The 288,358-nt window shown below is 44.3% G+C and overlaps 1 protein-coding gene across 4 annotated transcripts; it reads right to left on the minus strand.

The window, feature by feature from the left end:
• Positions 1–36,400: 36,400 nt before the first annotated feature.
• cdon (cell adhesion associated, oncogene regulated) lies at positions 36,401–197,285 on the minus strand. Of its 4 annotated transcripts, XM_087976486.1 has the most exons (21): positions 197,142–197,221; positions 143,655–143,712; positions 96,429–96,566; positions 93,776–94,051; positions 90,007–90,153; positions 89,007–89,150; positions 84,978–85,265; positions 83,598–83,867; positions 80,935–81,288; positions 75,113–75,420; positions 73,368–73,542; positions 72,518–72,652; positions 65,690–65,896; positions 64,906–65,087; positions 58,289–58,394; positions 54,462–54,584; positions 50,677–50,910; positions 48,161–48,447; positions 45,477–45,556; positions 42,461–42,717; positions 36,401–40,199 (listed from the first exon to the last, which is right to left on the minus strand). In XM_087976486.1, the coding sequence occupies exons 3-21, from the start codon at positions 96,502–96,504 to the stop codon at positions 40,030–40,032; spliced, it is 3,819 nt and encodes a 1,272-aa protein (XP_087832612.1). In that variant the 5' UTR covers positions 96,505–96,566; positions 143,655–143,712; positions 197,142–197,221; the 3' UTR covers positions 36,401–40,029. The 4 variants fall into 4 exon arrangements, with proteins under 4 accessions (XP_087832612.1, XP_087832613.1, XP_043532818.2 ...); XM_087976487.1 differs by lacking the exon at positions 143,655–143,712 and having other exon boundaries at positions 197,142–197,285; XM_043676883.2 differs by lacking the exons at positions 143,655–143,712; positions 197,142–197,221 and adding an exon at positions 141,940–142,103.
• Positions 197,286–288,358: the final 91,073 nt, after the last annotated feature.

Genomic DNA, 288,358 nt, shown 5'->3' on the forward strand with positions numbered 1-288,358 from the left:
AGGAGGTCCATGCTAAGGTCACGCTGAGTTGAAAGACCTCCACAATGGGCCAAGGGTCTGCCTCGCTGAGTCAGAGGCTGGATTTCCAAGGCCAGGGAAGGGAGAAGCAGGAAAACAAAACACAAAAGAGAAGAAAAAAAGAGAGACAAAAGAAATGGACACAGACAGAGGAGATGAGCTCTGTTGGGGGTCCCACTCCACCACCATCTTGTTTGACATGAGTGAATCCTGGTGGGTTTTGACAATAACTGATGGTGTTTACATGGTCGGCATTAGACTAGTTTTTATTGAATTCTGCCATTGTGTGATTTGAACTCAAGACCTCAGAACAGCAGACTGAGTATGATGGTGTACCAGTCCTGGGACTATAACACTGCCTCCCCCTAAATTTCTTCCCTTAAAGTGTTGTGAATCTTTTGAATTCTTTAATATTGAAGGGGAGCATCAGTCAGGATGGCCTCCTCTATCTCCTTGGAGGAATGGGTGAGTGGAGATGGTGGAGGAGGTGGTTTGTTTTCCCCAGTTATGGAGGAGATGACAAAAGTGGCAAAAATGTCACCTATTTCCCAGAAAGGATAGAAGGGCGTTCCTAATAACCACAGGCTGGTTTGTTTAACAGCAACAGCGCATAAAATGTCAGCAACAATATCAGGAAAAACGGGCACTTAGAGAGGTTTGAGTCCATGAAGGAAGATGAGCAGGGTTTTGGAAAAGCCTACATGCCCTTGATTAATCAAATTGGAATTTTAGTAGCCGAGAAGGGAATGTGGTGAATATTGTCTCCATGGATTGATGCGTTTGACAAAGTACCAGATTAAAGATTAGTTTCTGGATTGTGGGCACATAGAATCAGACAATCAAATCTGGATAAAAAGCTTAAGGAGAGAAAACGATGAGTTGTGGGCAATGGTTGTTTTTCAGACTGGAGGCTGTAGACAGTGGTGCTCCCCAAGGGTTACTGTCGGGACTGCTGTCTTTTTTACAACGATACAACTCATCCAAGTCCCTCCAATAGCATCTTCCAATATGCAATTGGGTCAGAATGAGGTTGGCAGGTACATAGGAACATCACCTCTGGCAATTCCTCTTCAAACTGCACACTTGGAATTATGCCACTGCTCCTTCATTGTCAGTGGGCTGAAGCCTAGAGTTCTCTCCCCGCAGGATTCTGGGAATGTCTCCATCCCAAGGACTGCAGTGGTCCCTGGCAGTTCATCGCCACCTTCTCAAGGGCAACTAGGAATTGGTAATAAACAAAGGCATAGCCAGAGACAGCCACATCCTGGAAACCGAGATTAGAATACAGAGTACAATCTCAAAGTTTGCCAACAATACCAACATTGGAAGCATGGCAACAGTGAGAATGGTGCTAATCCACTGCATCATGGTGCAGCTTGGCTGGCAGAGTGAGCAGACAAGTGAAGATAGAAAGTCTTTAAACCAGAGAGGTGGTGATATGGTGCCTATTGGTAGGTGGGGTTGGAGATTCAATGAAGACTCAATGGCACAATGTACTAGATGGCCAGGACAGAGAGACCCATGCACTTGTCTGGTACTTGGATCTTTGTAAGTGGCAGGGTATACTGAGGGAGTAGTTAGCAAAGTATGTGAAATCTTGAGATATGTAAATAGAGACATTGGATACAAAAACAAGAAGATTACGGTGAAACTTTATATGAATCTCCTAAGGCTATAACTAAAGGATTGTACCCATTTCTGGTCTCCACACTTTATGCAAGAGATCAAGGTGCTTAAAAGAAACACAGTACAAGAAAACAGTGGCTAATGTAATGTCCTATTTCTGAGTCAGAATCTCCAGGTTCAAATCTCAGCCCAGGACTTGATAGTCATTCATCTTGAGGCCAAACCAACCTGCAGATCCGTCCCATACATCCACAGTTGCAGTCAGAGTGGGAACATTTCATGGTCAGTCACAAGCAAGTGGCAGCCTTTGCTCATTAAAAGACTCCATGGGCTGTTCTCCAAGGCTAATGTCTCCCCGAGTCTAAGGGACAGCTAACAGAACGTTGAACCGACTGAGTGTGGCGCTAATGGCATTCACTTTCAAAGATAGGGTGGAGATTCTGTATTATTCTCCTGGGAGCAAGGGAGATTTGGCAGATGCAGTGTAACAGAAATGGCAAGGTAATGATGGAGAAACTGTTCACATTAGCTATAAACTAGGATACACAGCATTAAGGTTATAGACAAGAGGTTCAAGGGAAAAGTGAGGAATGCAAGTGGACTAATCTGGAGCTCACTTCTTATGAACACTGCAAAATGGAATTTGGAGCGTCAGAGGCTGAGGGGTGATCTTATAGAGGTTTACAAAATTATGAGGGGCATGGATAGGATAAATAGGCAAAGTCTTTTCCCTGGGGTGGGGGAGTCCAGAACTAGAGGGCGTAGGTTTAGGGTAAGAGGGGAATGATATAAAAGAGACGTAAGGGGCAACCTTTTCATGCAGAGGGTGGTACGTGTATGGAATGAGCTGCCAGAGGAAGTTGTGGAGGCTGGTACGATTGCAACATTTAAAAGGCATCTGGATGGGTATATGAATAGGAAGGGTTTGGAGGGATATGGGCCGGGTGCTGGCAGGTGGGACTAGATTGGGTTGGGATATCTGGTAGGCATGGACGGGTTGGACCGAAGGGTCTATTTCCATGCTGTACATCTCTATGACTCTAATAATGCAAGAAATTCAGATGCGTATTTGAGGGAATTAGCCTTGCAGGCCTATGGGTGGAGAGTGGGGAAATCAGATTATTATATCAACAACACTCCCCAGTGTGTAAGTGATCATTAGGAAGGGTTTAGACGGATGTGGGCCAGATGCTGGCAAGTGGGACTAGATTAATTTGGCTCAGACTAGTTGGACCAATGGGTCTGTTTATGTGTTGTGTGCCTCCGTGACATTGCCCAGTGTGGAAATGATCAATAATAATAGAACCTTAGAATCCCTACAGTGTGGAAACAGGCCCTTCGGCCCAACAAGTCCACAGAAATCCTCTGAAGAATATCCCACCCAAACCCATTACTCTATATTTACCTCTGATTAATGCACCTGACCTACACATTCCTGAATACTATGGGCAATTTAACATGGCCAATTCACCCTTAATCTGCATATCTTTGGATTGTTGGAGGAAACCGGAGCACCCGGAGGGAACCCATCCACACACAGGGAGCATGTGCAAACTGCACACAGTCGCCCGAGGCTGGAATCATAAATGATTAATAATGTGCATGTATACAACATTGCCCAGTGTGTAAATGACAAATAATATGGGTATAGCATCTCCAAGTGCAAAAATGATTCACAATGTGCTTACAAAATTACACAGAATGTCAATGATCAATACTATCTGTACAATATTACTGAGAGTATACATGATCATTAATATGTGTGGAATTGGGCCCAGTGTGTAAAGGATCAACAATGTGTGTACAAATATTGAACAGTGTGTAAATGATCTATAATGTATGTAAAATATTGCTCAGAGTAAAAATGATCTCTAGTATATGTTCAACATTCCCCAATGTGTAAACCAATTATAATGTCTATGAAGAAGGGCTTATGCCCGAAATGTCGATTCTCCTGCTCCTTTGATGCTGCCTGACCTGCTGTGCTTTTCCAGCAACACGTTTTTCATTCCACACACACACTCTCACTCACACACACTCACGCACCACATACTCACACACACACACACGCATAGACACACAACACTCCATTCCACACACACACACTCACACACACTACACCCCATTCCACACACTCTCTCACACACACACGCACAGAACACCCCATTCCACACACACACAACACCCCATTCCATGCACACTCTCATAAACATACACACACACAACACTCTATTCCACACACAAACACACACACACTACACCTCATTCCGCACACACTCACGCACACACACTACACCCCATTCCACACACACACTCACACAAACACAACACCCCATTCCACACACACACTCACACAAACACAACACCCTATTCCACACACACACATGCACAACACCCCTTTCCACACACACTCGCACAGAACACCCTATTTCACACAACATCCCATGTCTCAAGCATGCATGCACACACACACTTACATTTTCGCATTCACACACGCGCACTCACACGTGTGCGCAGCCAAAAACACACAAATACACAAATGAGACATAAACACACAATATCACAAACACATACATGTAGTCACACACAAACACCCAAAAAAACACACTCAATCATACAGACATACACACATATACACACAGATAGACACACACAGCCACAGACACACAAACACGTAGCGTGAGCTGAACGCACTGAATAAAAAGCTGCAGGAATTTTGAAAACTGCAGGAAGAACTCAATGGGCATTGTCCTCTGTCAGCTCTATCAGTGAGCAGCCATCTGTTAAATAGTGAACCATTCAACAGCCTGGCCATTTCCCTGAGAAGGCTTTCAATTCCCATTGGCTGCAGACAATAAACAGCATTGTGGGATGCAGTGGCCTGGGGACTTTGCTTGTCCTGCCTGTCTAAGGAATTCCAATACGCTGTCAACTGCTGTTAACATCTCGTCCTTATGCCATAAAATGCAGTTATTAGTTAATAAGCAGATCATTGTGAACAACAAGGTCTCTGGGTTGACCCTGAGCTTCTATTATCCGTTACATTCTGCTTTGATTTCATTTTCTCCCTGTGATTATTCTATTTTTAACTGATATTGTTTCCCAGCTGCAAAATCGTTTTAAGTTGCTTCACATTTTATAAACTCCTCCATAGTCCAGAGAATACACTGGGCCAGCTCACAGTGAATGGCAGAGAAACCGGACCCTTTCAGATCACACCGACAATCTGCAAAGGCAATGACACTGCACTTAATAGTCACATTATTGTGCTCATTCGCTGAAGACAGTGATACACGCGAGGGGTAAAGTTATACAGAAATGATTGCTTAATTACACACTGAGGAATGTTGTATATCCTCTCTTGATTATTTACCAATGTGTAATGTTAGACACTAATGAATATTTACACACTGGAGAGTGTATGTATAACACTGGTAGTGTGTAAATGGTCAGTGATATGTACAATATTATTCAGTGTGTAAATAATCCACTGTGCATGTACAACATTAACCAGTGTGGAAATAATTCATAGTGTGTTTATTAAATCAGCCAGTGTGTAAATGATCAATATTACCTGTAAAACATTATCCAGTGTGTGAATAATCGAATGTATTTAGACTCTGTTGTCAATATAATCTGTTAATAGAAATGATGGCTCATTTAGACAGTGGGCAATGTTGTACATACACGTCAGTGAGCATTTACACTCGGCGCAACATTGTACAAACATTATTGATCGTTTACACACAGCAATATTTTACACATACTATTGATCATTTACACACTATGCAGTTTTGCACAGACATTATAAGAGAGAGTGTGTGTGTCTGAGAGAGAGAGTGTGTATGTGTGTGTGGAATGAGGTGTCGAGTGTGTGTGGAATGGGTGCTGTGTGTGTGTGTGTAAGTTGATTGGGGTGTTTGATGTGTGTGTGTGAGAGTGTGCGTGTGTGCGAGAGTGTGTGTGGAATGGGGTGGTGTTGCGTGTATGTGTGTGAAAGTGTGTGTGTGGAATGTGGTGTTGGGTCTGTGTGTGTATGTGTAAGAGAGAGTGTGAATGTCTGAGAGAGAGTGTGTGCATGTGTTTGTGGAATGGGGTGTTGTGTGTGTGTGAGAGTGTGTGTGAGAGTGTGTGTGGAATGGGGTGTTGTGCGTGTGTGTGTGTGTGTTTGGGGAATGGGGTGCTATGTGTGGAATGGGGTGTTCTGCATGTGTGTGGTTTGGGGTGCTGTGTGTGTGTGGATTGCAGTGGTGTGTGTGTGAGTGTGTGTGTGGAATGGAGTGTTGGATGTGTATGTGTGTGTGTATCAGAGTGTATATGTGTCAGAGTGTGTGGAGTGGGGTGTTGAATGTGTCTGTGTATATTTGTGAGAGTGTGCGTGGACTGGGGTGTTAGGTGTGTGTGATAGAGTGTGTGTGTGTGAGAGAGAGAGTGTGTGTGAGTGTGTTTGTGTGTGGAATGGGGTGTTGTGAGTGTGTGTGTAATGGGGTATTGTGTGTGTGTGTCACAGTGTGTGTGTGTGGAATGGGGTGTTGTTTGTGTGTCTGTGACTGTTGGTGTGTGTGTGTGTGGAATGGGCTGTTGTGTTTGTGTGTGTGTGTGTAATGGGGGATTGTGTGTGTGTGTATGTGGAAAGGGGTGTTGTATGTGTGTCAGAGTGTGTGTGTGTAAGAGTGTGTGGAATGAGGTGTTTTGTGCGTGTGTGAGAACGTATGTGTGGAATGGGGAATTGTGCGTGTGTGTTTGAGTTGTGATTGTGAGTGAGAGTATGTGTGTGGAATGGGGTGTTGGGTGTGTATATGTGTGTGTCTGTGTGTGTCAGAGTGTGTGTGGAGTGGGGTGTTGTATGTGTCTGTATGTTTGTGAGAGTGTGCGTGGAATGGAGTGTTGGGTATGTGTGATAGAATGTGTGTGTGTGAGTGTGTTTTTGTGTGGAATGTGGTGTTGTGAGTGTGTGTGTGGAATGGGGTATTGAGTGTGTGTGTCAGAGTGTGTGTGTGTGTCAAGGTGTGTGTGTGTGGAATTTGGTGTTGTATGTGTGTCTGTGACTGGGTGTGTGTGTGGAATGGAGTGTTTTGTGTGTGTGTATGTGTGAGAGAGAGTGTGTGTGTGGAATGGGGGTTTGTGTGTGTGTATATGTGGAATGTGGTGTTGTATGTGTGTCAGGGTGTGTGTGTGGAATGGGGTGTTGTGTGTGTGAGAGTGTGTGTGGAAATGGGTGTTTTGTGTGGGTATATGTGTAATGGGGAGTTGTGTGCGTGTGTCTGAGTGTGTGTGTGTGTGTGGAATGGTGTGTTTTGTGTGTGCGTGTGTGTGTGGAATCAGGTGTGTGTGAGAGTATGCGTGTAGAATGGGGTGCTAGGTGTGTGTATGTGTGAGTGTGTGTGTGTCGAATAGGGTGTTGTGTATGAGAGTACTGGGGAGTTGTGAGTATGTGTGAGAGTGTGTGTGTGAGAGTGTGTGTATGGAATGGGGCGTAGAGTGTGAGTGTGTGTGTGAAATGGGGTGTTGTATGTGTGTGGATTGTGGTGTTGCGCGTATGTGTGTGAAAGTGTGTGGAATGTGGTGTTGGGTCTGTGTGTGTAAAAGAGAGAGTGTGTGTGTCTGAGAGAGTGTGTATGTGTGTGTGGAATGGGGTGTCAAGTGTGTGTGAGAGTGTGCGTGGAATGGGGTGCTGTGTATGTGTGTGTGAGTGTGTGTGTGGATTGGGGTGTTGTGCATATGTGTGGTTTGGGGTGTTGTGCGAGTGTGTGTGAGAGTATGTGTTTGTGCATGGAATGGGGTGTTGTGTGTGGAATAAGAGTGTGTGTGGAATGGGGTGTTGTATGTGAGAGAGTGTGCGCAATGGGGTGTTGTGTGTGTGTATGAGTGAGTGTGCATGTGTGAATGAGAGTGTGTGTGTCGAATAGGGTGTTGTGTGTGAGAGTAATGGTGTGTTGTGTGTATGCGTGAGTGTGTGTGTGGAATTGGGTGTGAGATGTGAGTGTGTGTGTGTGTGGATTGTGGTGTTGTGTGTGGATTGTGGTGTTGTGTGTATGTGTGTGAGAGTGTGTGTGTGGAATGTGGTGTTGCATCTGTATGTGTGTATGCGTGTGTGTGAGAGAGAGTGTGTATGTGGACTGGGGTGTTATGTGTAAGAGAGTGTGTGTGAGTGAGTATGTGTGAACATGGATGTGTCAAATAGGGTGTTGTGTGTGAGAGTAATGGGGTATTGTGTGTGTGTACGTGAGAGTGTGTGTATGTGGAATGGGGTGTTGTATGTCCGTGTGGATGTGGAGTGGGGTGTTGTGCATGTGTGAGTGTGGAATGAGGTGTGTGTGTGTGAGAGTGTGTGTGGAATGGGGATTTGTGTGTGTGCGTGAGAGTGTGTATGGAATGGGGTGTTTTGTGTGTGTGTGAGTGTGTGTGTGTGTGTGGATTAGGGTATTGTGTGTGCGTGTCTGAGTGTGTGTGTGTGGAATTGGGTGTTATATGTGTGTGTGTCTGAGTGTGTGTGTGGAATGGGGTGTTTTGTATGTGTGTGTGTGTCTGAGTCAGTGTGTGTGGAATGGGGTGTTTTTTGTGTGTGTGTGTGTGTGTGTCTGAGTGTGTGAGTGTGTGTGGAATGGTGTGTTTGGTGTGTGTGTGTGTGTGTAAGTGTGTGTGGAATGGAGTGTTGTGAGTGTGTGAGGAATGGAGTGTTTTGTGTGTGTGTGTGTGAAATGGGGTGTTGTGTGTGTGTGTATGTGAGAGAGAGACAGTGTGTGTGGAATGGGGTGTTGTGTGTAATAGTGTAAGTGTGAAATGGGATGTTGTGCTTATGTGTGGTTTGGGATGTTGTGTGCGTGTGTGTGTGAGAGTGTGTGTGTGGAATGGAGCGTTGTGTGTGAGAGTGTGTGGAATGGGGTGTTGTGTGCATGTGTGAGTGTGTGTGAGTGTGTGTGTGGAATGGGGTGTTGTGCGTGACAGTGTATGTGTGGAATGGGGTGTTGGGTGTGTGTGAGAGTGTGTGTGGAATGGGGTGTTGTATGTGAGAGTGTGTGGAATGGGGTGTTGTGTGCATGTGTGAGTGTGTGTGAGTGTGTGTGTGGAATGGGGTGTTGTGCGTGACAGTGTATGTGTGGAATGGGGTGTTGTGAGTATGTGTAGTTTGGTGTGTAGTGCGTGTGTGTATGAGAGTGTGTGTGTGGAATGAAGTCTTGTGTGTGAGAGAGAGTGTGTGTGTGGAATGGGGTGCTGGGTGTGTATGTGTTTGTGTGTGTGTGAGTGTGTGTGTGAGAGAGAGACAATGTGTGTATGGAATGGGGTATTGTGTATGAGTGTGTGTTTGTGGAATGGTGTGTTGTGTGATAGTATATGTGTGGAATGGGGTGTTGTACGAGTGTGTGTGAGTGTGTGTGTGGAATGGAGTCTTGCGTGTGAGAGTATGCATGTGGAATTGGGTGTTGTGTGTGAGTGGTGTGTGGGCATGGAATGTGGTGTTGCGTCTGTGTGTGTATGAGAGAGAGTGTGTGTGAGAGAGAGTGTGTATCTGGAATTGGGTGTTGTGTATGAGTGTATGTGTGGAATGGGTTGTTGTGTGTGAGAGCGTGTGTGTGGAAGGGGTCTTGTGTGTGAGAGTATGCATGGGGTGTTGGATGTGTGTGTGTGTGGAAGGGGTGTTGTGTGTGAGTGAGAGTTTGTGTGTCGAATAGGGCGTTGTGTGTGAGAGTAATGAGGTATTGTGTGTATGCGTGAGTGTGTGTGTGTGTGATTGTCTGTGTGGAATGGGGTGTTGTGTGTGAGTGTGTGTCTGGAATGGGGTGTTGTGTGTATGCGTGAGTGTGTGTGTGTGAAATGGGGTGTTGTATGTGATAGAGTGTGTGAGGAATGGGGTGTTGTGTGCCTGTATGAGTGAGTGTGTATGTGTGAGTGTGTGTGTGTGAGAGTGTTTGTGTGGAATGGGGTGTTGTGTGTAAGTTTGGGTGTGTGGAATGGGGTGTTGTGTGTGTGTGTGGAGTGTGGTGTTTTGTGTATGTGTATGAGAGTGTGCGTGTGGAATGTGGTGTTGGATGTGTGTGTGTGGAATGGGATGTTGTGTGAGCAATGAGAGTGCGTGTGGAATGGGGTATTGTATGTGAGAGAGTGTGTGTGCAATGGGGTGTTGTGTGTGTGTATGAGTGAATGTGTATGTGTGAGTGAGAGTGTTTGTGTCAAATAGGGTGTTGTGTGTGAGAGTAGTGGGGTGTTGTGTGTATGCGTGAGTATGTGTGTGCGTGTGACAGTGTGTGTGTGGAATTGGGTGTTGTGTGTGAGTGTGTGTGGGCATGGAATGTGGTGTTGCGTCTGTGTGTGTGAGAGAGACTGTGTGTGTGAGCGAGAGTGTGTATGTGGAATTGTGTGTTATGTGTGAGTGTGTGTGTGTAGAACGTGGTGTATGTATGTGTGTGAGTGTGTGTGTGTAGAATGTGGTGTTGCGTCTGTGTGTGTATGAGAGAGAATGTGTGTGAGAGAGAGTGTGTATGTGGAATGGGGTGTTGTGTATGAGTGTGTGTGTGGAATGGGGTGTTGTGAGTGAGAGTGTGTGTGTGGAATGGTGTCTTGCGTGTGAGAGTATGCATGGGATGTTGGATGTGTGTGTGTGGAAGGGTTGTTGTGTGTGAGTGAGAGTTTGTGTGTCGAATAGGGCGTTGCGTGTGAGAGTAATGGGGTATTGTGTGTATGCGTGTGTGTGTGATTGTCTGTGTGGAATGGGGTGTTGTGTGTGAGTGTGTGTCTGGAATGGGGTGTTGTGTGTATGCGTGAGTGTGTGTGTGTGAGTGTGAAATGGGGTGTTGTATGTGAGAGAGTGTGTGAGGAATGGGGTGTTGTGTGCCTGTATGAGTGAGTGTGTATGTGTGAGTGAGTGTGTGTGTGATTGTTTGTGTGGAATGGGATGTTGTGTGTGAGTGTGGGTGTGTGGAATGGGGTGTTGTGTGTGTGTGGAATGGGGTGTTGTGTGTGTTTGTAGAATGAGGTGTTGAGTGTGTGTGGAATGAGATGTTGTGTGCGTGTGAGAGTGTGTGTGGAACGGAGTGTTGTGTGTGATAGTGTATGAGTGGAATGTGGTGTTTTGTGTGTGTATGTGGATGTGGAATGGAGTGTTGTGTGTGAATGTATGCGTGTAGAATGGGGTGTTGTGTGGAATGGGGTGTTTTATGTGTGAGCGTGTGGAATGGGGTGATGTGTGAGTGACTGTGTATGTGTGAGTGAGAGTGTGTGTGTGGAATAAGGTGTTGTGTGTGGAATGTCACTAAAAGCGATTATCTGTTCATTATCCCATTGCTGTTTGTGGGGGCTTGCTGTGCACTAGTTGGCTGCTAACCACAGTTCCGAGGTATTTAATAGGTCTGAAATGGGACATTGTGGAAGCCTGTAGACAAATCCAACTTCTTTCTCAGTATCTGGGAATGAGGGAGGACAGTTTTGACTATTTGACTAAATGTGAGTGTGACCAAACTTGTGGACACTCCATGGCGCTGTCCCTGCCACAGCTATTGTCAGAGGTTCACCAGAAATCCCAGCCCTGAGTGTAAACTGATAATGGATAAGGGTCCAATTGCAAGAGGATCTTTGAGAACATTTCTCCCAGTTGTATTATTCCTGGAAAGTGGAGTGCCAAAGGATCAGTCCCACTATCTAGATTAAAGACTTGGGTGGAATGAAATGGATTAAAATTTGCTGATGATACAAAAATAAGTGGGATGAGGATATAAGGAATCTGCAGGGGGATGGGTTGAGTGAGCCAGCAAAAACTTTGCAAATGCAGTTGAATAGAGGGAAGTGTGAAGTCATACATTTTGGTAAGAAAAATCTGAAAGTAGACTACTTAACTAGAGAGACACTCCAAAACAGTGCAGCACAGTGGGATCTGGGGGTTCTTGTGCGTGAAACTCAAAATGTTAGCATGTAGCTGCAGCAAGTAATAAAAAAAAGCAAATAGAATTTGGCCTTTAACGCTCGAGGATTAAAGTTTAAAAACAATGAAGCCTTGCTATAACTGTACAGGGTGTTGGTGAGGCAGCACCTGCAGTGTTGTGTTCAGTTTTTGTCCCCGTATTTAGTAAAGGATTGACTGCTATCAGAGATCTTCCAAAAGAGATTCACCTGGTTGGTTCTTGGGATAAAAAGATTGACCTTTCAAGAACAGATAAACAGCTTTGGCCTTTATTTAATACAGTTCAGAAGAAAGAAGAGTTTTACTGGAACATACAAGATTCTCAGGGGTCTTGACAAGATAGATGTTGAGAAGGTGTTTCTACTCATAGGGTAATCCCAAATGACAGGATAGAATCTTGAGTTAATGACCAATCTGCTTATTGTATGCGACATTAAATGGAGTTGTTGTGGTTCTGTTCGCCGAGCTGGGAATTTGTGTTGCAGACATTTCGCCCCCTGTCTAGGTGACATCCTCAGTGCTTGGGAGCCTCCTGTGAAGCGCTTCTGTGATCTTTCCTCCGGCATTTGTAGTGGTTTGAATCTGCCGCTTCCGGTTGTCAGTTCCAGCTGTTCCCTGCAGTGGTCGGTATATTGGGTCTAAGTCGATGTGCTTATTGATTGAATCTGTGGATGAGTGCCATGCCTCTAGGAATTCCCTGAAAATGGAGTTTTCATCTGACATCTGAGATGGATGTAACCCCTGACCCTGACCCCTGACCCCAGTACAATGTAAGGAAGTTAAAAATCACACAACACCAGGTCATAGTCCAACGGGTTTATTTGGAAGCACTAGCTTTCAGAGCGCTGCTCCTTCATCAGGTAACTAGTTGAGCAGAATCTGGGGTTCTTGTGCATGAAACACAACATGTTAGCATGCAGCTGCAGCAAGTAATAACAAAAAAACAAATAGAATTTGGCCTTTAATGCTCAGGGATTAAAGTTTAAAAACAATGAAGCCTTGCTATAACTATACAGGGTGTTGGTGAGGCAGCACCTGCAGTGTTGTGTACATTTTTTGTCCCCGTATTGTCCCCTGATAGCTAGTACTTCCAAATAAACCCATTGGACTATGACCTGGTGTTGTGTGACTTTTCACTTTGTCCACCTCCACGTCATATGTAAGGAAGGGCAGTGGAGTTCTGTCCAGTGTCCTGACCAATAATGGCTTCTCAATTTGCATCACAGAACTTCTCATCGTCGGGTCACTGTTTGTGTGGGAGCTTGCTGTGTGTGAATTGGCTGCTGCTACTTTCCTTATACTGGCTGCACTTTGAAAGAACTTAATTGCTGTGAAACATTTTTGGACTTGTGCGATTGCCGTATAAGTGAGATATCTCTCTTTTGTGAAGCATGGCTTTGGTAGATGTTAGAGGGAGCGCAGTGTAAAGTTCAGTGAGGGAGTCCACGTTTTCAGGCTCCATTCAGAGTTGTGCTGAACATCCTGGGAACAGTAAAATGTGTTGCCTGGCACATCGGACATGTGAATCACATTGCCCCCCTCATAGTCGAAAAGTATAGTGCTGGAAAAACACAGCAGGTCAGGCAGCATCCATTTTGATGTTTCGGGCATAAGCCCTTTGTCATTCCTGATGAAGGGTTTATGCCCGAAGCATTGATTCCCCTGCTCAGATGCTGCCCGACTGGCTGTGCTTTTCCAGCAACACACTCTTCGACTCTGATCTCCAGCGTCTGCAGTCCTCACTTTCCTACCTGCCTATCTCATACCCAAATTAAATTCCTTGCCAATGGAGCAACCTGTCTTTTCTGGAATACTGTGTGCAGTCTGGTATCTCTGTTATAGGAAGGATATTAAATTGGAGAGGGTTCAGAAATGATTTACCAGGATGCTGCCGTGAATGGAAGGTTTGAGATATAAAAATTGGCTAGGGACTTTTTTTCACTGGAGGGTAAGAGGTTGAGGTTTAGAAAATCATGAGGGGCATAGATTAGGTGGCTAGCCAAGATTTTTTAGGGGAGAAAGTGAGGACTGCAGATGCTGGAGATCAGAGCTGAAAATGTGTTGCTGGAAAAGCGCAGCAGGTCAGGCAGCATCCAAGGAGCAGGAGAATCGACGTTTCGGGCATAAGCCCTTCTTCAGCCTTTCCTGAAGAAGGGCTTATGCCCGAAACATCGATTCTCCTGTTCCTTGGATGCTGCCTGACCTGCTGCACTTTTCCAGCAACACATTTTTAGCCAAGATTTTTTCTCCAGGTTAGGGGAATTCAAAACTAGGGGGCATAGTTTTAAGGTGAGAGGAGAAAGAGTAAAAGGGACCTGAGGGGCAACTCTTTTTTACACAGAGAGTGGTTTGTGAGTGAAATGAACTGCTAGAGGATGCAGATACGGTTACAACATTAAAAGATATTTGGATAAGTTAATGAATAGAAAAGGTTTTGAGGGATATGAGCCAAACGGAGGCAAGTGGGAGTAGTTTAATTTGGAATTATGCTCAGCATGGGTTAGTTGGACCGAAGGGCCAGTTTTGCGTTGCGTGACTCTGACTCAATGACTGTTGCTTGAAAGTGCTTGGTGCAGCCACGAGAGTTGAATTTTTCATGGCCGGTGGAGATTGGTTAAGTTATGGTCTACCAGAAAACCATACCCTTAAGAGAGTGTCACTGATTCGTGACATACTTAGACTGACAGAGTGTGGCGGGGATGGGTGGGGGGGAGCCAGTTTGCTGTATACTTAGATGTCTGATTTATCTTATAGAAATGCAGCAATGACACTGGTTGTAATTCTAAAAAGATTTATTTCCAGTTCTTTAAAAAGTCTTAAAACTTCCAGGATTTTGTAGATGCAGACATCTTAGTCAGTAGCCAGCCACTCACCCTCTCTGTGGGAACTTCTCTGGAATAGGCCAACAGGCTTCAGCAATAAACACAGTCACATTGGGAGCAGAACCGATTAACACCATCCAACACAGCTCAATCAAACCATTGAACATGACAGCCAGCTTATTGTGGAGCTTGGGAAAAGTACAGGAAGCAATAGTTAACAATTTTCAGCTAGCAAGCTCGGGAATGTGGGAAACGAAGCTCACTCACTTCAATAATTTCAGTCCTAGACAAGATCTGAATCAGTAGTGTCATTTATTTCACTCTTGCAAGAGGGTGTGGTGTCCACTGTCCACAAGGCAGGGACACACACACACTGAATTCAACTAGTACACAACATTTATGTAATTTGTTCCTATTCCATCCTCCCATTGCTCCTCCCCTGTTTACATTTCCACCTCCCTAAGACCAGCGCCCATTACTCTTGTTTATCTCTTGCCTTATCCGGCCTTGGCTGTGACAAAATGCTTATTTCTGGCCTCACAAGGCCGTTTGACCACATCCTGCAGTGGGCTATTGTTAGGTATATCCTCCTTCACTACCATCTGTTTCCCTCACTTGTTATGACCTTATGACCTCATGACTTCTTGATTGTGGTTTGTTCTTGTTTTTGCAGAAGCGGGAAATAGATGCTTATAACTACTCTTTGTACAGGCGTATCTAGCTTAACCCCCTCGCCTCACAGCACCTTATCTATTTGTCTGTAACATCTACCATTGTTTGCAGGCACATTTCATTCTTGCATGCACATTTTAGCTAATACAAAAACAATTATGTATTTCCTTCACATAGTTTTCATTCTTGTTGACTCAGCTCTTGGCTGAAACAATCATACACTGGTATGAGTTCATTTACCTTGTATAAGGAATTATGATTGCAGAAGTAACACTACTTTACCTATATCCCACAATTTCCCCCTTTTTCTTTAATTACCATTTGTTACCTTCTGCATTTTTCTTATATGTTGCTTCCAAATTGACGAGCATCTTACCCAAAACTTCAGTTATTTTGGAAATCTCCCCGAGGTCACTTATTCCTTCGTTGTTTAACAGGTAGAGCCCCTCTCTCCCATTGCTCTTTAGGGCATTTATTTCATTAAGGCCGTCTCAATCAGTCTTTGGGTGAGCCCTCGTATACAGGGTTTGATGCAATAGCCAATGGCTACCAATACCCCGACTACTACTATCAGGGAAGAAAGGATGGAAACCACCACCCCCTTCAATTTTCCAAACCATGATTCAAGCCATCCCATGAGAGATGTGTCTACTCCTGAATTCTCAGCCAGTTCCTCTGCTAAAGTAGTCAATCCCCTTAAGGCCCGAGTAATTGAACCATCAGGCGCAGTATTATTAGGAATAAAGGTACAACAGCTTCCTCCTAACATCACACACACACCCCCTTTTTTCCACTAGAATCATACCAAGGGCCATTCTGTTTCCCCATGCCATCCTACTTGTCGCATCAAGCTGTTCTGATATTTATTTAACCGCATCTCTTGTATAGTTTATAAATCACTGTTGATTATAGAAAATGTATTTTATCCAATCTGCATTTTTATTAATTGTTACCCACCAAAAGAGAGCTGACTCAAAGCCTGCTGCAATCTGGTTACGAGCCTTGAACTTATCAGGTACCCCCCAGGGACCCCTATAGAATCGAGATAAATCCTGCCATCGAAAGAGGTGTCCAACAGTAATCTCTTACTCCTTCCCTTTTTCCCTACTATCTTTTCCTTCTCAAATGCCAGAATAAATGGAATTGCCAATTGTACAATTGCACATATCCCTCTCCAATCCGGAGGGAGGGTGGGTCTCAATATTTTGCCTCCACAGTACCACCACAGATCCGCTCGGGGAACCTTTAGTGCTGAGTAGTTCCCTCCCTTGTCCGTGTCGGTGACATTCTTAATCTCTGTACATAATTTCAGCTCCCCCAAGTCTCTGGACCAATTTGTACCTCGTCTATGCACACACAATGTGTGATTTCCAACTGCGGTGGAAAAGGTAGGGGGGGCTTTTGAATCTTTCTTCTCCAAGGGAGGCAACATCAGAGATAGGGAGGTACAGTTCCTATCATTCCATGCAGTCTCATCCTGATACAGGGCTATCATACATTTCATGCCCTTCCTGTCTCGCTTCCACCCGAGCGGAAAGGGAACCACCTGGGCCACTGGCCTACCGGAGGCACATGCATAGCAATTGCTTTTGTTCAGACTTTTTACAGTATACTTTACCCATTCAACCCAGCCATTTGCATCCCCGTACCCAGTTTCTATTTCGATAGTCTGTTTCAAGTCCTTTACCTCTATAATTTGTACTACATTAAGGTCATCGGGAGGGGTGAAAGTTGTACCTTATTATCCAGTAGTTCTGCCCGTTTTCCCTGTCCAACACTAATTCGAAAACAACAGCCCGAGAAATCATTCCCGTTTGTTTTCATTTCTATCCCAAATGTTTCATTTAATTGTACCTGACAGTGCCCCCCCCCCCCGACAATCGCTTCATGCCATGTGGTTTTCTTTATCGTTAGGTATATTGGGTTACACTCTTTATCGGGACAATCGAGAGCTGGTCGGAAAGGGGCCCGGTGTACTGTGACGAGACCATTATACCAAGTACCATCCCAAAAGGACTTAAGATGTATCTCCTAGCTGCTGTACTGTCTCTGATTATCTACATCCCCACAATTTACTAAGCTACATGCATCAGGTCTATTACTTGCGGATTATCAGACTCAGGAACCGTTAATAACACATATGAAAATAATGTTTGACAAAATCCCAATATTAAGAGAGCTTGTATCATAACCCTAAGCATCCCCAACATTCTAAAAATCGTGCTGAAGCACCAAAAGACTTAATATACAATCCTACAGAAATAATCCCGCACTCGCGTCGCCACTGTATAATCAGTTACTCAAAGTCTCTTTAGCCTGAGTTTCAGCGGGTCTTGCGTTGATTCGGCTGTCCAGATTTCTTCCTCAACTGGAGATTCCACTGGCCCTTTGACCCGAGTGTAGTGAGTCCAGTCTTTCCCCGCCGTTCTTATCGCTGTTTCAGGGGTCAAAAGAGCCTGGTACGGCCCTTCCCAGTCCAGTTGCATTTTAGTCTCTGTCCATGATTTAACTAAGACCCAATCTCCCAGTCAAATCGGGTGAACAGCAGGGCAGAGTCTGTGCCAATAAAGCCTGTTTCCTGAGGAAAGACAAAGAGGAGGACAAGCCCAGTATATACATCTTTAACAACAAATCTTTAGTTTCTGGGATTGGCCAGAGATAGGAGCTTCCCGAGGACCTGGGACAGTAGGTATTAGGGAATAAACCACCGCTTCCTGTGGATTCAGAGCTGCTTCTTTCGTTACCACATCAGCCAGTAATGTAGCTTTCCATTGTTTAATTAACAATGAATTAATGCAGTCATGTTTTAAATTAACCATGAATCAATATGACAGGTCACTGAGACTGCGTGAAGGGATCCTGCCAATTAATATTGATTCAGGCTAACACAATCGATTTATTATAAATATTAATTATTAATTATATATTATATAAATATAAAAATCATTATCTGTAATTCAGAGTGGAAACACAACAAATGACCAAAACATTTTTAAAACTGTAATTGCGCAGTTCTATTTGTTTACCAGTCACTTGTGCTTTCTCATTCTGTTTCTGTAATTGTTTTGCTCGAGCACATTTATTTTTAAGGACCTCAACAGATTCCATAGCACCATTTGCAGTTACTTCAGTCCCAATTTGGTGGCAGTATTTTGTCATGAGCGCAAAGCTGATTCTTCGCGCCTCTCATCACAAAACTGTCACCATAATCCAATTAACTCTTTCGTTCCCGCTCCCTTGGGCTTAAATTTTAAGGATGACCTTACTGCCCCCGTATCGACTAGGAAAACCCGGTCCTCTTTATAAAGTCCCACCTTGAAATTTATCAAGGGTTCCTGGTGGGTCCCCGGGGGCAGGAACTCCTGACATCCCTATTTTTCATCAAGGTTCATAAATACTTCCTTTTTCAAATCTGGACACTCTCTCTTAAAGTGACCCGGCCTTTCACAGTAATAACATCCCACCTGTGGGGATTTCCACTTCGATCCTTGTTCCTGTCCACCAGACCCCTTAACATCTCCTCCCCGACCATTCCGGTTTCTTTCTCCTTTTAGTTTTGTCCTTTTCTTTATTATCTCATCAACCGTGGTTTATCATTATTTTTGCCTTCTGTTTCCACTTCTCATGTTACGTTGCCAGATCAATTGCTGCCCCGATTTAACCAACCGAACAGCCTTAGGGCCACCTCATGGCCGTTCCTCATCACCCAATGTTTTATTTAGATCTTGAGAATGTGTTTTTTTTAAGAAATATTGCAATACCTCTTGCTCCCTATAACTTCAAATACCAATTCATCAATTTATGCTTGTCTAACTTTAAAGCCTGTTCCTAACTTGTAAATATATATTTATATATTATAAATTCATTTATTCAGTATTCAATATTTAAAATGCAAAATGCATACAGTTCCCAACTTTGAAATCCACTATAATTACCCAATTTTAGTCCCTTAATTTAAATCCAAAATTATGTTTCTTAAGTAGTCCTGACCAGTCATTGCTCAATTACAATGCCATAGGTCGTGAAATAACCGGAGCTGCCTTAAAAGGATTTGTCTATTCAAGTTAAAAAAAAACTTCTAATGCATGACCAATGGCCGAATCCAAGGTCACAGATATTAACCATAGGTACTCACGGGTTCGAGTGGCTGTCGGAGGGGAGGGCCGTGGCGGCGAGGGTGACCAGGGTCGGGGACGTGCTGGGTGCCGGGGGCCTGGGCTGGACGCTGCCGCAGGACATAGCGAGCAGGGCAGCGGTAGACGTCCGGTACGTGGCCACCGCCATCCGACGCCTTAAAACGGCGGTGCTCGGATCTGACTTAGTGCACCAGTTGGAGGACGCTCAGGTTTGCGGTGGGATCCCGTCCGCGCTCACCCCAGCCCGGACGGAATTTCACATTGGCCCCAAGGTCCCGTACTTCCCGCGGGAGCCTGTGCCCCACAACATGAGCCGCCTCCGAAATTTTAATTTTGTTTCGTTTAAGGAGGTGAAAAGAAGAGCCCTGTATAGACTGCTGCTGCACACCGTCCACCTCTTCTCCCTCATCCACCGTCCGGACACGCCTTGGCGTGCCCATTTGCCACCGGGCGGTGGGGATCCCCAGTGGAGGGCTCTCTACGCGGGAGTCCTCCCCCTTTCTCTCGGGGATCTGGGGTGGAGGGTGCTGCACGCAGCAGTCCCCTGCAACCGCAGATTGCGGTGGTTCACGGACTCCCAGCCCAACTGCTTGTTTTGTGGCGCTGTGGAGTCCGTGGACCACGTGTATATTGGGTGTGGGCGTTTGCACTCCCTTTTTGATTTCCTGAAAAACCTTCTCCTCTGTTTTTGGCTGCACTTCAGTCCCACGCTCCTGATCTTTGGGCACCCGGTACGGAGGAGGGAGGGCAGGTCTGAAGACCTCCTCGTGGGTCTGCTCCTGGGCCTGGCCAAACTGGCCATTAACAGGTCCAGGCAGCGGGCCGTGGAGGGGGTTGTTAGGGCCGACTGCCTGCCCCTCTTCCGCGGTTACGTTAGAGCCCGGGTGTCCTTGGAGAAAGAGCACGCGGTGTCGACCAACACCCTGGAGTTGTTCAGGGAGAGGTGGGCACTGCAGGGAGTGGAGTGCATCATTTCGCCCTCTAACTCTATTTTGATTTAGTCCCTACCCTCCCCTTCACTGTTTTGATCACACAGCACTGTCCTTTGATGTGAAGGGCAGTGTTTGTCACTGGCCACCCGGGTGTTTTCCTATCTTCCTGGTGGTGGAATTTGAATAAAGATTTGTGCACTTTGTGTCCTTCACTGTGTTTCACACCTGCACACACACACACCATGGGTGCTGGGGATAAAATAAGCACTACCGCACTTAAGTGGTAGTGTGGGGGTTAAAAAAAAATTAACCATAGGATCTTTTTTTATATATTACAATCTAATGTCGAACTGAAATTTCAACTGTCCTCCATAAATCGCTTTTATGTAATGATAAAAGACATTAGTTAGAAACTGATAGTAAGGCAGTCATGACCTGTAAAAAGAACAGGAGTCATCATTTTATTTCATAATCTCGATAGAATCCCTAACCTTAAAAGAAATCATGTTATGTTTCCATAATAAAAATCAGATTCAAAACAGTCCTGGAACTCAAGCTCCAGGGAATAAAAGACAAACATTCAATCACCAACAAACAAATGTTCACTCAAACCAAATCACAAAGGGTTAAACTTTCTACCAGCTGTACAGCTCTTTACATTCTCTCTCTCTCTCACACACCATATCTCACAGACACTTTCTGAGCTTCCCGCAACAACACCTCTGGGTGCTCCTCGCTTCAGCCCTCTATCTTTTGAATATGTGTCTGGATGTCTGGCCATGATTTAGTTACAAAGTGTACCCTCAGTAGCCCTTCAGCCACTAACCCTTCCAACTTGAAGCATAATCTGATTCCTCCTGACTGTAAAGCTGTTTTTCATTGACATATAAATTCAAATATTTGCAAACCCAGTCTTCGCCCGACCTGTACTTTGGCCAGAAGACGGCGGGACGAAGAATGGATTCCTTAGTCCATACAAAGCAACAACATTTAATCATCTTTCTCCCTTGTACAAGTATTATTTTTCCAATTCCACAACATCCTGCCCAACGGACTTTCTGGAGGAATGTTGTAAGGGACCCCGCCTCCATTTCCATTGCCTTTTTCTTCTTTTGTTTTCCTGGAGGCTTTTTCCTTACCCACAGCACAATCCATATTGAGTTCCTTCGTTAGTCCCTCATTAACTACTAAAACTCAATCCCGGCTACCAATTTTCTTACCTTGGTCTGTGCACAGAGTTGCCTGGCCCCTTTTTGCCGTATTTCCTATCAACCTCCTCTCACTGTCTGATTTAGATGTCTCTCTTGTGGGATTCGTACCAGTCGGCCAAGGGAGTGGACCAAACCGGGACACGAGACCGCTCCTCAATCCGGAACGGGACGCGTCTTCCCAGTGTCCAGGGCCAGCCACTCCCCCCGGCGATGGAAAAATGTCCCGGAAGGCCCCCAATTGTGAGAAATGAAGCTCACTCACTTCAATAATTTCAGTCCGAGACAAGATCTGAATCAGTAGTGTCATTTATTTTGCTCTTGCAAGAGGGTGTGGTGTCCACTGTCCACAAGGCAGGAACACACACACACTGAATTCAATAGTACACAACATTTATGTAAAGATGTTGGGAAACTTGAAAGAGTTCAGAAAAGATTTACAAGGATGTTGCCAGGGTTGGAGGATCTGAGCTACAGGGAGAGGCTGAACAGGCTGGGGCTGTTTTCCCTGGAGCGTTGGAGGCTGAGGGGTGACCTTATAGAGGTTTACAAAATTATGAGGGGCATGGATAGGATAAATAGATAAAGTCTTTTGCCTGGGATCGGGGAGACCAGAACTAGAGGGCATAGGTTTAGGGTGAGAGGGGAAAGATATAAAAGAGACCTAAGGGGCAACTTTTTCAAGCAGAGGGTGGTACGTGTATGGAATGAGCTGCCAGAGGATGTGGTGGAGGCTGGTACAATTGCAACATTTAAGAGGCATTTGGATGGGTATATGAATAGGAAGGGTTTGGAGGGATATGGGCCGGGTGCTGTCAGGTGGGACTAGATTGGGTTGGGATATCTGGTCGGCATGGACCGGTTGGACCGAAGGGTCTGTTTCCATGCTGTACATCTCTATGACTCTATGACTCTATTCCATCCTCCCATTGCTCCTCCCCTGTTTACATCTCCCACCTCTCTAAGACCGGCGCCCATTACTCTTGTTCATCTCTTGCCTTATCCGGCCTTGGCTGTGACAAAATGCTTATTTCTGGCCTCACAAGGCCATATGACCACATCCTGCAGTGGTCCATTGTTAGGTATATCCTCCTTCACTGCCATCTGTTTCCCTCACTTGTTATGACCTTATGACCTCATGACTTCTTGATTGTGGTTTGTTCTTGTTTTTGCAGAAGCGGGAAATAGATGCTTATAACTACTCTTTGTACAGGCGTATCTAGCTTAACCCCCTCGCCTCACAGCACCTTATCTATTTGTCTGTAACATCTACCATTGTTTGCAGGCACATTTCATTCTTGCATGCACATTTTAGCTAATACAAAAACAATTATGTATTTCCTTGACATAGTTTTCATTCTTGTTGACTCAGCTCTTGGCTGGAACAATCATACACTGGTGTGAGTTCATTTACCTTGTATAAGGAATTATGATTGCAGAAGTAACACTACTTTACTTATATCCCACAAGAAATATAGAAGGCCTGAGGAACATCTGAGCACATCAGTCACAGGCACAGCAGGGAGACATCAGTGCTTGTCCCTGCAGTTTGAGGAAGCTGTATAAAAAGGGAGATGTGAATGCAGCTGCTCCTGGACTGGCACAGAATGGCCATCATTGAAGTTGGAATGTTTGCTTTTGCTTTGAGAGTGTGGAAAGTGAGGCTGCTGGTTTCTACTCCAGCAGAGGCTGCTGGTCTGAGTCAAAGGAGGCAAGAGCAGTTAACCTGTTCACCACATCATGGAGGAGTGCCTTACATCAGACAAAGAGACGGCCACCAGGGAACATCTGGCCAAACTATTGCTGTCCCCCTGCTCTCCCTCCACAGCAACTTCCAAAGACAATGACAAGCATAGTTATCGCTGCCATTTGTCTTTTTAAATCATGTCTCCATATCTAACTCCTGCCTCCTGCCCATGCCTATCCCCTTAACTGGACACGGAACTTGCCTCTGGGCTGATTTGTTGCTACCACTTCCAAAATGACATTGTGTCACTCTCTCCAACACATTGCAATGCCAGCACCTGGTAGTGTTCTCGGTGTCATGTTCCCGACACCTGGGTGACTGGTATCCCCATCTTGGAGACCTCCGGCTCCAGTCATAGTCAGCAACATGGTTGGTCCATTCTCATGCAATCCCGTGTTATAAGAAAACCATGTGATAGCAGCACCATTTAACCTAAATGGGCTGCAGTCATGTTATAACCAATACACCCTTTCAAACTTGGTGCTTTAGACACACTGTCCCCAATTCATCAATGTGTTACAGTGAACTCGTGTTAGTGAAACACGTGCTACAGCAGAATGATCTGTTCACTGATCATTCAAATATTTTGTACAAAAGAAAAGATGCAAAAGGGTAATACAGGAGGATAGAAGGCATGCTTGAGTTACATAAAGCCCTAGTTAGACTGCACATGGTGTCACTGAATAATCCTGGCCACTACAACCTGAGGATATATTGGCCTTGGAGAGAGCAGCTTAAATTGACCAGAGTGATAGGGAGACTCCAAAGGTTTACACAGAAACACAGGTAATAGGAATAGGAGTAGGCCATTCAGCCCTTCAAGCCAGTTCTACCATTCAATATGATCATGGCTGATCAATCAACTCAGTCCCCTGTTCCTGCTTGCTCCCCATACCCTTCGATCCCTTTAGACCTAAGAGCTAAAACCTCACTCTAACCTTACCTTCTTGAAAGCATTCAATGTTTTCTCCTCAACTCCTTTCTGTGGCAGAGAATTCCACAGGCTCCCCACTCTCTGGGGGAAGAGATTTCTCCTCATCCCAATCCTAAACGGCTCACCCCAGATCCTTAGCCTGTGACCCATTGGTTCTGAACTCCTCAGAATGCCGTTTCTGTATTTACCCTGTCCAGCCCTGTCAGAGTTTTATAGGAGTCTATGAAATGCCCAAGTCATTCTTCTGAACTCTAGTGAATATAGTCCTCAGTAATCCAGGCGAAAGTGAGGACTGCTGATGTTGGAGACCAGAGTCTAGATCAGAATGGTGCTGGAAAAGCACAGAAGGTCAGGCAGCATCTGAGGAGCAGGAAAATCAATGTTTGGGAAGGAGCCCTACATCAGGAATGAGGCTGGAAGCCTCTGGGGTGGAGCGATAAATGGGGAGGGGTGGTGTGGGGAGAAGGTAGCAAAGAGTACAATAGGTGAATGGGGGTGGGGATGGAGGTGACAGGTCAACGGGAGGGTGGAGTGGATAGGTGGGAAGGGAAATAGGCAGGTGGGACATGTCATGGGGACAGTACTGAGCTGGAAGATTGGAACTCGGGTGAGGTGGGGGGAGGGGAAATGAGGAAACTGGTGAAGTCCACATTGATGCCCTCGGGTTGAAGTGTTTCAAGGTGGAAGATGAGGCATTCTTCCTCCAGGCATCAGACAGTGAGGGAGCGGTGGTGGAGGAGGCCCAGGACCTGCATGTCCTCGGCAGAGTTGGAGGGGGAGTTGAAATTTTGGGCCACAGGGTGATGTGGTTGATTGGTGCGGGTGTCCCAGAGATGTTCCCTAAAGCGCTCTGCTAGGAGGCGCCCAGTCTCCCCAATGGAGAGGAGACCGCATCAGGAGCAACAGGTACAATAAATGATATTGGCGGATGTGCAGGTGAAACTTTGATGGATGTGGAAGGCTCCTTTGGGGCCTTGGAAGGAGGTGAGGGAGGAGGTGTGGGCGCAGGTTTTGCAATTCCTGCGGTGGCAGGAGAGGGTGCCAGGATGGGAGGGTGGGTTGTTGGGGGGCATGGACCTGACCAGGTAGTCATGGAGGGAACGGTCTTTGTGGAAAGTGGATAGTGGTGTGGAGGGAAATATATTCCTGGTAGTGGGGTCCGTTTGGAGGTGGTGGAAATGCCGGCAGATGATGTGGTTTATGCGAAGGTTGGTGGGGTGGAAGATGATCCTCAGTACTCCCTCCTGTCTTCATATTTCAGTCCTGCCAACCCACGAATCTGTCCACTGATCCCTCATTGCATGCCCTCCTTAGCCAGCATGAGGAGAGATTACACAAATTTAATACCCTAGAATTTAAATGCTGGGTTGATCAAAGTTCTTGTGATATGAAGGGGAAACAGGATTAAAAGTAAACAGATGACTTCTTTGTGCAGGCCGTAGACTAGGACTTGGCAATGTCATAAAGCCAGACCTGTAAGGGGACGTTGTTAATTATAAAATGTGAGATTGAGATGTGAGGCTGTTAAGGGATAGGTTGGGAAGATGCAGTTAAGTCACTAATCAGCCATGATTTCATTGGATGCCAAAACTGGCTCAGAGGGGCTGAATAGCCTCCTCCTGTTGTCATGTGGTTTTGATCTCCCCCATATTGTGGAGGGTGGGGGTGGTACTAAATGTTCAGGAAGTACAAATGTTACTTTTTAATTAATAACCCCCTCACCTACCCCTCCCCTTGCCCTGTAAAAACCGACAGCTCTGGCTGAGTGGGAGACAGCCACTCCAGGACAAAGTAATGTGGGAATTAATTAAATTTTAAAATGACCCCACGTGGTGGAGTGTGAACACAGACTAAAGAGGCTGCATCAATATCAGTTTGTGTGAGGTACAGGACAGGGAGGGGATGGGTAGTCACTGGAAGAAAAGCTTTTGTAAAGAAACGTCAGTTTAATAATGTTGAATTATCCCAAGTGGAATTGACTTAACAAAACAACGGCACGTTCGCTCTTAGCCAGGGAGTTTCGGTTCTCATCTGCTAAATTGTCAACTGCACAGTCTGGTAAATGAACTGTTGAACGTAAATCTTTTTTTCCCCCTTCAACTCATAAACCAGCAGTGTTTTATTCTGTTTCAAATGTTGAGCTTTTCAAATAAACACTCATGTGACACTTCCCTGCACCATTGCTCGGCAGCCTCAGCTTGTTTGATGTTTATATTGGAGTTTCCAGTTCTTGAAGTGAAAGTGTGTTCAGTCTCTGTGTGAGATCGATCAGGCCACAGCCCCAAAGGGAGTGCAACCAGGCAGTGGGTGGGAGGGAGGGAGAGAGGGACAAGATAGGAGAGAGAGAGTAAGAGAAGAGATAGATAGTGGAGGAGAGAGAAAGATAGGAGACAAAGTTAAAGAGAGAGAGAGAGAGAGGCAGAGGGTGAGTCAAAGACTGAGGGAGACAGGGCCTGATGGAAGATAGGAGAGCGAGGACCAGATAAAAGGGAATAAAGGAGAGATAAAATGAGATAAAGTGAGAGAGAGAAAAAAGATATAAGAATGTGTGAAAGACCATTCGTACACAGGAGGAATGAGAAGGAGACGTGTGGTGGTTGGGGGGGGGGGGGGGGGGGAGATGTGGGGGTGGGGGCGTTGGGGGGGAATAAAGCAATGAAAGTGAAAAAGTGAGGCAAGTAAAATGACTGAAGCAGGAGATGGCACACAGAAACAGGGCACACAGGGCACAGAGAGGGTGCACAGAGATAGGGCACACACAGATAGGGACACAGAGAGACAGGGCACATTGAGATAGGGCACACAGAGACAGGGCCAAGATTAAGGGCACCTGCCCGAAACATCAATTTTCCTGCTCCTCGGATGCTGCCTGACCTGCTGTGCTTTTCCAGCACCACTCTAATCGTGACTGTAATCTCCAGCATCTGCAGTCCTCACTTCCACCATTGGACAGGGCACAGAGACAGGGCACACTGAGACAGGGCACAGAGACAGACACAGGTCACTGAGACAGACAGGGACACAGAGTCAGATAGGACACTGAGACAAAGAGAAAGGTAAGGAGAGAATCACAGGCAAAGAGACAGACAGAGACACACACAAAGAGACAGAGAAAGACTGAAAGAAAGAGACAGATAGACACAAAGAGACAGCGAGACACAGAGAGACAGCGAGAGACAGAGACACAGAGAGATAGAGAGAGGCACAGGGAGACAGTGAAGCAGAGACACATAGACACAGAGACATGGACACATAGAGACAGAGACATAGAGGGACAGAGACTCACAGACACAGAGACACGGACACAGAGACAGAGACAGAGAGATGCATAGAAACATCGAGATAGAGAGACTGAGACAGACAGAGACACAGAGAGACCGAGACTGTCACAGACACAAGGGATAGAGACACAATGACATTCTGCAGGGTCTCTGAGACACAATGGGACGCAGAGTGACAGAAACACAGGGACAAAGTGACACAAAGGGACTTGGACTTGATACACACAAAGACAGAGAGACAGAGACTTATAAAAGGATTTTGGAAACACACAGGGACAGAGCTGATGGAGGAATAGAAAGAAACAGGTGAACAGGGCTACATAGACAAGGAAGCAGAGAGACAGAGAAACAGAGTGAAGGAATTCAGCTTGTTTGTGTTAATCTCCTCTTCATCCTCCAAACCTCACCCTCTCTCTGCGTGAGTGTGTCTTTAATGTTAAAGCTTTGCTTTCAGTTCTTGTTCAACTTCAGAACATTCCCAAAGTACCTTGCAGTCCATGAACTAATTTTGAAATCTCATTAAGGTATGGAAATGCAGCAGCCAATTTGCTCACAGAAAGGTTTGATAAATATTAACCTGATGTAAACCAGGTTATCAATGTCAATGATATTTACTGATTCTACAAATAGTAACCTGATATTAACCAGACTATCAATGTTCATGAGACTTACTGAGAAATCAACTGAGGCCCGAAGAGCAGCACCTCCCCCCTCCCCTTTCCGAACTCGTTCCAGTTATTGGAAAGGGCAGGCTAGGCAAGATTCTGTCCGGTAGCTAATACGATGTTGCAGTGTTGTGTTTGTGTTTCACTAGATGTGCCAACCTAAACTAAGGGGCATGTGTACTGATTGGCAAATGTGCTAGTGAGTAGTGGTAATGGCCTGGGGCCTTGACTCTTTGATTAAAGCTAATGGAATTGTGGAAGGTGGAGAGAGGGAACCTTCATCTTAAACCCAGTTGTGTTTAAAACAGGAGGTATGTTGGGATGAGACACCAATGGTCACTAACTCTGGCCTCACTGAGACACTGGGAGGCTCTTGGTAATGCATCAGGCCTGTACATTCTTCAATCGACAATATGATAGAAAATAAAATGTATTAACAATTTGAGAATATAAAAGAGGACAGTGAAAGTGGAAAAGGTAGCCAAGAAAGCATCCGCATGTTTCCATTCAATGGTCGAGACATAGAGAATAAAAATTGGCAACTCATGATGCAGCTGTACGGAACATTAGGTGACATCTGGAATATTATGTCCAGTTCAGGTCACCACACTACCAGAAGGATGTGGAGGCCTTGGAGGGGGTACAGAAATGGTATACCAAGATGTTGCCTGGTTTGAAGGGTATTAGCTATGAGAGATTGGACAAACTTGGTTTTCTTTCATTTTAAAGTCAGAGGCTGAGGGGGTGAGCTGATAGAAGTTCATTAAATGATGAGAGACACAGATAGAATGGATAGTCAGACTCTTTTTTTCCCAGGGTAGAAATGTCAATTACTAAGGCATGTAAGCTCAAGGTAAGAGGGAGAAAGTTTAAAGATGTAAGAGGCAATGTTTTTACACAGAGTTTGCTAAATTCCTGGAATACACTGCCAGAAGAGGGGGTGGAGATGGATACAATAGCAATGTTTAAGAGACATCTTGACAGAAACATGAATGGGCAGGAAATACAGGGATAGGGACCGGATAGAGGCAAAAGGTTTTTAGTTTGGAAAGGCATCATGTAGGTTTGGTGGGCTGAAGGACCTGTTCCTCTGCTTTGGTTTTTGTTCGTATATACCTGGGCATCTACCTCAGCCAGTATCTGATTTCAAAATACTAGCCTCACCCAGTTTGTACTCAGTGATGCAGCAATCTCTGACTTGGGTTGTATTACTTCATCTAAACTGGGCTAGTTATTAACATCACCTTTAGTTTGGAACAGGGAACATAAATGCCTCGGATTTCTCGTAAGTAATACTACTCCATCAGCGTGACCTTCTCGTTGTCAAGCAACGTGAAAGCATCTTCGGGTAAGACAGTCAGTGTCAAAACGCATACATGTGGTCACTGGGCTCTGATAGCCACCATGATCAAACAAACTGATAACCATTCACTGTCACTTCTGCCCGGAATCTGGCCATTTGGACAAGGTGCAGCAACGCAGCCAGTGGACTGTAGATGTGTTTCTGAAGCATGTTTATGGAGAGTTTTCATTTATTCTATCCTTTAAGAGTAGTGCCACATTAGATTTCAGCCACATCAAGCACATCTCAGTGGCAGCACTTCTAAGATTCTTGTTTCACAAAGAAATCAGAAGTTATCTGGGGTAGATAGCAATTAGATTAGATTAGATTAGATTACTTACAGTGTGGAAACAGGCCCTTCGGCCCAACAAGTCCACACCGACCCGCCGAAGCGTAACCCACCCATACCCCTACATTTACCCCTTTACCTAACACTACGGGCAATTTAGCATGGCCAATTCACCTGACTTGCACATCTTTGGACTGTGGGAGGAAACCGGAGCCCCCGGAGGAAACCCATGCAGACACGGGGAGAACGTGCAAACTCCACACAGTCAGTCGCCTGAGTCGGGAATTGAACCCGGGTCTCTGGCGCTGCGAGGCAGCAGTGCTAACCACTGTGCCACCGTGCTGCCCACACAGAGGGTGCCGCCCACACAGAGGGTGCTACAATCTGGAGTTGAAAATACAAACAGATCAGCCATGATTTTATTGAATTGGGAAGCAGGATTGATAGGCTGAATGGCCTGCTCCAAATTTGTGTGCTCATTTGTAACACTCGCCACTGAATTGAAAGGTTGTGAGTTGCAGGTAAATACTCAAGTGCATTATTCTCAGACTGCTGCATCGTCAGAGGTGCTGAAGATTTCAAACTGCAAATGCACCTGAGCCACCAGCCGGCCATGGATTATCCACCATTGCTGCATTGAAGTAGGGAAGTGTTTTTGTTCTGCTGTCCTGCCAGTAATCATGGCACAATTAACAGATGTGGTCAGCTGCCCATTGCTGTTTTGGGAGCTTGGCTCACACATTTTGTTTTTTTCCTTTACAAGGAGGTGGATGGCAGTGCCAGGATTTCTTGCCCATCTCTGATTTCCCTTGAGGTGGTGGTGGTATGCCCCATTCCTGAACTGCTGCAGGCTGGATGCTGCAGGTACACCCACAGTAATTGCTGGCTCTGTTTCCCACACTTTAGCAGTGACTACTACTTTAAAAGGACTTCATTGTCAGTGTAGGACTCTGGCATTTATATAACGCCTTTCACAATCTAAATATGTTCCAATGTGTTTTCTTTTACCACAGAGCCCAGAGGTTGGTTGATATTTACAGTTTGTCAGGTCTGACTGATGTAAGAACAAAGGCGAACTTGGAATGGCCATTTTGCTCAATGCTGGATCTGTTTTGTTCTCATTGAACGTGTGTGCTATTTATCAAACTCATTATCAGCAGTCAGCGCTCCCAGATTTTACACAGAACGGATTAGATACTGAGGGAACAGCAACGATTTATATTACCTGTGGAAATATTAGAGTCTGAACTAAATCCCACACTATTGCCCTCAGACTGAAATTTCCAAAATCCTACCTTATTGTGCAAAATTCAGACAAATTTACTTCTTGCACTGTGTCGAGACTGCCCTCAATTTATTTCCTGTGTTGGAATCTAAGCCTATCAGTGAGAGGGGATTGCAATCTTGTCAGGTCTTCAAGGTGAAAGGGCAATGGTCTGATTCAATCCAAGCCACCCACAGTCCCCTAACAGTTTTTTGTTTGTTAAAACTTTGGAGAAACCTTGTTGACATGAATTATTCATTGACCTGGCTTTATGTGTGTCTCACACAAAGAAATCTCTGGCCTATTTCAACTTTCTAACCCAAGTTAATCTTGCAGAAACTGAATATAAACATTCAAGAGAGATCCTCTCAACACTGTTTCATGAATGAGTGTCAAGTACTGCCTGAATTGAAGCAAATACAAAACAAGCTTTGCCAAGAAACGTTCTGCATGGGTCTGAAGTATAAACTGGAGATAAAGGCAGCTAATGGTCAAATCATTGCATTGTGGTTTTCTGAAGCTTCATTCATAAATGAACCTAAACACGAACTTAAATATAGACAATAAACGATACAGAGTTGACTCTAATTAATGCTGTTGTGTGTCACTTTTTTATGGAGAATGAGAATATTTACTTATTTTAGATCAACAATAGGATAAGGACTGATATCAGTAATTTGGGATTACCTCCCTGGTAGTTCCTCAAAGTAAAGGGAACACATCACTGAGTGCAGACTATGGCATTAATTTATACATGGAGTTTTTTTTTAACATGGGGAGGCTGCTCCACTGCAGCTTGCTCAACTTTATGTTCCAGGTGTGAGGGAAGGATTTGCAGGTTGATAATGGCTATGTTACTACCATGGGGCTACAATTCAGAAGCTCTGGGTCAAAGTTGGGGACATTGCCCTGGTACCACAGAATCACAGAATTGTAACATTGCTGAAGGAAGATATTTCGGCCATTTTGCCCACAGAGGTTCTATCACCCAGTGCCAATCCCCTATCTTTTCCCCTACGTACCAGTTCTATCCAAATAATCCTCTAAACCCTCTTCAATGTCTCAATTGAACACGTTTATAGGCAGGGCATTCCAGACACTAACTACTCACCGAGTGAAAGGCTTTTTTCTTATTTGTTTCACTTGCACATCATTTTAAATCTCTGCTCTCTCATTCTCATTTCTTTAAAGAGCTGGAACAGCTTCTCCCTGTTTACTGTGTCCAGTCCGCAAATTATTTTGAAAACCTCTGTGGAATCTCCTTCTTTAGCCTTCTTAATTCCAGCCTCAGGAGACTTTTTGTGTGGAGTTTGCATAGTCTCCCTGTGTCTGCGTGGATTTCCTCTCACAGTCCAAAGATGCGCAGACTAAGTGGATTGGCCATTGCTAAATTGCCCCATATAGGCCAGGAATGTGCAGGTTAGGAGGATTAGCCATGCAGGGTGACAGTAATAGGATAGGGAGGTGGATCTGGGTACGATGATCTTTGGAGGGTTGGTGTGGACTTGATGGGCTGAATAGCCTGCTTCCACACCGGAGGGATCCTATGATTCTTCTTTCCAGGGAGAACAGTCACAACTTCTTTAATCTCTCCGTATAACTGAGGTTTTTCATTCCTGGAGCCAGCCTGCTGCCCGGACACTGCCTGATTGGCTGTACTTTTCCAGCACCACACTCTTCAACTCTGGTCTCCAGCATTTGCAGTCCCCTCTTTCTCCCATCTGATTAAGATCACACTATGTTCTGAGGTAACCTTCTTTGCTATCCACAACACCTCCAATTTTGGTGTCATCTGCAAACTTATGAACTATACCTCCTATGTTCACATGCAAATTATTCATATTAATGACGAAAAGCAGTGGACCCATCACCGATCCTTGTGGCACTCCACTGGTCACAGGCCTCCAGTCTGAAAAGCAACCCTCCACCATGACCCTCTGTCTTCTACCTTCAAGCCAGTTCTGTATCCAAATGGCTAGTTTTCCCTGTACTCCATGAGATCTAACCTTGCTAGCAAACTCCCGCGACTTGTTGAACACCTTACTGAGGTTCTTGGCAGCTAGAATACAGTTGGAGAAGAGAAACTGATGAGTGTGGGTGTGTGTTGGGGACAGCAGGAATTTATATTGTGTGGCACTGAGGAGCTGTGCATGGGTGTTCTGTGTTGCAGCTAACTTAGATCTACAGACCACCTCTAATGGCATCGTATCATATGAGCTAGCAGGACTCTTGGTGACTAGAATGTAGATCTGCCACTGCTTTTCAGTAAGCAAGATGCAGTTCACTTTTTTTGTGTGCAGATGTGAGAGGCTTACTCCCTGCAGTGCCCACCTCTCCCTGAACAGCGCAAGACTGTTGGTGAATACCGTGTGCTCAAAATGTATTTTAATTTTTTTTTCATTTCCCCCCCCCACACTACCGCCTAACTGCGGTAGTACTTATTTTTTCCCCAGCACCCATGTTGTGTGTGTGCAGGTGCGAGACACAGTGAGAGACACAAGGTGCACGAATCTTTATTCAATTTCTACCACCAGGAAGATAGGAAAACACCCGAATGGCCAGTGACAAGCAGTGCCCTTCACATCAAAGGACAGTGCTGTGTGATCAAAACAGTGAAGGGGAGGGTAGGGACTAAATCAAAATAGAATTGGAGGGGGAAATAATGCACTCCACTCCCTGCGGTGCCCACCCCTCCCTGAAAAGCTCAAGGGTGTTGGTGGACACAATGTGCTCAAGATGTAGTTTACTTTTTTTTTGGGAAATGATGCACTCCACTCCCTGCAGCGCCCACCTGTCCCTGAACAACTCCAGGGTGTTGGTGGACACCGCGTGCTCCTTCTCCAGAGACACCCGGGCTCTAAGATTATGGCTTTTTTTTTTAAACCCCCACACTACCGCCTAACTGCAGTAGTACTTATTTTTTCCCCAGCACCCGTGGTGTGTGTGTGCAGGTGCGAGACACAGAGAGGATCACAAGGTGCACAAATCTTTATTCAGTTTCCACCACCAGGAAGAAAGGAAACACCTGAGTGGCCAGTAACAAGCAGTGCCCTTCACATCAAAGGGTAATGCTGCATGATCAAACAGTGAAGGGGAGGGCAGGGATTAAATCAAAATAGAATTGGACAGGGAAATAATGCACTCCACTCCCTGCAGTGCCCACCTCTCCCTGAAAAGCTCAAAGGTGTTGGTGGACACAGAGTCCACCAACACGGTTTACCAAATAAATGCAATTTATACCTGATTATTAAAACTATTGGGAGGTATCGTGTAACAGGTCTGTTTGAGATCCTAAGTTGTTCTTTCTTTACCCAAGCTCTTATGACATAATGATTTTAGGTGGCTATTAATGGAATCACCATTATTAACCCTTTCAGAACTACTACCTTACACAATGTAGCCTCTTTGTCAGTGTCAGTAGGTGGAGAGGGAGGGTTTGATTACAGCATTGGGATGTGGAAGGAGATGAGAGGCTAATTATCATCTGCAGAATGCACAGAGAAATTGCAGCCTGTGACTGCTATATGCTGTCATTTGAAATCCCAATAAAAATATATTTGACTCATCTCACATTAAAATCAATATCATTATTGCAGTCTTGAAGCTCGAGAGTCGATCAGTAATTCTGCATGTAGCAGTATGTGCCTGTAATAGCTGCTGTGTCCTGGTCAATGTTCATGTTCTGATGGAATGTCATTGACCGGAAACATGAACACACCTCTCTCGACAGGTGCAGGGTTGGTTTTTCTGAAAGTACTGGATATGGATTATTTTCTGCAGAATTGGAATGCAAGATGATCATTCAGTTAAATTAAGGTTAATTAGCACCTCAATTTCATTTTCTTGCCTATGCTCCATCTCCAGGACTATCAGAACCTGCTGTACCACAACGATTACACCATGTAATACACAGCTGCAGAGTGCTTTGGGATTATGAAAGACTTCTTAAAAATTAACTCATTTGATGAGGGCATCACTGGCTAGGCCAGCGTTTACTGCCCATCCCTGATTGCCCAGAGGGCAGTTAAGAGTCAACCATCATGCTGTGGGTCTGGAGTCACATGTCGGCCCAACCAGATAGCTTCCTGGACTACCAGCTCATTAGAAGGAAACAACTTATTGTTGAGGAATGCAAATACTACTTAAAGAATGCATTACCTTTTACTGAAGGCTTAAAGATCTTTGAAATAAAAGCCAAGGCACTAACATTTCTATTGTAAATGCTTGATTTCATTCCAAAAAGTGCTACTCTGTCTTATTCATTACGTTACAGGAATCATAAGGTCAAAGCAAAGACCCTGGTCAAGGTCACCATACTGTGGGATTTCCTCAGTGTGGAGGTGTAGTGGGAGAAGCTAAGCAGCAGCTACTGCAGGGGAGGGGTATAGGAAGATGACATGGCTACTCCCTTTTCTTCCATGGTATACAGGACATCACCTTTCCTCTAGATCTCCTCGGTCACAAGAGAACCTGTATGCACTCTCATTTGACCTTAGCTATCCTGAAACCAGTAGTGCCAGTTCAGACCTTTAATAGAAATAGACTGTTGGAGCCCATGTGCACAAGTGCTAGAAAGTCATCTGTAAACAGCAACCAAAACTAAAAATGATATGCTAAAACCAGACCTCAAACAGGTATATCTTACCAATACAGTACCTGTACCCATTCTTTCAACAAAATAACCCTTCCTGACTGGAAACAGGGGAGAGTTAGTCACCTAACATGCTTGCGACCATAATCCACTTCCCCTCGTATCAGTCACTGAATTGCACCATGAGAACTATACTGGAAAAGCTATTGAATTCAAGTGCAACAAATCAAATTAATAGTTGTCATGCTATGGGTCGCCTAGAAAAATTATTAATTGTACTCCCATTCACTGCTAGAGAAGGATTTCTTCCTAACCAATTCAGATACAAATCCAGTGAACACTGTTGTTGGACTTGGTTTTACAAAGTGGAATGGGAGCACAATTTTAAAAAGGCAAGAGTTTGCTCTCCCATTAAGTTGTGTATATACAACTGTCCAATGATAATGAGACTTAACATAAACCCTTGGGACCAGCCTCATCTATGATTTTTAATTTTCAGATCTCAGGAAGACCAACAGGAGTGAGACAGCAGGATTCATTAGATTTGGAAGGGAACTATCAAACCATATCCCACTACCTGTCCAGCAACAGCTGCTGCAAAGTGCAAGGTAAACAGGACATCATTAAGTTCAACTACGACAAAACTCAGTCAGATTGCCCAGGAATATCAATTGCCTGAATCACTAACAAATTTCTTCAATCGCAAATGTTTCCTCTGAGAAGTATGAGAGAAGATTGAAGTAAAATTGCGTTTTGGGAGATGTTTATATGCTACAGGTGCCCAAACTGATTGGTGCAAACATCCAGTTCTTGCCTGCTAGCAGTATTTCCCAATTTAAATTCTGTCGGCAGAAAACTGTCCTGGTACCCATATCCTCCTTGCATAGATCTTTAATGCATTCAGACTCAGTTGAACTCCCTTTTTAATGAGACAGCCCCAGAAAATGAAGAAATTGAGAAACAACTCCACACACAAAACAGGGTGCTATACGGTGCTGTTGCAGCACTAGGACCCGTAGCAAGTGAAGGCAACAGCATCATCTTTAATATTAACAGTATCTTACAAACAGTACCTCACCGAGCTATTATATTTAAAAAATATGTACAATTTCAACAAGAATATTACAACCATTTATGAAAATATAGCATATTTTCTATATAATACAAAAACATGCATTAAAAAAGACAGCACTATTTGTTTTCAATAGAGGGTGACAGGCAATAGTACAAAATATAGAACATTTCAGCCAGTTTGATTTCTCATGAAACAATTAGTACTGGGGACAAAGATTTTGGGACACCATGTAGCATGCTGTAGAGACTACTGGGTAATATTTCACCATTAGATGCTCTCATATGGAACCTCACAGTCAGAGCACGTTTCAAGAAATTGTACCGAGCCCACGGCTTTCTGTCAATGGGACCTGAATGAAAATTATGGCAGGATGAATTCAGGTTGCCCATCAAATAATATCCTTAGCCCCAAGATTCCCCAGAAGAGCTCACTGGATCAGGAGTACAAATCCCGCTCGAAATCTCTTCCTCTCTGAGCAGAGGGGCTCTTCTACTGTTACAGTGGGCACAGAATCATGGGCTCAGATTTCCTGACTACAGCCCTAGCAGGTGAGACTCAGCACCATGATTAAATAGGAAAAACATTACCCTTTAGTTTCCTCTGCCTTACACACCTGCATGGTATAGTATCAAGTGTTGTCTAAAATATTCCAGAGATGGAATATTTAACAAATGAAGTAACCAGCATGCCAACATATTGTTTGCTTGGGGAATGTTATAATGATCATGTGACACCTGACCCTCCTAGCCTGCAGGATTAAGGTCGCTTTAAAAACCCTTTGCAGAGTCAGATGTTCTTTTGCGATTTAAGTGAAAAGTGAATACTTTTTCTACAAGCCACATAACTGATCATGCACCAATGCTGACAGTGTGGAGTGCGTTTAGCCATTTAAATGATATTGATTTGCCATTTCTTTTTGCAAGTGTTTTGCAATTTAGTCACTGGGTAATTGGGGCACCTCTTCAGCTTGCTATTGGCTGCATTTTCAAGTAGCATTGCCATGTTGGGTGGTAGAGAATTTAAAAAGCCAAAAAATCCAACAAATTGACACATGACGTGCAACATGTAGGGGTCACGCCTAAAAAGAGTGTTTTGAGATATCCTGAACCCCTCTGTAGTGTTCCACTCTTATTTCGGACTGTCTTAGTCCTGTATTGTGCTTATATATACACACAAAAGGTTTAGTAAAAAAAAGCAGAAATGGCAAAAGTTAGGAAGCACTGCATATACACAGCAATATAGCAGCATCTGCGAGAAAAGGCAGAGGGATTGACTAATTCACTTAAAGCATTAGTCACCTTCAAAACACAAAACTTGAGGGTATATCCTGATTTTAGTCTGTCATTCAGAATTCTGAACAGTTACTGGATCTCCTTGAACCTGCACCTACAGCAATAAGTCAATCCCAGCTTTTCACTCAAAAGCAGTAGAAAATTAGTTTCAGCAGCCGATACATTGCTGTGACTGTGCTAGCAGCTTGGAGCCTCCTATTTACACCAAATAGATTTTGCTTATCCATACATATACTTTGTTCTTTGATCATTTAGTGTAAGAATCATGCAATAATCAGTTTTCATGCCATAACCATTAAACCACGTGTACCATTAATCAGTCAATTCCCTCATCTCATCCACCCACCATTCCAAGCCTGGGATTCGGCTTCTGTTGGAATAGAAAGCCACCTTTCACATTATCAGTCACCAGTTGGTTTTCTCCAGCTTGTTCATCACTAAGGTGAGATACTTTCCCAATTTAGTTGAATATATTGAATAAAACCTGTTTTGTTCAATATATCATTTCAGCTGCAGGACACTGTAATCTTTGGCTATAAATTCTGTGTCTAATGGTCCTGCTCCACAAACACCTGAAGGAGCGGCACTTTGAAAGCTAGTGCTTCCTGTTTGACTATGACCTGGTGATTTTTAACTTTGTCCACCCCAGTCCAACACCGGCTCCTCCAAATCATGGAAATATTGATGATAGTGGAACTGTAACATAAACACTGAATGGAAACAGGCAGAATCATACATTCCTTTCTTTGCTGCTTTCCCTAGTACCAATAAATAAATTGCAAAAACTGAGGGCACACATGCTGAAACTCCAATGGCTCTCCCTTGTTCAGAAAAACCCAGGCTCAAATTTAAGACAAACAGGATGGGACAGAAGATGCTTGAAAACTGAACACATTATTAATAAACAACTTAACACCACAATTAGTACAATATACAGTAACAATCAGGGAAAGCATGAAATGGTTTACACACTGCAACATCAAGAGTCAACCTGTAATACTACAATAAGGCTGTAATGTCAACCAAGTACAAATAGTTTCATCGAAACTTCATTTCCCTCAATTAATTGGAAGTTAATGTTGTATTACGTGGATAAAATGCATCCAAAAAGTGCATTCACCAGGCAACTGAACACACAAACCTTTGCCACACTCCCAAAGCAAAACCTTACAATGGTAGCAGTTGGTTTGGTTAGTTGGTGCATTTGGGCCTGCTGGCCATCTGCTTTCTTTGCATGAACAAAAACTGGTAAATCTCTGTACCTCCACCCACATGGACATCAAATGTTTTGCTTTGCAGTATTATTTGCTTTCCCAGGATGCAAATTCAGCACAAACTCCAGCAGCCAAAAATGCACACTATTGCCTTTAGGAATGGAGAAGATAGGACAACTCATTGCTCGTTTCAGCTATGTGAGTTTCTACTGCTGTTGATTGAAATTACCAAGAAACCTACTAGCTGGAAGCAATGTCATTCACAGTGGCAAAAGCAGCCAACTTGCCTGATTTCAGTCAGATCGGGCATTTTGCAATAGGTCTTGTCCTAACCTGAGATGAGATGGTGTTAAGTGACAGATGAAAACAAGTACCAAACAGGTCAACTCATTGTGGTGAACCTCAGTCAGAGCTGAACATAATATTACAATTGATTAAAAAAAATTGGTAGCAGATCCACAGTCACAATGAGGAGGAGGATATGAACTTTCAACCTGACTGAAACCAAGCTGGTTCATGTAAATGGAGTCTGTTTAAAGATAGGTGCCTGACCAAGAAATTTTTTCACCAGCTTCATTACAACACCTTGGTAACTGTGTACCCATACATCACATTCAGGTTACATTACAACCAGACCATCCAGTTGCATTACCTTTGGATGAGTTCTTTCAGGGATCAGCTCCCTCCCATCTTTGTCTGGGTATTGCATCTTAAAATGTCCTCCTTACAAGTGCTTCTCATTCCACCAGACAGGCATGATCTGACATTAATTAACAATTTCTAGAGCTTTTTTTTATATTATTACAAAACTTTATACAAAACAAGGCTAAAACTCCACATTCTGCAGAGAAGGAATTTCTCTTCAGAAAGCATAAATAATTAAAAAGGGTGAAGACATCTTTAAACCAGATACATTCATATGGAGTAATATTTTACTACTACAAAAAATAAATAGCATTCTTTTTTGATCCCTCCTCAGTCCCTCCAGTGACTGGCTGCAGTTACTGGCTTCAGGCAAACAGCCTCTTAGGTTTCCCGTAGCTGCTCTTGTGTGGAGTGCTCACAGAGATTATCTTCAGCAGGTTGTGTTGCACTCCAGGCTGTTGGGTCATCACAGTCTATTGGAGCAGAGTTGAAAGGAGGAAAAATGCCACTTAGTGTTTGGTTCTCAGTTTCCAATTCAGGATATTTGCCATCTGAAGGGAAACAGAAAAGATCAATGTAATGGTTAGAATATACAAGACAAAATTATGCTATCACGGTAGCTCAGCAGCAGTTAAAATGTGTGAACCATTTGTTTGTTTCTGTTTCCTGCGTGCCCCTCATTTAGAAGGTACTGACAAAACACTGGTGCATGGTTCCAACTACTGATTTTTCATACTGTGCACAGTCAGTGTTAGCATCCAGTTCTAGAATTCAGCCCCTTTGCGACAGAATTGTATTACGCGCTGAACTATCCACACTCTCCTAAAAATATACAATATTCTTCTTTTCCTGGTATTTGAAGCACTGGGGAACTTCCTTTTGCAAACCCTTCTTGAATACCTCTGCTCAGAGTTACAAGAGAAGCTCTGGAAATACCACCGTAACACCTCAACTTCTGTGAAGCGCTCAGAGCAGTTTGCACACCTGTTGCACTTTTCGAACATGTGCAAACTAGAAAGCAAGTGAAACCCCATCACTAGGTTGCAGTATTTATTTTGATTGCTTTAGTTCCTATATTTCCTTCACATTTGGTGTAAAGATACAACATGCTTGCAATTAATTATTCAACTTTCTTGGAGCTGAAGGACACATTTAACCTTTCATTGCAAAACTGATTAATTACTGCAAGACAATGTCCCTACAACTAAGCACCAATGAAACAACCTCTAGCACATTCCTTGTGCACAATGCCAATGCTAATAAGGAACTGAACAGCACTGTGGACAGTCACAGAGCAAAGCACAATCTGCACACTTTAGTTAGGCATCACTCTGGCAGAACCCTCATACACAGCACATCAAGGCCACAGAAAAAAACTGAAATCCACAATTGCCTCAGTAAACAGTCAGTACCTGTGATGGGGATCACAGGCTAAGTTCTGAAGGGCCTCTGCTCTTGCCATCACATAAGCAACTGCCCAATACTGCACACCAATCTGCCCACACCAAACTTATCGATGTGCAATGCAACAATATGCATCCTCACAGAAACTTTTCAACTAATTCACTTCCCTTTGCTCCTCAGCAACACTGCTCACCTCCATCGAAAGGTCTTATTCAATGAACTCCTTAACCAGCACATTGCCTTCTCTCATGCCAACCCACATGATTAAACCCAACACACTGAGAAGCAACAGCTGAGAACTTCTGGCAGGTTGGTTTACTATAGGAGCCAACATCCTTGAAATCAGTTTCATGTTATAAACCTCACTGTTGGTCCACACAGCTTTGATCTGTCACGCTGATGGGGGACACTTTCAAACCTTTATCCGATTGAATAAGTCCTCTGCACCGCTGAGTATTAGGGGAGTTACCAGAACCATCCAGGTTCTGTAGCTGTGATGCAGTTCAAACAATGCCCCACACTGTCAAAGAGTGTCTATTGATTCAAGGTGAAGGTGTACTTAAAGCACCCAAGCTAACCAGTCACAAGGCTATTGCTCAGCTCTGATTACACACACGAAATAATTAATTGTTCACAGCCTATTTTCTTTTTGTAAATATAAAACTCTGAGTCACCAAGAAATCCAATAGGGAATTCAGAAGACATTTCCTTACTAAAGCCTATTTCTGTCATATATCCTATGAAAAAATTCTGATTCACAAAAATCTATCACGTAAGTTCAGAGATATAACTGAATATTGCCAATCTGCCAGAGGGTGGTCAAGTTCAGACCAAAAACACTGTTCTGGTCTTTGTTTCCAGATTCATTAATACAGATTAAGTATTGAGCTGGACTACAACAGCCTCATGTCAGTTGAGCAGAGCTTGGAAAGAACTGGCTTTTAGTGCATTGGTTGTTTAAGCAACTCTTCCCTCTCTTCACCTCCCTCCACATTTCCTCTACATCCCTGGTTTTGGGGAAAGTGGAGATGGCAGATTTTTGAAAGAGGAAATAGAGGTTACTGACATCACCTTATTCACTAACCAGTTGTCCCTTGCTAATGAGATCACAGCCTGATGGTCCCCAGGACTATGGCAATGTTATCTTTACAACGTGGGCACAGCACCTTGCCAGCTGACTTCATGGGGTGAGTTGGTTCCTGGGCAAATGCCAGGTAGAAACCTAGGAACTGAAATGGGAGATGTTTTGATCCTCCCATGCTTCTGTGCTCAGTTCATTGCCCTGGATATGCTTGTGAAATGGAAAGGAACAGAAACGATAAGTTTTAGGTATTAAGTCTTCCACTGAGGCAAAAGGAAGAAATTCGGTTTGAAATTAATGTGTGTAAAAATCCGCAAGGAATTATACCTTGTATTTTGTCCTCATATGATTGGTCCAGATCACTGCAGCAGGAATCTTGAGGGGGAGTTGGTGGTGCACTTGCCTTTGTATTATCACACTCCACCTCTCTGTTATTTTCAGTGATAATAGATCCAGAGCACAATGGAGCAATGATATGATTTAGAGGCATCATCTCCATGCTATCTTGGTGGCAGGCTGGAGTCCGCTGAATCATGGGTAAATTGCTGCTTGGAAAAGTGCCGTTGGTTTTCGTGAAACATCTGCTGAAAAGGGAAAGGTAGAATTTAACGCAGCACGTAATGTGCTCTGTTAAAAAATGGTATGAATGCATACAAGAATCAAACAGCTAAATGACACATGACCCAACATCAAAATCAAACAAGATGAGGTGGAAGAGCGCGTCATAAGACAGGGCGGTAAAAACAAAACAAACATCTGGAGAGTGTAAACAAAATGGATGGATGGAGAAAGGGGAAGAAATAAGAGCAAGAGATAGTGAACTGAATAGCATGAAAATCACCACCTCTGGAGGTACACTCACCCTAAAGGGAAGCAAATGGTACTTCAACCAATACCATTAGATGTTTTGAATATCCTCTGACATTTCAGGAAGAGTCAATAGATCTAATCAGACTCGAGAATGTATTGTGAAATGTTATTTAGAGGTGGGGAGGTGGTGGGAGAGAGACGGAGAGCGAGCGTGCGGAGGGGAGGCGGGGAAGGGAGGGGGAGAGGGCGGGGAGACAGAGGTCAGAAACAGAGGGGGGAGGGAGGGGGAAGAGAATAAGAGATGAAGTACAAGGTAAGGTAAAGTCATCATAGCCCTACCAGTCCATAGGCTACTTTTTCATTAGATAGAGAGAGAGAGAGACACGACTATTGTTGGCTCACCACTGCAGGCAAGGAGAAAACTCGATAAGGAGGATCCTTCATGGTAACCTCAGCTGGTGTGGGAACTGAACCTATACTGTTGACTTCATTGTGCATTGCAAACTATTTGTCCAGCCAAATAAACTAACTGACCCCAAACTGCGAATGAAGGAAATAAATTATGTAAAAAAAACTCATTACCTCCACATTATTTCCTTTCAAACCGGATTGACCTGCTGCGTACCTTTATATATCCTGATGTCATACTCTACATGATGACAGTTGCCATTGGGTCGACATTGTCAAAACTAACTGATGGATATTTAACACTAATCTGTGTAGTGACCGTACAGCCACAGAAAGGGACAGTGCTTTACCCCAAAATGTATAAGAGCAAGCAATGAAAGGCTAGCTTCTCACTGTACCCTGGGCAGAAGGCAGCAGAATTCCAGTGAACAAACAATCAAGCTCAGTGGCAAGGCAAAGCCACAAATGCTTACAGCTCATTTCCACTCGTATCACACACAAATATACAAAGTAATCCTTCAATGGTGCTACTGTGCAAAGAAGCAACAGTAAGTTATGGAACTGCCAGAATCTTCAGCAGGCAATTAGTCTCAAAGTTCAGCTAACTGAGAGGCCACAGCTTGGGACTGGGACTGGGAAAGAGCAGTTTGGGGGTGGGGGCGGTGAGAACAGGAGAGCTGGCTGATATTGCGGTGTTAACATCTTGAAGGGAAGCACTCTTTGCAGTCTGTGTACACAACGTACTGTGGAAAAAGAGCAGTGCAAGTGTCTCTCTTTTAGGCAATGATCTCTAATTAGCATGAAGAACTGAGCTAAAAAAATGGAAGAACGACTGTATTTATAAGAGTGGCTCAGTACAAATTGGTTTCTGTACACTGTTGAAGACGTTTAACTGCTCCTTGGTGATGCGTAACACTGACCACCAGCCTTGCTTCCCCCTTCTATCACCGCAATGAAATCCTGAGGCTGACTTTGTGAGAAATAAAGGGCAAGATACACAGGACTTGTTATATTAAAATGTTCACTCAAGTCAGAAGTGAACAGAGTGCTCAACAAATAAAGACAGAAGGCCAGGCTCTTGTTACTAGTAAGAAACTAGAGTCATACAGCACGGAAATGGACCATTCGGTCCAACTTGTCCATGCAGACCAGGTTTCCCAGGGGGTGATCTTCCTGTGGGTCTTTAAAACTGAGAAGAGTTTAATTTTAAAAATGTAGATGTAGGAAGCTGTTTTCAGTTGTGAGAATTCAAAACTAGGGGCTATAGTTAAGTATTAGTTATTAACAAGTTCAATCAGGAGATTTACTACTTGACGCTGTGAGAATGTGAAACTCACTTCCACAAGACAAATAGCAAGGAAGCTTTTAGAATGAAACCAGATAAGAGTACAAAGGAATGTATGCTTTTGGGACTGGATGAATTTGAATGAGAGGAGCATAATAAGTACTGGGACAGACCTACTGGGTTGAAGCGTCCATTTTCTGAGCTGTACAATTCTGAATATCTGCTGAGGGAGAAAGAGACTATCGCATTCAGAATGAAAGCACACGTTTTAAGTCGATGGACACCAGCAGGATTTATCCCTGGTCAATGTTTGTAAACAAACTGAGAAGGCTCCTCAGATATGATTACACAAAGGCATCACTGCACTAATTATTTTCAACTCTTCAGCTCCCCAACTGCTGCAAGCAAGTATGACGACAAAGGTTTGTGGTTTTTTTTTGCAAAAACAATTCCCAGAAAACAAAGAAATAAAGAAATGTAATTGAACCAGAATTCAGCTTGTTGAGTCATCGTAAACCAGTGATAGAGAGAAGGTTGGTGCGCCAAACTATCACTGCCCCTTCCACCCCACGCCCCCCCGTCCGCTGGTTTAATAGAACGGAGCGTGTGGATACAGAAGGATCAAAACTGAATTACCCAGAATTAATGCTAACTCTAGAAAGGTGATCAGAGCTAGGGCTATGGAAGGCGCTCAAATTGTCCTCAACAGGCAGTGATTTGGTCAAGAAAGAGAAAGATAGCAAGAGTGATGTTTAACATCTGTTATATAAAATGGAGTCATTGCACATCATAAATCTAATTGAATGTTAAGTATTGCACAGAACCATTACACACACTGACCTGTTGTTATTCCTGCAGTTACGACAGTTGATGCACTCTGATGGTTCTGTCTGTGGGAGTGCTGTGTATATCCCACCACCCTGTTAACACAAAATTCAGAACTTAGCCTTCAGCAGCACAAAATCAAACAGCACAACAGGAAGCTCATCGGCCTGCCATGCCTCTGCCAGGCTTTTGGAGAGTTATGCAATTAATTGCACACCCACTTTCTCCTATGGCATTTGTTTATCCTTCAAATACTTACCCAATTATGTTTTGAGTGTGACTCCTGAAAAATATTTTCAAATTGGTACATTCTAGGTCAACTTTATCACTTATACCTGATGGCATCATGAATAAATTCTTCTGTCTAAAACTTTATTATGTATATTTTCATAAAGATAGCAGACCTCAGGTGCAAAGTGGCCTGAGGAATTAAGCCTGCACATTGCAACAACTTGCAGCCTGATGTTGATCCGTAGGCAAAATATGACAGGCAGTGCATTTGCTCCTGCACGCTCTGAAGTCTCTCCACCCCCTGTCCAAAAATAATTCAAGTAGAGATACATGAAAAGTCTACTTAAAGGAGGCCCCACAACTGTTTTAAATGTATTATATACTCAGACAAAAATGCAATTAAAAAAGGATGGCATTGTGCCAACTAAAAATTAACAGCAAAAGAAAAGACAGAATCCAGGAAATAACCCCAGGCCTGGACAGGCCCCTCTCTGAACTTCACTGTAACCTTTCCCTCAGATCAACCAACCATCCCTATTCTCCCTGACTGGCTTCCAATTCCACCCTCACTTTGCCTCAGTCCATCCATGGGTTCTCCTCAAGCACTTCAAATTTGTTTAAACTTTATTCAATAAACTTTTATGCATTTGTTTACTCAGAAACCCCACTCAAACTTCATTAGAAGGCTATAGCCAGAATCATAAACAGATTTATTTTGTCTTCCAGAAAGTAAACCAATCTACTTTAGGAGAAATCACTTAGGAATATTTACTAAATCAGGCAAAATGTCAGAGTTATGGAACTGACCTAGCTAGAAATTATATTCTTTCAAGTTTCTTTCTCTTCACCTCACTATCACATTTGTTCTCCTAACTTTGCTTTCCTGTTATTTTTGCCAACCTGACTCACTCTTTCTTCTATTTCTTCCTTTCTTTAACTTTCCCTCCATTCTCTTCACGTTTCTATTGTTAAACTATTACTGCACAGATGACAGAAATTCAAGTTGGTAGTGGGAATACTCAAGTGCTGCTTTGCCAACTTCGTCAACATTCCAGAAAAAGCTTTTTCTTTAAAATACTAATCTCCAAATGCTGAGTCTGTTGAACCATTGAAAAACATTAGATTATTTACACTCCACCCCACAACATGAACCGAAAAATGAACGTAGGTGTCATGGTAATTTCTGTGAACATGCAACATGTCAGCCTTTCATAAACTGAATCAAATGAATGGAAGTCACAGTTTCATTGTCAACAAGGATCATTCACTACAGGCTGTTATATTTTTGAAGTAAACTCCTGAGTGACAAATACTTGATCTCAAATACTCATGGAAATATGATGCCCAAGTTCGGAAGCTGCTGGATGCTAGCTTTCCTAAAACGTAAACTGCAACAGATGCAAAGCAGTAACACAGGCCAAAGGATTGGTCAGGTGCAAGGTTATGAAGTTTGCCTGATGGGGGTAAGAGGATTGGAAATGTGCAGCAAACACCACAGCAAGTTATTGCGATGGAGAATATATATGAATATGAAAATATCAGAAGACATAATATTTAAAGTCAAGATTAGAGTGGTGCTGGAAAAGCACAGCAGGTCAGGCAGCATCCGAGGAGCAGAAAAATCGACGTTTCGGGCATAAGCCTGATAGAACATAGAACAATACAGCACAGAATAGGCCCTTCGGCCCACGATGTTGTACCGAACATTTGTCCTAGCTTGAGCACCCATCCATGTACCTATCCAATTGCAGCTTAAAGGTCGCCAATGATTCTGACTCTGCCACTCCCACAGGCAGCGCATTCCATGCCCCCCCCACTCTCTGGGTAAAGAACCTACCCCTGACATCCCCCCATACCTTCCACCCTTCACCTTAAATTTATGTCCCCTTGTAACACTCTGTTGTACCCAGGGAAAAAGTTTCTGACTGTCTACTCTATCTATTCCCCTGATCATCTTATAAACCTCTATCAAGTCACCCCTCATCCTTCGCCGTTCCAATGAGAAAAGGCCTAGCACTCTCAACCTATCCTCGTACGATCTATTCTCCATTCCAGGCAACATCCTGGTAAATCTTCTCTACACCCTCTCCAAAGCTTCCACAACTTTCCTAAAATGAGGTGACCAGAACTGCACACAGTACTCCAAATGTGGCGTAACCAAGGTCCTGTACAGCTGCAACATCACTTCACAACTCTTGAATTCAATCCCTCTGCTAATGAACGCTAATGAAGGGCTTATGCCTGAAACATAGATTTTCCTGCTCCTTGGATGCTGCCTGACCTAATGTGCTTTTCCAGCACCACTCTAATCTTGACTCTGATCTGCAGTATCTGCACTCCTCACTTTTGCCTATAATATTTGAAGTGTTAAGGAAGAAACAATGTTGAAGCTCACAATTAAAGCAACAACTTTAAACATGACTTTAGGCTCGATTCTTTCCACCAAAAAAACTCAGCAGTCTCCTTACATTCATAATATGGTGAGCTTGGTCGTAGTCCATGTGGGCTCTTTGCAGTGAGTTTGTCTGGTTAGGATAGATTGCAGTTCCTCCATTGATTCCCCCATTCATCAGTCCATTCACCCCATTTGAAAGCTTGTGGTGCAGGTGTGGGCAGCCATTGCTGAGGCTTCCATTACCAATGTAGCTGCCATGAATGCTTCCATTGATTCGACTGGTGCCTGGCAGGGTGGTATACTCCATCAGCTGGCCATTTACCTCTTGGCCTTGATAGAGGTAGTTAGGAGGATCATACTCTAGGAAAAATAAATACAAAATTTATGTATGCAATCTGAATTATGCCTCCTCCCCATTTTGCAGATATATCAATGAATATTACAGTTCTCTCAAAAACTTTGATCAATCAACTCCCTTCATGAAACTTGTATTTAAAGAGTTAAGACAATAGTTAAGGCCTAGTCTTAGTGACCACCTATGAAGCCTTCCAGTTGCAGTTGTACTGGAAAAAAGGCCTGTATCAGGTTTACAAAGTGAAGTTGTGGAAGGGGCCTCTTTTTCATCGACATACCTCAGCTGTTGCCTGTCTCTTTGCAATCACTACGACACCTAATATGCTTCCAAATGCTGGAACCTAAGACAGACTATATGCCTTTGTTAGTATAAACAGATGAGGAATTAAAAGCTAGCAAAACAAACTTGGGGAGTAGCATTTTCCGTTAAATATACCCAAAGCAATTCAAAGCATTACCATTCCAATCCAATATCTTTCTCAAAAGGTTAAGTAAGTAAATTTTGCTGAAGAAAAGAAACCACTCTAATACAAGGGAAGTTAATATGTATGTGGTGCAATCATAATGAACTGCAGAATAGATTTCATAGTTCTGGTTCCTATGCTTATCAGAAAGATGTCAGTTTAAAACCATTGTATGTTGGAAACAGATGTTGCAGAGTAGATTATTCAACTAGCGTTCTTGCTCTGTGTGAATGCAACTGAGAGCACAGGATTGTAGATATCCACACTCTCCAATCAACAATTTAATGCAGCTGACAAGTAGAAAAGCAAAGTGTAAGTGGAGGAGCTGAAAACAGTCTAGCACCTTAGAGGGGAAGAACTTAAAAGAACAGTTACTATGTTCACAAGATGATCTAACAAAAAAGTTCTAGTCCAGTATTGATTGCCCAGTTATATAACAATGGTGCATGCACATTTCTCTAATACTGGTGTTGAAGTGCTCAACTTCTTTAAAAAGGTCAGAATGTTTTACAACAAAAGGTCTATTATGTGAATGGGGTGGATATATTAAATGTAATTGGAAGATTTTGCTGTCAGCATGCAGCCTTAGCAACTGGAATCAAAATTCACAAGCTAGACAGCTCTCTCATGAGCTTCCAAGCATATGAACAAGAACATCAGGCTCAGACTCCATGCTGGGAATGAGTTTGTATACGTATCCTTCCTTTGCCAAATTGACTCAATATCTTTTCTATTTGCACTGACAGTGCCTCAGCCAAACTCTATTCACCGCTCTGGAGCAGGGTTTTGCAAGCTATTTGCCTTCCTGGCTGTTTATGCCATGGGCCATATACAAGGTATAAAACAATATTCTCACTAATTTGTATATACCCCAAGATGTTACACTAATAATGGATATTTATGTAGTGCCTTTGAAGTAACTGAACAACCCAAGATACTTCATGGGAATACAATACAATCAAATGAAACACGAAGTTACAAAGTATAACGTTGGAGCAGATGACCAAAAGCTTAGCGGGATAACTGGATTTTAAGGTGCACTTAAAGGAAGGAAGAGAAGATGATGAGCAGAGGGGTTTCAGGACAAAACTATAGAGTTTTGGCCTTAAGCAGCAAGAGACACAGTCAGAAATGTTGGACTAATTACAACCGAGGATGCTCAAAAGCCAGAACAGGATGAGTATAGGAATCGTGCAAGATCGTGAAGCTGGCTAAGATGAAAGATTGAGTGAAGGATGAGGTCATGAAGCATCTTAAAACAAAGAATGAGAATTTTAAAAGTAAGACATATTTGACTGGGAATTAATGTAGGTCAGCAAGGACAGGGGTGATAAACATATGGAGTTGGTATGATTATGGACACGAGTTTTGACTGCTATTCTGATAAGATTTCTTCATCCATTCGGGTGAGTTACCTTAATAAGCTTGTTTGTTCAGGAGGACTTTAGGAAGACATTAAATTTATTATTGAATAACTGTATTTTCTTTCACTCAGTTTCTGCTCCTTCATCCTTCCTCATTAAAAAAAACAGAAGTCTGGCTAAGTTCTCTCCATAATTTTAAAGTCAGGGTGTAAAATATAAAAGAATTCTATTTAAATTCTTATAATTTGTTTCTAAGATTCAACGACTTGAAAATGGCAGGGTCTCTAAATAATTTGCATTAAAGTGACTGTACTGGGATGAAAAGTTCAAAATACTTCAACAAGTCTCACAATAAATTATATTCCTCAGAGGAAACACAGGTAAGGGTAATCCACATGACTACTTACTCTGTAGCGTTGTCTGTTGACGATTCTTCCATAGGCACATGGCAATGAAGATAATGAGGATGAGAACCATAATCCCTAGCACTGAGCCCACAATCAGGTATAACATATCATTGCTCCGTGTGCCAGAAGTGGATGCCCCATGACCACCACCCTGGTGGTCAGAGAGATTAGGTTGTGTACTTATGTCGTCACCCATCACCACAGAGTATTCCGAGGATTCAAGGGACCTCCGTGCTAAAAGGACAGAGAGGAGCAAGTGACAGTAAGAAGCAACATTGCTAAAATGTGAATATATCTAATACTTTCACATCATTTCTGAAGAAATACAGCCAAGGGCGGCACGGTGGCACAGTGGTTAGCACTGCTGCCTCACAGTGCCAGAGACCCGGGTTCAATTCCTGACTCAGGCGACTGACTGTGTGGAGTTTGCACATTCTCCCCGTGTCTGCGTGGGTTTCCTCCGGGTGCTCCGGTTTCCTCCCACAGTCCAAAGATGTGCAGGTCAGGTGAATTGGCCATGCTAAATTGCCCGTAGTGTTAGGTAAAGGGGTAAATGTAGGGGAATGGGTGGGTTACGCTTCGGCGGGTCGGTGTGGACTTGTTGGGCCGAAGGGCCTGTTTCCACACTAAGTAATCTAATCTAATCTAATATTTCACAATAAGAATCAATCTCCTCCTCAGCAATCTAAGTGCTGCAAATGCACCTGTTCCTGCCTACATTACTAGGGGTAACTATGCAACACTCTTTACCATGATGTTTGGTGCTGTCTTTTTGTTAATTGAGATAAATTCAGAACATAAGGAACAACTCAAAACTAAGGATTTATGAGGCATCATGGGCCACAAGCGACAGAGGAAGTGTATTCCAAATTGGTCTGTATCCTCATGGAGGATAGATGCCTCAGAATGCCAACATCAGTCCAGGGCATCAAATCAGATTCAACAAGGAGTGTAGCAACAGCATCAGGTGTACCTAAAAATAAGGTTGAGAAGATATTTCCACTAGTGTGGTACAAATTAGGGTTCATAGTTACAGAGTAATGGGGCACTCATACAAGTCTGAGATGTATGAAAGTTTATTCACTAAGGAGGGTAGTGAATGATTGGAAGTCTTCACTGAGAACTGAGGAGGCTAGATCACAAAGTATTTAAGAAGGGAGGAATACTGATATTTGAAAAACTGGGGAGGGCAATGAAGATCTGGAGGATTGAGGCCTAGGGCAAATCAATCTTGAATTTCTTCAATAGGTGGAGCAGGCTCGAGATGGCGGATAGTCTATTCCTGCTCCTAATGTTCTTAAGCATTTTAGTGACTGTACACGGTGTACTGTGTACAGTTAGTTAACCATCTTTCAAAATGTGCTTGAATGAGAAGGGCAACAGATACGTGGGCAAACCAGAACATGCAAATGCCCCTTCAAGCAATCAATCACCCTAACTTTGAACTGTAATCTCTGTTCCTTCACAGTCACTGGATCAAATCCTGGAATTCTCTCCCTAACAGCAACGTGGCAGACTTATACCAAGTGAACTGCAGCTTTTCAAGAAGGCAGCTCACCACCACCACCACCTTCTCAAGGGCAATAAATGCTGGCTCGCCAGCAATGCCCATATTCCCTGCATGAATAAAGAAAAGGACCAAAATATCTTTCTGAAGAAATACAGCATCACGTATCTATAATATTTTTTAAATTCTGTGTTCTGATTTTCAATATCTAAACAGGATTGCTAAAGTGAACATCAGTGGATTAAGTCATAACTCTGCAGTCTCATCACATTGAGTCATGAATGATAGTAGACAATTAGAACAATTTCAGGGAATGGGAGGCTCCACGCATGTTCCATTCTCAATGATGCGGAGGTTCAAAAGATAACTGCAATCATCTTCAGCCAGAACTACCAAATGTTTGATTAACCAGTCTCTTCTGCTCAGGGGTCCACAATTACAGAAGTCATTTCTCAGTTAATGCAATTCAAGAAATGGCTGAGGACACTAGCTACAGCAAAGACTACGGACCCTGAAAACATCTTGGGTGTAGTGAAAACGTTTCTTTTTTTAATTTTAATTTACTTGTGGGATGTGGGCATTGTTGGTTAGTCCAATGTTTAATGCCTACTCCCTAGTTGCCCTCGAGACGGTGGTGGTGAGGGCCTTCTTGAACAGCTGCAGTCCACGTGCTCTTGAACTACATATGTCTTCAGACAACTAGAGTTCCAAACTGGCACCTGCCCAATAGATCTGGAAATAGTCTAGGCAGATTCTGTCCACATAAAGCAAGCCAAATTTAAACCTGTCAATTATTACCGCGTCAGTCTACTCTTGATTATTAACAAAGTGATGAAAGTGGTCACTGACATTATTATTAAGCAGATATTCATTAATAACCTGCTAACCAACAGTCAGTTGGAAACTACCTGGAGCACATCTCCAGACCCAAATATGAACAGAACAGCTGGGGTGAGTGAGTGTGACTGCCTGGTATCAGGACAGCATTGAGCGAGTGCAGCAAATAAAATCAAGTCAGTGGGAATTAGGATAGGGATGGGAGTGGGGATATGGTCTAATTTTCAGCTGCTTCCTTATTAACCCTTTATTTTTCAGATGATGAAGCACTCATGCTTGCATGCAAAATTCAGGTATGGGCTGACAACTGGAAATTAACATTCGCTTCACAGAAGTGCCAGGCACTGACATCTCCAACAAACAGAATCCAACACTCTCCCCATGACATTCAATAACATTGCCATTTCTGAATCCTGCACCATTCACAAAAAACAGGGTATTACCATTGACCAGAAACTGAATGGGTTTAAAGAAGAGTAATCTAGAGGCAATGTATATTACAACTAATTCACCTCCGTACTTCACAAAGCCTACCTCCCATCTGCAAGGTAAAAAATCAGGAATGTGAATGATACAATCCACACTTGTCTGAATGACTGCAGCTTCAACACTTAAGATTGTAACATAAGGACAAAGCTTTTCTGATTGGTACCCCATCCACCTGAAATATGTATTGCAGCAGCAGTGTATAATGTCTATATGTTGTTCTGCATCAACTTGTCAAATGTCCTTTGGCAATATCATCCCCTCAAACCTGAGGCCTCTAACCACTGAGCAAAACTGAGCATATGGGAACATCACCTGCAAACTCCCATTCTGTGAATATATTTTAAAAAGTACATGCTCATGTATCAAAATTATGACTTTTTTTTCCCTCTTGAAGACACGCATACTTTTGCTTGGATGTAGCTCTGGACTTTGCTTGCCCAAACACATCTCATCAAATAGCCATTCTTCAGAGAACAAGTACAGGCAAGAGAGTCAACAATAGGCACTAATGAAGCTGGTCCTCCTCTCACCTGTTCTTTTAGATTAGATTACTTACAGTGTGGAAACAGGCCCTTCAGCCCAACAAGTCCACACCGACCCGCTGAAGGGCAACCCACCCAGACACATTCCCATACATTTACGCCTTCACCTAACACTACGGGCAATTTAGCATGGCCAATTCACCTAACCTGAACATTTTTTATTGGATTGTGGGAGGAAACCGGAGCACCCGGAGGAAACCCATGCAGACATGGGGAGAATGTGCAAACTCCACACAGAGTCGCCTGAGGCGGGAATTGAACCCAGGTATCTGACGCTGTGAGGCAGAAGTGCTAACCCTGTGCCACCGTGATCAGAATCCTGTGCAGTATCAACACAGAACTTAGCAGATCGAACAGAATATTGGAGATCACATCCAGACAAAGCCAATTATGGTAGCAGCAATTCCTACCTTTGGTCTCACAGATCATGACATTGCTAAATTCACTCTCTCCACCTTCATTAAAACACTGCATCTTGATATCATATGAGGTTTCAGGCTGCAGATGTCTGATGAGATGCCACTGTTTGTTCCCTGCATCATAAATAAACACGTTAGATGATGTCTGTTTAACCACCTTATGCATGCAGACAAATCTTATTACACTGTATAAAGAGGGTAGATCTCATTGATTTTGATAAAAATGAACAAGTGCATTGGAACAACTAGTATAAAAATTGCTTATTTAACGCGTGTCCGACACACACTACTGAATCTAGGATGACTCTACCAAAACCTAAGAGTTTGATCTACCTGTTCTTCATTGAATCTTAGTTTGGTAAGCAAACGGGACTGCAACAGGAAACTGAACCTAATGATGCTTATGTCTGTGTCTGCACAACATCAGTACTATCATGATAGCTCACAGGTTAAAGAAAAAAAACAAAAGGGACCAAGGCACCTTAAGTATGGGATTTAAAAAAAAATCATTACAGGCTATTATAGATATCAGGACTGGCGACAGCAGCCTGCATTTTCATTTGATCTATACTGATCAGAGGGAGCCATGCAATCTTGTTTGAGAGATACTTACTTGCATACTGTTTATTTACATTTGACTTTCATTCGACTAATCCATTTCCTATATTTGAACTAAATGTGTGGGTATTCAGTCAAATATGAACTGGATTAGCACAGTGGCTATATTATTGGTCATTAGGAACTTATTGCTAATTCAGAACGCATTCAAAATGATACAATACAGAAGTGAAATGAATTATATTCAATTGTTTGTTGTTTGTGCCAAAATTGGATCCTTAGTTTTTTTTAATTAATAGTCTAATGATTTAATTGCACACCTAGACGATTCCACTATATTACAAAAATGTTTTCAAGTTAAAGTTTAACATGAATGGTTTATGCTGCACATTGCTGAATAAGACAAGTACATAACAAGAATTTCAAAATGTTCTGCTGCAAACTTTGACATGAATGGTCAAATCAATGCAAATCAGGAGGAACATGATGAAATTGAGTTTGCCAGTTTGTTTGGAAAAGAAATGGCTTTGAGTTGACTGCAGTGAAATATTTAGCAGTGTGTTATTGACTGTTGAAATTGACCTGGAAGAAGGATTCACTATGTAAATAACAGGACAAAATGAGAATGCCTGGACGTATTTTAGTTTAGTCAAAATGATAAGCAATTGACATCAGTAACCAATGAATATAACTGGAAAGCGTAGTTTTAAAAAATATGGTGTGTGCAAGATAAAGATTCAATGTTAAAATCACTCTCTCAGGAAAATGACCTCAGAATTTTATTTTATGAAAACTTTGATTCCTCCTGCAATGTTCTGCATTCACTTATCCAGATTGTGGCCCTTTTACTACATCCCCATCCCCCACTGGCAAAAGAGGAAAAATCTGTTGGGACATTGTAAATCAAAATTCTGTCAAGATAATTATCAAACAGCAGGCTTAGAAATCTGCTTACTGCCTTGAGTCTGGACAGAAATTTAACAAGCAGCATGATTTCAGCCTGGACGGAGTCAATCCTTCCTTTTCCTTAAAATGAGAAAACAAAACCCAGCACAATAATTTAATAAACAAATCTTTTGCCTCTGGTTACTATATTCCTGTGAGACAGAATCCCAAAGGGAAAGTGAAAATAACTGACTGAATTCCTGCTGTCTCCTGGCCGCAGTCACTCTTGGCCCTGGGTCACTGCACAGTCCAAGCTTTGCAGTCTGATCACATCATTTTGTTTTTCCTGGCCCGTACCCAGGCTGTTAAAAGCCTCCAAAAACACTTTCCCCTCCTCCTGAAAATTACTTAGCAATTTTTTCCTTTGCACCCAGTTTGATTTGTGGTGTACTTTAATTAAAATAAAAGTGGAAGAGTGTGGTGGGCATTGCTGGTAAGAATTTAATTAAGTGTTTAATAAAGTCTTTGACAGGAAATTCCACCTGAGAGATCGCTATGGCAACAGGGAATGAAGGTCTACCTCCCACAGCTCCGAGTCTTGCCTGTACTTACACTCCTGACTCTGCTCTGCACAGTCTCACTTATTTTTATAGTTGTAACTGTGTTCACTAATGGTCATGGCCACATTTTGATATTACAGTAACAGTGCTATTGAACAAATAAATCAGGAATTAAATCCTTACTTCACCTTAAAATTGTTACTTCTAAAATGGATGACTGAAAATTGCCCAATAACCCTCAAAACTCTTTCCTGCTGCCTCTACTGAAGTAATTGACTACCACAGGGATACAAGTGCCAACCCCACTTTTACTTCTCTCAAGTAGCCATTCTCCAGTCATTAGCTGGACAGAAAGTGGCAGTGGAAAGTTACTCGACTATGGAAGGATATAATGAATGAGCTACATTCTACCCTCAGACAACATTTTCACATTGATATTATCCAGCAGGGGAGTAAGGGAATGGAAATGGCTGTAGCATTTGCTAATGTGAAGAGGAATCAGAAGGCCTGTTAGAAGAAGAAAATGTACATACTTCAAACATAATTAGAGACATTGCCTTGTTTAAGCTCCCCAATTACTCTAATAACAGAAGACAAACTCCATTGTTTCGAGCTACCAAAACTGTCTTGCAGCAAATGGTAGGAACATCTTCAAAGCCTATTTCCATTGTTGGCCCCTGGTTACCACATACCCACCAATATTTAGACAGTTATTTTGTTCACCTAAGTCACTCAATAACAGCTGTGTTGAATATGGTTACCTGGAAGAACCTCCCTGTTCTGACAGGAGTTTACTTTTGCCTGCCTCTATTAAATTTCCTTTCACATAGATTATAATTTGTACTATAAGACAAAACAGATAATTGGAGTTTGCTTTACAGAACCCTCTGCTTCGTCTTTAAGAATGACCGCAAACTTCCAGTTGCCTGCCATTTCTTCACACCATTTTGCTCTCATATAACTTTTCTGTCTTTAGCCTGCTGCAGTGTAACAGCAAAGTCCGACACAAGTTGGAGGAAGAACATCTCATTTTCTGCTTAGATATTTTACAGCCTTCAGGATTTAACTTCGAGCTCAGCAACTTGAGACCATAAACACACTTCCATTTTGATTACATCCCACTCGTCAGTTCAGTCCTATTTTCTGCTATTAAACCTATTCGGCACTTGCATCACTTCTCTACCACTAATAGCACTTCCTTTGTCATTTTCTCTGGACACACTCACCATCTGTTCCACTTGCTCCTCCTCCCACTTCATCAATAGCACAAAAACCATCAATTTCTAGCCCCTTTCAGATGCAAACAGTTATATTTTATCATGCTGAAACATTAGCGGTTTCTCTCTCTCTACAGATGCAGTTAGGCATGCTAAGTTTTTCCAGCACTTGACCTTCTATTTCAGATGAGAAAGTGAGGTCTGCAGATGCTGGAGATCAGAGCTGAAAATGTGCTGCTGGAAAAGCGCAGCAGGTCAGGCAGCATCCAGGGAACAGGAGAATCGACGTTTCGGGCATTCCTGAAGAAGGGCTTATGCCCGAAACGTCGATTCTCCTGTTCCCTGGATGCTGCCTGACCTGCTGCGCTTTTCCAGCAACACATTTTCAGCTTCTATTTCAGATCTCCAGCATCCACAGTACTTTGTTCATATTACACTTCCTTCTTTAATCTTAGTTTCCTTTCTTAAAATAAGATTGTGACATTATTTTTAATTTTTCTATTCAGGAGTTGCGCCTGTCCAGCTGGGTTCAAGGATTTTGTAATTATTGTAAACAATGGTTAAATCACTGACAATAGGACTTTTTTCCTTTGTGTACCTTCAACTACATCTCGCTTGTAGTCGCTGTCATTGTCACTGTCGGTCGGTCGGTAATAGATATAAAATCCTTGGATGGGAGTGTTGTTGTTACTGGATGGAATATACTGTTGAGATAATCAGATCAATAGAAATATCAGTATTGGCAAAGCTGCAATTCATCATAAGGAGTTTTTTTTAATATGTAACCTCAGCCTTCCAAAGTTATGCATATCATGTATAAAATCTATCACAACAGTGGGCTTTAATGTAACCATAGATGTAGTTCCATGTTAGATAAACGTTTGTGCTGTAGATTCATGCTCATATCAAGGTTGCCCCACATTCATTGTTATTGAAACACAATGAGTTAGTAGAGAGGTGTTCAGACAGATTAGATCCCTGGTGCCACGAATTAAAGGTATTCAAGCCAAGAGGACAACTAAGTGCAACAACAACATGTTAATTTTACATCAAAGACAATTTATTCATTTTCTTAAAGCCTCCCTTCTCTCTTTTCCAATCAGGCTACTTACATCAATGATGCTTTGTTAAAAGGGGTAGACCAGTAAAAGTTGATCTGTTTGTATTAGCCAATAATATCAATCCCTAAGCAACCACTTTCTCTCATCTCAGGTGGGTCACCAAATTAAGACCATTTCCCACCTGGTGTTTGTTCCGTTCCCATTGCAGATGGGTAAACTATTTCATCAATGAAACTCAAACTCTACTTCAGAGCCAAGAGTCAAGCACCCTAGGTCAGTTACATGGCAGTTACTGGACAGTCTGTGCTCTAGTTTAGGTTAGGAGTCATGGACAGTTCAACAGGGTGCTAGGAAAATAATGCATGCTCCCTAAATTGATCACCTTGCTAATGGAATAAAGTTAATGATGGTACATTTACTGATGTTCTAATGTTTACCATTTGTGGACATTTAGTAAATTTTATCTAAATTCAAGAAAGAGAAATCTAGTTAACATCAGTACCATGCAACTTTTTTTTTTGAGTCTTTAAGTTTAACTGAACTCCTGAAAAATGTGAATTAGAAGTTTGAGAGGAATCCCGAGGGTCAATTTAACAAAACCAGATGTCTAACATGAAGTTTTACTCTTTGGAATTACATAATGGGAATTCAGGTGCAAGTTTCAAATGATTTTCCATCCACGCATCTGTGCCTTAATTATTGATGTTCCTGGTGGGCAAATCTTCACATCTGGGGGTCAGTTTCATAAAATCAGCTCTTGGTGTTTAGGATTTTGGTTTTAACAGCAAACAGATTTATCCTGGAATGGTATTTGGGACAAACTCAAGACAGCAGGCAAGCAAAATTTGAACAGACTAGCATTTATATAATCTATCCTGTCCTCGAGGTACTTCACAGTTTACTTTTGAGAGCAATTACCACTGTTATTTAGGTCAAACCCTTAGTGGCACTGGCCTGCAGAGCTGGTAGCAACCCCAAAGAAAAACATGGGCAAAGGCCAGGAAGACGCACAAAACACACCTGTTAAAACTGGTGGCACCAGCTCAATACAAAATCAATGTTAGAGGAACTATAGACAAACAGAAGCCACTGTGAAGCATGCCCAACAGTGCATTTACACAATGTTTTCACTGTTATTTGTTGATCTAAAAGGAAAACTAATTTCCTTGCACATAATTTTTGTTGACCTGTGTCCTCTAGCATTTCCAAATCACAATGATAAGGAGTTACATTGCATGTCTGGGAACTAAATGACTCTAATCAAGATTGTTGTCTGCCTGCAATAGCCATTGAAGAATTCCATTGAACTTTGAGTCTGCGTTGAAGGAGGAAGATTTAATTTGTTCATATTGAGGCCTGTGTGTTCAATGAGTCTGCCCAGTTGTCTGAAGTACAACAGGGAGATAAATGTCTGCAAACGTGAATGGTCATCACGTAAATTGTCTTGCAAGACTGCACAGAAGGAGCTCATTTTTCAGTTTACTAATGTCCATCTTGTCCAAGTGACCTCCAGCTGGACATTGAATATGTGCCCTCTGTTTTACAGCTTCTGCATTATTGCCCTTTTTATCACTAATCCACCCTTCTTTGGAATCTAAAAGAATATCCAATAATGGAATGAGGCATGGCAAAGAAAGTACAGAGACAGGAGGCAACAAATGAAGAAGAAATGTGATTCCCTTAATTATTTATTTAAAATATCATTCCAATCTAAGTTAATTAAACACCCTAAAAGTGTTTTCCGTTCAATTTTGGAAAAGCACGAGAGTTAAGTGTGACCTGTTTTTGTTTACTGTGCTCGCGCCTTGAAAGATGAGCAGTTATTTGGTGGCTTTGCATTAAAATGTAGCTAAGATAGGCAGCTGAGATGGGATCCTCAGCACACAGTGGTGCTCTGACATGTTTCTGCATGGTCAACCTTGAATTAATATTAAAGGATGAAATTCTAAATAGGTGACCTATACCCTGCTGAACAAACAGGAGGAGAAAGTGAGGTCTGCAGATGCTGGAGATCAAAGTTGAAACTTTATTGCTGGAACAACACAGCAGGTCAGGCAGCATCCAGGGAACAGGAGATTCAACGTTTCGGGCACAGGCCCTTCTTCAGGAATGAGCAGAGAGTGTTCAGCAGGAGAAGATAAAAGGTAGGGAGGAGGGACTTGGAGGAGGGGCGTTGGAAATGTGATAGGTGGAAAGAGGTCAAGGTGAGGGTGATAGGTCGGAGTAGGATGGAGGCGGAGAGGTCAAGAAGACGACTGCAGGTCAGGAAGGCGGTGCCGGGCTGGAGGGATTCGGCTGAGACAAGGTGGGGGGGAGGGGGGATGAAGAAACTGGTGAAGTCCAAGTTCATCCCCTGTGGTTGGAGGGTTCCCAGTCGGAAGATAAGACGCTCCTCCTCCGACCGTCGCGTTGTTGTGGTTTGGCGGTGGATGAGTCCAATGACCTGCATATCCTCGGTGGAGTGGGAGGGGGAGTTGAAATGCTGTGCTACAGGGTGGTTGGGTTGGTTCGTCCGGGTGGCCCAGAGGTGCTCTCTGAATCGCTCCGCAAGTAGGCGGCCTGTCTCCCCAATATAGAGGAGGCCACACCGGCTGCAGCGGATGCAGTAGATGATGTGGGTGGAGGTGCAGGTGAATCTGTGGCGGATATGGAAGTTTCCTTTGGGGCCTTGGAGAGAAGTGAGGGGGGATGTGTGGGCGCAAGTGTTGCACCTCCTGCGGTTGCAAGGGAAGGTGCCGGGAGTGGAGGTTGGGTCGGTGGGGAGTGTGGATCTGACAAGGGAGTCGCGGAGGGAGTGGTCTCTACGGAAAGCTGATAGGGGAGGGGAGGGAAATATATCCTTGGTGCTGGGGTCTGTTTGGAGGTGGCGGAAGTGACGGCGGATGATGCGCTGTACATGGAGATTGGTGGGGTGGTAGGTGAGGACCAGTGGGGTTCTGTCCTGGTGGCGGTTGGAGGGGCGGGGCTCAAGGGCGGAGGAGCGGGAAGTGGAGGAGATGCGGTGGAGGGCACCGTCGACCACGTCGGGGGGGAAATTGCGGTCCTTGAAGAAGGAGGCCATCTGTGTTGTACGTATTTTGAACTGGTCCTCCTGGGAGCAGATGCGGCGGAGACGAAGGAATTGGGAGAATAGGATGGCGTTTTTACAGGGGGCAGGATGGGAGGAGGTGTAGTCCAGGTAGCTGTGGGAGTCGGTTGGTTTGTAGTAGATGTCCGTGTTGATTCGGTCGCCTGAGATAGAAACAGAAAGGTCTAGGAAGGGGAGGGAGGAGTCCGAGACTATCCAGGTGAATTTGAGGTCGGGGTGGAAGGTGTTAGTGTAGTGGATGAACTGTTCAACCTCCTCGTGGGAGCACGAGGTAGCGCCGATACAGTCATCTATGTAGCGAAGGAAAAGATGGGGGGTGGGGCCAGTGTAGTTGCGGAAGATGGATTGTTCCACATACCCTACGAAGAGGCAGGCATAGCTGGGGCCCATGCGGGTGCCCATGGCTACTCCTTTTGTTTGGAGAAAGTGGGAGGATTGGAAAGAAAAGTTGTTCAGGGTGAGGACCAGTTCGGTCAGTCGAAGGGGGGTGTCGGTGGAAGGGTACTGGGTGGTACGGCAGGAAAGGAAGAAGCGGAGTGCTTTGAGTCCTTTGTGATGGGGGATGGAGGTGTACAGGGACTGGATGTCCATGGTGAAGATGAGGCGTTGGGGACCGGGGAAGCGGAAATCCTGAAGGAGGTGGAGGGCGTGGGTGGTGTCACGAACGTAGGTGGGGAGTTCTTGGACTAATGGGGACAGGACCGTGTCGAGGTATGCCGAGATGAGTTCGGTTGGGCAGGAGCAGGCTGAGACGATGGGTCGTCCGGGGCAGTCAGGTTTGTGGATTTTGGGCAGGAGGTAGAAACGGGCGGTGGGGGGTTGTGGGACTATGAGGTTGGAGGCGGTGGATGGGAGGTCCCCTGAGGTGATGAGGTTATGTTTTTCTGTGGCGGATATGGAAGTTTCCTTTGGGGCCTTGGAGAGAAGTGAGGGGGGATGTGTGGGCGCAAGTGTTGCACCTCCTGCGGTTGCAAGGGAAGGTGCCGGGAGTGGAGGTTGGGTCGGTGGGGGGTGTGGATCTGACAAGGGAGTCGCGGAACAAACAGGAGCTCTCTCATTACACAGTAAGTAACCTTTACCCTGGTGGAAAAATAGCAAATGCCTACAGTTAGTAATTTTTAGCCTGTTCAATACAGGAACTCTAATTAGGCAGAACAGCAGATTTCCTGCGTTGGAAAATCAAGGGCTGCAGGTCCAAGGCTCTCTGACGAGTGTCTTTCACAGCATCTCTATGCAATAGCACTGACTATTCAGAAAACTGAGTTAAATAAGCAGTAGTGAGCAACAGTAACCTTGCTGAAAGGCCTTTTGCAGAGTGTACAACTGTATAAGGAGGCTTTTCAACAGCAGGTTAAGGGTTACATTGTGCTTAATAGTTAAATATCAGAGATTTAACTTGCTTGTTGTAACTTGCTCCTTAACTTATAAACGGTTTCCAGTCCTCCCATGGTTAATGTACTGCTGAGCCTTTATGATAATCAGTGCGCAATTAAAGTAATAACTAAACTCAAAGCCTCACTGTCAATCCATCAACTTAATCCAGGAGGGAAACATGACACAACCAAGAAAATATTTTTCCAGAGCCTTGCGTGTCTCCTACCAATCTCAAGTGATCTTATCAATCTGCTCAGAATAAGACAGGCTTTTTTTTGCTGAAAAATCAGTAAATGAAGGTTCTATCAAACATAGGGGTCAGACTTCCCTGGTTCTAGTGCTTGCCTGCTGCCAGGAAAGGACTGATTATAATTGAGAACATTCTTGGATTTAATGAGGTGGCTGGATGAATGAAATGCAACTGAGTTTCAGAGACTGATAAGAGCCTCCATCATTCACCACCATCCACCTTTAGCAGAGCTCAATCAGCAAACTTTTTTACCATTAAAATTGCTAATTCTTGGGATGTCGAATTCTAACCTCATTTGCGCAATTTTTGCTGATTGAAACTGAGACTATATGCAACTGGACAAGCTGGTCATGCAGTTAGACCAGCTTTTTTTTTAAAAGAAAACATTATTTTAAAAAATTTCCAGCAACTTGAAAAATGGATTGACTTGAGGTCCAATCTTCAGAAGGAGGAATCTAAAAGGAATAGGCAAGCTTTGCTGCTAGAAAATGCTAGGGATAAACATTTGAGTGATTCCTTTGTTTAAAGATTCCATATATGGCAAACCTGCCCATATGATAAATCACATCAAATCTTTGAATTTTGAGAACACTCTATTACAGTCATGACAAAAGGCTCAAATCCTTCTATCGCTAGCCATGCTGTTCAGCTAGATGCATTTTGTGGACTGGCTGCTGCCTCATCCTCTAACTGAACTCCAAAGGTTTGTAAGATTAATAAACACCAGGAGACAGTGAGTGGGGAGTACTCCAGTTACTAGTGTGGTTACATTGTAAGCACATTTTACATGTTCAGAATTCCTAATAAAACTCTTAGACATGCTATTTTTAAGTGTTCACATAATTGCCTAGAAACAAGGAGCAAAATATTGAAATCAACAGTGGCATTTAGTTGAATGAATCATCTACTCTAATTCAAACCAGTATTTTCTCTTTTGAAAATTCTTTTAGGAAAGTACACAACTCCAGACAGGTCTCATTAATGAACTCTCTGGCTAGGACAGTGTTTTCTCTTGATTAGATATGTGGGCAAACAAGTTCTAAATGAATGGAATTGCTTTTTAATTAAAGAATTTTAGCTATTGACTCTGGTGTGCTCCTTCAGAGAATCTTTCTTGCCTTTAGAAACAGGTAAGTAATGCTTCAGTAAACACAGAACAGACAAGAATGATTCATTTGTGAGACACCATTTACTTTAATTGGAACTAGCTGCCCAAAATCCAATCTCAATCGTTTTATTACTTTTATTACTTTGTTTAAACAAGGCTTCTGCATAAGGCGGCTCAAAAGCAACAATGTTTTGCATTAAAAATTACCTTTGTTGTTAATAAGATAGAATACTGACCCAAATTGAGATCCTTTTTTTAAAATAGGGGAGACAAAATAAAAGTTAACAACATGGTTAGTAAATTGATGACATACAACGAAGAGCTCTATGCTTACCGTCCATTTCAGCATGATCTGGGTGTCAGTTACAGCTTCAGTATGAGCAATGTGAGGACCTGCAATTGGACGTGCTGAAAATGGATTGCTGAATCCTGCCACTTGATAAGGTCGTGAGGCAGCACTTCTGGGACTTTCACCATAGGCATTAATGGCAATCACACGAAATTTGTATGCAGCACCTATGGCACAAATATGGGAGTAATAATTAGTGCAGCACAGGACAATGTGCTACATCACAGCTGAAGATCTCCTTACAGGAATGAGCAATGACTCTTTGCAGAGAGCTTGACCATTGTGTTGCAATGATATAAAATGAGGAATGGGGAGCTAAATCTGGAGGGAAAACATGTGGTCTTAGGTTCTGGTAGGATAGAAGAGTAACTTAGAGGCCTGGACTGTTCCAGAGAACAGATGTACAAGCCCTTCCATTGTAGTCTCTGAATTTGAATTCAGTTGAAATGAAATCTAAATAAAAAGTCAGTATCAGTAGAAGTTATGTAACGTGAAATCAGATTGGGCACAGCTGCAATGCAATCACATTTAGATTGTTCAGATACACAATATTTGGGCTTATACACGAATGGCTACCTAAGGGATGTGCTGAAAGCTAATGTCCATCAATCTGTATGACTGCAACCGTTAACATTCTCAGGAGCAAAGACAAAATAGAAGTTTTAAAGACTATACAATCAACTGTAACTGCTTGAGATGCTTCTGCCTTTACAAGGCCCACAGAATTTAATTAGATTACTGAGCCTTATTTCACTTTTCGTTTTGTTACCTGGTTCAAGACCACGCACTTCCACTGAAAGTTTAGATGGCGAGATGCTGTTTGCTGCCACTAGCCAGTCACTGTTCCTTCCTATCCGTTTGTACTCCACATTAAAGGAGGTGATGGGGGAGCCTCCATTCGCTCTTGGAATCCAAGTCACATACACAGAGGTTTCTGAGGCAGTTGAGATTGTAGGTCGGTCTGGTGCCTCAGGGACTAGATAAGAAAAAGAACGGTCAGGAATGGGCTGGAAAGTTAAAATTACTTAATTACTGGCTGTACGCAGAGAATAAAAAGTGGCTTTTTGGCAAAATTTCAGCTTTAGGACTGCAAATTCTGGTCTGCTTCAACAAGCAGATGATGTTTGCAATTTGGATTTTTTTTTGCAATTATGCTCTCTCTCAGACAGTGCATCCTGTGTCCAGGGTAACTCAGGTTTTTTTCAGTTTGACTAATCCATCTTATTGACCGCCAGAAGTACAGTCGTTATTCAGAATGCTGTCACAGGATTCTCACATTACTTAAAAATTAAGAGGAAGTATTTCACAAAGAGCCCTTCAGCAGCAAAATAAATGTCTCAATAAGTCATTACATTTAAAAAAGCCCCACAGCATTTCATAAACAATCCAACAAAATTTATGGCAGATTTAGCATTTGGGAGATACTGCCTCACCAATTGTGCAGTTGCGCTCTGCAATAACAAGACATTTAATCACAACTTTTTAAAAGGTTCTTGGAAGTTCAAATTGAAGATGACATCTGAAATTATTATTGTTTCAGCAAGAGCTAGTATCGACCAAATGGCTAGCAGGAGCTCAATACTCTATACAACAGGCCAATCACAAAACAAATTCTCAATGAGATTTTGAGGCTTTAATTGCAGAGCAAAAGACTTATTGCACTGTACCATGAAATGGTGGGACTTCCTGTTGGTGAATCACTGTCGGTGATTTCTGGTGCTTCCAGACGACACACAAGGGATCTCAAGGGAAGCAGGGAATGTTAGAAAGACAGGTTATCCACTTAGACAATCTCAAAGTGCCTATCAAACTGAGAGAGATAGCATTGGGAGAAACTTAATGTAGGATCCAACCAGTCTTGGCAGGAGGAAATAAGACAGATCACAGGGAAAACATTAACTTTCCTTTTAATATATACTTAAAAAGCAGCTCCTTTGCTTTAGGTTCATGCCTCAATCTTGCCTTTCAGATAATACAGAAGGCCTTCATTATCACATGCTCCAGAATTATTGATGTTATGTCATTTTAAACCCTTATGTTATCAGTCACTGCAGAGAAACACACCTTTCGGCTGACAAATTTTGTAGGTTTCTAAAATCGTGCACTAACACTGAAATAGATAATAAATATAGATTATTATATGCAAAGTTACCCAAACATTAGAAATTTTTAATCACAACATTTTTATTTCAACATTCACAGTTCTTGCTTTTATTCTAGAAACTTTTATTATTGGAATATTAGGCCTAAGAAAATAAAATAAGCCCCAACTTATTTGTATATACACTTACACTTGGGTGTTCAATTTTCTTTGCTTTAACTTGACACAAGATTATAGTTTAAAAATAATGGAACATGAATTACAATTTTAAAATCTTTCACTGTCTCTCTTGTCTCCACCAGCCAGTTTGAGTGCAAGAACTTTTGGGAGAAAAAAAAAGTCATGTTTGATTTGCTAACAGATTTGGAGAAACGCAAAAGATAGGAGGAGGAGGCAGCCAATCTGCCATTCATCATGATCATGGCTGATTGTCCAACACAACAGCCTAATCCTGTTTTCTCCCCATAACCTTTGATCCCATTTGTCCCAATTGTATATCTAGCCACCTGTGTTGAATACATTCAATGTTTTGGCATCAACTACTTCCTGTAGTAATGAATCCCACAGGCTCACTACTCTTTGGGTGTAGAAATGTCTCATCTCCGTCCTAAATGGTCCACCTCAAACCCTCAGGCTGTGATCCCCTGGTTCTGGACACACCCACCACCAGGAACATCCTCCCTGCATCCACCCTCTCTAGTCCTGTTAGAATTTTAGGTCTCTCTGAGATCCCTCTCATTCATCTGAACACCAATGAAAACAATCCTAACCTAATCAATCTCTCATGTCAGTCCCGCCAACCCCAGAATCAGCCTGGTGAACCTTCGCTGCCTCAAGAGCAAGAGCATCCTTCCTCAGAAAAGGAGACCAAAACTGCACACAATATTCTAGGTGTGGCCTCACCAAGGCCCTGTATGACTGCAGCAACACATCCCTGCTCCAGTACTTGAAACCTCTCGCAATGAAGGTCAACATACCATTTGACTTCTTTACTGCCTGCTGCACCTACACGCTCATTTTCAATGACTGGTGTACAAGGACACCCAGATCCCACCGCACACTCCCCTCTCCCAATTTACAGCCATTCAGGTAGTAGCCTGCCTTCTCCTTTTTGCTTCCAAAGTGAATAACCTCACATTTGTCTAAATCATACTGCAACTGCCAGTGATTTTCCCACTCACCCAATTTGTCCAGATCATGCTGAAGGATCTCTGTATCCTCATCACTGTTCACCCTCCTACCCAATTTGGTATCATCTGCAAACTTTCAAAATACATTTTTCAACCAATGATGTGTCAAAGATCACAAACTGTCATGCTATTGTCACAAACATAGCTAAGTGAATCTTTGACATGTTTTCCTGTCAAGCGGGAAAGTTTTCCCCGGAATTGCATGTCCAAATGAATAAGCTTGCCTACTGGCAGAGCTAAAAAACCTGAAAAATAATGGCCAATTAATGATTCTGAAATATTTTAAGTACACACTGTTTGGTTGTTACATAAAGCTCTCTACACTACTCCAACATTGACCACAAAAATACAGGAGTAGGCTATTCAACCCCTTGAGGCTATTCTGCCATTCCACAACATCATGGCTAATCTGATTGGTGGCCTCAACTATACTTTCCTCTCCACTTGCCATAATTCTTAACTCTTGCCGATGGAAAAACCTATCAAGCTTGTTTGGAATTTATTCAATGACCAAGCGTCCATTGCTTTCCGGAAAAGTGAATTCCACATACTGATGATCCTCAGAGGAAAGAAAAATCTCATCCATCTTAATTGTGCGACCTTTAATTCTTAAACTATCTGGCCTAGTTCTAGACTCCCTGCTCAAGGGGAGCACGCTGAACAGCTGTAAGATGCCATTTTTTTTGCATGAAAATACACACAAAAAAAAGCTGCCATTGTACTCAAAAGCATTTCAGACATGTCAAGTACTTTGAAGACATAAGCTAGTTAAAGCTTCTGCCAAAATAATACTTACTGAATTCAGAGCAACTTTAGACAGCAAAGAAGAGAGCAAAGAAGACAGAATAACAATGTTAGTAAAAGCATATTTTCAAGGCAGTATGATTCTTAGTGTTAGACCCAATCAGATGGCAACTACTCATTGAAATTTCCATTTAAATACTTCAAATCAGACAAGTTGTGAATACAGCAATAAAGACTGATGCAGCTCCAAGCACTAGCAGTAGATGTTAATAGCACAGACAATATTACATTCCATTCACGGAGGTAATGAAATACACAAAGCAAACGAACAGAACTAGATGAAAATAATCCCTTGAATCCAAAACTCGATTTTTGAAAATTTGACATGGAAGTTTCAGTTGATTCCTGGTGTTGGAATCTCAGAGTGCAGGGCATTGCAGTTAAACCTATGTGAGGGAATTGTTATTAAAGAGGAATAACTATTTCTACTTTTGAATTCAGCAGTCTGTTCTTCATTTTAGAAGCAACAGAAATGTTTCCTGAATAGTGTAATGGAATTTGTTTTTGGAAATTACAGAGTTGTGCTGCAATAGGCAGTAGGAACGCAAGAGCTGCTTCACTCTCAATTTCCACCACCCTTGACCACACATTCTGAAACCAAGAAAGGTCAGTTAACGTCAATCAAATAGCAGTATTGGTAGCAATCCTATAGGAAACAGCTGGTCTCCAAATCAGTTCCTCTCCCCTGATGACATATTATCAAATATTACTTTCAAATATCAGAGATAATGAACAATCTGAATACTGGGTCATGGCATATAGCCCACCCTTCACTATTACTTTCAGCATCTGTAATCATTTCAAATATTATAAACTGAAATCAGAAATGCATCTAATAACTGAATTCGTTTTCAGTTGAGAAACCAAATGAAAAAAAGTGCCTGATCCAATAGAATATCCAGCCTATAGATTTTATAGAATCCATCTGACTCTAATGATGTTGTCAGGGTTGCAGGGTTTGAGCTATAGGGAGAGGCTCAATGGGCTGGGACAATGGAGTGTCAGGCACTGAGCAGTGACCTTATCTAAGTTTATAAAATCATGAGGGTATGGATAGGGTGAATAACCAAAGTTTTTTCTCAAGGGTCGGGGAGTCCAAAACTGGATGGCGTAGTGAGTGGGGAAAGATTTAAAATGGAATTTAAGGGGCAACTTTTTCACAAAGAAGGTAGTGAATGTATGGAATGAGCTTCCAGAGGAAGTGGAGGATGGTCCAACTTCACCTTTTAAAAAGGCAAATGGATGGGTATATGAATAGGAAGGGTTTAGAATAATATGGGCCAAAGGCTGGTAAATGGGACTAGATTAATTTAGGATATCTGGTCAACATGGACGAGCTGGACTGAAGGGTCTGTTTCAGTGCTGTACATCTGACTCTAATGCAATACAAATGTGCACCAGTATCAATCTTCCCACCTAAAACTACCATCTTCAGTGTCCTTTCCCCAATGTTCTCCACCATCTCCATCAAAAATCATTCACAACACCTTACTACATTTTATCATATCCACTGTATACCTTGTCTACTTTTTTCATCTCCATATTACGTCCTGCCATCATTTAAGTTTGTAATATATTCTTTTCAGAAGTAATTTCATATCATTCCTGCTTTCAAATCACTCCATGGCCATGCCCCATGCTAATGCTGTAATTTCCTCCTATTCCATAAACTACAAAAATTAGTCATGCTCCGTTAATTCTGGACTTTTCAGTATACCATATTTTAATGGTTACATCACTGGTAGCCAGCCTTCCAAGATCCGGAATGCTGAAATAAATTCCTGAAACTTCTTTTGCTACTTTAAAGTGCTCATTAAAACCTAGATCTGGCACAATTTTTTTGATTATCTACCCAAATATCTCGTGCCGCTTAATGTCAAATTTTATTATTCTCCTGTGGAGTGCTTTGGGAGGTTTTATGGTACCAAAGGCACTTCTTAAAAGTTGTTTCTGCTATAGGAGAGTCTGCGGCTTGGATTGACAGTCTAAAATGGAGGGTATCAGATCAGCGTGTTAGAGTTAAAGCTTGGTCATTTGTTGAAGTGGGACAAGAGTAACAGTTGGAGATCTAATTCCTCAGCAGGGTTACGAGACGAGTTTTTGGGGTTGCGAGCTATGAGCAGCAATGACTGCTGCTGAACTCAATGAGGGGCAGAAGTTTAAGGTACCTTTACATTCTTAATCGTACTGGACGGATTGACTGTAATAAAGACGGCTTTCTGGGAGCTGAAAACAAAATCCTTAGAGTAGGTAGATGTTCATTCTCCTTGTGGAGAACTTGCCTTTTAATCAAGTCTGTCAACTACTGTTTGCCCACAAGAGCTAAAGCCGCACTCAGCAACCAAAACTTCAACAAAGTAATGATTTGAAGACCCCAGTGTGGACTGGGGTGTACAAAGTTGAAAATCACACAACACCAGGTCATAGTCCAACAGGTTTAATTGGAAGCACACTAGCTTTCGGAGCACCGCTCCTTCATTCACAACCACCTGAAGAAGGAGCGGCGCTCTGAAAGCTAGCACTTCCAATTAAACCTGTTGGACTATAACCTAGTATTGTGTGATTTTTAACTTACAAAGTCCAACTATACCATCCTTCCCATCCCCATGCTTAACAGCTCTTGTAACCACCACCCATTAAATTTCAATTCTGGAACCACATTAAGTCTGAAGCATTAAAATGCTGGAAATATTTGGATAGCACTGGTTTAAGCTTAAGATGAGGACAACATGACAACTGAAACTAATGACAGAGGGGGTAACTGATTGGATTAGGATTGAGTAACAGTTCACCTAATGCTCATACATGATTAGAATTTATACACAGACCATAATAAAAAGATCTTAAGCTAGATCCTAGTTTATTAGTAAATTGGATGGGAAGGGTTACATTTTCTTAGGATAAGGGATCGATTTGGTTGAATAATTTTGCAGTCAGGTTTTGCTCAGACTTCAGTTGGGCAAGATTTTTAAAAGGAGGAATTGAAAGAATTGGGTAAGGGTTATGTTAAAGTTAAGGATAGGTCGCTTGTAAAACTGGGCCTAGCTAGTGTTAAAGGCCAAGTTTATGGAATCATATAATCCCCACAGTGTGGAAGCAGGGCATTGACCCATAGAGTCCACACTGAAGAGCATCCCACCCACACCCAACCCCCCTACCCCTGCCTTTCCCATGGCTGATCTACCTAGACTGCACATCCCTGGGCACTATGGACAATTTAGCACAGCCAATCCACTGAGCCTGCACATCATTGAACTGCAGGAGAAAACCGGAGCACCCAGAGGAAGAATGCTGGGAGTGTGCAAACTCCACACAGACAATTACCCGAGTTTGGAATCAACCCCAGGTTTCTGGTGCTGAGGGGCAGCAGTGTTAACCACCGAGCCACCATTATGGTTAAGATCAAAGCTGAGTGGTGTCAACAACTTTCTGGCTGTGTAAGAAAGTAAATCAATGCTTCAGAAAAGTAAAAACAGGCCTAGGGCCTATCAAAGAATCTTACCTCTGCTATGTCGTGTTAGATCATGGATTACCACGCCAAAATTAGTACTTGTCTTATCCTCGACTGGTGTTTGCTTGGGAACTCCGACAGGTTGTGATGGCGTTCGAGAGTTTTTCTTTGAGGTGGAGGATCGCCCTGTCAAGGGGAAAGGGAATAGAATTCAGCATCTCAGAAGAGAGGGAAAGCATTATTTTACAGTACAATATCCACAGCATTGCTCAGCCATTATATCCTATATTATATATAGGATATGGTGGTCTTTAGAAGCAGAAAACTGGTCAGTCCATCAAGATTGGTCATTCAATATGATCACAGCAGATCTTGGGCTTGCAACTCTCCTCCTCACCTGCTCGAACATCATAATTCTGAGTCACCAAAATCTGCCTGTCTATCTCAATCCCAAGCAGAAGGGAATACAAAGTTAAGATCACAGTTAAGGTCAACTAAGATCCTGCTGACAATATCAATTCAAAAACCAACATTAAGATTACAAGAAACAGTCTACAAATACAGCCTACACTCAAACCTTCAAACCGCTCGACTCACATCATATTTCATATGGGCCTAATTCCAGCACCATTTAAAAATGTATTTTGCAACAAGTATCAATGGATCTCAACAACATAAATTCTGGATTGTCAATACAGAAGCAGAAGCTAATGATTGAAGCCTGTCACAGTACAAATGAAAAACTGAACCTCTGACTTTACTGATCTATATAAACCAACATCGTAAACTGCACATTTCCTTGGGGAATCCATCACAAATGCTGGTGTCAGAAACCAAGAGTTACAAACACATCCTTTGCAAAATACAAACTGTCAGTGTGAATTTAATTGTTATGTTGTACCTTTGCCAGTTCGGAACGTCAGCATGGCTGGCTGCCCTTCACCAGAAGCACTTCGTGCGACCATCAATACCTCATACAGACTAGAAGGTTCAAGCTCGGCAAGTTGAAGTTCATTTTCACTGCCAGGAACCCGAATTGTGTGCCAGTTTCCCAACATATTCCCACGATTGTCAAGCTACAATGAAAACAAAAATCTGATGTCAAAACTTTATGGTGTAGACCTCAGCACTGTTGTCCTTTGTCCCATTCCCCCAGATTCCCAACAGCCTGCTTGCTCATGTGTACCCTCCAAATAATATGGCTGACGTGGGCCCAGGTGGATGGCATTCCACTACTAGACCTTGATTCACCTGACCCACAGATTTGGACAAGAAACAAATCAATAATTCCCAGCAAGTAAAGTTGCGATGGGCGATCTAGCTAAACAAGGGATCCCTGAGTGATTGAAGGGCTTCTGATGGCTCAGATGGGGCAAGTTAATTTCCACATCAGTAACTTGTGGCTAATAGTGGATCCCCCTGCAAATGTAATAGGCAGGAGCAGGGTATGTCAGAACAATGTTAGCTATGCTGTGGCAATGACAATGAGCTCATAAAATTAAGGACAGAGTTAGAGATAATAATTACAAATTAGGGCTAAGCTTTTGCAACAAAAAAGTCAATTTCAGAAGGTGCTCTGTATTTTTGATCCTGCTTGTGTCTCTAAATAAGACTTCATCGCTTAAATTGATAATTTTCATATATACACAGTTTGCAATACTTCAATATATTTAAATAAGAGAAAAAAAAGATTCATATCATTTATTTTGCTCCAGGTGCAATGAATTTACAAAGATCTGCCAAACAGTAAACTCCTTGAATGAATAACAATTGACTAATTTATCAAGGTAAGCCAGGTGGGCTCTACAAACATAAAGGGTCCAGGTAAAATATCTGAGCATTTACAGTACATTACAAGCTACAATTCTCCCAGCCTTAGAAGCAACACATCATCTTATTTAGTAGCTTGCTTTCAAAAATGAGTGCAAAGTTTTGCATGAAAGTTTTATGTATAATGGTTTTTCCAAAGATGGGGGCCAATGCAGTGAAGGTGAGAGATAATATAAAAGTGAAATAAAATAGGTGATAGAACGGATGTAGAAACTGAAGCTGCACTGTGTGCATATATGAATGTGTGCGCACAAGCTTGTGGAAGTAAATGAGGAAGTCTGACTCATTCAGGGCTCGATATTGAACTGTTTGGGATCGAGGGGATAGCAGATAAGTAAAACTAAGGTATTATATATAAGGGATAAAACTGACAGACAACGTACACAAGTTGTCTGAGAATTGATCGGAAGTTGAGAAGGCTGGGGAAGCAGCTAGAGCTCAACATATACTAGATGTACGGAGTGGAGCATGATCAGATATTAACAGTTTCACATTCAAAGGTAATAAACAAAACAGACTAGAGAGGTATGAGGAGAAAGTATTTTGCTAAGAATTTTCAGGATTTAGTTTGTTTGGAAAAGGTGGTGGAATTTGATTCTAAGAATGATTTTAAAAAGGAGCTGGATAGATAATTCAGGATGAAGTATTTATACACAAAGGGATGTGGGACTGAGTACATCTGCTCTTTCAAACAGTGATCGAACAGCCTCTTTTTGTGTTGCAAGACTCTCATCCCAATAGGCTACATTATATCTTGAACCTGGGCTTCATGATGCAGTCCCTTCCAAGTCAAACCACGTTTTATTAGCATCATACCTTTCGATATTTGACAAAGTAGGCATTGATGGGAGAACCACCATCTTTTCCTGCTCTCCAAATTAAATCATAGCTGTCTGGGTTGGTAGTATATGGAGCACTGAGAATGATGGGAGCATCAGGTGGAGTCTTTTGTGTTGGCTCAGGGGAGATGGATTCTTTCGTTGGCTGGTGCTCTGGTGACATAATGTCAAAGACATAATCGTAGTCGATAGTTTCATCACCTTCATCACCCTGAACAATATCTGAACTTCTCGCTGATTGCGTGGGCTCTTGGTCATCAACTCTGACCTTTGTTTCAAAGGGAACTGGTGGAAAATCAACAAAAACACTGATTATTTTCAAAAGTACAGCCACTGTTGCCAATTGCAAAACTCTACAAGCATGCAGAATGCTGACTGCTTAACATTCCTTCTCTCCCCTCCCCCCACATTAAAATGCCATTAGTTCAAACTAGTAAAGTTGCTATTCAGAGCCAGAGGAAACATGTTTCATGGTCCCCAGATGTTCAACTCACTGCCTGTTGCAAGAAAACCAACAAAAACTATCAACATTTCTCATTTAATTAAAGCCAGATTACATTTGCTCTCGTTTATTTATTTAGTATACCACAGGCAGCAGCAGGATAGGGGAGGATGGGCCGCACTTGTTGAAACTGGCACGTCTCTCAATAACAAAGAAACTATCAATTCTGAGAGGCTGCCAGCACCTCTCAGCTGATCTCATAGCAGTTATGCTTGAGCATCTAGATGCAGTCATGCTTAACCCCTGGATATGCTGCTTACATGTTACAACTAGGATAGTTTGGGTTGTAAGTTTGCTCACTGAGCTAGTAGATTTGTTCTCAGATGCTTCGTCATCATGCTGGGTAACATCATCAGTGAGCCTCCATTGAAGTGCCAGTGTTCTGTCCCGCTTGCTATTTATCGGTCTTGGTCTGTTTAGGGATACCAGTTTGACTGGGACAACACATCCATCCTGGGACAGGCGAAACAAAGACATGCACGGGAATTCCTAGAGGCCTGGCATTCAAACCAGAACTCCACTAACATACATATTGATTTGGACCCAATTTACCAAACTCTCAAAAGGAACCGCAAGTGATATCACCCACCACAACAGACCAACTCAGATAAATAGCAAGTAGGAGAGAACACCAGTGCTTTATTCAAGAATCGACGTTTCGGGCATAAGCCCTTCTTCAGGAATGAGGAAAGTGTGTCCAGCAGGCTAAGCACACTTTCCTCATTCCTGAAGAAGGGCTTATGCCCGAAACATCGATTCTCTTGTTCCTTGGATGCTGCCTGACCTGCTGCGCTTTTTCAGCAACACACTTTCAGCTCTGATCTCCAGCATCTGCAGCCCTTACTTTCTCCTGCTTTATTGGGAGACACAATGATGATGTTACCTAGCATGGTGATGAAATATCTGAGAACAAATCTACCAGTTCAGCAAGCAAAATTACAACCTCAGCTACAAATAGTCTCCAAAATTGCAAACTGGGATAGTCTTACTATGTCTCACTATATAAATTCACGGTGTTGTTCTTGTACTGTTACAGCTTTTAATCAGAGCAGTCAAATCAAGAGAAATCGCAACTGCCTCCACAGAAAGGATATCGATTCTCACGAGACGGCTGTAAATGAATTTCCAAAGGCAAAACAAAATAGTTGTCCAGTTGAGCAATTTATTTCAATTGAAACCCTACGCACAAGAACATGCAATGTTGATTTCAAACTTAACTTTTACAGTCTCATACTGGAGAAATATGACATTATAACTTGAGAAACTGTGCATGGCTATCCTGGCAAACTTTGCTGTCTTGGTGTTCGACCGAAATGCAGTTTAAGTGAGGCATTAGTTGATGCAAGCTGTGCTAACTTGATGCACATCTGGCATCAATTCCAGGTTGAAGGAATCTGCTTTTCATGTGGCATTTGTGAATTAAAGTCCTCCATGACAAATTTTATTTTTAAAAGGGAGGCTGGATAATTTTGGGAGCGGCTGCTCCTGCTCTGACAGTCTCTATTTTGAAGTTGCCATATTGGCAGTTAAGGAGGAATCATGCTGCAACAGGTAACACCCAGACTACTGACATCTCTCGTCCTGATCTTATTTCAGGTCAGGTACCACCTCTTCACACCCTCTATCATCACAGATGAAGCATATAGTGAACTCTGAACCCTGGTGGTTAGTAATATGAAACATGTCTTCAAATGAATACATTCTGGCTTTTTATATTTAGGTGTCAACATCAAGATATGGTATGGACTAGATTTGATAGATAAAATATTATGTTCTTGTAAAGCAATATGGGAACATAAAGAAAGGTGCCAGGTGATTAAGTCTGATACACATTAGCACACAATATTTTCAACTGCTCATGAATTACAGTTACTCGCGAATAGTGACGGAGCTGACCAAGTTTCTTGGGTAGCCAGTTACTAGCTTTTGCTGGACTGTTCAATTCCTCACCCCATATAGGTAATTTCCTTGAAAACATGTCATAAGGTAACTGGAAGTGTGCAAGAAATATAAATAGTCGATTCTATTGTTAAAACAAAATAAATGTGCTTTAAAAGTTTGTACATCCAAGTACACCTGAGCAGTGCTACCTTCACACACATGCCACAACCACTGGCATACATGCATGAGCACGCTTTGCAGTCACATGCAAACATTTAATAAAGGAAACTTTCTTTTTAAACCGTCAATCATGCTATGTGATGATAATATAGTGCAAATAAACCACTTAGAGTCATAGAGTCACAGAGATGTACAGCATGGAAACAGACCCTTCGGTCCAACCCATCCATACCGACCAGATATCCCAACCCAATCTAGTCCCACCTGCCAGCACCCGGTCCATATCCCTCTAAACCCTTCCTATTCATATATCCATCCAAATGCCTCTCAAATGTTGCAATCATATCAGCCTCCACCACATCCTCTGGCAGCTCATTCCATACACGTACCACCTTCTGCATGAAAACGTTGCCCCTTAGTTCTCTTTTATATCTTTCCCCTCTCACCCTAAACCTATGCCCTCTAGTTCGGGACTCCCCGACCCCAGGGAAAAGACTTTGTCTATTTATCCTATCCATGCCCCTCATAATTTTGTAAACCTCTGTAAGGTCACCCCTCAGCCTCCGACACTCCAGGGAAAACAGCCCCAGCTTGTTCAGCCTCTCCCTGTAGCTCAGATTCTCCAACTCTGGCAGCATCCTTGTAAATCTTTTCTGAACCCTTTCAAGTTTCACAACATTTTTCTGATAGGAAGGAGACCAGAACTGCACGCAATATTCCAACAGTGGCCTAGCCAATGTCCTGTACAGCCGCAACATGACCTCCCAACTCCTGTACTCGACACTCTGACCAATAAAGGAAAGCATACCAAACGCCTTCTTCACTATCCTATCTACCTGCAACTCCACTTTCAAGGAGCTATGAACCTGCACTCCAAGGTCTCTTTGTTCAGCAACACTCCCCAGGACCTTACCATTAAATGTATAAGTCCTGCTAAGATTTGCTTTCCCAAAATTCTGCACCTCGCATTTATCTGAATTAAACTCCATCTGCCACTTCTCAGCCCATTGGCCCATCTGGTCCAGATCCTGTTGTAATCTGAGGTAACCCTCTTCGCTGTCCACTACACCTCCAATTTTGGTGTCATCTGCAAACTTACTAACTGTACCTTTTATGCTCGTATTCAAATCATTTATGTAAATGACAAAAAGTAGAGGACCCAGCACCGATCCTTTTGGCACTCCACTGGTCACAGGCCTCCAGTCTGAAAAACAACCCTCCACTACCACCCTCTGTCTTCTACCTTTGAGCCAGTTCTGCATCCAAATGGCTAGTTCTCCCTGTATTCCATGAGATCTAACCTTGCTAATCAGTCTCCCATGGGGAACCTTTTCGAACGTCTTACTGAAGTCCATATAGATCACATCTACTGGTCTGCCCTCAATCTTTTTTGTCACTTCTTCAAAAAACTCAATCAAGTTTGAGAGACATGATTTCCCACGCACAAAGCCATGCTGACTATCCCACATCAGTCCTTACCTTTCTAAATACATGTACATCCTGTCCCTCAGAATTCCCTCCAACAACTTGCCCATCACCGAGGTCAGGCTCGCCGGTCTATAGTTCCCTGGCTAGTCTTTACCGCCCTTCTTAAACCGTGGCACCACGTTTGCCAACCTCCAGTCTTCCGGCACCTCACCTGTGACTATCAATGATACAAATATCTCAGCAAGCGGCCCAGCAATCGCTTCTCTAGCTTCCCACATAGTTCTTGGGGAAGAACCTGATCAGGTCCTAGGGATTTATCCACCTTTAACCGTTTCAAGACATCCAGCACTTCCTCCTCTGTAATCTGGACATTTTGCAAACTGTCACCATCTATTTCCCTACAGTCTGTATCTTCCATATCCTTTGCCACAGTAGATACTGATGCAAAATATTCATTTAGTATCTCCCCCAGTTTCTGTGGCTCCACACCAAGGCCGCCTTGCTGATCTTTGAGGGGCCCTATTCTCTCCCTCGTTACCTTTTTGTCCTTAATATATTTGTAAAAATCCTTTGGATTCTCCTTAATTCTATTTGCCAAAGCTATCTCATGTCCCCGTTTTGCCCTCCTGATTTCCCTCTTAAGTATACTCCTACTCTCATATTTGCTTTAGGAGGGCTTGAGATGATACGGAACACTCCAGCCCATAGGCGCCCAGAGAATTGAGATGTTGTTTCAGTGATAGGGGAGCATAATTGGAGTAAATGCAGTATTTTACAAAGTTATGTTGCATAGGTCAACATTAGCAGTAAGACAGATTGTCACTCAATTTTTCACCAGGTTTCAACTAATAGTGAGGTTTCTCAGAAAGCAGTTGCTCCATTGTTTGACACTCTAAGTCAAAGCTATGGGTGTGAGATCACCAATGCCATCAGGAACTGGGTACTGCAGTGCCATGCTGTATATGACTGAATCATTATCCATTCATCTCCAATCCAGTGAGGGAAAAGTCCCCTTGCATTGACTACTCTAGACTGCGGGAGGCTGCAAGTGAGGCGAGGCTGAGCTGTCCAGATCCAAGGATTCAAAGATTCAAAAGGTACTGATGGTTACTGGCTTGGAGCCCAAAATACGTTAGCAGTCATTCCCAACTTCATTAAGGAGTACAGCCAATTGCCAATTACATCTCCAAGACTAGAAATTACAGGTTAAAGTAGGAAAATGCTACTAACATTCAGACAGAGACATACCATCAGTGCAACATAGGGCAAAAACAGAGTTTCAAAATTAGAACTAGTTTTTCAATTTGAGGCTAGATCCAGTGGGAACAATCTAATCAAGTCTAAAAGTGTCACCATGGAAACTAAAATTGCCAAAGGAAAATAATGCAACATACACTAATAGCATTGAATAGAAACTCAGTTCAGTAAATGCTTTACATTCAGCAAAACACCCATATCTGGATGTAGGTTTGCTTGCTGAGCTGAAAGGTTCGTTCTCAGCGAGCAAACCTACATCCAGAACCTCAACCTGTGCTACAAATCTTCTCAAAACTCACTAATATCTATATCTCCAATGACCATTGACTAAACACAGTCCCCTTTGTCCGCTATTGATCTCCTCTTGATCGAAATCTTTCTAATGGCTGTTGAAATCAATTCCTTACACAAGCGGTCAGCTACTTTTCTGATAACACTTACGTAAAATAAAATACTTTGGCATAACAAATATTGTATCAATCACCTGAGGTGATAATTTGCAGTATCACCACATGATCCATAAGAACAAAGGAAGAGAAAATGAAACTTACCAACTGACAGAAAGGCCTCTGCCTGTACTGAACCCATCTTGTTGGAGGCTTCACAAATGTATACTCCTGAACTTTCCAATGATGCAATGCGTATGTAAAGAGAACTTGATCCAGCCCTAGTCATAGTAAGATGCGGTGTATTGGAGCTGGGACTTCCCATGCCAGACAGTTGACCATTCCGCGATTTCGACCGGAGAATATGAGAAGGGTGGTTGCTGATTAGTCCATGCCGATCAAACCACCGGATGATAGGTGTTGGCTGACCAGTAGCATTACAGGTCAGTGTAACAAACTCTCCTTCAGTCACTCTCAAATTAGTGGGTGGGGAGGTAATCACAGGTTTTGTGCCTTGATCTGTAGTAGTAGTAAACCTGGAGTTACTTGCTAAATTAAGTAATTTTTGAATTTCACACAAATTTCATGCATTAATATAATGTCTTTGGGAAATAACTGCTCAGTCCCCAGATGTTCCTTGATGGCAGGAAACTTAACAGGATCCTGCAATCAATTGTTATGTGGTGAGTGCTACAACTAAAATAGCTATGGTCTTTAGGCTGTAGTCACTCTTCCCCTTCTTTCTTTGTCAAAATAGTCTCCAATAACCCATTAAAAAAAAGTTGCTTTGAAAAAAATTGCATGCATCAGTACCTTGAAAAGTAGAAATTAGCTGTGGAAAGAAAATATAAAAAGGAAAAACAAGGACTTGGGTATCTGTGATAAATTTCAATCTTACTTATTGATGATAGCAATTCATGTATTGATATGCTGCAAGATAAATAGGATACACGATACTACACCTCTCACTCACTGCTGCTTCTTTATACTAGCTGCTTCCAAGAATCACACTCCCCAGAGGCACTCAATAATTTCATTTGCCCTACTTCTGGTTATTGTGCTGCTTATGGGTTACAAACTGCAAATACTACTCTTCCTTCAGTCACTGTTTGAGGATTTTGGGCAGTGGATCAAAATCTTGGAACCAATTCTCTATCAGCTCGTGGGCATAAACTGCATGGACTGCTGCAGTTCAAGGTAGTGGCTCGGCACCTTCACTCTTTTTGAATAATATCAAGTAGATGATGTTGGCCACAAACAACTGACTTTTTGATTTCTCCTTGAGTATTTCCTTTTCACAATTCTCGCTTTCTTGGTGGGGTACAGAGGGATGTGGTACCTCACCAAAATGGTTATTCTTTACAGGAAAACCTGAATAGTAACCAGGGATTTTGAAGGGGGAGAGAAACAAATACCAAATATGATTCCAATATTGCCCAAAAAGATACAGAAACTCATTTTCTGGGTCACTTGGTAGCAAAAGCCCAGTGAATACTTTTTAAGACATGAAAAATAAACTTGAACTGTAGCCTTCCTGTTGCCAGTTCAGTGTGATCAATTTATACAGCGCAGACTGGGTATTGACCTAGAATCCAGTTGGTATCATACAAGGCAGTGTGTGCAACTGTGCAGCCATTGGGTGCACTCTACTTTTTCACAACCAATGGACAGAGGGACATATCAATATGATACAAAGCAAGAGCAAAATACAGATCCTAGGTAAAAGTAAGAAAAGGTTAATTAGAGATGAGAATTCAGCTGCAGGGCAATAACAACTTCCAAAATGTGTAAATGAGATATGTCTTAAAGAACACATGGCATTTAGGACAGAAGCTAGCTATGAAATTAGTTTTTTTTAAAGAGAAGCTAATAACGTTTTAATGCTTGAGCTCAGAAAGAACAAGTTTGTTTTCACTGCCACATTATAGACACACGTCTGTTAGTTTATACTTAACAACACAGAATTCACCATTGAAATGATAATTGGACATTGTGCTTTCTTTGATAACTGAGGAAGGAATATTGGCCACGGTATAAACAACATTTCCTTATTCTTGTCTCACGGGTCTAACATACAGCAGGAAGACTGTACGAATGGGGATTTAAATTTTGAGTAACATCAAACCAAGGCCATTTAATCTTCAAGTTGACAGTAGGATTAAACTCTCAACCTTCTGGCCAAGATGCATATGCTATCATTGGAGTCAAACTGACCAGGTTGATGTTAGGGAGGCACAGTAGCTCAGTGGTCAACATTGCTGCCTCACAATGCCAGGGACGCAGGTTCAAATCCAGCCTCGGGAAACTGTCTGCTTCGAGTTTGCACAATTTGCCCCACATCTGCATGGGTCTCTTCTGGGTGCTCCAGTTTCCTCCCACAGTCCAAAGATGTGTAGGTTAAGTGGATTGGCCATGCTGAATTGCCTGCAGTGTCCAGGGATGTGCAGGTTGGACGGATTAGCCACGGGAAGTGTAAGGTTGGGGGGGCTGGATCTGGATGGGATTCTCTTTAGAGAGTTGGTGTGGATTTGTTGGGTCGAATAGCCTGTTTCCACACTGTAGGGAGCCTATGAAATCTATGATGCCAGGTGGCTTGGATCAGTAGAGGTAAAAGCACCAGATAATTCCAAATCTATGCTGCATACCAGGCATGATTGAGGAGATCCCCTTTACACGTTACTGCACTAATGGATTGAAAAGTCACACAGACATTATAACAAATAATCTGTTACTTTTTCCATAACAGAAAATCATTTCAAGAAAATAATGAACTTAAAATCTGGGTGGAAGAGGGTGGAAGGAATGTTCTCGGTTGAGATGATGCGTACCTGATTGGACTATGAGCCTAGCCGACGATTGCGTTGAACCAATCTTATTTTCCACCACACACTGATACATCCCAGCATCTTCAGCAACCAATCCCACAATCTTTAGTCTATTTCCAGAGACCAAGTATCGAACACCAGTTTGAATAGTGACTGCATTGTAGTACCAGGTAATATTGGGCCATGGATTTCCATGATAATCACAAGTTAAACGTGCTGTAGATCCCACGGAGAGTGTCAGCTCCTGTAGTCCTTTGACAATTGCAGCAGGCTCTATGAAAAGAGTAAAATAATTTTATATTTAAGCAGATTATTCTAACAGAAGTACTAAACATGGCTGGGCATTTGTAACACATCAATTCTGCTAAGTTAGTTTCCGCTCCCCCATGTCAGTCTCTTTCCAACCATACTCTGCATATTAGCCTGTACTTGTTAAATCTTGTTGCTCTGTGCCTAACGCTGTACACTTGCCAGACAGACTGCACATCCTTTTTTTTTCCCCTCTCACGCTGTAGAGTAGAATTATAATTCGCATTGTTATTGCACAAATTTTTAAATCAGTCATATGCCATATGCTAACTTAGATTCAGGTGATTTTAATTTTGTATTTCAAATGTTAAAATATAACTTCGGTGATTCCAATGATGTCGAGGCTACTTTAAAAGCAGGAGCTCAGTACTCTGTTAATGGCTTCCAAGAAATCTGCTTTCTGTAGGTCACAATTCATTTATGATGAATCACATCAATGAAAAAAATCAGGATAATAAATCCTAGTATATAGATATCTACCAAGCCAAGAAATTAAAAAGTGTATCTAAATTACATTTACATGAGTAATCACCTTGTTCATGATTGTGGGGGTACTGAAGGTAACAGCCAAAAGGTTTTTTTTTCCTATTAGTCTGTTGTATTTGGCTGCAGCATTTTTCAAATGTCTCAGAGTCCCTTAATGTAAAAACAAGGACCAATTTCTGATTTTGTGCACATAACAGAGGTGTGTGTGTGCCAAAAGCACCAAATGAAGAATTCAGTTGCTAAACAGTCAAATTCCATAGGTTAGTTAGTACTGAACTGTGCAGAGAGCTTTAATTTGCAGTCTGTATAAAGCCAGCCAGCAAGGGATCTCAGTTGCTGTGAGAATCAGACAGATTTCTACTTTAAATTGTCCTTCCACAGTCTCAGCTAGTGCAATATTAATATTGGGTACAACAGTGATGCCAGATATCTTCACAGTAAAACTCAGATGAAGAACATCCACTGAAGTATTGGAGAGGTTAGCTGGCACCAGTACAGCCACAGATCATGACAAATCAGCACCTCAGCAGAAGAGGGAAGAAGTTAGAAAAGGGGAAAAACAGAAACAAATAAGGGAAACTCACTTACCATGAACAATAACTGTGTAGTTTGCAGACACTGGCTCCCCCATTCCATTTTCAGCAATACACAAGTAACTCCCAGCATCCAACATTTTGCTCTGATCAACAACCAGGTTATGATGAAATAGTGTCCACCTCTTGTTCCCAGACAGTTCCCTACCATCTTTTAGCCATTTGACTCGTGGAGTTGGGATGCCACTTACTGCGCATTCTAGGATCAGTGGGCTATGCTGAATTACAGTTATATTCTGTGGAGTTGTGGGATAGATGATGTGCGCAGAACTAGTTGTAGGGCCTGTGAGGAAGAAGTGAGAGAAGTCACAATCTGTGCTGGCATTTCAAATCAGTTGGTCAAATAGATTAGATTAGATTACATTACATTACATTACAGTGTGGAAACAGGCCCTTCGGCCCAACAAGTCCTCACCGACCCGCCGAAGCGCAACCCACCCATACCCCTACATTGACCCCTTTAAACTAACACTACGGGCAATTTAGCATGGCCAATTCACCTGACCCGCACATCTTTGTGACTGTGGGAGGAAACCGGAGCACCCGGAGGAAACCCACGCAGACACGGGGAGAATGTGCAAACCCCACACAGTCAGTCGCCTGAGTCGGGAATTGAACCCGGGTCTCTGGCGGTGTGAGGCAGCAGTGCTAACCACTGTGCCACCGTGCCGCCCACAAAGAGTGTTCGTGCATTTTAACATTCATCGTACAGAGGGCATCGAAACAAAATGAAGAAGCGCATAGAGAAAAGAAGAGAATGCATGCAACTGCTGTTGATAAAGCAATAAAGTGACCAGAGTGCAAATGACAGAAATGGTACGGAGAAAACAAAGTAATTCAAATGCTGGAGAGCCATGTGACAAAGTAAAAAGTGGGTGCCTAAGAGAAGAACTTATGCCAAAATGAAAATCAGAGAAAACAGGATAGAAAATGAACAGTGAGCAGAGGAACGTAAACAAGGAGAAAATAAGCTGTGAAGGAATGTGAAGAGAAAAAAACTAAACAACTAAAGGGCTCTGATAAACGTCAAGGATTGTGTGAGATGACAACAGCATATTTATCTTTAAGCCTTCTTTCATAAATCAGACTGAACATGACACCATCAGATAAAATATTTGTTTATTTGTCAGATGAATAATAGTGAGATGCTACCTACCATGTTAAACAAAAAACAAAATGAATTACAAAAACAAGATTTAGGGTCTCAATCCTCAAGAGTGCTTCAGGCAAGTTCAAAGTTGCTTTTCAGACATACAGGCCAGTTACAGATTAACTCTTGAAGATCACCCTTTCAGTTGTTTTGTTTCCAATTCCCTTTTTATAATGCATCCATGTTTTTCATTTTAAGATGACATTGTATCCAGCACACACAAAAGGGATTGTGATCATGCTCCATAAGTACTTTAGAGACTGTGGGTGCCTGGGATTTGGGGGGAACAATCGGTGCCTGTTAACCTAAAAATTAAATTTTATTATACACGAACATAATTTGAAAATGACTGAAGTAGTTAATTTTGTTTTGGTTATAAGATATGAAATGCTCAAATAAAGGTGATTTCTATTTGAGAACCACATCCAGTCATGAATGGTGGTGGACAGTTAAACAACTCACTGGAGGAAGCTTCACAAATATTCCCATCCTCAAATGATGGAGGAGAAACACTGTGCATCAGTGCAAAAGATAAGGCTGAAGCATTTGCCACAATCTTCAGCCAGAAGTGACAAATGGATGATCTATCTCGACCTCCTCCAGTGGTCCACAGCAGGGCAGCACAGTGGCTCAGTGGTTAGCACTGCTGTTTCATAGCACCTGGGACCTGGGTTCAATTCCACTCTCGGGTGACTATGCGGGTTTCCTCTGGATGCTCCGGTTTCCTCCCACAGTCCAAAGATGTGCAGGTTAGGTAGATTGGCCATGCTAAATTGCCCAGTGTATAGGGCTGTGCAGGCTAGGTGGATTAGCCAGGGGAAATGCAGGGTTATAGCAATAAGGTACAAGGTGGGTCTGGGTGGGATATTCTTCAGAGGGTTGGTGTGGACTCCATGAGTTGAATGGCCTGCTCCCACACTACAATGATTCATTACAGATACCAGTCTTCAGCCTATTCAATTCACTCCATGTGACATCAAGAAATAATTGAAGGCACTGAATACTGCAAAGCCAATAGGCTCTGACAGCATTTTGGCAACAGTACCGAATAGTATGCCCTCTACATAACAAGCAGGACAGATTCAACCCGGCCAATTGTCACCCCATAAAGTACTCTCAATCATCAGTAAAGTGATGCAAGATGTTATCAACAGTGCTATCAAACAGCACCTGCTCCGTTACAACATGTTCAGTGACATCCGGTTCGGTTTCTGCCAGGGTCACTCAGCTCCTAACCTCATTACAGCCTTGGTTCAAACATGGTCAGAAGAGATCAATTTCATAAGTGATTGCCCTTGACATCAAAACAATATTTCTCTAGGGGGTGTGGAATCAAGGAGTCCGAGAAAACCCAAAGCCATGCTTGACAAGAAAGTTGTAAAGTTGAACGTTTTTCTTGCTTTTATATTTTTCTGTCAATTGATCATAAAATGAAGCTCTATAAGTAATTTATCATTTTTATAATCCAAAATGGCACAGGATTGTGATGACAGAACACTTTTCACTATATTTTCCCAAATACATGTGACAATAAAATTATCCAATAAATTCTCTGCTGGTTAAGAGTCACAGCTGTCACATAGGAAGCTGATTATGGTCGACAAAGAACAGTCAGGAGTTCCTCAGGGTAGTGTCCTATGCCCAATACCATCAACTACTTTATCAATGACCTTCCCTCCACCATAAGATCAGAAGTGGGAATACTCACCAATGACTGCACAGTGCTCAGCACCATTTGCCACTCTTCAGATACTGAAGCAGCCCAGGCATAAATGCAACAAGACCTGGACAATAACCCAGGCTTGGGCTGAAAAGTGACAAAAGTAACAGTCATGCAACACAAATGCCAAAAACTATCTAACCACTGCCCCATGATATTCTATGGCAATACTATGACTGAAATACCCAATATCAGCATACTGGCTGTTACCATTGACTGAAACTCAACTGGATTCATCGTAACAATTGAGTGGCTACAACAGTAGATCAGAGGCTGGTAATTCATCTCCTGACTCCCCAAAGCCTGTCTACCCTCTACAAAGTACAGTCAGGAGTGTGATGGAATACTCTCCTCTTGCTAGGATGAGTGCAGTTCCAACAACACTCAAAAAGATTTACACCATCTTGGAAAAGGAGCCTGATTGATTGGCACATCATCCACAAACATCCATTCCGTCCACCACTAAGACTCACTAGCAGCGGTGTGTACTATCTACAAGAGACGCTGTAGAAATTCACCCAAGATCCTTAGACAACACCTTCCAAATCCATGATCACTTCCATGTAGAAGGACAAGGACAGCAGATAAAAGGGACACCATCCTCTGCAAATTCCCTTCCTGGCTACATTCTATCCTGACAAGGAAATATATTGCTGTCCCTTCACTGTCACTAAGTCAACATGCTAGAATTCCCTTCATAACAGATTTGAGAGTCTATTAACAACTCATGGACTGCAGCAGTTCATGAAGGCAGGTCACCACCACTTTCTAGAGATGGGCAATAAATGCTTTCCTAGCCAGTGATGCCTATGCCCCCCGAGTGATTAAAAAAACCCATTCAGAACCACGTAGATTTACAGATGAATAAAACCAAATCAGGTAAGTCCATTTCTAGACCTGCATCCACTTGCGATAAGAGACAACTTTATTTATTCTAGCCTAGGTAAATGATGTTATGACAATATGCAGGTGTTCAAGTAATTTTAGAATCTAATCCAGTAAATGGATGTTCAATGCTTCATTTAATATGAAGGAGCCATTATATGGGGTCAGATCATGTGATAGATGATAACAGATTGGCTGTACGCATTTGTGGAAACAGCAATAACTAAGGTTGGGTACATTGAGAGAATACAGTAGAGCTGCAGACTTACGTCTAATCAGCAGTTTACGTCCCGTAGGTTCCATTTTCATCTCATTTGTGACTGGATTGTACGCTGCACACTTGTAGCTTCCTTTATCCTGCTGTGTGACATTCAGAATGTGCAAGTTTCCAGAAGGAAGGATTAGGTACTTATCTAGAAAATAAAGAGTATGATAAGGAGATGGACTGTTGCATTGTAACTAAGCAGCTACTGAACCTGCAAGCTGTCACACGGCAGGAATGCCAGCTCAGTGTATTCCCACAAATTTGATTTGGGCCAACATATCTGAAGAACATATTTTTTTCTTTAAAAAAAATCTTTAAAAAGAACATATTAATAAGAAACTTCATTGAGCATTTTTAAACACATTATCGTAAAATATCTAAGTTTTAAAAAATGTTTATTTTGTTTAAACTCTTACTTTAGAGGTCGGAAATTTAAATTAGAGGGAAGTCGTGGTAGATGTAAAATTAAGCAAGCACTTTAAACATTTAAAAAAAACTTGAAATGATACACTCTCACTATAAAATAACTGACAGTTTGCATCATCCTTCATATTGTAACATTTAATCACAACTAGCGACCCACACAACACCCATTGGCGAGAAAAGGAACAGAAATAAACTTTCTGAAGCTCAGAAACACTTTGCACTAATTCTGGAAAAATTGTTTATGAAGTGTGCCTGTGAGTGCTTTTTCAGTTGGCTTAAAACTAAGGAGTATTTTGTTTACTAGTAGAAACATACATTGCCTGAAAAAAATGGTGATTTTTGTCTTTTGTTACAGCCAATTACCAAGCATAAAATAAATTCTTCAGCTAGGGATGCAGCTTGAATTTTGAAAAAAGGTTACCAGTCTCTATGGGAATCATATTAATGAGACAGTGAAGCATCTATGGTACTGTATCTGCCTCTGTGTTTGATAAAACAGGTGACTGGCAATAATAACTGCTCATAATACTTTAAATACAAAGTTTTAAAAAGTTAATGGGCTAGGCCAGGACACCTACCTGTGGATTGCTCAAACCATTTACCCTTCACTCGGTAGCGGATTAGCGCTTGAGGTTTACTGTCAGGTAAACGACACTCAATGATGCCTGTGCTTCCTTCGTCCACTGTAACTACTCGCTGGCTAGGTGCCTGGAAATCACTTATACCTGCAAGAATAGAGCAAATAATAATGATCACTATTTACTGCAACATATGTCAGCAATACATTGAAATCTGACACAGGCAGCATGGCTGAAATTTCAGACAGCAGATACCTTCCACTTGACCTTTATGAGACATAGTAGCCATCTGTACACTGTTCCAAGGATGCAGGATTACACACTCAACCGGACTGCATGTTACCATGCTTACTTGCACTCCTGCAAATGTTTGCTATAAATAGAAAGAAATGCACCCCTAAAATTTGGCTGATCCACACAGCTCTTAAAAACCAGGAGCAATATTAAAACAAATTTTCCAGATCCTGATGATCAGAATAGCAGGAGAAATCTAAAAGTTTGAAACTTAATTTATGCATCCATCCATTGTGTCATCAATTTTAATTTTTCACTATCCATTTTATGTAGATTGAAAATCATGGGTAGCGATTTTGTGATAAGCCGCAAGCATACATCAGGACTGCAGAGGCAGAATTTTATCCTCCAATAGTTGATTTTGGGATATGCTTTCCTTTTTCATACTCCTAATTAGGAGCCTCACTTATTAAGAATAGAAACCATTTCCTATTTAGTTCATCAAAACTCTGGTAATAGGTTCAAAATCATATCGTATGTTGTCATGTGTTCTGGTCTAACTGACCAGTTTCTAACTATAGATTTGTTGTTGTGCAGAATGATACTATTACAAATGAAATGTCTGCTAACACCCGATATATTCTGATTGCGCATGCTCAACTTTTTTCCCCAGATTCAAAAAAAATTAAATAAAGTTCTACTTGACTATTTTTCTTCAACGATTCTGAGTATACTTTTTTTAAAAACCTAACTCCACAAATTTTAAAATACTTAAATTTGATTCAGAGATTTTGCTGTTACTGCACTAGCTCAAGAGTGTTAGCAGACATGAAACAAATAAAGATATTGATCTGTACTGCAAGCATATGGAAGTGCAATTAATATGGATACCGAAGTGCAGTTTGCTGTGCTGACATCACTGCATCAAGTAGTACATTTTCCTGATACTGTTTTAGCTAGAGGGATAACCAGTTTTAATGTGCATCTGATTTTCAGTCCTCATTAGTCACTACAGACAGAGGTAGAAGAGGGAAAATTAGGAGTGACAGGTAGAAAATAAACCAGAGAATTAACAAGCATTTAATTATTTTATTCAATTGGATATGTGGTAGTCTACTCATTGTTTGGGTATTTTACTTGGAAGGTCGGGGGAGTGCAAGGAAAGGAGTTAAGAAATTATTCTACATTTTCTGACTACATATTTGGACCATCACTTGTTCCAGGGTTTCAGAATCTGCATGGGTCCCGAAATCACAGCCTTCCATTGTTATATAGATTACATTTCCTCTTCCAATTTTCTTAGTCCTTGGGCTGTGGTGGGGCTGAAGTGGAGAGTGAGAAGGCTCGAGAATGAGCTCCAACAGACCAACCCAACATTATACAGAAAACCAGAAGTTTACACACTAAGCTGTACCTTTCGATATGCTTTACTCTACTCTCTGCATTTGTCATGTTGCCAGCATCGATAATTAATACTTTTTGTGCACTCAGGTCAAGCTAATAGAAGCAGGAAGATGCTTACATTTACTGTAGGTCCCAGTTATGCAGGCTGCCTGTGTGGTCTGACTGTTTCTTAATCAGGGAAATTAAACTTCATTACAACTTTTATATGGTTGCAAAGCACTTCCAGAAGGCCAGTTACTCAAGGTATAGTTTTTTTTTAAGAAAGTAAAGGTTTCTTGCAAACAATTTGGACAGGAAAACAGATTGCAAATATGCAAGAGCCACACTCTCCTCTTTTACAATAGGGAATGTTTCCTTCAGTATTCCACTCAGCCAGTCATTTCTCAGGTCACTTCCTTCTACATCAGCTTGCTTTAATCGGTCAGATCTATTTTTATAATTAAAGCCTTTCACATTGATTCTTCTCTCCAAGTCAAAAGCAAATCTGCTCACTGGATTAAAGGTTTCTTATCCCTTAGAAGAGGCAGGTAGCAAGTGAAATTCACCACCTTTCCTTTTAATTCTCTGCCATCCCCAACCATTGCTAAGGGAACACAAATACTGCTTATTTAGAACATAATGATGCAATCTTAGTTATGTCACACGATATGGAAAGGGATGATATTTTTAAAAAAGCAAGTCAGCTCTAGGTTTGCTCTCGTAAACCATCCTCGATATACTTTAGCAGGAATGTGAACAGGATTGGCAAAACAAAAGCTAAAAAGTTGATGATGAGAAAAAAGAACAAAGAACTGCAGATGCTGGAAATCAGAAACAAAAGCAGAAAATTGCTGAGAAACCTCAGCAGGTCTGATAGCATCTGTGGAGAGAAAGCACAGTCTACACCTCAAGTCCAATGCCTCTTCCGTAGAACCAAGTTCTGAATAAGTCATACTGGAGTGCAAACGTTAACTCTCTCTCTCTCTCTCTCCACAGATGCTGCCAAACCTGTTGTGTTTCTCCAACCTTTTCTGTGTTTGTTACAAATTTCCAGCATTCTCAATATTTGCTTTTTATTTGACATTTGTTATTGGGGTGGCTTGGTGGCTCAATGGTCAGCACAGTGCCAGAGACCTCAGTTCAATTCCAACCTTGGGTGACCATAGAGTCATAGTCATAGAGATGTACAGCATGGAAACAGACCCTTTGGTCCATGCCGACCAGATATCCCAACCCAATCTAGTCCCACCTGCCAGAACCCAGCCCAAATCCCTCCAAACACTTCCTAACCATATACCGATCCAGATGCCTTTTAAATGTTGCAATTGTACCAGCCTCCACCACTTCCTCTGGCAGCTCATTCCATACACGTACCACCCTGTGTGTGAAAAAGTTTTATGTCTTTCCCCTCTCACCCTAAACCTATGCCCTCTAGTTCTGGACTCCCTGACCCCAGGGAAAAGACTGTGTCTATTTATCATATCCATGCCCCTCACGATTTTGTAAATCTCTATAAGGTCACCCCTCAACCTCTGACGCTCCAGGGAAAACAGCCCTAGCCCGTTGTGTGTGGAGTTTGCACATTCTCCCCGTGTCTGCATGTATTTCCTCTGGGTGCTCTGGTTTCCTCCCTCAGTTCAGAGATGTGCAGGTTAAGTGGATTGGCCATACTAAATTGCCCATAGTGTCCACGGATTGCCAGCTAGCTAGGTGGGTCAGCCTTGAGAAATGCTGGAGTACGGTGATAGTGGGCCTGGGTGGGAAGCTGTTTGGACAGGTGGTGTAGACTCAATGGCCTGCTTCCACACTGTAGGATTCTATGATCGTTATCAAGATAGCTTTTAAAAAAGGACATAAATTCTTCACAGAGAACAATCCATAAAAGCATCTTCTAGTCCAACTCCAAAAAATGTCACTTTAATCCCAGGTCTCTGTCATGCTCCAGTCAAGTAGTTGGGCACTGAACAGTCGAGTCAAATCAGAAAACTTAGCATGCAGAGGAGGGTGCTCTAATAACACTTCAGTATTGAACCTTGGTAAACCTCAACTGATTAAAAAAATGTTACATTTTCAGTTTAATAGATCAAACTATAGCTCATCTCATTCAAATAATCTGCACCAAAGTTACTCCTATTTCCTAAAGGATACCCACTTGCAACAGTAACCGAAGAAGGTCTGCTCACTACTGCACCGACAGAACTGCTTGCCACACAGAGGTATCTCCCAACATGGGATCTTTGTAGATGGGAGATGGTCAATGACCCAAACTGGATTGCTATTCCATTCTGTTCGCCGTCTGTTAATTTCTTTCCGTTGAAGTGCCATGTAATGTGTGCCCAGGCAGGCTCTGCAGCACAGCGAAGTTGAACTCGTCCCCCTAGTTTCTGTATTGTGGACAGGGGTTCTGCTGTGAAGTAAGGAGCCAGGTCTGTATAAAAAGGAAAAAGACGGGTTAAAGTTGCCCTTACTTCTGAAATCATAACCTTACCAAAAGGGAACCTCCTTAATTGGATTCATCATCTGGATGACACCGGGTTTGCAGTCCACCATAACATTTCTAGCCTCGGGACACAGAGGCCAATTCTAGTGATCATTCCAAACAGCTAATACAAATGCAGTATTAGAAGAACATAAGATGTAGAAGCAGAAGTAGGTCATTCAGTTCATGATTCCCTACAGATTAAAAATCAATTTCAGTCTTGAATATACTTAAATGACCCAGCCTCAACAGCCCTCTACGGCACAGAATCCAAACATTCCCAAACTTAAGAGATTCCTCCTCATTGCTGTTTTAAATGTACAACCCTTAATTCTGAGATGAAACCCTCTGCTCCCAGAGGAAGAAACAACTTTTCTGCATCTACCCTGCCAAGTCCTTAAAAGCTTGTTTGCTTCAATATAACTGGACTATAGAAGAACGAGAGAGAATATGTACCGGTCCAACTTGTACAATTTCTTCTTTTAAGACAGTACCTCCATACCTGGTAGCAGCCTCGTGAACCTTTTCTGGACTTCCTCCAATGCCAGTGTATCTTTCCTTAGATAAGGGGCCTAAAATTCTTCACCGTATTCCACTTGTGGTCTGACTAGCACCTTGTAAAGTTTTAGCAAACTCTCCCAACTTTTACACCCCATTTGTTTGAAATAAAGGCCAATATTCCATTTGCTTTCCCTATCATCCACTGAATTTAAATGCTAGCTTTTCCTAATTCATGCAGAAGGACTCCCAAATCCCACTATTTCATTGCTTTCTGCAGTCTTTCTCCATTTAAATAATATTCAGCACCTCTACTCTTCCTGCAGAAACGCATAAACTCATATTACATTCCATCTTTTAGCCTATTTCCTTAACCTGTCTACATACCTCTGCAGACTCTGTCATCATCACCAGTTACCTTGTCACCTATTTTTATGTCATCGACAAATGTGCAGTCTGTCTGGTCTATACAAGATACTGGGTGCTAGAAACGGTGTGTCACAATGGGGACATGTAAAATTGCTCCCAGTTCCCATATTTGATGGAATCACAAGATTTGTTAGATACACGAGTTAAGACTTCCATCTAATTTCTGGCAGAAATAGGATGAAGCAGTGAATAATACAAAAGAAAATAAAATTGCTAGAAATAGAAAATGCAGAAATATATAGGGCGATCAGTAACTGTAAAGATAAACAGATTATGATATTGGTTATGATGATACAGAAACATTCATCAGAACTCTTGACAAAAATACAGGCAAAACATCAACCGTAATCCCTTTTACTTCTTACAAATGTTGATTCACCTATAAATCCAGCATTTTATGTTGATAAGAAATGCAAGTGCAAATAGGACAGCTTTGCCTGTTGTGTTTGCCTAGGTTTCAGTGGCTGTGTGCAGCACGAAAACTACAAGCCGTGCATTCATGAAGCAGCATCAGGAGGTTATTAGTATTAATGATTGAGCGTAATTTAGGCACAGTATCCTACACATAAACTGTTTGATACATGAATGTTCAACATGCCACATTAACTCATTAATTACTTACAGCCATAGAGTCAGATGTACAGCATGGAAACATGTCGACCAGTTATCCTAACCTAATCAGTCTCGTTTGCCAGCACATGGGCCGTATCCCTCCAAACCCTTCCTATTCATGTACTCATCCAAATGCCTTTTAAATGTTGTAATTGTATCAGCCTCTACCACTTTCTCTGCCAGCGCATTTCACTGTGTGAAAAAGTTGCCCCTTAGGTCCCTTTTAAATCTTTCCCCTCTTCCCCTAAACCTATGGCCCTACAAGTCCTGGACTCCCCCACAACCTGTGATAATGACCTGGGTGTTCACCCTATCCATGCTCCTCATGATTTTATAAACCTTGATAAGGTCACCTCTCAGGCTCTGACGTTCTAGGGAAAACAGCCCAGTCTATTCAGCCTCTCCCTTTAGCTCAAATCCTCCATCCCTGGCAATATCCTTGTAAATCATTTCAGAATCCTTTCAAGTTTCAACCCTTCTAATAGGAAGAATGCAAATGCTGCAAAACAATAAAGGCTTAAATATCAAGTTTGGTAAATTTTATACTAGTTGAGGTTAGCCATTTCCTAACAAGGAAATTGCTGGATGGAAATGTAGAACCACAACTTTGGGAATACTTAAACCACGGCAGACATTATAAGACAAGTGGATAGGAGAAGTATGAATCCCATTTTTTTTGCCACTCAAGGATTTTCTTTAAGCTATTTGTATAGAAGTGCCCCATGTTAATGTGATCAGTGATGTGCCTTGACATTTCAAAATTGTTTTGTATTAAGTCATGGCTTACCTGCCCTGATACATGAGAAAACAACTGGCAGCCACACACAGAACACCGAGTGCATACGCCCTTTCTCTGGATCCATTGCACTGTGACAGGGAAGCAAGGCTGAAGAGCTCTGCAGCAAGACAGGGTGGCCAGTACAATCTGCAAAAGCAAGAGAAATGTTCACTGCATACAGTGAAGACAAGAGCCAATTAGATTCACAATGCTCACCATCGACAGAGCTAAACATGGATGCTTCAATGAGAGCTCAAATAATAAGCCACACATCAAAAATCAACATGTGACAAAAGGAATGTTTATTTGATTTTCCTTCTCTTTCTGTAACTCTGGCTATGGTTCAATCTGGGACAGCCTGTACTATGAGACCAGTAGAAAGAGAACAGCTGTTGTCTGGTCTGATATTTTGGATCAACAAGCATCCCAAGCACCATTCAAGAAAACTGAGCTGCAACATCTTTGGCCTAATACCCAAGAGGCATAAAAATACTGTTTTAATACAACCATTTACTAAGTTCAGTGTCTAGGAACATGCTCTTAAATATCAACTGAATAACAAGTAATTAGACCAATCGACAAGACTGAAGTGATTAATTGGAGGCAGAGCTGTATAATAGGCCGCTTGTAAACATATCACATCTATCTGCCTCCCTTTGTCATGAAATCCTGAATCACTGTGGTTCCCTAAAGCAATTTACCACAGAAATAATATACAAACATCAGCAAAGATGGAGTACAAGAAACAGAGAAGCTTCCAAGCTTGAATGTGAAACAAAGCAGCGTAACTCTGTGGCAGGTGCTAACGTGTCTGTGGCAGCTGATTTCAATAGGATTGACAGCATCTTAAATTAAAAACATATTTTAAAAAAAAAGAGACCCCTTCATCTGAGAGATGGCAGAATGCCATTTATATAGCTGAGATCTCAGGCACCAAATCTGACAAAAATAGCTTAAATGCCTTCTCTGCCCAAATAATTCAGTACTCAAAGGCAATTCTAACCACTTAGATGTGAATTACATCATTTTTCTTCTTAACAAAAAGCAAAGATTTTCTGTTGTCAATCTTTAGGTTTTTTCCACTGAGAATATCAGATCCCTTGGGCAAGGCAGCAGTAAATTCTAGGTGAGTAAATGGACATTAGCTTTCTGATAGCATCGCAAATGGTCAATAAGCAGCCAGCTCTCTATGCAAACTAATCTGCATTCTGCTGCCTGCACTTTCTTCTAACTAATGTATCAACAAACAAATCAGTTTTCGGGTTGTGTGTTATTTGTAAGAGCTAACAAATAACATTAGCCCCAGAGACAGCTATCTCTGGAACTCGTTCAATTAACTAACTTAGCTTCAAGTTACAATGGCTTGAGATGAAACACTGAAGTTGATTGAGTACTTAAAAACAAAATGTACTTGTTAACCTCCTCAGGAATTAACCATTACCATTCCATTAGTATGGGGGGTGGCATTTCCTCACCGCTGAACAAAATATTTCCTGTGGACACAGACAAAACTTTCTCTAGTACAGAGGCCCCACCAATCCCAATCCTTAAATTTATTATGACTGGGGTGGACAAAGTTAAAAATCTCACAACACCAGGTTATAGTCTAACTAGTTTATTTGGAGTCAATAGTTTTTGAAGCGCTCCTTCTTCATCAGGTAGATTTGGAGCAGAATCATAAGACAGACTTTATAGCAACAGGATTGCAGTGTCATGGAATGTAATATTAAAAAAATTTAGCTTACATCTTTCACATTTTAGAATGACCATGTTAGTTTTGGTTCCTTCATATTGTTGAGAATGTAACTTTAAAAATGTTTTGGGATTTACATATGAAGGAACCGCAATTAACAGTCATTCTAAAAGATGAAAGATGTAAACTAAATTTGTTTAATATTAGATTCCATGACACTGTAATCCTGTTGCTATAAAGCCAGTGACTTATGATTCCGCTCCACAACTACCTGAAGCAGCAGCAGCACTTCCAGAGCTATTGATTCCAAATAAACCTGTTGGACTACAATCTATAATTGAGAGATTTTACCTTACTTTTATTAGTTAGAGTACAGAGGTACCACACCACAAAGACTAAATGAGTGGAAGTTAGTGCCTCAGTTTTCCTTTTGAGGGTGGAAAAAACACTTTGCAGACGTTGATTAAAAAAAGGTGCCAAATAAGTTTAACAGTGGAATGGTAGTACGACAATGTGGAGTTACATCTCCATTTGACTATCATTTCAGTAGCTTTTAAACTATAACAACACTGTTGGGTTAGCATCATCAGTAGTGTTCTCTTGTGTGAAGGTCATGGTTAGTTTGTAAAAGGGGGCAGGAATATATCAAGTTTGAGGAGGTTCACTGAGTTGATCCTGGGTTATGGAGGAATTTCCTATGAGACATTGAGTAGATTGGGCCTGTACACATTGGAGTTTAGAAGACTTTGAAGAGGCGCACAGTGAATCATCTTCATGAAGTCACCAGATTCAAAAGATTAATGCTGCTTTCTCCAACAGATGCTGCCAGACCAGCTGAGTTTCGGCAACAATTTTGGTTTTTGTTTCAGATCTGCAGTTTTCTTTTAATATGAAAGGCAACTTATTGTTTTGAAGGGTTCCCAGACGTGAAACATTAACTCTGCTTTCTCTCCACAGATCTGCAGTTCTTTGTTTTTGAAACATAACATTCTTCGGACACATAACAGGGTAGATGCAGAGAGGCCTTTCCACCTCTGTGCGAGATGTAGGAACCAGAAGGCATAATCTCAGAAAAGCAGTCGCCTATTTAAAACAGGGAGGAAGAGGAATTTTCTCTTTCATAGAGTAATCAATCCATGGAATTCTTTATTGCAGAGGGCTGTCAAGGATGGATTATTACATATATTAAAAAGAGTTTTAACCTGCATGAGAATCAAATGTTGAAAGGATTAAACAACAGCTTGGCTGAGAAACTAGAGATAGCACTGCAGAAATGAGTCAAAACTAGAGTTGAAGGAAAATTGAAGGAGTTATGATCACTCCCAGTAGCACTAAATAGGCATTTTACTTGTATTGTTATGATTGGAGAAAGCAGTTATGATGTGATATTGAAATGAACAATCCATTCAATGGTTTCAACCCTAATGCCAAATGAATGACGGTGATGCCACCAAGGAGGGAGAGAGACAGCAACCTTCACATGGGTCTCCTGAAAACCTGAAACTTGATATTATTAGCACAATTATCCTTCCTGGTCATTGCGTGACTGAGAGACATTAAAAGATTTCAATGGATGAATTCGATCTCAATGAATTGAACATTATCCTTAAACACCCTTAATGCAAACTCAGACAGATCTGTAAAAATAAGGCCCTTGGTTAATGACTACACCATTTGCAATATGATGGTATGAACAATAAGTATACACTTTTGAAAAAGTCAAATTTTTTAGACTAGTTTTAATGGTTCAATTTATAGGGTCGACTATTACATGGGCATTAGTTTTGAGGGGCTGAAATCCATGCTGCAGTTTGAAATACTGTCTTGTTAGCAGAAGTGATTTTTTGCTCAACCAATCCCAGGTAAAGAAGAAAAACACAATGAATTACAGTAAAGGTAATTACCGGATAAAAGCAAGAGAAACAAGAATGAATTACTGGTAGTAAATTTTATTTATACATACTAATACGAAAATTTAACATGTCAAAGATTCATTGAAATCCTGCAAAATCTCACTGTTCAACATCGTCATGGTCTGGAATAATGGCAACTTCATGAAACATTTATTAAATTCTGAATGTGGAAGTGTCTTGAATTTTCCTGCCAATCCTTCCGTTTCCCTCCCATTTACTCTCGTATGTAATGAGCCCCAGCAACATTAACAAATTTGTCAAATAATTAAAGATATATGGAGCTAATATATATCATTTTTATTCAGATATAATGGCACAATTAAAATGATTAACAGTTTAATGATATTAACTTTTGGATGGATAGTGAACAAAGTGCAATAAGTATTGATAGACTTAGTTCCAACTTGAATGAATGAATGAATCAAAACGTGTTGTAGTAAACCAATGGGCTAAGTAGAGTTATGAATGAATGAATAGAGACACAACATAGTAAACAAAGACCGACAAGTAGAGTTACCGGTATGAATGAACGAATGTGATTTTGTTTAAGTGGGTTAATGCGGACATGCAGTTTCCTTTGCAAAAGGTTTATAATGCGATAAAGTAGGGTCAACTTTTATTTGAGATATATGGAAAATATAAGATTTTTTTTGGCCAAAAATAAGGGGTCAACTTTTACACAAGGTCGACTTTTACACAAGTATATACGGTAGCTTCTGCTAAGTTACACAAATCTGTTAAATTAAATTATAAAAAGCAGTAGAATAATTACTAGTATTTGCATTACCAATTTTCTCTTTAGACAGTAAATTAGTCAGTGATGAGACAAAAAAGCAATTTTAACAGAGTATATAAATAGAATGCACAGCAGTTAAAACAGATCAAAATGAGGAAAAGATGTTTATTTAAAAAAATTTTAGTTCCTTAATGACTTAATATTTAATTTCATCCTCAAGACTGATTACTTTGGTTTGCAATATTTTCCTCCACAACATCTACCCCCTCATCCAGGCTGTCAATGACTCAGATCCTGAGCCGACTGCCATTTCCCCATTAGCTTCTCAGCACAACGAGTGATTCTGTTAATCTCCCACTCAACCCATCAGGAAGGCCCTGCTGTGAGTAAAGTGCAGCGTTTGCTTAAGCACTCAGGCCTTGCTAGAAAAGGAACTATCCATCGGCAGCGTGAACCCACACTGAAAGAAAAAACAAACATCTCAGCCCGTTTACACAAAAGCACTGCTTGCCCAAGGAAGCATGCAACTCCATCATACCACAAAGTGAACAGCTGCCTCAAAAGCAAACCGAACCCAGCTACTGTTTCGATGAGGGTAGGTCCAACTGCCATTCTGTTAGCTGGACTCTACTACTGCATTAGTGTAAATGCAGAACATTTTGTGTTAAGTCCATTCAGGGACAAATGCAACAAGGGCAGACATCTTGGAAACTTCAAATTCAAAGATTTAAAAAAAATGTTATCAGGGTAAACAACAGGTAACTGAATTGCCACAGATAATAAATAGGTGCACAGCTCAGTGATGCATGACGTGTTTAATGGCCCTGACAAGGAGCGACCTTCATTCTCTCCAGTAACCTCACCTCAATGTCTGATTATAAAGGTACCTCTATGTTAGATCCCAAAGTGCTGTGTAACCTGCATGTACTTTGTCATTCTGCATTCTACCATGCTTCACTCTCCTACAACTTGACAATAAAATAAAATTACATACTTGGAAAAAGAACAATTATATTTAAGATTCTGTTAAAAAGGACAGAAAGTCTGCTAACTGCAACAGATAGGAACAGCGTGTGAAAGTTGTCCATAAGGACTTGTGCTTTTGTGTGGAGACTCAGCTGTACTATGTAAAGAGTTCTGGAAATAACTAGGGGTGCCTGGCTTGTGTTATTGTTTGGCCTAGGTCCCTGACTGATGAAAAGCAGGAAGCAGCACCCAAGAACTAACCAAAGTCCTCCTAATGCATATTTAAATCCATATAACAGTTTAGTTCTTGGTCCCAACTGTGGACATCTTTTTGAATACCCTATTTCTACACAACTTTGCTGAACTTCTCTGCAGAGACTTTAGTAATTTGCTTAGGACTATCAAATCAGCACAACTGGCATGCAACACTCATGGCTGTTTTAAAATCATCTCAGTACTTCAGTGCAATAAAAATTCACTAGGAAGAATTGGTAAATATTCTTTAAAATGTGGCAATCAAAAAAAATCATATGAATCAGCTACAATGGCAACTTGCATTTATAAAGTGACCCTCATGGGTACAGCATTACAAGGAAAAAGAGGAAAAAGCATTGGCAATTGGGGACAGCACAGAAGGGAAACTATAAAGCTTGTTTAAAAGGGGTCTTTAGGATGGTAGTGAAAGAAGAGACAAAGGGCCAAGAGATATTTTTGCAAATAGTTTCGTAAGGCTTAAGGATAATGATTTGAAGGATTACTCTCCAGTGGGACCAAAGGCTAATTTATAGTGAAAGAAATGATATTGACTTGTGGAGCATTTGGTCTTGCTCAGATAAACTGGGAGAAAATTTGCGGAGGGATTTAAAAACAGCTTAATACAAGAATATGCACCTATACACTTGTTTCAATTAATTTGTTATGAAAAAGGAGAATCCAAGCAATGCTGTGAACAGACATGGGCTTCAACTCTAATTTCATGGTTAAATAGTGCCACAGATCTAATGTCAAAATAGCATGGTCAATTTTAGCAGGCAAGAAAAAATACACAGACATTGGCTAAACAGTTAAACCACCTGATTTAATTTTCAATTCAATGCTGTTTGTCGGTGCCACATGCTGGCCACTTGAGGCAAGTGCAACCTTAGAATGGTTTATTTTATTTCAATTTGAATTCTTCATTAAAATTAATTTAGGAATGTTTTGTTGCACTATTTGAGGGGCATTTTTAATGTGAAGTAATGGAATATCAGATAAATGACATTTACATGGGGATTTCGAATTGGCTATTCCTGACACTGATCTCTCTTCAAAAGATTATTAATGAGAAAAATATCAAAAGGATCAATTATCACACAACAGGCACAATTAGCAAGAAAACATGCTAGAGCCAGTTATGAATACACTATGTGACAAATATTTCCTTGGAGTAGATTTTACAGTGGGAAAGTGTTTTTAGCCTAGTTTAGTTTTAATTGAGTATAAATTCATTTAAGTGGTGCTGAGGATTCTATAGTGCACACATAAGGCAGTTTTTAACAGCTTCCACTCATTGAGTAGGAACAAAGGCAATTACAATGCAGGCACCAAAATGTTAAAACAACATTCAGGGCAGGGAAACAAAATGCCAGGCAGAGACTTGGTTGCTCATTCTCTGCACCCCTGTGCACATTATTGAAACATACGCTCTACATTATCTGTTATTTCAAAACTCAAGTGAAGGGAGAACTATTATTTATATATTACCTTAGTACAATGCCTAGAAACATCCCAAGCACTTGACATGCAATTAATTACTTTGTGCAGTGACCGTTATGAGGGTAAGAAGCAGCCATTTTTCAAACAGCAAGGTGCCACAAACTGTAATGAGATGAATGTCCATTAACCTGTGCATTTTTTTTTTGAAAAGCAATGTTAGTTGAGAAAAGCATGTTGAACTTCAGACCAGAATTCCTGGCTTACATTTGTACCGAACTGTGTAATATTTTTAAATATCCAGGATGAAGTAGGAAATGGAAAAAAAAAGTGCTAAAAATACTTTAAACATGCAGAAGGAATTTTCAGTATCACTGCCACATGATAACTGCATGAGCTCCTGGCACTGGATTTTCACCCAAATAACTCCTGGCCATTTAAGGTGATTGACCTTATTTGAAAATGTCCCATAGTTCAGTAACTTCCATTTTAAGTTGCAGATTCTAGTCCTTCTGATGATATTTCTTTTCCTCTTAATTAGTAAGTGGCATTTTTTTTGGTGATGAGTCCGCAGTTGCTTCTGGGCTTATGTCTCTCACTGGAATAAAAGGTTTTGCCTCCGAAAGTAAGTCGCACTATTTTTTTGCCAGGGAGAGCGAAAAACCGGGATTACTGCTCCCTTCTTTCTGTGTTGCTCTTTGGCTGTCTGCAAGCCTTTGATCAATGGCATTGCTCCCGCACTGTAGAAATTTCTCTCTCTCTCTCCACTCTGCTTATTCCTGGGGTCTGGGACAATGAGGAGAGCAGCTGCGACCTTCTAGAGCATGATGTTCCCTGTCCATAGGCTTCTTGCACTTCACAAACTTTCCCCAGCCCCCACACCCCCGCCTCCCTCCCAAAAGCTGCAGTGGAACCAATCAAGCATGCTTATCCTCCAAATGCCAACAAAGACATTTCCTTTCATGCCAGCCAGCTAAGTGGGAAGAAAATAGAAGTGACTTGGATAAATTGTAGCAAAGACAGAGAAAACAGAAAATAATCAACTCCACATGATCCACTTCTGTCTGCACAATGGAAGCCCCTCGACCTCTGGGTAACCTGGGATAGGTCACTGCCTGGGTCAGAGGTTAGTCACAGATAAGGCAATATTGAGTGGCTGCCAGTTACAATGACACTCAATGTGTTCCTAATTAGATTCAAGGATGAGCTTCGGCTCCAAGCAGTAAATAAGCGTGGCACCTTGCTCTAAAGCACAATAACTAAAAGATTCCATCTGAACAGTGCATTCTACTCTGAATTTTAACACTTCAGTAATTTTTAAATTAGCAGAGATTTTACAAAGCAATGACAATGAGCACAAAAGTCTTTTAAAACAAAATGCATTCCCTGCCCCCAAGTTAGTTTTCTGAACACCTTTTCTAAAGTTATGGACTCAAGCTGGGGGGCTATTCCACAAGCACTAGTGACTCGCTGGGTTCTCCATCAAGACATAACCATCCTGGATAGTGATAATTGTATTGGTGGAGGGATTTCGCATCTGAGCCTTGGGCAGCTCTAAACGTATAACTTGAAATAGAAACAAGGAAACAAAAGGTTCTGTAGATCTGCAACTGTGAATTCAACGAAGATCAGCTAACTTAACTAGCCTGCATGTCTAATTTCCAAGATGGTAGTGTATTTACTAACCAAGCCATCACTCAAGATAATTAACAAGTTCAGAAAAGCACACCCATTTGTTGTTGTTTTGGATCCCCCTCCCCCCTCTCTCTCAAGCAAACCATCTACCAACACTGTGCACCAAGTATCTCCTCCAGTAAAATGCGTTAAGGAAACAGCCATTTTAAAAATTGATTAATAATGCAATCTGCAAGGTCTGAAGTTGCCAATCACAAATTTGGAATTTTATTTAAAATTGAAACTGTATGAAAGTTCAGAGTCAGTGCACACAATGTTGCTTAGAGTAGAGTTGTCATGGCAATCAATATGGCACTTGTGCAATGGCATTTTGAGAGCAGCATGATCCTGGAAACCAACCAGACTGAAAGCATCCTGTTACAACTGTATTTATGCTTTAATGTTGTTTTCATGGGCAGTAATGGATGGCTGCACTCCTGCTCACCCAACAAGGTGCACAAGGCGGTTTTCATAATAACCGAAAATACCATCTCAATCTGATCACGTGTCCATATATGGCATATGGACTGGAGGGGCAAGAATCTAGCCCCGGTCAGCACAAAGTAGAAGATGGTGATGGGTGACAGATTTGAGGTGAAAGAGGAAACAGGTGACTTGGTCTTGAATGGGATGTTTATGAACTCAAAGATTATGAAGACAACAGCTGAGAAATTAAACGTTGTGGAGACAATAGTTACAGTAATGGGGTGAAGGTGGGCATGATGCAGATTGGTCTTATCAAGTGGGAACTGAGATTAAATTCAGGGCTATGGATTAAAGTCATCTACTCTGATCAGGGTGGCAGGATGAGGCATGGATCCAGATTATAGCGGGCCTGAAAACAAACACCCCAGCCTTCCTATATTGAGCTTCAGAAAATTTTGATTCACCCACATCTCAGCTGCAGTCCAACGTTACAGAAGCACATACAATATCATTGACATTTCTGTGGATCTAACTATTGAAGGATAATATGCTGATAAGGAAGGATCGAGAATAGATTCATGAATGACTGGAAAAATGGCCATACAGGAAAGAGGAAGACAGCCATGACTAGAGATGTCCTGCTGTGTTTGAACAGGTTGGAGTGGAATCGCATGGTATCAGCCAACAAAGCTGGAGGAGAAGCGCAATGGAGGAGGATGTAGTAGACGGGAGATGCATTAGATTAATGCCGTCATCTATGGAATCAATTTATGAAGAGAGATTGAGCAGTATAGAAGAATGAGGGGAGATATAATTACAGGCTATATAAGATACTAAAGGGGATCGACAAAGTTGATGTACGTTTTTTCTTGTGGGACCATCTAGAACGAGGGGTCATAGTTTTAGGATAAGGGGTAGCAGATTTAAATCAGAGATGGGCAGAAATTACTTCATCAAAGACAATAGGGACTCAATGGGGCATGAGGGTGTGGAATTCACTACCCTAGAATGTGGTGGCTGCTGAGACATTGTAAATATTTAAAAAGAGGATAGATTTTTAATTAGAAGGATTATGGACAAAGTGGAATTGAAGTAGAGATCAGCTATGATCATAATGAATGGCAGAGCGGCTCAAGGAGCTGAATTTTCTACTCCTGCTCAGAGTTCTTACGATCAACCGTATGGCTAACTGGCTGTGGAGAGGTCAGTTAAGAATGAAGATTTTTTTTTCCAAATATGCCTTCACAGTTTCAAGATAATCCCAAAGCATCTTCCAGCCAATAACTCCAAATAGAGCCAATACACCATTGTCACAATCACAAGAGAGATTATTCCTGACTTCAAATCTGAAAACCAGCTCTAATATTCTTGACTAGAACATGAAAAGCAGCGTCTGGCTACATATTCCTGGCACATCCACTACTATTAGCAACAGATGCACTGCTGTTCTGTGTATAGCATGCATGCCATCTACCTTACTTTTAAATTATTTATTGGCCAATTTTGTTATCAAATTAATAATATTTTGGTGATTAAGTCAAAGTTAAACAGTAGAAAATCACAAATTAAAGAAGGTACAGCCATATATCAGAAGGATGTGATTGCATAGGGATGGCACAAAGAAAATTTAGGAGGAAGCTGCCTAGGCTGGAGGGTCCGAGGTATGATGAAAGACTGAATAAGCTGTGGATGTTTTCCTGGGGATGTTTTCCTGAGTGAAAGTTGACAGATGACCAAATAGCGGAGCATAAGAATAAGGGACACAGATAGAAAAAATGCCTTCCTATTCACACTATCAGTAGCGGGGTCAATAATCGGGGGCACAGAATCACAGGAAAAGGTAGACGGCTAAGAAGAGAGAGTGGAGGCGAATTATTTTTTTAAAACCCAGAGGGTGATGGGATTCTGGAACACTCTGCCTGGGAAAGGTGGTTCAGTCAGAAACTCTTGTACCATTTAGCACCATTTAGATATTCACTTGCACTGACATCGTCTCCGGGGCTACGGGCCAAAAGGTGGAAATATGATTAGTCTGATCTTTGTTGACTGATCCAGACATGGGCCGAATGGGAGTCCTTCTGTGCTGTAAATTTCTATGGAAGTTTATGAGAATTTACAAAGCAAAATGAGGCAAGTAGCTAGAAAACTGATGACAAAACTGCTAAGGGCATGTGAAAGTAACCAATTCCTAAATAGCAATAAGAATTTACCAGTAAAAAAAACTGAAATCAAATCAATGAAATGCGGTGTGTGTTTTGGGGAAAAAGGGGAGTAGTGTCTACAAATTCCACACAATTTCTAATGTACAAAAGGAAGACAAAATTAAATTCTGCAATGATCTGATTAAATCCACTCATTGAATTGTCTGTTGGGGAAATTCCTTCTTTTCCTTCAATATTTTGTTTCAAGGTTTCTACTAACTTAATACTCAAAATATCCAACAAACTAACCCCTATTGAATCGAACATTTACAGCAGGTACAGCATGGATCAGCAAATGAATATGGAATAGCATCATAGAATCCCTACAAGTGTGGAAGAAGGCCATTCAACCCATAGTGGACTCGATTGGCCGAATGGCCTGCGTCCACACTTGTAGGGATTCTATGATGCTATTCCATATTCAGGAGGATTTAGGCATGCTTTGTGACAAATAAGAATGTAATAGGATGTAATGTGGAAAAATGTGCGATTATCTATTTTGGTAGGAGGAACAGATGTGCAGAATATTTCTTATATGGTGAGAAGTTGGCAAGTGTAGATATGCAAAGGGACTCGGTTATCCTTGCTAAGTCACTGAAGGCTAAAACATAGGTTCAGCAAGTTTTTGGACTAGTTAATGAGATGTTATCCTTTATTGCAAGAGGATTTGAGTACATGAGTAATGAAGTCTAGCTTCAGTTGTATAGGAACTTGGTTAGAGGTGAAGAGTGTGCATTTTGGGCCTCCATATCTCAGGAAAGAGCTTACTGCCTTAGAAGGAATGCAACAGTGGTTCACCAGCTTTCTTCCTGGGTTTGTTTTATGAAGAGAAACTGGGTCGGCATTCTCTAGAGTTTTGAAGAATGAGAGGTGATCTCATTGAAATTTACAAAATGCTTAAAATGGGAGTTGATGCATTTACAAACGGAGCACAATTTAAAAATGCCCCTTAACCATTTACTCTTTAGATTTGAAAAGGACCTTTTTCTCTCAAAAGCGGGAATGCATTCTCAAAGTTACTTTGTTGCGTCACAACAAATCAATTAGCAAATAAACTTGTATTCCAAAGATTACAAGTGTCATCAGGAAATTGATTTCCTGATGAAAGGCCTATGCCCAACATATCGATTCTCCTGCTCCACGGATGCTGTCTGACCTGCTGTGCTTTTCCAGCAGCACATTCTTGGCTCAGGTAAAATGTCTAATTTTAAGAGCAAGAAGATAGGAAGTTCTAGCCCCCTGAGAGAATCTTCCTGACTCCAATTACTGGGCACCAAATTTAAAAGGCACCCAGGCAGCACTTCACTCTCTGCAATCAAGGAACATCTGTCAAATTCTGCTCAGCACCCCAAGCCACCCCCAGAGATGCCAGGGTCCAGGCAAAAAGCCAAACCTCAATTCAGCAACACTTTTCTGAAGATTCCTCTGAAGGCTATTCAGGCAAGTCAGGGCACTGTGGATGGCAACAGCATTCAGCTCAATTGACAAAGGCTGTGAGTAGCTCAGTTCAATCTGGTTTCAAATTTGCAAGAGGATAAATAATGAGCTATGCTCCACCAGATTATGTGACATCTCTACTTATTGCTTCATACCCCTATGAGTGAACACTAAGGTTGCTACTGCCACAGGATCATCCAAACAAGATTGGGTGCCAAGCATCAGATACCTCATATGCAATCAATATCTGTAACTTCAGTGCAGCAACCAGTGTAGCACTATAGTTTTAAGGCCTCTTACACATCTGTTAGGATTCACATTCATAAACACATAAGAAGCAGGCTGTCAGATTGTTCATCACAACGAGAACATTCCCATCTGACTGGTGAAAAGCTAAAGTTTGCAGAAAAAAGGGACCACCACAAAACAAGGCTTTGGGATGAAGACCACACAGGAATCTGAAATCATGTTTTATTAAATTGTATCAGCTCCAGATATTTGATATTATTGAACCACTTTTCAATCAGAACTCTTTAACACCCAATCTACGCACAAGAACAATCGCATTTCAGGGGATTAATATTTCCATCTCTATCTATCAACGCAGACTAAGTACTCACGTGTCCATGTTAATATCTCTTATTGGATCTCTACTGCAGAAAAGGAATATGCAAAGCCAGTGCAAACATGCAGAGTCGGGCAGGGGTGTAGACATATAGTTCCCCTTTGAGAAGCAGGCCATCAAATTAAATGGAGAGCAAGGAGAACGTGCCTGCTCTGAAAGAAACTGGATGCCTACTGCTATCTAGTGAGAAAGCCTCCAAGCAGCAATTCCCAGCTCCACAACAAGCACAAATGTTTTTTTTAAAAAAAGCCTTGAGTAAGGGAGGAAGCCTCGTCACAAAAACTTTTTTTCTGTAGCCTCTGGATCCAACTCCCAAGCCAGGACGAAAAGCCCCAGCCCTCAGTCCCTCTGCCTTAAAAATATTCCCTTAATGTTAAATTATGATCCCTAGTTCTATATTCTCCGTTAAGTGTAAACACACTTTCACCATCCACCCAGTCAAGTCCCTCAGGAAATAGAGTCATAGAGATGTACAGCATGGAAACAGACCCTTCGGTCCAACTCGTCCATGCCAACCAGATATCCCAACCCAATCTAGTCCCATCTGCCAGCACCTGGCCCATATCTCTCCAAACCTTTCCTATTCACATACCCAACCAAATGCCTCTTAAATGTTGCAATTGTACCAGCCTCCACCACATCCTCTGGCAGCTCATTCCGCACACGTATCACCCTCTGTATGAAAAGGTTGCCCCTTAGGTCTCTTTTATATCTTTCCCCACTCACCCTAAACCTATGCCCTCTAGTTCTGGACTCCCCGACTCCAGGGAAAAGACTTTGCCTATTTATCCTATCCATGCCCCTCATAATTTTGTAAACCTCTATAAGGTCACCCCTCAGCCTCCGACACTCCAGGGAAAACAGCCCCAGATCCTCCAACCCTGGCAACATCCTTGTAAATCTTTTCTGAACCCTTTCAAGTTTCACAACATCTTTCCGATAGGAAGGAGACCAGAATTGCAAGCAATATCCCAAAAGTGGCCTAACCAATGTCCTGTACAGCCGCAACATGACCTCCCAACTCCTGTACTCAGTACTCTGACCAATAAAGGAAAGCATACCAAACGCCTTCTTCACTATCCTATCTACCTGCGACTCCCACTTTCAAGGAGCTATGAACCTGCACTCCAAGGTCTCTTTGTTCAGCAACACTCCCTAGGACCTTACCATTAAGTGTATAAGTCCTGCTAAGATTTGCTTTCCCAAAATGCAGCACCTCGCATTTATCTGAATTAAACTCCATCTGCCACTCCTCAGCCCATTGGCCCATCTGGTCCAGATCCTGTTGTAATCTGAGGTAACCCTCTTCGCTGTCCACTACACCTCCAATTTTTGTGTCATCTGCAAACTTACTAACTGTACCTCTTATGCTCGCATCCAAATCATTTATGTAAATGACAAAAAGTAGAGGGCCCAGCACTGAGCCTTGTGGCACTCCACTGGTCACAGGCCTCCAGTCTGAAAAACAACCCTCCACTACCACCCTCTGTCTTCTACCTTTGAGCCAGTTCTGTGTCCAAATGGCTAGTTCTCCCTGTATTCCATACATGTTTCAATTTATTTTAAAATTTATTCGCGGGACGAGGGAGTCACTGGCTATGCAGCATTTATTGCCCAGAGGGCAAGTAAGAGTCAAACACATCGCTGTGGGTCTGGAGTCATGTGTAGGCCCGAACAGGTAAGGATGGCAACTTCCTTCCCTAAAGGACATTCGTGAATCAGATGGGTTTTTCCTGACAATCTGCAGTGGATTCATGGTCTTTATCAGATTCTTAATTTCAGATATTTATTGAATTCATACCACCTGCCGTGGTGGGTTTCAAACACAGGTCCATTGCCTCCCCAGGTTAAGTCACCTCTGACTACTCTAGGATACAGGTTCAACCTTTTCTCATTTCAGGTATTAGTCTCGCAAACTTTCTCTAAACTGTTTCCAACATATTAATATCATTTCGTTAATGTGGTGACCAGTACTGTACAAAGTACTCCAGATGCACTCTCACCAATGTCCTATATAACTGGAGCAGAACATGTCTGCTCTTGCATTCAATTCCCTTTGCAATAAACATTTTACTATAGCTAGCTTTCTTGATTACTTGCTATACCTGCACACTAAAGGTAAAGTCATCATCACTCCAGAGGACCACAGAGCTATTCTGTCATTACAGTGAGACAATTGGTGCTGAGTTTAGCCTGGCGATCACCATGCCTTGAGCATGATTAAGAAGGTCAGACTGCACAACGACCTCAGTTGTTACAAAATTGAATCCACGTTGTTCACATCATTGTGCATCACAAACCAGCCATCCAACCAAATGAGATGAATTCCTGATGAAGGGCTTTTGCCCGAAACATCGATTTTCCTGCCCCTCAGTTGCTACCTGACCTGCTGGGCTTTTCCAGCACCACTCTAATCTTAAAACCAACCAAATTAGCTAACTGAACCCACACTGGTGTACTAACCCTCTGTGATTCAAGCACTAGGGCACCAGATCTTTCTATATATCAGAGTTCTGCCATCTCTCACCATTTAGTTAATATGTTTATATTTTGTCCATTTTGGCAGAAGGAACAATTTCACATTTACTCACATTGCCAGATCTTTGCCCACTCAGTTAACTTACGTATTTTTCTTACGTCATCTTTACAGCTCACTTTCCTACATATCTCGGTCATCAGCAAATTTAGCTACCATACCCATGATCTCTTTATTTAAATCATTTAGATAAACTGCAAAGTAATACAGTTCACTCTTGACTGCCCTCTGAACAATTAGAGATTTGTAATGAATGCTGGCCCAGCCAGCAAAGCTCTGATCCCATCAGTGAATACAAGTGAAGAGTTGATTAATCTATTTGTATTTTGAATTTCACATTCCCATCTACTTCCCCAAAACCCTTGTCTAACAAGAATCTATCAATTTCTCCCTTAAAAGAACATTCAATGACACTGCCTCCACTAACTAAGCGGAGTTCCAAAGTCTCAATCTTAAAAACCTTCAGGCTGGAGACATGGAGTGGTGTGGAACAGCAGAGGACCAGAGCAAAGCGGATGGGAGGCTTTGAGCAGTGCGGGACAGTTGTCAGACCACTTGTGAAAGCCTCTGCACTGATCTAGTGCAATGTAGCATTTACCTGCAATCTTTTAATCTGACTAATGTTTATCCTTTGTATGTCTTATTTTCTAACTTATACTGTGAATCACTGTAAGACAATGCAACTTTTATCATCTTGATTTCTCTTTTTTGTACCTAAGATTTGTATTTAGTGCTTTGTACCTTAGATGGCATCACAATGGCAACACTGTAAAACTTCTCACTGTACTCCTGTACTTGGGTACATGTGACACTAAAACTTAATTCTAAGTCTAAAAAAGTTTCTCCTTGTTAGTCATAAAAAGGGGACTCCTAATTTAAAACAGTTCACTCTAGTTCTGGGATCACCTGCAAAAGAAAACATTCTATGTACACCTTGTCAAGACAATTCAGGATTTTGTGTGTTCCAATCAAACTACCCCTCAATCTTCTAAATTCCAGTGAAAACAAGCACAATCCTCTCATTCCAAGTATCAATCTGGTAATTTCCTTTAAAGCTCCTCCAACACATTTACATATTTTCTTAAATAAGGAGACCAAAACTGCACATCATATACAAGATATGGTCTCACCAATGTTCAACTCCTTTCAGAACAAGCAATAGCATTTCATCAGCCGTCTTAATTACTAGCTGTACCTGCATACTAACTTTTTGTGACTCAGAATTCTGAAATCATTTATGTACAATACTCTGTCTTTTTCATTCTTCCTGCTAAAGTGAACTTCTTCACATTTTTCCAAATTATACTCCAAGGCAGATTGTTTCCCACTCACTCCAGCCACCTACGTTGGTTTATGAACGTCTTCTGTCCTCAACACAACATTGGAGTCATCTGCAAATTTAATTCCCATACTTTTGTTCCCCTCTTTGTCAACTGTTGATTTAAAAAACTGTAAAAATTTGTGAGGAGCAAGTGGAAACAGATCTGGGAGTTAGCCTGTTTGCAAGTATATTCTCTGAGAGACCATTATTTTTTGAAAATCAATTTCGAGAAAGATTGTGGTTATAAACTTTTACATGATAAAATTCTCACGCGCTAGGATTTTGTTTTAAAAAGCTACCACAGCTGTATTTTGTAAATGACGTTAATTTTGCTTATTGTCTGTCGCAGACCCCTTGGCAACATGGTAACCCACAAACCCCACCAACACACTAAAACAGCAGCTAAGTAATTTGAAAGACCCTATACAGACAACAAGCAAAACTGATGTCATTTACAAAATATCTTGCAAGAACGATGACAAACAGGCAGAAAGCCAGCCACCAGGAAACATGAACATCAACTAGCCACCAAAAGACATGACCCACTCTCACTAGTATCCTTACATACGGATTAGGAAGGACACCACTTCGACTGGGACAACACATCCATAGTAGGATAAGCCAAACAGAGACACACATGAGAATTCCTAGAAGCATGGCATTCCAACCAGAATTCTATCAACAAACAGAGATTTGGATCCCATTTATCACCCCATGAGAAAAAGAACAGGAAATGACATCGCCATCCAAAGAAACCCAAACAGTTAAATAGAAAGTGGACTACACCACCAGTGCTTCATCCAGAGACTCACTGGAGATGTTACCTAGTATGGTGATGAAACGTCTAAAAATGAACCTTGCAGCCCAGCGAGCAAACCTATATCCAGAACCTCAACCTGAGCTACAAATCTTCACAAATCTGCTGACAGTTGATCTCACTGCCTGGTCAATTCCCTCACTGTGCACAGCTCTGACAGTCGATATCACTGCCAGCCCAGGTTCCCTCGCTGTCTGCACCTGTGACAGTTAATTTCACTACCTATCCACATTCCCTCACAACAGGAATGTTGATCGCATGCTGCACGACTTGTCCTTCTGAAACTGTGCTTCGAGAAAAGTGCACACTCTTAAGCAGCTTTGGCAGTATTTGCACTGTGTTTTAATTCCATCCTATCTTTACAGGGCAAGCTAGTTTTGTAGCGGAAATGCAAACAAATTAATTAGAAATATATTGGAAACTGATGTGAGATGTATTACAATACTCGCAAGATAGGAGGCTAATCAGCCCATCTCCATGCAGATTTTCTGCAAAAGCAGCTCAGCCAGACCTGCTCAGCTGCCCATTCTCCACGGACCTGCAATTCTTTCTATTCAGCTTATCTAATAGGATGGTAGAGAACAAAGAAAAAATTATGGGGAATGCTGCCATGTCCCACATCAAATATCTGAGCAACACAAAGTGACCAGAGTTCTAGAAACAGCAGCCAACAATACAGAGTATTCTGGAAGTTCCAGAGGTATGGATCCAGAGGTCTATCTGAAGCATGACCAGCGGTACGAGTAACAAGGTGAAGTAGTAATGAGTGGTGAACTTGGACCATCTAAAATCAAAAGAAATCAAAAATAAAAAAAACGCAAAAAACAAAAAATAAAGCCTCCATGTTGAATGGGATGGATCCAGGACGTATTGCTTGGTACTTTCACAATAGCAAGACGAGCAGAATCTTTGCCTGATGTTGTCTTTCAGCAGCTGCAGCAGGAACTTAAAGACTGTGAATGCTTCTCACTGCAGTTCAAAGATTCCATCAACATTAGTGACACAGCCCAACTGGTTGTGTTGTGCACACTTTTTAAAGGAAATAACAAAGAGAATCGGCTCACTCCTCTGCTCTTTAAAGAAAAGATAATGGGTGAGAATATCTACAAATTCAAAAACAACATGCTTGTGAAGAACACTCCAATCACAGCTGATGACGCACCAGCTAAGCTTGACCCAAACGCAGGCTCTGTTACATTTTGCAGAAATGAGTCAGATTTCTTTTTCGAATACCACTGTTAACTGCAGCTATGGACTTCTCACGTAGTAGAACTTAAGATTATAAACTCAATTTGAGCCACTGCCCTTCCGCACTGCTGGTTTACAACCTTATTCAACCAACCTAATGCTGCTTATGGTGAAGTCATCCTTCATGCTGATGTGAGGTAGGTGAAAGAGGTAAGATCCTGCAAAGATTTTTAGGTCTGATATTGGAAAACATCACTTTTTTTTAAATCAAAGAATGAAACATGCAATAACTGTCAGACAATGCATAGTTCAGGTTCTTTACAGAAAATAATGCCAAAACAGATTGAGCTGAACAGTGAATTGGAGGCAAAGTGCAGAGGATTAGCAGGTATGATCAGTGTCATGAAAGCATTCAAATTGAAATTGGCCGGTGAGCCTCCTAATTAACAAAAAATGCTGCAACACTGTCTGCAGAAAATAACCAGAGAAAAGACAAGCAAAAATGGTTTCATCCAGAAAACCTCAGTGCATGAGAAAGCTAGCAAAGGAATCTAACAAGTAATTTCAGAAATTAGATGAAATGGAACAAATTGTCATGTTTATTTCAAATCTATTCCTTTAAGTAGACATTAGTGAACTGGCTACCAAATTCTACTGTTTGATTTAGAAAACAGTGGAGTTGGAGTGGAGATTATTATACAAGATGAGCAGAAAGTCAAATTAAGGGACAGTGCTTTTTGGAGACTTGTCAAGAGGAAAATACCCACTCGTTTCGTTCTGTGCTTTTAAAGTGAAAGCTTCCATGACCTTTATATACATCTGAGAGACAATATCCTCCCAAATGTAGATAATCAAGTCCAAGCATCACATTTGCTTTGCAGATACCCAATTGATGGATTGGTCACAACTGACAATCCTTAAACTAAAGTGCAGACTTCAAGGCACTGGCAGGCATTATGCAAAAACTGGGGTCACACTAAGACTTGGTGATTAGAAAACAAAAGGCTTGATTTTAGTTTAATATAGCCATAAACACAGACTGCTAACATTATATTTTCAGGGTAGCTCCTCGATTGCACTTAAATTCAAAAATATTCCTGTTTGAGAAAACATCATGTGTCATGATTTTTACTAACCCATTACTCCTATTTGTCCGCTGCTTGAGAAGAGAAAGGAAGAATGGAGTGGGAGGAGATAAGGAGATATGGAGAGTGCATGGAGAAGGGTAGGTGCGAGGTGAGTGAGGTGAGTGAGGTGAGTGAGGTGAGTGAGGTGAGTGAGGTGAGTGAGGTGAGTGAGGTGAGTGAGGTGAGTGAGGTGAGTGAGGTGAGTGAGGTGAGTGAGGTGAGTGAGGTGAGTGAGGTGAGTGAGGTGAGTGAGGTGAGTGAGGTGAGTGAGGTGAGTGAGGTGAGTGAGGTGAGTGAGGTGAGTGACAGAGGGCTAGAAGGGAGGTAAGACAGAACAGTTCCCTTGAAACCAACCTGCCTGAAGTAGTGACTTCACTTGTATTTTAATAGGGGTGTTCGCAACATGCTGAGGAGCATTAGAAGCGAAATGCTTACCTTAAATTGATTTATTAATTGGTCCAAATATCCCAGTGTTGAGGAACCTGGCATATTTAAATAGTGATTCCATAAAATGGGACAATAGAAAGATAAAGATATCTATTCACAATTAGAGCACTCGATGTGATCTATTTGGACTACAGTAAGGTGTTTAACAAGGTTTCCCCATGGGAGACTGGTTAGTAAGGTTAGGGCTCATGGAATACAGGGAAAATTAGCCATTTGGATACAGAACTGGCTTGAGGTAGAAGACGGAGGGTGGTGGTAGAGGGCTGTTTTTCAGACTGGAGGCCTGTGACCAGTGGAGTGCCACAAGGATCGGTGTTGGGTCCACTACTTTTCATCATTTGTATAAATGATTTGTATGTGAGCATAAGAGGTACAGGCAGACAGCGAAGAAGGTTACCTCAGATTACAACAGGATCTTGATCAGATGGGCCAATGGGCTGAGAAGTGGCAGATGGAGTTTAATTTAGATAAATGCGAGGTGTTGCAATTTTGAGAAAGCAAATCTTAGCAGGGCTTATACACTTAATGGTAAGATCCTATGGAGTCTTGCTGTACAGAGATCTTGGACTGCACGTTCATAGCTCCTTGAAAGTAGGGTCGCAGGTAGATAGGATAGTGAAGGCGGCGTTTGGTATGTTTTCCATTTTTGGTCAGAGTATGAGTATAGGAGTTGGGAGGTCATGTTGCGGTTGTACAGGATTTGGTTAGGCCAATTTTTGAATATTGTGTGCAATTCAGGTCTCCTTCCTATCATAATGATGTTTTGAAACTTGAAAGTGTTCAGAAAAGATTTACAAGGATGTTGCCAGGGTTGGAGGATTTGAGCTATAGGGAGAGATTGAATAGGCTGGGGCTGTTTTCCCTGGAGCGTTGGAGGCTGAGGGGTGACCTTATCGAGGTTTATAAAATCATGAGGGGTATGGATAAGACAAATAGACAAAGTCTTTTCCCTGGGATGGGGAAGTCCAGAACTAGGTTTAGGGTGAGAAGGGAAAGATATAAAAGAGACTTAAGGGGCAACTTTTTCACACAGAGGGTGGTACATGCATGGAATGAGCTGCCAGAGGAAGTGGTGGAGGCTGGTACAATTGCAACATTTAAAAAGGCATCTGGATGGGTATATGAATAGGAAAGGTTTGAAGGAATATGGGCCAGGCAAGTGGGACTAGATTAGGTTGGGATATCTGGTTGGCATGGACGTGTTGGACTGAAGGTTCTGTTACTGTGCTGTACATTTATAGGACTATCTACTTCAACCTAGTTATAGGCAAGGTATGGCTAATTTAATAAGGGAGCAACTGTACAATTGCACTATGCCAGCTGACAAAACCACTCAGCTTACTGGCATTGAAAAATGACAGCCTTTTCCTTTAAGTGGTATTTATATCACTTGACATGATATATTACAGTTTCAGGAATGTCATAACATCAAAATAAAACATCACAGCAAAACTGTAAATTAATAAATGCCTGACCTCTGCTAAAACATGCAATATTTTGTAGCACATACATAATATTTGTAGATAAGATGTGAAGTATGACGAACTGCTTTCAACAAGAGTGAGAGCTGCTACATCTCTAAAAAATGTTCGATTCTCTAGGACTTAGTTACAAAGGAAGTGCTTTCACTTTTATACAAGTATGGCAAGTCCCAATAATATGGCTGACTTCTTTATTGGTTTAAATGATCATGGTTGAGGAAGAAATCTTGTTAGGACACTGAAAGGATGATAGCTCTTTTTCAAATAGGGCCATGGAATCACAAGCATCTATGTGAACAGGAATATACGACCGTATCTCTACTGAGAAATGCCATCTCTATTATTGCATCATGCAGAACAGTGGCTTAAATTAAATGCAAAGTTCTAGGATAGGGACTGAATCCAGAATTTTCAGACAACAGTGCTCCCAGGTCAGCCAAGCTGACTGCTCTATATTGCTGACCTTAATACAGGCAGTTCTTCTATAAATGCGATTTGGTTGTAACATGATTTGTGAATTGTGGACAACTTTCTTTCATAAAGTTGGTTATTACATGATTCCATGTCTGGTATTAGGTGTTGCGGTGCACAGAGGACTGGACTCTGTCGAAATCATGTGGTCAGTCGGTTCACGCGCTTTCTGGAGAAGAGCTTCATGAATGGTACAGTGCTGTACTGGAATTTTAGGTCCAGTTTTGTTTTAAGCGAACAGCATACTGAAAGGAACAGTGCTGCACTCAGTGACTTTTAGGAGTGTTTTTAAAAGTAATAATGACACTGATGACAACCCTCAATTGTTTTAATACAGCTCTGTATTGTAACTCAACAGACTCAAACCCCCTGAAAGTGTAAATTTACTGTGTTATATTATTGAAATAGGATTTAAAAATTTACTTAGACCAGGCTATGATTTGTGTTAGGCTAACTACGGATTTGTTTTGATTTTTACTGATATTTTTGGGAAAACCCCAGTTTTTCCCATAGGCCCCATTATTTCTATTGCGTGATTTTCTATAACACATCATCACACGAGAATGCAATTACTGCATTATAGGAGAACTATCTGCAGTAAAGAGAATTCTAAATTCCACCATCAATTACTAATCAGAACTTGATATGAACCTACAAATGCAAAGATGTTATTTCAAATATCAGGTATTGTTACTTAGAGTTATGGAGATGTACAGCATGGAAACAGACCCTTCAGTCCAACTCGTCCATGCCAACCAGATATTCCAACCCAATCTAGTCCCACCTGCCAGCACCCAGCCCATATCCCTCCAAACCCTTCCTATTCATATACCAATCCAAATGCCTCTTAAATGTTGCAATTGTACCAGCCTCCACCACATCCACTGGCAGCTCATTCCATTCACGTACCACCCTCTGCGTGAAAAGGTTGTCCCTTAGGTCTCTTTTATATCTTTCCCCTCTCACCCTAAACCTATGCCCTCTAGTTCGGGACTCCCTGACCCCAGGGAAAAGACTTTGCCTATTTATCCTATCCATGCCCCTCAATTGTGTAAACCTCTAAGGTCACCCCTCAGCCTCCGACACTCCAGGGAAAAGATCCCCAGCCTGTTCAGCCTCTCCCTGTAGCTCAGATCCTCCAACCCTGGCAACATCCTGGTAAATCTTTTCTGAACCCTTTCAAGTTTCACAACATCTTTCCGACAGGAAGGAGACCAGAATTTCGCGCAATATTCCAACAGTGGCCTAACCAATGTCCTGCACAGCCGCAACATGACCTCCCAACTCCTGCAGGAGAAAGTGAGGACTGCAGATGCTGGAGATCAGAGCTGAACATGTATTGCTAGAAAAGCGCAGGTCAGGCAGCATCCAAGGAGCAGGAGAATTGACATTTTGGGCATGAGCCCTTCTTCAGGAATGAGGAGAGTGTGCCAAGCAGGCTAAGATAAAAGGTAGGGAGGAGGGACTTGGGGGAGGGGCGTTGGAAATGCGATAGGTGGAAAGAGGTTAAGGTGAGGGTGATAGGCCGGAGTAAGGGTGGGGGCGGAGAGGTCAGGAAGAAGATTGCAGGTTAGGAAGGTGGTGCTGAGTTCGAGGGTTGGGACTGAGACAAGGTGGGGGGAGGGGAAATGAGGAAACTGGAGAAATCTGAGTTCATCCCTTGTGGTTGGAGGGTTCCTAGGCGGACAATGAGGCACTCCTCCTCCAGCCGTCGTGTTGCTATGGTCTGGCGATGGAGGAGTCCAAGGACCTGCATGTCCTTGGTGGAATGGGAGGGGGAGTTGAAGTATTGAGCCACGGGGCGGTTGCCAGAAATGAGTACATGTGAAGCACCAGAGTTCCCCTGCCAGCCAAAAACGTGAGTGCGGAACATGTCATTGGCAGAAGTAGAAAGGACCACCCGAAGCCCCAGTCTGCACCAAGCCAGATCTGACAGCTCCTTCTCCAGTAGGTGCAGAATGGCTCCATACAGAGCATACAACTGGTTGCATAGGGGGCAGCCTTGATGCACCCCCTCCTGAAGTGCAGGGTGCCATCAGTTACCTGTTAATCTTCAACAGACACTCTGCAGTGTAGGGAAGTTGGATCTGGGTAACAAAGTGCTGTCTGAAACCAAAAACACGCAAAATGCCAAGCAGATAATTGTGACCCATCCTGCTGAATGCCTTTTCCTGACCAAGGGAGAGAAAGTCACTTGACATACCAACCCTTTGGGAATAATGGGTCACATCCCAAGTCAGGTGAATGTTGTTGTGAATGCTCCAACCCAGGATGGTTTAGGACCGCTCTGGGCGACTCCTGCAGTCCAGAACTGTGCTGAAGCAAGAAGTGTGTGTCCTGGCAAGGATTTTATCGTCCATGCTGAGAATGAAGACTGAACCAACTCTTTAACAAATGGAGTTCTCCTCTCTTTGGCAAGAAAGCAATGACAGCCCTGCACCAAGAAAGAAGCATCGTTCCACTCACTATGCATTCCCCTACGACCTGCAGTAGTTGCCTCCCAGTACATCGCAGAACATCTGAGGAACTCCAATGGACTGCCTGCCAAACCCTGGGGACTTACCCCTGGTTAGCCAGTCAAAAGGTGCCAGAAGTTCCTCTAGGCTCAAAAGGGGCAGCCAGCTGTATCCTGTTTTTAAAAACCTCAAAACCCTTCTCCTCATCCAGGCTTTTATAATTCACCCTCCAACCAAGTCAAATTTTTGTCTCAACTTCCCCTGTTTGATATCCTCTGGTTTAGCCCAACTAATGTATTTTAAAAAAAAACAGGTGGTGTCACCAAGTCCACTGTGGTCTTCAAAGACAGCTCAATAATAGAGAAGTGCAACGTACTCCAAGAGGCAAAAATCAACAAGTTGTTACTACTTGCCACTGGGCAGTTAATTATTCTGGCTGAGTTTTTGGCTGAATTAATAATAAACAGAATAACAATACGATTTTTCTAACTGAAGCCTTTGTATACTTTCACCTCATGCCCTCACCTTCAATCCAGTGGGAATGTTCACTGCTGAAGTCTAACCACAGTTGTTACCCAGACACAATACTGGCTCCTGATGTGTAAATCTGCACTGCAGAGAAAACCAGATAAATTCTGAAACACTGAAAAACCAACAGTCGTGTGGAATTGCATCCAATGGAAAAGACTATATAAACGTGGTACAAAATTCTAGTGTGCAATTCCCTTCAACTTCATTGCATAGAAATCCCAGCAGGATCTGTTCTGCAGTAGCTGTGTTTATTCAGCCACAAATGCACTTAAACATTCAGCAAGACATCTGGCCTCAGCGAGTACACATTCACCCAGGGATGTCAGTTCACAGTAAACAGTGTATTGATATGTGCAGCATAACTGAAGCAAGGGCAAGCTGCACCATCTTATGACAGCCATTGTTATGCTTGATGTGGGAATCACAATGTATTCACAAAAAAAAAGCAACGAGGACCTTTCCATTAGAAATTAAAACAAAAAGGAAGAAAAGGCAGATGCTCTCAAAATCAGTTTTTGATTCTTAATGGTGGAAGGTGTGGTGATGGAGTACTGCTGACAATGTACCCTTTAAAATTGGAGCAATTAAAGCCAATCAGGCAAACATTAGTAACTTCCAAATTAGTGGATGAGAATTTGACAAATTGTGAAAATGGTTATAAAGGCATGGATTTGTTATGGGAAGGACATATTTGACTGATATCATGGACGTTTTTGAGGAAGAAACAAGCAGGGTTGTTGAGGATACCACTTTTGATGTAATCAACATAGATTTTAGCAAAGTTTCTGACAAGATCCTTTGTGACAAAATGGTCTGAAAATGTAAAGTTCATGGGATCAGAGGGAAAGTGGCATGTTGAATCCAAGATCAACCCACTTTCAGCCACCAAAGGTTTACAGTTGCTGGGTGTTTTTGTGACTGGAGGACTGTTTCGAGAGGTGTTCCACACGGCTCAGTACTGGGTCCCTTGCTACTCTAGTGTTTATCTTAAAAAAAAACTAAAGAAAAAGTTTCACACGCAGGAAAACACCAGGTCTGATCAAGTGGGCCGAAAAGTCAAATAGAATCCAAGGTTAAGGATTAACTAATTGACCTTAATCTATTAAGGTAGAAACAAGGGAACTCAAAAAAAATGAGTTGGACTTGGAGAACATTTGAAGAACAAATCCCTTAAGGTAGCAGAATAGGCCAAGTATAGGGCAGAACTTAAGAGATACTTTCTTTTATTGCCCAGACTGAAACATGAACAGCAAGAAAGTTATGCATGATTGTGTACAATACTGGTTAGACCATTTACGAGGAGAATTTAATTGTTTTAAACTCTTCTCAACCCATTTGTGCAATGTCACCAGGAATGGAAACATTTTAAGGTTAAAGACTGAAGAAGCTGGGGTTGTTTTCTTTCGAGCAGAGGAGGCCAAGGGGAGATTTAATCAAAGGAATTTATCAAAGGGACAGTCTAGATAGCGAGGACAGGAGGACTTATTTCTGTTTAGAGGTAAACAGCCAGTAGGCCTAAATTTAAAGTAATTGGTAGGATTGCTAACTGTTTTGTATGTGTCTGTGTGTCCACGTATGTATGCATGTATCATGTACTTAAAGACAACACAAGTCTGGATAGCTCTTTTTCAACTGGATAGGAGACAATTGGTCAAATAGCCTTTTTCTATGCCTCGAACCTTTCCAGGTTTCTATCAGATTACAAGTCTCAACAACAGAATACCACTAAGGTTGAAGAAGTGGTTGGGGTGGAAGCAACGTAACAACAGCAAGGCCTTCACGCCACTTGACTGACAATTTGGTAGGAAGGCAAGACAGAGAGGCAAACAGTTCAGGTCTCTGGAGAACACAAATTGGAGTAGGAGGCACAGTAAGGACCCTCATCCAACAGCAGGAATGTATGGAGAAAGAAAAGACCAGAGTGTTATATTACACTGCAGTTGTATTAAATTGCAGCTCTATCAGACTTTTATAGCACAAGCAATTCTCACCAAACTTAACACATTCGTTCCACAAAGCCTCTAAAAATCCCACTAACTTGCATATATCATAGCATAGAACAAACAAGTTAAAAACAAGTAACATTCAAACTAAAGGCATGCTTCTAATCTTCAAGCGCCTCAGGCCACTAAAATGTTTGTAGAGACAAACACACTAAACCAACTTCCCTTTTCCTCAGGCTATTCTTTTTTGAAAAACTGGTATTAGCTTCATTTAGTAATTGCTTTTCCCACAAAGTGTTACAAAACAAAACTACAAGAACCAAGATAGCCAAGTGTGTATTACCTGTCACTTGACACCCTTCAGATGAACTTGTTCATAAACAAATCAGATTTATTGTAAAAAAGACCCATGCACAAGTTTTTTTTCTTTAAAAATCTAATACCCATTTGCTGTTAAATTGTGCTGCATGTGACACACTACAATCTCAGAAGCCTGGTGAGGACTTAGCCTGACTCTGACAGGCTCTATCCCCCTTGGAGAGGATTGTTCATGTGGTTTTTTTCCTTCCCCCTTTATTTCCTCCCAGTGAGTTTAATAATCTCGGTTCCACATGGTCTGTTTGATGCAATGTCAGGAGACTTGAACAGTTCCCTCTCTCTCTTCCCCTTATTTTTTCATTTCCTCCCAATTTCAAACAGACTGCTCGGCTCCAAAAGCCTTACAAACACTGGCATTCTGTACCCAGCTGCCTTTTTTAATACGATCAATGTCAGTAAGGATTAGCTAAAGCCAGACTTGAGTCAAAGTTTAAAAAAAACGTAATTGTAACCAAGAATATTTAATGGGACTGGAAACAGTTGGTTTGACACTGCCCTTTCACCTCTCAGATTGAGGTTCAAAAACAGCCCAGATGGGGGTATGAAAGTCTCCACTCACTGACATCTCGAGGAAGAGAGTGTGGGAAGCTGAATATGGTTCGCAACAGATAGTGGCACACAGCAGGACAACTTGGCACTAAGAAACAATAGAGACAGTGGTGGAAAGCAACACAAGGGAGCTTTGTGCATGGTACAAAAATTGCAGTTATACATAAAAGAACTGTCACCTCTAGTTGCATATATTCCAGGGTATTTTGCCATTTGACCCCCTTTTTGCCTCAAAACTTCTGCCATCAGTAACGCCACCTTTTCACCCCAACTCAAACATAAACAAACCTATTCACCAATTGGCTTTTTGAAATATTCTTTTAACTTTCCTAAAGATTTTCTCCTGAACTGCTCGTGACAAGACTAACTTCTGAAGACACTACGACAAGCAACTTGAATGAAAATCTACGGTATTCTTACGTTCCTTTGGCTGTCCTGTTACCAATGGGTCACAAAAATTAGACTTGAACTTTCTTGGACTAGATGTCGAGCAAAATGAAAATTTTTGTCAACATGCTGATCTCCTGTCCCCTCATACCAGTCAATTGCAGGGCTTCAAGTGGGTCCTGACAGCAAGCCCTAGATTCGCATTTCCCAAACATGGTTGACATAATGTAGTAAAATTGAAGAGTAGTAAAAGGGAATGAACTAGGACATGTCTGCGGACTGCGGATATGAATTGGAATGTTAGCACAACATGTGTAAATACATTAACTCCAAAGTGACAAAAGCCAATTTTACTTGTGAACTGAATAATACCTAAAATACAGTAAAAAGATTCATGTAGGAATTAGGACAAGAATATAGAGATTGTGGCTAAAGATAAAAGCCTAAAACTACAGCACCTATTCATGGAATGTAGGAATATAGGAGTTGGCTGGTAGATAGTTTGTTGCTCCACCATTTATTCTGTTTCTATATACCACACACAGTTCTCCATTATATTGCACTGGTACATGATGAACCATGACATGATTCAGGTTCAAATAATAAAGTGGATGAGAATTATTTTTCATGCAATAGTCCTCTATCACAAGTATTTAGTTAAGCAGCCTTAAACAAGGCTCAAGTTTAGTAAATATAAAATTGCTATTGAGTACTAAATACGTGGAATAGGATTATACAATATGCAGTTAATTCGGTGTTGATTAACAGCTTTTAAAATAAATCCGAGGTAAAGACAGCTTAAGATATCATTTGACCCAGGGAATGTTTTAGTCTTTAGTATTAATCTTTGAAAGCTGCATAGGTGCAAACTAAAGTGCAATTAAACTAAGAATTTTAAATATACATTCCTACTACTTGCATGCGGTTCAAATTGTTTAAACTAATGGTTCTAATTAGTGTCCTAATTTTAGATTTATACATGAGGCAACAACTCTTTCCAAAAATCCAGCCCACAGCATTTAATTGAACAAAACAGGAAAAACATTGGAAATCTTTTTCCTTTACACTCCCACCATGGAAGAATTCATGCTAACAGCGCATGCTTGAAGATTAAATTAAGAGCAGATAACTTCCCAGATTTGTAGGCCTCCTGACATTTCATCTAGCAAAAATGAAAATTTGGGTGGGTTGTGAAATGGATACATTATTCTCCATTATGCAGTTCTGATGCACATATATTTAAATCAATCTGTCAGATAACGACAAGGGCATGTGGAACTTGACCCTGAACCGCCTGGCCCAGAGGTAAGGATGTTACCGCTGTGTCAGAAGATTCTTCCAATCCTGATGTAAAATGGACAAAACTGGAAGGTTAGATATTTTCTAATTAACCTGTGCAGGTGTTATTATGTATCTCTGGAGCAGGCATGAATTGAATCCATGCCTCCTACTCCAGAGGTGAGAACATTACCACTGTATCACAAGGGTCTGAGCGAAATTGGAAAGTCACCTCAAAAAGTTCAATGTATGTAACCCACCTGAGCTCAAGCCATGTACTTGCAATTTCGACTGCCCAAGCCTATGCTGTCTGCTGAGCTCAACCAGGAGAGTGGCAGTACTACAACTGGTCTTACAACCTTGATTTCTCTACTGGAGAGCATGCACATACTTACAGAATTAATTTTAAAACCACTTGCTAGCTTTTGCAGTACAGGGCACACAAGAAGAATAGTTACTTGGTTAAAGGTATCAAAGAATGACAGGGTCCTCAGAAAAAGAAGTTAACATAAACATGGTTAAAAATCACCTAACACCAGGTTATAGTCCAACAGGTTTATGTGGAAGCACTAGCTTTTACAGCGCTGCTCCTTCATCAGGTGGTTGAGGAATATAAGATCTTATACTCCACAACCACCTCATGAAGGAGCTGCGCTCTGAAAGCGAGTGATTCCACATAAACCTGTTGGACTATAACCTGGTGTTGTGTGATTTTTAAACTTGTACACCCCAGTCCAACACCAGCACCTCCAAATCATAATATAAACATGCTAATGTATTAGTTAACTATGTAGGATTTACTCAGCCATCAATTTGTTGTTTTGAGCCTTACTTTGCAATAGTAAAAAACTGACATTTCCAGCATTGGAACTATTTTTGTGCTCAGTTTCCACAAAATTCCACACTGGGAGTGCATGATTGCTAATTTTACCTTCATGAATCATGTATCTTTCAAACTACTCCAAACAGTCAGTTACTCAACTACATGGACAGACACTTGGGCAAATCAACTGCATCCCCTTAACAGGAATAGGGAAGCAAAGAATGCTGAAAAAGAGAGATGGGACAGCTAAGAAATCAAACACAAAAAATCCTTGCAATTCTGACATCTTGGACATTAATGCTGAAATAACAAAAGCAGAGGAAAGCCACTTCATGGGGACACAGTAAAGGGAGACATGTGATCACTAGATTGGCCCAACTGGGAGCAGCTGTTTTTAGTTTCTGTTGATCTCACTTCAGTTTCTAGTCTTCCTACAATTTAAGGTTACATGACATCCCACTTCCTGAAAGAGGGAGTTGAAACTCTTTATCCAAGTGAGTGTTGCGAGACACTCATTCCAAAAAATACACGAACTAGGAGTGGTAGTCCACTCAGCTCCTCAAGCCTGCTGTCTCCACATTCCCACCAATTCACAACAATAATCATCTGGTCACTTATCAAGAACTGATATAGCCTGCCTTAAAAATATTCAATCACTGCTTCCACTGCCCTTTGAGCATTTCAAAAACCATGAGCCTTTGAGGAAAGAAGTGTTCTAGATTTTCCCTCAAGAGAGAAAGTCCTTTCCACGTTTTTCAGGACTAGCTCAAGACATTGATTACAAAATGTTAAGCTCTCTGGGTAAATTACTGTATCTTACCTTAAACATAGACTAAAATGAGCTGTCCCATTCCTTTTATCAGCAAATAAACCAAACACAAATGATCCTAGCAATTCAAACATCTGACATTAATGCTGATCTACAGAAACAGAGGAAAGCTGCACAACAGAGACACAGAACTATAAACAAAGAACACCTGATGTTCAGAAACTACTGCCACCAATGCAAGCACATGTTCTTATGACATTCTTTTATCTGCTATCTTAACTGAAGTGCCAACTCAGTTAAAACAAACAGATTACACACTACATTGAAATGCAAGACTAAAGGTTATTACAAGATGGCATCACCAACATAGTTGTTAGTGAGAGATTTCTGTTTGGTGAATACTGATTTCCTGTTGTTATCTCATATCCACTGGGTGTCAATTATGAAAGGTGGTCGTCTCCATGAGGCCACAAGAGCTTGTTCGTGTCTTGCTGAAAGAACCCTTACCACAATAAAAACAAATCAAGAAACCCCACCCCCTAGACAATGGGCTTAAGGGGTCCAACATACTTAGGCTTCAATATCAGAAGGCTGTGCCACTGATTAGTATGGATTTTGCCAGACATTCCACACACCACCTATTAGAAGAATGGCATTTTCCTTTGAGTCCAGTTCAGTATAGATGTAAAATAGCGGTAAGGGTACTGCAGACATGCCCAGATGTACAGGTCACCCAGATAACAATTCAAATCCATCAGTTTGGACAATACATCTGAATAAAATGATTCAATTCAATTCAGTGCTCCTGAAACTGGAGTAAGACTGCACCAAATTTTCCATCATGTAGGAAAACATGAGGTTGGCCACTTTTTTTTTGAGAGGGGGGGGGGGGGGGGGGGGGAGAGAGAAGAAAAAGAAAAATGTGGAGAGAGGTGGTTCATGTGGTGGTATAGAGGTTTTTGGATATCCTCAGGCATTTGAATAGCTATCTTGTAAGTAAGCAAATAATCAGATGGGCAAATGTAATGCTTACCGTTAATAAAAGGGGTTGAAGTCTAAAAGTAGGGAAGTCTTGTTATAGTTAAAATCCCATCTGGAGAGCTGTGCACAGATCTGGAGTTAAGAGGAGATGTAATTGTATTGAAATCAACTCAGGAAAAGTTCAGTAGGCTGCTTCCTAGGATAAAGAGGTTGCCTTAAAAGACAAGTTGAGCAGTTTGCGCTGATATTCATTAGCGATTAGGAGACTGACAGATAACCATATGAAAAATAAGATTCTCGGGGTGCTCAACAAGATGGATACTGAGAGAACATTTTCCCTTCAAGAATTCCAGAACTGAAGGACACAGTTTCAGAATAAGGTGTCTCCCATTTTAGACAGAGTTGAGGAGGATTTTTTTTCTCTGTGGGCTGTTATCTTTGGAGTTCTGTTTCCCAGCAAACAGTAGAGGCTAGGTCACAGATCATATTCAAGACTGGGTTAGATAGAGTTTTCATCTTCAGCAGAGTCAAAAGTGGTGGAAGGCCATTAAACTCCTGAACAGATCACCCATGACTTTATTGGTTAGCCGGGAAGGGGGTTAAGTGGCCGACTTCTGCTCCTATTTCTTATACTTGTGAAGATGAACTGGTCAGTTCGGTTGGCTGGATAGGAGACAGCTGACCTAAGGTCCTCTGGGACTACTGCATATAAACCATAACTTCTCCCACTTCCAATTCCCATTTCATATTCTCCTCTTCCTTCCCTTTTCCTTCTCCTTTGCACTGCCTCTAAGTCTTCTGTTAATGCAACGTCACTGCAACCATATAGAGATGGAGGAAGCAGCGATGAAAAAGGAAACCAGGGAATAGAGCCAAGGTGGGCCTGCTAAAATAAAATTAGGCTGTATATACAGAATTCCTTCAGGTTCACAACAATCGCTGTATTTCAAAGTGTAATTAATTTATTGTGAAAATTTCTTGACATGTTTTAGCAAAGTGATGAAATGCTATGCACTAGAGTACAACCCGCCTATCTCGTTCAGATAATCGAGGGAGTATTCTGTTCGGATAACTGATCTGATCGTAAACAAACGGTAAGTTGAGTGCCTGTTATCAAACATGCCTCGGCTATCCAGCATCGTACACCATAATGCTTTTTAGCTGATAACTGAATGGTGAGCTGCCTAATGCCGTTTTAACGGGACCTTGAGATCTTGTTCGGATGATCCGAAATTTGGAGAAATGATGTTCGAATAATCGAGGTTGTACTGTATATGCATGTTTCCCAACAAATCTGTGAAGCACCAGAGTGAAAGTAGTATACTTTCCAGGGATTGAGATTGGTAGTAGCTGTGAGATCCTCTGGATCTGAGCCACTGATGTGGAAGGGTTAAACACTGATAGTGGATCAGACACCAGACACAAACCAATAAAAAACTACTGAATAAGATGAAGTTTCGCACAAAGCCAGCTGACAAAGCAGCACTTCCTGTTATAAACCTTTGCAATTCAAAATAAACAGTTTCTCACCTCCAGGCTCAGCTGTCTACCCAAAGACTTTGATTAAGTGACAGGCTGCTTAAACCATAACCCTCTGAAGCCATAGTGTCCTCTCACCTTCCTCATTCTGTTTTGTGATATTTGATGTTACCCAAAAGAGCAGAAACATTAATAGTTAAATACTTAAAAATTTGTTTACAGAATATGGGCATCGCTCGCTAGGCCCACAATCATTGCCATCTCTAGCTACCCTAGATAAAAAGATGGTGAACTGCCTTCTTGAATTGCTCCTGTCCTTGGTGCATAGGGACAACCACAATGTGATTAGAAGGGCGTTCTAGGATTTTGATCCAACTACTTTAAAGAGATGGCAATATAGTTCAAAATCAGGATGACATTTAGCTTTAAGGGGAAGTTGAAACTGTTGGCATGCTCTGCTGGGTTTGAGATATACTAGCAAAGGAGCCTTGATGAGTTTTTGCTGCGAATTTTGTAGATATCACACAGTGCTAACGTTATATGTCGGCAGTAAGATAAGTGTAAGTTTAAGGTGGTGGATGGTGTACAAATTAAATTGGCTGCTTTGCTTTGAGTGGTGTAAAGCTTTAATGTTGTTGGAGCTGCTCTCATTTAGGCTGGTGAAGTGCATTCCATCACTTTCTTGAATTATATATTGCAGATTGTGGACAGGGCATTGTGAAGAAAGGAAGTTATTCACCACAGAATCCCTAGCCTCTGCTTGGCATTTCCTAATATCAATTGTTCAATTCTTAAGTTTGTGACTCAAGACAACTTGCGTTTCAACAACATAGTATTACCCAATAAATACTCCAATGGCTTCCAGAACTCAGACCCCAAGTCTGGTTTCTTAAAACTTCCATTAGAATCTGATGTTGAGGATGATCTAGCCAAATCAGAATTCATCCTTTAGAGAATGGACGAAGAGAAACAGTTATACTATAATTTCATTATAGTTAAACTTATAGATAGGTAGATTTCAATATAGATCTTGCTATTTTCAGCTCATCACCTGAAATTGCTCATCAGCAATGACAGGCTCACCCCCCTGTTATATAGCTCACATTTGGAATTTTGGAAGGATAAAAAAAACAATAGTCGAGAAAGCATCAAGTGATGCCAAGGCACAAATATTTACAACACTCATACCAAAGCCCCATTGATTTGCTCAATGCAAATCAAAGGAGTCTGTAACTCTTAACATATTGAGCGTGGTGTTTTGATTTGCACAAGGTGCATGTTTGTTATTGTGACATTCAATGATCTACAGGTCCATTGATGCCACATGCATATTGAGAAAATACAGATGTGCTATCATTTTGTTATTCTTGTTCATCAAGTTATAGTTCCTATTGGTAATGTCAAATAAAAAATCCAGAACTTTAAAAAACCTAAAGTGGTATGTAATCAATTATTTCGTAAATGTATTACGTATTCTTGGAATTGTTCCGTTTCTTTTTGCAAGAGATGTTTTTTGTACAGTATTTCATTCACTTTCCAGGAGCTCCCTGAAAATCACTGACTAAACTATCTGTTCATAGGGCTCTATTATGGCTATTTGTGACGTTACTGGTCTGACTTTTAAGGTTTTTTTCCCTTAGAATTCTACTTTTCTTCCAAATGGTCTCCTCACTTCTACCAAAGCTGTTGACATTTTGCCAATGGTAGTTCCACATTGACTTAAACAGCAAACATCAATAAGCTTGTTCTAGCCTGATGACCACGCCTGCGCATTTCCAAGAACGGCTTTGTATGTGATCAGGAAAAAAACCTCAAGCGAAAATCCTCTTCATAACCAAAAACAAATCACTCAAGCCAATCACAATGTCCCTACTGTTTGACTCAACCAAGCAGAAGCCAACAAAATAATTTGGGAATATCTGATTGGGTTACCCTTGGTATAGAGTGAGAACAATTGGGGAAAAATAATATAGTCAGATGGCAGAACAACTCAAGTTTCTATTCTGTAAAATATGGGTTTACACAAGAGGGATAATTACAATCAGATTTTACTCATGCCATCTTAGAATCATAGAATCCCTGGACTGTGGAAGCAGACCATTTGGCCCATTGAGGCCCCACCACCTCCCTGAAGACCCATTCCCCCTATCCTATCCCTGTAATCCTGCATTTCCCATAGCTAATCCACCTAGCCTACACATCCCTGGACACTATGGATAATTTAGCACGCCAATCCATCTAACCGCCACATCTTTAGACATATTAGCTATGCATATTAGCTGCAAAACGTCTACAGAATTGGCCACCAGGTCTGTGAACTTTTTAAATTCTGCGTGATAGAACACCTCAGTAGTGAGCCATAGCCAGTTAGACAGATATCAGGGAACAGTAGTTGATGCACGTGCAATAAACATGACCAGTGGTCGAAGTCTCCCATTGAAAGTCCAAACGCGAAAGAATTACACTAATTATTGCCACCTGAACTGTGAAAAACATGCAGCCTTCTTTCAAAACTCACAGGCCTGGTGATGCTGCTATCTTGATGACAGACAAGTAAAATACTTCCAGAAGAGGTTGTGCAGACTAACGACACAGCTTTGTGACATGCATTCTTTACCAAGCTTTTATGGCCACTGGTAATATTGTTACCAATCTAGATTGACCTATATTACTTCTTTAAGGAGTATCTTAAGAATGCCAGCAGTGATCAGAAAAAGTTATTCCTGGAAATGCCAGTGCAATTCTGAAGGGTTAGAAATCCTAGCCACAGAAAAGCCATGAATTAGAAGCTTTAGCTTATTACATAAATACATGATCATAATTACTGGAGGTTATCCCATAAGTTTCTATTGGCTACTGGTGTTCCACAGGATTCTGTGAAAGGCAATCAAATTAGTACCAATTAGTGTCAAAACTGAAGGTACTTGCGTTGACTCGCATGACTGAGCCTAACCAGCCAGCGTCAATGTTATTCCAGTTTAACTGGGGGTGGGGGGTAAGAACACACTTTGAATAGGTGAACCCTACAGTAAGGGAACCCTCTTGATCCGATCATTCTGTTAAGCAAACCAAGCTCCCAATGCAAAGACCTTAATCAAAGAATAATTGAAGAACAAATGCTTTCAAAATATTAGTTGCTTCAATCAATGGTTTTGGACTGTGAACATGGCAGAGGAAAACAAAGATCTCTTAAAAACATAACACTTGAATAATTATAGAATCCCTACAGTGTGAAAACAGGCCCTTTGGCCCAACAAGTCCACACCAACCCTCCAAAGAGTAACCCACCCAGACCCATTCTCTTACATTTACCCCTGACTAATGGAACTAACCCACACATCACTGAACACTCTATAGACAATTTAGCATGGCAATTCACCAACTTGCACATCGTTGGACTGAGGGAGGAAATCAAAGCACCCAGTAGAAACTCATGCAGACCCAGGGAGAATGGAGTTTGCACAGTTACCAGAGACTGGATTTGAACCCACGTCCCTGGCGCTGTGAGGCAGCAGTGCTAACCACGGAGCTATCAGGCTGCCCCAATTGCCACCGCACTCCAATTAAAATGTGAAGCAAATCAATCTTCAAAATAATCACTCATTTTAACAAATGAACTTAACACAGCTATAACTAACCCAAGTTTTTAAACAATTCCTGTCATACAGTCACGGATTTCAAATAATAATCCATTACAATTCCTACTTATATAGTGCTGCACTAGAATCAGTCAGCAACAATTACACAGATTAGAACAGTGTGATTATTCCATGAGATCAGAAAGTTGATCTTGGTTTCAAATCCAGCTCAACATAACAGCAATGAAGATCGCTTCTGCTTATTGTTTCAACCACACAAAATCACATTGGACAAACTATATTTGGATACAATCCTCCACCTACTAACTGAAATGGATGAAGAAAAGTCTTGCAGGCTGTCAGATCAGATCATCGGATTTTCCTCTTATTGCGGCTAGGTAATTTAATATGCCCAGAAACAAGATACACCTCATCTCCTCTAAGGACATCATAAGTACAACGGAAAGCTTGTTGATTGCTCCCCCAACCCCTCATTTAGGAAACTGCCATCCTTTTCACAGCTACAATCAGTTCTGAAGCATGGTCACTCCAAAACAGCAATTCTGCTTTCTCTCCACAGATGCTGCCAGACCTGCTGGGTTTTTCCAGCAATTTGATTTTGTGTCGATTACAGACAGAGAACCCCTCACTTTTTCCTCCCTGTCAAAGTTATCAATCCACTGTGACATCTTCTACAGTCCTTCCTTCACAGGTTTCCATGCACTCTGATGACACAATAGGTGCATGTTCTAATTGCAGAAACCTGCAAACAGGACTTCAGAAACGGAATGTGTGCGATTCCAAAGCAGGTGGAAAGGATTATCTTAGTTTCCAGAAACAGTAGGTAACCCCAGACCACAACTGTTGTTTGATAGAGGAAAAATAAAGTAGTGAGTAAACTGTCCTGTAACTCTCGATGGATCTGTAATACATGCTACCTCTTAATTGATTATTTTCTATGTATTCTAAATTCCCATATTTAAGATTTAAGTTTAATGCAAACATGGTATCCATGGCAAACAGACAGCACAAATAATCCCAGTGACAACAGCCCTTCAACAGAATAGTATCATGTTACTGGCTTCTGGAGATTATTTACAACAGAGCATTACCAGGTCTTCAAAAGGAGTGAAATACAGAAGTTAGGACTATTACTACAGAGAAGGCTGAACTGTGAAAAATGTACCTAATGTCTTGTCATGGACCTTCTGTAGAGAACCTCAATGTTGCACTATCATTCTAATTACATTTTATTCTGCAGCTCTCATTACAGATATTATTTCCTGGGTGCAACAGTGGGTTAACACACTAGACTCATTCATTAACATGAATTAAACTCAGACTGGAAGTGCCAAAAGTTTCATCTTGTTTACTAGGTCTGGATACCTAGTCTGAACAACTATACACAGTATTGATAAGGAAGAATGGGTGAGGGGTGGGTTGGGGTGAACACTTTAAAATAAAAAGAATATTTCTAAAAGCAGAAGCATGAGCAATGGGACCTGTATGCAGATGCAAACAAATCACTGAAGATGGTAAAATAGATTGAGAATGTGGTCAATAAAATCAGGAGGGACTAGAGTACAAAAGGGAATTATGGCAAACCTACATAAAGCACTGATTCAGCCTCACCCTGAGTGGTGGGTCCAATTGAAGATGTTCATACTTTAGGACAATGTGAAGGCTACAAAAAACGATTCTGGGATGGGGAATTAATGATATGAACAGACTGGAGTAACTGGCACTTCCTTCCTTGGAAGAGAATGTTGGACAAGATTTGGTAGAGGGGTTCAAAATCAGAAGGTAAAAACTGTTGCCAATAGTAGAAAGATCTCAATGAGGCACCAATTTAAGGGGGCTGGCATAAAAGGCAATGACAATATGAGGAAAATCATACTTTTGATGCAGAATTGTTCGGATCTAGAATTCATAGTATCAGAAGGTGGTAAAAACATTCAAAGTTCTTGTTTAAAAATAATTTTGTGAAGCCCAAAAGGATTATTAAGAAACTTTAAAGAAGTTGTTCCCTTCCATTGTAAAGTGACATATGGATATTTTCAATAAAGCAATTTCTCTTTAACTGTTCGGGGATTTTTAAAAATTACCTTCGTCAACTAATCCCTTCATGAAAAGAAACATTACAAGGATTATAATTTTTGACTTCCTCTGGGAAAGCTGTGGATTCCTGAATGGTCCATGTGACTCCTTAAACTGGCACAGCAGACCAACTAATTTACTGTAAAAATCATACCTGTCTTCCAGGGAAGATTTGTAACTTTAATGCTAACAAACCCTATCTGTTTTCACATCCAAGCCCTTGCCAGCTCCCAATATACAATACACTCATAACTGACAGAAGTTAAAAGTTGGATTCGCCAAATCCAGCTACCAAGAGAAATGTTATTCATTCTCAGAATGTGGTTGCCTCCGGAAAGGCAGGCATTTATGGTCCACCAGTGTTGATTATTCTGTAAAAAAAAATTAATACAACTGACTGTGTACCTTCTGATAATAATCCAGGAGACGTTATAGAGATTTACAAAATTATGAGGGGCATGGATAGGGTAAATAGGCAGTCTTTCCCTGGAGTCAGGGAGTCCAGTACTAGAGGGCATAGGTTTAGGGTGAGAGCAGAAAGATATAAAAGAGACCTATGGGGCAACATTTTCACACAGAGGGTGGTACGGGTATGGAACGAGCTGCCTCAATGACTGCTGAGAACTGGTGCGAGCCTGGAGTCACAGAGGCCTGACCAGAACAGGTCAATACATTTATTTCTCTGGACAGTATTCATGAAACAATTTGACTTTTAATTATAATCTACTATCGTCATGGTATTTTTAGTGATCCTAGATTCTTATTTCCAAATGCTATTTTGAACTAAACTCAAATTCTTAAACTGTCAAACTCTTTTTCCCGGATTACTTTTGAGTAACATAATGTATCACTGTTACCAGATGAATAACGATTTCCAGTACAAAACATACTGTGCAATCCATCAGTTGAGAAAAGCCTGGAAACATTACTTTGCTTTTGCTGGTGTGCAAAGAAGGCATACTAAGTACTACTGAACTTAGCCCAATACAGCAACAGTCCCTACTCCACAGTCAGCCATCAACCAGCTCACCAAGCTCATTTTCCCCTATTTGAAAGCAAGATTCTGCAGATGCTATAAATTTACAATTAAATAAAAATGTCAGAAATACTCAGATGAGGCTGCATCTTTAAACTTGAAAGTTTAATTCTCGTTGCACTGTCCGGCCCAGATACTGCCCAGTTTTTTTAAAGATCTCTCCCTATCTCGAGTCTCCAATCAACTGACTCAAAATTCCCTGCTCCACAGTCACAGATTCCTTTGTAGTGGCAATCTTCATCAAAATTTGATTGACGAAATTAAGTTGTTGAGATGTAACAGTTTAACATGATGCACAACCACCAAGGTGCAAATAAATATAAATCCTGGCCAAAAGGCCTAGCTAGTAAGAACATTCATAACAAAGAATAATTTCCTGTAAACAAATTGACCTGCCTCCCACTATTATTTTTTTTTAAAAATGATTTTGTTTCAAAATTTCTACTAAACACAACATTTTTTTACACTTTCTTTTACTAGCCAGGTGTGCTGCCCTATAGTTATGACAGCAGCAGCTGTAAATATTTGCTAAACACATCATCCTAATTACCACATTGTAAAAGATAAACCAAAGGAATAGACTGGCACATAGAAGTGGAGTTGCTAGAATAGGATGTCGATACCTAAAAACCAGCAGGCATCCAACATCTCTTGTCTGTTCAGCTGCAGGAGGTCATCAAATCCAACTTGTGTAAACCGCATATTAACCTGGAATTTAAGTTCACAAGAAACCCACTCTCCCGTTACCATTAGACAACACTCTCATAACAGGGATCAATTAGGGAACCCTTGCTGTATCCGCTCTAAGGTAAAGATATTCTTACTTAAACTGTAGACAGTATTCCAGATGTGGTCTCACCAAAGCCACGTACAGTGTAGCAAGAATTCCTGTACTCCTATTTCCTTACAATAAAAGCCAAACAGTGAGGATATCGTGACTGAATAGGGCCTAACAACAGAAGAATCACAGGACACTCTTAAGCAGAACAGTTCTTCTCATGGACCAATCCCATCTCTTTACCAGGTTATTTTCTCAGGAAGCTAATGTGACACTGTCAATCCTTTTAACTGATTTTGCCTCCTTTGTGTTGCTAATGCACTGATACTAATACACTTAGAGGAAATAACACACCTAAAGCTATTACAATTTAAAAGTTTGCGATCTCAAATTACTCCAACTACTACTTCAGCCTACTATCATACAGCCCAAAAAGCTCCTTCCAGTCACAGCCCACATTTGGAAGAACAATCACACAACTAAGGTTTTTTCAGTTTACTACAAACTGCCCACTACAAACAGCAAAGAGACGTGGTGCTTGATATGGTTTGCTAGTTGTTGAAAAAAATGGAACGAGACCAATACTATTACTCATATTATAACTTATATTAAACTGTACTACCAACCAATTATTCCAATAAATACAAAACAGTGAAACACTCGACTCAAGTCAAGAATTGAACTCGTCAAAGTTATTTTTATCTGTTCCATCAATGTAAAGCTCTGTGGGCATCTCAAATAACCATTTTGTTTTTCAACACTTGAAAAGTCGTCTCATTGACAAATGGAAAATGAAAAAAACGATTTCAAAGAATGCAAAGGAGAATTGTGCAGTAAACATTATTCCTGTCTGTGGAGAAAAAAGAAGAATCAGGCTTGGAAGATTTTGATAAACTTTAAAAAAAAATGTCTTTAGCAAAAATAACAAAGTCTTCTGATTTTCCCCACCTATGTATTCGTAACTAGAAATAGCAGCAATTTTATTTAAAAAGGAACAAAGCTATGTGGAGTAATAGAAAATATGAAAACATAAAACAATTTTCCCCAAACACTCACATCTGTGAAAAAGATCAACTTCAGGGCAGTAATTATAGAGGTCCACATCTGACCCAAATATCAAGGACAGTTTTTCAGGGGGAGTAAAGCTAAAAATGTGTTGCTGGAAAAGCGCAGCAGGTCAGGCAGCATCCAGGGAACAGGAGAATCGACGTTTCGGGCATAAGCCCTTCTTCAGGGCTTATGCCCGAAATGTCGATTCTCCTGTTCCCTGGATGCTGCCTGACCTGCTGCGCTTTTCCAGCAACACATTTTCAGCTCTGATCTCCAGCATCTGCAGTCCTCACTTTCTCCAGGGGGAGTAAACTAAATGAAAACTAAGTTTAAGCACCACAATCAAGGTTAGTACAAAATGTTTATAGATTCATCAATGGGTTTGCGCTCAGCACTATCAAGTTGGAGCATTTTGCAGCTAGTGCGACACACAGCAGCAGCATTCTCACAGCCCCAAAGGTGAATGCATAGGGATTTTGCAGATGTTATCTGGCATTTTAAAAATTCAGACCAAAGAAATGCAGATTCACAAAAAAAAGTAACAGTGCACTTAAATCCCAAAAGTAAACAAACTAATTCAAAAATTAGAAAAATTTCATTTGCAGATTTCAAGCAAGCATCTGCTTAGATATCTGACTTATTCCATTGTCCACCTTACCAGAGCAGATAAAATTCTGTGCTGAATATATGAGCCACTAGTGAATTTTCATTTCACCAAATTCTAATGCACAATTAAAACATGATCAAGACTTCTCTACAAACACAAGTGTAAAACATGTCCAATCCTTTATCTGCTGGGAACTCCAGTGCACCATATAACCTTAAAGACTGTGCAGCCAACATGAGTGCAGTAGATCAACCTAAGCTATAACCACTTACAATTTGTACAAAATAGCACGCCTAAAACATACCCAAGATTAATAGGCTGGCAGAGTAAAAGATAATCTTACAACAGAGCTAGCAAAGCTTGCACCTTTGCAAAGTATGTCTGCAGGTGCATAAACGTGCCATATTCTTCATTTATTCATACATGTTCCAAGATCAGGAACATTATAGTAGGTTGTAAAAAAATTAAAAATGCTTGCAAACCTTTAGGTCCCCAAAAATCAGAATACAGTACACATATTTCTCGTTGGGTTTTGGGAGTTAGTTGAATTTTAGGGTCACAGGCAAAAGAGCAAGAGTCCGGATACTCATATTTTAGGGGAGTTTAACAGTTTAAATAAAATTGCATCTTCAAAACCATTTGCAAATTTAAAAATTCAAGAGTCAAGATCAGGGTGTCCATTGCATCCAATTGGTTTAACTGTGATATTCAATTATCAGATATTCCACACAATTCTTTACAGTTACAACTCTGGAACCTTTCACACAGAAAAAATCATTTCTTGAAATTATTGAAGACATTGATTAAACAGTTTTAGCAAAGTAACGATTCTCCTCTCCTCCCCAGTAAAACAATGCTCCAAGAACACAGATAAAGAAAAATTCTTTAGCTCTCCCTCAACACAAACACAGCTAAAGTAAAACTAACTACAGTATCTGGTCAACCCAGGCTGCAGCAAAAGGAACATTGCTCCAAGAAGCTTTTTAATAGAGAGGCTGAAGATGGAGTGCTTTTATCAGGCTGTAACCTAATCCCACGATAGCTCTTTACAACCATCCCTCAAATGCTTGGAGCCTGGGTTGCGCCTACATTCCCAAAGGCTGCCGACAAGGTTTGGCATGCCATCTAGCTAATTTCTGTCAACAGTACCCTTACATTCTGACTGGGTCCCTGAACTGTTCTCTCAGCTCGCTGCCTTTGTCCATCTCTTTTCATTTTCTTACCCCCCCCACCCCCAAAACAACCCCCACTCCACAACCCTACATGTCACTTTCTGTCATAGTCTTGTTTTCCTCTAGCCCTGTCAGTTCCATGCCAGTCTCAGCATTGTTTTTCCAGCCTGCCAGCCTCTCTGTCTTGCACTGCCCACCCTAAGTTTCACACTCTCCCCTTGAGTTCGACATCTCTAACCCCCCTGTGACTTCCCCTCCTTCCCCCAACAGCCCATTTGACTGAATCCAGTTCTCCCCTCTCCCTGCTTCAAATTTCCTATTAGTTTTTAAATGCATTTCTGCTTCCATGTCTCTTTTTCGTGTTTCAGCCCCTTGTTTTTTTTTCCCCTATCAGCCCCTTTGTCTCCGTGTTTTTCTGGTTCTTTCTCTCCCTCTCCTGCTGAATTGCATGGCTCTCCTCCCCTCCCCTTGTTTTTCTCTCTCTCACACACACACTGAGGCAGCCTGCTCTGTGGTCTGAGCTCTGCAGTCTTGTACTCTTGCCAGTCATCCCTCCTCTCCCTCTGGATTTGGGAGCTGGCTTTTGTTGTTAGCTCGGCAAAGACGCCCGAGCAGATGAATCCAAAACAAAACCTCGGGCTCCAAACTGAATCAGGAGAGAAGTCCCGGGGGGGCAGAAAAGCGGGCACTTATTTAAAAGAAGCCCGGACAACGGTAAGGAGAGAAGGGAAAAGTAAACGATATATTATTACGAGCTCCTCCCCGAGCTGTGGCCTAAAAGCTGGATGTGAAGCCAGGCGAGAGGAGGCCTCTCCTGGCCCCGCCGTTTAGACCCAGCTCCGAGGCCAGAACCCCAGCCCCCGAACCGTCTCTTTACCTCTCACCACAGCTGCTGCCCACACAGACCGCCGCGTAACTCCACATCCCGGAGACACCGACTGCGATACACCCGCTCCATGGAAATCACCAGAAAGGATCGGTCCCTCTTGCGCCGCTTCAACAAGGCGAGTAATGAGCGGCTCGGCCCTGTCCGACCTCCCTCACTCTCTCGCCCGGACTGAGGGAGCTCGCGGCTCGCACTCACCAACCACACTCTGGCTGCGCGCGCCGCCCACAGCCCCCGCCTGGCTAACCGCACGGGGAGCCCCGCCCACTCCAAGCCGAGCCCCGCCCACAGCCCCCGCCAGGCTAACCGCATAGGGAGCCCCGCCCACAGCCACTCCAGGCTAAACGGATAGGGAGCCCCGCCCACAGACCCGCAAGGCTAACCGCACTGGGAGCCCCGCCCACACCCAGCCGAGCCCCGCCCACAGCCCCGCCAGGCTTACCGCATAGGGAGCCCCGCCCACAGCCCCGCCAGGCTAACCGCATGGGGAGCCCCGCCCACAGCCCCGACAGGCTAAACGCATGGGGAGCCCCGACAGGCTAAACGCATGGGGAGCCCCGCCCGGCTAATTGCGCAGAAGCCCCGCACTTACAGCTCCGACAAGCTAAACGCATGGGGAGCCCCGCCCGGCTAATTGCGCAGAAGCCCCGCACTTGCAGCCCCGCCGGGCCCCCCAGCGTGGGAGCCCCGCCCACCGCCTGGGAGCGACGCCCACCGCCCGAGAGCCCCGCCCACAGCCCTGCCAGGCTAACTACGTGAGAGTTCAGCTCACCGCTCGGGAAGCCCCGCCCACAGTCCCGGCTGCCTTACCGCAACTGCCCTGGGAGTCCCGCCCACAGCTCCGTCGGGCTGACGGCGTGAGGAGCCCCGCCCATAGCCTGACAAGGTCAGCTGCATGATGGGCCCCGCCTACATTTTGGAATCTACCGCACGCCCTCGTCAAGCCAACCACCGGTGATCCCCGCCCATTGCGCACGTGGTCCCGCCCACGTCCCCAGAGAGCCCCGCCTACTTCATCTGACCCCGCCCAAGTACCAACCCACCGCGAATGGTAGGTAGGTGAGGGGCGGAGAAGGTATTATTAAACAATGATTCAAACAAAAGGGGGAGCTTATGTTTAAGGCTGATATACATGTGGTATGGGAAGGAGACTGACAATGTTCTGATAGCCCTCCACTGTTCTGATAGCCTTAGTGTAACCACTGACAGTCCATCTGCAATAAGATCTGGACAACACCCAGGCTGGGGCTGACAGGTGGCAAGTCACGTGTGTGCCATACAAACATTAGGCAATGACCATTTCCAACAATACAGAATGGAACCATTATTCCTTGCTGTTGAACTGCATTACCATCATTGACTCTGCACTATCAACATCCTCGTCGTGATTTGGAGGTGCCACTGTTGAACTGGGGTGTACAAAGTTAAAAATCTCACAACACCAGGTTATGGCCCAACAGGTTTATTTGGAAGCACTAGCTTTCGGAGCGCTGCTCATTCATCAGGTGGTTGTGGACAATAATCACATTCTTCACAACCATCTGATGAAGGAGCAGCGCTCCGAAAGCTAGTGCTTTCAAATAAACCTGTTGGTCTATAACATCCTAGTGGCTACCACTGAGTAGAAACTGAAGAGGCCATGTACTTTAAGTACCATGGCTACAAGGACAGTTCAGAGGCTAAACATGCTTTGGTGAATAACTTGCCTTCTATTTCCTCAATGCTCGTCCACTCGATATAGGATTGAAACCCTCCAACTGGACTCTATAAGATATGAAAAAAACTTCAAAACTCAAGCATATAGTGCTACAAATAAAACCAACCCTCAGAACAATACACAGAGGTTACATTCAGACAGTGGCTCACTCAGAATGAGGGATTGAACATGTCCTGACTGCGATCATGGGACAATAATGCAGGGAAATGCTGTTACCTGCCATTGCCTTTTGCAGTCAAGAGCTTGATCACCTAACATAACAGTACTGGAACCTGGCCATTGTTCTATGAATTCCCATTGAAGAGGGAATTGATAAATTGAACCTCTCTCTGCCTAAGGGCTAGGGTCTGTGGCCACATCATCTCCAAACAGCAGGAGAGCTACTTAGAACCACTGCGAACTGATCACATTGTCTAGAAGTTTGTTCATGGAAAAGGACTGCATTGTTTAACTGATCATACCTGGTTGAACTGCGTGATATACATCAAGGAAGTTAAAATTCAAACAACACCAGGTTATAGTCCAATAGTTTATTTAGAAGCATTAGCTTTCGGAGCACTGCTCCTTCGTCAGGTGGTTGTCATGTACATCAAGGATGGTTAGCTCTAAGACATCCTGAACAACAGGAAAGGATTTAATGTGGTTGTGTTATGTTTAATATGAGTCATTATAAAAAGACGTGGAACTGAAGCTGCATTTGGAAGAAGGTTCAAAACCAGTCTGACTCAGGCCTGCTGTCAATGCTGGGCTGACTAGCCATGTTGGAGATTATAAATGTTCCAGCCAAATCCTAGTAGTATTGTTGAGAGGGGTCTGCAGTAATGAAGGTGGGTCAATACTGGTAAAGCTAGCTTGTGAACCTACAGTTCTCACTAGAAGGACCAGGCAACAATGGATTGTAAGTTATCAGCTAAATCTGAGGAGTTTTGGGGCTGAAAGTTAAGGTTTCCCACAGATAACAATCAAATCCAGGGGGAGTACATAATGGTTTGGACAGAAACTTAAGAGCAGGAAATTGTGTTTTGCCTCTGGTTTTGAGATAGAAATTTTCCTTTTACTTCACCCTGGTGATGTAATATGGGAGTCAAATTCAATTATAGAGAGACTTAAACTGGGCAAACCAATCAAGGTGTTGTGTTGTTTAGACCAGAATAGGGGTTTTGTATTAGGGAATTAGGAGATTTAGTTTAATATACAAGTTGTGCTATGTCTTTGTGATCTTGTTGTACATAAAAGTGCTGAAGTCCAAGAACCATTGTAAAGGGAGGGACAGGAATGGATACAATTTACATAATTCTACAAGGCACAGGTCAAGAGTGTGATGAAATCCTCTCCACTGGCCTGGAAGGATGCAGTTTGCTTGAGATGCTTGACACCATCCAGAACAAAGAAGCCGACTTGATCGGCAACCCCTTCAGTACCTTTCAACACTAGAGCACAGTGTCGGCAGTGTGCACCATCTACAAGATACACTGTAGTAACTCACCAATGATCTTTAAACACCCTGTCCACACTATTGCATAGAAGGACAAAGGCATCAGATACATGGGAACACCACCACCTGTAAGTTCCTCTCCGAATCACGTACCATCCCGACATGGAAATATATTGCTGTTCCTGTAGTGTTGTTGATAGAAAATCCTAGAATTCCCATCCTAACAGTATTGTGGGTTTACCTCACCATCACCTTCTTTAGAGCAATTCGAAATGGGCATTGAATGGTGGCTGAATAAGCAATGACCACATCTCATTAATTAGAAAAAGGATACACAGGAACAGCATTCCCCACCGAGGCACACACTTCTCGACTTGAGACAATATCTACATTTCTTCACTGACTTTGCATCAAAATCCTGTAACTATCTCTCCAAGTTCACTGCAGATGTACCTTCACTACCTGAACTGCAGCAGTTCAAGAAGACAGTTTTATTGCCATCTTCTCAGGCAATTTGGAATGGGCAATGATCCTGATATCCCATGAAAGAATAAGAAAATTATTCATGTATTTGGTACCTTAAATGCCAAGATTATTTGGTGTTTAAATTTAGTTGTTGCATATATGTGACCAATGAGAACAGGAAAAGGATCTTTTGCTTGAAATGATATAAACATATGCATACTTTTAATCATTCCCATAATGACAGAAAGGATCTGATCTTGTGTCCTGTTAAGGGAAGAGTTTTAATTTCATGAAGTGCTTTTCATGTTGAAAAATGTCCCAGTGCATTATCCAAAAGGTTAATCAAGTTAAATAAAATAGAGCAAAAGAATTAGATATGAAACCCTTGTTCTCTTGGTCGTATTTTCACCCATCTCTATAATCTCCAGCTTCATAGCCTTCAAAAGATATCTGGCCCTTTTGTGTATTTCTAACCATAATTGCTTGGCATTTGCTGGTTATATCTTCAGTTATCTTGGCCCAAGCTTTGGAATTCCCACCCTATACCTCTCTGCTTCTACCACACTTTACCCTTTTATGATACTCAATTATTTCTCCTTCACCAAACGTTTGGTCATTTGACCGAACATCTCCTTGTGTTTATCATTGTCACCTTTTGATGATATTGCCGTGATGTCACATCCCTTGTTTAATAGAGGTTACTCATCATCATGTATTCATGACAGCACCGGCAGTACTTCTTAACTGTCAAATTGCTGAACTCCCAGGATGGTGACAAGTCCATGAGTTTGCTGCTCCCTATCTCCAATCTCCTCCAGCCCTACAGCACGCTGAGTTCCCAAGTTATCTGCACTTCTCCAAGACTGGCTTGCTGCACCCGTTTGATTTTAACCACTCCATGACCTATGTCTTCAGCTGGAGGAGATGACCTAGGGGTGCAGTAAGAGGGACACTCACTGAGATGAAGGCCTTATGCTCGAAATGTCGACTCTCCTGCTTCTCGGATGCTGCCTGGCCGGCTGTACTTTTCCAGCACCATGCTCTTCGACTCCGATCTCCAGAATCTGCAATCCTCACTCTCTTCCATGTCTTCAGCTGCCAAGACCCGAAGCTATGGAATTCTCTCCTTCGCCACCTCTCTACCTCTCCTTCTTTAAGCCACTCTACACCTCTAGTCCATCCCAATGCCCCCTTATGATGCACAACTTATCTGAAGTACATAGGGATACTATTTTGCATGTGAAACTATTATGATAGTGAAAATTATAACATTTAAAGAGCTGTGCTTGTACGAAAGACAATTGATTGGGATGTTTGTCAGTATATGGCCTGAATGATCATTCTACGGTGAGTCCCTGGATAATTGGAGCGGGGGGAGGGGAGGGGTGGAGAATAAACCAAGAAACCGACACGTTTTCTGGTCAACAATTCCAGGAGAAACAGTACGATAATGTGAGAAACGAAGCTCACTCACTTCAATAATTTCAATCCTAGACAAGATCTGAATCAGTAGTATCATTTATTTCACTCTTGCAAGAGGGTGTGGTGTCCACTGTCCACAAGGCAAGGACACAGACACACACTGAATTCAACTAGTACACAACATTTATGTAATTTGGTTCCTATTCTTTCATCCCATTGCTCCTCCCCTGTTTACATCTCCCACTTCCCTAAGACCGGCGCCCATTACTCTTGTTCATCTCTTGCCTTATCCGGCCTTGTCTTAAAATGCTTATTTCTGGCCTCACAAAGCCGTTTGACCACATCCTGACTGTCCCCATGACTTGTCCTACCTGCCTATTTTCTTTCCCACCTATCCACTCCACCCTCCTCCCTGACCTATCACTTTCATCCCCTCCCCCACTCACCCATTGTACTCTATGCTACTTTCTCCCCACTCCCACCCTCCTCTCACTTATCTCTCCACCCTTCAGGCTCTCTGCTTTTATTCCTGATGAAGGGCTTTTGCCCGAAACATCGATTTTGCTGCTCCTCGGATGCTGCCTGAACTGCTGTGCTCTTCCAGCACCACTAATCCAGAATCTGGTTTCCAGCATCTGCAGTCATTGTTTTTACCACATCCTGCTGTGGTCCATTGTTAGGTATACCCTCCTTCACTACCATCTGTTTCCCTTAGTTGTCATGATCTTATGACCTCATGACTTCTTGATTGTGGTTTGTTCTTGTTTTTGCAGAAGCGGGAAATAGATGCTTATAACTACTCTTTGTACAGGCGTATCTAGCTTAACCCCCTCCCCTCACAGCACCTTATCTTTTGTCTGTAACATCTACCATTGTTTGCAGGCACATTTCATTCTTGCATGCACATTTTAGCTAATACAAAAACAATTATGTATTTCCTTTACATAGTTTTCATTCTTGTTGACTCAGCTCTTGGCTGAAACAATCATACACTGGTGTGAGTTCATTTACCTTGCAAAAGTAATTATGATTGCAGAAGTAACACTACTTTACCTATATCCCACAATAAGGAAAACGCCCCATTTGTGAAGTAATGAAGTTAAATCATATATTGATATTGGACAAGCCATTGTACATTCCAGTTTAATTCAATATTAGCTTTCAGCTAAAGATGACTTGCCCAAATTATATTGAAAAGAATTAGTCAGGCTCTGTTTTACTGGGAACAAAGCTTGATCTCTGCATTTCTCCCGGAAACTGAGTTAGCAAAATAAAAGTGAGTCTGGAAGAGAGGAGGTAAACTCCAGCTAGTCTTGAATGCTGCTAACTCTGCTGCTGTCCCTGAGGAAGAGATACAGACATGAGGCCTGCTTGCAGGCTTCAGGTAGCAATGTCCTTTTACACATAATTTTTCAATAGTGAAAATTGGGGAAGGAGCGTCAGTGCCTCAACTCCCTGTGTTTAATTTGCTGATATCTTGTCTTTAATCCTCACCATGTGGAATAGCTGCCCTACACTGAATTTACTGTCCAGCAGTCTGAATGAGAGAAATGCTAAAATGACTTAAGTGATGGAGGCTTTGGATGGTGTACTCTATGATTTTTATTTGTACTTAGTGGCTTGCCGTAAGATTTGTATAACTCAGATCCTACGCAAGGGGTGACAGGTTATACAGAATGGTGAAACTCTGGGACTGGGTGAGTTGCTGTTGCATGGAGCCAGTGAGCACATGACTGGCCAAATGGTCGTCTTGTGTGATTGAACCATTCGATGTTGTGTCACAGGTTACAGCTCATGTAGAAGCTTTGGGCCTGCTAATGTTGCAAACGTTAGCTGAGATTGTATTGATATGTGTTCTTGTTGTGATTAGCATTAACTGGGGAGAGGTTAGGCACAAGGATAGGAGCCAGATTATAGGGCTTATGGTGCAGTAGGAATGTCCCTTCCTGTAGGCCACATGATCTGGGTTTAAGTTCCATGGGAGGTAGAGATGTGTCATAACACTTCTGAACAAGTTGATTAAAAAAGAAAGCTGATAAATAGATATTTATGATTTCTAGCATTCTGTGAAAGCGCTCTTGTGGTGAAGTGGTAGTGTTTCTCTCTATGGGCCAGAAGATCTAGATTCAAGTCCCAGAGGATGATAGCCACAGAGGTATGTCATGTGTCAAATCACAAAATCAATTTCCACTTGGGAAGTGCTGAACACGCAGAAGAAAAAGTGAGAAAACTGCACAGGGGATTGTGAACAAACCTAGTTCTGCTTCTTCCTTTGTCAGGCACATTTTTGTTTAAGCAGCGAGCATTCCAATGAAAGTGCATAAACCCCTGTATTATCTCCAGATCCTGCAGTCCCCTGACAATGAACAGTTAATTTATGGATAAAGTAAAACAACGATATACTCCATCTACTGTTGGAAAGGGAACTGAGGTGGCTGTCGAAACAGACTCCCTGAGAGTTCCCCACCATCTTTGGTGAAAGAATGTAACCTGCTTCCCTGTGTCTCACCATCTGAGAGAAAGCAGAGCTCCCTGTATATCTATGGGTTTGTAATTAATCTTGCTTTCATACTGAGAACATCTAGTGAGTGCCAAGATTAGAAGGAAGAAGAAAAACACCCTGAAAATATTTAATCAAAAATCAGCTCCACACACATCTCAACTCTAGTTTATTTAAGTTTCTCCTTTAACCTTGTTTTTCCAGTTAATTTTTGTGGCTGTATTTCTGTTTTCTGTCTCGATAAAACAACACACAACATCCAAAAGTGTTTCACACATTGCAAGTGATTAAAATCTGTTCGCTCATTTCCTTAGACCAGAAGATTCTCTTGCCAGGCACCCCCCACTCCCCAAACTGATTGCATTTTTCCTTGAAGCAGTCAGACAGGGAGGAGGAGTGGAAAGAGTCACAGAGTCTGGGGGAGGACGTTGTTCCTCTGGCTAGCGGACAGGAACTGTTGCACCCAGCATGGTGCTTTCTGTTCACCCTAGAGGGAGGGTCTATCCTGTTGACAGAACCAACTAAAGACCCAGCTGGGGCCTTGGAAACACTCCACAATGCCATTTACTACGCTTTTGGACTAGGTAGTACCTAGGCCTCAATAATGACTACCTACAAGCCCTGCTGCTAAACCAGTGGCCAATGATTACTGGGTCTTAAAGCAAATGGTCCACATTCCTGGGAATGCCTTTCCATGTAGCTTTTGCCGTCTGAATGAGCTTTACTAAAAGCTCAGCAGACAGCCAATTAAAATAAGCTCACACCCAATGAAATCAAAGTAAGCAAAAATAAAATCCAAAACTGACATGGCTGCAGGCAAAGCTTTCCTACGTTCTTAAAACTTTTTTTTACACTTGTTACATAAATTTATTAAAATGTTGTGTTACCAAAAACCTAGAATGTTGAGGTAAAAGTTTGTTCAGATTTGCCTGTTCAAGGTGTTTTACTTAGAGTTGGAGCAGGAGCCAATTAGTTGTTAAGGTGTTTTGAGTATTGTATTTTACATAGAACATCGTTACATGCACCAAACTCGCCTGGCTCACTGATCAGGAATCAGAGGATAATGTTGGGGAAAGATACAGTTTTTCTGAATGTATTAGCAGAAGACCCATTGTCTGGCTGATCATTTTCTCCTATTTGTCAATCCATAAGAGAACAGGATGGTGGTGGTGGGGTGGGGGTAATGGAGGGTTGGACAATAGGAGGAGGATGCTGAAGGTGGAAGATGGTTGTCTAATCGGTACAGTGAATGGACACAGGGTAATGAGTGACAGGAGGTGGTGAGTGATTGAGCAAGTGTAGATGGGAGCAATAATAGACAGAGACAGAGTGGGCAGTGGCTGTGAGTAACAGGCAGGGAGTAGACAGGGGCAGTGAGTGTCAGGGAGATTGGATAAGGGCCAATGAGTGACAGAGTAGAAGTTAATATGGGATAGTGAGTGATAAATAGCAGAATGAGTGACATTTTGGCATTGATCACAGGGCAGTGAGAGGAGACATAGGCAGAGAGTGACAGCAAGTAAAAATATGGCAGTGAGTGACCTAGGGGTAATAAGTGGAAAGGCCAGTGAGTGGTAAGCAGTAGGCAATAACTGGCATCAATAAACTCATTGATTGGTGGATCAACGTGGTACTCTCTTCCATAATTCCTCTCAGTTTCTCAGCACAGATGCTGCCTGACCTGCTGAGAATTTCTAACCGTTTCTGTTTTGTTTTTAAGTTTTCCAACGTCTGCAGTATTTTGCTTTGGTCTGATTTCACTGCCCTGTACCTTCATCACAGTTCCAAGAAAATCTGAGAACCAGCACCTCATCTTTCAATACACACTTACTACTCTTTCAAGTCTCAAGGTTGATATCAACAATTTCAAAGCAAACCGATGCTCTACCTTTTTAGACAGCAGTTGTTAGTAATGTTTCTGCTAGACCTCTAGACCCTGTTTTGTTTCTTCTCTTGCCCGTTACCATTTCCTATAGACTTGTACTTTCATCCCCATTGCCAGTGAATGACTCCTCCCTTCTACCTTTACAAAGTTCTCCCCCTTCCTCCCTCCTCCTTTCCCTGTATTGTCTCCAAAACTGTTACATCTCCTAACTTTTTTCAGTTTTGCCAGAATCGAAATGTCTCTCTCGACGGATACTGTTTGACCTGTTGAGTATTTTCCAGCATTTCCAGTTTACATTTTGGATTTCCTGTACTTTTAAACTGATTTTCATTCTGCGTTTCAGTCTGCTTCAGCCTCATACTCAGTGATTGACCTTTTCAAGTAGGACTATACTGCATGTGATCTTAATGCTCCCAGTCTGGCTGTATCCCTGACCAATATCCTCATCATATCCTGTAGCTCGGCTCTGACTGCCCAACTTTTAGTGACAATAATTTAAGAATAAATCTTGACCAACAAAAGTTGTAGAACTTAGTCTGATCTGTTTTGAATCTGTTTTGATTCTCACTTACATTGAGTGAGACTCAGTGTAAAAGTGGACCTTGTACATCCTCTGAGATAGCAGATGGTTTAATCTCTGATATCAAAGATGGCACTTCCTCAGTACTGCACGAGAGTGTCAGTCTGGATTCTGCACTCATATCTTTGGAATGGGGCTTGAAACCATGACTGTCACAGACAGATCATGATTAATTTGCATTTGGTACTCAGTTGGTTGGTTTCCATGGGAGCAGTTGGACACAAGGTGAGTGTTTTAGTGGACATGAATTCAGAAGGAGAGAAGATCAGCCAGCACTTAGTCACTGTGCACAGTCCCTGCTGAGCAGTACAGGTTTGATGATGTCTACTGAGAAAAGATTGTGTTCAACTGCAATGTTTCACATAGTGGAACAGCTCAGGCTTAACACAACTAATGGCAAAGCTTGCCTCATCATACAATTACAACAAACCATCATGCTACAGAAATTCTGAGAGGAATGAGAAGTCAACTCGCCATGATAAAAGAGTTGGGAAGCTGTATAGTCAGAGAAATAGGTTGTCAAGGATCTCTGAACAACGGAGATTTCAGTATTAGGGCGATGAGATTTGCTCTCCAGAAAGTCATGTTGAGATTGTCAGGGAAGCATCTGTACTCAGGAGCCAAGACAATGTCATAAAGGAAGGGGCTGGAATGTGGACTGGCAAGTTGATGGTGGTGGGTAAAGTGGCATTGTGAACATGAGCAAGGATTTTGAATTCTATGCATCAAGGGACAGCAAATGTGTGTCAATATCACTGGTGAGTGAAAGTCAATGAAGGACAGGATATATGCAACAGTGTTTATATTGGTGAAGCTTTGAGGATGTTGAGGAGGGTTTTAGAGACATCAATGTCTTCAAGTAGGAAAAGTATGGCTCATGGTTTGGATGGTGAGAGGTGGTGGTGGAGGAGGAGACTAATTGTGAAAGATTTGAATCACAGCAAATAAAACATTTTATGATCAGGAAGAAATTGGCAGCTGTGGTTCCAGATACAGCTCAGTAGGTAGCACTCTCAACACACACAGTTAGAATTTTTTGTGTCATGTCTTAATCCAGTCGTTTGAGCTCTACAGCTAAGTCAAAACTGCAGGCCAGTATTACGGGAGTACAGCACTGTTGAAGCCACTTTCTTCTGTATTGGTCATTTGACTGAATCTATCATAGAATCCTTACAGTGTGGAAACAAGCCGTTTGGCCCAACAAGTCCATACCGACCCTGTGAACAGTTACCCACCCATTCCCCTACCCTTTTATTCAACATTTTCCTTGACTAATGCACCCAACCTACACATCCCTGAACACTATGGGCAATTTAGCATGGCCAATTCAGCTAACCGCCCATCTTTAGACTGTGGGAGGAAACCGGAGCACCCGGAGGAAACCCACAAAGACATGGAGAGAATGTGCAAACTCCACACAGACAGTTGCCAGAGTCTGGAATTGATCATGGGTCCCTGGCGTTGTGAGACAACAGTGCTAACCCCTGAGCCACCATGCCACCCTATCTTCTCAGGTGAACATTCTATGAGACTGCATTTCAAAGCCGATTTGGAAAGGTCTCCTACTTGCCATCCTCAAAATCTTTCCTCACTGCTACAAACCTCCAAACCGTGCCCCTCCATTTAACTCAAAATCGCTGATAAATAACATGAAACACTGGGCACTCAACACTGAGCTCTGTGAGAATCCACTGGAAATAGCCTTCCAGTCAAATAAATAATTCAATTGATGCTTGGCTTCCTGTCAACGAACCAATTCTGGGCTCAACGTGCCAATCTCCTTTGGACCTAAAGAATTTTACATTTTCAGACCAGCTTGCTGTGAGGAACATTATCAGAGGCCTTGTTAAAATCTGTGTGGATTGCATCAACTTTCATTGAACCTCCTTACTAGCTCCTCAAAAGCAAACTAAGTCAGATGCAACCTTCCCTTCCTTAAGCACACTCACAAGGTGTCACTTAGCGGGCAGGGTATTGGTGTTCTAGACCTAAAAAAAATCTTAAAAGTAATCTGAAAGCAATGGTGACCATACATCCAGCTCGCATTAATTGTCCATAAAATTTCACTGGTCCATTAATAACTTTGCAGAAAGAAAAATTGCCGTTTTTACCCAGTGTGGCCTACTTGTGTCTCAGAATCCTCAACAGTGTGATAGATCCTGAATTGTCCTTTAATATGGTCCCAGCAAACCACTTAGTTCAAGGGCAATTAGGGATGGATATGAAACACTTGTCTTGCCAGTGATCCCCATCGTGAAAGAATAGTTTGAAAATGATGTGTTTATGTTTTATTTTCAAATTTACTCTCACTGGCAAGTTAATATTCAACAATAATTTCACAACCACCATTAATGGGGTTAAAAATGACACAATCCCAGGTTATAGTCCAACAAGCTTATTTGGAAGCACTAGCTTTCAGAGCGCTGCTCCTTCATCAAACCACCTGATGAAGGAGCAGCGCTCCGAAAGCGAATACTTCCAACTAAACCTGTTGGACTATAATCTGGTGTTGTGTGATTTTTAACTTTGTACACCCCAGTCCAACACCGGCATCTCCAAATCATGACCATTAATGGGTGCAGTTTTTGATTCCAGAATGATTTTTTTAATTACACCAGTTGCTGGGTGGGGAGAGGAGGAGGGGTGATGAGCGATTCAGAGAGCACCTCTGGGCCACCCGGACGAACCAACCCAACCAACCTGTGGCACAGCATTTCAACTCCCCCTCCCACTCCACCGAGGATATGCAGGTCATTGGACTCATCCACCGCCAGCACCTCCACCCACATCATCTACTGCATCCGCTGCAGCCGGTGTGGCCTCCTCTATATTGGGGAGACAGGCCGCCTACTTGCGGAGCGATTCAGAGAGCACCTCTGGGCCACCCGGACGAACCAACCCAACCAACCTGTGGCACAGCATTTCAACTCCCCCTCCCACTCCACCGAGGATATGCAGGTCATTGGACTCATCCACCGCCAAACCACAACAACCCGACGGTCGGAGGAGGAGCGTCTTATCTTCCGACTGGGAACCCTCCAACCGCAGGGGATGAACTTGGACTTCACCAGTTTCTTCATCCCCCCTCCCCCCACCTTGTCTCAGCCGGATCCTTCCAGCCCGGCACCGCCTTCCTGACCTGCAGTCTTCTTCTTGACCTCTCCGCCTCCATCCTACTCCGACCTATCACCCTCACCTTGACCTCTTTCCACCTATCACATTTCCAACTCCCCTCCTCCAAGTCCCTCCTCCCTACCTTTTATCTTCTCCTGCTGAACACTCTCTGCTCATTCCTGAAGAAGGGCCTGTGCCCGAAACGTCGAATCTCCTGTTCCCTGGATGCTGCCTGACCTGCTGTGCTGTTCCAGCAATAAAGTTTCAACTTTGATCTCCAGCATCTGCAGACCTCACTTTCTCCTCCCTGATTTAAACTCTCAGCATCACCCAGGGATGCTGGACTACTAATCGAGTGACATTACCACTGCAGCATCTTCTCCCATTCCTGACTACAGCGTATAGAAGTTCCCCAGTGCTCTTACTAATGTCTTGCAGCACCTCTGAATATTCAGTAGGTTCGGTGAAACTCCTGTGAATAATAAGTAGGGAATGCCCTGGTGATGTTACAGGCCTCTTTTAAAACAGTCAAAGTTTGACTGCAGGCCTTGCTATCAAATTAAGGGTTAGTTTTCACTTTCAAACTGGCTGTGATAACTGATTGAAAGAGAAGGAGACAAACAAGGAGATTCTTTATCAGGGTCTGGTAACCTTAATAAATACAGTTGCAGAGGAATGGAATTGATCCCTGGGGCCAGGCTGTTCCTGGTGCTCAGCAGTGCAGAGAGAGCTTACTCCCTTTTCACACACTCCTGGGCGACACATCTCCCATAGTTCACCATGCCAATTGGACACACACTGCATTCACTGCATAATGAACATCAGAATATTGACTGCTGCAGCACTAGACTTGTCTGTGGGCATTGCCCTCCTGACAATAGAGGGGGCTGACTGACACTGTATTAGAGATGACACAAGATAAAATACCATAGAGTGATCGCAGAACAGGCGCACAAGAGAACAATGACAGGCACGTTTGTGCGAGAGATTTGTATCATGTTTCCAAGCTTTGCATAAACTGAGCAGCAACTTCTAAGATCTCAGACAGTCTTGTACCCAACTGCACCCCCCTCGCCCCTTCACAGAAAGTAAACAGCTTAAAAACTGTTTCCATGACAACAGGAAGTGCCAGGAATCCACACAACATGGCACTCTGTTGTCATAGAAAGGACTTTATGCATCACTGTCCATACAAGAGGGTGTTTACTCTGTGAGTGATTATGGAAACAACTTGCTTTATTAAAAAGAAGCTTTGCCTTCGTGTATTTTATCAGAAGTGTAGAATTAACCAGAATCCTCACTGAATCAAGCGTCACTAGGTAGTAGCAGCAATTTTAGGAATACTCCTTATCCTGCACATTACACAGACACAGTATTAGGATTAAAAAGGTAATACTCTTGAAGCTGTTCTCAGGGGCAGTAAAGGGATTATATTATATATACATACACACACATAGTTTTATGTTGTGAGCATTCTGGGTCACATTATCAAAAGTGAAGAGAAGAGTTAATAGTGCAGTTTGAGAATGATACATTTCAAAAGTTGAATTGCAGCCATAGCTTTTCCTGCTTGTATTTGATCCTGACCATTGCATGTATGGAGAACACTCTCCTGAATTACATTTTTGAGAAGTGTTGGATAGTGTTACCAGCCCACACTGCTGTGCAGAAGGGTTTGCAATTTCAGTCAGTAGAATATAGCCAGTTACAAGATTGTCATCACATCCAACATTGTAAGCAGTAGCTTGCCAGTATTATCAGAAACAGCATAAGACGCCAGCTTTCTAGAATGTACTGTGGAAAAGATATGTGCATGCTGTACTGTTTGTTCGTCAAACAGATTGGAACAGTCCAAATCCTGCACCTATTTTCTACATTTAATGGATTAGCTACCTGTGAGCATTAGTTAGTTAACATCAGCCTGACAACATGAGTTATTGGGAGTGAGAAGAGTCTTGGGATGTGACGTTTGGTGTTAGTGTACTTGTTAATCTGCCGGGTCAGTGTTAGTCTCTGGGATGGCACCTTCAGCCTCTTGGTGCCACTATTAACGTGCAGAGAGGCAGTGCTAAGCTCTGAGATGGTGCTGTTCACTTTTGGGTATCAGCCAGCACATTTTAGACACTTTATGAGCTCAAACCTGATGGGCTTGAGCCACCTGTGGAGGCTGATGCTTACTGTGTCAATCTTCACATGACCTGCTTTAACTTTAATGGGTTTTCTCCTGTCTGAACACTGCCTTCTGAGAAACAGTTAAGAGCCAGCAGCATGAAGCCAAGCTTTCTCTTTGAAGAAACAGAAGCATTCTTACAGACTGACAGTTTCTGCTTTTGCTTCAGGGGATTGAAGCCTGGAGTCCTGGGGCCCAGAGTTCCATCAAACTGAGACAAGCTGAGGCCAGCCTATAGTGAAGGATTATTACTTCACAGACCTCAAATTCTCAATCAACTATTTGCTTCGTCTGAAAAAAATACACACCTCAAGCAGCTCAGCGATTTGGATTTAGATAGTTATGGGAAATCAAAATATTCTGGAGATTGCAAGCAATTGATGTCAGCTAACCAACCAGCTCACCCTTGTATCAACTACTCACCCAGGAATATTGGGATCAGGCAAATTCAGGTCAGTTATTAATATAGCAAGATGGACACAGTGAGACCAGGATGGTTTGCAGTGGTCAGAGCTGTGCTGATTCACAGTCACAAATCTTACAATGTAAGAAGCTGGCAAGTAGGTCTCTAACCCTTATTCCATAACCTGGTTTTGTTGGCACAGGAACAGGAATGGACTATTCACCTCCTTAAGCTCACCAATCAATCAGCTGATCTCAAACTTAATTCCTTCTATCTGCCTGAGCTCAATAAGCCTTATTACCTACACATAACATTTATCAATCTCAGTTTTAACATTTTCTGTTCAGTCCCAGCCGGGGAGACATTATCAGATTGCCTCCATCGTTCACACAAAGTATGGCTTTCTGACTTCATCCCTGTACAGCCTCACTCTGATTTTTGGCCTCCTGAGTTTAGTGGGGTTTCTGATAGTACACCTCAGTCCCCCTAATGGACTGAACTATACATATTTCAACATTTGCAGGTTCAATCCCTGTTCTTTGCAGAGTTTGACAGTCTTTGTCCAGACGCTAACTGTCTTTTAACCCCTGGGTTTGGAGGAGAATTAACTAGGAGGGGAGTGAGTAGTTGATGTGGATTCCACTGCATCTTTTAAAGAAAGAAGAAAGACACCAGTCCGAGAAGTATAGATTAGTTTTGCATTGGCCGTTAAGCAACAGGAGGGGCTGAATGGATTCTTATATAATTTGAAGGTAGTTATCAATCAGGAAATTGCCTTAGATCATCTACTGATAGATTATTGCCATTCATCTGGGTAATTGGATTGAGTGCTAAACATCCATAGAGTCACAGAGTCATAGAGATGTACAGCATGGAAACAGACCCTTCAGTCCAACCCGTCCATGCCGACCAACCCAAACTAGTCCCACCTGTCAGCATCCGGCCCATATCCCTCCAAACCCTTCCTATTCATATACCCATCCAAATGCCTATAGATGCTGCCAAATATATGATAGTGTAACCCAGGGCATCACAGAAGCAACCTCTTGTAACTTCATTTGGACTTTTGTGACTCATCAATCAGAAACTCCAAAAGGAGGCTAAGAAGTCACTGGGTGAAGCAATGCAGAACATAACACTGGAAGATGTTGGCATAACGGTAATGTCACAGAGGCTGAGGATAAAAGCAGAGCAGCTGACAAAATTTGAACTCAATTAATAGTTCTGATATATATCATGAGCTTTGGTAATGGTTAATCGTTAATCGTTGTGAAAATCTGGTTCATTAATGTCCTTTAGGGAAGGAAATTTGCTCTGTTTACGTGGTCTGGTCTACTCGAGACCCACAGCAATCTGGTTGACTCATAATCGCCCTCTGAAATGGGGGGCCGACAGCACGGTGGCTCAGTGGCTGTCTCACAGCACCAGGGACCCAGACTCCGTTCCACCCTTGGATGACTGTTTGTGTGGAACTTACATGTTCTCCCTGTGTCTGTGTGAAGTTTCCACCAGGTGTTTCGGTTTCCTCCCACAGTCCAAACATGCGCGGGTTAGATGGAAAGGCCGTGATAAATTGCCTCGTAGTGTCTATCTTATGTAGGCTAGATGGATTAGCCATGGGCAATATAAGGTTACGCAGATAGAGTTGGGGTCTGGATAGGATGCTCTTTGGAGGGTTAGTGCAGACTTGATGGACTGAAGGGCCTCTTTCAGCACTGTAGGGATTCTGTGATTTTATGAAAAGGCCCAGCAAGCCACTCAGTTCAAGGATAATTCATGATTTTCTTGCCAGTGATGCCCACATTGCATGAAAGATGAAAAACGTTTAAAAGAACTCATTGCATTAACATGGAGTGACTATGAGATTCATCACAAGGTAGCTTTATGTAATGAAACAAAATAAATAAACACCCATATTTTAGCATTGCTATAGCTTACCTTGCTTAATTTAAGAAAAATAATGTTGAACTATCCACAGCATTCATCTCCTTCGAGTCTTTGCTGCGCCAAACCTTACAGCTTTGTTTCAGTTTGACTGATCGGCTATGTTTGTGTCTCTTTTGTTTTCTATCTCCCTCAGTTCACAGCTGGAAAGGGATCGGGGACTTGTCCTCAGGAGGGCTGTGACATGTTTATAGATTGCTGTTACAGAATAAAAATGCTCACTGCTTTGGAAAATCAATTTCAATTTGCATATAGATCTCTCCACTCACCTTCCCTCCTCCCAACCACCACCACCATCACACTGAATCTTGCACCCTAAATTTGTGTGAAGTAACTTTGCTTTAAAAGCTCAAAATCGTGGGAGAGAATGTTGAAAACTCTCAAGAATGGCAAAAACTATCGTAACACAAGAACTCCAAGAAATATAGGAATCTGTGAGGATGTAAATACACAAAAATCGGTTCGTGTGAATATGGGAATTGACACTTTGCTGTTCCCCAGCATTGAACACCGTACAGACTGTCCATGCTCACAAGCCACTTGCACAAGGAATTAAAGCTGTTTCAACAATGCACAGAGGTACCAGTCAGAATTAGCACTTCAAAAAAGAGCAAAAGAGAATTTGTGAAAAATGTCTGTTGACTGATTGAGTTTGTTATGGAGTGGCTATTTCCTGGTGTCCAGCAACCATCTCGCCCATGCTGCAGAGTTAATACAGGAATTGTCAATCACAAACTCTTTTAATTGGTCTGAGGAACTCAAGTCGGGAAAGTCAATTCTGAGACCAACAGCTGTAGACGTGTGTAAACCAGGAGTGAATGATGAATCACTGATCATTCCCAAATGAAATGAAATTACATTAAATTATCATATGCTTTAGTCATTCAGGAATCAAGAAATCACAGGCACTGATAATTATTTTTATTAATTCATGGGGTGTGTATGTCACTGGTCAGGTGACCATTTATTGCTCATTCCCAATTGTCCCAGGGCAGTTAAACTAGTGGATTGAATATATTAAGCACTCAAGCCTTTGAATGTTAGTGAAGGATCTCCATACTCTCCACGAGGATGCATTGACCTGTCAATTAGAATGGTGGAGGCTCAGTACCATCCTCTTATTGTGAAACAATGCTATTGAGTGATTGTCCAATTTTGTTCAAAATACACCTGAAGGCCAGATATCCATTCTTTCATGTGCAAAGTTTTCCAATTGATTCAGACTTGTTTAAACACTCTTGAATCTCAGTTATTCTGTGTAAAAGCCACCATATCCATTGACTAGATCCCAGACTTTGAAATATCTGTTATAGTGTATGCCAGTAACCCAATTTCTTCAATTGGGTGCAACAAAATCTTGGATTTCATCCTTTAACATAATAAATTGTCCCAAGGTGTGGCATGGTAGCATCACAAAATGATACAGAAGTTGGGACAAATTGCTGAATCAAAGAAGGTCAGATTTGAAGGAATATCTTAAAGGAGAAAGTGAGGTAAAAACTTAAAGAAATGTTAGGATGTTTACCCAGTGTCTGGCACTAAGACAACTCAATCCCCAGCCTCTAATGGAGGAGTGATTAACATCAATCACACTTCAGCAAGTGAATGAATGATTTATTTATTATCACAAATATCTTGAAGATACAGTGAAAAGTGTTTTGTCATCACAATGCAACGCCATTCTGAGTTACAATGAAGATGAAAAGAAATTACTTAAATAAGAGTTCATCTTCTGTTCAAACTGAAGTCTCCAGCACAGTTTCAGGACTTCGGCAAGGTGCCCCAGTCCTCAACGAGTCCCGCTCTGGGAACAGCGATGAAGATGCCGATGCTCCGGGAGACCCCAGCTCTGCAGCCATCGCTGACACTGCCAAGAGTCCAGACTCCCGGCCTACTGCTAACAAGAGTCCTTGCTGTGGGTACTGTCACTGCCAGGATTCCAGGCTCAGGGCCTACCACTCCAGATCTTATCCTGGCTATCACTTATTCCAGATTTAACCATTTTTATTTCTTCATACTTCCAACTTATGGGCGGCACGGTGGCACAGTGGTTAGCACTGTTGCCTCACAGCGCCAGAGACCCGGGTTCATTTCCCGCCTCAGGCGACTGACTGTGTGGAGTTTGCACGTTCTCCCCGTGTCTGCGTGGGTTTCCTCCCACAGTCCAAAGATGTGCAGGTCAGGTGAATTTGCCATGCTAAATTGCCCGTAGTGTTAGGTAAGGGGTAAATGTAGGGGTATGGGTGGGTTGCGCTTCGGCGGGTCGGTGTGGACTTGTTGGGCCGAAGGGCCTGTTTCCACACTGTAATGTAATGTAATCTAATCTAAACTATCCACTATTCCATAGCGGACATTTCATCCAGCTTCCAGTCTTCAGTTCATGGAGTCCTCACTATCCATATGCTGACTTGATCATATTTATCAAATAATACTTCAACTCCAGTCTGGTACTGGGGCAGAGAAGTGGCTCAGTCCTTTTTCTTTTCTCTCTCCTCCCGCCTAAATAGATGACACACCTAGTTCCCAGGGCTTGGGACTCCGAGCTCCTGGCCAGGAAACCCTGCATGCATTCCATTTGACTATCATTCACCAGCTCCCTCCAAATACACACACAGTCCGTTGAACACCGGTCTTCAGAACAGATCCTTCCTTTCCTCACCTTTTAATCACAGGCTGTCATTCCTACTCAGATCAGTGCAGACAGATGCATCAGTCAATTCTTCCAGTCCCTTTAATGAGGGATTGTCAAAACCTACCACTGATAAAGTTACTTTGACAAGAAAATGGGAAACCACATCCCCTCAGTTTCTCCAAGAAAATTTAGTTCTCCAGTCTTTAGTTCTTTAGTCTGTCTTGACTGACCTGCTGGTATATTTACAATATTTTCTACTTTTACCTCATGACCTTTGATAGTGTGGGAGCTGCAAACCATGAGGTGCCTATTCACCTTTGATCCATCACCCGAAATCTTCAAGGAGGAAATCATTTACATGAAAAAAAAATTCACCATCAGGGTAACTATTTCAGCAGCAAAGGCCTGGTTTGGTCAGTGGCACACCTACAAATGCTGTAAAAGCAGTTGGTGTTGTGGTAACATCCCTGAGCTACTTGTCAGACATAGCCCAGCTGGGATTCACCGGTTCAAATCCCATGACTGCAGCTGGAGGAATTTAAATTCAAGGAATAAATCTGGAATTAGAAACTAGATTTTCACCACAGGAGCTGGAGTACATTATTGCAAAACCAAATTTTAATTTGATTTGTTTCGTTTCCATTGGGAATTTAACTTGTGTTGCAGCGCTTGTGTTAACTTGTGTTTCATCAGATGAATTGATTTTACTGATTATCAAAATAGTATGAATCTTATAAACAGTGATGGTGGGTAAGATGGCTAATGTCAATTGCTGGCACTCATGTTTTTTAGGGAAGAAAATCTCCTGTCCCTACCTGGTCTTTCCTCCAGACCCATACAGCAATGTGGTCGAATCTTGAATACCTTCTGAAGTGGCTGAACAAGCCACTTACTTCAAGTGCAATTAGAGATGGACAACTAGTGCTGACCTTGCCAGGAAACCCACATTCCATGAAGGGATAATGAAAAAGATGCTGACGGAACTCAGTATTTAATCTAAAATACTGATAAAATTGAAATAAAAGGCAATATTTGAGTGGCTGATATAGAACACTCAAGACTCCGTACCAGAGCTGATGAAGACAAAGATTCATCCCAAATGTGATTTGCTTTAAATGGTGCAGACAAGGGAGGCATAAAAATCTTTGCAGCCATTTTAGACGGCAGTTAAGAACAAACCACATTGCTGTGGGTCTGGAGTCACATGGTAGCCAGAGCAGGTAAGACGGCAGATTTCCTTCCCTAAAGGACATGCGTGAGCCAGAGGGGTTTTTATAATCATCAAAACAATTGTCACAATGTCCATTACTGAGACTATATTTTATAATTCCGGATTTATTCACCATATTTAAATCCCACCAGCTGCAGTGGGATTTGAACCCATGCCTCACTGAATATTAGAACATAGAACATCACAGCCCTTTGGCCCTCAATGTTGCACCAACCTGCGGAACCAAACTGAAGCCCATCTAACCTACGTTATTCCATTCTCGTCCATGTGCCTATCCAATGACCATTTAAATGCCCTTAAAGTTGGCGAGGCAAAAGTGAGGACTACAGATGCTGGAAATCAGAGTCTAGATTAGAGTGTTGCTGGAAAAGCACAGCAGGTCAGGAAGCATCCGAGGAGCAGGAAAATCGATGTTTCAGGCAAAAGCCCTTCATCAGGAATGAAGGCAGGGAGCCGGACCTGCTGTGCTTTTCCAGCACCACTCTAATCTAGACTTAAAGTTGGCAGGTCTATTATCCTGGGCCTACTGGATACACATCCAGTGACAGCACCACCATCCAACTGTGTGGGACAGATGTGCTCCTTCTATAATCAGGCTACTCTTGTGATTCTGAAATGTCATTACCCTGAATGTACAGAGCTAAATTCATTTAAGCCTTAAACTCTGTTGTCTGGCTGCAATGAAAGAACATGCATTATAATAGCTTTTATGACCTTTACAGCCAAGGACATTTTGTTGAGACATCTCTGCAGGAGTTTCTCAGGGTAGTGTCCTAGGCCCAACCATCTTCAGATGCTTCATCAATGACCTTTCTTCCATCGTAAGGTCAGAAATGGGGATGTTTACCGATGATTGCACAATGTTCAGCACCATTCGCTACTCCTCAGGTACTGAGGCAGTCCATGTTCAAATGTAACAAGATCTGGACAAAAATCCAGGCTTAAGCTGACAAGTGGCAAGTTACATTCGTGCCACAAAAATACCAGGCCATGACCATCTCCAATATGAGATGATCAAACCAGCACCCTTGACATTCATTGGCGTTACAACCACTGAATCCCCCACTATTAACATCCTTGTGTTACCATTGACATGAAACTGAGCTGGACTCACGACATAAACAGAATGGCTACAAGAACAGCTAGGAATCTTGCAGCGGGTAACTCACCTCCTGACTCCCCAAAGCCTACCAACCATCTAGAAAGCATAAGTTAGGATTATAATGGAATACTCCCCATTTGTCTGGATCAGTGCAGCTCCAACAATGCTCAAGTGTGACACTGGTACAAAGCACCCACTTGATTGGCACAACCCCCACAAAATTCCACTTCCTGAACCACTGACGTTCAGTAGCAGCAGTGTGAAATATCTGCAAGATGCATTGTAGAAATTCACCAAAGATTCTTAGACAGCACCTTCAAAACCCATGATCACTTTCACCTAGAAGGACAAGGGCAGCAGGTACATGGGAATATCAGATCCTGGAAGTTCCCTTCCAAGCCACTCACTATCCTGACTTGGCTAAAATTCACACAACACCAGGTTCTAGTCCAACAGGTTTATTTGCAAGTACAAGCTTTTGCAGCCCTGCTCCTTCGTCATACTAGCTACCTGATGAAGGAGCAGGGCTCCAAAAGCTTGTACTTCCAAGCTTGGACTAGAACCTGGTGTTGTGTGACTTTTAACTTTGTCCACTCCAGTCCAACACCGGCACCTCCACAACATATCATGGCTTGGAAATATATCACCATTCCTTCAGGGTCACTGGGTCTAAAATCCTGGAATTTCTTCCCTAAGGGCATGTTGTACCCATGGAACATGGACTGCAGCGGTTCAAGAAGGCAACTTAGCAGCACCTTCTCAAGAGCAACTAGAGACAGGCAATAAATAGTGGCCTAGCCAGTAACCCCCATGTCCCATGAATAAAAAAAAAATTTTGCTACTGAATCAGATTTCTATGTTGATATGAAAATGCAGAACGAATCTTGGCTTCAAATCTCTTATGAGAAACATGTAGTATCTTCAACAATGCAGCACTCCCTCAAAATTAACATCAGAGTTTTGTCTTGACATATACTTTATGCCAGTATACCTTTAAGAGACACAGTACGTTAATGTGCCTCCATGAAACATGTATCATAGACATTATATCCTTAGGTCAAGTGCTATGATACAAAGATCATATGCTCCATTTTAATTAAGATCACTGGAAGCATGACATGCTATCAAAATTATGTTGTTCCATTGTGACCAATATCTTAATGCCAGCCCATGTATTTATGTGCTTGAAGAATGTAATGTTTGTATGTAAGTAGCCAGCTTTAATAGATATATGTTTAATTCCCCAATATCCATTTCTGCCCCTCATTCCTAAAGAAGGGCTCCTGCCCAAAACATCAATTCTCCTCGGAACACACTCTCAATTCTGATCTCCAGCACCTGCAGACCTCACTCTCCTAGTTGATTTCAACCTGACTGCGAAGCCTCTTCCAAGGAAGCCTACCTTGAAGAAATTCTCCTCCTCCCTCTACAAAGATCTCAGTGAGTCTGTCTCTCACTGTATTCCCCAAGTCCTCTCCTCTGCCCCCTCATTCCTGATGAAGGGCTCCGGCCTGAAATGTTGAATCTCCTGCTCCTCGGATGCTGCCTGACCTGTGTGCTTTTCCAGCACCACGCTCTCAACCATGGCATCCATGCTGAGTTTATGTTATGAAGGATAATATGAGCATTACTACATTAAGTAAAATATCCTGAAGGTAAATACACATCATTCAATTGCACAGATCTCCCTCAGCACAAGCACTGGAGCATCAGTCTGGCTCACAGCGCCAGAGACCTGGGTTCAATTCCTGCCTCAGGCGACCGACTGTGTGGAGTTTGCATATTCTCCCAGTGTCTGCGTGGGTTTCTTCTGGGTGCTCCGGTTTCCTCCCACAGTCCAAAAATGTGCAGGTTAGGTGAATTGGCCATGCTAAATTGCCCGTAGTGTTAGGTGAAGGGGTAAATGTAGGGGAGTGGGTCTGGGTGGGTTGTGCTTCGGCGGGTCGTTGTGGACTTGTTGGGCCGAAGGGCCTGTTTCCACACTGTAAGTAATCTAATTTAATCTAGTTGCTTTAGCGAGACTTGAACTTGCTGCCCTTTCAACCAGGGGTAGGAATATCACTGATGAACCATGGACAACACAAAGGTGCGAGCCCCAAGGCTGCCTCTGTACCCCACTAGAATTTTCTTCTCGCAATATCACCATCTCTACTTGGCATCCCCAGTTCAGAGATTAGCAACCTTGCTCTGCCATTGTTTTACACTCACCAGCCAGTTAAGAGCAGGGTGAATGGCTTGATCCAATAGAGATACTATTCAACAACGTAACTAGCTGTGACAGTGGCACACAACCCTGTTGGTTGTTGGGAACGTATTGTAACCCCTTTCGGTTATGTGTAAGCCAGAGCCTTTCCCATTATTTCTTGTAGTTTTGCATGACACTTTGAAAATGACAGCTGGCCAGGAATGTGTTAAAATGTATTAGAGAGGGTGTTTCATATGGGGTTGTCAACTTGGGAAGGAGCCATGTGTATTGTGTCTGTGAGTGACATGTTACAAAATGCAGGTTTTATATGAGTTCTCTGCTTTAAGATAAGAAAGTACAGTATGTGGGAGAGTGTTGGAGTCAGGCACTCTGTACTGTATCGGACTGTCAGCAAGCCGCCAGTGTTTTGTGGCTTCTCGGAGTTTACTTTGTAAATGTAAAGTGGCAGCCTGCTTTCCAATCAGACACCTGACACTGATCCCAGGACAGCTCAGTTCCCTGGGCACCCAGTGTGGAGAACTAAACACCCTCCAACAAGGTATTCATTTTCTGAAAAGCTCTGAGATTTTACGATGCAAATCCCAGATGTTAGTGCAGCCTGGTTTCCTCCTGTCCCAGCTACACTTTCAACTGATAAATTTAAGCTGTCATGCGTTACCAGCTCTCCGAAGGGTTAGCTCTCACTCTGAATCAAGCCAGACGGACCATGAGCTGCTGGTAATCAGGGCTGCCCAGTGGGGAGCCAATGACATCACTGCTGCCTGCCTGGCAATATCATCTGAAGAAATGTTACGATATACGTGAGGCTTTGTTCTCTCTCAGGATAATTCAATCCAGCTGGCACAGGCTGTGGAGATCATTAACTGCCCATTTCCACTCATATGCCAGACCTAGCACCTTCCCCAAAGCCACAAGAGAAAATATGATCATTTCCCACTAAAAATCTGGCAAATATTTTGAAATAATTGCAGATTGCCTTCTAATTTTTATGATTCAGAATGTGCTTGCGTGTGTGTTGGGAGGGGAGAGGGGGAGAGAGAGAGACTGTATGTATATGTATCTGTGTGTGTAAGTCTGTATGTGTATCTCAGTGTATGTGTATGTCTGTGTGTATATCTTCATGCAGTATGTGTGTCCGTGTACATGTCTGTTTATCTCGGTGTGCATGTACATGTACGTGTGCATGTGTGTTTGTGTATGTTCCTGCATCTGCAAGCATGTATCTGTATCTATCCATGTGCATGTTTCTCCATTTGTGTCTGCATGGAGGTTTGTATTTGCATATGTTTCTGCAACAGACAAAATAAACGAGGGTGAATGGGACTCTTCCAGTGATTTCCATCTCTGCGCCTCACTGCTTTATCATTTTGGGCAGCTCTGGATGTGAGCTGGAGATGGAGGCTGAGAATCCCAGATCAGAAGCCACATCTAGCTCTCCTGGTTATGTGTGAGTGTCTGTACCTGTCTGTGTGTGTATTGTTGTATGTCTGCGTCTGTAATGTGTCTAGTTGTCCATGCATGCCCATATCTGCTTCTGTGTGTATGCAACTGTGTCTACATATATACAAATGAAATCTTCAAATATTAAAAGGTGAAATTGGTGACTTATCACCTCCATCCTATGGATGAGATGTAAAACAGATCGTAAATTTTTCCAGCTTTATAATTTCTGGACTATCTGCTAAGCCTTCAACTGAAATTCCTTCAAAGTGTGGACCTCTGTGTTCTTTACCAGTCAGTGACCTTTGTTGTGGGATTTCTAGTTCGATGCCAGACTCTGGCCATTTTTCCAATGCTGAACTCAGTCTATACGGAGGTAGCCCAGCTCAGGTTGCCCCCCCAGTTGGCAGCCACGGCTGAAGGTGTGGTACCACCTCGGAGAGTTGAGTCCCCGTGTGACAAAAGCTTGTAGCTGTTAGTAAATGGACATCTGTCAAATGGGTTCAGAGAATGACTGGGTGATTAGAACTGCAAATGGACTTTGAGTGATTTAATTGAACTCCATTATTGGGAATGAGATTTGTCCTCCCATCCCTAAAATTAACATTGATTCTAAGTGTCAGCCATGATTCAATGACAATGCCAATGAGTTAGACCATGCAAGCTTTCACCCAGGTTTTCAATTGTTGGTGGAACCTAGGACATGTGCAAGTGTGAGCTAATGTTCTGGAGACCAGCACTCTGAATTCCAAAACCTTTCGAATGCAACAAATTTTAATGTGAAGGTTGGGGTTGGGGAGGGGAATTAACACAACAAGCTTCTTGTGGTGTACTGGGTAGTGTCCCAGCCTCTGAGCCTGAAACACCAGGATCAAATTTCAATCCTAGAACTTGAGGATCAAGGATGATGCATTCAACTTGGAACATACCTTCTCCATTCAGAGAGTCTTAAAGAGTTCACATTGTGATATTTATACTCAGTGATGCGCAGCTCTGCGACATTATCGCAAAGTTGCTCCAAGGTTCTAATAACTTAAATAACAATGACTGAAATGCTATTTCTGGGAGTACGCTGAATTCAGATTGGTTGCAGTTTCCTCTAAATTGTGATTACATTCCAAAAATGCAAAGTGCTTTGGAATGAGAGGAGGTTAAATAAGTGAAAGAAAATTCCTTTCTGAATCCTACAAACACTTTTTAACAAAGCTGCAACAGACAGAATAAACGAGGGTGAATGGGACTCTTCCAGTGATTTCCATCTCTGCGCCTCACTGCTTGATCATTTTGGGCAGCTCTGGATGTGGGCTGGAGATGGAAGCTGAGAATCCCGGATGAGAAGCCACATCCAGCTCTCCTCCCGTACCTGCCCCTGTTGCAGTCAGCATGCTTAGCAGTGGAGAAAGCTGGCCTGAAAAGAAATTAAAATCACTTAACGGGCTGACGTTTCAGCAAATGGAATTTTCTGGGATGGTGATGCCTGGTTTGATTCTGTCACGGACACCTGTGATATTTCAAGGTACAAGAGGTGCCATTAAAATGCCAACAGCTGGAGGAGATTAAGTTTGGCCTGGTCTCAGTTGCCTCCTATCCCCAAGAACTGCATTCCTACTGACTCAGACCGCATGGAAACACAGCTAGCTTGTGAAGGCTTTGCTTTTTTTGGTGCCGGAAATTTAAGAGCTGCTATGAAACTGGAGACTTCGGGAGCATAACTAATTAACATTATACATTGAGCAAGCAGGCAGTGGCTGAGACTGGAACACACTGCATTATCCATGTAGGAGGGTATGTTCATGAGCCTCCAATTCTGATCTCCAGTTTTCATTTCCACCCCTCCACCACTTCCCAACCATTGGTGCCTTCAGCTGCCTAGGCCTTAACCTTTGGAATTCTCTCTCAATCTCTCCTTTCCCCTTTAAGGAGCTAACTCTTTGTGCAAAGTGATAGATAAATTTTTAAATTTCAAAGGCATTGGGAATTTTCATCGAGGCTGAGAATCAGCCCTAATCCCAATTGTATGATGGAGCAGTTGTGAAGGACCAAACAGCCCATTCCTGCTACTAGTTTCAATGTTTCTAATGTGAGGCTGAAGGTGATGTTTTATCTGATTTCACTCCTGTGAAGTTCTTTCTGACATCTTCACTATGTTAAAGGTGCCACATAAAGGTAATTATTATGTCATCCCTTCCAAACCTAATGTCTCTACCTAGGTGTACAGGTATCCACAGGTGACAGCAGCCTCTTTATTGCCTTGCCATCGTGAATTTAACAGGTGAATAGTTCAGGGCTATTCCACTGCAGCGAGCCTCACAATCAAAGGAAAAAGACCTGCCTTTGCGTAGCATCTTTCATGACTACAGGATATCTTAAAAAACTTTACACCCGATATACATGAAGTGCCACATTATTATATTGCAACCATTATTAAATACAGCAACCAATTTGTGCTCAGGAGACTGCATTGCAATAATGGCCAGATAATGTTTTTTTCTGGCATTGATTGAGGGATAAATATTGAGCAGGTAAGGCAAAGTGAACTGGTTTCAAATCTCATCTAGAAACCCCTCTGATAGTCCAGTGCCGAGGATGTGCGGTACTGTCAGCATTGAGCAGAGCTTGAATCTACAACCTGGTAATGCAAAGGCAACACTGCCGCATGGCCAACACTTTTCTGACATGATAACAATGACCCCACCTCAAAATGTAGGTCATTGTTTAACTGTAAGGAGTTCTGTTCCCAAGGTGCTATATAAATGCTAGCCTTTCTTTCTTAGTGCTTCAATAGGAATTCAAAAGGGAATAGCTCTGATTCTGAATTTTCATACTGCTGTGTTAATTTTAAGAATGTGACAGGGTTCTGGCACCACTTGATCTATTTCTATCTCCACAGGGCATGTGCCAGTCAGTAGCAGAATTGGCAAACCTGGCACTGGACCCTGACACCTGCAGGGTGTGATTGAGCACCAGGTTCAGCCATTCCTTCTTTGAATGGTTGGGGAACAGTCCTTCTTTGATGATATTACAGTCTTACAAAAAAGTTTAAAGTCATTACCTTGTTGCCCTCATATCCATTAGTCGCGATGTTAATGAAGTCTAGCCCCCTCCACCTCCAAGGACCTTTGTACAGAATCCAAACTGACACCAGAGGGCAGGATTGAGGGAGTGCTGCACTGACAACAGGCAGCTATCCTATGGGCAAATTGTTAATCAAGGGCTCCATCTTCCCAAACTGATCAATTTTTAAAAACAAAACAATTCAAAATCATAATCAGAGAACAGTTAAATCCTCCTGGTTAATATTTATTCTTAAAGCACCACTTTCAAAGAAAGTTTACTGATCATTTATCTCAAAGCTCTTTTGGGAATTTTCTGAGTGCAAGTTAGGCAAATCAACAATGACTATACTTTAAAAATAATTAATTAGCTGCAAAATGCTTGAAATGTTTTTAAATATCTCGAGCTGCTTCATCAATAACCTTCCCTGCATCATAAGGTCAGAAGTGGAGATGTTCATTGATGATTGCACAGTGTTCAGCACCATTCGCAACTCTTCAGGTACTGAAGCAGTCCATGTCCAATTACAGGCTTGGGTTGAAAAGGGGCAAATAAACATTCATGCCACACAAATGTCAGACAATGACCATCTCCAATAAGAGACAATCTAGTAATCACTGCTTGACATTCAATGGCATTACCATCACTGAATTCCCCCACTATCAACATCCTGAACATAACTGACCCGGACTGACCACATAAATACAGTAGCTACAAGAGCAGGTTGGAGACTAGGAATTTGTAGCGAGTAACTCACCTCCCGACTCCCTGGAATGTGTCCCCCATCTAAAAGGGGCAAGTCAGGAGTGTGATGGAATAGTCCCACTTGCCCTGGATGGGTGCAACTCCACCAATACTCGAGAAGCTTGGAACCATCCAGGACAAAGCAGCCGCTTGATTGGCACCACATTCACAAATGTTCAATTATTCTATCACCAACACTCAGTAACAGCAATATGTACTATCTGCAAGTTGCACCACCAAAATTCGCCAAAGATCCTTAAACAGCACCTTCTAAATCCATGACCATTTCCATCTAGAAGGACAAAGGCAGCAGATATTTGGGAACACCACCATCCTGACTTGGAAGTATATTGCCATTCTTTCAGTGTCGCTGGGTCAACATTCTGGAATTCCCTCCTTCGTGGCATTATGGGTCAACCTACAGCACAGAGACTGCAGTGGATCAAGAAAACAGCTCATCACCACCTTCTCAAGGGCAACTAGGGACAGGCAATAAAATGCTGACCCAACCAGTGACTCCCATGTCCCATGAGTGAAAACAAAATCCTATATAAATAAATGTTCTTCCTTCCTTACAATGATCATGACATTTGGGGAGAACACAGCTTTTAATTTGGAGAATCAAAGAAGGTCTTTGATTGCTTTGACCTCTGAGCTTTGTCACATAGCTCCTAGACTCCTATCTTATATAATCATTTGTTACTGACAGCAATGGCCAGGATTGTCAATCACTTGCACAGTTACCATCACCCTTTTGACCTGCAGCATGAGGCTGAGCAGGAATGCTCACCCACACCTGACCTCAACACCTGAGGTGTCCTGACATCGCCACTGGCTGACAAAGATTTATGATGCACTGTAGTGTGGAGCCTGCAGGTCACAGACCACCTGCTAGCTCACCTAGTCTTGGAAGGTGTAAAGTATGGGAAATGGTTCAGGGACTTGGTTCAGACTTAAATGTGATCATGAGGGAATTTGGAATTATTACGGCTGTGTCAAACAAATCCCAGGTATTTGGGAGCGGGAGGAGTATTTTTGGCAGGAGCTGCATCTTTCTTTCATCTGCCTTTTTTCACAGACTATCCCAATCCTGAGCCCCAGAAGAGAGCCAACATCTGAATTTGGGGGAGGGCAGGCAGTTAGATATCATCTCCCAGTAACAAAGTGCCTCATGCACCGTCAATGTGAAGCAGAAGATGACGGAAGCAAGAGAGAAAGGACAGCTGGTTGAGAGGAGAGTCATGTTGAGTATGAACTAAGGTGGCTTGCTTCCCTGGGTCACATTCTATCTATCTTATGAAGGCAATGGTGTGTTATGCTTCCTAGTCAGTATATCAGGATACCTTTAAGATGACACCATCACTGCATCAAAGCATGTGACCCAAGGCTATAAAGCTCACAGACTCATGCTTATCCAGGGTTCACTTAAAGCATGACACACTACGAGAAGCCTGCTCCTTCGCTGTACAGAACAGTCCAATACTAATCCAGACAATGATCTGTTTAAGATTGTAATAATTATACAGAACAGCCAGTCATACCAAACCTTCAATAACACATTACCCACGCCTATCTTTTTACACAACAAGAGATAACATAAGCAATGCTGCATCAGGCAAGACTACACTGGTGCATACAAAACCCACTTCAGGGACTCATACTACAAAATGTAGGGGTCATTCAGTACACTGACAAGAACAATCACTACCTCTGCTTTAGGTCAAGGGGAGAACTTCAGTCAAGGTGCCTGGAGATTCCCCACTCTTTCTTCAAATTCTTCCCTGAATGTCACATCAACAATTTCTCCAACTGTGCCGCACTCTCTCCGCACTGCACATTAGTAACAGCCTTGGTAATGTGCTCACGTCCTGAAGTGGGGTTTCTGGACATGAAATTCTGCCTCAGAGGACAGTGCTGACTGAACCAAGCTAACATCAAACTGGTGTAAAACACCACTCTCCAGACATTCCATTGAGGTTACCACTGACCATAGAATCCCTCTAAGCTTGCTGAAGGAAGGAGGATTCTTTCAGTCTCGATGGTAACACATCACACAGGATATAATGAACCTAGAGTATTTTCCTAGAAGAGTTAACTCCCTTCAGGTTAATCCGCTGCAACATTCACCTCTAATGGTACCCCCTTTCACTCATCTCTTTCTGAGCCTTGTCCCAGTTATTGAAGCATTTTTTTGAGTCCAGCAGAGCTCCGCTGGTGAGATGTTAAACCAAGATCCAATTGGTTTGCTCCATGGCAATATACACCAATAATGCAGGAGAGGTACACAGCACTTGGCATTCTGACACAGCTCCTTCTGTCAGCTCGGTGCGGCCTGGTGTTTATGTTCAACACAAACCTCCTCTCTCTCTTCATCTTCCCACCCAATCAGCAGATCTTCCAATTTCTTTCTCCTTTATGCACTTATCTAACTTCTGCTTAAATGTGCCAGGTTAACCATTCTAAACAGTAAACTGTTCCAAATTCTCAATTATCTGTGTAGCCTCTCCTGAATTTATTTCTGACTTTTTTATATTTACGCCCCTCACTCTTGCTTTAAACTCCTGCACACTGGGGACCATCTTCGCTTTATTTACCCCATTAAACACCTCCATCATTTGAAAGCTCTCGATCAGGTCACCCTCTCAACCTGTTCTTTTGTGGAGGTTAGAGCCCCAGCCCGTTCAATATTTTCCAATAATTACAACTTCTCAGTTTTGGTGTCAACTTGGATCCCAGGGCTTTTGCGCGAAACGTCGATTTTACTGCTCCTCGGACGCAGCCTGAACTGCTGTGCTCTTCCAGCACCACTAATCCAGAATTTGGATCCCAGGTTGACAGGTTAAAGATACAGAGGCAATGATCTCAATCCGGCTGTTAAAAATGACCACATTGCTGGCTGCATCTTACAAACATTTACGGCCTCTACTTCAGTCAAATGTGATGGGAGCTCTCAGTGAGAGAAAGGTGTTGACTGGCTTTGGGAAGCTCTTGATTGAAATGAAGCTGGAGGCCAGGAATGAGCAAATTGTATTGGAGAAGGGTAACACTATTTGCCATTCAGGGCAAAAGTAAGCACAAAAGAACCAATTATCACTCTCCCCCTTTCCCCATACAATATGCCTGATTCAGAAGTTGAGAAGTGTACAGCACAGTCCCATTTGCTTTATACATCCATGGTATTTCTCAAGTTAATGGAATTTTACTTGGCCTTTAATTTCTGAACCTTTGTTCCAGCTCCTTGCCAAAAGAAATCTCAGGCTTATCATAGTGCACAGAGTTAATTACACTCTGAAGGAACACACCATACAGCTGCCAGGAATATGTGGCTTGAACGCTGGAAATTCCTGATGACAAGCATTAGGGACAAGTTGAGTTGCCAACTCGTCTTGGACATATTCCTGGAGGTTTCATAACTTGACCTTCTGCCTTCAAACACCCCACCCAGTCCAATAGCTTGCTTGTTAACCCCATCTCTGATATTTTCGTAAGGAAGAAATGGAAATGAAAAACAAACAACCCAATATTTGATTCTGCCCGTGAGTCTGTTTTCCGGGATTGGCTTCTAGTGGTGCCCGAGAGAGGAGTCATTAGTTTCTGTAAACTCCAGGGCAGTGCTGAAAGATTGGGAATCCGAGGAACAAGTACAGAGCAACTCGTTGGTAGTTACAGTCCAGCAGATTGACTGAATGCCTGGCAAATTAGTGGATTTTCTCCCTCTTGGATTTTCCTAAAGGATTCAGTTCATGTGACAGTTACAACTGAACAGTCACAGGATCCATTCCAGTACCCACTCAGCAACTGCCCTTCAACCTTCAGGAGTAAGCAGCCCGGAGAGCCAATAGTGAGAGAGAAGGCAGGCAGTTCCTGAGGGGGTGGGGGAGAGCAGGCAGCCCTTGAGGGGGAGAGGGAGGGAACAGGCACCTCCTGAGGGGGAGAGAGAGGGAACAGGCACCTCCTGAGGGGGTGAGAGAGGGAGCAGGTAGCACCTGAGGGGGAGAGAGAGGGAACAGGCACCTCCTGAGGGGGTGAGAGAGGGAGCAGGTAGCACCTGAGGGGGTGAGAGAGGGAACAGGCACCTCCTGAGGGGGTGAGAGAGGGAACAGGCACCTCCTGAGGGGGTGAGAGAGGGGAGCAGAGTTGGTAAAGTGTGGCGCTGGAAAAGGCACAGTGGGTCAGGTAGCATCTGAGGAGCAAGGGAGTCAATGTTTTGAGCATAACCCTTCAGCAGGACTTGGAAGAGGGAAGGGGGCTGAGAAGCTGAGACAGGATCTCCCAGAGTTGGAATTATCTGGTTGAGAGTCTGGCTGATTTCTCGCTTTCCCAGCATGCATGGTGTTGCCCATCATCAGCCACGCTCAGACATCAGTACAGACCGAGAACAGAAACCAATTTCTTCTAGGTTTCTGCAACTCAATCCCATGCATTTACTAACTGAGCCTTGATGGGTGCATCTACACCGCAGCAAGCTGAGGAGCAAAGGGAAGGCAATTTGGAAGCAATGCACATACAGCTCACACGGCATCACTGCAGGTAGTTGACAAAAGGATTGCACTGCCTGAGAAGGTGGGAGCAGCAGATCCAATCGGAGCCTTCAAAAGGGAACTGGATAGGTACTTGAAGCCTCGGAAAAAGAAACAGAGAGGGGTTAATTGGATTGTTCTTCAGAACAGGTACAATGGGCCAAATGATGGCATTCTGTGTTGGGGGAGTATTAGAACTCAACCAAAGTGATTACAAACCCCGTCACCCCATCAAGCTCTGCTAGCCCATCACTCAACAACTCAAGGGTATAAGGACAAATCAAATCCAGTCAAATACTGACAGGAATGTGATTCAGTTCCTTAAATTTGTTGTAATCTCCAAAAGATCTTTAGTCAGAGTATTGGTCATTGTGTTGTGCAGAGGCCCCCAGTTCTTACATCCAGAGAAAATGGGATCAAGGGGAATTGTAAACTTGGGAGAAATGAGAAGGAATTTAGTTCATCAGGATTCCAGGCAATGGGAGGGACTGAAGAGCAGTTTGGAGCACAGCGCTTCAATTTATTGGGGGTGAAGGGTACATGGCTTATTTGAAGTGTTATGCAATGGAAAAGACTAAAAGGAGATTTGGTTTGGGGTAGATTTATAAACATCAAAATCAACATAGTTTCTGCTGGAGTAAATGTTTGTGCAATGGCAAGATCCTTGACCTTTTTCATTACTTAGTTTCCTATTATGTCCACTCCAACTGAGTTATTTTTTGCTCAAAATGTCGATTTTCCTGCTCCTTGGATGCTGTCTGACCTGCTGTGCTTTTTCAGCATCACTCTAATCTAGACTCTGATTTCCAGCATCTGCAGTCCTCACTTTTGCCTATGGAGAGCTCCAGGTCTAGAGCACTCATTGGCTATGGTATTCTGGAAAGTTCCAAGTCACGAGGAGGCTGGTAGCATTGAGATGTACCTGTGGGCTTGGAGGCAGGGTGGGGATGGGGGGTTTGCTACTCCTGGGTGGGCAACTGGTGGAAGGGCCAGTTACTAGAGGAAGATTCAGCAATCCCTTCCCACCTCCCCCATCCTCACCATTGCCTGCCTGAGCCTGTCCATTTACTTGGCTTCTGGGCCTTGCACAGCTGCTCCTTCTCCTGGGTAGGCTGCAATTCCAGCGGTGGCCATTGCTCCCAGTGGCACTGCTGAGTCTGAAGAACTGCCAGCCCTCTATTGGCCTAACAGTTTTGGGAATGAGAAAACAGGAAGTTCGGTAGCTGATTGAGGTGAAGTCTCACCTAGAAATGGCGATGTTCTCTGGCTGGCAGGCAGGATCATTCCACAGACATTGACTGCAGCCCGTGGTCCCACAGACAAAGGCCACTCCTCATGGGAGTTTGCACATTAACAGGTCAGCTGGGCAATCCACTTTTATTCTTTAATCTCTCTCAGGATTTGGGCGTCGCTGAAAAGAAAGCATTTGTTGACCATCCCTAATTGCTTTTGAAGACAGTGGCTTGCTCACCTGTTTAAGTGAACAGTTAGGAGTCAACTACATAGCTGGGTTTGGGTAGGCCAGACCAGGTAAGGATGGCAGTTTCCTTCCCTAAAGGACATCAGGGAACCAGATGGGTTATTCCCAAAAATCAACAGTGAATTCATGACTCTTAAGATTCCAGACTTCTATTGAATTCAAATTCTACTATGGCAAGATTTGAATCCCAGTCCCCAGAACATGACCTGGGTCTCTGGATTAACAGTCCAATGATAATACCATCTTCTATTCCACTTGGTCTGGTTACTTCAAGCTCAACTTGGGCTCAAACCAATGATGATTCAAGAGCAAGCAGTGAGGCTGCAGTCTGTATGACACTGTATCACACCAGGCTAAATACTTAATCCAGGAACTATCAAAGCAGCTGCTTCCCAACAGTGTTATCGAGACAGGTGAAGATGGAAGACCCTGTTTTGAACCAAGGTTGTAAAGTTCCCCTGACTTGTAGGGATGAGACGAAAGACTGGATTTGTTGGTACATTACCCGCAGTTTGAATTACAGTTTCTGACCTCTATTTCAACCTGGAGAGATATGAGATTCCATTGCGTTTCATAAAACACAAATCTGTTTCTCATCACCCCCCTCTGTGAGAGCAAGAATGCAACTCAATCCGAGGACGAGGATCTATCGAGGAGCTGCAGGAACATCTCCCTGTCAGTTGTGCACCGTCGCTGTGGTGTGGGACCAGGGAGTGCAGCCTGGGAGTGCCACCAGAAACCATCCATCATCAGCATCGCTCAGCTCATCTCTCCTTACAAATAAAACACACTTGCACAGCTCAGGCATGCTCCTCACGTTAAAAGCTGCAGAGTGTGACTGAAATGACCTGCTCAGGAATGCTGGCTTCCTTTCTGCACCAGTTGGCCTTCCAAAAACGGGGTGAGTTGGCAGATGGGGTGAACGAGGTGCATGGGGTTCCTTATCATTGTGCCACTTTTATTTTTCTCTGTCCCCGTCCTAATAGTTCTGGCCTCATGTTGGCACAGCTCCCACCAATGTGGCTCTGTCACCCTGCCCCCACCCTCTCAACTATGATTCAGTGGACACATGGCTGCCAGTGAACAATGTGGTTTCACTTCCCACTCCAGGGAGTTGCAGCAAAGCACCACACTGGCTGAGAAGCTGTGATTGGGGTTCAGGTATTACGCCAAGGCTCGATCAGCCCACTCAGATAGAAGCAAAAGATTTCGGGACTTTGTTTCAGACAAGACAGGAAAGGTTTTCCTGGTGTCTTCACTAGTATTCATCGCTCAACTAACAGCAATAAAACCAATTACCTGGTCATTATCACATTGCTGTTTGTGGGAATGTGAGCATAATGGTCTGATTTACAATGGGTAACGACACTCCACATAGACATCATGGTTTTGGAATGTCTGGATGTTGGGAAACATACTGGGAAAATAAAAGCCCTTCTTTCTATTTCTTTCATGATATTGTTCATGTACAAACCCAGTGAGTGAGCATCAGACAACCCACCATGGCATGTTAGGAGGCAATGGCCTAGTGGCATTGTCACTAGATTGTTAATCCAGGGACTCAGGTAATATTTTGGGGACCCATATTTGAATCTCACCATGGCAGATGGTAGAATTTGAATTCAATAAAAATCTGGAATTAAGATTCTAATGATGACCATGAAACCATTGTCATTATCAATTTAGGTTTATAAATTCTAAATCTCGCAAGGGATTAAGGGATATGGGGAAAGTGCGGATAAGTGGCGTTGAAATGCCTAACAGCCATAATTGAATGGTGGAGTGGACTCGATAGGTCGAATGGCCTTACTTCCACTCCTATGTCTTATGGTCTTAACTGTCAGGAAAAACCAATCTGGTTCACTAATGACCTTCAGGGAAGGAAATCTGCCATCCTTACCTGGTCTGGCCTACATGTGACTCCAGACCCACAGCAATGCGGTTGACTCTTAAAATGCCCACTAGGCAATTAGGAATTATGCCTTCATTCTGTGAATGATTAAAAAAAAGGTCAAGCCAGCTCTCCATCGAGTCAGAGGCACTTTACAAAGGTGGGAAATAGTCTGTCACCAAATGTAATACTGTACCACGAAATGCCAACCTGAATGAGTTCTGCAAATGAATCTGGGTCTGCCTGAGGTTAGTACTGTGAGCTGAATTTGCCAGTCTATGCCAACCAGGTTTATTGTGGACAATAAATTATGAGGAACTGAAGTTCTTAATAGTTGAAGCAATCCACAAATTGGAGGAGGAACAGCTTATCTTCCACCTCTGGAGCCTACAAAACACGGCCTCAACATTAACTGCACCAGTTTCCAAATCTCCCCTCCTCCCACCCCATCCCACATCCCAACCTCCGACTTGACACCGCCCTCTTGATCGGACCTACCTGTCCATCTTCCTTCCCCACCTCTCTGCTCCACCCTTCCCTCTGACCTACCACTGTCACCTCCTACCAGCATCCACCTATCGGCTTCCCACATATCATTCGCCCAGTCCCACTTCCCGGCCTTATTTATTTCTCAATCCCCTTCTCCCTCCCCTGATGAAGGGTCCTGCCTGAAACATAGACTCTCCTGCTCCTCAGATGCTGCCTGACCTGCTGTGCTTTTTCCAGCGCCACACTCTATCTATTCTGACTCTCTTGCATCTGCAGTCCTCACTATCTCCACATTAAATGTACCAAGCTCCTCCCTGTGTTAAAACATCAAGGTGAGGTGTTAAAACATTAATGGTAACCAGTGTTTGGATTTTAACAATCCCTATTCTCCCAAAATGTTGGTTTCAATGACTGGTGCATATTACCCAACACCAGGTTATAGTCCAACAGAACGCCTCATCTTCCGCCTCGGAACACTTCAACCCCAGGACATTAATGTGGACTTCAACAGTTTCCTCATTTCCCCTTCCCCCACCTCACCCTAGTTCCAAACTTCCAGCTCAGCACTGTCCCCATGACTTGTCCTACCTGCCTATCTTCTTTTCCACCTATCCACTCCACCCTCCTCTCTTACCTATCACCTTCATCTTCTCCCCCACTCACCTATTGTAGTCTATGCTACTTTCTCCCCACCCCCACCCTCCTCTCATTTATCTCTCCACCCTTCAGGCTCTCTGCCTTTATTCCTGATGAAGGGCTTTTGCCCGAAATGTCGATTTTGAAGCTCCTCGGATGCAGCCTGAACTGCTGTGCTCTTCCAACACCACTGATCCAGAATATAGCCCAACAGGTTTATTTGGAGGCATTAGCTTTCGGAACACTGCTCCTGCACCAGCATCTCCAAAGCATATTACCCAGGCAGTGAGAGGGGATTGAATAGTTAGGTCGAGTACATCTGGTTGGGGTAGGGGGTGGGGCTGCATTTCGTGCGATACAGAATGGCAGCATAGGAATAAAACAAATGAACTACAGATGCAGGGGATCTGAAACAAACAAAACCAAGCGTTGCTGGAAAAACTCAGATCTGGCAGCATCTGTCGAGAGATAGAAACAGAATTAATGTTTCGAGTCCAGTAATACTTCAGAACTGCTGTGTTTCTCCAGCACTTTCTGCTTTTATTTGTACCAACAGCATGGGGTTCGATCCCTCTACTGGCGGGGGTAGTCGTGGGGCTTGCTTCACTCATAAACTACCCTGTAGTAAAGTCACACACTAAGTTGCAGTTCACAATAACTGGGGATAATATTTAGCATCATAGAATCCTTACAGGGTGGAAGCAGGCTATTCGGCCCATTTACACTCTGACGGACATCCCACCTAGATCCACCTTATCCCTGTAACCCTGGATTTCCCACAGCTAACCCACCCTACCCTGCACACTATGGGCAATTTAATGTGGCCAATCCATCACTGAGCATAGGTTTGGATTGTGGGAAGAAACCAGAGCCCCCAGAGGAAACCCTTGCAGGCAAGGGGAAAATGTGTCTAGATTATAGTGGTGCTGGAAAAGCACAGCAGGTCAGGCAGCATCCGAGGAGCAGGAAAATCGACATTTCGGGCAAAAGCCTTTCATCAGGGGGGAAACGTGTCAACTCCACAAAGACAGTCAGCCGAGGATGGAATTGAACCCAGGTTCCAGGTGCTATGAGGTAGCAGTGCTAACCACCGAGCCACTGTGCTGCCCAATTTAGGGACAGAGGATTAAAAAGAGCACATAAGCTGTTCGAGGAGATTATGTGGGTGGGTAAAGTCCCTGAGAATGTGTAAAGTAAATGAATTGTGTCAGTCAAGCACCAAAGCTGACAGTATAACATTGTTGGGTGACATGAAACTTGGATCTGGATTAAGGAGGAAGAAACATTGAAGATGATAAGAGGCTTCATGACAGACAGTAGGTAAGACTCTGGCACTGCATTCCATGAGTGGACATGAACAACTGGGTGCTGGTGTCTCTGAACTACTGTCTTGCAATGGTCTGAACAGCTTGGGTAGTCTGAAGCCAAGCCTGGTGGGCAGGGACATCAAACTGCACTTAACTTAGCACTGATTGGTAATATACGGAGACACAGCATTAGATAAAGTTACTGGATCAGTAATCCAGAGGACCAGGTAAAAACAATGACTGCAGATGCTGGAAACCAGATTTCGGATTAGTGGTGCTAGAAGAGCACAGCAGTTCAGGCAGCATCCGAGGAGCAGCAAAATCGACGTTTCAGGCAACCCGACGCGTCGATTTTGCTGCTCCTCGGATGCTGCCTGAACTGCTGTGCTCTTCCAGCACCACTAATCCAAAATCCAGAGGACCAGGTAAGTGGTCTGGGAACACGAGTTCATAGCCCATCAGGGCAACAGGTGCAATTTAAATTCATCTCATAAGCCTCAGGAGCAGCGACCCTGAAACTACCATCAATTGTTGCAAAAACCCACCTGATTCTCTGACATCCTTCAGGGAAGGAAATCTGCCGTGCTTACCTGGGATCTGGCTTACGTGTGACTCCAGACCCTCTACAATGTGGGCAATAAATGCCAACCTTCTCCATGAAGGAATGAAAGAAGGACCAAGTTCCATTTAGAAAAACACTGTGGACAATTAAGTAATGAAAGGAATACATTATGTTGCTGGATTCTTCCTTGGAGCTGAGGCATTTTTCAGGAAAGTGCTTTATGAGCAGGAATGAGGGGTTGTTGGTGAATTCCTGAAAGCTCTGTTTGATTTGATGTGAGTTATTATTGTCACATGCACCTGGGTATAGTGAAAAGTTTTGTTTTGTGTGTAGTACAGGCAGATCATACCATACAAGTTGTACTAAGGTAATAGAACAGAGCAATGGTAACAGATATAATGTTACAGCTGCAAAGAATTTCTTAGCATCCCTCAATTTGACGGAGACAAATCGCCATAAAATTCCAACAGTTTTCAGCTTCTAAGGATAGGAAGATCTGAACATTTTTCTTGACTTTCAAAACAGGGGTCAAGAGAAGGATCAGCTTTAAGAAGTTTGACAACGAGATGCCAGGGATGAAATAGAACATGGTGCACAGAATTCCAGCTGGGAATTACAGGGTTAAAACGTGCTGATCTCAGCCCTGAAGTATAGAGCAATGTTTGCCAGCATGCTGTCATACAGGCCTCTGTGAAAGCTATTCTGTGATTAATACCTCTCTGGAAGGAGGTGCAGTAATCAGAGACTGACACAGCTTGGCTTTCTGCCGTGTCAGTGATTAAAAACTCTTAAAAACATATTGAGGTCTAATCTCCTCACTTTTAGTGAGATCCGCACTCCTGGAACTTCCCCCCCCTGAATAGTTGGTAAAGTTGAGAAGCTTCAAAGGCAACTAAGTGATCTATATCAGCTTTCTCAGATTGGATTTGGAGAGAATTACAGTCTTACTTGCGGAAGACATCCACTCCAAACATTAACACATTCCGGGTCCACTTTCTGCAAGTCTGACACTTCTACACTTCAAAAGATTCATCTCCCAGCTCCCCAAATTTCATCTACAAGGTACAAGTCAGGAATGAGATGAAATACCAACCTCCCTCACCCTGACTTTCCTGGGTGGCTACAGTTCCAACAACACTCAAGGGGCTTGACACCATCCAGGGCAAAGCAGCCCACTTGACTGGCACCACACCCATCACCTTCAACATTCACTCCTTCCACCACAGATACACAGTGGCAGCACAGTGTACCATCTACTCCATTAATTCATCGAGACTCCTTCAACTGCACTTCCCAAACCTTGCTAGTGATGCTCAAAGCCCTGAAAAGGATGAACAAAGGTAACGCCAATGGTTCTAAAGTATTTTCAGATGGACTTGTGTCTTGGAAGATGTTATATACTATATTTAGGGGAGGCAATGGGGTATAGTAATGACAATAGGCTGGTAATCCAGAACTGAGGTTCTGGGGACACGGGATCAAATCTCACCAAAGCAGAGGGTGAAATTAGAGTTCACGAAAATCTGGAATTAGCCGCATACTTTGGTGCCAACCTCTCAATTTCCTTGCTGCCACGTGAACATCAAAGATCCATGTCTGGCAGTGGTTGCCAGAAACAAAGGTGTTGTGGTGACATGGCCTTGAGGCTGTGCAGTCAAGTGGCTGTGCATCTTAGTTAAACATTGTAAGCAACAACTTAATGATTATTATAAAAGCCCATCTGGTTCGCTCATGTCCATTAGGGAAGGAAATCTGCCATCCTTACCTGGTCTAGCCTAAATGTGACTCCAGATCCACTCAAATATGGTTGGCTCTTCACAGCCCTCTGGGATGGCTGAGGAAACCTCTCAGTTCAAGGATAATTAGGGATAAGCAACAAATACCAACCTTGCCCACAATACCCACATCTCATTAAAAGAATAAAAATTAGATTAGATTAGATTCCATTACCTACAGTGTGGAAACAGGCCCTTTGGACCCAACCAGTCCACACCAACCCTCCAAAGAGTAACCCACCCAGACCCATTTCCCTCTGACTAATGCACCTAACACTATTGGCTATGCTGAAGTGCCCATTCACCTGACCTTCACATCTTTGGACTGTGGGAGGAAACCGGAGCACCCGGAGGAAATCTACGCAGACACGGGGAGAATGTGCAAACTCCACACAGTCAATTGCCCGAAGCTGGAATCGAACCTGGGATCCTGGTGCCATGAAAAATTAATTGCAAGTTCTTTCTCTATAATTGCATTCAATAAGTTGCCTCATATGCAAGTATAAGAATATTTACCAAGGAAAGGACTGAGTTTAGCTCTGATGACCTCCACAGCTGAACAAAGAATCCAGCAATAGCAGTTGAGACATAGGAGTCACTGGGTAGGACATGTTGGGTAGCATGTTATAGCAGTTAAGCCCTTCTTATGAGGGGCTTCTCAGTATTCCAGGCTAAAGCACAGAGAGCCTTGATAGCTTTGGACTAGTCTGGACAGACATTGGTGCCAGAGACTAGATTCTGCTGAAACTTGCTTCCAGTTGAAATAGATCTTTGCCTATTATTACCCAAAGTCCAGAGAGCAGGCCTACAATATTGATGTGTTAAATCAGGACTGTGTAACTGGTGGGCTTAAGTTTAAGATCAATCCCAATTCACTATGAGAAACAACTTTGCATAGGATTATTTGAATCTGAAGGAAAACTCTTTCAAAATCCAAGTACATCATGGTCACCAGGAGTACCATACGGGAAAAAAAATCACATTACCATAGGAAGACCCTCTGAAATTCATACTGTTACAAACACAGCAACTGGACAATCCTACCCAACATGTCCTACCTGGTGACTCCTATGTGGATAATTCCACATGGGACATCCATCCAGAAATTCTTGTGTGAAAATCCAAACTGGGAGGAACAATCTAGGAATTTCAGCCCGAGTATTCTGCCTGGGTTATCTTATCTGGAAATTATTTTTGCTGTAAGTCCCACTTGGGATATTCTACTCCAAAACTTTGAAATGGAAAATCCATCCCATGATCTGGAATATTCTACCCAGGATATCCCAGATGGGAAATCTTACTCTGGTAGACTATCAAGAAAATTCTAGCTTAGATTTTCAGCATGGGATACATTACCTGGAAAATGCGACCTGAAAATTTATTCCAAAAACAGACAGAATACATAACAGTGCTAAACAGAAAAGTGGAGAAGTCTTTGCAAAAGACAGAAATAGAAGGATGTGTGTTAAGAGAAGACAATGGTCCCTATTTGATGGTTCTTTTAGGGGGACAGCACTGGGGTGATGGAGTGTAGAACATTTCTAAATACTGTGGGATTCTAGGACTCTCTGTTGAAACCTTCAACTAAAAAGGGCTCGAGTTTCCCTCAGTTACAGGATAGAGTTAATGTGACAGTGGGGTTCCGCCCTTTCCTCAGCAATGTCTCCACCTTTCACTAACCAAATAACATTCCCAAACTGCTCCATCAGCAGCTCCCACCTCTGCCCCCGGTGTAGCAGTGTGGCTGGATGCCCACAGTTCCTCTCACACCTGCTGGTACCTGCACCATCTGAGCTCTTGGCTCCATTATAGGCAGTGATCCAGAAATACTTCACACACACAAAAACAAAATCAAAATCATTTGGGTTTGATAAAAGGAATTTTTTTAATGGCTTTTATCCCACTCGCTTGCCCGAGGCAGCACAGAAAAACAAGCTGCGCTTTGCCTTACCCCGTGTGAGCCAATGGGCATTTGGTAACTAGGGATAAGCAACAAATGCCAACCTTGCCTACGATACCTGGATGGGACCGGGTGCTGGCAGTAAGGACGGCCACAGAGATTCACGGATAGCTGAAGATTCAGTAAGGTATCTCAGCTGCTCCGTAGTAGGCTCCCACCTAACACAAAACAATTGTGTTTGATAGTGAGGAAACAAAACGTGTCCTTCGTTGTAACACTCCCTGATACACCTCACATCCCTGAGGGCCAAACTCTCTGCTATATACCACACCCCTCACTGTTACACTCTTTGAAGTAGTCCTTGGTTTTGGAATATCCAACCAGAGCCCCCATTCTGAAATATTCCAGAGAGGCCCGAGTATTGCATTGCCAGCAGATAATCTGAATGCTGCAGAGTCTCGGATACGCTGATAACCCCGAGCTCAGAAGCATCAAGCAATGTGTTGATGTCTCCTGTCACTTACTGGAGCAGTATCCTGATGGCTGATTAACCCTCTGTGATAGGGCAGATAGAACAATGGAGTGGGGGCCTGCACTGTTCTCCAAGATTCAAAACTCCAAACATGGGCAGTTCACAGAACTTGGAGAATTCCTTCCCTGATACACAAAACACCTCATGTGAAACACCAGTGGTGTACAGGGTAAACACAAAATAGTGTTCCCAAAGATAGCTCTATTCCTGCGGTTCAATTTGGTCTTTATCACAGCAGCTATCCCAGTAACCAAGCACAGCTCTGCGAGGGTGACACAATTCAAGTCTCTAAGGGTTGGGTTGACTGATTGCCACTTCAGACACCAGTTTGTGACAAATTATAGCATGTTTCAGTTAAATATACAATTGACTACATTGGCCTTGAGTGAGCAGAAATCAGACCTGTTCACATTCTCAATCACGGTCCTGTCTCTTCTATAGGGTGTTGCTTTGAGAAGTGCACCCCAACAGGGGTCAGCTCTCCCCGGGCTGCACCCCAAACAGGGGTCAGCTCTCCCCGGGCTGCACCCCAAACAGGGGTCAGCTCTCCCCGGGCTGCACCCCAAACAGGGGTCAGCTCTCCCCGGGCTGCACCCCAAACAGGGGTCAGCTCTCCCCGGGCTGCACCCCAAACAGGGGTCAGCTCTCCCCGGGCTGCACCCCAACAGGAAGTGTTCACGAAGCCAAAACAGATTGTTCTTGTCAATATCACTATTTTATGTGGGAACTTGCTGTACGCAAATAGGTTGCTACATTTCCTCCATCACATCAGTAATTAGACTACAGGACTGCTTCACGGAGTGTTCTGGGTTGTTCTGTGACTCTGAGCGGTGCTATCTAAATGCAAGCCTTTCTTTCAATTGGAACCTGCAGCTGACTGCACCTTGAAGCTTGTTTTCTTTGTAAAGCTAGTCTCTGGTGAGACCAGTTCTGGATGTTTAATGCTTTCTGTTGAGCAAGCCAGGAATTCTTAACAGTGAGAAACTTTCCCCGCTGGGCCAGGGATTATTAACTCGGTCAAAAAGGCATGTATGTTTTCTTTGTGAATCTTTTAGCTGAGGATCAAACGGCAGAGAGTCCCAATTATGTTCTGGTACAGTAACCGCCTCATTTATTACTGGCCTCTGCCGGTTCTGCAGCCAATCTCCTGATTCTAGCCTCTGGCTGGCTGACCTGAAACTGTCCGTGAATGAGACAAATGAACACCACCTTGTTGGTTTCTGTCATGGGACAGACCAACCAATTAATGAAGAATGAAACGCATTGCTAAGTCAGTTGCCACAATCCTTAAATCCAGTTAGCGAAAAGCTGATTAGCCAAGCGAGGAGAGGTCAGCTCTGCCTCATCCCAAGCACCCTACAGAGAGTCTCTGCATTATACCTAACTTCTCACAGCCCTTTGAGAGACAGACAATCAGCCTTTCACTAAATCTCCTAACTCTGTACAGTTAAGTCCATCCTGGTGATTACTTCATAGCCAATATTTCTCTTGAACAATGAAAGAAGCTGAAATTCCAAAGTTGATTTCTGTCAGCAGCCTGTGAGCTAATCCCTCCGTCCTCATCACTCTTTCTCTCCTCCCACAGCTGGACACAACACAGCCTGGGATTATACTGCCCCAATATTTCCCAGTTATTCCTGTTCCCGGGGTAGGGAATGGCTAAAAATACCTCAGGCAGGACACCTGTACTAACTGGCCCCTGTCCAGTGGAGAACGATTTAGTCAGTGTGGGCTAGTTCACAGAACAGACAGCAAGTCTTTACTTATTTCCACAGCCATGGGCCACCAATCACATTTGCTTCTGAGTCAGACAGTTGGGAGTTATGTATGTGTTAGGAACAAGGCTACTCAGCCCTGTGGGCCTGCTCGACCATTCAATAAGACCACGGCCGATAGGATCACCACATTCCCACTTACCCCTGCTCACCTTCCACCCTATCCCTTAGAGTCACAGAGTCACAGAGATGTGCAGCACGAAAACAGACCTTTCGGTCCAACTCGTTCATGCTGACCAGATATTCTAACCTAACCTAGTCCCATTTGCCAGCACTTGGCCCATATCTCTCTAAACCCTTCCTATTCATATATCCATGCCTGTTAAATGTTGCGATTGTACCAGCCTCTGTCACGTCCTGTGGCAGCTCATTCCATACATGCATCATCTTCTGCATGAATAAGTTGCCCCTTAGGTTCCGTTTAAATCTTTCCCCTCGCACCTTAAACCTGTTCCCTCTAGTTTTGGACTCCCCTACCCTGGGGAAAAGACCTTGACTCTTCACCCCTCATGATTTTATAAATCTCTAAGATCATCCTTCAGCCTCCGACGCTCCAGGGAAAATAGTCCCAGCCTCTTCCTATAGCTCAAATCCTCCAACCCTGACAACATCGTTGTAAATCTTTTCTGAACCCTTTCTGAACATCTTTTCTATAGCAAGGAGATCAGTGTTGAGTACAATATTCCAAACGTGGCCTAACCAATGCCCTGTACAGCTGCAACATGACCTCCCAACTCCTATACTCAATGCATTAACCAATAAAGGCAAGCATACCAAATACTTTTTTCACTATCCTATCTACCTGCACTTCAAGGTTTCTTTGCTCGGCAACACTCCCCAGGACCTTACCGTTAAGTATAAGTCCTGCCCTGACTTGATCCCCAAACAGATTTTAGAAAAACAGAAATTGTGGGAGAAACTCCAGTCTGACAGCATCTGTGCAGCAGAGAAAAGGAAAGCATTAATATTTTGGGTCTAGTGACTCTCCTTCAAACCTAAAACAGGGGATCACTATCTGTGGGATCTTGCTGTGTGGAAATTAGCTACAGTGTATCCTACATTACAACAATCATTACATTCCAAAACTGATTCATTGGTTGTACAGTGTTGTTGTGAGGTGCTGAGGCATTTTACAGATGCAATGTTTTCATAGACACACGAATACATGGGAGCTCCAAAGAAATGCTTAAATCTGCATGGGCCAAATATCTTCACTCGACAGCAATGCACCGTTTTCTGTGTACACATCAGTCAGGCAAATGTTCCATCATTATTGTCCTTAGTGAAGCTGCACCTGGAAGAATTGCTTTAAAAATACTCTCTCACCCAAATAGACTGAGTGAGAAGAAAATTTCAGCAAGGGAGACTGCTAGATTTTATTTTCATGCATGTGTCGAAATGATTATGGAACTCAGAGAGATGTCGCTGAGTCAGAAATCAGTCCTGATTTAACTGAATGACAGAACAAGTTGCCCCAATCCTGTTCCTACATTCCTCGAATGGGAGATCAAAACTAGTTCAAGTGAAAAACCGGTGCTCCATTTCCAATGGTTCTTGTATTGGCTGGTTTTGGATTTAAGTACCAAAAACATTTTAACACTTTGCTCCCGTAGGTTATTCAACTTTAATTATTCACGAGCTTCAAAAACCCACACTTAGTTTTCCGAAGAGGGCCCTCACTTCACCAAACCTCTCCAGCGTTAGTGTCTAGACTCGAGGCTCTAATCAGAGTCACACCCCAGCTTCCCCTGCCCCCTGTCCACCTCCACTCAGCCTGCCTTATCCACTTTATCAGGTCAACCTCAACTGCACAGTCGCAATCGCATTAATGCGGGCTGCTCAGAACAATTCTTGCAGTACTCACAGAGACAGTACCTCCTGCTGGGTGTTGGAATGTGTGTCTCACTTTCTCCACAGTCGGTCTCTCTCTGTCTCCCTCCCTCTGTTCAGCTGTGGGAACTGTTACCCCTTCCCCCACTTGCCAATGTGCCCACTGTTCACTCGACCCTTTGCAGTGGGTCTTTCTTTGCCTTTCTCCGTCTGGTTCTCTCTCACCTTATATGGTTTGCCCCCTCCTCTGCCACTCTTTATATCTTGTCCTTTGCTCCTTTAGTGATTTTCTGCTTTTCAACAGATGGATTGCTTGTCATTTCCAACTGTCTCTGGTTTTTCTCATTTATTTCTTTGCTATTGACTCTTCGTCTTGAGGTGAAATTCCCTGTTTCCAGGTCCTCCTTGTGAGTTGCACTTAAGGGATTATAACGTATAGAGCTCATTTTCCAACTCACATTCTCTTCAAGTGTAGTTTGGGATGCTGGATTAGCCAATTAACCCTTTACTTTGCTCTGTTGGTACATGTGCAGCTCTTTGGCTGAAATTTATTCTTTCGCGATCAACTTCTCTTTCAGTCTTATTCCCGTTCTCCAGTGGTTTTCCTTTCCAGGTTTGCTTCTCTCTGTTTTTCCTTCTCTCCATATTACTTCTTTTCTCACTTTTTCATGGCCTGTCTGTTTCCCCTTCTTTCTCTCTCTCTCTCTTTCCCACTGCTTCTAATCTCCCAGTCAGTAATCAAACTGATCCTTCCCACTCACCCTCTTTTTTGCTGCTCATTGTCTCTAATCCACCTTTTCAGGTGCAGTGCAGTTTACCAGCGCATACCTATAATTGCTGTTCAATAACCTGTCCCCTGGATGGGAGGTAGACAAAATAGAGCTGTTTACTAAACCACTCAGTTAAAGGAGCCTTCTCTCCAGTAGTGCTGTTTAATGAGAATGAAAAAGTGAACCATGGGTTTTGTGTTGGGAACAGAGTAATAGAGGGTACTAGTGCAGAGGAATGCAGGATTGGGAGGGGGGAGAAGAGATGGGGGAGTGGGAAAAGAGATTGGGGGGGGGAGAAAAAGAGATGGGGGGGTGGGAAAAGAGATTGGGGGGGGAGAAAAAGAGATGGGGGGGAGAAAAAGAGATGGGGGGGGAGAAAAAGAGATGGGGGGGGAGAAAAAGAGATGGGGGGGGAGAAAAAGAGATGGGGGGGGAGAAAAAGAGATGGGGGGGAGAAAAAGAGATGGGGGGGAGAAAAAGAGATGGGGGGGAGAAAAAGAGATGGGGGGGGAGAAAAAGAGATGGGGGGGAGAGAAAGAGATGGGGGGAGAGAAAGAGATGGGGGGGAGAGAGAGAGGTGGGGGGGAGAGAAAGAGATGGGGGGGGAGAGAAAGAGATGGGGGGAGAGAAAGAGATGGGGGGGAGAGAAAGAGATGGGGGGGGAGAAAGAGATGGGGGGGGAGAAAGAGATGGGGGGGGAGAAAGAGATGGGGGGGGAGAAAGAGATGGGGGGGAGAAAGAGATGGGGGGGAGAAAGAGATGGGGGGGAGAAAGAGATGGGGGGGAGAAAGAGATGGGGGGGAGAAAGAGAGGGGGGGAGAAAGAGAGGGGGGGAGAAAGAGAGGGGGAAGAGGAGGGGGGAGAGAGAAGTGGGGGAAGTGATGGGGGGGGGGGAAAGAGAGGACGCAGGATCGCGGGGAGTCAGGAATACAGGGAAAGGGGATGCGGGGAGAGGGAAATGCAGGATATTGCGGACAGTGGAACAGGGTACACTGGGACAGAGTATTACATTGAATTATACCAGAGTATTATACTTACTCTGCATTGGCATATTTGTAAAACACATCTTTAAAACTGTTACTTTAATTGAGATGTGTATTTTTAAGATCAGAGGAGGAACGTTTAAAAGAGACCCATGGGACAACATTTTCACAGAGGGGTGGTTCATGTGTGGAATGAGCTGCCAGAGGAAGTGGCGGATGCAGGTACAGTTACAACTTTTAAAAGGCACTTGGACAGGAATATATCCTGTTCCCTGGATGCTGCCTGACCTGCTGCGCTTTTCCAGCAACACATTTCCAGCTCTGATCTCCAGCATCTGCAGACCTCACTTTCTCCCCAGGAATATGAATAGGTTTACCAGGACATGGGCCAAATACAGGCAAGTGGAACTAGGTTAGTTTAGGAAAATTGGTCTAAGGCATCCATGCCAACCAAAGGGTCTATGTATGTGCTGTACGAGCCGATGAATTTGATAGCTTGACCTGATTACATTACGAATTTCCAATCTCCTTTGACATGCCCACACAGGAAGTACAGGGATATAGGGTAGTCACGGGAGATGCAGGGGAAGGGGGTTGGTGACCTTTCCAATGCGGTTTGACAATGTTGCTAGTGGCACATGAAGCTCATTGAGTTTACTCAGTAGTGCCTGGGACTGGGCTGGTCAACAACCCTCTGCAAACACTAAAAGAGAAAGGCAACGGTCAGGTGCTACATTTTTTTTAAGAAAGAGAGACCTGCATTTGTCCAGGATGTCTCAAGGTGCTTTGCAGCCAACAAAGTACTCTGCTGAAGTGTAATCGCAGTTCTATTGTATGTAGCAAGCTCCCACAGCAATAAATGATCAGACTTCCAGGTTTTGGTGACATTGGCTGAGGAATAAATATTCATCAGGCATCTGGCAGAGAATTCTAATCTTCTTCAAATTGTGCAACGGGTTCCTTTACACTGACCGGAGACATTTTAACATCACATTTGAAAGATATCACCTTAGGCAGAGCAGCACTCTGTCATTATGGCACTGTAGAGTCAGCCTGGATTTTGAGCTGATCTTCCTAAAATCAGATGTTCTATCCCAGTGCCGAGGTCACATGTCCAGGGTTTGAGAATCAGTCACTTGACTAACACACACTGAAACAGCCATATTCAGCTTTCAATTCACAGTTTTCACACTCCTTCAAACCCTGGTAAACATTTTAGAGAAAAATTGATACATTTCTTATGAATCCATTTAAAGAATTTCTTCTGTTCCCAAACTCTTGTTTTAGAATTTCTTTTTTAAAAAAAACAAACTGAGCAGTTTCCCCCATCCTTTCTTGCTTGCCAACAATTCTATTGGAACAAAAATCCTCATTAATTTAGACTGAATGTCTGCAGGTAATTCGACCATATTGGATATCACAGCAAAACCTAACCTTGGCTGCAGGAGACACCCAAACTTCAATACCACTGAACGCTGATGATTGAGAACCGGGATTCCAATTTATTTATTCCATTCCTATCTGAGGCACAAGAACAGCCATTGCAGTCGTCTTACCGTTACTTCAATCAGCATACAGTATTCTTCAATAGTTTGCCATCATAGCAATGCTATCAGTAAACAGTGACACCACACCCACCCCAATATCTGGGTGTCAGATGGACTGTGAAGCCCCCTACAGTTTATCAGCATTTTATAAACCATGGTTCAGGTCAAACACAGGGTAGGCTCTCTAGAGGGTTCTCCGAGCACACGTTGGCATCGTCAGGAAAGATAAACTGAGACTAAAGCAAGCTGTTGTTAAACTGGTTTAAGCTTTGGGGGTGGGGGGAATGTGGTGGTGTTCTGGGCATTACACAATGCACTCTGGGGTCTCTCACATCGTACCCAGTCATTGCAGGGAATAATACCACAGAGAGAAAGTGGTGGTGTTGGCTGGGGGGCGGGGGGCTGGGGAGAGCAGATAAAACAGAGGGGAGAGAGAAAGTGGGGTAAAGAAGGGGCTTAGCAGAGAGGGGGGCAATTAGGGGGGATGGGGTAGGAGCTCAGGGTTGGGGGGGGGGGAAGAGAACAGGGAAAATGATTTTCTAATACAATTAATATTTTTTATAAAGCCTATTGAGGAAAACACAGGTGTTTTGGTGGAGAGAGGAAATGAATGAAGCTCAGCAGTCAGCATCAAGTAAATACTTTACTCACAAAAATAATTGAGAAGGATTTGGTGGCGGAGGGCTTTTGGAATGAGATTCCAGACAGCTCACAGTGGAGCTGCTAATAGTGGGAGGGGGCTCATGAGACTATGTGTTTGATGAATCCCTGCAGTGTGGAAGCAGGCCATTCAGCCCATTGAGGCCACACCGACCCTCTGAAGAGCATCCCAAAGCTACCCTTTCATTGTAACCCTGTGTTTCCCATGGCTAATCCTGGATATCCCTGAACACTACGGGCAATTTCGCATGACAAATTCACCTAACCTGCACATCTCTGGATTGTGGGAGGAAACTGGAGCACCTGGAGGAAGCCCACATAGACATGAGGAGAATTTGCAAATTCCCCACAGTCACCTGAGGGTGGAATCAAACTGGGTTCCTGGCACTGTGCGGCAGTGAGCCACCGTAAATGGAAAGGAATAGCAAGTCCTTGAAGGCAGGCTGCTGGAGAGGAAGGTGTAGTGCTGGAAGAGATTCTAGTCTAGGAAGGATGATACCATTGATATTGGAGGATGAGACTTGGGAGGATTTTTGAACAGCTAACACAGTGAGTAGGCATGAGTGACAGGGACACTGTGCAGGATAGAGGATGGTCAGTCGAACTGAAGTTGATGGTAAACAAAGATAGGAGTGGGAGGAGGCCATTCAGCCTATCAAATATGCTCTACTGTTCAATAAGGTCACAGCTGATCTGACTGAGTCTATCTCCATTTTCTTACCCGATCCCATAATTCTTGACCTCTTTCCTGATCAGAAATCTGCCCAACTCAGATATGTTACTTGAATGTATTAAATTCCTCAGCCTCCCATGTTCTCAATGGGAGAGAATTTCACTGACTGACCACTGTCTGAGAGGGGATGTGGGGGTGAAACAAAAACTATTGGAACAGTTAAGACCGAAGGGGCAAAGGCACATGGGAGGGTTTCTGCAATGAATGGATTTGGTCAGGTCCAGTGGCAAAAAATATCACAAAGGTGCAAAGTGGGGCTCATTGCAATGGGAAGGTAAGGGTGCACAAACTCAAAGTCAGTCATCTGTGTACTGCGAACAGTCCAGATTCAGTCCAGGAGCCTGGGAGATTGGGAGTGAGAATGCTGAGTCTGAGGTTAGCACCAACATGTTCTTAAACAGAGGATCCAAGCCCATTCCTCATCATCCACCAAACCACATTGTCTGTCTAGAAGCCAAATGAACCCTGCCCTGTTTCTGTGGGTTAGACCATGCATTTCCAGCCAGGCTGGAGATTTGCTGTTAACTGCCTCAGTACAGATTTTGAATATGTTTCAAATTGTGCTAACTCACTCTCTTACCTAATCATTGCAGTTGGTTTCTGAGAGAAACAAAATGGAACAGAACACATATCAAAGCAAGCAAGCAAGCATTTCCCCGGTCCCCAATCTGCAAATCATATCCCCAGCATCCCTACAACCACTCCAACCTCCCTCACACCCCCCCCTCACCATCCCCCACACCTCCTCAATCCTCCCTCCCAAACCCTTAACCTCTCTCACTCATCCCTCACCATCCCCCACACCTCCTCAATCCTCCCTCCCAAACCCTTAACCTCTCTCACTCATCCCTCACCATCCCCCACACCTCCTCAATCCTCCCTCCCAAACCCTTAACCTCTCTCACTCATCCCTCACCATCCCCCACACCTCCTCAATCCTCCCTCCCAAACCCTTAACCTCTCTCACTCATCCCTCACACCCCCCTCAGCGTCTCTCACTTCTCCCTCACACCTCCTCAATATCCCCCACATCCCTCCCTCACACACTCTCAATCTACCTCATCGACCCTCAGTCCCTCTCTCACCCTCCAACTTCCCTCACGGCCCCTCCTCAGTCTCTCCCCCACACCCTTCAGACTCTCGCAGGAGGAGTGCGGGGCTGGTTGGGGGGGGGGGGGGGGGGGAGACATTCGGTAACTTGTTTCCATCGTCACTGATTCCCGTGTCCTCAGGAGGCAGCCCGTTCTGACAGTGCCCGAGTGTCAGGGACTGCTACCCTCAGCCTCTCCCCACCCCCGGGTCAGTGTGCAGCGTTCCCCACTGTTTATCAACTCCAGAAAACCCACCTCTAACTGAATTCCTGTTCGGAGGAAATTGCTGCTAAATGGCTCTATTTTTTAGTAACTAAAGTAACCTGTGTTTGTTTTTGTATCCCACATAATTGGTGACACGAAAGCCGTCAGATAGCAGCAGGAAAAAGACACCAATCACAAGCAGTAACCCCTCCTCCTGCTCAGGGACAGGCAACTGTCCTTAATCCCTGTGACCCCTTCAGCCTTTCATCTGCTGACCAATGCCAAGGCACTTAGTATCCACCTGAACAATCCTCTTTAAACAAACACTCATTAAAATACATTGTGCAGGCATGCATCTGGGGTTTAAATGTATGCCTGTACATTCAAATAAAAACAAAACTCGATGATTTTCAGCCTTGAAGGAAAGTATTGGAGTTAAAATGTGAAATAAATGGGGGACTTACCAGGTTGGTCAGAGAGGCAGACTTCAACTGCCTTCAAGTGCCACCTTCCCAAAACTTGACGCTGCAGAACCCGCCTCTTATGAGTTTGACGTGCCACTGAGAATTCAGGATTCACAGCCCGTTCCCCCTGATCCAGCTGCCGTCAGGAGAGACCCTGTTAAACACATCATTGACCGCTTTAATGAAGAACATCAGGGCACACACGTTACAGCGCTGCCTCACTTTTCACTGGTGACGGTGGCTGTGCAATAATTTATAGCCATCACAGAGTAAGGGGTGAACAACATTATTTCAGTCTATGCTGCTTTAAGAGAAAACAGATGTGGAAGCCGAACAAAGGCGACAGTCTTGCACTAAATTCATCATTAGCCACTTTAAATGCGGTTGAACCCGGGTAAAGTTCAGCCCTGGTCAGAATCTACAGTTTCAGGATCTGAAATCTACCTGAGGTACCAGTAACTTACTTCAAAAACTGACAAGAGAAATCTGGGCTCAGAACTTGTGGATCGGGCAGCACAATGTCTGAATGTACATTCCACAGCAAATACATATTCTCCCTCTCTCTCTCCTCCACTCTATCACTCTCTCTAACTCTCACATTCTCTTTTTCAGACTCTTTCACTTTCTCTCACTAATTCCCACTCTCTATCTTATTCAGTATATTTCACTCCCCCACACTCCCTCTCATTCACTCTCTCTCACACTCTATCTTTCCCTCCCTCACAATTCCCTCTCATTCACTCCCATATCTTTCACTCCCTCATACTTTCTCTTTCATTCACTCTCACTTTCTTTTCCCATTCTCGCCCTCTGTCTTTTTCACTCTCGCTCGCTCTCAGGGTGGATATGATTCCTCTTCTCTCCTCATTCTTTCTTTCTTTCCGTTTCACTGTCTCCATTTTTCTCTTCTCTCCAGCTCTCTCCTCAAAAGCTTCTTCATTCACTCATTCTTTCTGTTGCCTCATTCTTTCTCTTTTTGCTTACTTCTTTCCCTACATCTCAAATTACATTCCCTCCCTTTCTCCCTCATTCCTTCTCCATTTTCCTTTCCTTCTTCAATCATGTCTCCTTTCTATCTGCCTCACATTCCTTCGTTCTGATTCTACTCTGTCCATTCATTAATCTTTATATCTTCTCAGCTTCAATAAAGACAAGGTCAATAAGGAGAAATATAAATAAAGAGGTAAACAAAGAGCAGGTTAGAGAAAATGGCTTATACTTTAATAATCTGCAGTGGGACTAGACTCTCACTACAGCATGCAGCTGAGGTTATAGATCATAGGAGCAAGAATGGGCCATTCAGCCCTTTGATGTTGTTCAGCCATTCAGTAGATCATTGCTGGTCTGATTATGGTCTCATTTCCTCTTTCCTGCCTTCTTCCAATAACATCTTGGACCTACCTCAGTCTTCAATGTTACAGACAGCTCAAAGATTCTGAGAAGAATATTTACCCTCATCTCCATATTAAGTGAAGACCCCTCATTTTTAAAGACATACCCTCATTCGAGTCTTTTCCACAGGAGTAAACATAGAGTCATAGAGTTGTACAGTAAGGAAACAACTCAAAACTTCGGTCCAACTTGTCCATGCTGACCAGATATCCTAACTAAATCTAGTCCCAATTGCCAGCATTTGGCCCATATCCCTCTGAACCCTTCCTATTCACGTACATCTTTTTGCCTTTCACATTGTCAAGTCCTGTCGGGATCTTATTTGTTCCATCTGAGTTCCAATACAGATCCAATCTTTCCTCATTAAACAAGCCCCGCCATCTCGGGTATTGGTTCAGCGAACCTTCTTTGTACAGTCTCTACTGCATTTATATCCTCTCTGAAATAAAGAGACCAGAATTGCACACAGTATTTAGGTGTGGTCTCACCAAAGCACTCAAACATCCAGCGTGAGCTCAACTGTGGGTGTCAGCAGGTTGACTGACCCTCCATGTCTGTGTCTCAGGACCATGTGGAACAGAATCATAGAATCCCTGCAGTGTGATGGAAGATCATTTGGCCTATTGACTCTGTACCACCCTTTGGAGAGCGCTATACACAGGCAAATTTCCCCATCCCAAGCCTGTATCTCTGCATTTCCCGTGGGCAATCCATCTAACTTGCACATCTTTGGACTATGGGAGGAAACTGGAGTACCCGGAGGAAACCCACACAGACACAGGGAGAATGTGCAAACTCCTCACAGGCAATCGCCCGAGGTTGGAATCAAACCGAGGGCTGAGTATTCACCCACTCAGCCATGCTGATTCTTTTCTCACATGTGTACTTCTCAAAGTGTTTCTGGAATCTGTGCTATCACAGAAATGTCATTAAATGTGTGTGTGTGACTCAGAGCTGAAATGTCGACATGAGCCAGTCTGTATAAACAAGCCCTGAATATCAAAGCCCATAATAAAGCCACCGCACAAAGCTAGATATACAAATACCATCACTTCTGAATACATGTTTCTTAATATACAATGGATTGCGTCAACTGTAATAAAACATTGCTACTTTTACAATCTGTCTCTATGAGATTATGTGAACTCTGCATCCCAGTGAGCAGCTTTATTGAAATTTCTCCATTTATATTATGGAACATGTGAAGCTTCAGTTCTCCATCTGCTCTGTTCTGACTTGTCTGTGATCTTTCTGCATTGATGATGCACCGGGCGAGTGTGTTGGAAAGGATTGAAAGAGAGAGAGATGAGTATTTGTGAGAAGGGAGGGAGAAGCAGGGAAATAGAAAATGTGGGGGGAGAGAAAAGAGAAATGGGTATATGTGTGTGTGTGTGTGTGTGAGAGAGAGAGAGAGAGAGACAGTGAAAAAGGAGGGAGAAAAGGCAGAGGTTGAAACAGGAGGGAGTGAGAGGAAGAATTAAAGAAGAAAGGCAGGATGGAAACAGAGTGAAAGAAACCAGAAAGAAAGAAACATTAAATGAGGCGGTTGGATAAAGCAAAGGGTTGAGAGAGGCAGGAAGATAGCAAGGAAAAACAGAAAGAGATGAGAATGGAGAAGAGGGAAGAGAGAGGAAACTGGAGCAAGAGGGTGAAAGGAAAGATTGATTGAAAACAAGAGGACAAAATGTTAAATGGGAAAGAAGTGGGGAAGACTGAATGCAAGAGATACAAGAAAAAAAGGAGAGGAGAGAGGCTAAAAGTAAGGAGAGGAGAGAGAGAGAGAGAGAAATAGATGCCTCAATTTCATGTCAGTGTTCTGTGTAAATTTAAAGCCGGACTTAGGCTGCCCCGGGCATCCTGCAGCCGGAGTATGTGATAGTGCCTGTGCCAGGGACTGCTCAGTGAAGTCTACCTTGATCATTAAGCCATTGGCTGCAGATTGTAAATGACAGGTCTCTTGCTCCAGGATAGAGCCAGGTGTCTTTCAGCCTCAACATTAGAGCATTGCTGTCAAAGTAAATCTTTGTTGTATTTTTTCAGTCAGGCTGATCTGTCCCCTGAGGAGGTTTTGAGGTGGATTATCCGTTTCTTCGGAACCTGAGCACCTGAGCACATTCCACAGGACTCTCCCTGCATACAGCAAACCATTCAACTCTTTAGGGAACTTCCTCAAATCCCCTGGGAGAACTCTGAGCCATTTGGGATTGCGGGGGGAGGGAGTTGGGGTTTTGTGGGGGGGGAAGGGGGTTGCAGCTCTACCTCTCTAACCCAGCCCCAGGTGACAGACACCAGGGGCTGAGGGTTCAGAATAACTAGGTGGTAGGGGAAAAAGGGCTGAAGAAGGGCTTATGCCCGAAACGTCGATTCTCCTGTTCCTTGGATGCTGCCTGACCTGCTGCACTTTTCCAGCAACACATTTTCAGCTCTGATCTCCAGCATCTGCAGCCCTCACTTTCTCTCTGGTAGGGGAAAAACACCAGCCTAAGAAAACAAACCCTCATAATGGTGTTGCAGTGACATAGATAAGTAAACACAGCACTCAAATCCCATAGTTACTTAAATTCACTTGGACACCCATTATATAACAAGGGGAGTTGTACAAACACATACAATTCCCGTGTTGTGTGTATTACATATGCAAACTGTAAGATACACAACATGGATGTAATTTGTACAACAGAGGTAACAGGAGTACTTTTGAAAAATATATGTTGCTGCCTTGGAGTGAACCAATGGAAACTGTAGAGGTCCTCATTACTGTAGATTCATCTGTAATACATACAATTCAGAGAATCCAGATAGCTTTCCTACACAGTATAAATCCTGCATACAACATATGCAATACTTACATAAATACCCACCAGAATGTACTGATTTCATGCTGTTGGTATAGTATTTTGTATATTCTGTGTGACATTAACTGACTGAATTTGTCACAGGGCTGAATTCCTGTTCCTGCTCCTGCTAAGAAAGCAGGCACTGTGAGGTTTGGAAGATTGGTCACAATACTGCAGATAGCAGGGTTGGAGAGAGTGGGAGTTAGTTTTATGGGACTTCAGTCCTCAATTTAAAGCCATGGACGTAGACTTTGAGTGTGTGGAATAATGCAAAATATGTGTGAGAGAATCAGCAGCCCATTGAAGCCGCAGTGGAAATCACTTTAAGAAACGGTGTGGAAGGAGTAAAATAGGCTATTAATTCACTATCTCCCAGTCTACACAATCACACAAAGCCTCATGCATTCTGTCCTTCATTTATATCCAAGTTTTAGATTCCTATTGCACCTTCTTTGGCGAGAGGCGTGACATTTACATAGGTAGTTCTCATTGTGAATTAAGACACTTGAATGTATAAAGGAAACGTCGACAGGGTCTGCACTTGGTAAGATTTGTCATATTTTATGGATAGACTGTGCAGGAGAACTTCATGGTGCAGCTAGTAGGGGTAGCTGTCACATGAATTTGATCCTTCTGTGGTCTTTGGGATAAATAGAGTTGCACTGTGGTGGACATATCACAGAGTCCCCACATCCTTATTCACAAACTGGTACAGAAAGTAATGGATAACTAGCCAAGTGGGCTTTTGATTCCAGTTAACAGGACAGCATGGACTAGTTGGACTGAAGAGTCTGTTTCTGTGCTGTATGACTTTGTGACAGGCAAGTCCAAGACAGAGTCACGCAAGGATGAGGAATGTTGTGTGGAGCACTTGTGGTAAATGCTCTGTGAGCAGTTTCTTTTGTATGGGCACTGAATTTTGATGTTCTCCTTGATCTTCATGTTTTCCTGTCGTTCTAACTGCACTCATTGTATTTACAGAAGAGTGAATTTTAAATAGATCCATTTCATTCTCTGAGATAGAGCTTGTGTTTGCAAAGTTTTTATATCTAAAGTAGTTCAGTTATAATGGCATTACGATGATGGTGTTGGGGATGGAGTGATTGGGTTACAAGACGGGGAGATGTTGTAAGATTGGGAATGAATGAGTTGCCAATAAAATGTCGGCAGGTTTGGAATGGCGGAGGAGGTTTGGTTTTTATTCATTAACTATGGATCACAGCAACAACACAAAAGCAGATCATTTGAGGAAGCCAATTCTGTCTGAAATTTGATTAGCCTCTGCTAAGCGTGTCATGAATAATTGCACATATGGACCAAACACACCCTTGTACTTCAGCCGACATATACAGTTTATTGGTCAGAGTATTGAGTACATGAGTTGGGAGGTCATGTTGCAGCTGTACAGGATTTTGGTTAGGTCACTTTTGGAATGTTGTGTGCAATTCTGGTCTCCTTCCTATCGGAAAGATGTTGTGAAACTTGAAAGGGTTTAGAAAAGATTTACAAGGATGTTGCCAGGGTTGGAGGATTTGAACTATTGGGAGAGGTTGAATAGGCTGGGGCTGTTTTCCTTGGAGCATCAGAGGCTGAGGGGTGACCTTATAGAGGTTCATAAAATTATGAGGGGCATGTATCAGATAAATAGACAAAGTCTTTTCCCTGAGTTGGGGGAGTCAAGTACTAGAGTGAGAGGGGAAAGATATAAAAGAGACCTAAGCAACAACTTTTTCACACAGAGGGTGCTATGTGTATGGAATGAACTGCCAGAGGAAGTGTTGGAGGCTGGTACAATTGCAACATTTAAAAGGCATTTGGATGGGTATATGAATAGAAAGGGTTTAGAGGGATATGAGCCGGATGCTGGTAGGTGGGACTAGATTGGGTTGGGACATCTGGTCGGCATGGACAAGTTGGACTGAAGGGTCTGTTTCCATGCTGTACATCACTATGACTCTGTGGTCCTATATACCAAGCAGCACTCTATATGCCAGTGTTATAAAGTGCCTGTACCCACCAGCAACATTAAATAGCATTACACATACACCCATCAGTACTGTAACAAATATAAGTAAAGTCACCATAGTCTTACCAGACTATGGGGCTGTTCTGTCATTAGAGGAAGAGATGACTGATGCTGATTTGACCTGAAGGTCACTGTGTCTCAGGGTGAGGGAGGAGGTTGAGAAGGAAAATCCGTCATGGAAACCTCTGCTGGAGCAGGAATTGAACCCATGCTGCTGGTATCACTCTGTACTGCAAGCCAGCCATCTGAGCTAAATGACACGATTAAATACTGACAGAGCTACGGCCATGAACACTTTACACAGTATTAAACATTAAGGTTCTGAAGGAGAATCATACTAGACTTGAAACGTTAACTCGGTTTCTCTCTCCATAGATGCTGCCAGACCTACTGAATTTCTCCAGGATTTTCTGTGTTTGTTTAAACATGAATGTACCTGTACCTACCTGTACCATGTTTTGCAGCAAAGGAAGTGTAGCCCAGGTTTGCGCCATGACAAAACTCCGCACATTAGTTCAGTATACCCATGTTAGACAATACAAAATACCTCAGAGCTAACCTACTCTGGGGAAGTAGAAATCTGTGCACTGTTGAGTGCTTTGCACTATTCAGGTGGACACAATGGGGTAAATTTCATTCTCTGACTTTACTAAAACCCCAACAATGACACTGGGGCTAACAAATCAATCAAATTAATGTGCGAGCTGGATGAATGCACAGTCCAAGGGCACAGGCAGGTAATCTCTGTTAATAACGGCTTCCACAGTAGCAGCAGAATGTGGGCCTGGGACATTGAGTGGTCAAAGCAAAGCCTGACGTTAATTGAAGACATAAACAAACACAGAGACACAAAAGAGTCCTTTAATTGTAATTGTAAACACTAACAAGGGATTTAGGAGGATTACCATGCACGAAGGGAGAATAATGAAAATATATTGGATTAAAAGATGTGAATCTCTGAAAGCAACAATCTTCTGAGGCAACAGTTTGTGATAGCCTATGAACAGAATGTTTGTCTGCTCTTATGAAATTAATTAATGAATTAAATTTATTGAAAGCCTTGTTTTCCTTCAGAGGTCTTCTTTCAGAAGGTCCCAGTTCTCCATCGTCACTGCAGCATCTGGCTGCACTAGCTTCCACCCTGACCTGCACTGAGCTTACTGCTCTCAGTCAGGTCCGGAGTAGTAATGCTCTAGTTAGCCTTGCCCCTCCTCTATAGCAGAAATACATAACAACCATTGTCAACCCACCCCACTGACCCCTCACTCCAATGCTGTAGCTCTCTGTTCTATCTAATATGTTTTAATAGCTACTGCTAGTAAAATGAGGAACAAATTGCAGCAGAGGCCACAGCAGTAAGGCAAGCCACACATGTGTAATTGTACAATTCTAGGGACAGACAATAAATGGTGGCCAGTCAGCAACACACATATTCCACATGCAAATAAAAGATGCACAACTATAATTAGCCAAAGACCCTCCTTCGCTGTGCCATAAAGGTGAATATTCACTCTACAGTCTTGATCACACAATCTAGACTGACTCCCTAAGATAGAGAATACCATACGACTTGTTTGATACATTAGTTTGGCCTGACGACCCTCTTGGGTGGATGTTAATGACACTATTCAGGAGATGAAGGGAGATCCCATACCACTGTCTGAGCTGAACTCAGATCCCATTCCTATCACCTGAATTCCACCTTCAGCCTGACACTCAATGTGATTTTGAAGTACGACAGTCCTATGGATAAATGGAGGCCACTCAGGCGCAGTTAAACGATTCCAGGGCACTTTGTAAAGCTCAGCACGGACCTCCTGCTGGCGTCCTGACAAATGCTTAACCCTCAAGCAGTACGACTAAAGCAGATGCGCCATCATTGATTGTGGGATCTTGCTGTGCAGAAACCAGCTGCTGCGTTTTCTCTGTCACAACAGTGACTATTCTCCAAAAGTGCCAGAAAATTGCCGTAAAGTGCTTTGGGGTGTCCTGAAGTTGTGCAAGTTGAATTACTACCTTTCTTCACTTTGCGTTCAGCTTTAACAAGCTACAACAAACAAAATCTTTACAAATCAAACCTCATTATCATCGATATGTGTAATAATGAGCACACTGAAAGTTAGGTCTCAGGAGCTGCCATGCCCTCCAGTAATGGTAAACTCTATCAAGTCAGAAAATATCTAGGAAACAGGTGGATCATGTGCTGTCAACACAGCCCAGGCTACATTCCTGCGATGTGCTGTTTGTGCTCTTTTTATAGGGCATTTTTGATGTACAAAATCAATTGGAGATTAAGCCCATAAAATGCTTGACCGTCTGCTCAGCACCATTCGGGAGCCTGAGCTGATTAACTTGAACATTAACTTGTCCTGGTGTTGCCCCCAGCTCTCCCTATGTGCACCTTCTTGGGCTACAATTCCATTGCTGCTGCTTACTGTTTGCTACCTAAAATGTCCAACAACCCATGGCTGTGAGGAAGGGTCACAAAATGTAGCCTTCCAAATCTCAGGGGTGGATTCATTGGGATTAGCCAGTACCTGCACTTTGTATAAATGCTGCAGAGGTGGTTTGCTTCGGAGTTTGAAATTTACAGCAACTCACTGAGTGGGGCTGATTCTAAGTTTAAATTAAGAATTCTTCCATAAGGAATATTTCATTGGCAGATATTTAATTACATAGAATCACATAAGATGTATTGCACAGCCCAAAATGCCAGTATTTATACTCCATTTGAGGCTAGATCATCTTTTCTCATCTAAATCTCCCACCTTCTATTTTCCCTCCTGTTCATTGTTACTCTAGTGTACCCTTAACTATAAACTAGTATTCAGTTGTTTAATCATTGTGTGTCTGATTATATCAGTCTGTTTACTATTGATTGATTAAGCTTGGATGTGAACTCTAAGAAAATTAAATAAACTGTCATTGTTTCTGTAAGAGTGTAAGGAGGGAGAAGATGTTTAAAGTATGGTGAATGAATTCCTGTTACAAAGGTAGGGTGTGTTTTTTTCTCTTTGAAAGTGGCGAGAGAAGTGGTGAGAAGGGAAAATAATTGAACGAGGATGGCCTGGAGAGATAGGTAACACTTGTCACTGATTCATCAATTAAAATCTGGGTAAGGGGGCACCTTTCTGTGGTCAGTTAAAGCTCTCAACTCACTACCTCCCTAATTACCTGCCCTCCTAGCAGGTGAGAAAGATGTCTACTTTTACCTGTTGGGAGACCTGTGAGCTAGGTTGAGTGTTCTTTATTGCCTCAATCTGGGGGCAATCAGAGACATGGATGAGGGGCAAGCGGACAGCCCCAGGAAGCCACTTTCTGCCCTTGGCTCCAACCTCCTTAACCCCATAATGCCCAACTAGTGAAACAATTACATCCTCAACACTAGATGTCCTGAGCAGGAGGCCGCGACCAGACTGTAGGACCCAGAAGCTGCCAGCCTCTGATTGATGAGTACAATTTCCTGCTGGTTGGTATCATACCCAGTACAAAAGAAGATGGTGCTTCTTGTTGGATGCCAATCATTTTTGCTCCAGGACATCTGTACAGGACTTCCTCAGGGTAATGTTCTTCATCTTCAGCTGCTTCAGCAATGGGATAGAGAGGTTCACGAATGATTGCACAATGTTCAGCACCTTCAGTACCTCCTCAGGCATTGGCGCAGCCCATGTCCAAGTGCGGAAAGACCTGAACAATATCCAGGCTTTGGTTGAAAAGTTAGAGACAAAAAGACCGCACATGCTGGAATCCAAGGTAGACAGGCTGGAGGCTGGAAGAACACAACAAGCCAGGCAGCATCAGGAGGTGTTGAAGGCCTTCCCAATGGTCCTTGGCTGAAAAATGACAAGCAACGTTCATGCCACAAAAGTGCCAGGTAGTGACCATTTCCAATAGACAGGAGCATGATGGAATACTCCTCACTTGCCTGGATTAGTGTAGCTCCGACAACACTCAAGAAGCTTGACATCATCTAAGATAAAACAGCCAGCTTGATTAACATCCGATTTAACAAGTTCAACATTCACTCCATTTGCTACTGATGCCCTGCGCCAATAGCGTGAACCATTTACAAACACACCTGAACAATTCAGCAAGACTCCTTAAACAGCAGCTTCCAAACCTATGACCTCTATCATCTACAAAGACAAGAGCAGTAGATACATAGGAACACGACTATCTGCAAGTTCCCTTCCAAGCCATACACCGTCCTGACTTGGAAATATATCACCATTCCTTCAGTGTCACTGGGTCAAAATCCTAGAATTCCCTCCCCAACAACATTATGGATGTGCCTGCATGATTGTTCAAGAAGGCAGCTCACCATCACCTCCTGAAGAACAGTTAGAGATAGGGAGCTAAAAATGCTGGCTCAGTTAATAATACCCACTTCCCATGAATGAAAATTTTAAAAAGTTCCAAATGCAAGCACAGCAAATTTACATGAGCCACCTTCTATGACAGTGGCCACAGCAGGTAAATGATTTCATAGTCCTTTGAGTCGCTGTTTTGCACTGAGGACCAATGCCTGCTCTCAGTGATCTGTGCTTGTCATCTCCTTATCCATTTCTAGGTTGGTCTCCCCCAGTCCCTCCTCCACCAGTTGTGTGTCCCTCATAAACAGTAGATCAGCACGTGCAAGCCTCTTTCATTTAATGTGGCCTCTTGCTGCATTCACCAGTCCAATTGTACACACTCCAGCTGGGTTAACTGGCCCTTCAGCATTTATGCCCATTAAGAGGCTCATTAGCTGCTCAAAAGGTGTTGGGTGTCATTATATGTGCAGGTTGATAGGCTGCGAGTTTCTCATTACTGTGAACAAACTCCTATTCTCCGGAGAGGTTGCAGGCTCTGCGTTCCTACGATTTAGTTACCAGCTCATAAATTACTGTGAAAAATAGCCATTTGATCCAGTTTTCAATGAAAGAGGGAAACACAGCCTCCAGACTTTTAAAAAACACACATGAGAATATGGGAGTCATTAGGGCCACAAAAAAAAAATCCATCTCTTTGCTTTTTTCAATTTTTCATTTTCGGGATGTGGGCTTCGCCTGTAAAGCCAGCATTAGTTACCCATTCTTTGTTTCTCAAGAAGTTGGTGCTGAATCTTCCTCTTTGTAGAAACAGTTATCCTGCTCAGGCACTCCACAGCTTAGCCCAGACTCAACTGTGTCAGTGCAGGTCAGGAGTTGCATGTAGGCTTGACAGAGAATAGGAGGGCAGATTATCAACTGATAAGGCTGTAAATTGACAGCAGGAAATGTTCAACAAGACCTGGGTGTCATCGTGCACTGAAAGCAAGAGTGGCAGTAAAGAAAGCAAACTGTAGATTGGCCCTCATAGCAAGAGAATGCGAATACAAGGACAAGGATGTCTTGCTGCAATTATACAGGGCATTGGTGAAGTCACACCTATAACATTGTGTGCAGCTTTGGTCTCATTCGCTAAGGAAGGACATTATTTCTGTGGACAGAGTGCAGCGAAGGTTGAACCAGATTGATTCCTGGGATTGATGTGTGAGGAGTCATGGAGTCAGTTAAGATTGTATGCAATGGAATTTCGAGGCATGAGGGAGGATCTCATAGACATTAATAAAATTCTGACAGGACTAGATGGAGGAAGGATGTTACTGATAGGGGAGTGCAGATCCAGGGGTCATAGTTTAACAATAAGGGATAAATCTTGGAATGAGCTGCCAGAGGAAGTGGTGGAGGCTGGTACAATTGCAACGTTTAAGGGGCATTTGGATGGGTATATGAATAGGAAAGGTTTGGAGGGATATGGGCCAGGTGATGTCAGGTGGGACTAGATTGGGTTGGGATATCTGGTCGGCATGGACAGGTTGGACCGAAGGGTCTGTTTCCATGCTGTACATCTCTATGACTAAGATGAGGAGAAATTTCACCCAGAGAGTGGCAAGCCTGTGGAATTCATGGCCACACAAAATATCTGAGACCAAAACATAATGTGTTTTCAAGAAGGAGGTAAAGGGATCAGCTGCTATGGGGATGATGGGACTAGGTTATTGAGATTGATGATCTGGCATGTTCATATTGAACAGCAGAGGAGGTTTGAGGGGCTAAGTGGCCTTCCCCTGCTCCTACTTTCCATGTTTCTCTAATCCTATTTTCCAACCCTGTATCAGAATTGGGCAGAATGGACTTTGAAAGAATGGGGATGAAAGGATATGTGAGAAGGAGGATTAGATCGGGTCAGGAATCCTGGATTTCTATGGTGGAGACAGAAAGTGTCCTTCCCTCATGAACATGATTAAATCAGTCAGATTTTTACAACAATTTGGCTTCCATGACTACATTTGCTGACTCCATTATCTCATTCCTGAGTGTTTTCAATTACTTTCAAACTCTGCTGGGATTTGAACGTGCTCTTTTTAAATGATTATTCCACAATTCTGGATTTCTATGTCAGATTAACCCATCTGAACCCCTCTTCCATAATCTCTCAGTCTCTATCTTAACTCAAGATCCTAATTTTCTCTAAAACCTGTTGATAATTATCTCTTCAATGTCCTATCCAGGTAACCTATTCCACATTTCCATGACAGTATCACCTGGAAATCAAAAATAAAAACAAACCGCTGGAGAAACCCAGTAACTCTGGCAACATCTGTGGAAATAGAAACAGAGTTAACATTTCAAGTTCAATATGAGTCTTCTTCAGAACATTTACTTGCTATTTCTTTTAAAGTAATATCTACTGAGAAGAGATTCTCTCTTCTCTACAATGGCATTTCTGCTTTAATTTTTCAGCCTGTTCACCTTCATTTCTTTTGATCTCCCTCTTAGTGTTTGATAATTTTTTTTTATTTGATTTTTATTTGATTTATTCTTGTCACATGCACCTAGGTACAGTGAAAAGTTTTGTTTTGCATGCAGAACAGGCAGATCGTAGCATACAAAGTGCATTCTTAAATGTATTAGGAACAGAGCGAGGAATGCAATGTTATGGCTGCAGATAGGGTGCACAAATAGCGAGATCAACATTAAATTTAAAACTTGAGAGGCCCACACAGAAGTCTAATAACAGTGGGGGAAGAAGCTATTCGTGAATCTGTTAGAACATAAGAAATCAGTGCAGGAGTAGGCCATCTGACCCATTAAGCCTACTCTGCCATTCAATAAGATCATAGATGTTTTTTTTTGTGGACTCAGCTCTACTTAACCCTCCCCCACCCCACCTACTCACCGTAACCTTTAATTCCTTTATTGTTCAAAAATCTATCTTTACAAATATTCAATGAGATAGCCACCTTTGGTACGTGTGTTTAAACGTTTGTATCTTCTGGCCTGATGGAAGAGGTTATAAACGGGGTGGGAGGGTCTTTGATTATGTTGATTATGTTGGCTGCCAGTTCTCCTTCCTCAGAGAATACATCCTGCTCCACCTTACTCCACTTGGACCTCATCTGAAATTCCGTCCTTCATGTTTTATAGCATCTCAAGATTACAATTATTGCAATTATCCCAATTATTAATTTCAATTATCGCTGAGCTACAAAGAACAGTCTTGTTCATTCTAAAAGGTGAGAGACTTAACAAACAATCCAGGTCTTTCTCAATATATAATTTCATTTACATCACACTGTAAACTTTTGCTATAAATTCTGTGTTTTACGATCTTATACTCCACAACGACTTGATGATGGAACAGTGCTCCGAAAGCGAATGCTTCCAAATAAATCTGTTGGACTATAGCCTGGTGTTGTGTGAGTTTTAACTTTGTCCACTCCAATCCAACACTGGCACCTCCAAATCATGTATGTGACCTGGTAGTGTTTTATGAGGCAGTGTACAGGAGCTTTACTGCTAATCACGTGCTGTCTCTGATCGAGGCTGAGAGACAGACTGGGCTGTTAAGGGTTAGTGGAAGATTCTCTGCACACTAGCGGAGTAATTTTTTAGTGCTATGCTCACAAGCTGATGACTGCTGTTCCTGTTGCATACACCCATGTTTGTGATTTGCTTGAACATGTCGAACAAAGCAGGTTGGATCTAAAATGAGAAATGTGGTTCCCACACCTCTATCCATAATTAGCAGAAACATGCAGCAGGAATGTTTAAAAAGCTGATGTAAAGCATGCAGTAACACTGTAGTCTGGCACCCTGAGGAGGAATGTTTACAGATATTCATAATAATCCCCAGTTACATTTGATTCTTGGCTTGAAACAAGACAACCTTGTGATGGGGACACGCTCAGATGTCCCATCTTTTTAATCATATCACAAACAATACAAGTGTCTCAAAAACAATTGCATTCATATAACATCAGAAGTAAATGGTCTCAAAATGCTTCACTGAGAGATAGCGCTGAACTAAACTGTGCCATTTAAGGAGGTATTAGGTCGATGAGGTGGGATTTAAATAGGGGCTTAAAGGAGGAAAGTGAGATCGAGAGGTGGAGAGGGTTAGGAAGGAAATTGCACGGCTTAGGTTCCAGATCAATGATGCAGTGGTGAAAAACTGTGAATGATCAAGAGGCCAATGAGCAAGGAGATCGCCTTGGGCTGTAGGAGTGGAGTAGGTTAAAGACATTGAGGAATCTGAACACTGGGTGGTCAGGTGAGCAAGCCAGATGATGTGATCATAGTGGAGGGAGGAGGGAGTGTGTTGCAGTTGGGAATGGGGGGGTGGGGTGGTGGGGCCAGCTCATGAGCTGGTGGAAGCTATGTCGACTTCTGCACCTCTTGATGCTGCCTGGCTTGCTGTGCTCTTCCAGCCTCTTACCTGTCTATGGTGGAAACCCAGGTCAGGCAAGATCGAAGGATCAATCCATCTCACCATCCACCTTCCCTGCTCCCCCACCCCGACTTTATGGATCACCTTTGGCTTCGTTCTGATTTGTTGATAATGTGTCGCTGGTGTCTTAATCAAATCATAGGCTGGTCTCTGACACTAACTCCTTTCTTGCCAGAATGGGTAGTATGGAAACAAGGTTGAAATGACGCAGCAAGACATCTGTGAGTGTGTGCATAATTTGCTTGTGTTCTGTGCAAGTTTGTCAGAATAAACAATACTGAACTTTGCTCAGTCATGGTCAGTAATGACACACGCTGAGTAAATGGCCAATACATATTGTTTATTGAGCTTTTTACAACTTTCTGTGGGTGGAATTGTTTGCTTTTGTCTGTCCCTCTCTGCTGCATTGATTTCCCAGTGGATCTCTAAGTGTCCCTTGCCTGGTAGCACAGGCAAGTCACTCCCTTAAAGGGGTCCACAGGCTGATCGATGTTGAGCAGGGGTAGTGTAGGATTGAGACCCACTACAGAGTCCCCATGGAGCTTTAGCAAGCTCAGTGCAGGCAATCAGTCTCCAAACATACCTTCACCTCTACAGAGAACAGCAAAGGGCTGCATCCCTACCTCCTCCATGGTTTCGAGTTTGTCCTCAATTGGAAAAAGAGTCACTGGGGACATAAATAGAAATACATTTAAAGGTACTGCCTGAATGGAAGCAGATTCCATAGTAATTTTTGAAAGGGAATTAGATAAATACTTAGAAATGAAACCGTTTGCCTGACCACTGGGGAATGATGGGGAATGTGTGATGAATTGGAAAGGTCTTTTAAATAGCCAGTTCTCGGCACAATGGGCCAAATAGTCTCAGTTGGTGCTGAATGTGACCCTTTTTCAGTAAGGGCGTGGACAATCTATGGAACAGGACCCCTGTTGGTAAACCTTCATTCAGTCAATCTCTTTCTGAAAATAACAATTCCAGGAAACAGCATATGGATAATTTGAGACATTCTCAACAAGAATGTAAGATGTTTTGGAGGAGCTTGCATTTGGATCTATGGTTCTGACAGCCACCCAGAAGCACTGGGGTCTTCGTGACCTCATGGTCAGAGATTCATAGGGAACAATTGCTGGAATTAGTTGACAATAATCTCCTTCCCCTCACCCTGTTGTTATTGTAGCATATGATACCCTGGGATGGAAAATGAATAAGGCAGACGTTGGTCTTGTTCTGTCTAGCAATTGGCACTGGTGCTACAGCCTCTCCAGCTACTCTCGGGGACAAAGCTGGCTTCTGTTCTCAAAGTAGCCAGTCCGTAGCCTCTCATTTCATGGTTAATTTCATCCCCCTCATTTAGAGTGCGATGTTCTTCCCAGGGATATTCCCTCACAGAGGGACAGCTAGGCAAAGGGCTAAGATTGGCTCAATGTAATTTTGGGGCAATGGGATTACTGTGCTATGCTTCAGTTGAGTCCAGGCTGTGGGAGATGGGGTCAGGTGTGAACTCTGGCCTAGTGGGCTGCGTGACTTAGGATCATTTTGTGCAGTGCCTTTATCACATTGAAGCCTTGGCATGCTGGTAAACACAGAGGCAGAACTCTGAGGCCCAGCTCCAACCTTCCTGCCCCACAGAACAAGCAGCAAAAGACCTTCAGGCTCTATCCACCTATTCTAATGGTTATGTCTCATATACACCCACTGTCAGCCTTTCCCTCATCTCACTGTCTATATATCCATGTGTCTTTAGTATCTAGCTTCTCCTTAACCGTATCCATGTGATACATTTCACCCACTCCCTGTCTTTTTGAGTTTTATATTCTTACCACTCTTCAGGTAAAGAAGTATCTAAATTTCCTATTGGGTTTATTAGTAGTTCTGTTGTGTTATAGGCCTTTAGTTCTGGTTTTCCATGTAATTGGCAATATCTCCTTTCTTTTCATCTTGCCAAGTCTCTTTCTCATTTTAAAGATCTCTACTGAAGCAGTTTTTTATTTTTTTTGGGAAATAATTAAATATCTGTTGGACACCCCATCAGCATCCTCTTTCTCAGGGGAGAGAGCCTCAGCTGGTTCAGCCTCTCCTGTTTGCTTTGGCCTCCCTATATTACTCTTAAAAATCTTGTCACTTCTTCTCAATGCCTCTAAATCCTATTGATAAGTCTGCACTGTAGGAAGGAAGTGAAAACTTTGGCCAGTTGTCAGTGGGTGGGAGTGTAATAGTCTTGCTGCCTGTGATGAATCACCCTCGATGTCAGGGTATGTCTGAGTTCAGAGCTGAGCAGATCTCTGTCAGATCTTGGTGGGTGACTCCCTCCCCTCTGGCTTAGAAAGCTTACGGCACAGAGAATGGAGGTCATTATGCATGCTGACACTGTGGTGCGGTGAGAGAGTGCTACATTGGTACAAGTACCATTTCTCAAATGAAATGCTGAATTGAGATCCTCTCTGCACACTAGGTGGACAGAGAAGGTGTATGGCACCATCCTACCGAAGAAGAGGTCTGGCCAATATTAATTTTTCTACCGCCATTACTAAAGTTTATCTAACCATTTATTATTTTGTTCTTCATGAGAGCTTGCTGTGCATGAATTAGCTGTCTCATTTCATACTTTACAATTGTGCATACACTTAGAACACACCACATTAGCTGGAAGACACTTTGAAACATGCAGAGATTGGGTTCAGCACCATTTAAATGCAATACATTCTTTATTACACTTGATGTGGAGGGATGGTTGGTGTACCTCTTGTAAAATTAGGTTTAAGGCAGCCATAATCACTCTGGGGACTGATGAAAGTATGTTTCTTTTTCAAATTAAATCTCCAAAAATATTAATCTTTGAGCCTTTAGGAGAAAATCAATGGTACATTAAATCATTACACACACATACACAGAGACACAGACACACAGACACAGACACAGACACACACACACAGACACACACACAGACACAGTTTGGATGTAAGGCTAAAGGGAACGATGGGAAAATGTCAAGAAAAGCTCCTTGTACAGTAACACCTCAAATGTTTCCTGACAGGTACAGCACAAGTTAGAGACAGGAGAGCAGTCCCTCTGCACTGCCTCCTCAGATACATCCAGTGATGGTACAAGACACATTCAATACAGAACAAATACAAAGAAACAGAGCAACATGCATAGGAACAGATATAGGCCATTCATTCTGTTCTCACTGAACTTCTGGTTTTGGGTCTCACAGACCTTCTCTTATTGGGGTCTTACTGAGCTCCTGTTAATAGGGTTCCACTGAGGTCTGTTATTGGAGTTTCACTGAGGCCTGTTATTAGGGTCACATTGATTCTATTGTTGGAGTTACATTGTGATCCTGTTAAACAGGTGCTCATTGTGATATTTTAATGCTATTTTACTGAAGTCTGATATTTGGGTCTCAGTTTTTCCATGTGAGATACTTGAGAAAGGTTACTGTGCGGCAACGGTACATTATAATGGGGAGAATTCCCCTTTGAACATTGTCCACATGAAGGAGATGACGATGGGAGAATGAGAGCTTGATATCCTCGGGGACTGATGGGCCCCTGATCCCAGGAGGACAGGTTAACCTGCTCAGAATAGGATGGTGTAAAACTATTTCAAGCAACTTTAATGAACCTGGGTGTAAGAATCATGGAACGGTTCAAGATCTAGACCTTTGGTAAATCTCAGCGGGTGGCTCATAGCTCACAGTAATACTGAGAAGATTCATAAAAAAGATGATATCAAACAGAGTATAAAACGACACTGGAGATTGTGGCAAAAGGGAAGTACAGGAGAGATGAGGAGCATTAAAGATTGCTGTGAATAATGAGGTACAACAGCAGCCAACACCAACAGCTTTCATTTAAGTGGAGACTTCAACTTGGTAAACTGACCCAAAGCTTTGCACTTGAACATTATCAAACAAAAGCTAGCATAGAATCAGAGAAGGTACCATTAGGACAGGTGACCTAATACATGGTCAAAGAGGTAACTTTTAAGGAGCGTCTGAAAGGAAGGGCTTTGGTGGGGGGTGCAGAACATTCCAGAGTTCAGGGCTTAGACAGCAGAAAACATAATTGCCAAGTAAAGGTTCAGTTATGCACCAATGACCAGAGCTGGAGGGACGTGGAGGTTCTGAGGCACTTGTAAGGCCAGACAATGTTGCTGAGATAGGGAGGGGCTGGGGAGATGAAGAGACTTGAACTCATGATGAGGATGCAGAGGCGAGGAAGGAGGTAGAATTTATCAAGCTCGGGAAGGCCCGAGATGGAGATCTCCATTGTGAGATGAAAAGACTCAAGAATTCAGACTGGCACTGTAACCCAGTTGACCAGTCCCTGGACTAACAGCAGATGTGAAGAATAAAGATGGTCTGCTCTGTTGGCAGACCTTAGTCCAATGAAAGTGGTTCGATCTCTTTTGTGGGAACAGTGCACATTGCCCAATGTGTAGCTCCCTCTCAGTCTAAATGCTTACACAATGAGTCATAAGTTATTTCAGTGAAATATAAGCTGTTATCACGCATTTACGCTGTCATAACTGTGAAAATGTTTTCCATATTTAGTCACAGTAGGCCAATCCATTCATGAAAATATTATTTTCTGTGTTCTGTTCACCTCTCCCACTCAGTCCTGTTCTTGGGGCACCACCTCAGCTCATCAGAGGAGAGAAAGTCAGCTGACTCATCCTGTCATCTCTCTGCATGATCGATTACTTCTGTTTGGAAAGTTTTTCTTTGAGTTAAAGGTGAAAGATTCCTTGGAGACCCACTCTGTGAACGAACTCCCTAGCACTGAATGACGAATCCTCAAATCTCCTCAAAAGTTAATCTATCTGAACTGGCTGATTGACATTACACTGCCCCTATCAAATACTCCCAGGACAGGGACAGCATGGGGGTTTGGTTCAGAGTAAATATCCCTCGACACTGTCTCACATCAAACACACCCAGGACAGGGACAGTTTGGACTTGGACTCAGAGTAAATATCCCTCGACACTGTCTCCTATCAAACACACCCAAGACAAGGACAGCACAAGGTTAGATTCACAGTAAATATCCCTCAACACTACTCCCATCAAACACTCCCAGGACAGGAGACGAGGAAATAATGATGGCAGAGTGTAAACTGGGTGAGTAATCCAAAGAGCCAGGCTGATGATCTGGGTGAAATGAGCACAAATCTCAGCATAGCAGCTGGTGAAACTAGAATTTAATTAATCAACCCACAATACCCAGCTGGATTCGGTGATAGTGACTACTGGTGATTGTGAAAATCCGTTTGATTCACTAAGGTCCTTCATAGAGGGGGGAATCTGTCATCCTTACCTAGTTTGACCTCCATGTGACGCCAGACCAACTATGATATGGTTGAATCTGAGCTGCCCTCTGAGATGGCCTATCAAATTGGCTGAAGGGCAATGAGGGATGGGCAGAAATGCTTGGCCTCGTCAATGCTATCCACATCCCATTACAACATCAAGAATAGAAAAGCTCCCTCTACAATGCCCCAGTGATGTAGTGCAAATTGCCACAACCTCAGGGTCCTTTGAGCTTCTCTCAGTGGGAATCCCACTATACTGTCAATTACTGGGGTGGCTCACAGCGCTGTGGCCCAGGTTCGATTCCACCCTCAGGTTGTGTGGAGTTTGTACATTCCCCCTGTGTCTGCGTGGGTTTCCTCTGGGTGCTCTGGTTTCCTCACACAGTCCAAAGATATGCAGGTGTGGTGGGTTAGCTGTGGAAAATGCAGGGCTCCAGGGATAGGATGGGTCTGGGTGGGATGGTCGGTGTGGAATCGATGGGCTGAATGCCGCAGTGTAGGAAATCCACAGCAAGGCCATTAGCATCTGGGAGAATCGACAAGTCAGAGTTTCAGCGAGTGACCCTTCAGCAGCAGAACCGAAGGAGTCACCCTCAAAATCCTCCCCCATTTATTTCACCTCCCCGATGCTCACGGGATTCCAGCATTTAAGTATGGAACAGCCCAGGATCTGTGCTGTAGGCGTAAAGCTGCTAGAAATGTTTGTGACCACCCAATCCTCAGTGAGGACATGTCAGCTCATTACTTCTGGGCCAGATTCAAAAGCTGGGTCCCAGAGGTGAAAGGACAGCGTGGGAAGATGTCCTCAGTAGGCAGACTGGAGTAGTCTCAGGCTGATTAGGACATGTGAGTTCAGCAGCTCTGAAGCAGCATCATATTATAATCCCAGGCCTCCTGGTTTACCTCCAGGATTGTCAAATCAAACTCACTGGGTTGGCGGAACTGGACCTGTTCATGGATCTCCCACTCTCCCCAAATCCAGCTCAGGTTCAGCAAGTCTCATTCACTGCTGAAAGAGGGTGGGCTCTTTGTCCCTTGAATACCTCACACTGTAGCAGGTACACCTCTCAACAAATTAATGCATTGCCCCAGGGAGTTTGAAAATGAGGCAACGGTGGAACACAGTGAGAAGTGAGCTAATGCTGGGCTGTTTTGACCCTGTTCCCTGAGTTTGCAGTCCTAACTGCCTAATATGGTGTTCCCCAGACACACACCCCCACCACACACACACACACACACGCACACACACACACACACACAGTTAAACACACACACACACACACACAAACACACACACACACACACAGAGTTAAACACAAGCAGCTCCTGTCAGGTGAGCCTGGCAATGTTAGCACAACCTCAAGCCAAAAATACTTTGGAAAAACAGCAGCTCATAAATCCACGTCTTGCTATTGCTGCATGCTCTACAATCCTGCGAGACTTTTTAACTCCTTCCTTGTGCGTGCAGATGTTTCCCACCTGCGGACTGGGTGAAATGCCTGGCTGGTTTGTCTACAAAGCCCAGAACTGGGATTCAAGGCCTCCTGCTTTAGGCAGGGACACGACATACTCACAACTACAACAACAACACCAATGAATATTCATAGAACACATTTAATGTGATGAAATGTCCCAAGACACTTCACAGGAACATTATAAACAACGTCTGACACCCAGCCCCATTAAAGAAAGGCCAGATAACTAAAAGCTTGGTCAAAGTTGTAGGTTTTAAAAAGTGTCTCGATGGAGAAAAATAAGGTAGATAAGCTGAGAGGTACAGAGAAAGAATTTCAGAGCTTGGGTTCTAAACTACCAAAGGAACATTTACCAATGATGCTCAAGTGACTGTCAGTTACATCATCAGAGACAAGAAAACCTCCTTTGTACTATAAACTAATCAAAGTGGCAATCATTCAGACCATTTAAAGTGTCAGTAGCAGATACTACAAGCACTTGAATTCTCTTAAACTTGTGTAAATAAAGGTCATGAGTTGTATCCTTCCATAATTTGGGCAAGTGTCATTTTCACTGAGTTTCTTAGAGGGTTTCTTATGATGAAGTCTCACAGTTTCTTGTTCAGTCACGTCAAGCCCATCTCACACTGTAGCAAGCTACCACTCCCTCAGGCTGATGCTAGCCCTTTCCTCCCACTTGCCATAGTCAGAAGTGCTTTCTACTGCCCAGATATCCCAGAATATAGAAGTGCTGATGCCATAGTCAGTTGCCGACTGTCTGGAGCTGCCCTGCTCTTTTGCAGACGTGGTCATGGATTACATGAGGAAATTGGTGCTCACCTCTCAGACAGGGACTGGATGTCTTGATGGTGCAGTCAGTCCAGAGGAAGGTCATCCTCTGCCCAGAGTACTGCCAGAGGAGACCATGTACACCCAGTCAGAAGTTGTCACAGGTCCAGAGGAAAGCCCAGCAATTCTGGGTAGAGTAAGGAAGTTGATGACCTTCTCTGCTCTGCCAGGGTAAGTGCCACCATCTGCTCCTTGCCATGTCATACTCACTTTACCTCTGCTCCATGCACCTATGTCCCACCAAGGGTCATGGTCTACCACTCTCACTATCACATAGAGCATCCCTCACTCGCTCTCACCCCTTCATTCCTCCCTCCCTGTTAACTCTGCATACTCTCCCTGCTACCTCACCACCTCTCCCCACCCCCACCCCCTTCGCCAGCACTAACAGATCCACCAATCCCTCCCTTTCTCTCACGCTGTAATAGGACTGGTGGAAAGAGTCAGTTCTGATGGGGCGGGTTCTGGATCAGTGGTGCTGGAAGAGCACAGCAATTCAGGCAGCATCCGAGGACAGGCAAAATCGACGTTTCGGGCAAAAGCCCTTCATCAGGAATAAAGGCAGAGAGCCTGAAGCGTGGAGAGATAAGCTAGAGGAGGGTGGGGGTGGGGATAGAGTAGCATAGAGTACAATAGGTCAGTGGGGAAGGAGATGAAGGTGATAGGTCAGGGAGGAGAGGGTGGAGTGGATAGGTGGAAAAGGAGCTGGGCAGGTCGGACAAGTCCGGACAAGTCAGGGGATCGTATTGCTGGAGGTTAGAAGCTAGGATGAGGTGGGGGAAGGGGAAATGAGGAAACTGTTGAAATCCACATTGATGCCCTGGGGTTGAAGTGTTCCGAGGCGGAAGATGAGGCGTTCTTCTTCCATGCGTCTGGTGGTGAGGGAGCGGCGGTGAAGGAGGCCCAGCACCTCCATATCCTCGGCAGAATGGGAGGGGGAGTTGAAATGTTGAGCCACGGGGCGATTTGGTTGATTGGTGCGGGTGTCTCGGAGATGTTCCCTAAAGCGCTCTGCTAGGAGGCGCCCAGTCTCCCCAATTGGAAGACTTCAACCCCAGGGCATCAATGTGGATTTCAACAGTTTCCTCATTTCCCCTTCCCCCACCTCATCCTAGTTTCTAACCTCCAGCAACACAATCCCCTGACTTGTCCGGACTTGTCCGACCTGCCCAGCTCCTTTTCCACCTATCCACTCCACCCTCTCCTCCCTGACCTATCACCTTCATCTCCTTCCCCACTGACCTATTGTACTCTATGCTACTCTCTCCCCACCCCCACCCTCCTCTAGCTTATCTCTCCACACTTCAGGCTCTCTGCCTTTATTCCTGATGAAGGGCTTTTGCCCGAAACGTCGATTTTGCCTGTCCTCGGATGCTGCCTGAATTGCTGTGCTCTTCCAGCACCACTAATCCAGAATCTGGTTTCCAGCATCTGCAGTCATTGTTTTTACCTCTGATGGGGCGGGGTTGGGATAAGGAAATGAGGAAAGGGTTTTGGCACTGCACGAGATGACCAGGTAGTCCCTGTCCATGTCCCGGCAAGAAGTGTGGCAGATTGGCTAGTGTTGTGCTCCTCTCTCTTCCCCCCACCCCACTGTGCATTCCATGTTTACATGCTCCAACTTCCACCCCTTGTAATATGGGAGACTTTGGCAGGAAGGACTGAAGTATTATTTAAATGGAGAAAGACTGCAGAAAGCTGCGGGACAGAGGGATTTGAGAGGCCTTGCACATAAATCATAAGAAGTTAGTGTATTAGTTCTGCAGGTATGTTTGCCAGGGCTGGCACATGGTGTAGCTGGGAGATCGATGGATTCCCCCCTTGACTGATCACTGACACTGACCATGGCAAGCTTCCCGGGGTTTGTGTTCCGAGATAAATAACAAGGCAGTGCAGCAGGACCTGGAGCCTTTACAGTCCTGCAAACTGCCAAAATGACAAGGCAGGGATGCTGTGAACATCTAAGTGGATGCAAAGCTACTGAGCACTAAAAAAACAACCAGACAACCCTAAGGTGCATGCTGGTTGAATCCTTGAGTTGAAGCCCACCCCTACACACATAGTGCCTTGCATCAGCAATACAATGGGAGGTGACAGTGTGCTCCAAAGAGCAGCATCCAAAATCTGGGAGAGTACAATAAGTCAATCAGGGATGTGCCGTGATGGCAGAGGGAGGCTGGCATGTGTTGGTTGCCAGTCACCATGACCATGGGTACATTCAATCTCTGCTCGTGGAGCATGCCCTGAGACACTGTTGTCAGGTGTCCAAGATGGCGGTCTGGAGGAGCAAGTGGTGAGCTGGAGTTGCCAGGTACCCGAAACTGAGATTCACCTCAGATATCCTCAGCATCTAGTTTCCACCAGGCTGATGGACAGAATGGGAATCGGGATATTCAATGAGCAACAATGAGGATGACCATGAGCAATGTTGATGGGCTTGTTGCCATTTACTAGCAAGAATCTCATCTCAACATCCAGAATGCAGTTGGAAAATACAACTTGTCGCTCCTGACCTCAAGAAAGGCCTCACCTGGACCTCTCACATGATTCTTCCAAATTTCTCACCATAGTCCCTACCATTCAGGGCCTAGGAAGATTCCACTGTATGACAGCACAGAGCAGAGAGCCAGAGCTAGTAATCAGTCAGGGGCTCAGGTTTGTCAACAGTGTAATGGATGTCTGGGATCATGGTGAAGCCTCATTACACAACCCTTTATTCTGTCCAACTTAATCTGAGGGAAAACCTCCCTGCTACTCCCCAAAGGGAATAGAAAATATGTGGGGTATTAAAACCTCCCATCCGTAATGACTGACAGCAACTCTACAGCTGAAAGAAGTTGTTCCGTTATTAGATTAATAATTCCGAAAGCAGCCATTCATTATCCTCCAACAGGGGCTTTCAGATTTGAATTCCAAAACAATCTATAAATGAAAACCAGATCTGAGTGACTATGAATCAGTCAGATTGTTGTAAAATGTCCAATTGGCTTACAAATGTCCTTCAGGGAAGGAAGCCAGCTGTTCTTATACACTTGCTCGATATACATGACTCCAGACCCACACAAGTGTAGCAAAGTGCCTGCTAAAGCACTCAGAGATATTAAGTTACTAGGAGTTGGCCACTGTCCTCTCAGGGTGATGAGGAGGGTAATTAATGCTGGCTTTGTTGTGATACCCACATCTAAAGTGAATGTTGGAAATGTGATAGCGTTAGACCTCATAGATGCCCGGCTGCTGGAAGCTGGATTGAGCTGGCCCTGGATTGAGCTGAGCAGTGATGGCCTAATGGTATCATCACTGGACTGTTGATCCAGAGACGCAGGTAATGTTCTGGGGCGCTGGCTTCAATGCCACCAGGGCTGTTGGTGGACTTTGAATTCAATAAAAATCTGGAATTAAGAGTCTGAAAGCAGGCCAATCAGCCCAGTGAGGCCACATCCAAACAGCATCCCACCCTATCCCTGTAACCCTGCATTTCCCATATCCCATCCATTTAATCTGCACATCTTTGGATAGGGAGGACACCAGAGCACCTAGGGGAGCCCCTTGTAGATACAGGGAGAATGCAGGAACTCCACACGGACAGTTGCCCGAGACTGCAATCGGACCTGAGTCCCTAGCGTTGTGAGGCAGCAGTGCTAACCACTGAGCCACCGTGCTGCCCATGATGACTGTGAAAGTGTTGTCAATTGTCAGGAAAACCCATCTGGTTTACTGATGCCCCTTAGGGAAGGAAACTGCCTACATGTGACTCCAGCCCAAAGCCATGTGGTTGACTCTTAACTGCCCTCTGGGCAATAAATGCTGGCCTAGCCGGTGATGTCCTTATCCCATCAATGAATAACAAAAAGAACTTCATTCACAAATTCCGGAACACCGATATGAAGCAATGGGATCAGGGAATGCAGCTGAGCTGGAGGAGAAAACAGAGGTAGGGAGGAGCAAAAGGCACAGAGGAATTTGAAACCAAGGGTCACCTTTCTGAAAGGAAAGTGTCAGTGTAAGGCAGCGGAGACAGGGTCAAGGGTGAACAGGAGAGTCTGACACTGCAAGTGACTTCACAGCCAGGAGAACATTACTGTGTCTCATACAACACACCTCTCCATAACCACCCCTCCCATCTCGAAAGAGCCTGTGAAGGAACTGCTCAGCTCAACTAAACCTCATTCCTTTTGTTTGCTCCCTATCTTGCTGTGTGTCACACAGGTACAGGGCAGAATTCCAAAGGCAGCTTTCCTAGGAAGCTATTTGGCCTTGGGAACCAGCTTGTCTTGACACTGTCTTGCCCTCAACCTTATGGGACTTGATCTTGAAGACGAGGTGCACCTTCCCCTGTGTTTGTGCAGCTGTGCTGGAGTGCACCCTAACCTGCTCTCTCTTCCAGTGGTGTCCAAAGGGTCCGAGGAAATCACTCTGAGGCAAAATGAGGAGACGGGTAGTCATTGCCATCAATGCACACTGTGTTCTGGCCACCTAAGCTAACCAACAGCCCTCACTGCACCCATCATAGCCCACTCCACTAAGATCAATAAGCTCAGCACGGATCAAAGTGTGAGAGTGGGATCTTCCTGCTCATTGGTATCCCTGGGAGCTCCTTCACTCACTGATTCAGTGCTCATAGAATCCTTACAGTGTGGAAACAGGCCATTTGGCACAACAAGTCTACACTGACCCTCTGAAGAGTAACCCACTGAGACCCATTCCCTGACATTTACCTCTGACTAATGTACCTAGCCTACACATCCTGAACACTATGGGACAATGTAGCATGGCCAATCCACCTAACCTGAACATCTTTGGATTGTGGGAGGAAACCAAAGCACCCAGAGGAAACCTACACAGACACAGGGAGAATGTACAAACTCCACACAGACAGTCACCTGAGCAGTTTGCATATTCTCCCTGTGTCTGCATGGATTTCCTCCAGGTGCTCAAGTTTCCTCCCACAATCCAAAGATGTGCAGATCAGGTAGATTGGCCATGCTAAATTGTCCATCTTTAGAACACAATTCTGTGGCCTGGGGCTATGCTGCTGTTTTCCATCTGGGCTCCAGACTGCGTTAACTTTAGAGTTGGTGAACAAGTGAGATTAACCTGACCAGGAATGGCCACTACAAGCCATTCAATAAGAGCATGGCTGGTCAGATTTTAGCCTCAACTCTACATTTCTGTATATCCTCGATAATCTTTCAGCATCTTGATAATCCAAAATCTATCTATCTCTACCTTAAAAATATCTAGATAAGATTCCACACAGTATGGAAACCAGCCCTTCAGCCTAATAAGTCCACACCGATCCCTGAAGAGTAACCCACCCAGACCCATTCTCCTATCCTATATTTATCCCTGACTAATGCACCTAACCTACGGGCAATTTAGCATGGCCAATTCACCTGACCTGCACATCTTTGGATTGCAGGAGGAAACCCACACAGACACAAGGAAAATGTCCAAACTCCACACAGACAGTCGCCCGAGGCAGGAATCAAACCCAGGTCCCTGACGCTGTAAGGCAGCAGTGCTAACCACTGAGCCACTGTACCACCCTTTTAGAGATTCCACATTCGCTGCCTTTTGAAGAAGGGAATTCCAAAGACTCACAAACCTCTCAGAAAAAAAAAATCCCCATTTCTGCTTGAAGTGGCCATCCCGTTATTTTTAAACTATGACCCTCCTGGTTCGAGATTCTCCCACAAGAGGAAATATCCTTTTGAGACCCAAATCAACTCCCCTCAGAATTATTTAATAAGCAACATTTCTAGCTGATTGAATGGATTTTGTGGCAACATTGTTTAGTCATCCTTTTGTCTAATATTGGTGTCAGCAGTGTGTATATAAACCAAGGAACTTAAGACAGAGGAACCTCAATTACCCGAACGTCGATTATCCAAATTTTGGATTATCTGAACAAGATTGCAAGCTCCTGATGCTTGGCTAAACTGTGTTATCCAGCATTCGGTTATCCAAACATTCGATTATTTGAACAAAATACTCCCTGCCAGTGTCGTTCGGATAATCAAGGTTCCTCTGTATTGCCCTGTTTAATTCAGTGACTAGAGCACCTTTTAAACACAAGTAATTATTTGCTTCTATTAAGTCAGTTACTCAACCAATCTTTCATCGCTAACTATTCCATCTGACGTGGAAACCCAATGGTTCTAAGGCTAGCCTGATGGCTCACAGACTGAGTGTCTGCCACATAAACCTGACATTAAACTGTTCCAACCCATTCTCTGTCCTTCACTCTTCATATTTGCGGGTGAGTGCAGTTAACTCATGGCTATCCACCTTAGTTTACACTAATCACCAGGGAAAATGACGCCAAACTTCTAGAGGTTGGAACGGGCAAAGTATGCAATCGACCCAACTCTGAGATGGGTGTTTATCTGGATGCTGTATCTCACCACCAACACTGAGACACTCTGAGGGTGACCTGTTCCAGGAAAACAATGATTTATTGAAACAGACAATAAGTGGACCCATGATCTGCATCATGTCCAAAAGCCACTAAGCCAAAGGTGTCACACTGTGACAGAACAGCTTGGATTCACAGACAGACAGCAGCTCCCCTTTCGCATACATGCAGTTAAATATCTCAGAGTGTCACCACACCTCTCTCCCCCAGCTCCGCCACTTTGAGTAAGCAGAAGCCCCAAGCAGTAATTCAAAAACAAAAGCCTTTGTTAACCACAACAAGGAATTTGAGATTCATGACTGAATAACAGTCGCCTCAGAGGGATTGGGACTGAATCATATTTGGGAGTCTGTTACAGCTAGGCATGTGTAATTCTATGAAGAAAACATGCAGCTTGCTCTGATCTCTACACCAGCTTTATGCAGGGAGGTGAACAGAATGGCAGCCTGTGTTTGTTGAAAGCCAGGTGCCTGTTACAAGTCCCTGCGAAACCAGGGAAGGAGAAACATCCCACTTTATGCAGCCCACTGATGTGTGGTTTGATTACAACAGTCACCGTTCCCTGACTCTCCTCAGCACACTTACCTCCGGCCTGGCTGTCTCACTGCAATCTCCCAGTCTGACAGCTCCCTCCAAATGCTGGACAGTTTTGAAGATTTTCTTTAAAGTTACAAATGGGCTCAGTGCCCAGACTCCACGCTATCACAGCTCAGAGAGCGAGAAAAAACTCTCAGTCAAGCCAATAAGAGAATGGTGCAGGACTGTGGGATTGTTTGAGGAGATTGGTCATTTTTCTGTCAGTCTTTGCTAACATCAGCTTGTCTTTTCACCAGCTTGCAGACAGAAAGAACATCTATTTACCGGTTTCCAAATTGACAACACATGCCTGATCTTCTCTTCTGCACTAGTAAATAGTTCTTTCATGCTGGGCCAGTTACCATGGTGATAAACATGCAGGAAATATCCCAGATAACTAGAATAGTGGGAAAAACATATGCTTTGGATAAAGTTTGGCAGTGGATCGTTTATCTTTTTTTTCTTAGAAGTTCAATTTTCAGATAGGCACCTTCTTTACATCATTTGCAGAGGTCAGGGGTTGTTGAGCCTGAATCTAGGCCCAAGCAGATTGGATGTCCTTTCCCCTCAGTTTGAGCAAGAGGCGAGGTTTAATTACAAGTGAATCAGGGACTCTGGTCAGATGCCGATGTATGGAGTGTACTTTCATGACAATAAGCTCCTCTGCTTTGGACAGTGGAATGATAATCCTTCACAAAATTGGACTGAGGTTAACCCTTTACTGATGACAACGGTGGGGCCACAGCGCCAATAAAGCAGAAGCGTTGAACTTCACTCAAACAGAACTCTCAACAGGCCCTCAGCAACAATCACAAGAATGAGGAGCAGTCGGCCATTCAGCCCCCATAAGAATGCTCTGCTCTTCGATATGATCACAGTTGATCTGCTTGAGGCCTCTGCTCTATAGTCTGCCCTGATGGATAAGGTCTAAAGGTCTTAAAGGGTCAATACTAAAGAGCACCTAAAGCACTACCCGCTGTGATAATGTCATATGGGCTTGAGGAAAGACCAGCGCAGAGTAAGACATACCAGCATGGTGGGCAGCATGGTGGCACAGTGGTTAGCACTGCTGCATCACAGCGCCAGAGACCTGGGTTCAATTCCCGCCTCAGGCGACTGACTGTGTGGAGTTTGCACATTCTCCCAGTGTCTGCGTGGGTTTCCTCCGGGTGCTCCGGTTTCCTCCCACAATCCAAAAATGTGCAGGTCAGGTGAATTGGCCATGCTAAATTGCCCGTAGTGTTAGGTGCAGGGGTAAATGTAGGGGAATGGGTCTAGGGTGGGTTGCGCTTCGGCGGGTCGGTGTGGACTTGTTGGGCCGAAGAGCCTGTTTCCACATTGTAAGTAATCTAATATAAAAAAAACCAGTTGGGTCTTCCTCATATCCTCCATAACAGTGTTTCACCATATCAAAACAGGTCTAAATTTGGAAAGGCATGGTAGCTCAGTGATTAGTACTGCTGCCTCACACTGCCAGGGACCCAGGTTCAATTTCGCTCTTGGGTGACTGCCGTGTGGAGTTTGCATGTTCTCCTGTGCCTTCCTCTTGCAGTCCAAAGATGTGCAGGGTAGATGGATTGGTCATGGTAAATTGCCAGTGATGTGCAAGCTAAATGGGTTAACAATGGGAAATGCAGGGTTACAATGATGGGGTCAGTCTGGGTGAGATGTCCTTTGGAGGGTTTGTGTGGACTCGATGGGCTGAATGGCCCGTTTCCACACTGTAGGGATTCAATAACTTATTTCACTATCATGCAATGAACTATATCTAGATTGAGACAAGGCTGTTTTCTCATTTCCAGTGGAGTTCTGTCTTACACTCCTGTTCATTGTTGCTGTGAAAGTGAATGATAGCCACAAATTGACCTTCGAGTGAACAATAGAACAGAGAGCTCATCCAACATGATGAGCTGCAGGCAGCTTGCCCAGTCCTTTGCTTCAGAACAGTTCTGAGGAAGGGCCGCTGGACCTGAAACATTAACTCTGCTTTCCCTCCACAGATGCTGCCAGACCTGCTGAGCTTTCCCAGCAATTTCTGTTTCTGTTTCACTCTAGAAAACGACACTGTTGTCAAGGAGAATACTGAGATACAGGCTACTAGACTAGGTGGGATTGAGGTTCACAAGGAAGAGGTATTAGAAATCCTGCAGAGTGTGAAAATAGATAGATCCCCTGGGCCGGATAGGATTTATCCTAGGATCCTCTGGGAAGCCAGGGAGGAGATTGCCGAGCCTTTGACATTGATCTTTAAATCATCATTGTCTACAGGAATAGTGCCAGAAGATTGGAAAATAGCAAATGTGGTTCCCCTGTTCAAGAAGGGGAGTAGAGACAATCCTGGTAATTATAGACCAGTAAGTCTTACTTCATTGTTGGTAAAGTGTTGGAAAAGGTTATAAGAGATAGGATTTATAATCATCGAGAAAAGAATAATTTGATTAGGGATAGTCAGCACGGTTTTGTGAAGGGTAGGTCGTGCCTCACAAACCTTATTGAGTTCTTTGAGAAGGTGACCAAACAGGTAGATGAGAGTAAACCGGTTGATGTGGTGAATATGGATTTTAACCATTTCCCTGCACTAATCCCTTCCGATCCACGTATTTGTCCGAATGTCTTTTAAATGTTGTTAATGTACCCTCCTCAACCACTTCCGCTGGCAGCTCATTTCATATGCGTAGACCCTCTGGGTAAAAAAGTTGCCCCTCAGGTTCCCTTGTATTCTTTCTCCTCTAACCTTAAACTGGTGCCTTCGAGTCCTCGATTCCCCAATCCTGGGAAAAAGACTGAGTGCATTCACCCGATCTATGCCTCTCATGATCTTATACACTTACGTAAGGTCCCACCTCAGTCTCCTTCGCTCTAAAGAAATAGGTCCTAGTTTGTCCAACCTCTCCCTATAACTCAGACGCTTGCGTCTTAGATTACTTACAGTGTGGAAACAGGCCCTTCGGCCCAACAAGTCCACACCAACCCGCCGAAGCACAACCCACCCAGACTCATTCCCGTACATTTACCCCTTCACCTAACACTATGGGCAAGTTAGCATGGCCAATTCACCTGACCTGCACATTTTTGGACCGTGGGAGGAAACCGGAGCACCCGGAGGAAACCCACACAGACACGGGGAGAACGTGCAAACTCCACACAGAGAGTCGCCTGAGGCGGGAATTGAACCCGGGTTTCTGGCGTTGTGAGGCAGCAGTGCTAACCACTGTGCCACCGTGCCGTCCTGGCAACACCCTTGTAAATTTCTTCTGCACTCTTTCCAGTTTAGGAACATCATTTCTATAGCAAGGTGACCAAAACTGAACACAATACTCCAAGTGCGGCCTCACCAATGTCCTGTACAACTGTAATATAACTTCCCAACTTCTATACTCAATGCCCTGACTGATGAGGGCCAGTGTGACAAAAGTTTTCTTCCCTGCCCTGTCTGCCTGGGACTCCACTTTCAGAGAACCATGTACCTGAACTCCAAGGTCCCTCTGTTCAACTACATTCCTTAAGGCCCTACCATTCACCATGAGACTCCTAACTTGATTTGACTTTCCAAAATGCAAGACCTCACACTTACCTATATTAAACTCCATTTGCCATTTCTCGGCCCACTTCCCCAGTTGATCAAGGTTCCACTGCAATTTCTGATAACCTTCTTCACTGTTCACGAAGCTGCCTATTTAAGTGTCATCTGCAAACTTATTAATCATGCCTTGTACATTCTCATCCAAATCATTGATATCGATAACAAACAGCAATGTGCCCAGCACTGACCCCTGAGGCACTCCACTAGTCACAGGCCTTCAGTCCGATAAGCATTTTTCCATGATTACCCTCTATGTCCTACCATCAAGCCAACTGTGTATCCAATTTGCCAGCTCCCCCAGATTCCATGCGATCGAACCTTCCAGAGCAGCCTATTATGTGAAATCCATATAGACTACGTCTACCTCCCTGCCCTTGTCAACCTTCCTGGTCACTTCATCAAAGAACTCTAGCAAATTTGTGAGGCATGATCTCCCACTCACAAAGCCATGCTGACTACTCCTAATCAAACCCTGGCTTTCCAAATGCATGTATATCTTATCGATCAGAATCTTCTCAGATGCTCAGTTTCCGGGTCTATGGTTCCCAGGTTTTTCTTTGCAGCCCTTCTTGAATAAGGGCACAATATTCGCTACCCTCCAGTCTTTGGAGACCTCACCCGTGGCTAACAATTATGTAAAAATATCAGCCAGGTGAAACACTCAATTCATTTCCAGACTGTAACTCACTTCCAGGGATCTTTATTCCATACGGATACCATTCTACCCTTTAGACTGTGTTTTGGAACTCACTTTAGGGGTATCCATACCTCCATAAATGAACCACATAAACCCCTGGGTTAAATTGCACCCTGAAGGATCTAATCTCCATCATGTTGCTCTGAGCTCGGCTGCATTCAGAGGCCTGAGCCATCATATCAGCTGTTGTTTGGCAGCTTCCCAAAAGCGAAATGTGAAGATGAAGATAAGGAAACACGAGGCTAATGCTTCTCATGGCCTGCTCTGTGTGCTTGAGAGCCAAGTCAGTCCCATCTCTATCAGTGACTATGGAAAATCCAACTCTCTGCGAAATGATGAAAGAGGATTTGAGATGATCCAAACTTTTCTCGCATTTGTGGTATGAGTCCCAAGAATGAAGAGCTTGCATTTGTGTAGCACCAGTCAAGACGTTAGGATAAGCTAAGGCACTTTATGCCCAATGAAGTACTTTGGGAGTGTAGTCTTTGTTGCAATGGGGAGAAATGCCGCCACCTGGCTGTGCAGAGCAAGATCAATGAAATGAATAGCCAGATAATCTATTTTTGTTCTGATAAATAATGGAAAAGCACAGCCGGTCAGGCAGTATCCGAGGAGCAGGGGAATCGACGTTTCATCAGAATGAAGGGGTTATGCCTGAAACGTTGATTCTCATGCTCCCTGAAAGCTGCCTGACCCGCTGTGTTTTTCCAGCACCATGCTTTTCGACTCTGATCTCCAGCATCTGCAGTCCTCACTTTCTCCCACCAGGGAAATCTCCCCTGCTCTGCTTCGAACCATCACTCGAGGACAGAAATCACCAATAATGGAATCTGTCACCATGACTAGTGAGAGACACGACCCTCTGTCATTAGTATCCTTACATATAGATAAGGAAGGACACTACTTCGACTGGGACAACACATCCATCCTAGGACAAGCCAAGCAGAGACACACACAAGAATTCCTAGAAGCATGACATTCCAACTGGAACTCTATCAACAAACACTTCAAGTTAGACCCCATCTACCACCCACTGAGAAAAAGAACAGGAAATGACATCACCACAGGAAATGATGTCACCAGAGGAAATGACACCAACAACCCAAAGAAACCCAAACATATAAATAGAAAGCAGGAATTATCAACAGTGCTTTGTCCAGAGGCCCACTGAAGATGTTACCTAGCAAGGTGACAAAACATATGGAAATGAAACTTCCAGCTCAGTGAGCAAGCCTACTTCCAGAACTTCAACCTGAGCTACAAATCTTCTCAAAACTCTGTCACCATAGCAAGAGGAGATTGAGAATTCCCAATGAATGTCTCTTTCATCCAACAACTCCCCAAGTAGGTGGGAGGGTGAGTAAGGTGTTGTAGGCAGCTTGGAAATATCCCTGACTCCTGTGTACAATTCCCATTGGGAAAATCCAGCCAATGACCATTGATACCTTTCCAGAAAAGGGGCTTATGACCTTAGGCTGAACTCTTTGGTAAACTTTAACTGATGAAGGTGGAGGAGTTGGTCTTCGCCCTTGCCACATGTTTATCGATTGGACCATTCATACTCCCTTGGAGGCAGGATCCAATTAATTGAGGATATTAGTTCACCCAAAAAATATAACTGAATGAAAATATTCTTTTGATTCTCCACTTTTATTGACACCTTGAGCTAAGCATCAACTTCTTTTCTCCAGTGGAAACAGGTGATCATGCTTATGAGTGTGAATTCTGGCTTTGCAAGGCATTGGCTTCAGCTAACAATTGGCGCGTTCATTCATCTTTCTACACTCCCTTCTGTCAACCAAACAAAATCTGTCTGCTCAAATAAGAATCAAATTAATTGTGTTGATCAACAAGCTCCAGATTAGGACTAGCTTCGCTTGAGGACATTCACTGTCCATACAGCAATGAACCAGATTCAGGAACTTGACTCTCAAACACAGTTACATCAGCGTCTGAACCCAAACCACAATTCAGCCATAGGTTGTAGGACGAGTATTAGTTCCAGCTGTAGCTCAGTGGGTGGGACACTCATCCCTTCCACCTCAAACCATTAAAGATTCAAGTCTCCTTTCAAAACCCTATCTGCAAATCTATTTTGACATTCTAATGTGGCTGGGCTGAACTGTCAGAGGTGTTAGAGTTTCTACAATGGGGAAACAGGCCCTTCGGCCCAACAAGTCCACACCAACTCTCCAAAGAGTAAGCCACAGAGACACATTCCCCTTCCTGCATTATTGTACATTAACCCCTGACTAATGCACCTAAGCGACACATTCCTGAACACTATGGGCAATTTCGCATGGCCAATTCACCTAACCTGAACATCTTTGGATTGTCAGAGGAAACAGGAGCAACTGGAGGAAACTCACACAGGGAGAATTTGCAAAATCCACACGGAATCGAACTCAGGTCCCTGGTGATGTGAGGCAGCAGTGCTAATCCCTGCGCCACTGTGCTGCCCTGAGTTTGCCTCAGATATTAAACTGATGCCCTTTCAAGTGGGCATCCCCTGGCACAAGTTAAAGAAAAGCAGGGTGCTGCCCCTGCAGGACTGACCAATATTTGTACCCTAATACCAAAACAGTTCCAACATCTGCAGTAATTTGCTCCACCAACAAAACCACGCTGTGTCCTCTGTACTGGACAAAGTAAATGGAAGAAAATTCCTTTTTATTTTGTTTTTAGGTTTGTTTCAGACATGAGCAGAGGTCACCCCTCAACCTCCGACGCTCCAGGGAAAACAGCCCCAGCCTATTCAACCTCCACCTGCAGCTCATCCTCCAACCCTGGCAACGTCCTTGTAAATCTTTTCTGAACCCTTGCAGGTATCACAGCATCTTTCTGATAGGAAGGAGAGCAGAATTGCTCCCGTCTAGCTGCAACATGACCTCCTAACTCCTGTACTCAATACTCTGACCGATAAAGGAAAGCATACCAAACGCCTTCTTCACCATCCTATCTACCTGCACTCCAAGGTCTCTTTGTTCAGCAACACTCCCTAGGACCTTACCATTAAGTGTATAAGTCCCGCTAAGATTTGCTTTCCCAAAATGCAGCACCTCGTATTTATGTAAATTAAACTCCATCTGCCACTTCTCAACCCATTGGCCCATCTGATCAAGATCCCATTGTACTCTGAGGTAACTGTCTTCACTGTCCACTACACCTCCAATTTTAATGTCATCTGCAAAATTACTAACTTATACCTCTTGTGCTCATATCCAAATCATTTATATAAATGATGAAAAGTAGAGGTCCCAGCACCGATCCTTGTGGCACTCCACTGGTCACAGGCCTCCAGTCTGAAAAACAACCCTCCACCACCACCCTCTGTCTTCTACCTTTGAGCCAGTTCTTTATCCAAATGGCTAGTTCTCCCTGTATTCCATGAGATCTAACCTTGCTAACCAGTCTCCCATGGGGAACCTTGTTGAACACCTTACTGAAGTCCATATAGATCACATCTACTGCCCTACCCACATCAATGCTCTTTGCTATGTCTTCAAAAAACTCAATCAAGTTTGTGAGACATGATTTTTCACGCACAAAGCCATATTGACAATCCCTAATCAGTCCTTGCCTTTCCAAATACATGTATATCCTGTCCTCAGGATTCCCTCCAACAGCTTGTCCCCACCAACGGCAGGCTCACTGGTCTATAGTTCCCTGGCTTGTCTTTATCGCCCTTCTTAAACAGTGGCACCACATTTGCCAACCTCCAATCTTTTGGCACCTCACCTGTGACTATCAATGATACAAATATCTCAGCAAAAGGCCCAGCAATCACTTCCCTAGCTTCCCACAGAGTTCTAGGGTACACCTTATCAAGTCCTGGGGATTTATCGACTTTTATGTATTTCAAGACATCCAGCACTTCCTGCTCTGTAATATAGACAGTTTTCAGGATGTCACCATCTATTTCCCTACATTCTATAGCTTCCATGTGCTACCCACAGCAAATACTAATGCAAAATATCGTTTAGTTTATCCCCCATCTCCTGTGGCTCCACACATAGGCTGCCTTGCTGATCTTTGAGGGGCCCTATTCTCTCCCTAGTTAACCTTTTGTCCTTATTGTATTTGAAAAATCCCTTTGGATTCTCCTTGATTCTATTTGCCAAAGCTATCTCATGTACCCTTTTTACCCTCCTGACTTCCCTCTTAAGTATGCTCCAGAGGCTGAACAGGCTGGGGCTGTTTTTCCCTGGAGTGTCAGAGGCTGAGGGGTGACCGTATAGAGGTTTACAAAATTATGAGGGGCATGGATAGGATAAATAGACAAAGTCTTTTCCTTGGGGTCGGGGAGTCCAGAACTAGAGGGCATAGGTTTAGGGTGAGAGAGGAAAGATATAAAAGAGACCTAAGGAGCAACTTTTTCACACAGAGGATGGTACGTGTATGGAATGAGCTGCCAGAGGACGTGGTGGAGGCTGGTACAATTGCAACATTTAAGAGGCATTTGGATGGGTTTATGAATAGGAAGGGTTTGGAGGGATATGGGCCGGGTGCTGGCAGGTGGGACTAGATTAGATTGGGATATCTGGTCGGCATGGATGGGTTGGACCGAAGGGTCTGTTTCCATGCTGTACATCTCTATGACACTATGACTCTATTGCCTTTATATTCTTCTAAGGATTCAATCGATCTATCCTGTCTATACCTGACGTATGCTTCCTTCTTTTTCTTAACCAAACCCTCAATTTCTTTAGTCATCCAGAATTCCTTGTATCTCTACCAGCCTTTCCTTTCACCTGAAAAGGAATATTCTATCTCTGGACTCTCGTTATCTAATTTCTGAAGTCTTCCCATTTTCCAGCTGTCTCTTTACTTGCGAACATCTGCCCCTAATCAGCTTTTGAAAGTCCTTGCCTCATACTAAGAAAATTGGCCTTTTCCCAATTTAGAACTTCAACTTTTAGATCTGGTCTATCTTTCTTCATCACTATTGTAAAACTAATACAATTATGGTTGCTGTCCCCAAAGTGCCTTATTCACCTGGCTTCTTTCAATCTACGCTGGAAAAGCACAGCAGGTCAGGCAGCATCCAAGGAGCAGGAGAATCGACATTTCGGGCATGAGCCCTTCTTCAGGAATGAGAAAAGTGTGCCAAGCAGGCTAAGATAAAAAGTAGGGAGGAGGGACTTGGGGGAGGGGCGTTGGAAATGCGATAGGTGGAAGGAGGTTAATGTGAGGGTGATAGGCCGGAGTGGGGGTGGGGGCGGAGAGGTCAGGAAGAAGATTGCAGGTTAGGAAGGTGGTGCTGAGTTCGAGGGTTGGGACTGAGACAAGGTGGGGGGAGGGGAAATGAGGAAACTGGAGAAATCTGAGTTCATCCCTTGTGGTTGGAGGGTTCCTAGGCGGAAGATGAGGCGTTCTTCCTCCAACCATCATGTTGTTATGGTCTGGCGATGGAGGAGTCCAAGGACCTGCATGTCCTTGGCGGAGTGGGAGGGGGAGTTAAAGTGTTGAGCCACGGGGTGGTTGGGTTGGTTGGTTCGGGTGTCCCAGAGGTGTTCTCTGAAACGTTCCGCAAGTAGGCGACCTGTCTCCCCAATATAGAGGAGGCCACATCAGGTGCAGCGGATGCAGTAAATGATGTGTGTGGAGGTGCAGGTGAATTTGTGACGGATATGGAAGGATCCCTTGGGGCCTTGGAGGGAAGTAAGGGGGGAGGTGTGGGCGCAAGTTTTGCATTTCTTGCGGTTGCAGAGGAAGGTGCCGGGCATGGAGGTTGGGTTGGTGGGGGGGGTGTGGACCTGACGAGGGAATCACAGAGGTAGTGGTCTTTTCGGAACGCTGGGAAATATATCCTTGGTGGTGGTGTCCATTTGGAGGTGGCGGAAATGACGACGGATGATATGCTGTATATGGAGGTTGGTGGGGTGGTAGGTGAAGACCAGTGGGGTTCTGTCCTGGTGGCGATTGGAGGGGCAGGGATCAAGGGCGGAGGTGCGGGAAGTGGAGGAGATGCGGTGGAGAGCATCGTCGATCACGTCTGGGGGGAAATTGCGGTCCTTGAAGAAGGAGGCCATCTGGGTTGTACAGTATTGGAACTGGTCCTCCTGGGAGCAGATGCGGTGGAGACAAAGGAATTGGGAATATAGATGCGGCGGATATGGTGGGACTCCTCCATCGCCAGACCATAGCCACCTCCACACACATCATTTACTGCATCCGCTGCACCTAATGTAGCCTCCTCTATATTGGGGAGACAGGCCGCCTACTTGCAGAACGTTTCAGAGAACACCTCTGGGACACCCAGACCAACCAACCCAACCACCCCGTGGCTCAACACTTCAACTCCCCCTCCCACTCCACCAAGGACATGCAGGTCCTTGGACTCCTCCATTGCCAGACCATAGCAACACGACGGCTGGAGGAAGAGCACTTCACCCCCTCTCCGGCCTATCACCGTCACCTTAATCTCCTTCCACCTATCGCATTTCCAACGCCCCTCCCCCAAGTCCCTCCTCCCTACCTTTTATCTTAGTCTGCTTGGCACACTTTCTTCATTCCTGAAGAAGGGCTCATGCCCGAAATGTCAATTCTCCTGCTCCTTGGATGCTGCCTGACCTGCTGCGCTTTTCCAGCAACACATTTTCAGCTCTGATTTCCAGCATCTGCAGCCCTCACTTTCTTTCAATCTACAACCAAGAAACACCAATCTGAAGGCCATCTAGCCTACCCTATTGAAGGCTTCCTGGTGTATTGGTAAGAAATGTAGACTTACATTTGTCTTTCACCTTTCATATCTTGAAGTCATACAAGTCATACAAGACACACCATCATCACATTGCACACAGCAAGATCCCCAAAACAGCAATTTGATAATGACCAGATGATCTGTTCCAGTGATGTTGGTTGAGGGATAGATATTGGCCAGACTGGTTGTCCACTTTGCAGAATGCTGACATTCTGTCCGCAAATGTGACCCCGAACTTCCAGTTGTCTGCCACTTCAGCGCACCATCCTGTTCCCTGGCCAATGTCTCTGCTGAAGTTGAATCTTTATTGCTGGAACAGCACAGCAGGTCAGGCAGCATCCAGGGAACAGGAGATTCGACGTTTCGGGCACAGGCCCTTCTTCAGGAATGAGCGGGGAGTGTTCAGCAGGAGAAGATAAAAGGTAGGGAGGAGGGACTTGGAGGAGGGGCGTTGGAAATGTGATAGGTGGAAAGAGGTCTGTGGTAACGAGTCTGCTTCAGAATGTGGCTGAAGAGCTTCTGTGCAGAGGAGATGACCTGGGGTGTGCAGTGAGAGAGGGACTCACTGAAATCTTTGTAGAGAGAGGCAGAGAGCTTCTTCAAGGAAGGCATCCTTGTAAGAGGATTCGCAGTAGGTTGAAATCTTCGAGGAGAAAGTGAGGTCTGCAGATGCTGGAGATCAAAGTTGAATCTTTATTGCTGGAACAGCACAGCAGGTCAGGCAGCATCCAGGGAACAGGAGATTCGACGTTTCGGGCACAGGCCCTTCTTCAGGAATGAGCGGAGAGTGTTCAGCAGGAGAAGATAAAAGGTAGGGAGGAGGGACTTGGAGGAGGGGCGTTGGAAATGTGATAGGTGGAAAGAGGTCTGTGGTAACGAGTCTGCTTCAGAATGTGGCTGAAGAGCTTCTGTGCAGAGGAGATGACCTGGGGTGTGCAGTGAGAGAGGGACTCACTGAAATCTTTGTAGAGAGAGGCAGAGAGCTTCTTCAAGGAAGGCATCCTTGTAAGAGGATTCGCAGTAGGTTGAAATCTTCGAGGAGAAAGTGAGGTCTGCAGATGCTGGAGATCAAAGTTGAATCTTTATTGCTGGAACAGCACAGCAGGTCAGGCAGCATCCAGGGAACAGGAGATTCGACGTTTCGGGCACAGGCCCTTCTTCAGGAATGAGCGGAGAGTGTTCAGCAGGAGAAGATAAAAGGTAGGGAGGAGGGACTTGGAGGAGGGGCGTTGGAAATGTGATAGGTGGAAAGAGGTCTGTGGTAACGAGTCTGCTTCAGAATGTGGCTGAAGAGCTTCTGTGCAGAGGAGATGACCTGGGGTGTGCAGTGAGAGAGGGACTCACTGAAATCTTTGTAGAGAGAGGCAGAGAGCTTCTTCAAGGAAGGCATCCTTGTAAGAGGATTCGCAGTAGGTTGAAATCTTCGAGGAGAAAGTGAGGTCTGCAGATGCTGGAGATCAAAGTTGAATCTTTATTGCTGGAACAGCACAGCAGGTCAGGCAGCATCCAGGGAACAGGAGATTCGACGTTTCGGGCACAGGCCCTTCTTCAGGAATGAGCGGAGAGTGTTCAGCAGGAGAAGATAAAAGGTAGGGAGGAGGGACTTGGAGGAGGGGCGTTGGAAATGTGATAGGTGGAAAGAGGTCTGTGGTAACGAGTCTGCTTCAGAATGTGGCTGAAGAGCTTCTGTGCAGAGGAGATGACCTGGGGTGTGCAGTGAGAGAGGGACTCACTGAAATCTTTGTAGAGAGAGGCAGAGAGCTTCTTCAAGGAAGGCATCCTTGTAAGAGGATTCGCAGTAGGTTGAAATCTTCAATGTCTCTGCCTCAGGCTTGCTGCAGTGCTCCAGCGAAGTTGGGCTATAAGAACAGCACCAAATTTTCCCCTTGGGAACCCAACAGCCTTCTGGACTCAATGTTGAGTTCAACAATTTTAGGGCCTGAGCACCTTCTCCCATGTCCTTACCTGAACCCTCACACACCAGGACTTGTCATCATATTGGCCCCAACATACACAACCCATTGTCAGCCACTAGCAGGTATTCATTCCCCCAGATTGATCATTACCCAATTCTTTGTCTCTCCAACGGAGTTTCTCTCTCTTTTGGGTTCTATCTCTACCTATCATTTACCCCAACCCCCTCCCCTGCCCTGCATAAATATCATCTTTTTCCTGGCTACCATTAGTTCTGAAGAAGGGTCACTGGGGTATTGTGTACAGTTCTGGTCACCGCATTATGGGAAGGATGTGGAAGCTTTGGAAAGGGTTCAGAGGCAATTTACTAGGATGTTGCCTGATATGGAGGGAAGGTCTTATGAGGAAAGGCTGAAGGACTTGCGGCTGTTTTCATTAGCGAGAAAAAGGTTGAGAGGTGACTTAATTGAGACATATGAGATAATAGAGGATTAGGTAGTGAAAGCCTTTTTTCCTCCGATGGTGATGGCTAGCATGAGGTGACATAGCTTTAAATTGAGAAATAGAGGGGTGATAGATATTGGGCAGATGTGAGAGGTAGTTTCTTTACTCAGAGAATAGTAGGGAAGTTGAATACCCTGCCTGCAACTGTAGTAGACTTACCAATTTTAAGGGCATTTAAATGATTATTGGATAGGCATATGGATAAAAATGGAATAGTGTAGGCTAGATGGGCTTCAGATTGGTGTCACAGGTCGGTGCAACATCGAGGGCCGAAGGGCCTGTACTGCGCTGTAATGTTCTATGTTCTGTATTCTATGACCCAAAAGATTAACTCTGCTATCTGTCCACTGATAATGCCAGACCTGCTGAGTTTTTCCAGCAATTCCTGTTTTTTATTCCTCTTTGAAATTGTGTTGTGGGATTTTCTACGTGCACTCAAGAGGCTGAATGGTCTCTCGACTTTCCCACCCAGGGGTTAGCCGCACGAACAGTGCAGTACTCCCTCAGGCAGCTGTAAGGGTTAACGCTGCAGGGATGGAAATATCAGGAGGACTCGGTCATTCTCTGCTTGAGGCACAGAGGGTTGTTCCTTAATGTGGGACTGCGTAGTTCCAGTAAGTTACAGTATGGGAATCTGGATGGAGAGCAGTGCATTAGCATGGTACTTCCTGCCGGCCTCTTGTCTTTCTCATTGTTACCCGACTGGGAGGTGGGGGCGTGGTCAGTTTTGTCAAAAGTTTCCCGCATCCGCAGCTCTCTCCGCCTGAAGAATGGGTTTATTTGTTGTTTTAAGCCGGAGAGCGGGAACCTGCTGGGACGTGTCAATAGGGCAGGTTCAGATTCCCCTTGATTACCTGAGCCTCCATTAACCTGCTCAGTGTTCCATCACACAACCGCGACCTTTCACCTTGAGCTCTTCTCTCTGTTGGCAGGAGACACCACCTGGGCTCCTCACAGCGATGCCTGAGGGAGGATTTTCACTCTCTGCAAACTAATACCTTCTTAATGCTCAGACTCACAGCTGCTGGGAGATGGAGGGGGGTGGGGGTTGGTGGGGGGGAGGTGGTAGTCTGGACTGGGGGGCACTCTCGCAGGCTGAAGTCAGAGCTGAGATAGACAGACTTTCCAGATTTGGAACATAACCCCTAACACCCTTCAGGGTTATGCAACAGCGAGGTGGAAGGGGATATATTGTGTATGGATATCAACTAATGAGAGATCAAAGGTGACATGCCATTGATACCTTGACCATTGATGTCAGTCAGGGGATAATGGATATAGAGCTGGCAAGAGCACTCACATTGATTTCCAATAAGGGGCCAAAGGCATAGATAAGGCAAGGCAATTGACAGTACACTTACCTTCAGAGCTAAAAAGTTGTGTGTTTCAATTCCACATCAGAAATCTAAATGCCTGAACCACACTGGGGCTTATTTCAATGTTGAGGGAATGTTGCAAAGTCCATTCTATCTTTCAGATGAAGCACTGAATCAAGGCCCCACCTGCCCTCCCAGGTAAATGGAAAGCTTCCACCACAGAACTTACTGGAAGCAATGGCCTATTGGTATTTTCTGTTCGTCCAGAGACCCAAGTGATGCTCTGGAACAGAACATGAGGACTGCAGATGCTGGAGGTCAGTCGAAAAGTGTGGCACTGGAAAAGCGCAGCTGGTCAGGCAGCATCCGAGGAGCAGGATGGGGTCAACGTTTTGAGCATGAGTTAATGAAGAGCTTATGCCCGAAACATCGACTCTCCTGCTCTTCGGATGCTGCCTGACTGGCTGTGCTTTTCCAGCAACACACTTTTCAACAATGTTCTGGAGGACCCAGCTTCATGGTCCAGATAAACTCAGGGGGTGGAATTCAAATTCAATAAAAATCTGGAATTTAGCATCCCGCCCTACTCGTGTATTCAATTCCCCTTGCTGTTAATCATAACATTTTATTAGCTTTCCCATTTACTTGTTGGAGCTGCATCCTCACGCACCATCTGTGATTCATGCTGTAGAACGCCCAGGTTCTGCTGCATCTCAGAGTTCTGTAACCTCTCTCTTTTTTTAAATAATATGCTTCTTTTTCATTTTTTCTGGTGAAATGGACAATTTCTACATTTTCCCACATTTTATGTTTCATTGCCAGACCTCTGCCCAATCACTTAACTTTTCCAAACTTTTTGGTGCTCTCCTAATATCTTCTTCACAATGCCTTTCCTCCTGATCACTGTGCCATCCGGTTGGTACTGGGTCTGTTTGAGTCCAGGGTGGCGTGGTCCAAGTGCCAAGAGAGCTTCCAGATCTAGGCCTTGGGCTAAGATGGCTGCAGCACTTGAATGGCACCATCAGAGCCATGCTGACATGTTTGAAGCAGGGATCATTCTGCCCCTGGATGGGATCCTACGGAATTGCTGAAAGCAGCTGGTTCCAACAGGCATGAGGGTTCAGCTCGAAAAATGTGGCACTGGAAAAGCACAGCAGGTCAGGCAGCATCTGAGGAGCAGGACAGTTGACGTTTTGGGCATAAGGAGTGTGGAGCTGCTGTCCTGCCTCACCCAGTTTATGTCAGGGGTGGGGCAAGGACTCAACCTCATATTGATAGAGAAAGGCCCTTCAGCTCATTGAGTCTGTGCCAGTCTTATCGCTTCTTAATCTCTTATCCTGCTGCACCTCCTCTTTTGGAAGCGTCCTCAGGACACAGCCCTGACTTGTATATTTGGTCACTTCTCCTTATTGTTCTCACAGCTCAATGTTTAGCTTTAGCACCGGCAGATTCCGTGTGGGACTACAAGCTATTGCCCTGACTTCTAAGTTGACTCACTGACCGCGAATCTCTTCACACCTGAGTTGCTTTTGGACTGAGAGGTGGCAGTCTATTTGACTGGGGGAGAAGCAGGGGGAGCGGGTTGTTGGGTTACAGTCTTGTTTTTACGCTGGACAGTGAATCTATTTCTCCCTTCCTAGGGGACCCCTCAGACCAACTGTAAACACCCGGATCAACCCTTTCCAGATGGAACAAGATCAATACAGAGCAAACCTGCCTCCTGGCTACATGGGGCTTAATGATGTACGAGCGATGCTGAGTGAGAACAGCTCTCCTGTGTGAAATCCAAGAGGTAAGATTGAGAAGATATTGGCCTAGTAGTATCGTCATTAGACTATTAATCCAGAAACTTAGCTAATGTGCTGCAGATTTGGGTTCAAATCCCACTATGGTAGATGGTGGTGGATTATGAATTCAGTAAAAATCCTGATTTTAGAATCTAACTGTGAATCGACTGTCAGAAATCAAAACCCATCTGGTTCACTAATGTCCTTTAGGGAAGAAAACTGCTGTTCTTACCTGGTCTAGTCGACATGTGACGTCAGCAGTGTGGTTGACTCTTAACTGCCCTTTGGGCAATTAGGGATGGGAAACAAATGTTGACCTAACCAGCGATGCTCTCATCGTGAGAGTGAATAAGAAAAAACCCAGTTTACCAAACCCAAAGGTTTTGCTAGTTGTTTCTTCGATCTGGTCTGTCTGTTTGTGAGTGACGTGAAGCTGATGACATAAATTTGCTGGTGAACCAGTTTCACAAAGTCATGAATTTCATCTAAAATTATAATGTGGAAACAGGCCATTCAGCCCGAGTCTCTGCTCAGTATTTCTCCCTCCAAGAAGCAATGGTCTTAACCCTTTATCCCTTTGTCCCCTTTCTTTCAGCCATTGATCCAATTTACTCTGAGATGACCAATTGACTTGGCTTCCAACAATTTCTTTGGGAGTTATTCCTCAACAGCGCAGCCCTGTGTGTAAAATCTCTCTCTCTCTCTCTGCATTCTGAATTTCTTATATTTAATTCTGTAATCATACCACTGCCCCTTTAAGAGCCATTTGCTTTCTGTTCCTTGGAAATGTTAAACTTTACTGCTAACTTACACGCTCCAGGCATGTTTTATTATGTAATCAGGTTATCAGTAACTTTATACCAGAGTGGGGAGGAGAAGGGGTGGGTTACATTGGGTTCATGTTTGGAACAAGGATAGATCAGATGGGGAAAGGAGCCCAGTGATGAGACCTTTGATCACATAATGACTTGGGCAGAGAATAAGGAATGTTACTCAGCATCTAGAAAGTGCAGTAAGTTATACTGTGACTGAATCTTTAGGCTATCCCATACTGACCTGAAGATATGTAATGCAGATAATCTCTTCAGTCTCTTTAGTCACCAGCTCAGCGAAACACGGAGAGTTGAAAATGAATTATACTTGATAATTCCCAGGCGTGTCAGTAGAACTGAACATCAGATACCCTTGACACTTTGAGACACCACAAGGAAAGGCAGGATGGGAAATGGGAAGAGGCAGAGAGATGCAGTTGGTCTGAATTTCTCATAGTAGCTAGTCTGAACTCAGAGACAGATATCTGTAATGAAGGAGAAAATAGATCTTTTCAATGTTTTAATCAAGGTTTACCTTACGGGTTAATGATTGTGGAGAAAGTGAGGACTGCAGATGCTGGAGATCAGAGCTGAAAATGTGTTGCTGGAACAGCGCAGCAGGTCAGGCAGCATCCAGGGAACAGGAGAATCGACGTTTCGGGCATAAACCCAAACCTTTGGGTTTGGTAAACTGGGTTTTTTTATTATTCACTCTCACGATGAGAGCATTGCTGGTTAGGTCAACATTTGTTTCCCATCCCTAACTGCCCAAAGGGCAGTTAAGAGTAGTGGGTAGAGGAATGGCAGCATAGAGTCACAGAGATGTACAGTGTGGAAACAGAGCCTTCGGTCCAACTCGTCCATGCTGACCAGATATCCAAAATTAATCGAGTTCCATTTGCCAGCCTTTGGCCCATAAATATCTCAACTCTTCCTTTTCATTTGTTAGAAAGTGGGGTGCTGGAAAAGCACAGCCGGTCAGGCAGCATCCGAGGAGTAGGAGAGTCAATGTTTCCAGCATAAGCCCTTCATGAGGAAAGTGGGGGGGTGACCCAAGGTGGGAGGGGTGACAGATAAATGGGAGGGGGTGGGACTGGGGGGTAAAGGTAGCTGGGAAGGCGATGGGTAGGTGAAGATGGGTAGGGTAATGGTGATGGGTTTGAATGGGGAGACCTTCTAGATTCCCCTACCCTGGTGAACAGACCTTGGCTATGACCCTCATGATTTTATAAACCTTTATAAAGTCACCTGTCCGCCTTCAACGCAGGCAGAAAATATTAGACAGTAGATGATCCAAGTCCATGCTCCACCCCTTCCTGCAAGTCACATGATTAAATCGGGATGGCCTACTGCCATATTAGACAGCACAAGGCCTGATCTCACCTGAAGCTAAAGCAGTGTCAGGCCTGGTTAGTACTGGGGCTGTTGTGGTTCAGTGGTAGCATCCCTACCTCTGGGACAGAAGGTCCTAGTTCAAGACCTTCCTGTCCTAGCAGCATGTCTGAAAAGTTTGATGAAATAACCTTTTTTTGATGTGAGCATCTTGATTATAATCACTACTATTGGCTCTGCCTTAAGATGTTAAATTCCTTTTTGAATCATTTCAAAGAATGAGGTGGGCGAGAGAATCGGGAGCTTATTTTTATTCACTCACAGGATGTGGGTATCGGTGGCTAGGGCAGCATTTATTGCCCATCCCTAATTGTCCAGAGGGTAGTTAGGAGTCAACCACATTGCAGGAGTTACTTGTAGGCCAGATCAGGTGAGGGTGCAGTTTCCTTCCCGAAAGGACATTAGTGAACCAGGTAGGTTTTTGTGACAATCAGCAACAGATCATCATTAGACTCTTATTTCCAGATTTTTATTGCATTCAAATGCCACCATCTGCCATGATTTGAAGATTCCGGTGTTGGACTGGGGGGTACAAAGTTAAAAATCACACAACACCAGGTTATAGTCCAACAGGTTTAATTGGAAACACTAGCTTTCGGAGCGCTGCTCCTTCATCAGGTGGTTGTGGAGGACACAATTGCAAGACAGAATTTATAGCAAAAGTTTAGTGTGATGTAGCTGAAATTTTACAGTTAAAAAATCGTGATTGTTTGTTGAGTCTTTCATCCGTTCGAATACCATGATAGTTTCACTTCTTTCATGTGTAAATCACAAAACCTTTTTTTAAAAGTTACATTCTCAGGTAGCTAGTGCTTCAAATTAACCTTAAGGTTAAGGCTAGTGCTTCCTAACCTGCAATCATCTTCCTGACCTCTCCGCCCCCACTCTTAGCCTGCTGGACACACTTTCCTCATTCCTGAAGAAGGGCTTATGCCCGAAACGTCGATTCTCCTGTTCCTTGGATGCTGCCTGCCCTGCTGCGCTTTTCCAGCAACACATTTTCAGTGCTTCAAATTAAACCTGTTGGACTATAACTTGGTGTTGTGTGATTTTTAACCATCTGCCATGGCAGGATTTGAACCCGGGTCCCCAGAACATTGCAATGTGCAAACTGAATTCTGTAAAACTTCACCAACACTTCATTGGCTGCTTTGTGAGAGCCTGAGATGATCGAAGATGCTATAGAAATGCACATCCCTTCTCCCTTTCATGAAAGCTGCATTCTAATCCTTGACACATTTCTCTCTTTGACTGTTGCTGATTGGAAAACTGATTTCATCCACGTTCTGCAGTCTCTGGTTAGTTTGATGTGTTAGCTGAAGGGTGTTTGAAGACCCAAATAACTGAGTCTGGTTATAAGTGCAGATGGTTTTGTTCAAAACAGTGTTGATTGTTTCTGAATTGAGAGGTAGGAGCAGACTGTTATCAGACTGATAACCCTGTCAGCAGACAGGAAAGAGCTTCCTCATACCAGCCTTGATAACCTCTGTCACTGACCATCAATGGCAAGGAGATGGGACAGAACATCAATAAAAACGGTCCTCCAATGTCTGCAGAAAGAATCAACTTACAAATCCACTTCTCTTTGTGATGGGCTTCAAAGCACAGGGACTACATTAGAAGGCAGCTAGGAGGCCTGTGTATCAAGATACAGTTGACCTGCATTCCCTTGGACTTGTGGGAAATGTAGAAAATAGGAGCAGGAGTAGGCCTTTCAGCCCTTCGAGCCTGCTCCACCATTCGATACAATCATGGCTGATTGTCCAACTCAATACTCTGTCCCCACTTTCTCTCTATACTCTTTAGCCCTAAGTACTATATCTAATTCCTTACTTAAAACATTCAATGTTTTGATCTCAACTGTTTTCTGTAGCAGACAGTTCCACACGCTCTCTGGGTGAAGACATTTCTCCTCATCTCAGTCCTAAACCCCATATCCTTGGACTGGTTCTGGACCTTCCAGATAATGGACACATCCTCCCTGTACTGGCCCTGTCTAGTCCAGTTAGAACCTTTATAGGTTTCTATGACATTCCCTCTCACTCCCCTCATTCTTCTAAACTCCAGTCCTAACCAATCCATTCTCTCCCCTTGCATCAGTGTTGCCATCCAAGGAATCAGTCTGGTAAATATTTGTTACTTTCCCTCTATAGCCTGAACACACTTCCTCAGGTAAGGAGATCAAAACTGCACACAATATTGCAGGTGTGGTCTCACCTGTACATCCGCAGTAAGACAATTCTGCTCCTGTACCTGAAACCTCTTGTTGTGAAGGCCAACATACCACTTGTCTTGTTCACCATCTAGGTGAAGGTGGGCACTGCAGATGCTGGAGATTAGAGTCAAGATTAGAGTAGCGCTGGAAAAGCACAGCAGGTCAGGCAGCATCTGAGGAGCAGGAATATCGACGTTTCAGAAATGTTGATATTCCTGCTCCTCAGATGCTGCCTGACCGGCTGTGCTTTTCCAGCACTACTCTAATCTTGGCACTTGCTCACCATCTGCTGCTCCTAAGTGCTTGCTCTCAGTGAGTACAGTCAGTTCTTCTATAACAGGATGGTTGTGTTCTTGTGCAACCCCGTGTTATAGAGAAATTGTGCTTTAGAAACATCACTTAAAGTGTTGGTGATGTGATTGCATGACAGCCAACAAACGTTTTAAAATGTTGCACTTTAGAAACAGTGTCCCCAATTAGTCGCGTTACAGTGAACTCGTGTTGACGAAACATGCTTTACAGCAGCATGACCTGGAAGGAACCCGGGTCTCAGCATAACTCTCTTTCCCAAGCCTTCGCCATTCCAATAATAACCTGCCTTCCTGTTTTTGCTCCCAAAATAGATAACTTCACATTTACCCGCATCATTGTTTATGTGCCATGCTCAGTCACCTTATTCAAATCCCATTGGAGAATCTTTACATCCTCCCCTCACCCACCCGGAGTCAGCAATCCTGCTCCAGGTAGGTCACCTCCACAGATGGTGCAAAAGCATAAAGAGGCCATTCAGCCCTTTGAGTTTGCTCTGCTGTTCAAGAAGGTCATGGTGGATGATCATGAGGTGGATGTGTCTCCACTTCCCTGTTGCCCTCCATTACCCTCGCCTCGGCTTGAATGTATTCAGTGCCAGGCTGAGGAATGAAGAACTTGCCGCGCCAACCTGCTGGGGAACCAGAGGAGGTTTCTTAGGAAGTGAAGACAATTTTGTTTAGCAATGTGACCCGTACAGCTCACGTTGTAAAAGAAAATTGCACTCAGTCCATCTTGGAATCGTTTTCTTTGGCATTCATTCCGAGTGGGGTCTTTCGTCACTTTTTCAGTCCCTTCCTGCCATACCCTTTGCAATATTCCTTTGCAATTCTCGAGTTTTGGACATCACGCACACTGTTCCCTTTTCTCTAAGGATTGCTGCGACCATCAGGCTGATTTCCATCATAAATTCCAAGCATCAGTTTTGTGTCATGTAGCTGGCTAATGCCGCGATATCACTTTACGCTAATAACCAAGCCAGGAGATAGACCCGGTGGCCAACAGCAGCCATTGGTAACTGGGATGGCAGCTTGTCAGTGTAAGGCTGGATAACTGTGTTTCTGTCTACCACATCCTGAACTTCTGTAACAAATCTTTGTGATGACCAAACCTACTTAGATTTCCTGAACCTATGCCCTGGTGTGAGATTGGTCGTGGGAGAAGCCAAGAGCTAATGTAATGTGACAGTTTAAACATGACATGTCTAGAGGATGCTTTCGGAAGTGACATCGGGTCCAGTTTCTTGTTATTGCTGTTCAGGGTAAGGTGTTAGTGCGTCACCTCCTTATATTCCCGTCTCCCCCTTTATCCCGTTCCATGCTCAGGCTCAGTCAGAGCAGTCAAAATCCACTGCCCACCCCACTTCCTCACTGTCATTGGAATAGTAAGGGTTAGATTAGATTAGATTAGATTACTTACAGTGTGGAAACCAGCCCTTCGGCCCAACAAGTCCACACCGACCCGCCGAAGTGCAACCCACCCATACCCTACATTTACCCCTTACCTAACACTACGGGCAATTTAGCATGGCCAATTCACCTAACCTGCACATCTTTTGGACTGTGAGAGGAAACCGGAGCACCCGGAGGAAACCCACGCAGACATGGGGAGAACGTGCAAACTCCACACAGTCAGTCGCCTGAGGCGGGAATTGAACCCGGGTTTCTGGCGTTGTGAGGCAGCAGTGCTAATCACTGTGCCACCATGCCGTCCTGGCAACACCCTTGAAAATTTCTTCTGCACTCTTTCCAGTTTAAGAACATCATTTCTATAGCAAGGTGACCAAAACTGAACACCCATGCCATGCTCCACAGCCTTTGCGAGATCACCCAGGAAGCAGTGCCCTTTGACATTGGTATCCCCAGGGTTGGGTGTAGGTCCTCAGCCCTGGAGGCTGCCCACAAAGGAACAACCATTCTCCAGTGCAATGCCAGGGGGGAGCAATGAGCCAGGTGAATGGAGAGGCTGTACTCACTGCTTGCACCCTCCCTACAGGGGAGTACAGGCCACTGTCCCCCTCCTCTCCCCACACTGGCACTTGGATCATCCACGCATCGGTGCTATATCGACATGCATCAAGCTGCCACTTGGTTGTCACCCCGTCAGGCTCCTTGGCATTGTGCCCAATATTTGGATTTCCAAACGCAGTTATTTCTGGTGCTGTTCCACTTGCCTGAACGTCTTCATTGGCCTGTACTCTATCACTAACATTGCTTGCTTCCAGCTTTAATCACTGCCGGTCTCTGTCATGGCATCTTGTCGATGGGATTCCACACACATGCCAGTGAACATCTGAAACCTTGACGATGTATCATCAAGAGATGGTAGGAGAGGACACATCTGGAATTCTACACACTTGGAACCCAGTTTCATGTTATCAGATGCCATCATGAAATAGATGAGTGTGTACATGCTTATTAGCTAATCTGAGAAGAAAGTGATATTTAACCCTTTACCCTACAGTCTCCAGCTCATCTTCTGCTGTCTTGCCTTTGTCATCACCCAGCCATGACTATTCCAATGATGCTCTACTTGGCATCAGTCTGCACTGGCATAAACTTGTGCCCAATTAAATTCTGGTGGCTGTGTCCTAACCTGCACCACATCCTGTTCATTCATCATTTCTGGATGTGTTGATCTATGATAGTTTGAAAATAAGTGAAACGTCTTCATCTCACATCTTGCTGCAGTGAGGCAACACCTTGAGTACTGAGCTCAGTTTTGGTTTCCCAGTCTGAGGAGGGACATTCTTGTTAGTGAGGGAGTCCAGTGAATGTACACCAGACTGATTTCTGGCATATGAGGAAAGATTAGATCGACTGGGCTTGTGCTGGCTGGAATTTAGAAGAATGAGGGGGATCTCATAGAAACATATAAAATCTTGGTGGGAGTGGACAGGCTGGATGCAAGAAGAATGGTGGGGATTTTTAGAACTAAGGGTCACAGTCTAAGGATAAGGGATAATCCATTCAGGACTAGGATGAGGAAGAATTTCTTCGCTCAGAGAGTTGTGAACCTGTGGAATTCTCTCCCACAGGAAGCTGTTAGGGCCAGTTCATTAGATATATTCAAGAGGGAGCTGGACATGGCACTTGCGGCTAAAGGGATTAAGGGGAATGGGGAGAGGCCGGGAATGGGATACTGAGATTGCATGGTCAGCCATGATCACATTGAATAGTGGTACAGGCTCGAAGGGCCGAATGGCCTAGTCCTGCACCTATTTTCTATGTTTCCATGTTTCTATGTTCCTTTACAGCTTTGTCCCTCTATAATCTCTCTCACGTGTCTAACTGACTGTCCTCCCCTCAGTTCTCAGGAAGGGTCACTCAATCTGAAACATTAACTCTGATTTCTCTCCAAAGATGCTGCCAGACCTGCTGAGTTTTTCCAGCAATTTCTATTTTTGTCCTCCGCTCCAGTGTACCATCCCTGGCATCTCCCCCTCCGTCGGTGGCTATCCCTTCGCTAGTATCGGCTTCAGTGCTGGGAATTCTCTTCCTGAACCTCTCTATTTCTCCCACCTCTTTTAAGACCCTCAGTAAAAGAGAGCTCTTCAACCAAGCCCTGTGCTATTCTGTGATATTCTCCCCCTTGGACTCAACATTGGGACCAGTTCCGAACAGCTCGGTGACCCAGCTGGGAGCGTGTTCCTGTGTAATCTCGCGGCCGAGACAATATCCCGACAGCCTGCACAAAGTGAACCTTCTCTGGATTGTCTCTCATGAACAGAGTTGTCCTCCTTGTCGTTATAGTCAGGCCCTCACTGGCACTGATTGCAAAGCCCATCTCAAGATCACCGACGCGGAGACTGTGTGATCACTTCCTACTATTTTCCATTCCAAGGTTCCAGCACAATACATGATGCAGGAACGATTGGAATCTGATTTCCCCATGTTGGTTACAGAGACTGCTGCAAGTGTGTTCTGTTTTATTTCTGTTGCCTCCTCCTGGGACAGACTGCCTAGAGACAGGAGGCACTCAGCACAGCGACAGCATCAACATGAGAGACATGCTGACAAAACAAGGGTTAGCTCATGCTGGGTGAAGCCAGCCCCTGGGCTCACACTGCCAGACAGCTTGTCGGACAGCCTGTGCTTCATATTACTGCTGGATCTGTCTATCAGCTTCAGTAACAGGGCCTTCAGTGCACAGCCTGTCACAGCTTCCCCTCCAGGCATCATCAGCCTTCTCCCACTCACCAACCCACTCACATCATAATCAGGGCTGGCCATTCAGCCACAGGGGCATCATAACACCACACACCCCCTCTCACATACACACACACTCTCACACACGCACACTCTCACACACACACACTCACACACACACACTCTCTCACACTCACACACACCCCCTCTCACATACACACACACTCTCACACACACCCCCTCTCACATACACACACACTCTCACACACACACACTCTCTCACACATACACACTCTCACACACACACACACTCTCACATACACACACCCTCTCACACACACACACTCTCACATACACACACACTCTCACATACACACACACTCACACACACACCCTCTCACACACACACTCACACACACCCCCTCTCACATACACACACCCTCTCACACACACACACACAGTCTCTCACATACACACACACTCTCACACACACACACACTCTCACATACACACACACCCTCTCACATATACACACACTCTCTCACATATACACACACACTCTCACACACCCACACACACCTTCTCACATACACACACTCTCACACACACATACCCCCTCTCACATACACACACACCTTCTCACATACACACACACACATTCTCACACACTCTCACACACCCACACACACCTTCTCACATACACACACACCTTCTCACACACCTTCTCACACACACACACACTCTCTCACATATACACACACACCCTCTCACATATACACACACTCTCTCACATACACACACACACCCTCTCACATACACACACACACACCCTCTCACATATACACATACACTCTCACACACACACACTCACACACACACACCCTCTCACATACACACACACACTCTCTCACATATACACACACACTCACACACGCACACCTTCTCACATACACACACACTCTCTCACATATACACACACACACTCTCACACACACATCCCCTCTCACATACTCTCACACACCCACACACACCTTCTCACATACACACACACACTCTCACACACACATACCCCCTCTCACATACACACACATACCTTCTCACATACACACACACACTCTCACACACACACACCCTCTCACATACACACGCACACCTTCTCACGCACACACACACTCTCACATACACACACACACATACCCTTTCAGACACCCCCTCTCACATACACACGCACCCTCTCACATACACACACACACCTTCTCACACACACACACCTTCTCACATATACACACACACCTCACACACACACACCCTCTCACATACACACCCTCTCACATACACACTAACACACACACACACCCTCTCATATCCACACACACACCCTGTCACATACACACGCACACACATCCTCTCACATATACATACACACCCTCTCACACGCATACACACTCTCACACTTTCACACGCTCACACACATGCACGTGCGCGCACACAGACACATGCACACACACTCTCACATACTTTCATAAACAGGGAAAAACAGAGACAGTCAGACACACACTCAGAAACACATGTATACTCACTGGCACAGACACGCACAGAGAAAAACACACAAATACACACACACATACATGCTCTCTCTCATAAACACACACGTGCACACTCTCATATACAGAGAAAAACACACACTCAGACACACTCTCTCTCACACACACATAAACTCCTACCAGATGATGATGCTCTCATGCCCTCCTTACCATCCACACTGACTCCCCACCCACTATCTCCCCACTCACCTTCTCCCCAACCAACCGCCTCCCCACCCACCGTCTCCCCACCCACTGTCTCCCCACCCACCGTCTCCCCACCAACTGTCTCCCCACCCAGCGACTCCTGAACCCACCGTCTCCCCACCCACTGTCTCCCCACCCACCGTCTCCCCACCCACCGACTCCCCACCCACCAACTCCCGAACCCACCGTCTCCCCAACCACTGTCTCCCCACCCACCGACTCCCGAACCCACCGTCTCCCCACCCACTGTCTCCCCAACTCACCGTCTCCCCAACCCACCGTCTCCCCACCCGCTGTCCCCCCACCCACCGACTCCCGAACCCACCGTCTCCCCACCCACTGTCTCCGCACCCACTGTCTCCCCAACTCACCGTCTCCCCAACCCACCGTCTCCCCACCCACTGTCCCCCTACCCACCGACTCCCGAACCCACTGTCTCCCCACCCACCGTCTCCCCACCCACCGTCTCCTGAACCCACCGTCTACCCACCCACTGTCTCCCCACCCACCGTCTCCCCAACCCATCCACTCCCCACCCACCTTCTACCCACCCACCATCTCCCCACCCACTGACTCCCCACCCACCGACAACCCACCCACCGACTGCCCACCCACCATCTCCGCACCCACCGACCCCCATCCAACATCTCCCCACCCACCGACTCCCCACCCACTGACTCCCCACACATCGACCACCCACCCACCGACTACCCACCCACTGTCTCCCCACCCAACATCTCCCCACCCACCGACTCCCCACCCACCGTCTCCCCATCCACTGACTCCCCACACCCCGGATCCCCACCAACTGACTCCCCAACCACTGACTCCCCACCCACCGTCACCCACCCACAGACTCCCCACCCACTGTCTCCCCACCCACCGACTCCCATCCACCATCTCCCCACCCACAGACTCCCCACCCACTGTCTCCCCATCCACCGACTCCCACCCACCGTCTCCCCACCCACCGACTCCTCACCCACCGACAACCCACCCACCGACTCCCCACCCACTGTCTCCCCACCCACAGACTTCCCATCCATTGACACCCAACCCCCGGTCCCCCACCAAATGACTCCCCAACCACTGACTCCCCACCCAATGTCTCCCACCCACAGACTCTCCACCCACTGTCTCCCCACCCACCGTCTCCCACCCACTGTCTCCCCACCCACCGTCTCCCACCAACTGACTCCCCAACCACTGACGCCCCACGCATCGTCTCCCCACCCACTGACTCGCCACCCACCGTCTCCCACCCACTGTCTCCCCACCCACCGACTCTCCACCCACTGACTTCTCCCCCACTGTCTCCCCACCCACTGACTCCCCACCCACCGTCGCCCCACCCACTGACTCCCCACCCACCGTCTCACCACCCACCGTCGCCCCACCCACTGTCTCCCCATCCACCGACTCCTCACCCACTGTCTCCCCACCTACCGTCTCCCCACCGACTGTCTCCCCACCCATTGTCTCCCCAACTCACCGTCTCCCCAACCCACCGTCTCCCCACCCACTGTCCCCCCACCCACCGACTCCCGAACCCACCGTCTCCCCACCCACTGTCTCCCCAACTCACTGTCTCCCCAACCCACCGTCTCCCCACCCACTGTCCCCCTACCCACCGACTCCCGAACCCACTGTCTCCCCACCCACCGTCTCCCCACCCACCGACTCCTGAACCCACTGTCTCCCCATCCACTGTCTCCCCACCCACCGTCTCCCCAACCCACCGTCTCCCCACCCACTGTCTCCCCAACCCACCATCTACCTACCCACTGTCTCCCCACCCACCGTCTCCTGAACCCACCGTCTACCCACCCACTGTCTCCCCACCCACCGTCTCCCCAACCCATCCACTCCCCACCCACCTTCTACCCACCCACATCTCCCCACTCACTGACTCACCACCCACCGACTCACTACCCACTGTCTTCCCATCCACCATCTCCCCACCCACTGTCTCCCCACCCACCAACCCCCCACCCACCGACTCCCCACCCACTGTTTCCCCACCCACCGTCTCCCCACCCACCGACTCCCCACCCACCGACTCCCCACCCACAGTCTCTGCACCCATAGACTCCCCACCCACCGTCTCCCCATCCACCATCTCCCACCCACTGACTCCCCACCCACCGACTCCCCACCCACTGTCTCCCCACCCACAGACTCCCCACTACCGTCTCCCCACCCACTGTCTCCCCATGCACTGTCTCCTAACCACGGATGCCCCACCCACTGTCTCCCACCCACTGTCTCCCCACCCACTGACTCCCCACCCACTGACAACCCACCCACTGACATCCTACCCCCCGACTCCCCACGGACTCGCTCCCCACCCACTGAGCCCCCACCCACTGACTCCCCACCCACCTACTCCCCACCCACCGTCTACCCTCCCATCGTCTCCTCACCCACCGACTCCCCACCGACTCGCTCCCCACCCACCGATTCCCCACCCATTGACTCCCCCACCCACCATCACCCCACCCACTGACTCCCCACCCACCGATTCCCCACCCATTGACTCTCCCAACCACCATCTCCCCATCCACTGTCTCCTCACCCACTGTCTCGCCCCCATTGACTCCCCACCCCACGACTCCCCACCCACTGAGCCCCCACCCACTGACTTCCCACCCACCGACTCCCCACCCACCGTCTATCCTCACACCGTCTCCTCACACACCGATTCCCCACCTACCGACTCCCCCACCCACCGTCTCCACACCCACTGACTCCCCCACCCACCGTCTCCCACCCACTGACCCCCTACCCACTGACATCCCATCCCCGACTCCCCACCGACTCACTCCCCACCCACTGACCCCTCCACTCACCGTCTACCCTCCCACCGTCTCCCCACCCACCGACTCCCCACCCACTGACTCACCACCCACCCTCTTCCCACCCACCGATTCCCCACCCACCGACTCCCACACCCACCGTCTCCCGACCCACTGACTTCCCACCCACCAACTCCCCACCCACTGTCTCCCCACCCACCGTGTCCCACCCACTGACTCCCCACCCACCGACTCCCCACCCACTGTCTCCCCACCCACAGACTCCCCACCACCGTCTCCCCACCCACTGTCTCCCCATGCACTGTCTCCTAACCACGGATGCCCCACCCACTGTCTCCCACCCACTGTCTCCCCACCCACTGACTCCCCACCCACTGACAACCCACCCACTGACATCCTACCCCCCGACTCCCCACGGACTCGCTCCCCACCCACTGAGCCCCCACCCACTGACTCCTCACCCACCTACTCCCCACCCACCGTCTACCCTCCCATCGTCTCCTCACCCACCGACTCCCCACCGACTCGCTCCCCACCCACCGATTCCCCACCCATTGACTCCCCCACCCACCATCTCCCCACCTACTGACTCCCCACCCACCGATTCCCCACCCATTGACTCTCCCAACCACCATCTCCCCATCCACTGTCTCCCCACCCACTGTCTCGCCCCCATTGACTCCCCACCCCACGACTCCCCACCCACTGAGCCCCCACCCACTGACTTCCCACCCACCGACTCCCCACCCACCGTCTATCCTCACACCGTCTCCTCACACACCGATTCCCCACCTACCGACTCGCCCACCCACCTTCTACCCACCCACCATCTCCCCACCCACTGACTCCCCACCCACCGACAACCCACCCACCGACTGCCCACCCACCAACTCCGCACCCACCGACCCCCATCCAACATCTCCCCACCCACCGACTCCCCACCCACTGACTCCCCACACATCGACCACCCACCCACCGACTACCCACCCACTGTCTCCCCACCCAACATCTCCCCACCCACCGACTCCCCACCCACCGTCTCCCCATCCACTGACTCCCCACACCCCGGCTCCCCACCAACTGACTCCCCAACCACTGACTCCCCACCCACCGTCACCCACCCACAGACTCCCCACCCACTGTCTCCCCACCCACCGACTCCCATCCACCATCTCCCCACCCACAGACTCCCCACCCACTGTCTCCCCATCCACCGACTCCCACCCACCGTCTCCCCACCCACCGACTCCTCACCCACCGACAACCCACCCACCGACTCCCCACCCACTGTCTCCCCACCCACAGACTTCTCATCCATTGACACCCAACCCCCGGTCCCCCACCAAATGACTCCCCAACCACTGACTCCCCACCCAATGTCTCCCACCCACAGACTCTCCACCCACTGTCTCCCCACCCACCGTCTCCCACCCACTGTCTCCCCACCCACCGTCTCCCACCAACTGACTCCCCAACCACTGACGCCCCACGCATCGTCTCCCCACCCACTGACTCGCCACCCACCGTCTCCCACCCACTGTCTCCCCACCCACCGACTCTCCACCCACTGACTTCTCCCCCACTGTCTCCCCACCCACTGACTCCCCACCCACCGTCGCCCCACCCACTGACTCCCCACCCACCGTCTCACCACCCACCGTCGCCCCACCCACTGTCTCCCCATCCACCGACTCCTCACCCACTGTCTCCCCACCTACCGTCTCCCCACCGACTGTCTCCCCACCCATTGTCTCCCCAACTCACCGTCTCCCCAACCCACCGTCTCCCCACCCACTGTCCCCCCACCCACCGACTCCCGAACCCACCGTCTCCCCACCCACTGTCTCCCCAACTCACCGTCTCCCCAACCCACCGTCTCCCCACCCACTGTCCCCCTACCCACCGACTCCCGAACCCACTGTCTCCCCACCCACCGTCTCCCCACCCACCGACTCCTGAACCCACTGTCTCCCCATCCACTGTCTCCCCACACACCGTCTCCCCAACCCACCGTCTCCCCACCCACCGTCTCCCCAACCCACCATCTACCTACCCACTGTCTCCCCACCCACCGTCTCCTGAACCCACCGTCTACCCACCCACTGTCTCCCCACCCACCGTCTCCCCAACCCATCCACTCCCCACCCACCTTCTACCCACCCACATCTCCCCACTCACTGACTCACCACCCACCGACTCACTACCCACTGTCTTCCCATCCACCATCTCCCCACCCACTGTCTCCCCACCCACCAACCCCCCACCCACCGACTCCCCACCCACTGTTTCCCCACCCACCGTCTCCCCACCCACCGACTCCCCACCCACCGACTCCCCACCCACAGTCTCTGCACCAATAGACTCCCCACCCACCGTCTCCCCATCCACCATCTCCCACCCACTGACTCCCCACCCACCGACTCCCCACTCACTGTCTCCCCACCCACAGACTCCCCACTACCGTCTCCCCACCCACTGTCTCCCCATGCACTGTCTCCTAACCACGGATGCCCCACCCACTGTCTCCCACCCACTGTCTCCCCACCCACTGACTCCCCACCCACTGACAACCCACCCACTGACATCCTACCCCCCGACTCCCCACGGACTCGCTCCCCACCCACTGAGCCCCCACCCACTGACTCCCCACCCACCTACTCCCCACCCACCGTCTACCCTCCCATCGTCTCCTCACCCACCGACTCCCCACCGACTCGCTCCCCACCCACCGATTCCCCACCCATTGACTCCCCCACCCACCATCTCCCCACCCACTGACTCCCCACCCACCGATTCCCCACCCATTGACTCTCCCAACCACCATCTCCCCATCCACTGTCTCCTCACCCACTGTCTCGCCCCCATTGACTCCCCACCCCACGACTCCCCACCCACTGAGCCCCCACCCACTGACTTCCCACCCACCGACTCCCCACCCACCGTCTATCCTCACACCGTCTCCTCACACACCGATTCCCCACCTACCGACTCCCCCACCCACCGTCTCCACACCCACTGACTCCCCCACCCACCGTCTCCCACCCACTGACCCCCTACCCACTGACATCCCATCCCCGACTCCCCACCGACTCACTCCCCACCCACTGACCCCTCCACTCACCGTCTACCCTCCCACCGTCTCCCCACCCACCGACTCCCCACCCACTGAATCACCACCCACCCTCTTCCCACCCACCGATTCCCCACCCACCGACTCCCACACCCACCGTCTCCCGACCCACTGACTTCCCACCCACCAACTCCCCACCCACTGTCTCCCCACCCACCGTCTCCCACCCACTGACTCCCCACCCACCGACTCCCCACCCACTGTCTCCCCACCCACAGACTCCCCACCACCGTCTCCCCACCCACTGTCTCCCCATGCACTGTCTCCTAACCACGGATGCCCCACCCACTGTCTCCCACCCACTGTCTCCCCACCCACTGACTCCCCACCCACTGACAACCCACCCACTGACATCCTACCCCCCGACTCCCCACGGACTCGCTCCCCACCCACTGAGCCCCCACCCACTGACTCCTCACCCACCTACTCCCCACCCACCGTCTACCCTCCCATCGTCTCCTCACCCACCGACTCCCCACCGACTCGCTCCCCACCCACCGATTCCCCACCCATTGACTCCCCCACCCACCATCTCCCCACCTACTGACTCCCCACCCACCGATTCCCCACCCATTGACTCTCCCAACCACCATCTCCCCATCCACTGTCTCCCCACCCACTGTCTCGCCCCCATTGACTCCCCACCCCACGACTCCCCACCCACTGAGCCCCCACCCACTGACTTCCCACCCACCGACTCCCCACCCACCGTCTATCCTCACACCGTCTCCTCACACACCGATTCCCCACCTACCGACTCCCCCACCCACCGTCTCCACACCCACTGACTCCCCCACCCATCGTCTCCCACCCACTGACCCCCCACCCACTGACTTCCCAACCCCCGACTCCCCATCCAATAACCCCCCACCCACCGTCTCCCCACCCAATGACTCCCTACTCACCGTCTCCCCAACCACTGACCCCCCACCCACTGACTCCCCAACCCCCCGGCTCCCCACCAACTGACTCCCCAACCCCTGGCTCCCCACCCACTAACTCGCCACCCACAATTTCCCCACCCACCGACTCCCCACCCAACATCTCCCCACCCACCATCTCCGCACCCACCGACCCCCATCCAACATCTCCCCACCCACCGACTCCCCACCCACTGACTCCCCACACATCGACCACCCACCCACCGACTACCCACCCACTGTCTCCCCACCCAACATCTCCCCACCCACCGACTCCCCACCCACTGTCTCCCCATCCACTGACTCCCCACACCCCGGATCCCCACCAACTGACTCCCCAACCACTGACTCCCCACCCACCGTCACCCACCCACAGACTCCCCACCCACTGTCTCCCCACCCACCGACTCCCATCCACCATCTCCCCACCCACAGACTCCCCACCCACTGTCTCCCCATCCATCGACTCCCACCCACCGTCTCCCCACCCACCGACTCCTCACCCACCGACAACCCACCCACCGACTCCCCACCCACTGTCTCCCCACCCACAGACTCCCCATCCATTGACACCCAACCCCCGGTCCCCCACCAAATGACTCCCCAACCACTGACTCCCCACCCAATGTCTCCCACCCACAGACTCTCCACCCACTGTCTCCCCACCCACCGTCTCCCACCCACTGTCTCCCCACCCACCGTCTCCCACCAACTGACTCCCCAACCACTGACGCCCCACGCATCGTCTCCCCACCCACTGACTCGCCACCCACCGTCTCCCACCCACTGTCTCCCCACCCACCGACTCTCCACCCACTGACTTCTCCCCCACTGTCTCCCCACCCACTGACTCCCCACCCACCGTCTCCCCACCCACCGTCGCCCCACCCACTGACTCCCCACCCACCGTCTCACCACCCACCGTCGCCCCACCCACTGTCTCCCCATCCACCGACTCCTCACCCACTGTCTCCCCACCTACCGCCTCCCCACCCACCGTCTCCCCACCCACTGACTCCCCACCCACCGTCTCCCCACCCACCGTCTCCCTACCCACTGACTCCCCACCCACCGTCTCCCCACCCACCGTCACCCCAGCCACTGTCTCCCCACCCACCGACTCCTCACCCTCTGTCTCCCCACCTACCGCCTCCCCACCCACCGTCTCCCCACCTACCGTCTCCATACCCACTGACTCCCCACCTACCGCCTCCCCACCCACCGTCTCCCCACCTACCGTCTCCCTACCCACTGACTCCCCACCCACCGTCTCCCCACCCACAGACTCTCCACCCACTGTCTCCCCACCCACTGACTCCCCATTCACTGACCCCCCACCCACTGACTCCCTACCCCCTGACTCCCCACCGACTCACTCCCCACCCACTGACCCCCCACACATCGCCTCCCCACCCACTGACTCCCCACTCACTGTCTCCCCATCCACTGACCCCCCACCGACTGACTCCCCACCGACCGTCTCCCTACCCACTGACTCCTCACCCACCGACTCACCCGCTCCCACAGACTCCCCACCCACTGACGCCCCACCTACTGACTGCTCACCCCACTGACTCCCTACCCACCGATTCCCCACCCACCGACTCCCCACCCACTGACTCCTCATCCCCCACTGATGCCCCACCCACTGACTCGTTATCCCCCATTGATGCCCCACCCACCGACGCCTCACCCCCCCACTGTCTCCCCACCCACTGACTCCTCACTCACTGACCACTCACCCACTGACTCCCCATCCACTGACCCCCACTCACTGACACCCCACTCACCGATTCCCCACCCACTGACTCCCCACCCACTGACTCCCCTGCCCCCACAGACTCTCTACCCACCGACTCCCCTGCCCCCACAGACTCCCCACCCACCGTCTCCCCACCCACTGACACCCACCCACCGACTCCTCATCTCGCACTGATGCCCCACCCACTGACTCCTCAACCCCCACTGACTCCCCACCCATCGATTCCCCACCCACCGACTCCCCACCCACTGTCTCCCCACCCACTGACTGCCGACCCACCGACTCCCCACCCACCGATTCCTCAACCCCCACTGACTCCACACCCACCGACTCCTCACCCACAAACTCCCCACCCACTGACTCCCCACCCACCGACTCCCCACCCACTATCTCCCCACCCACCGACTCCTCTACCCCCACTGACTCCCCACCCACCGACTCCCCACCCACTATCTCCCCACCCACCGACTCCTCTACCCCCACTGACTGCCCACCCACCGACTCCCCACCCACTGATTCCTCAACCCCCACTGACTCCCCACCTACCGTCTCCCCACCCACTGACTCCCCACCCACCGACTCCCCACCCACTGTCTCCCCACCCACCGACTCCTCACCCACTGTCTCCGCACCCACCGACTCCTCTACCCCCACTGACTGCCCACCCACCGACTCCCCACCCACTGACTCCCCACCCACCGACTCCCCACCCACCGTCTCCCCACCCACTGACTCCCCACCCACCGGCTCCCCACCCACCGACTCCCCACCCACCGACTCCCCATCCACTGACACCCACCAACCGACTCCTCATCCCGCACTGACGCCCCACCCACTGACTCCTCTACCCCACTGACTCCCCACCCACTGACTCCTCACCCACCGACTCCCCACCCACCGACTCCCCATCCACTGACACCCACCAACCGACTCCTCATCCCGCACTGACGCCCCACCCACTGACTCCTCTACCCCACTGACTCCCCACCCACCAACTCCCCACCCACCGACTCCCCATCCACCGACTCCCCATCCACCGACACCCACCAACCGACTCCTCATCCCGCACTGACGCCCCACCCACTGACTCCCCACCCACTGACTCCCCACCCACCGACTCCCCACCCACCGACTCCCCATCCACCGACACCCACCAACCGACTCCTCATCCCGCACTGACGCCCCACCCACTGACTCCTCTACCCCCACTGACTCCCCACCCACCGACTCCCCACCCACCGACTCCCCACCCACCTTCTCCCCACCCACTGACTGCCCACCCACCATCTCCCCACCCACTGACTGCCCACCCACCATCTCCCCACCCACTGTCTCCCCACCCACTGACTCCCCACCCACCGCCTCCCCACCCACCGATTCCCCACCCACCGACTCCCCACCCACCTTCTCCCCACCCACTGACTGCCCACCCACCATCTCCCCACCCACTGTCTCCCCACCCACTGACTCCCCACCCACCGCCTCCCCACCCACTGACTCCCCACCCATCGACTCCCCACCCACCGTCTCCCCACCCACTGACTCCCCACCCACCGACTACCCACCCATCGCCTCCCCACCCACCGACTCCCCACCCACCAATTCCTCATCCTCCACTGACTCCCCTCCCACCAACTCCCACCATCAATTCTGCTGCTGGTGATGGAGCGTGCCATCTCATGGACACCTATTCTAGAGTTGCTCGATTTGTGTGAACTGGGTCCCATTTAACACAGTGATAGTGCCATACAACACGATGGAGGTTATTGAAGGTGGGACGTCATCTGCACAAAGACTGTGCAGTGGTCACTCTTACCAATACAGTCATGGACAGATGCATTTGCAGGTGTTAGATAGTTATGATGAGGTGAAGTATGTTTTTCCTCTTGTTGGTTCCGTCACTACCTGCCGCAGACCCTGACATGCAGCTACGTCCTTTAGAACCCGACCAGCTTGATCTGTAGAACTGCTGCCGAGCTACTCATAATGGTGGGCATTGGAATCCCCCTCCCAGAGTACATTTTGTGCTCTTGCCATCCTCAGTGCTTCCTCCAAGTGTTATTCAACATGGAGGAATACTGATCCATCAGCTGAGGGAGGGCGGTACGTGGTAATCAGCAGGAGGTTTCCTTGTCCATGTTTAGCCTGAAGCCATAAGACATCATAGGGTCCGGAGTCAATGTTGAGGACTCCCAGGACAACTCCCTACTGACTTGACACCACTTTGCGTGACCTCTGCGGGTCAGTCCTGCTGGTGAGAAAGGACATATCCAGGGATGGTGATAGTGGTGTCTGGGAGATTGTCTGTAAGGTATGATTCTGTGAGTATGGTTATGCCAGGCTGTTGCTTGACTAGACTATGAGACGGATCAGCGAAAGTTAGGATTCAGATGCTGGAGATTAGAGTCAAGATTAGAGTGGTGCTGGAAAAGCACAGCAGGTCAGGCAGCATCCAGGGAGCAGGAAAACCGATGTTTCAGGCGAAAGCCCTTCATCAGGAATGAGGCTGTGAGCTGAGGGGGTGGTGAGATAAATGGGAGGGGGGGTGAGGCTGGGGGGAAGGTATCTGAGAGTGCGATAGGTGGATGGAGGTGGGGGTAAAGGTGATAGGCCGGAGACGACGTTGGAGCAGATAGGTGTGAAGGAAGATGGACAGGTCTGAAGACCTTTAGGACAGAGGAGGCAGCTCTCCCAATTTTGACACTAGCCCCCAGATGTTAGTCAGGAGGACCTTGCAGGATCGGCAGGGCTGTTTCTGCTGTGCATGTTCTGGTGCCTAGGTCCCTGCCAGCTGATCTGTATAGTTCCATTTCTTTATTGAGACTTCATAGTGATTGATACAACTGAATGGTTTGTGAGGCTATTTCAGAGGGTGGGTGAGAGTCAACCACAATGCTGTGGGTCTGGAGTCACATGTAGGCCAGACCAGGTAAGGATGGCAGATTTCCTTCCCTAAAGGATATTAATAAGTGGCAAAAGAGTGACTGACTGATTCCCAGGACATCCAGGCAAACGGGAACAGGTTCAGTGAGGGCTACAGCTTCTGAGCTGTTGGAATGGGCGATGGTGAGTACGAATGTCAAGCGGTTGTTGTTCCGGGGTTTTAGAGACTCAACTGAGAAATTGCGAGGATGAAAAGGGAGATGAGACCGGGTTTATCAAGCCAACTCTTACATAATACCGCTTTAAAATGTTCTGGAATCAACCTAGTTGTCTAGTTGTCTTTCTCAGTCAGCAGACCCTGGGCAGGCACCTATGTTCAGAGCGATTGGTGGAAAACAGTGTGTAGATAATCACTGGATGCCCCTGATTGGGGCTGTTAACCTGTTCCAACCAGGGGGCCCTGGCTGACAGATATAAACAGGAGTGTCAGAGGTTCTGCTCATTCTGAGGGAGCTGGATCAGTGCCAAGGACTCTCCATGGGTAAATAAAAGATGACTTGGTGATGGGATGCTGGCCTCTGTGGAGTTATTTGAATCTTCATTAATCCAATTACTGAGAACTTTCCCTCACTGTCTGTAACCAGCTGCCAAGTATGTTTGATGCTGGGACTTCCTCAGTCAAGCCTTGGCCCCGGAGACAGTCAGGTAGGGAGGTTGTCACAGAGCTCAGCAGGCTAGCTCCCTCTGCAGACTCTGATTTCAGTTTAATAACTTCCACTAACCATTTACAGGCCAGTCTGCCTGTGTCAAGGAGCCCTGTAATAGATTGAAGTCTCGTGTGCATGCTGTCTCGATCTGAGCCAGAATCTCACTCTCTCCCTAATGTTAGGCCCAAGTAATCACGGCCATGATTATGGTGGTTTAAATGGTCACAGTACTCCTGATTTTGAAGCTGATAAAGACTTTATTCTTCAATCGAATGTTCAATCAGGCTTGGCCCCCTTTTTAATGCCAGCTATATTATAGTTCCCTTTACTTCATCCTGTGGCAGAGCAACAATGTATTCAGTCAATTCAGGCTCTAGCATGTGCTGGACTATATTACAGCGAGAAACAAAGTTGGATAACAAGGCTGTGCTGTTTGTTCAACTAACAAACACATGAATATTTGGCTCCTTGATTCTTGTAGGCCATAAGGTCTTCCTGAGTGATGCTGTATGTGACCACAACCCAATGCTCCCTGAAGTGAAATGGATCAATTACTAGGCCTAAGTGAAGCCTACTGTGAGCATGACTTAAAGCCTCCCAGTAAGGATAACAGGACACTCTATGAGGAGAGATTGGTTTGACTGGGCTTGTATTCACTAGAGCTTAGAAGGATGGGAGGGGACTGATTGAAAAGTATAAATCCTAACAGGGCTGGATAGACTAAAGGGAGGGAGGATGTTTCTCCTGGTTGGGGAGTTTGGAACCAGGGGACATAGCCTCAGGATGCGGGTTAGACCATTCAGGACAGAGGTGAGGAAAAATTTCTTTGCTCGAAGGGTAGCGAGTCTGTAGAGCTCTCTACCACAGAAGGCTGCGGAGACCAAGCCACTGAATATAGTTCGGAAAGATGTAAGGTAAAGGTTTAGATTGTAAACACATTATGGGGTATGAAGAGAAAGTAGGAATTGGGCACTGAGTTAGAGGAGCAACCATGATCATAATGAATGGCAGAACATGTTCAAAGGGCCAAATGGCCTACTCTTGTTTCTGGTTTCTGTGTTTCTAGTGTGAGTTGTCTTAATGAGCAGGAAAGTGAGGCCTGGTTCATGACCCAATCCTTCCTAAAGTGAGGCATGTGGGGAACCAGGTCTTCCCATCTCAGAGGGAAAAACCAGTAAAGAAAAAGCAGTCATACTGGGAAATGACCAATACACTGGTCACACTGCTGCTCTGTTTTGAAGACTGGAAAGCAAGTCAGCTACTCTTGCAGCACAGTGGGTAGCGTTCATACCTCTGGGTCTGAAGCCCAGTTTCAAGTCCCACCTTGCTCCAGATGTATATCTGAATAGGTTGATTAAAAAATATCCACAAGACAGATCAGACCAGTATGTCTCCCTTCCACTGGCTTTCCGAGGGAACTTGTTTGATGAGCATGGCCACACCCTCCCTGTTAACCAGCATCCCCACTCTCAGGAGCGACAACAATCAATAAACATGAGGCAGAATAGTTGTGTGACCCGCTGTCACAGTTTAGCTTTTGCTGGGTTCACCAAATGTGATCCCAAAATGAAAATATTGGAGTAAATGGACCCATAAGTGGCTTGAAATACTTTTAACCCCCTAATTTCCATCTTTCCCCTCTCACCATGAGAGAAAGAGGGCCTGAGAGACAGAAAGTAACAAAGAGATGGAGGGAGTGGCAGGGAGTTGAGAAAGAGAGAGTGTGAAAGAATGTCAAAGAGACAGAGAGAGAGAGAGAGAGAGAGAGAGAATATGAAGGAATGTGGAAGGAATGGACAGTGGGAGTGTGAATTCAAGGCTGGACTGGTTGGTTGAATCTTGCTCCTGTAACGCGTACTCTCATCTTCCAACACCATCAAGAGCTAAAACAGAAGGTGTCAGTGGCACAGTGACACTACAGAAAGCTGGCCCAGGAATGATGGGCCAAATAGCAAACAGAAATTGCTGGAAAATCTCAGCAGGTCTGTTAGCATCTGTGGAGAGAAGTTAGTGTTAACATTTCAGGTCCAGTGACCTTCCCTCAGAACTGACGGTTGCTAGGAAAAAGTCATTTTTTGTGCAGAATAAGGGGGTGAGGGGAGGTGGTGAGGAGCAAATGACAGGTCGGGATAGAACACAAAGAGAGAAGAATAGTTAGACAGACAAAGGAGTGGATAATGATCAGCATGGGAGAATGAATAGCTACTGATGGTGACAATTAGTGGCTAACAATAGGTTGTGTGTACAGTCAGGCCATGTGATAAGAAGGCCTGGTGTGAGAGGGTTGGGGTAAGGGCATGGCAAAAGGTGCCTCGAACTTGATACAGAGTCCGGAAGGCTGAGGTGTGGTTCTTCCAGCTTGCACGGAGTTGCACTGGAGCACTGCAGTAAACCCAAGGGATGTTGGCCAGGGAACAGGGTGGGGTGCTGAAATGGCAGGGGCATCTGGAAGCTCAGAGTCTTTTTTGCAGACAGATGTAGGTGTTCTGTGGAGCGGTTACCCAATCTATGCTTTATTTCCCCATTGTAGAGGAGACCACATTGTGAGCAGTGAATGCAGTAGACTAGATTGAGTCAAATTAATTCAGCCTTGACATTGGTTTGTGGACAATCTAACCAATAGATATTGTGCTCTCGCATCAGTGCCAGCTCCAGTGGGGTTTAATGGGCGGTGACTGGGAGTGAAATCTAGATCGTGTTCTCACTGACTACATCAGTACCTTCATGCTGTTGTAATCCTCCACCTCCAGCCCAAATGGGGAACTCTAATTGGGCTCAGATTGTCACTGTAGCTGAAAGCTCCATGTCCCACCTGGTCACTGCATTATAATGAAAACCCAATGTCAAAATCCTGTTCCTAACACTTTGTTCCCAACCTGAAAGTAACAATTCTATGGTGGTCACTGCCACGTTCACCCTGGATTTCATTGCCATGGGTAAGAAATCAAAATGTCTTGATAGCACAAAGGGGAGTAACTTAGCATTGACAAACAGACATCTTAACCCGACCTGCATGGAATGTCACACCTGCAGGGTCTCAGGGAATCTTTAAACAGCGAGAGAAATGTAACAGGCAGAGATAAGAAAGGTGCTGTCTATCTGACCCCTCCTCCCCATAACCTCTGCCTCAGCAGAAAGCCAACATTTGCAGAAATTTTATGTTTTCAGGAAAATGCGAAGAAAAGGGGCTTAAACTGACTGCTACACTCGTCTGTGGATGGCAGTGGGTGAAGCCCTACAGCATGGACTAATCAGCTGTGAGAGTTACAGCTCTGACAATGGACACTTAAACACCCCTGCACTGCAGGTAAAGAAAAAGGAAAAGCTGTTTCCAGTCAGAGTACTGCCAATCAGCTGATGCCGAAGCGAATGAGGACAAATGGGTTTCGATCAAACTCAAAAGAGAAGGAATTCAACATCAATTGTTCAACTTCCAATGACAATGTGACCAGTGACATGGGAGAAAAATGAGGAGGAGGGGATCTTATGGAAACATATAAAATTATGAAAGGGAATAGATAAGATAGATGTAGAGAGGATGTTTGTGATTTTGGAGAAGATTTGTAGCTTAGGTTGTGGAACAGGTTGTAAGTTTGCTCACTGAGCTGGTAGTTTGTTCTCAGATGTTTTGTCCCCATACTCGGTAACATCATCAGTGAGCCTCCGGTGAAGCGCTGGTGGTCTATCCCGCTTGCTGTTTATCTGTCTTGATCTGTTGTGGTTGGTAAATGGGTTACAAATCAATATGTTTGGTAATTGAGTTCCAGGAACTACTAGAAGCCGAGGAAAAACACCAATACAATGAATTCAGGAACAACGGCTACCTGATAAACGCAGTTCGCCAACTCCTACACAACAGACCTAAACAAGAAGACACAACATGCCCAGAAACTCTAGTCACCCTGCCATACATTATTGACACCTTGGAGATGACGACCAGACTACTCTGGCCCCTCAGCATCATGGTAGCCCACAAACCTACCACCACACTGAAACAGCTCCTGATGAATTTAAAGTACCCTGTACCAGCAACCAACAGAACGAACATCATATACAAAATACCCTTCAAGGACTACAATAAACATCAGATTGGACAGATGGACAGGCAACTAGCCACCTGGATACACAGACACCAACTAGTCACCAAAAGACATGACCAAATATCACTGCTATCCATACACACAGATGGAGCAGATACCAGTTTGACTGGGACAACACGTCCATCCTGGGACAGGCGAAACAAAGACATGCACGGGAATTCCTAGAGGCCTGGCATTCAAACCAGAACTCCACTAACATACATATTGATTTGGATCCTACTTACCAAACTCTCAGAAAAAGGACCGGAAATGACATCACCCACCACAACAAACCGAGACATATAAATAGCAAGTGGGATGTAACAACAGTGCTTCACCTGAGGCTCACTGATGATGTTACCCAGTATGCTGACAAATCATTTGAGAACAAATCTACCAGCTCAGTGAGCAAACTTACAACCTGTAGAGGGGGCGTTTCCACTGGCGGGTGAAAGTAAGATAAGAGGGCAGAGCCTCAAGATTAGGGGGAGCAGATTTTGGACTGAATTGAGAAGGAACTTCTTCACCCAGAGGATTGTGAATCTATGGAATTCCTTGCCCAGTGAAGTAGTTGAAGCTACTTACTGTAACTGTTTTTAAAGCTAAGGTAGATTTTTTTTGAACAATAAAGGATTAAGGGTTATGGTGAGAGGGTGGGTAAGTGGAGCTGAGGCCATGGAAAGGTCAGCCATGATCTTATTGACTGGTGGAGCAGGCTCGAGGGGTCGGACGGCCTACTCCTACTCCTAGTCTTTATGTTCTTATGACATCCATCACAACAGCTGTGACATTCAACTATCTGTTTCCCACGATCAATTGAGAGACTGATCTGTATATTTCATTTTTAACTTGTATCTTTCAGGACTCACCTCTCATTTCTACTTTGTGTGCATGTGAGTTGAGTTCCTTCTTCATTTCATGTGCTGTAATTAATAAACTTACCTTTTATATTGACTCTTGGGACACAGGCATTGCTGGAGGCCAGCATTTATTGCCTGTCCTTAGTTGCCCCTTGAGAAGGTAGTGGTAAACTGCCTTCTTGAACCGCTGCAGTCCACCTGTTGTGGATACACGCACGATGCCCCTCAGAGAGGGAATTCCAGGGACAGTGAAGGAACGGCGATATAATTCCAAGCTGGGATGATATGTGGCTTGGAGGGGAACTTGCAGATGGTGGTGTTCCCATGTAGCTGCTGCTCTGGTCCTTCTAGATGGAATTTGCTGTGGGTTTGGAAGGTGTTGTCTGAGGATCTTTGGTGAATTTCTGCAGTGCATCTTGTAGATAGTACACACTGCTGCTACTGATCGTTGTTGGTGGAGGGAGTGGATGTTTGTGGATGTGGTGCCAAGCAGGTAAGCTGCTTTGTCCTGGATGGTGCCAAACTTGTTGAGTGTTGTTGGAGCTGCAGCCATCCAGGCAGGTGGGGAGTATTCCATCATACATCTGATTTGTGCCTTGTAGATGGTGGACAGGCTTTGAGGAGTTAGGAGGTGAGTTATCCGCCACAGTATTCTTAGCCTCTGACCTGCTCTTGTAGCCACTGTGATGATGTGGTGAGTCCAGTCAAGTTTCTGGTCAATGGAAGACTCCAGGAATCTGTGATGGCAACACCATTGAATGTCATGTGGTTAGATTGTCTCTTATTGGTGATGCTCATGGTATTTGTGGCATGAATGTTAATTGTTAGTTGTCACCCCAGGCCTAGATATGGTCCGGATCCTGTTGCATTTGAACATGGACTGATTCAGTATATGAGAAGTTGCGAATAGTGCTGAACATTATGTAATAATTGGAGAGCATCCCCACTTCTGACCTTATGATGCGAGGAAGGTCATTGATGAAGCAGCTGAAGACATTTGGATCCAGGACACTACCCTCAGGAATGCCTGCCGAGATATCCTGGAGCTGAGATGACTGACTTCAACAACCACAACCATTTTCCATGCGCCAGGTATGACTCCAACCTGCAGAGAGTTTGTCCGCTGATACTCATTGATTCCAGTTTTTGTTGAGTCAAGAAAGGTGATTAAATTGATTCCTTTTAAAATATAAGTTCATTCAGATTTGTGAGAAATGGATCCACACGGAAGAGATCCATTCCCAATGAAGCTTGTTGTGACCAACTGAGGATATCAATGAATGAACAAGGGGAGTGTGTCGACTCCTCCTCACCATTTCAGGTATCCTGTCTGCAACTGTAACAGCTAGAAAGTGAGGACTGCAGATCCTGGAGATCAGAGTCGAGATTAGAGTGATGCTGGAAAAGCACAGCAGGTCAGGCAGCATCTGAGGAGCTGGAGAATTGACATTTCGGGCATATTCCTGATGATGGACTTCTGCCCAAAACGTTGATTCTCCTGCTCCTCGGATGCTGCCTGACCTGCTGTGCTTTCCCTGCACTGCACTTTGGAACTGTAACTGGCTGTGGATGATCATCCAGACACTGCTTGGTATAATTCACTTCAGCTTCAATCTCATAATCCTGGAATGGGTCTTCAACCTCAGAAATAAAAGAGCTAAGTTAAATTGGTTAAATGGTCAAAATATTGAACGTAAGAAAGTGACTTTGGTAACATGCTGGTCCAGGTGTCATAGATTTCCCAATCAGTAAAAGGGAACTTTGAACTCAAGAGATTTAAAGGCCATTTTGAAAGAAGCAATGAGGAAGGTTATTAAGGGTACAATGGGATCTTGATCAATTAGCCCAATGGGCTGAGGAGTGGCAGATGGAGTTGAATTTAAACAAATGCAAGGTCTTGTATTTTAGTAAGGCAAGCCAGGATGGGACTTACACAGTTCATGGTAGGACCTGGGGGAGTGTTATTGAACAGAGAGACCTACGGGTGCAGGTGCATAGTTCCTTGAAAGTGCTGTCACAGGTAGATAGGATGGTGAAGAAGGAATTTGGCACGCTTGCCTTCAGAGCATTGGGTAAAGGAGTTGGGACATTGGTTTGTGGCTATACAGGACATTGGTGAGGCTATGTTTGGAGTACTGCATACGGCTCTTGTCGTCATGCTTTAGGAAGTTGAAAAAGCTACAGAAATGATTTACAAGGATATCTCTGAGACTGGAGGGCATGAGATATAAGGAGGGGTTGGATATGCCGGGGCTTTTTTTGCTTGGAGCGCAGGACGTTGAGGGGTAATCTTATGGAGGTTCATAAAATCATGAGGGGCATAGATAAGGTGAATAGCAAAGGTGCATTCCCCAGGGTAGGGGAGTTCAAAACTAGAGAGCATAAGTTTAAGGTGAGGGGGAAAGGTTTAAAAGGGACCTGAGGGGCAACTTTTTCACACAGAGGATGGTGCATGTATGGAATGAGCTACCAAAGGTAGTGGTGGAGGTGGGTACATTACAAAATTTACAAGGCATTGGGACAGGTACACAGACAGGAAAGATTTAGAGGGACAACAAACACATTGACTTGGACAACAGACACGTGTTATCAACAAATACATTGATTTTGACTCCATTTACGACACCTTGAGAAAAAGAACAGGAAATGACATCACCACACGAAGTGACATCACCACACAAAATGACATAATCACACGACATGACATCACCAACCCAAAGAAATCCTAAGATATACATAGAAAGCAGGATCCATCAGCAGTGCTTTGTCTGGAGGCTCACTGAAGATGCCACCTAGTATGGTGACGAAATGTCTGAAAATGAACCTTCCAGCTCAGCGAGCAAACCTACTTCCAGATTTAGAGGGATATGGGCTGAATGCAAGCAAATAGGACTTGTTCAGTTTAGGGCACCTGGTTGGCATGGAATAGTTGGGCCAAAGTTTCTGATTCTGTGCTGCATGACTCTAAGCAAAAGTGTAACTTTGATGCTTGGATACTAAGACGAAAAGGCATTGAACCAGTGCTACTTGAGATTAATTTCCTGCTCCCAGCGCATTAACAGACAGATGGTGCAGAGTGAATATTGATCTCTGTAGTTGGCGGGTGACAGCTTTCTGCTCTCCAGCTGAAGTGTTGGAAACTCTTTCCTGCTTTTCCTCCATCTGAAGAAGGTGAAAGGCCTGGCTAGCTCTGAAACAAAAACTCTCTCCTGTCCAAAGTGATTTTCTTTTTCTCCTCTCAAGCACTTTCCTTTTAACCTTTCCCCAGACAGTTGGTTAATGTGTGGGTTCTGCGCTCTAACCATATCAGGAATGTCTCCACTGGAGACAGTCCCCTGCCAGAGATAACAGACCTGTCTTGTGTTTTACAGCCAGCAAGGTGCTATGTAAACTTTCTTCATAACATATATTATAATATTCAATAAATTTCTATGTTTTGTAGCGATTTCACAATATTGCACATTAAAGCCTATATTACCACAGAGGTTCACATAGGTAGGCTGTGTGTTGCTAAGTTCTGGGTATACTTTCGGTTTGAGAAGGAAGACAAGACTTTGGTTTAACATTTCAACTGAAAGATGGCCCTTCTCTCAGTGTTGCATTCTCTCAGTATTGTACATCCTCAGTAAATTATGTGCAACTTTCTGAAGGCCAGAAAGCTAGTTTGTGTAGGCAAGCTACCTGTGGCAATCTGTGTACCTGTCCCAATGCTTTGTAAATGCTGTAACTGTACCTACCTCCACCACTACACTGCTAACACAAATAACTAGAGTAAAATAAACATGAGACCTCATCTCAGAAAATCTATACACTGTGCAACTTCAGATGGATAATGTTTTCTCCAGTGATCAGACTGAATGTGCATGTTATATTTCACAGCAACATTCCCACTCCCTGTGTCTGATTTAATACAGGGATGGGGTAATGTCGAAGTGTGGGAGGGAATACGTTGGAGATTTTGTGTTGAGTATCATTTTACCGATTGTCAGCCCCTCCTTATTTTCTGTCAGTGATTAATATGGTTCTAACATTTGTTTTTGAACAGTCTTAATTACTGCAACAAAACAACAGAAACACTCTGGTCTGTATTTTATCAGAAATTGGCAAAGTATCAATTTCGGGGACTTGCAGGGAGAATTTCCCCTCTGTGAGCCCTAACAAGTTTCCTCCAGTTACTCTCCACTGCTCAACGCTGTGGTGCCCTGCACACACTATCATCCACTCACTAATTGCAGATGGACTTGCTACTGCCAGGAACTCTGGGATGTGTGGTACCAATGCCAGTTTGAATGCCCAGCCCTGAATCCAGTCAAACGTGACCTGCCAGGCAATACGCTTCACGGTGCAAGAGGTCAGTAATCTATGGATGCGGCCTCACATTGAGCTGTTCAACCAACTAGTCATGAGCTTAAACTGGGGAGTCTAAAGGGTGCACTTCAACAGTGCAGTAATTCAGGGTGAAATGCCAAGCATTTTAAAAATGTATCAAACTCCAATTAGGGTCAGCACCAAAGTGCACTGATACTGTAACTCCATACCCATGAAGACAGCATCAACCATGATCTTGGGTTCATGTGGCGCTACATGTAACCTCACCATATTGTTCTGTATTTGTAAAGCCTTTCTTCCTGTCTTGTTTTGAAACCAACACCTTGATAACTTGTTATGATCTCTGTATCTTACTTAATTTATACAGTTTTGGATTGCTCGTTACTTTGGGAAGACCCTCAGCATATGGCTCTTATACCTATCATTATTCCAGCCACTTGGTTTGTCTCCAGCACCATCTTATTTTTAATTTTTTGTAATTATCTCTCTGCCTCAATTAATTGGATCATCCCTTTACTTGCTATCAGCTGTTGACACTTTACTCACATCTGACACTTTTGATCGTCTGCAGAGACTTGTTATTCAGCCTGGTGACACTCCACTCACACCATTTGTATGATCTTTTGATCTCCCAACCTATGAATTCTGTGCCTGTGTGCTTCTGTTCACTCACCTGACGAATGAACAGTGCTCCAAAAGCTTGTGGTTTCAAATAAACCTTTTGGATTATAACCTGGTGTCATGTGACATTGATGCTATAAAACAGGGCTTTCAATCCTGCTTCGAATCTGTCTGGTGCTTCATTTATAAAATCATAAGGGGTATAGATAGGGGAAATGGCATGTGTTATTTCCCTAGGGTGAGGGATTTCAAGACTAGAGGGCATATTTTTAAGGCGAGAGAAGAAAGATTTTAAAAAGACATGAAGGGCAACTTTTTTACACAAAGAGTGATTCGTGTGTGGAATTAACTGCCAGAGGAAGTAGTGGATGCAGGTACAGTTACAATGTTTAAAAGACATTCAGATAAGTACATAAATAATAAATATTTGGAGGGATATGGGCCAAATGCAGGCAAGTGGGACTGGCTTAGTTTGGGATTATGGTCGGCATGGATTGGTTAGATGAAAAGGTCTATTTTCATGCTACGTAACTCTATGACTCTATCTGTCTGTTGGCAAATAATAACATCATCCACTTTATTCCCAATTTTGTACACAGTGTATTTACTTGTTCAGCTTCTGTGTTAATGTGTAGTTTAGAAGCTATTGTATTCCTCAATAATTGTCTTCTCAAGGATATTCAACTTTGTGTTCAGTTTGGTCCATCTCAGAAATTAAATCCTCCTTGTGAAGGTAGGTTTGTACGCTGAGCTCGTTCAGCGAGCAAACCTACATCTAGAACCTCAACCTGAGCTACAAATCTTCTCAAAACAAGCTAATGAAATCTTCCTAGCAATATATTTCTGAGGTGGCAGCTTCCTAGTGCGATTAGGAACTCCAATTAAGGTCTGTTCCATAGTGTACTGATATTGTAAAGCAGGACTGAAGTAATGAATCCAAAGTGGCCATGACAGGAAACTCCAACATTCTAAAAGTGGAGAGAAGGGGGAGATTTCAAACAAAGCCACTTAGAATAGATAACTGTTGGGTAATTTAAGAAGCATATGACTCTGGTCTAACACATTTTTTTGAGAAGACAGGAAGAATGCAGTAGGAGTTATCACGTGGATTGGCAGCACGGGAAAAACCCATTGCAGCCAGGAACAGTTGAAAGCCCTCCATTATGACAGCAACATGGGGAGAACTGCTACTACTGCAGAATAAACATCTTCAAAGATAATAAAAATATCTGATCACATTAGGAAGCTATGATCTCAGAAATCATATTGCTGGGAAGATTTGGATGGACCAAATTGAACAAAAACTTGAACATCCTGGAGAAGACAATTATTGAGGAACAACATACCTTCTAAACTGCAAAGTACCTCAGAAGCTGAGCAAGTAAATACACTGCATATAAAATTGGGAGTAAAGTGGATGAAGTTATTTTTCACTGAAAGACAAATGAAACATCAAACAAATTTGAAGCAGTATTGAATGTTTTTGACAATTATTTCAATCTCACAACTAATAAAATTCTGGAAAGGCCATGATCTAGCAATTATGTACAACATTCTGGTGAATTGAAATACGATTTCTCTGAATTCAGAATTCATAAGAAAGCAGATTATTATAACCATTAACTGAAGAGTCTTTCTCAGATTAATTGTAGTCCAAAGAATTGTTAACTTGAGAGAAAATCATTCAGATGATGAGAGAAGCAATGGTTCAGCAACATAGCAAATCAGTTCTAATGAGAAGATAAGGGAGATTTACAGTGTATATTCATTTTTTAAGGCATAAAACCATCAAAGACACACCAGAATGTTCAACTTTGTGTTCAATTTGATCCATCCAAATTTTCCCAGGGTAGCGGAATGGATCTGGGTGGGTTACTCTTCAGAGAGTCAGTGTGGACTTGTTGGGCCAAAGGGCTTCTTTCCACATCATAGATATACTACAAAAGAGGTTTAACTGCATGCTCTCGAGGGCATAGCACTTAATGTTACAGGTATGCTACAAGCAATGCTCCAACACAGATCACACCAATTACCTTTAAATGCTTCACAGGCAAGAATTCACACTCCTGAGTAGAGGGACATGTGCTGACCGCAATCGTGTTCAAAAGGTAAAAGAGGCTAAAAAAACAAACGATTAAGGAAAAGTCTGTTGAAAATGTCAGTGGGCTCCATAAATTCACAGACCAAAACCAAAAGCAGAATCTCCTGAGGTTAGTTGTATTGGAATAAAAAAAAAAGCCCATCTTGTCAATGTGGTAGAAAGCAGTGACTAATCTGATTTGGTTGACATGTTTTCCATTGTCATGAAGTGTGAATTGAGTCAGATTGCCACACTATACAATGAACACCTTCAAATTCTGAATTTAAGTGTGTCATCAGGAGCTGAGGTGAGACAAGGTCGAGCGATATGCATGTTCCAAAGAAGATTCCCCAACAATGAAAAATAGTATCACACCAGAAAGAAGCTGCAGGAAGTACAACTGAGGAAATGAAGGAGCTGATTTCAGCAATAATTCAACTACTGAGAGGGAAGAAGAAAGCCCAAAATATTCAAGTAGTTGAATTAATAAGTCGCCTTCTTCTACGTAAAGCTGTATGTGGGATAAGGGAGGGGAATTCCTCTGATGTCAATTGAAGATATGATGGACCCATCTTCACAAAAGATACACCAAGAGAAGATGAGCATTGAGAAAAGGTTCTAGATACTGCAGAGAAAACAGTGGGGACCATACCAGCTGCTATAAAGAGTAAATAAGCATCACTGAAATCCATCACAAAACAAATACAAACGGTCAATCAGCCTTCACTTGAAGAGAGAATTACAGACCTCAGACCTTCAGGAGGCAATTAACCTTTACCCAACAAACTCCCAACTTTCTAACCAGGAGCAGAACACAGTTGGAAACAACAGTGAAACCTTCAGATTATCTCAATTTGTAAAATCAAAGACTTGGTGAGTTGCAGGGGGTGGGGTTGCAGATAGTGGAGCAGCGGTAAATGTAAATACACAGACAAATATCTAAGATATAATTATCAGGAAGAAAGACTTGGGAGATCTCGAAAATGGTTTGGAAAGGGCCAAAATAAGTTAATACTTGGGCTGCATTTGTTGGGGATACAATGATGAAAAGGGCACTCAGAATTCCTGACACCTCAACACATTTCACCAGAAACATTGCAATGATAAAACACCACAATTAGATTAGATTAGATTAGATTACATTACATTACAGTGTGGAAACAGGCCCTTCGGCCCAACAAGTCCACACCGACCCGCCGAAGCGTAACCCACCCACACCCCTACCCCTACCTTTACCTATTACCTAACACTACGGGCAATTTAGCATGGCCAATTCACCTGACCTGCACATCTTTGGACTGTGTTCTTCCATCTCAGAAAAACCACTGATAAAACAAACTAAGAAAATCAGTCCGCACATATTTGTGACTCTTTACAATGCAAAGATGCATCGTTAATGTTAAGGGTGTTTGTGTATTCGTTGTGATGGGGATGTTGCCAGAACTCAATGGTCTGAGTTTAAGGGAGAGGTTGGACAAGCTAAGACTTTTTTTATTTAGAAGGTAGAAGACTGAGGGGAAGTGTATAAGATCATTAAAGGCATGGATAGGGTGAATGCACTCAGTCTTTCTTTCCCAGGGTTGGGGAATTGAGGACGAGAGGTCATCAGTTTAAAGTTAGAGCGGAAAGAATAAAAGGGAAACTGAGGGGCAATCTTTTTACAGAGAGGGTAGTAAGCATATGGAATGAGCTGCCAGTAGATGTGGTTGAGGCGGGTACATGAACATTTAAAAGGCATTTAGACAAATACATGGGTAGGAAAGGATCAGACGTATATGGTGAAAGTGGGTCCTGCAGATGCTGAAGCTTAGAGCCAAGATTAGAGTGGTGATGGAAAAGCACAGCAGGTCAGGCAGCATCCGAGGAGCAGGAAAATCTATGTTTCGGGCAAACACCTTTCCTCAGGAATGCTGTTCCAGAACAACTCTAATCTTAACTTTGAAGGATATGGGCCAAGTGCAGGGAAATGGGATTAGCGTGGATGGACATTTTGGTCAGCATGGACCAATTTGGGCTGAAGGGCCTGTCTCCGTACTGTAGAATTCTATGACTCTCTATGACTCTAACAGTCACACCTACAGCACCAACTTCCTGTTTCAGAGTGTTGGCAGCAGATACACAGCAAGATGTTAGGGAAGTTTGAGAAGATTTGTAGCTCAGGTTGAGGTTTTGGATGTAGGTTTGCTCGCTGAGCTGGAAGGTTAATTTCCAGACGTTTCATTACCGTACTAGGTAACATCTTCAGTGGGCCTCAAGTGAAGCAGTGCTGAAAATTCCTGCTTTCTATTTATATGTTTGGGTTTCTTTGGGTTGGTAATGTCATTTCCTGTGGTGATGTCACTTCCTGTTCCTTTTCTAGAGGGTGGTAGATGGAGTCTAGCTCGATGTGTTTGTTGATAGAGTTCTGTTTGGAATTTGAAACTTTATTGCTGGAACAGCACAGCAGGTCAGGCAGCATCCAGGGAACAGGAGATTCGACGTTTCGGGCACAGGCCCTTCTTCAGGAATGAGCAGAGAGTGTTCAGCAGGAGAAGATAAAAGGTAGGGAGGAGGGACTTGGAGGAGGGGCGTTGGAAATGTGATAGGTGGAAAGAGGTCAAGGTGAGGGTGATAGGTCGGAGTAGGATGGAGGCGGAGAGGTCAAGAAGAAGACTGCAGGTCAGGAAGGCGGTGCCGGGCTGGAGGGATCCGGCTGAGACAAGGTGGGGGGAGGGGGGATGAAGAAACTGGTGAAGTCCAAGTTCATCCCCTGCGGTTGGAGGGTTCCCAGTCGGAAGATAAGACGCTCCTCCTCCGACCGTCGGGTTGTTGTGGTTTGGCGGTGGATGAGTCCAATGACCTGCATATCCTCGGTGGAGTGGGAGGGGGAGTTGAAATGCTGTGCTACAGGTTGGTTGGGTTGGTTCGTCCGGGTGGCCCAGAGGTGCTCTCTGAATCGCTCCGCAAGTAGGCGGCCTGTCTCCCCAATATAGAGTTTGGAATGCCATGCTTCCAGGAATTCTCATGTGTGTCTCTGTTTGGCTTGTCCTAGGATGGATGTGTTGTCCCAGTCGAAGTGGTGTCCTTCCTCATTTGTATGTAAGGATACTAATGAGAGAGGGTCATGTCTTTTTGTGGCTAGTTGGTGTTCATATATCCTGGTGGCTAGTTTTCTGCCTGTTTGTCCAATGTAGTGTTTGTTACAGTCCTTGCATGGTATTTTGTAAATGACATTAGTTTTGCTCGAAATCTGTATAGGGTCTTTCAAGTACATTAGCTGCTGTTTTAGTGTGTTGGAGGGTTTGTGGGCTATCATGATGCCAAGGGGTCTGAATAGTCTGGCAGTCATTTCTGAGATGTCTTTGATGTAGGGGAGAGTGGCTAAGGTTTCTGGATGTGTTCTGTCTGCTTGTTTGGGATTTGTTGCTGAGAAATCGGCGGACTGTGTTCATTGGGTACCCATTCTTTTTGAATACACGGTATAGGTGATTTTCCTCTGCTCTGTGTAGTTCCTCTGTGCTGCAGAATGTGGTGGCTCATTGATGCAGCTACGTTTGTGGATGTTGAGATGATTACTTCTGTAGTTCAGTATTTGGTCCGCATGTGTTGCTTTCCTGTAGATGCTGGTTTGAAGTTCCCCATTGGCTGTTTGCTCTACTGTGACATCCAGGAATGGCAGTTTGTTGTTGTTTTCCTCCTCTTTAGTGAATTTTAAGCCAGGAAGGGTATTATTGATGGTCTTGAAGGTTTCCTCTATATCAGGGTTCTTAGCAGAGGCAGTAATGCAGAGACTTGAACAAACAGCTCTGCCAACCATCCAACCCAAACTTTGGGTCCGCTACATGATTGACACCTTTGTCATCACTAAACGAAACAAATTAGAGGAAACCTTCAGGACCATCAATAATAACCCTCCTAGCATAAAATTCACTAAAGAGGAAGAAAACTGCCATTCCTAGATGTCATAGTAGAGCAAGCAGCCAATGGGGATCTTCAAACCAGCGTCTACAGGAAAACAACACATCCGGACCAAATATTGAACTACAGAAGTAATCATCCCAACATCCGCAAATGAAGCTGCATCAGAACATTATTTCAATGAGCCACCACACACTGCAGCACAGAGGAACTACGCAGAGCAAGGGAAAATCACCTCTACAATGTATTCAAAAAGAACTGGTACCCAATGAACACAGTCTGCCGATTTCTCAGCAACAAACCCAAACGAGCAGACAAAACACGTCCAGAAACCCTAGCCACTCTCCCCTACATCAAAGACATCTTGAAAATGACTGCCAGACTATTCGACCCCTTGGTATCGTGGTAGCCCACAAACCCTAAAACAGCAGCTAATGAACTTGAAAGACGTTATACAGACAACAAGCAAAATTAATGTCATTTACAAAATACTGTGCAAGGTCTGTAACAAACACTACATTGGACAAACAGGCAGAAAACTAGCCACCAGGATATATGAACATCAACTAGCCACAAAAAGACATGACTCTCTCTCATTAGTATCCTTACATACAAATGAGGAAGGACACCACTTCGACTGGTACAACACATCCATCCTAGGACAAGCCAAACAGAAACATGCATGAGAATTCCTAGAAGCATGGAATTCCAACCGGAACTCTATCAACAAACACATCAAGTTAGACCCCATCTACCACCCCCTGAGAAAAGGACTGGGAAGTGACTTCACCACAGGAAATGACATTACCAACCCAAAGAGACCCAAACATATAAATAGAAAGCAGGAATTTTCAGCATTGCTTCGCCTGAGGCCCACTGAAGATGTTACCTAGTAAGGTAACAAAGCGTCTGGAAATGAACCTTTTAGCTCAGCGAGCAAACCTACATCCACAGTAAGATCTGACTGAATCATTTACCTACCACTTGCAATAATGCTGTTGTGGAGGCTTGGTGAGATTTGTAAGAATATAAGAATGATGAGCAGGTAGGCCATTCAGCCCTGTGACCCCGCTCCACCATTTAATATGATCAAGGCAGATCTCATTTGAGTCAGTCCCTACAGGAGGGGGAGGGGGACCCTGTGCCCCAGAGAGAGTCAGCACCTTCAGGAGGGGAGATCCCATACCCCTGTGAGAGCCAGCCCCTTCAGGAGGGGGAGGGGGACTCCGTGCCCCAGTGAGAGTCACCTTCTTTAAAAGGGCAAGTGGATGTCTCGGAGATTTATGAGGTGAATAAAGATTTGTCCATGAATCAACGTGACTGACTGCGTTGCTGTTGCCTGATGAACCTCAGAGAGTGGAGCTTTAAAGCAGACCTGACTGCTCTGAGGCAGAGTGAGCAATAGCAACACAGACTCTTGCCAGTTGGGGCAGAGCCTACTTCCTCCCCTCCCAGCAACACAATAAAACACCCACGATGGTTGTCGCCAGGGCAGCCTGACAAAACACTGGCAGAACAAGAGGCCATTCAGCCCCTCGAACCTCCTGCCCCACTTTGTGAGATCTGACCCGCAACTCGAGAGTAGCTGTTTGCTCAGACTACAATCTTCATTCAAACAGTGAGAAGCAGATTTGATTTTGAAGACAATCGCATTAGGCTCTGCTCGGACTTTAGTTTCTGAGCTGGTTTCTCAGAGATCCTCACAAATGGTGTTTGCATTGAAATGCAGTTTTACGAGAGATGGGAGGGAATGCAAATCAGCTGGGGGTGCAGGGGTTAAAGGTCAGAGATTCTGCCAGTTCCCTAAAGCTGCCTGTGTCTGTCCAGCAAACTGGAATCAGATGAGACCTATCTGCCAATGATTGCTTTGGCAGCTCCTGTCAGAGCAAAGCTATTCCTGAAGACTAGGCTCATAGTCTAGTCACACATCTGCTGCCCAGATGCGTCTTCAGTCAGTGCAGGTCTACCTGGGAATTCTCAGAGAGAGGAATTTTCCACTGGAATGAAGCTAATTGGCTTTCGCAAACGTGTAAATTGAATTCCTCTTCCAGACCGGTTGCTTGCTGTGGTTTTTTTTATTGTCTCGGTATCTACCCCCCTCCTCAGCTGCATCCCATTTGCCGTTTGATCTGGCCTCCTTTGTTATATGTTTAAAAATGAAAAGGGCCCAGAAGAAACAGACTGGACGCTTGACTTTCACCACCTGGCTGTGAGAAGCAGTCACATAAACATGACAGGGCCCTGAGGCCTCCCTAATGGGCCTCAGTAATGGGCCAGCCCCCAGTGAAACATCCACAACTGTGGTGGAGTGATGCCAGTGGATGGGACAGGCTGTAAGGAGGAGTGGGGAGGGTCAGCAGATTGAGGTTGGGGAGGGACAGTGGATTGAGGTTGGGGAGGGACAGTGGATTGAGGCTGGGGAGGGACAGTGGATTGAGGCTGGGGAGGGACAGTGGATTGAGGTTGGGGAGGGACAGCGGATTGAGTTGGGGAGGGACAGTGGATTGAGTTGGGGAGGGACAGTGGATTGGTTGGGGAGGGACAGTGGATTGAGATTGGGGAGGGACAGTGGATTGAGTTGGGGAGGGACAATGGATTGAGATTGGGGAGGGACAGTGGATTGAGTTGGGGAGGGACAATGGATTGAGGTTGGGGAGGGACAGTGGATTGAGGTTGGGGAGGGACAGTGGATTGAGGTTGGGGAGGGACAGTGGATTGAGATTGGGGAGGGACAGTGGATTGAGATTGGGGAGGGACAGTGGATTGAGTTGGGGAGGGACAGTGGATTGAGGTTGGGGAGGGACAGTGGATTGAGATTGGGGAGGGACAGTGGATTGAGGTTGGGGAGGGACAGTGGATTGAGTTGGGGAGGGACAGTGGATTGAGGTTGGGGAGGGACAGTGGATTGAGGTTGGGGAGGGACAGTGGATTGAGTTGGGGAGGGACAGTGGATTGAGTTGGGGAGGGACAGTGGATTGGTTGGGGAGGGACAGTGGATTGAGTTGGGGAGGGACAGTGGATTGAGGTTGGGGAGGGACAGTGGATTGAGTTGGGGAGGGACAGTGGATTGGTTGGGGAGGGACAGTGGATTGAGTTGGGGAGGGACAGTGGATTGAGTTGGGGAGGGACAGTGGATTGAGTTGGGGAGGGACAGTGGATTGAGATTGGGGAGGGACAGTGGATTGAGGTTGGGGAGGGACAGTGGATTGAGTTGGGGAGGGACAGTGGATTGAGATTGGGGAGGGACAATGGATTGAGATTGGGGAGGGACAGCGGATTGAGGTTGGGGAGGGACAGTGGATTGAGGTTGGGGAGGGACAGTGGATTGAGGTTGGGGAGGGACAGTGGATTGAGTTGGGGAGGGACAGTGGATTGAGATTGGGGAGGGACAGTGGATTGAGGTTGGGGAGGGACAGTGGATTGAGTTGGGGAGGGACAGTGGATTGAGGTTGGGGAGGGACAGTGGATTGAGGTTGGGGAGGGACAGCGGATTGAGTTGGGGAGGGACAGTGGATTGAGGTTGGGGAGGGACAGCGGATTGAGTTGGGGAGGGACAGTGGATTGAGTTGGGGAGGGACAGTGGATTGAGTTGGGGAGGGACAGTGGATTGAGGTTGGGGAGGGACAGTGGATTGAGTTGGGGAGGGACAGTGGATTGAGGTTAGGGAGGGACAGTGGATTGAGTTGGGGAGGGACAGTGGATTGAGTTGGGGAGGGACAGCGGATTGAGTTGGGGAGGGACAGTGGATTGAGGTTGGGGAGGGACAGTGGATTGAGTTGGGGAGGGACAGTGGATTGAGTTGGGGAGGGACAGTGGATTGAGTTGGGGAGGGACAGTGGATTGAGATTGGGGAGGGACAGTGGATTAAGTTGGGGAGGGACAATGGATTGAGATTGGGGAGGGACAGTGGATTGAGGTTGGGGAGGGACAGTGGATTGAGTTGGGGAGGGACAGTGGATTGAGTTGGGGAGGGACAGTGGATTGAGATTGGGGAGGGACAGTGGATTAAGTTGGGGAGGGACAGTGGATTGAGATTGGGGAGGGACAGCGGATTGAGTTGCTGAGGAAGAGGGGTTGGGTCTCAAACCCCAATAAGCAGCACTCTGCCCCCCCCCCCCCCCGTCTCCAATATGAATTTCACAAGAACAGAGGCAACTCCAAACACTTTACAACCAATAGAGCACAGTGAAGGATTACTGAACTGTCATGACAGAGAGGGAGGCCATTCGGCCCATTGTGTCTGCACTGACTCTTCCACGAACCGTAAGACTTACTGCCACTGCCTTCCCTCTCATCAAAGGCTGATGTCAATATGGGGGTTCAATATTACAACTATCAGATGCCTAAGGATGAGAGTCTTCAATGACTGTGACATCTGTGCTAATATCACAATCCTAGTGTATAAGGCAGTCATCCTTCTAACTCTTCTGTATGGCTCTGAATCTTGGACTATGTATGGATCCCATCTCAATGCATGGATGCTGCTTGAAACAGATTTTCTACATCAGCGACAAGAACGGGCTACTGACGTTCGTGTCCTTGAAACAGCACTGCGATCAGGGTCATTGAAATCCAACTCCACAGGGCCAGCCACTTGCTTAGAATACCTGAGTTCCAACTGTCAAAGAAAACCTTCTTCACTCAGCTCAAAGAAGGCACATGAAAAATGGAAGGACAAAGTGAGGACTGCAGAGGCTGGACGTCAGAGTCTAGAGTGTGGTGCTGGAAAAGCACAGCAGGCCCGGCAGCATCCGAGGAGCAGGAGAATCGACGTGTCGGGCATAAGCCCTTTATCAGGAATGAGGCTTGTTGTGAGCTGGGGTTTTTTTTTTATGGCAGTTTGAAATGGAGAGGTCAACGCCTGGAGGAGGAGTGCCTCATATCCCGCCTTGGCACCCTGCAACCACACGGGATAAATGTGGTTTAAACAGCTTCCTCATTTCCCCATCCCCCACATTATCCCAGTCCCAAGCCTGCAACTCGTCACCATCCTCCTGACCCGTCCATCACTCCCCCCTCTGACCTATTACCTTTGCCCTCACCTTCATCCACCTATCGCTTTCCCAGATCCCTCCTCTGAACCCCACCCACCCTCCCCATTTATCTTTCAGCCCTCAACCCATAAGCCTCATTCCTGATGAAGGGCTTATGCCCGAAATGTCGATTTTTCTACTCCTCGGATGCTGCCTGACCTGCTGTGCGCTTCCAGCACCACACTCTCATACACAAAAGTAAGTGGAAGGACAAAGGAAGCGTTTCAAGGATTCTCTGAAGATCTCTCTTAAGAAATACAGCATAGACGTCGATGTGTGGGAGACTCTCGTTCAGAAGGAGCTGCCTTGGAGCGAGCTCCTGTGTGAAGGGAGACAATTCTTTGAGAAGACCCGTCTGCTGGAGGAAGTGTGGAAAAGGAACCGGTGAAGGGAACGCCAGCGATCTTCAAGCCCGAGGATCAATTCCACCTTCCAGAACTCCTGCCAAACGTGTGGTCAGAGATGCAGCTCTAGGTTTGGGCTCATCAGTTATGAAAGGACCCATAGAGCCCGTGATGAGTATGACAGAATTTGCTTGGTAGACAATCATATTTGTTTGCAAGTGATTGCCGAAGATGACAGATTGGTTGAGGGATATATACTGACCAGGACATTATGGAGTAAGGGGCTGACTCTATCTTTATTCTAAGAATAACTACAGAGTACTTGCATCAGGAGCTATGTCATAAATGATGTTCAATCACATGGAAGTGGAGCCTAATTTGGGTTTCAGAAAGATGCCCTCTCTTACCGTCCCTTGTGTACAGTTTTGTTTAACAAATTTTGTGAATGTTTGCTCACCTGAGTACAGACTTCATTGGGAATACTGTAGAACTATAGACGTAATTCATAGCTTGTAGCTTGTGTATGAAGAAGGGGGAGACACAGTTTTAGTTTCATTTTTATAATTGGTCCTGTGAGCTTGGTGACAGGACATCTGGCTGTTTGTATTCATGAACTTTCAATGAGGTTTAAAAATGAAGTGACGAGGCTTAGAAGTTTACTAAGAAAGAGATGGGTAGAAATATGTTGTTGCCTAGTGACAGGGGGTCCAGGATCACACAGAGAAAACCAGGAGTGAGTGAGTCAGTCAGTGTATTCATGTGTGAGAGGCTGGTAAGCTTTCTGGTCAGAATTTCCGCAAGACTGGACTCAAGGAATTTGAATGTTTGCTCTGAAGTTAAACTAATAGTGAGTTTAATTTGTTTCAGTATCTCAGGGATAGATACAAACTGATGAAAAAGAATGCAGTGAATGCATGGAAATTCACTGGAAGGAAACTGATTGCAATGAGTCTGCCTTGAGCATACCCTG

This window comes from Chiloscyllium plagiosum, unplaced genomic scaffold, assembly GCF_037043375.1.
Source record: "Chiloscyllium plagiosum isolate Xiang-an unplaced genomic scaffold, Cpla_swu_hap1 HiC_scaffold_29, whole genome shotgun sequence".
NCBI lineage: Eukaryota > Metazoa > Chordata > Chondrichthyes > Orectolobiformes > Hemiscylliidae > Chiloscyllium > Chiloscyllium plagiosum.

Coding starts and splice junctions, on each gene's coding strand:
- cdon (XM_087976487.1), bottom strand. CDS start 96,504: ATGGATCCAGAGAAAGGGCGTATGCACTCGGTGTTCTGTGTGTGGCTG. Junction 75,421..80,934: donor AGAGGCCTTTCTGTCAGTTG/GTAAGTTTCATT, acceptor ATTTTCCACCAG/TTCCCTTTGAAACAAAGGTC. Junction 54,585..58,288: donor CAAGCGAGATGTAGTTGAAG/GTACACAAAGGA, acceptor TTTATGATGCAG/GGAACAAACAGTGGCATCTC.